The sequence below is a fragment of the Lagenorhynchus albirostris genome, chromosome 1, assembly GCF_949774975.1.
Source record: "Lagenorhynchus albirostris chromosome 1, mLagAlb1.1, whole genome shotgun sequence".
Lineage (NCBI taxonomy): Eukaryota > Metazoa > Chordata > Mammalia > Artiodactyla > Delphinidae > Lagenorhynchus > Lagenorhynchus albirostris.
In genome coordinates, this window is record NC_083095.1 from 76,596,265 (window position 1) to 76,845,887 (window position 249,623).

General features: G+C 44.2%; 13 protein-coding genes, 2 long non-coding RNA genes, 2 other non-coding genes and 1 pseudogene across 39 annotated transcripts in view; 11 read left to right on the forward strand and 7 right to left on the reverse strand.

Annotated features, from left to right (window-relative positions):
• RNASE10 (ribonuclease A family member 10 (inactive)) overlaps positions 1–113 on the reverse strand; it is a 2,407-nt gene extending 2,294 nt beyond the window's left edge. Inside the window, exon 1 of the mRNA XM_060168457.1 lies at positions 23–113. The gene's annotated coding sequence lies outside the window, so the exon portion shown is untranslated. The remainder of the gene's footprint in view (positions 1–22) is intronic.
• A 27,994-nt stretch (positions 114–28,107) lies between these two features.
• On the reverse strand, positions 28,108–34,537 carry PNP (purine nucleoside phosphorylase). 2 transcript variants are annotated; one of them, XM_060146581.1, is made up of 6 exons: positions 34,415–34,537; positions 32,442–32,605; positions 30,018–30,121; positions 29,611–29,786; positions 29,307–29,497; positions 28,108–28,744 (listed from the first exon to the last, which is right to left on the reverse strand). In XM_060146581.1, exons 1-6 carry the CDS (start codon positions 34,423–34,425, stop codon positions 28,527–28,529), a joined length of 864 nt encoding a protein of 287 aa, XP_060002564.1. In that variant the 5' UTR covers positions 34,426–34,537; the 3' UTR covers positions 28,108–28,526. The 2 variants fall into 2 exon arrangements, with proteins under 2 accessions (XP_060002564.1, XP_060002556.1); XM_060146573.1 differs by having other exon boundaries at positions 32,436–32,605.
• An 8,206-nt stretch (positions 34,538–42,743) lies between these two features.
• PIP4P1 (phosphatidylinositol-4,5-bisphosphate 4-phosphatase 1) lies at positions 42,744–46,462 on the forward strand. 3 transcript variants are annotated; one of them, XM_060146589.1, is made up of 7 exons: positions 42,744–43,134; positions 43,475–43,665; positions 44,034–44,140; positions 44,593–44,698; positions 44,903–44,955; positions 45,053–45,143; positions 45,623–46,462. In XM_060146589.1, exons 1-7 carry the CDS (start codon positions 42,744–42,746, stop codon positions 45,764–45,766), a joined length of 1,083 nt encoding a protein of 360 aa, XP_060002572.1. In that variant the 3' UTR covers positions 45,767–46,462. The 3 variants fall into 3 exon arrangements, with proteins under 3 accessions (XP_060002572.1, XP_060002580.1, XP_060002588.1); XM_060146597.1 differs by having other exon boundaries at positions 42,879–43,155; positions 43,475–43,615; XM_060146605.1 differs by having other exon boundaries at positions 42,880–43,155.
• An 86-nt stretch (positions 46,463–46,548) lies between these two features.
• On the reverse strand, positions 46,549–49,731 carry APEX1 (apurinic/apyrimidinic endodeoxyribonuclease 1). The gene is made up of 5 exons (XM_060146626.1): positions 49,613–49,731; positions 49,180–49,305; positions 48,779–48,966; positions 47,488–47,680; positions 46,549–47,346 (listed from the first exon to the last, which is right to left on the reverse strand). The coding sequence occupies exons 2-5, from the start codon at positions 49,235–49,237 to the stop codon at positions 46,829–46,831; spliced, it is 957 nt and encodes a 318-aa protein (XP_060002609.1). The 5' UTR covers positions 49,238–49,305; positions 49,613–49,731; the 3' UTR covers positions 46,549–46,828.
• On the forward strand, positions 49,397–56,880 carry OSGEP (O-sialoglycoprotein endopeptidase). The gene is made up of 11 exons (XM_060146616.1): positions 49,397–50,334; positions 51,442–51,561; positions 51,743–51,918; positions 54,587–54,682; positions 54,819–54,868; positions 55,015–55,093; positions 55,743–55,808; positions 55,921–56,011; positions 56,250–56,325; positions 56,427–56,525; positions 56,679–56,880. The coding sequence occupies exons 1-11, from the start codon at positions 50,220–50,222 to the stop codon at positions 56,716–56,718; spliced, it is 1,008 nt and encodes a 335-aa protein (XP_060002599.1). The 5' UTR covers positions 49,397–50,219; the 3' UTR covers positions 56,719–56,880.
• On the reverse strand, positions 52,003–52,342 carry LOC132518651 (large ribosomal subunit protein eL27-like; annotated as a pseudogene).
• A 4,293-nt stretch (positions 56,881–61,173) lies between the features above and the next one.
• KLHL33 (kelch like family member 33) lies at positions 61,174–75,185 on the forward strand. 6 transcript variants are annotated; one of them, XR_009539941.1, is made up of 7 exons: positions 61,174–62,754; positions 65,982–66,154; positions 66,602–67,378; positions 71,312–72,236; positions 72,352–72,519; positions 72,626–73,407; positions 74,990–75,185. XR_009539941.1 is itself a non-coding variant. In XM_060146706.1 (7 exons), exons 4-7 carry the CDS (start codon positions 66,622–66,624, stop codon positions 73,176–73,178), a joined length of 2,403 nt encoding a protein of 800 aa, XP_060002689.1. In that variant the 5' UTR covers positions 61,174–61,920; positions 62,665–62,754; positions 65,982–66,154; positions 66,602–66,621; the 3' UTR covers positions 73,179–75,185. The 6 variants fall into 6 exon arrangements, 5 of the variants coding, with proteins under 5 accessions (XP_060002689.1, XP_060002716.1, XP_060002702.1 ...); XM_060146706.1 differs by having other exon boundaries at positions 61,174–61,920; positions 62,665–62,754; positions 72,626–75,185; XM_060146733.1 differs by lacking the exons at positions 61,174–62,754; positions 65,982–66,154 and adding an exon at positions 66,264–66,306 and having other exon boundaries at positions 72,626–75,185.
• On the forward strand, positions 67,298–123,868 carry TEP1 (telomerase associated protein 1). 11 transcript variants are annotated; one of them, XM_060146650.1, is made up of 55 exons: positions 67,298–67,378; positions 86,727–87,407; positions 89,802–89,984; positions 90,264–90,398; positions 91,149–91,310; positions 91,721–91,882; positions 92,183–92,257; positions 93,758–93,882; positions 94,101–94,258; positions 98,040–98,149; positions 98,589–98,679; positions 98,907–99,093; positions 102,193–102,361; positions 102,850–103,008; positions 103,461–103,538; positions 105,050–105,180; positions 105,506–105,565; positions 106,789–106,947; positions 107,666–107,842; positions 108,028–108,148; positions 108,703–108,827; positions 109,098–109,211; positions 109,306–109,423; positions 109,582–109,776; positions 109,902–110,077; positions 110,164–110,320; positions 110,430–110,609; positions 111,059–111,151; positions 111,428–111,560; positions 111,700–111,850; positions 112,102–112,235; positions 112,421–112,509; positions 112,797–112,911; positions 113,355–113,595; positions 113,772–113,895; positions 114,723–114,847; positions 114,968–115,067; positions 115,277–115,432; positions 115,579–115,791; positions 116,008–116,161; positions 116,270–116,482; positions 117,035–117,195; positions 117,423–117,536; positions 118,509–118,616; positions 119,224–119,356; positions 119,440–119,516; positions 119,623–119,755; positions 119,891–120,027; positions 120,187–120,311; positions 121,407–121,550; positions 121,698–121,794; positions 122,751–122,856; positions 122,963–123,168; positions 123,298–123,402; positions 123,628–123,868. In XM_060146650.1, exons 2-55 carry the CDS (start codon positions 86,751–86,753, stop codon positions 123,748–123,750), a joined length of 7,974 nt encoding a protein of 2,657 aa, XP_060002633.1. In that variant the 5' UTR covers positions 67,298–67,378; positions 86,727–86,750; the 3' UTR covers positions 123,751–123,868. The 11 variants fall into 11 exon arrangements, 5 of the variants coding, with proteins under 5 accessions (XP_060002633.1, XP_060002625.1, XP_060002640.1 ...); XM_060146642.1 differs by lacking the exon at positions 67,298–67,378 and adding an exon at positions 82,406–82,605; XM_060146657.1 differs by lacking the exons at positions 67,298–67,378; positions 105,050–105,180; positions 105,506–105,565 and adding an exon at positions 82,406–82,605 and having other exon boundaries at positions 108,032–108,148.
• Positions 68,450–82,765, reverse strand: LOC132518756 (uncharacterized). The gene is made up of 3 exons (XR_009539948.1): positions 82,422–82,765; positions 74,397–74,534; positions 68,450–69,631 (listed from the first exon to the last, which is right to left on the reverse strand). It is a non-coding gene; the product is annotated as an uncharacterized LOC132518756 (long non-coding RNA).
• Positions 123,869–132,363: 8,495 nt separating the features above from the next.
• PARP2 (poly(ADP-ribose) polymerase 2) lies at positions 132,364–145,614 on the reverse strand. Of its 2 annotated transcripts, XM_060146746.1 has the most exons (16): positions 145,527–145,614; positions 144,430–144,564; positions 144,014–144,084; positions 143,364–143,414; positions 137,948–138,044; positions 137,446–137,521; positions 136,701–136,803; positions 135,931–136,093; positions 135,545–135,683; positions 134,434–134,497; positions 134,218–134,352; positions 133,831–133,958; positions 133,567–133,666; positions 133,122–133,220; positions 132,754–132,878; positions 132,364–132,633 (listed from the first exon to the last, which is right to left on the reverse strand). In XM_060146746.1, the coding sequence occupies exons 1-16, from the start codon at positions 145,570–145,572 to the stop codon at positions 132,474–132,476; spliced, it is 1,692 nt and encodes a 563-aa protein (XP_060002729.1). In that variant the 5' UTR covers positions 145,573–145,614; the 3' UTR covers positions 132,364–132,473. The 2 variants fall into 2 exon arrangements, with proteins under 2 accessions (XP_060002729.1, XP_060002736.1); XM_060146753.1 differs by lacking the exon at positions 144,014–144,084.
• A 2,838-nt stretch (positions 145,615–148,452) lies between these two features.
• LOC132530963 (uncharacterized) lies at positions 148,453–158,965 on the forward strand. Its single transcript, XR_009543973.1, has 5 exons — positions 148,453–148,516; positions 152,314–152,489; positions 155,617–155,694; positions 157,024–157,088; positions 158,405–158,965. It is a non-coding gene; the product is annotated as an uncharacterized LOC132530963 (long non-coding RNA).
• LOC132506370 (small nucleolar RNA SNORD126) lies at positions 156,168–156,244 on the forward strand. The gene has a single exon (XR_009535808.1). It is a non-coding gene; the product is annotated as a small nucleolar RNA SNORD126 (small nucleolar RNA).
• Positions 157,963–158,110, forward strand: LOC132506325 (small nucleolar RNA SNORA79). Its single transcript, XR_009535782.1, has one exon. It is a non-coding gene; the product is annotated as a small nucleolar RNA SNORA79 (small nucleolar RNA).
• Positions 158,966–168,649: 9,684 nt separating the features above from the next.
• Positions 168,650–177,715, forward strand: CCNB1IP1 (cyclin B1 interacting protein 1). Its single transcript, XM_060168458.1, has 4 exons — positions 168,650–168,718; positions 170,002–170,322; positions 175,054–175,387; positions 177,166–177,715. Exons 2-4 carry the CDS (start codon positions 170,026–170,028, stop codon positions 177,366–177,368), a joined length of 834 nt encoding a protein of 277 aa, XP_060024441.1. The 5' UTR covers positions 168,650–168,718; positions 170,002–170,025; the 3' UTR covers positions 177,369–177,715.
• Positions 177,716–180,510: 2,795 nt separating this feature from the next.
• On the forward strand, positions 180,511–198,785 carry TTC5 (tetratricopeptide repeat domain 5). 3 transcript variants are annotated; one of them, XM_060146789.1, is made up of 11 exons: positions 180,528–180,584; positions 183,695–183,893; positions 184,005–184,137; positions 185,063–185,274; positions 185,635–185,785; positions 186,955–187,046; positions 190,144–190,200; positions 190,824–190,970; positions 191,307–191,521; positions 194,614–194,758; positions 197,627–198,783. In XM_060146789.1, exons 3-11 carry the CDS (start codon positions 184,101–184,103, stop codon positions 197,744–197,746), a joined length of 1,176 nt encoding a protein of 391 aa, XP_060002772.1. In that variant the 5' UTR covers positions 180,528–180,584; positions 183,695–183,893; positions 184,005–184,100; the 3' UTR covers positions 197,747–198,783. The 3 variants fall into 3 exon arrangements, with proteins under 3 accessions (XP_060002757.1, XP_060002765.1, XP_060002772.1); XM_060146774.1 differs by lacking the exon at positions 183,695–183,893 and having other exon boundaries at positions 180,511–180,584; positions 197,627–198,784; XM_060146782.1 differs by lacking the exons at positions 183,695–183,893; positions 190,144–190,200 and having other exon boundaries at positions 180,511–180,584; positions 197,627–198,785.
• A 25,131-nt stretch (positions 198,786–223,916) lies between these two features.
• Positions 223,917–231,836, forward strand: LPCAT4 (lysophosphatidylcholine acyltransferase 4). 2 transcript variants are annotated; one of them, XM_060146803.1, is made up of 14 exons: positions 223,920–224,588; positions 225,837–225,979; positions 226,316–226,536; positions 226,909–227,021; positions 227,144–227,204; positions 227,491–227,549; positions 227,748–227,782; positions 228,314–228,368; positions 228,497–228,579; positions 228,845–228,970; positions 229,302–229,434; positions 230,583–230,681; positions 231,018–231,204; positions 231,479–231,836. In XM_060146803.1, exons 1-14 carry the CDS (start codon positions 224,475–224,477, stop codon positions 231,631–231,633), a joined length of 1,584 nt encoding a protein of 527 aa, XP_060002786.1. In that variant the 5' UTR covers positions 223,920–224,474; the 3' UTR covers positions 231,634–231,836. The 2 variants fall into 2 exon arrangements, with proteins under 2 accessions (XP_060002796.1, XP_060002786.1); XM_060146813.1 differs by lacking the exon at positions 228,845–228,970 and having other exon boundaries at positions 223,917–224,588.
• Positions 231,837–232,891: 1,055 nt separating this feature from the next.
• NUTM1 (NUT midline carcinoma family member 1) lies at positions 232,892–242,663 on the reverse strand. Its single transcript, XM_060168459.1, has 7 exons — positions 242,579–242,663; positions 239,874–240,582; positions 237,675–237,803; positions 236,416–236,555; positions 235,618–235,904; positions 235,218–235,334; positions 232,892–234,877 (listed from the first exon to the last, which is right to left on the reverse strand). The coding sequence occupies exons 1-7, from the start codon at positions 242,592–242,594 to the stop codon at positions 232,892–232,894; spliced, it is 3,384 nt and encodes a 1,127-aa protein (XP_060024442.1). The 5' UTR covers positions 242,595–242,663.
• Positions 242,664–244,595: 1,932 nt separating this feature from the next.
• NOP10 (NOP10 ribonucleoprotein) lies at positions 244,596–245,414 on the forward strand. Its single transcript, XM_060168461.1, has 2 exons — positions 244,596–244,725; positions 245,026–245,414. Exons 1-2 carry the CDS (start codon positions 244,672–244,674, stop codon positions 245,164–245,166), a joined length of 195 nt encoding a protein of 64 aa, XP_060024444.1. The 5' UTR covers positions 244,596–244,671; the 3' UTR covers positions 245,167–245,414.
• Positions 245,415–249,623: the final 4,209 nt, after the last annotated feature.

Sequence of the window (249,623 nt, forward strand, 5' to 3'; positions counted from 1 at the left end):
CCACTGTGACTTACCTACATACCTAAATAACTTCAAAGATGCCTGTGTCCTGTTTTCCAGGTTCTTCCCTCCCAGGTTTTCCTTCTCTCTGAGAAGTGCCCTGGATGCTGGTCTGCAGAAAAATGGTTATCCCCTTGTGCTCTATGTGCTCTTAAATCCAGACTTACTTCCTAAGCCCATTCCCACGCCCACTCTCCCTCCCCAGCTCTGAATAAACACACTCAGCCAATTGTCTTTTCCGCTCCCATGAGCACTTTGAAGTAAGGCTACTTGGACATTGAAACAGATCCAGACATCCAAGACAGGAAATGTTTCCAGTCTGGGAAACTGCAGACAGGTTTTTTTCCCAGTCAATTGTTCCACTCCTGAGTTACACCCACTATCCTGTGGTTTATAGCAGCCTGACCTTGCCCATAAATTTCAAGGTCATTTCCTTATATTCTCCACATGTGCTTCCTTTAAACTTTCCCCGTCACTTCTGAAATGTCAAGCTCTTTGGCCTGTATTTGTGTCATCCCTCCAACATGGTTATTTTGCTTTTCGCATTTTAGAACTGTGTCATGGCTTCATCAGAAGATTTGGCGTACTTGAGTCAATGATGAATTTTTACATATCTTTACCTATCTTTACCCAGCCCTCCATTCTCCACTCCCTCTTTCCAACCCTCAGCCAATAACTGCATATCAGGTTTTGGAAACCTGATAATTTAGTCCTAAATAAGAGAATATCAGGGACTTCCCTGGTGGTGCAGTGGTTAAGAATCTGCTTGCCAATGAAGGGGACTAAGGGTTCAATCCCTGGTCTGGGAGGATCCCACGTGCCGCGGAGCAACTAAGCCAGTGCACCACACTACTGAGCCTGTGCTCTAGAGCTCGAGAGCCACAACTACTGAAGCCCGAGTGCCTAGAGCCCATGCTCCGCAACAAGAGAAGCCACCGCAATGATAAGCCAGAGCACGGCAACAAAGAGTAGCCCCCGCTCACCACAAATAAAGAAAACCCGTGCACGGCAATGAAGACCCAACACAGCCAAAAATCAATAAATAAAATAAATAATTTTTTTTTAAAAAAAGAGAGAGAATATCCCAAACAGTGCTCAGTCCCTATAGCCCAGGTGAGTAAAATCAGGAGGTTATAATGCCGCTTCTACTCACTTCTTTAGCTGAAAGTGACATCATGAGATAATATTTTTAAAGCACCCTGGAGATTATTAAAGCAGTATGAAAACCCTCTCTAGACCTAAACAGGGACCTTTAGGAGGATGATTTGCTTTGTCATTCAGGCAGAAGTTTTCAAACGGTGGTCTGCGAACAGCTTCTGTGATCTGCAAAGTCAATCAGGCTGAATTCTACAGTGCTGATGTGGATGACTTACAATAATAATAATAACAACAACTAACCGTTATTGAGCACTTATTTCATGCTGGGCTTTTATTGCATTTCACCCTCACAATTTGCTCCTGCTATCCCTCTTTGGTGTCCATTCTGCACATTCATTCTGACAAGGTCTGTACGCAACAAGAAGACAGAGTAAAGGGGCCTCTGCTGAACCCAGTAGCTGTCTGGAGTCAGCAGGGATAATATATCCAACTATACACACCAACTGCTTCTTTATAACTGGTTACTATTAGGGATTGTTTGAAATTAACCCTTGATTAAAAATGAAGAAAGGGCCTACGTCTGTGGTCTAAGTATAACCTTTAAACTGGACAGGTTTTTATTCTTGTGTTTTTCATTTTCTAGGCTACAATTTTCTCATCTTCTGGATTTGAATAATACTACCTCTTACTTCATAGGGATGTTGTGAATATTATATAACGCACTGCATGCGAAAGGATAAATGTATTAGCTACTGTTGTTATTGCTATTAATATTATGTAACAATTACCAACACATGCTCATTACCTGATCAATGCCGTTTTCCTGTTTAGAAATAGCATACTAAATGCTATCACTTATATGTGGAATCTCCAAATACAACAAACCAGTGAATATAACAAAAAGAAACAGACTCACAGATGTAGAGAACAAACTAGTGGTTACCAGAGGGGAGAGGGAATGGGGGAGGGGCAGGATTAAGAGATACAAACTATTATGTATAAAATAAGCTACAAGGGTATATTGTAAATACAACACAGGGAATATGGCCAATGTTTTATGATAACTATAAATGGGTGTAACCTTTCAAAATTGTGAATTACTATATTGTACACCTGTAACTTATATAAGATTGTACACCAGTTATACTTCGATTTAAAAAAAAAGACATAGGGCTTCCCTGGTGGCACAGTGGTTGAGAGTCCGCCTGCTGATGCAGGGAACACGGGTTCATGCCCCGGTCCGGAAAGATCCCACATGCCGCAGAGCGGCTGGGCCCGTGAGCCATGGCCGCTGAGCCTGCGCGTCCGGAGCCTGTGCTCCGCAACGGGAGAGGCCACAACAGTAAAAGACCCGCGTACCGCAAAATAAATAAATAAATAAATTTTAAAAAGAGATAGCATACTAAGGACTACAGCTACCAACTTTACTCACTATTTCTCCTAGAAGAAGTCAAACAATATCCTAGAATCTCAAGGAATTAAGGCTCATATATGCTTCATTTTACAAATAAAGAAAGTGACTTGAAGTAGTTAATGTCTCAGATGCTACAAATAAGTAATGGCAGTTCTAATGTTAGAACTCTTGACATCTTGTTAAGCAAAATTTATACTAGATAGATAGATAGTGAGTAGATACATATAGAGAGATAGAGATAGAACAGATATTCTGATTAAAAAATTGACCATGAATCCATCTAAGATCTAGATTCTAAGTATAAGAGCTATTTCTCATTGTAAATTAATCTAAATTATGGACTTCCACTGTGGAATAGCAATGATTGGATTTTGCCTGAAACTCTTAGAAAAAATGAGCAAATGATATGAAACAATAGATTTTCAAGACATTGGACAGCAAGCAATGAAGGGCAGTGATCACTGAGAGACGGGAAACAAACGGGATGAGCTTCCTCCCTGCAGGGAGTTTCTAGGCCACTTGGCACAGACAGGGGAACCCAGGCAGGGTCTATCAGTCTCTCTGAGTTGAGGAGATGGAAGTGCAAGGAAACCAAGGTAACTAGAGTTCACTGCAGAGTACCAGAGGGGACAGGACTGCAGAGAAAGAGCTCCAGGGAGCCACATCAGAATGGCTAAAATTAAAAAGTAGTAACAACGTGGTCCTACTATATAGCACAGGGAACTATACTCAATATCCTGTGATAAACCATAATGGAAGAGAATTTTTTTAAAAAAGAATGTCTATATGGGTATAACTGAGTCACTCTGCTGTACAGCAGAGATTGGCACATTGTAAATCAACTATGCTTCAATAAACGCGTGCGCGCGCGCACACACACACACACACACACACACACACACGGAAGTAGTGACGATACCAAACACCGATAAGGATGGAGAGGAACTGGATCTCTCATACACTGCTGGTGGGAATTTAAAATGGTACAGTGACACTGGAAAACAGTTCGGCAGATTCTTAAAATATTAAACATATAATTATACAACCTAGCAATTGCACTCCTGGGCACTTATCCCAGAGAAACAAAAACATATGTCCACACAAAACCTGTACATGAATGTTCACAGCAGTTTTGTTCAGATTAGCCAAAAACTAGAAATAGCTCAATTATCTTTCAAGAGGGGAAGGACTGAACAAACTGTGGTGCTTGTATCCCATGGAATATCTATACACCTGACAACCTGAGTAGAGCTCAAGGGCATTATTCTGAGTGGAAAATTCATAATATTAAATGGTCATTATTGTATAATTCCATTTATATAACACGGAGAACATAGTAATGTTTGCCAGGGGTTAGGATGGTAGGATAGGAATACAGATGTGACTATAAAGTTGTACTACAAGGCAGACCTTTATAGTGTTGAAATAGTTCTGGATCTTGATTGCAGTGGTGGTTACATGAATCTATACATGAAATAAAATGACACAGAACTACACACACACACACACACACACACACACACACACACACACACATTATGCTAATGTCAATTTCTTGGTTTTGATATTACACTACATATAGGTAAGATGTAGGGCTTCCCTGGTGGCCCAGTGGTTGAGAGTCCACCTGCCGATGCAGGGGACATGGGTTCGTGCCCCGGTCCGGGAAGATCCCACATGCAGCGGAGCGGCTGGGCCCGTGAGCCATGGCCGCTGAGCCTGCACGTCTGGAGCCTGTGCTCCGCAACGGGAGAGGCCACAACAGTGAGAGGCCCGCATACCACAAAAAAATTTTTTTTAAAGTTTTACATAGTAACAAAGAGAAACACACACACACAAGATCCTCATCAAGACCGTCATTTACATTTTGGTGTACATCCTTGCAGTCTCCTCCCATACCACCCAACCCTGTGTTGATGCTAAGTTCAACATGTCTATTAAAATTACACTTCAAGATGTCAAATGGCAGTTGAACATAGTGAATACAGGAGTCAAGTTCAAAGGAGTCTGAGCTGCAGATATAAATTTAGGAGACATCAGCATAGGACTAGGTATATAAAGTCACAAGACTGGAGAAGACTTAGTGTCAAGGGAAGTTTGGTGTTTTACTTTTTCTTTTTTTTTTTAAGATGGGAATAATAACAGCTTGTTTATTGATAATAAAGACCAAATAGAGAAGAAAACCTGATAAGGCAGGAGAGCAAGGAAAGAATTGTTAAAACAATGATTCTGAGTGCTTAGACTCTGAAGATGCATTGCCTGGGTTTACGAGTATAAATGTGTTATTTTATCTATGACTTACCCTACAGGATAGTAAAAGGGACATACAACATGTTTGCTATAAAAGATTGAATCTAGTCGCATGGTTGAGAACCACTGGTTTAAAAGAATTAGTAATGGTCAGTGGTCTTGTTACACTGTGGACGGGAGAACTTTTCCCTCATTCTGCAGTAGCAAGTGTTACTGCTTGTTACAGTTGACTGGATATAAGAATCCAGGTCAGCCTTGGGCTGGAAGCTCTCCAGCTGCGAGGAGTTTCTTAGGATAGGAGACATAGAAACAAAAGAAGGGTAAGAATGCTGAACAATGTCTTACTAATAAGGAATCCAACTCTGCTTGGGTCCCAAATAAGCTTTTTTCCCAGGGTTTTTATCACTCACATGCCCTCCAGATAACACAAAAGTCCAGGGAGGAGGGCGGTCATTTTTTTCAAAGCTGGACACATTATTTGAGATGACCTGATATCTAAACACTGACCATTGTTAGATCCCAGAGTGCTCAGTTGTGTACAGCATCAGTTTACCGTGACCCACTGAACACAATAAGGTCTAGTCTATTAAGGGTATTCGGCAAATATCCTGCTAGTGAATGCTTCCTTATGATATTATGTAGTGTAGTTCTTACAGAAACCATTCTAAAGGTTATGCTCTGCTCCCCCAGCCAAGGAGACAAGTAGAGAGTAAAACCTAATTCGTGCTCTGCTCAGAAAACTGTACAAACTGGCACAGAGCTGATTTCCCCCAGAGCAAGGGGCTTTTCTTCCAATCCATGCAAAGGCGGTGTTTAGGTTTTCTAGGGACCTAAATAGATGGCTTTGCATTTTGGTGCACTTTCTCAGAAATGACTTCATATGACCCTTACAACTTCTACACAAAGTAAGACGGACTAGAATTATTTCTCCTTTTTTAAAATCAAACTGAGGCCACAGAGCTAATGGGTGGCAGGACAAGAATGGAATCCTGATCTACCTACTCCCACGGATTGTTCCTGCTCTTACACTATCCACCTTGCCCCTGATAGTTTGTTCCAGTTAAAGTCATTTCCTTATGGATCTAGAGAACAATGCCCAAAACAATCTTGCATATATGTAAGATGGGTGTTTTCAGTTATTATTGAGAATCATAACAAATCACATCTGTAAAATGTAATACCCAGACTGGCTCACAATCTGTAGAACCCAGCCCTACTAACCCCTGCCAGATCTTTCCCTCTCATAATCCTTTTATCCCCTCTCTAATCACTGCAGTTCTCCTGATTCAGGCTTTTACCTTTTCAGGTCCTGCATAGCCCTGGGTCTAACTGGTAGATGACCCTATGGGGGTGTTAGGTCTTGTTCTTTCTAAATGAGTGATTTGGGCAGCTCTGTGACATTGGAGGAGTTTTGTTAAGGACATATGATCAATGAAAGTGACCACAGCCACCTTACTCTGATGCAACAGGAACTTTCAGAACCAACAAAGTCTAAAGAAGGAACTCCCCCAAATCACATCCAACCTTCGACTCCTCTATCCAAGTTCTCTGTCTTCCCACAGCCTATACCTTTGCTAGGAAATATGCAGCTCACTGACATTCTGGGTTGTATTCTCTATAAAAATTATATTCATCCGTTTTTATCAGTCAACATAACATTCACTGACTTCTTTGAAATAGGCTTAACAACTATCTTTAGAGACATTTTGTCTAGAAAAATTTTTGATATGACTTTATTAACTGGTTTTGCATGCCAAAGAAGCAAACAAATTTCCCTGAAGTTATACTATTCTTATTATGAAAATTATCAGCTACAAAGTAATCACAGGCATTTTAAGGCCCTGTTACCTTCAGATAGTTTTTGTTTTACTCTAATGCTTGCCTGAAGCCTCCCCTATAAACTACAGGCCAGAATTTGTATCTTCAATTTAAAAAAGAGACCATCAGCCTTCCCTGGAGGCGCAGTGGTTGAGAGTTCGCCTGCCGGTACAGGGGACGCGGGTTCGCGCCCCGGTCCGGGAGGATCCCACATGCCGCGGAGCGACTGGGCCCATGAGCCATGGCCGCTGAGCCTGCGCGTCCGGAGCCTGTGCTCCGCAACGGGAGAGACCACAACAGTGAGAGGCCTGCGTACCGCAAAAAATAATAATAATAATAAAAAGAACTGGACCAGATACTTCAAGCCATTGACTCTTTAAAGCGTAAACTGTCTTAAGTACAGTGTACCCTCCATATCCTCGAGCGTGGAGCCCGAGAATACAGAAGGCCAATTGTACTGCGCCATTCTACGCATACAAGGGACTTGAGCATCCCTGGATTTTGATATTCCCAGGGGTTCTGGAACAAATCCCCTGCGGATACCAAGGGACAGCTGTACTGGCTTTTGAATTGACATAACTTAGACATCTTTCATACCAAACCAGTGGACTGAGTCAGGATTTCTAAAACTCTTTTTAGTCAAAAGCAGACAGCTTCTGAGACTGCTGACTCAAAATCCAGCAGAACAAGAATTAGTTGCATAAGACTGAATGAACTAATAAGGAACATTTGTGGTTATTTGTTAGGAATATTGTTTTAATGTTCTGCCTTAATGCTACTGCTGTTTTAATGTTCTATTCTGAATATATCAATATGGCTTTTTTCTTTCTTCTTAAACTCTCTGTAATCCATAACAAATTACTAGACTCTGTTTTGTTCTTTTTTTTTTTTTTTTTTTTTTTTAGCTACACCACACAGCATATGGGGTCTCACTTCCCGGACCAGGGATGATCTCACTTCCCGCACCAGGGATGGAACCCATGCCCTGCTGCGATGGAAGCATGGAGTCTTAACCACTGGACTTCCAGGGAAGTCCCTAGACTCTGCTTTTTTAAATGAAATAAACATTTAAAGATGATATTTGATTCTCACTGACCCACACATTTGACCCATAACTTTACCAAATCTCCGTACTTTTCATGGCAATATAGCTATTTGCATAGGTTCAGTAAGAACCTGCCCTCCTTTTACTAACATATAATGGAAAAATCAGTTATGCAACCAAGGCCTTGCCCAGATATCATTTCTGAGAATGATGCTTTTTAAATCTAATATGATGAATCAATACTTACAAAGTCTTCTCAGGAAAACATCTCAGGACCTGGCTTACTGGATTGCAGGTTTGCAGGAGATAAGGAAGATCACTTCCTGGCAGGCCAGGAACTTTAAGAAATTGTAAGAACCTTGAGAAAAAAGGGATTCACCCAAATTTATATGTACTATAGGTGAAATCTGGTGGAAAGAGTTTCTTGAGCTTGGTTTCTCCAAACTCAAGATAGCAAATGATAGAGGCTTTCAACAGTCCAATCTGAGATTCCTTAAGGAAACTTCCAGAAAGAAGTTACTTTTGTGGCCTTATCAATGAATATGGCTCTAGATTTACAAAGAAGATTTAAGGAGCCTATATGGTAAATTAACACTCTTGCTGCACCTGCATGAATAATCGGGCCAAACAAAGAGCCTTGCCCCTTTGCTTTTTTTCTTTCTCGCCGAACTGAGAGTTTCTTATCCTATCGCTCTTCTATTCTCAGTGCCTAGCCCAGTGTCTGGCATAAAGAAGGTAACTAACATTATTTATTAGAAAAATCAATATCAGTTTATGAAACTGTATTCGCACCTGATTCCGACTGTGAGGCAGTGAGGAGAGCTAGGGAGGCAGGGTGAGGAGTCGAACCCACCACACTTGGTTCCCTCCACCCAAACCCCAGCTTTAACTCAGGGAGAAGGAGAGTCATTAGAAATAAACTCATCAGGACTTCCTGGCTGTCCAGTGGTTAAGACGCTGCGCTTCTAATGCACGGAGCGCGGATTTGATCCGTGCTGAGGCAACAAAGATCCCACGTGCTGCGCAGGGCAGCAAAAAAAAAATAAAATAAAATAACTCATAATTAGCTTAAAAATACTCTAGGAATAAATGAGCACAGATAAAAATAATAAAATAAGAAGGAGAAAGGAAACAAGATAGGCAAAACTTTGATCATTGTTGGAGTTGCATGTGGTAGGCACTTGGAAACTAATCATACTCTTCTTTCTACTTCAGGGCATGTCTGAATATTATTCATAATAAAAAGTTTTTAAAAATCACCTTGAAGGGGAAGGAAAGTACAAAAAGGAAGTCTGAGAGCTCTGTGTGGAAGGAGGTGAGGGATGAGTGAGCTCAGGTAGTTTTTCTGCTTTGTTTGGGGATTTTTGCACGTAGTAATTCAAACTACTCCCTGACTTACTTCTGCTTTCCCCAGCTGACTGTTCAGGAAGAAGATATGCAAAACATCAGAGGTTCCAGGGAAAAGTGAGCTTTAGGAGGAAGTGCTCAAGAGGCTTTGTGTTAGCCCTGAGTGCTGGCAAGCCTCACCCTACACAGGAGCCTCTGGCTGAGCCAAGTCAGATCTGAGACGGGGCAGTGACCAGATATCTCCGTGAGTAGAATAGGAATGGAATGCTCTAAGGTCTGAGGGTAGGGTGAGACCACGGGAGAGACAGGACAGACGAAGGTGGGAAGCACTGTGCCCTCTATTTGTCATTTTCTACCACAGCACTGACACTGCAGGGAATCTGGAGCAAGTGGAGTCCTGGAAGAAAGAAAGCAAGAGAAAGACCAGAGGGCTTCCCTGGTGGCGCAGTGGTTGAGAATCCGCCTGCCAATGCAGGGGACACGGATTTGAGCCCTGGTCCGGGAGGATCCCACATGCTGTGGAGCAACTGGGCCTGTGCGCCACAACTGCTGAGCCTGCTCTCTAGAGCCTGCGCACAGCAACCAAGACCCAACGCAGCCAAAAATAATAAATAAATAAAATAAATAAATTTAAAAAGAGAAAAAGAGAGAAAGAACAGATGTTGCTCACTTGCATTAAACTACAAACTTTCCTTCAGGTCATCTCAAGATCTCCATGGCTGCACACAGAGCCAGCCTTATTTGTGAAAACGGTAAAAATCACCGAATGACATTCATCGTTCCCTGCCCTTTCTTTTTTTAAATGAAATGATCCCCCCAAAAGTTTGACACATTTAATTGGGTTTAAAGTCAATATCAGCTTAGCTAACACAACATTGTAAATCAACTATACTCCAATCAAAATTAATTTAAAAATTAAAAAAAAATAAAGTCAATATCAACTTAGTGTGATTTCCTATAATGGGACGCCTTGCCACTAGGAGATGAAAAGAAATAATAGCTAGCATTTATAAAGTGCTGATTAAGTGCCAGGGAATTGTCTTAAGCAGTTTATTTACAGTATCTTACCTAATACTGTGAGGTAACTAATACTATATTCCCATTTTACAAATGTGAAAACAAAGCATTAGGAACCTTAGGAAAATACCCAGGATCATAGAGCTAGTAAATGACAAGGGCAGCATTTGAACTCAGATCGGTCTGACTAAAAGTCTATGTTCTTGGAAGTTCTAGTATGAACAGGAAGAAGTATGGAGATAGATTGTCAGGTCAGTGAGGGATTCTTGGCAATTCCTGAGGTGCATAACGGTACTAGACACTAAGAGTGAGAAAGAAAGAACACTAGTAAAGAAATGTGTGAGTGTGTGTGTCTCTTGGAGTGGAAGATGACCATTTGTAAAATGGCTGAAAGGTCATTGTAACACAACTCTTTTAGAACAAAACACCGAAACAGTAAAATTCACAGGGAAAGGACCAAACTTCAAATAATTGTCACTGTGTGGTATTTCAACTTGAGGCAGTCGTCAAACAAGTTTTAGTGGAACCACATTTAATTCAAGTGGCAAAAAACCTCTGAAGTCAAAAGAAGATATACCAGTTAAACTAATGGCTTCTAGGGCTTCCCTGGTGGTCCAGTGGTTAAGGGTCCAGTGGTTAAGACTCTGTGCTTCCACTGCCAGGGGCAGGGGTTCAATCCCTGGTTGGGGAACTAAGATCCTGCAAGCTGTGTGGTACAGCCAAAACCAAAAACAAACAAAAAAACCTGGTGACTTCTAATCTTTTAATTACCAAAAACAATTTTATTATTCCCAGACCCCTTGGTTCCTGATAACCTACATTTGTTAAGCTACAATGATTCTCTTGCTTAGACTGAGGTGAGATAACAAAAGCATCCAGCAAAGCCAGATGGCCACACAGGCACGGCTTCAAGTGGTGGAGTCAGCACAATGACCCAAGCCACACTGGGTCCGTCCTCAACTCACAGGTCCACGTTTGATTTTGTCTGGATTGACTCACACCAACCTATCCCAAAATAAAACCATAAGCAAGAGCTACATTGAAAAATTTGGACAGTGAAAAATAAACCTGCCCCAATATTTTCTCCCTGACTTAAGTGGGAGAGAAAACCATGAAGTGATATTTGCTTGGTGAGCAGGAGAGGTGAGTAGCGTTGAGGTTTATTCACGCCAGGACGAGGGTGGGGAAACATTTCTGACTCAGAATTAAGGACTGAGCCAGCGTCTTGCCCCTGAGAAGTGGTGGCTTACAAGGAGTCAATTCCCGAAATTTAGAATTTCCCTTTCTAATCTCCAAGCTTCCCAAGCTCCTCCTTAACATGCATTAGCATGCTTGTTGGTTTGTATTCTTTTATACTCCACCTATTCCAAGGTAGGATTAAAGGCAGGTTGTAAAACTATCTACAATAAATGACAACACAAATCAAATTTAGGTAAGAGAAAAAAGGCAAGATACACTTTGATTGATTGTATTTTAGCTGTGAGAATGCTAAAATCGCTGTACTTCCCTAAGCCTACATTTTGGTCCCCAAACTGGAATCTGTGGGTTCTTAGTGGCCACCCCCACTCCACTAATAAATTTGGAATTTCAGTGGTTTGATTTTACAAATGGTGTCAACTGAAGAAAAACACACAACCTAAAATTTGCGTGTTATGTTTTATTCAGTGACCCTACTGAGGACTATAGCCCAGGAGACAGCCTCTCAGAAAGCTCTGAGGAACTGTTCCCAAGACGTAAGGGAGGGGGCTTCTGTGGTGGTGCAGTGGTTGGGAATCCACCTGCCAATGCAGGGAACACGGGTTCGAGCCCTGGTCCGGGAAGATCCCACATGTCGTGGAGCAACTAAGCCCGTGCACCACACCTACTGAGCCTGTAAGCCACAACTACTGAGCCTATGTGCCACAACTACTGAAGCGTGCATGCCTAGAGCCCGTGATCCACAACAAAAGAAGCCACTGCAGTGAGAAGCCTGCACACCGCAACAAAGAGTAGCCCCTGCTCACCGCAACTAGAGAAAGCCTGCGTGCAGCAACGAAGACCCAACGCAGCCAAAAATGAATAAATTAAATAAACAAATTTAAAAAAATAAAAGAAGTAAAGGAGGAGCCAGGATATATAGGAGTGTTTGCTGAAAAAAAAATGTAGTTGGACATCAAAAGCTTACTGCTAATCGCAGAAAACAGACATCTCAAGTTAATGATTTTAGTTCTTTTCTGTGTATGGGAAAATACAAGAGTCTGGGGCTCACTGAAATAGTTCCTTAGATATGCATCTTAACTGTCTAGGGCCAGTATCCTGTTTTTTTCCATCTTGAATTCCCACAGGGTGTACAGTCAGGACGTACTGTCAGGGCAGCAACACTGACTAACGGCTTGGTGGTGGACAACGTTTCTTGTTTACTGGAATGGCAAGTGATGTTTTTTGTCCACAGTGGCTACTATTTACCAACTGCTGATCTAACCAGATTTAATTCTCAGATGGCACTAAAAATTTCAAGTTTTAAGAAAAGTCTGCTAAAAAAAAAAAGAAAAGTCTGCTGTTATACTTATGAATCACCACAATGTAATTTTTCCATTTGTATTAATAAAAAATAAAAAAACCTTGCCAAAATCTTTGATAAGAATGGGATAACCAGAGTTGCCATAATGGATTGCTATCATTCAGATAAACTTAGTTTTAGTTAGCATGTTGCAGTCTTATTTAGAGTAAATTTGTGGTCTTCATTAAGATTTCTGAAATGGGGCTTCCCTGATGGTGCAGTGGTTAAGAATCTGCCTGCCAATGAAGGGGACATGGGTTCGAGTCCTGGTCCGGGAAGATCCCACATGCCGTGGAGCAACTAAGCCCATGCACCACAACTACTAAGCCTGCGCTCTAGAGCCCACGAGCCACAACTACTGAGCCCCCGTGCCTCAGCTACTGAAGCCCGAATACCTAGAGCCTGTGCTCCGCAACAAGAGAAGCCACCGCAATGAGAAGCCCGCGCACCACAACGAAGACCCAACACAGGCAAAAAATAAAAATAAAAAACTTTCTGAAACGTTAAAATTATCTCACAGACCTCCATGTTTACCTTCTTATACCTAGGAACATTCTTGAAAGGACAACCAACAACTCTATCCAAAAACAAACAAATAAACAAAAAAGCCTGAGCCAACAAAGTAATCACAGGTGCCCTTCAATTTGCAAATCAGATATTTTCCCTGCACAAAGAATTATCCCATGGGAGAGCAACTCAGCTAAAATTTCAGGGTAAAGGTGTTTGCTTTCTCTTCATGAAACTGTGTCTTGTGCTCTGGTCAGGTAATGACGATCATCAGGGCAACTATCAGTTCAAGAAACACAGGCTTTTTTCCCCAGGAAGCTCCTCATATACTCTGGTAAGATCAGCAGATGGGTAAGCCAGTCCTATGGGCATGATGCTCCTAAATGACAGGTTACAGACCAAGGGGGCCTGGGTTCGATCCCTGGTTGGGGAGCTAGATCCCACATGCATGCCACAACTAAAGATCCCGCACTCCGCAACTAAGACCCAGCGCAACCTAAATAAATGAATAATTTTTTTTAAATGAACTGACACGATGTCTGCAACAATTTACTTTCAAATGGCTCAGAAAAAAAAGAAAGTGTATATGTGGCTAAAAGTTAACAATTGACGAATTAAGTGTGATAAATGAAATATTGCCTGCCATATCAGTAAACGAAGGATGTCACAGTCATCAGCGATTACAGTCACAGCAGTTGGTGAGCTGGTAAGCCCTGAGGGAACTCAGGAGGGGAAAGAATACCTGCCATCTAGCAGCCACCAGCAGTCCCAGTTAGCCCCGAGGAAACTCAGGACATGAAAACACAGGATACTGGCCCCAGATAGCTGAGGTGCATATCAAAGAAATGACTTTAGTGAGCCCAGACTCTTGCATCTTCCCATACACAGAAAAGCGCTAAATTCCTTAACTTGACATATCTGGTTTTTTTTAATTAACAATAATCTTTTGACGTTCAGACTACCCGCCCTTTGTTGCAAAACTCCTATATATCCTGGCTCCCCACCCTCGCCTCCTTGGAGCAGTTCTCTCAGGGTTACTTGAGATGCTGCCTTCTGGGCTTGAAGTCCTAAAAATTCCCACCAAATAAAACATAACTCTCAACTTGTAGGTTGTGAATATATTTTTTTAGTCGACAGGTAGAAGGTATACTAGTGTTCATTTCACTATTCTTTCCACTTTTCTATAGGCTTGAAGATTTTCAAAGTATACAGTTGGGGAGAAAATGGACATTAAAAATTTCCAAAATTAACAACATGGATTTACTATATAGCACGGGGATCTATATTCAATATCTTGTAATAAACTATAATGGAAAAGAATTTTTTTAAAAAAGGTATAGATATATACATATGTATACGTATAATCAAATCACTTTACTGTATACCTGAAAGTAACACAATATTGTAAATCAACTATACTTTAAAATTTTTTTTCCAAAAAAATTAAAAATCCACAGGAAGTGCACCAAACTGCTAACAGTGCTTATCTTGGCTGAGGTGATATAGGGGTTCTTTTTTTTTTCTTTATATAGTCCAGTTGTTCTACTGAACTGTATTTTTTTGTAATCATATAATATTTTTATTTCAACTTTTAAATATGTATATGCATATATTTTTTAAAGGCCACAGTGGGGACTCCTTTTTTTTTTGCCCCTGTGGCCTCTTTCTGCCCAAAACACCCGCCAGCCTCATGGCCCCAGCAATGCAAGCCCCCTACAAACCACATTTCTCAACAAGTGCTTTCATGCATATCACTAGCCCCATATCTCCATTCCCCACAAACACTTTCCTCATGAACTACGGCCCACACAAAACATACTCCTTCTAAACTGCTCTCCCGGAACAAATGGCTTTCTTCACCACTGACTGCACTTCTGGCAAGGCTTCCGCCCATAAATCACTCCTTCCTCAAAGTTCCTGTGTAACCCTTCCACCACCTATCCTTTCGGAGTTACTGCCTCAGTCCCCTGGTGAATTCCTCCAGGTGTGCTGCTCAAGATTTCTCAACTGCTGAGTTTCCTGTCTGATGAAGCGGTGAATTGCTTCCAATTTGGTCTGGAATCAGTCACAGCTCCCAACTCTTTCTAATCTAGCCTCCCAACTCCTCACCTCTTACCTTCTTCAAGAAGTGGACATGCATAAACATATAATTATTGCAACATGAATGTACAATGTAACATCTAATCTTCCTTCCATATAACTTAAGTGTTGGGGAAGTGTACCTTTGCTATTCAGGCTTTTGCAAACAAGTCTTGATGTTTCAAGCTACTTGATTTTTAGTGTTGGGGAAGTGTATCATTGTTATTCAGGCTTTTCCAAACAAGTCCTAATGTTTCAAGGTACTTGATTTGCATAGAATTTTAGAGGTTGTAAGGTCAAAGATTCCTCTCTATGGCTTTGCCAAATATTCATCTAGCCCCTGTTTCCACACTTGAAGAACTTAACTATTTCTTTTTTGTGGAACTCTTCACAAATTGAGTGGAACCTCTCTTCAGGTCTAATCTTAACTGACAAAATTGCACAAAATAAATTTGATTCTTCTTTTACATCAACAATCCTTTAAAACGATAGAAGACAGTTCCTCACTACTCCATTTCATCTCCAATTTGCCACCAAGCATAACTCCATCGGACCTTCATTTTCAGCCCAAACATGTGATGTGTTTCCGCACAGTACCCACCCACATCACTCTCTGTAGATTCAAAGATTTGGAGACAAAAGTTGTGAATATGAGTCTTAGCTTAGTCATTCCTTTGCTGTGTGATGGTGGAAAAGTCAGGTGACCTTTCTCTAAGCCTCTCTTTTTTCATCTGAAAAATGAAAATGAGAATAATATTAATGATACTCAATAGTCTCCATAAATATCAAAACTAAAAAGGACAAAGAATGTAAAATCTTTTGTAGATTGTAAAGCACTTTGTACATGTTACATGCTATGGTTATTCACATTAAAGATCCAATCACAGCAGGAGTGTCTTCCTCTCTCCCCACCCGCTTCCCGTTACAGATTAAATCCTTCTCTACTTGACTTTTTTTGGCTTTTTTTCTTTGTAAACTTTGGCCACACACTTTGAGATTCAGCATCAATGGGTCCTTTGGAATGATTGTGGCAGTGAATACTCCCCCAGAATCAATTTATTTATACTAACAATGGTCTAGCCTCATTCTTTTAAAGGATGCTTCCACAAAATAGCTGCAACTTCCCTCCGTACTGGCCATTCCTCCACATTCAATCAACTTTACAATTTTTTCCTTACCTCCAGATCTCAAAGCCTGGCCACACTATCTGAGAATGTCCCAAAGTCTGGAGGCTTTGGGGTCTCCAAGCTGAATTTTAGCATTGAGGTTCTGGGAAGGAAGGGCTCAGTTCCCTCTAATATCTTTGAAAAGTATGTAATAATACCCTGCAGGGACAACCTTGCAGGGCTCTTTCTCTGCTGCCCTCTTATGGACAGCTATCAAGTCAAAGTCCAAGCTATCAGTGTGGGCTCATTTCTTTTCACCATCAAGAGTCCCTAACGCACTGCGCAGTTGTAACTATACGATAAACAAGTCATCGGGTACTGCATGGATAATCAATTAAAGGTCCCATTTAACTCCCAGTCAATAGTACAAACCATCTTTTCTCCTCCCTCATATCATATGCAAGTCCCATTTGGGGCCTGTCTGTTTCAAGGTGTCTCCCATCGTTAAAAAGTTAAAAAAAATTTTTTTAAGCCTCTTTCTTAGACCTCACATCTTTCCTCCAACCACTACTCCCCTATGTAGCAAAATTTCTCAAATGTGTTATTTGTACATGCTGTCTCTACTTCCTCATCTCTCATTCTTTCTGGTGTCCAGTCTAATCAAGGTGTTGAAGCTGAATCCGGCCTCTGTACCCCGACACCGAATTAAATCTCGGAGACAAAGTTTTGGATGCAGTAGAAAAGAATAGCTTTATTGCTTTGCAAGGCAAAGGGGACCACAGAGGGTTAATGCCCTCACAATTGTGTTTCGAGGCAACCTGGAGGGGGTAGTGAGGAGTGTTATAGTAATGGTTCAAAGAGGGTGTGATCAGCTAGTGGACATTCTTCTGATTGGTTGGTGGTGAGGTAAGTGGGAGTCAGCATCATCAACCTTCGGGTTCCAACCAGTCTACGCGCTGGTGGACAGCATACAGTTAACTTCTCCTACCAGGTGGGGGTTTCAGTATCTGCAAAACAGCTCAAAGATATTGTTATGCATGTCCCTTGAGGGTTGGAACCAGGACTTTGCCCCAAGGTTGCACTATTGTTTCTTGCCTCTTCCTCCCTTGTCTCTGCATCCCTTCCCTTCCCTAATTAGCATCTGTTTGAACCTGCCCATTGGAACTCAGAGAAGGTCAGGGAGTCTGAAAGAAGCCTATTTCCTGTAACCAATAAGTGGGGGCGGAGGGGAATTCCATGGCGGTCCAGTGGTTAGGACTCCGTGCTTCCACTTCAGGGGACACAGGTTTGATCCCCGGTCCGGGAACTAAGATTCCTCATGCCACGAGGTGTGGCCAACAAACAAACAAAAAGAAGTAGGGTCACAGAAAGGCTTTTGTGCCCAGGAGCCCCACAGGGTCCTGCTTGGTATCAGTGCCGTTCTTGTTGCTCCACTAAGACTGAAACAGGAGGGAAGGGGGCAGGGCACGACATTTGAAAGAATGACATAGCCCAAGGACAGGATATAAATGGATTAGAACCAAATGAGTCCAAGATGGCGGACAAGTTGGCTTCCACTAGACCTTGAGCCTCAGTCTACGCTCATTGTAACACATCAGCAAGCTAAATGACACACCCACAGGTGCCATGACAGTTCCAAGGCCGACCATAAGGATCAAAAAGTGGGCGGTGGCCCAATTCCTGGAAATCCCCACCCCTTCCCCAAATAGCTGGAATACTCCTCCCACTCATTAGCCTATGAAATTACCCACCCCTATAAAAACTGACAATCACATACCCTGGTGCCTTTCTTACCTTCTGGGGTGGCCCGCACGCTGTCTGTGGAGTATGTTTTTCTCTAAATAAATCCACTTCTTACCTATCACTTTGTCTCTCACTGAATTCTTTCTGCCATGAGATATCAAGAACCTGAGCTTCATAAAGTCCTAAAACCAGGTGTGTGATCTCAGTTGGAAGACTGTGGGTTTTGGCTGGGTTCGAGTCCCGGCTGCGTGGGCTCAAGTCCCAATCTGAGGTGCACGGTTTCAAGACTACATGTCAAGGTAAGCAGTGAGTGACCTTGACTGCTCTCTTCACTTGTCCTCCAAGACATCCTATTTTCTGATTTTCCTCCTACCTCACTAATGGGTCATTCTCAAATTCCTTTGCTGAATCATTCCCCACATCCTGATTTCTGTCCCCTAGATAATATCATTTAGATCATTTGCTTTAATGCCATCTATATGCTAATGACTTCCAAATTTATGTACCTAGCTTAAATCTCCTCTCTTTGATTCCAGACTCATTTATCCAAGTGCATACCCCACGTGTCCACCTGGAGGTCTAGACTTTTAAAACTTATCAGCTATAAAAGCAAACTGCTCCTCCCTAAGCGTCTCTTCTCAGTAAATGGCAGCTCCATTCACCTCACCTATTGGGGCAAAAATTTAGGAACAATTCTTGATTCTTCTTTTCTTCTCATACTTTTTTCCAATCTATCAGAAATTCTTGTCTACTCTATCTTCAAAATATCTCCAAATTCTGACTTCATCTTACCACCTCCTTCACCATCACTGATGCAAACCAACTTTTAACCTGGTCTACCACAGTGGTCTCTTATCTGATCACCCTACTTCAATTTTTGCCCCATACCATGGATTTTCTACAAAATAGGCAGTTGTGTTGTTTGTGGTGGTTGTGTTGTTTAGGGTAAATCAGTTTTAAAAATCCTTTCATGCTCAAAATAAAATCCAAACTTCTTACCATGACCTACAACACCTGCCCACATCTCCAACTTTGTCTCCCACCATTATTTCCATTGTTCACTCTACTCTAATAATATCGGCCTTCTTGCTGCTGCTAAATTGCTAAGTTCCCTCAGAACCTTCATGCTAGCTGCTTGAACACTCTTCCCTAGTCATTCCATTGCTCACTCCCTCCTCTACTCAGGTGTCTATTCAAATGCCAGCTCCTCAGGGAGGCCTTTCCAGCACTAACCTATTCGAGAAATCTCTTGCTTCTTTATTACTTTCTCTCTCTCTCCCTTTTTTCTTTCCCCTTGGCCACGCTGTGCGGCTTGCAGGATCTTAGTTCCCGACCAGGGATTGAACCTGGGCCCTTGGCAGTGAGATCATGGAATCCTAAGCACTGGACCACCAGGGAATTCCCTTTTGTTTAATAGCCTTAATGAGGTATATTTTGCATGTCATAAAATTCACCCATTTCAAGCGTACAATTCGATGATTTTTAGTAACTTTACTCAGTCGTGTGACCACAACCATAAATCAGGTTTGGAACATTTTTACCCCCTGAATAAGATCCCTTATGCCCATTTACATTAATCTCCTTTTCTACTCTGAGCCCCAGGAAACCATTAATCTACTTTCTGTCTCTATAAGTTTGTCTTTTCTGGATATTTCATATAAACAGAATCATAGGATACATGCTCTTTTGTATCTGAATTGTCTTACTCAGCATGTTTTTGAAGCTCATCCATGATGCAGCATGTGTCTGCAGTTTGTTCCTTTTTATTGTTGAAAAGTATTCCATGGTATGGCCATACGTTTTATCTATCCATTCACCAGTTGTTTCCAGTTTCCATTATTAGTAAATGTTGCTGTAAACATTTATGTGTTAAGTCTTTGTGTGGTTGTGTTTTTATTTCTCTTGAGTAGATACCTAGAAGTGGAATTGCTGGGTCACATAGTGGTTTTAATTTTTTGAGAAACTGTCAAAGTGTTTATCCAAAGTGGCTCCGCCATTTTACATTCCCAGCAGTAATGTATGAGGGTTCTTGTTTCTCTGTATCCTGCCAACACTTGTTAATGCCTGTCTTATCTATTATAGACATAATAGTGAGTGTGAAATGGTATCTCACTGTAGTTTTAACTTGCCTTTCCTTCCTCTATTACTTTCCATCCCCTTACTTTGATTATTTTTTCTTAACACTTATTGTTACCTTAGATTTTTTTTTTACATTTGTATTTATTTGTCGTCTGACTCCTGAGTTAAATATAAACTCCTTGAAGGCAAGAACATTGTCTTGTTCTTCTCTGTTTCCCCAGTCTCTAGAACATTTGTGAGTAAATGGATAAACATACCCTCTTCACGTTTATCTTTCTCTCTGCGCAGCAGCCTGGAGAGGTGCACTCAAGTTTTCATGGACAGACAACAGTTTATAAGTTGATAATTTGGGGGGTTAGCATACATATGTATGTATGTGTATATGCATATGTATGTATACACACACACACACACACACACACACACACACACACCCCTTGGCATTTCTATATAAGCCTTAATACATCTGATTATCAAAAGGACATAGTTCAAAATAATTGCGGAAAAAATGAACAAATATCAATGCAATACAGTGTTGTCAAGTAAATGTTATAGTTATGAGTGACCTTCGTTGAAAAATGTCAATACTGGGTAAAGGCTGATGACAAGACCTGACACAAACGTCACTTGAATAATCAAACAGGGTTATTTATCCAAAGGGCACAAAATAAAGTCAGCTCAGTCAGAGAGATGAATAAATGTTTCAATTCAGACAGAAGTACAGACATCTTAGAAAACAAACTTATGCTTACCAGGGGGGAAAGGGGGTGGGGAGGGATAAATTGGGAGACTGGGATTGACATATACACACTACTATATATAAAATAGATAATAAGTACCTACTATATAGCACAGGGAACTCTACTCAATACTCTGTAATGGGCTGTATGGGAAAAGAATCTAAAAAACAGTGGATATATGTATATGTATAACTGATTCACTTTGCTAGACACCTGAAACTAACACAACATTGTAAATCAACTATATTCCAATAAAAATTAAAAAAAAAAAAGCACAAACATCTTGACTCCAGCACCTTCACCAGAAGGTGTATTATTATTGAAAACTTTAAGTAAGTGAGAGTCATATTAGACTATGGAAATATAACAGTATTTCTCAGTCTAGTCCACTTGTACTCCTAAGCAAGTGTGGATATGCCCAGAGCCCCTCCTTGGGTAGAAGCACCTCAAGTTTCTGGTTTATACAATGTACAATCCTATTGCAGGGTACAGTTTTGTTCTCTAAGGCACCTCTCTCAGACTCTCCAGGCTAGTATATTCTGGTCTGAGAACATTCCTGAATCCAGTATTGTGTAACCTTACCAAGGATCAGTTTTCTAGATCTTTGGGAGTCCTGCTAACAAGCCTTTAGACCAACCGTAGAGCTATCCTGAAGTAACGAGTCAGTAGGTAGGAAATATTTTAGAAGCTGGATGCCATAAAGAACGGCAGAATGGCAGAACATATCCAAAATTACCGTTACCATAATTCCATATTTGTTTTTTTAAACAGTGTTGGTTCCTATCTGTTTGTGAAGGAGGAGGGTAATTTAGGGGAGCAAGCATCCAAGGAAACCTAATGACTTCCTTCTGTCCCTCCAGATTCATGATCTTGCAGGTCTATCAGTGAAACTCCAGAGTGAGAACCTTCCCACCTCCAAAACAAGTATATCAGAAACAACCACTGTGGGCTTCCCTGGTGGCGCAGTGGTTAAAAATCCAACTGCCAGTGCAGGGGACACGGGTTCGAGCCCTGGTCCAGGAAGATCCCACATGCAGTGGAGCAACTAACCCCATGAGCCACAACTATTGAGTCCACGTGCTGCAACTACTGAAGCCTGCGAGCCTAGAGCCCATGATCCACAGCAAGAGAAGCCACTGCAATGAGAAGCCCGCGCACCGCAATGAAGAGTAGCCCCCACTTGCCGCAACTAGAGAAAGCCTGCACGTAGCAACGAAGATCCAACACAGCCAAACATAAATAAATAAAAAATAAATTTATTAAAAAAAACAACAACCACTGTGCCAAATATCAACTACATTCCTTGATGGTAATTAAATTATTTTCATACTTCATTTGATGGAATGGGTAGGATATTAACAATGGTAGTAGCTCTACAGTATTATTTGGAGGGAACAGTGGAGATTAATACTGTGAACTGGAATTGACCTGGACAGTCTTTGATGGGTAAAACGAACACTGGATAGAACTAGAACACCTCAGGCTACATATAAAGTCGTACTATATTCCTACCAATCTTTTATTATAAAATTATAGCCAAAGCTCAAGTAGAAACAGCTCAAAATAAAATAGGAAAAGCAAAGACAAAGGCCAATATCAAATAGCTGGCTGACAAGCAAAATGGTATTTTAAAAAATGAATAAAAGAGAGAAGGGAAAGAGGACAAGAAAAAAAGTGATTTGCAAATGAGCTAAAGTAAGCCTCCTAAATGAACAAACTCAGAATGGAAGTGAAAATGAAAACCCGATGGAGGAGTGGAGGAGTTCTCTGACCCCAAAACAAGAGAACAAAGGCAGATTAATACCAAACAATTTCAAATCTAATTTAGACTAAAGCTAAAAGTCTGGCAAAAAGATTAAAGACAGGAAATTTTCCATTTTTATTAAAATCCAAATTTACAATAACAGAAAAACAAGGCAGGTAGCCAGTGTTTATTCAAATGGCGTCCCTTAGAAACAAAATGTAATTATGAAAAACAGAGGCCTATTTACAAGAAAGAGCAATGCAAATCTAAGCCAGATCAAATTTAGATGCAAGGCACAGCACGGAAGGAACAGTTCCATTCTTCTTCACCTTCTTCTTTTAAAGGGGCAGCAACTCTTTGGATCTATTTGTAATAGTAATCAACTCAGACTGGGAAATAGCTAAAAACAAACAAACAAAAAACAAAAAAAACCCAAGCATATTTTTCCTTTGGTTCTAAAAAATTTGAGTGACAGACATGTATTCTTGACAGCATGGACCTAATTCATCAAGTAAGCACAATAATTAATAGATGTGAAAAGATCTCCAAGATACATTAAGGTAAAATAAAATAGCAAGGTGTAGAACAAGAAGTATAACATGCTAACTTCTGTGTATAATAATAGGAGAAAAAATAAAAATATGTATTTTTATTTGTTTATATTTTTATAAATCCTGGAAGAATGCACAAGAAGCTAATAAAAGTGATTCCTAGTGGGGTGGGGAAGGAAGGGCAGATGGAGGAGAGGACTGAGATGAACATTTTCACTGTATACATTTTTTGTGGCATAATTTTTTAACTATGTGATTCTATCACCTATTCAAATTTTAATCCAAAAAAAAGAGAAAACTAATTTGACTTAAGTGTATATTTTTATTTCTAAATTGCTTATGCTCTTGTCTTTTATGTTTTTTTGTTTTGTTTTGTTTTGTTTTGTTTTTTTCTGTGGAATGTGGGCCTCTCCCGTCGCGGAGCGCAGGCTCTGGACGCGCAGGCTCAGCGGCCATGGCTCACGGGCCCAGCCGCTCCGCGGAATCTGGGATCTTCCCGGACCAGGGCTCGAACCCGTGTTCCCTGCATTGGCAGGTGGATTCTTAACCACTACGCCACCAGGGAAGCCCTGGCAGGTGGATTCTTAACCACTGCGCGACCGGAGAAGTCGGAAGCCTCCCCGCTTCTGGTTAGGCTTTAGTCCATCAAAATACTACAGTGTGATTTTCCCATCAGTCCTTAGTTAAAAAGCTGGCCACTTGCCTAGAGAATAAGGTTCGCACTCCTTAGCCTGAGATCAGAGCTCTAAACAATCTAGCCCCTCTCCACCTTATCTCCAACTGCTCGCATTCATGATTTCTTCATTTTAACCTTTCCAGTCTGTTAAATTAGACATTCCTGAATTGGCCTGCATGTAGTGCTTTCAGCTATATCCTCCTCACCTCCCTTTCCTATAAAGCCTAACTTGAGTCCTACCAATCCTTTACCCATTCCCCATCCTCTGTAGCATGTTATCATTGGCACTTAGCATGTACTACTTTTCACACATTGTATTCCTCTTTCAAAAACAATTTTTCTAAACAATGACAATATAACACATAAAAAGACTAAAATAGGCATAGAGGGTACCACTAATTCAACCTTGTTTTTCCTTTTTTATGCATATATCCTGTCCCCTGTCTAGACTGAAAGCACTTTGTCTTATTACCAATTTATATTATGGTTTTTAAGACAATGTTCTATACAAAATACATGATTAGTAACATTTGGGTTTTTTTTTGGTTTTTTTTTTTCAGTACGCGGGCCTCTCACAGTTGTGGCCTCTCCCGTTGTGGAGCAACAGGCCGGACGCGCAGGCTCAGCGGCCATGGCTCACGGCGCAGCTGCTCCTCGGCATGTGGAATCTTCCCGGACCGGGGCACGAACCAGTGTCCCCTGCATCGGCAGGCGAACTCTCAACCACTGCGCCACCAGGAAAGCCCAGTAACATTATTTTTCTTTTAATAAATTTACTTATTTATTTTTGGCTGTGTTGGGTCTTTGTTGCTGTGCGCGGGTTTTCTCTAGTTGTGGCGAGCGGAGGCTACTTTTCGTTGCTGTGCGCAGGCTTCTCATTGTGGTGGCTTTTCTTGCTGCAGAGCACGGGCTCTAGGTGCATAGGCTTCAGTAACTGTGGCACGTGAGCTCAGTAGTTGTGGCTCGGGGGCTCTGGCGCACAAACTCAGTAGTTGTGGCACATGGACTTAGTTGCTCTGCAGCATGTGAGATCTTCTTGGACCAGGGCTTGAACCTGTGTCCCCTGCATTAGCAGGCAGATTCTTAACCACTGTGCCACCAGGGAAGTCCTAGTAACATTACTGATGTAGGTAAAATGACCATGATAGGGTCAGGGAAGAGAACATGACTTGATGGGGTAAGTGTGTTTTGACACATATGATGAGGCTCAAGAAACTGAACCCATATTTTCGGCATTCTGTAGGCCCCTCTGGAGAGTTTTTTTTCGAGAACTACCCTTCTGTAGGCGCCTCCCCCCCCCCCGAGACCTATCTCCCTGACTTTGTGTTTTTATTCTTTTGCACACCTCAATTGATACATTCATTTTGGGCTGGGTTCGCTGGCATTTTGAAACTGAAAATACTTGATAAACCAAATGTGGTGTAGCCATACAAGGGAATATTAGTTGGTTATAAAAAGGAAGGAAGTACTGATACACGTTACGACTTAGATGAACCTTGAAAACATTATGCTAAGTGAAAGAAGCCAGTCACAAAGTCCACATCATTCCATATATGATTCTATTCATATGAAAGCCCAAAATAGTTCACTCTACAGAGCAGAAAGTAGATTAGTGGTTGTTTGGGGCCAGGGAGGATGGGAGTGGGGGTGGAGTGTACAGTGACAGCTAAAAGGTACAGGTTTCCTTTGGAGGTGATGGAAGTGTTCTAAAATTGACTCTGATGACGATTGATTGTACTTATCTGTGAACATACTAAAAATCTTTGAATTATACACTTTAAATGGGTGAATTTTATTTTATGTGAATTATATCTCAGTAAAGCTGTTTTCTAAAAATATTGAAGACACTGTGTGGTCATGTTTTTCCTCCCCAGCCCATACCCACCTTGAAACTAGAATTCTAGTGAGTTTAGAATTAATAATTATTATCTATAATTAAATGACTAGGGACTTCCTTCGTGGTCCAGTGGTTAAGACTCCATGCTCCCAACGCAGGGGGCCCGGTTCGCTACCTGGTCAGGGAACTAGATCCTGCATGCCGTAACTAGAGATCCCGCACATCGTAACTAAATATCCCGTGTGCCGCAACTAAGACTCAGAGCAGACAAATAAATATTTTTTTTAAAATGACTATTACTTGCCTGTAGCTACTTTCCTTGTCATAGCTTACTTTGTACTATAAAGAATATACAATTTTGTTTTCTGTCACCATGGGGGTATATTTAATGCCCTAACGTGAATATAGTAATATATACTTATATAAAGTAGGTGAGTCCTAATTTTTGTGCTTAGATCTAAGGAATTAGACTCTTGAATTAGGACATCAAATGCATAATCTTCTTCATTAATCTAGTATTCTATTATGAAATACAAGATACCTTCTAAATCTAAAAAGGTAGAAATGCCCTTAAATATTCCACTCAAGTCTCTCTGGGACATATTTTTCAGATGACACCATTCTGATTCCTGATCCATCTCACCAAGAAGCAGATCCAGGGTAAGAAAGCCAAGCACCAAATGCAGCCCTCCTCTAACCCCCAAGTACCCATCTGCTATGTCTCCATGTCTTCTGTTCTAGTCACACCTGTTGTGACAATGACCCACAAACATTGTGAGTGCTTCGGCTCACCCTGATGTGAAATCCTTCCTCCCTTTCATCCTTGAAGACTAAGCTCAAAGTTAAACAACCTTTCTCTCAATAACCAATCTCAAAGTCCAGTGTATACTTATAATCAGTTCATCCTTTGGACTTGCATAACATGTGACTTGTACCTATTTTATACTGCCTTATATGAACAATTAATAGCTTTACAAATGTGTATCTGTTAAGACTGTAGGGCCCTTGAGAGGGAAAGACCATTTTTATATTCTCAATTTAACATTTTATTAGGCTAAGAGTGTTATACAGAAATATTCAATAACTTGATTAAAAAAGAAATGTAACTGTGAATCACTATTGTACATCTATAACATAGAATATTGTACATCAACTATATTTCAATTAAAAAAATAAATTTAAAAAATGTCTATAAGCATCTCATCAGATGAACAAGTAACTGTGATGTGTATGTATCTAAAGGATGCACAGTCCTTCCCTCTACACCAGCTCTCTCAGAGACAAATGACAGACGCTAGCAGATTGCCAGGTAGGGTTTTAGAGGTGGATGAAGGTACAAAGAACGGATGAAAAGAAGAGTAGTTACAGGGCCACTTCAGGATACCTTTTCTTTGTGCTGGGCTCAGCTAGGTAGGTCAGGTAGCAAACAAAGGATGATTTGAAAGTTTTCGAAAGCTTTCCTGCCAAAATGCCTCTTCCATGTTTCGGGGTTTTTTTATGTGGTACGCGGGCCTCTCACTGTCGTGGCCTCTCCGGTTGCGGAGCACAGGCTCCGGACGCGCAGGCTCAGCGGCCATGGCTCACGGGCCCAGCCGCTCCGCGGCATGTGGGATCTTCCCGGACCAGGGCACGAACCAGCGTCTCCTACATCGGCAGGCGGATTCTCAACCACTGCGCCACCAGGGAATCCCACCTCTTCCATATTATACTACTAACTGAAATGTTACCACTGTTGTAGAGTCATCCAGCTCTACCCGCTGTCAAAAGGCAAACAGGCCTGAGTGGGTGGGGATAGTATGATTTTCAAACGTGCCAGCCAGCTGAATGCAAGTTGATAAGCGCCGGCAGTGCAATGGGCCAACAAAAGGTAATGCCTAGGCTCCTGTCACAGGGAGGTTCTGACCAAGAATGGTGAAAAGGAAAACTAACACCCAGGAAGAAAGCAATAGGAGGCAAGGAAGTGCTCCAAGAGAAGAGGCCAGAGTATGAGTCAACTTCACAGGGGCTGGCAGGACGCTAATCAGCAGTGGAGCTGCCGGCAGCAGAGAAAGGGGTATTTGCCACTGCACTGTCAGAACGGAGTGACAGAATGTATGGGTGTCACGAACTATGGCAGAGGTTAGCGGCGGCGGTGGGGGGGGAACCGAAGGAAACCAACAAGAAATACAATTAGGGCTTACCAAGGATGTGGCAACTGTGGAACATAAGCTGAGATCAGTGAACGAATTCAGAGATTCATGAGAGCTGACAGAGAAACAACCAGAAAGCAAAAGGACAGAGGCAAGACTGATCTGAGGGAAGTGGCCATCATGTACAGTCCTTCCTTATCTTCTAATACTGTCTTTCACCTCTTTGCCTTTCCTCCATCCTTTCCTGCATTCACATACCATCTACCTCAATTCTTAGCTGTCTGAGAGGCAGAGAGTCAAACCACAAGACATGTGGTCTCATGATTGGTTTCATGCCAGTCTTGGCCTGTGCCCCACCCTTATCCCAAATTACACAAAAATAAAGAAATTATTTCATCTTTCTCTTTATTCTCAAAATATGATAGTATAAAACTCCAAAAGGAAGAGGCTGTTCCTTGTGTGGTCTCCAGTGCTTTGAGGAGCAGAGCTGAGCCCCCAGGAATGTAAGAGGATCATCTCAAAAAGCTAGCAGTAGCTACTAGGCTGAGTTCGACAGCCCCAAGTCGAATCCCTGGATGTGTGGTAGGGCTTGGGCTCTTGAAGAGGAATAGGGGTGGAAATCATTTTGTGATGACAGCTGAGCAGAAGAGCACTCTGTATCAGAAAGGTCTGGTGGGAGAAGCAGGGCAGGTGACACTCCTTTCTGCCACTACCTAAGGGCAGAGGCACGTGACTCCAGCAAGAGGCCAAAGTAGGTAGCAGCTCCTTGGATCCCAGAAGGGAGATGCCAGACCACTCCAGGGCTGGTTAACTGGCATTGTCAGGCAGTGGAATGCTAGCCATAAGAATGGAGACAAATTGCTCCAATTTCTGCGCAACTTGCTTCCCGGCCTCTAGTACTTCCTTGTGATTGGCCTTCTCCTGGCTTTCATAATCCAAGATGACCTTGTTAGTGATGAGGGAGAAGCCAAAGACTCGAAGTCCACAGTGCCTTGCAACTATAACTTCCGGTACTGTGCTCATGCCTGATGTGGAGAAAGAGGGAAACCAACTGTCAGGATCCGCAAATGACTCTTTTCCTCACCCTTTAGCCTCACCTCCATTAATCACCTCGTTGACAATTTAGCATCAAGAAAACATCCAAAGAAACAGCTAAATTCGTGTCAAGCTTAGGCTGTTCTGTACTGCCTAAAAGAGTCGGGCCTCAGAGGGCCTTGCACATCTCTTATAAATAGAAATTTCTATCTGTTTGTGGTCATTCTAAAGTCAGTTCTAATGATGCAATTCTATCTTCCAGCCAAAGGGTACAGAAGGTGGCTATAATGATATTTGTTAAAATAATCAGAAACAGTCATCAAATTATGGACCGCTCATTAGCATTGCAGTGGTTAGAGCCCTTGGTGGTGGGTGGTGAGTTGATGCTACAATGCAAACCTTCCACCACCTTTCAAGTCAGTTTAATTCAATCTTCCCTTAAGTCAGGCCCTCTTTCAGTTTATCATCTAGGTCTATAATCTTTTTCTCTTTTCCATCTTATTTTGCCAGAACCCTCCCTCTTCAAGCCTCCAGCCAAGTTCCCCTCCTCACCAACAGCATCTGCTCCCAGCTTCTGCAGCAGACGACACTCTGCCACAGTCTCAAAGCTGGGGCCTGCCACCATCACATAGGTTCCTTCCCGTAACTCTCTCTGCTCTCCCATTTGTTTCCAGGTACTGTGAGCCTTCTGCCTCATATCCCGGTCGTAGGCATCAGACATGGCAGGGAAACGAACTCCAAACCTAGGGCACAGGTTGGATTATCTCAGATTAATGGAATAGAATAAGCTCTCTCCCAACTCCCAGACAAGTCCTTAGAGCCCACCCATCTATACAAAAAGGAGCAGGATAGCTACCTTTCATCATTGGGCCCTCTGAGAGGGTTCTCACCGCAGAAACCAGGTAGATTGATGTGATCGCGGATCAGCATGATATCTCCAACCTCAAACTCGGGGTTGAGCCCTCCAGCTGCATTGGTGACCACTAGAGTGTCCACACCCAGAAGATGGAAAACCCTCACTGGGAATGTCACCTTAGAAGCAAAAGATAAAAGATCAGAGAGTGTTCTTTAAAATGTCACCAATCCACCCATGCAGATGATACAGCATGATACAGCATAAAAGACGAGATACAGCATGATACAGCATAAAAGACGAGAAAGAAGGGGACCAAAAATCTACTTTGCCTAGGTAGTTAGGTAATAAAATAGGAGAGCTCTCTCCCGCTTCGTCCAGACCCAATCAGGTTTGTGTCCCTGATTTACCTTCCAGAGCGGGTAGCCTTCATACATGTGGAACCTGCCCTGCATCATCACACAGCCTCTGCCATTCAAGATCCCAAACACCAGTCGGCCAGCATGACCTGGCACTGTACACAAAAAAGAAAGGGAAATGCATGGACAGATGCTTTCATACAACACATATCCACTGAGTACCTACTCTGAGCCAACTCACTGTGCTCAACAGGTGAGGGTATACTTAATCAAAAGAAAACATTATCATCTCCACTCTCAGAAAGTTTAAGTCTGGTGGGGGAGATAGAAACTAATCATAAACTTAGATATAAGTACATCCTGAGATTAGAGCTATGGGGGTGAGGATGTTCAATGTGAACACACATCAGTTTCTTTTTAAAGAAATTTCAAAAGAATGAGAAAGCCATACTGTAAGAGAATAAAAGAATAAAAAATAGAATAAGTGAGTAATAATGAATGCAGTGAGTGTCGTAATTATAGACCTCTTTTCCAAAATTTCCAAAACTCTCAAAATCTGTATCCTTACTACCCTAACTAAACTATATGCTTCCTCCCTCCTGAGAGGGAGCTCATGGTATATTCTAGCTTCCTAAGGAGGCTAGGAACAAGGAAAGGGGCTGAGGTTGGACCCATACAAGTCTCCTTTGTGACCCACAAAACAATCCTGTGGGAATACGTACCCTGAATGGGGCATGCAGGGGCATGGGAGTGCAAAGATAACTCTCCACACAGACACAGTAACCATTATTACCATTTCTCTCATCTAACATTTCTCCTTTAATGGACATGGCTGACCTATCCCTTAGAGAATGGATGGTCTGGGAGAGGGACCAAAACAAAGAGGGATACTCAGAGATTGAGGAGCTTATAAAAAAATTACAGGGCTTCCCTGGTGGCGCAGTGGTTAAGAATCCGCCTGCCAATGCAGGGGACATGGGTTCAAGCCCTGGTCCGGGAAGATCCCACATGCCACGGAGCAGCTAAGCCCATGAGCCACAGCTACTGAGCCTGCACTCTAGAGCCCGCCAGCCACAACTACTGAGTCTGCACTCTAGAGCCCGCGAGCCACAACTACTGAGCCCACGCGCCACAACTACTGAAGCCCGTGCGCCTAGAGCCCGTGCTCCGCAACAAGAGAAGCCACCGCAATGAGAAGCCGGCACACTGCTGCGAAGCCCACACGCAGCAACAAAGACCTGACACAGCCAATAAATAAATAAGTAAAATAAATTTATTTTTAAAAAAATTGCCAGTAGTAGAGCAGAGGTGACACAGTTAGGGAAACCCAAATAAAGTATAAAAAGTAAATTGATAAAGTTTAAAAAAATTAATCCACTTAGTTAGTGCAGTGCCCTTCTCACTGCAGGTAGGAGTGGCAGGTGGAGCCAGAGTCGCTACTATCTCTCTTAGAAAACTTTGCACTCCCTTCTCTCACTTTTTAATATTTCCTTCTCCAACCCCTTCCCCACCTCCCTGCTCTGGTCTCCCAGTCTTGCTCCAAAGGGCATGAAAAATATCTGTTAAAACTCTTAACTCTCCAGGGAAAGAGGAAGGAAAGTAGAATCTGAAAAATTAATAAATAAACCAACAGAAGTTAGTTATCTGAGAAATTAATAAGTAAACCAAATAAACTACTCTTGTCCTTTACTTGGTCCTATTTCACCTGGCCCTTCTCTAAGCCTCATCCACAGCATGCGGAACGTCCCCGACCAGGGACTGAACCCACGCCGTTGCAGTGGAAGTGTGGAGTCTTAGCCACTGGACCACCACGGAAGCCCAGCCTTAGAGCTTTTGGCTGCTATTAGGATGCTGGGTACACTATCCTCAGAACTCCACTGTGCATAGGGGGCCCTTTCCCCTTCCAAAGGGTCAGTGTGAATCAAGTCCTGTGTATTCATGTATCACCTGGGTATTTGTCTGCAAGAACGTGGCAGTCTGTGTGTTCATTTGTTGCTGTGCACCAGTGTGTGCCTTACCCTAGGACTGGAGTTAGAGCTGGGGAGATTGGGAATGGCAGGAACACATGGGACAGGGAAGGCCTGACTTTGTCTGGGAGCTTACAGGCACTGCTCTTTCCACTTAGGCTACAGACTGAAAGAAATGAGAGAGGTGTATGAGGATATGGTGACCATAGTGTGTATGGGGAAAGAGTGTGCAGGGGAAGTGTTGTAGAGCTTTAGGGAGCTGAGTCATTAAAGCACAGGAAATATGTCATCATACAGTAAAATAAACATGCCCTACTAAAACATTTCTACTGGGGGAATTTCCTTCTAAAGTCATTCTGATTCTTGGTGGGTTTTTCCCTCTGTTACAACAGTTGTCTCTAGTCAAATGCTATAGAGGATAGCCAGGGTGTAGAAGCATTGCCCTCCCATCAGAATCCCATCAATATCCCTCAGTCCTATCCCTCCTCCCCCTTGCCAGCACCTGTACTTTTGGGAAAGTTCGGTATTTCACTGTAGTCAAAGATCTGGGCCTGAGTTAATCTGTCACTCAGACCTCCTAACCCAGAACCACAGATCACCGCCACTTTAGGTCGGTGTTTGGTGTGAGACAAAAGCCATTTTGCAGTGTTCTGATAATCTTCATACTTGAATCTAGGAAAAAAAGGAAAACCAAGGTGAGTTTCACTTCCATGCCAAGGGTATCATAAACTAATGACCTTCAGCGTAGAAAGGCTGACTGAGGTACTAAGGTGACAGGGGACAGAGAAGTGGGCCAAGGAGCTAGACAAGCTACTGCACAAAAAAGCAAACCCAGGCCACAACTTTGGTTGTCAACAGCTGGAGCAGAACTGACTGCATAAGTTTCTCAGCAGCTGCTTGTGAAAACTAGACTCTGGAGCCCACCCCTACAGAATGGGGAGAGACCCCAGAATCGCTATTTCCTACAAAAGTGCCTCAGGTAATTCTGATTCAAAAACCAGGTTTCAGAATTCTGGTCTTGAGGAAGCAGAACTCAACAGGGATTCTAGTCCCAATTTTGTCTTTATTAGGCAGGTAACTTGTGCTTCAAATTCTTTCCTCTAATGTAAAGCAAGGGAATGTAATCGGCCTCACTTATCTAACAGGCTCAGTTTGAAAATGAATTTAAAATTTACTAACAAGCTCCAAAGACCTTTGACTCCATAAATCATGGTTCAGGTCCACAGCACCTGAACCTCTTTTATAACTTTCCCCCCCTGCCCGTGTTTCCTCCCTGCCTTCTCCCATCTTTCCTTCTCTTCATCAAGGTCCAAGGTCCTTTGCCCTTCAGAGACCTAAAGGCATACGCTTATGCAGAACCCAGACATCCCCAAGAATCAACTGGGAATTTTTCTCACAATTCCAGTCCAATTCTCTCATACCTAGCTGGAAAAAACAAGGAGAAGGGACGGGGCAGGGGAGGAAACGACGACTGAGGTGTGACAGAGCTGAACACAACTAACCAAGCCTCCAGAGGAAACCTCTTTCTTCAAAAGTGCTGTCTTTACAATACACCGGGCTACCCTCAGGGAAGTAGCTGGGTAAGGGACCGGGTCGGGGCAATAGAACCGGGGTCATAGAATGATGAAGAGAGAAGCAGTGAGATGGTAAAAGTGAATCAAATAGCATCCCCAAGAGGCGCCAAGGAAATGAAATATGTGTGAAGCCCTGGCCACCCAGCACATCTAGCCACAGCTTACAGGACTTCCTCATTGGCCAGCAGTCTCCCAAGAATGCCCTGAATCCCTGGGCACCCAAAAGCCACTTTGATCCCTACTGCTGGAGACTTGGGCTGGGACTTCAAGGACCAAAGCCGAAATAAGCGTTTTCAAAGGTGAAGCGGGGGGAGGAGGCAGGATCTGTTGCTCAGTTCAGTGAATAAGAATTTCTTTCTCTCCTTGGAGACGACATCCCCAACTTAATTGAAACTCCACCTTGGAGGAAAGAGAGGCGTTGTCGAGGGACGTGAGCAATCTCTCCTCTGAAGGAGGAACTCCAGATATGGACGCCAAAAGTACCTCGCGGCTTTACCTAGACTCTAGAATGGGAATCTGTGACGAGCACGTGGGTTGAAAAGACCTTCTCTGTATGTGGGGGGGGAGTACGCTCCCTCTACACTCACATCGCAACGCGTGCGTGCACGCACACACACCGGCTTCTTTGGCGAGTCGTCTACGGTCTACTAACCTGTCCCCTTCCTGCTCTGGTGGCGCCACCCCTGCTCGATTCCCGCGCGCGCCCCTGCCAGCGGTGGCCGCCCCACTGCTCTGCCGCCTTGCCCCTGATACTGGGCTCCGAGCCAGGCCTCTCTGCATCCCCGGGGCGCTCGTTCCCTCTCCTGGCCCCCTCGGGGCCCAGAGTGCTGGGTTTCCAGTTCTCGATGACAGCCATTTCCCCTCCCCAGGGGCCTACGGGGTTCCCTGGGCCTGGTACCCGCCTCACCCGTCGTCCATGGTCCCGCCGACGCCCTCTCGATCAGTTTGCCCTTCTCCGCTCAGACCTACTCCACTGAGCTAAGCTACCGCCAGTCACCGGGTACGATCCACACAGCGCATTGTTTGCAACGCGCTGGCTTATATCCCCAGCTCAGGAGTCCCAGCCAATGGCAGGCGAGTACGCGACCGGCCCCGTCTCCATGGTGACACGCCCCGACTCAATCGCCGGAGGCCAGGGTGTCAACCTAATCTGAGGTCTTCCCAGCTGCAGTACCTTTCTCGATCCTCACCCTACCCACCGCGGGGGAGGGGTAGGAGCATCCAGCATTTCGCCGCTGCACCCATTCTTAACTGCAGGTCCGGATTTTCCGGCACGGAAGCCTATGAGGGAAGAGGGTAGGAGTCGGGAGGAGAGCCCCCGAACCATCTACCTGAAACCCCATTCCTGGTTGTGTCTACAGCAAATCATGAGATATTTGAACAGAGAAAAATTTAAACCTTACGTGGTGCAAATCCAGAATAAAATTAAGTGAGCCTGTGTCTGAGTTGCTTCCTGGGCAAAGGAAAAAGGGTCGACTCTAGCAATAATGCTGCTCTGGAGGTTACAGGATATGGGAGAACATATAAGGGGTCTAAATCCAGGCCCAGATGAGGAGAAGACAAATTTCTGCGGGTAAGTATCCCGGGATCCTCGCAGGAGGATGCAGCAAATCCCCTTCTCCAGGTGTTTCCAAATTCCCTGTAGATATTAAGCTTTGGGATTTGGGAATGAGAAATAGGAATTTCCAGGAATTTCCCCAGTATTCCCCAAATTATAAGTTATTCATAGAATACTTACTTCCATACATTCTTTACTCATTATTATGGATATCTAAAAAAATTGTTATATAAATAAGAAACAGTAGTATTTACAAAGAATTGTAACCTATAATAAAGTTTTATTGGAAAACACACACACACAATTCCTGGATCCTTGACACAGACAAAGGATGGGGATAGGGTGGGGATGGGATGGGGAAATGCAGACAGACCCTTGATTTACACGATACTCGATCCAAGGAATTCAGATAATTACAGAAGGATTCTTCCCCAAAATGAAAATTCCTGTAACAGAACTATGCAGCATAATGTCTTTGTAAGAATTTAGCTATTTTCTGCCTCCACTTTTATAATTTTAACCAAATTCACATCAAATCACAAATTGTCCTTGCTTAGCTATTGGAATCCTCCACCTATTTCCACCCTCCTGAGCTCTAACCTTTCCTGCTTGCTGTGTTAGCCAACATCATGACCCAAACCACTGTTTCCCAGCCCCACTTCTATCTCATTCATGTAACAAATACTTATTGAGCATCAACTATGTACCAGAACTGTTCTAGCGTTAGGGACACAAGAGTAATGACAATATATGTAAACACAAAAATAACATATATAAAGAACTGAGCACAGTGCCAAATGAACGGTTTATTCTACTGTCATTATTGGATTATTATTATTATCCTTATTCATCCAGTAATTTTAGCAAAGGTAACAATAGGGTGATCTAAAGGTAAAGTTTCACCTTAGTAATGTGACTCTGTACAATTGAGACACTGAAAGCATGATTTTGAATGATGGGTAAGTTCAGTCATAAGTAAAAATCAGCCCAAGGGTAATATGTATCAATATTTGATTGCTGAAAGTTTTTTTGTTTGTTTGTTTTGTTTTTTTTTGCGGTACGCGGGCCTCTCACTGCTGTGGCCTCTCCCGCCACGGAGCACAGGCTCCCAACGCGCAGGCCGAGTGGGGATGGCTCACAGGCCCAGCCGCTCCCGGCATGTGGGATCTTCCAGGACCGGGGCACGAACCGGCATCCCCTGCATCCGTAGGCGGACTCCCAACCACTGCGCCACCAGGGAAGCCCTGAAAGTTCCTTTTTAAACACCTCAAATCCAATCAAGTTTACACAAAAAACAAGAGTAGAACATAATTACATCTAAGAAAGCACAAACTTAATCAATTAATTTTTTTTTTTGGCCTTGCGGGGAGGCTAGTGGGATCCTAGTTCCCTGACCCTCGTCAGTGAAACCACTAAGTCCTAACCATTGGACCACCAGGGAATTCCCTTAATTAATTTTAATGGACTCTGTCTAAAGTAAGTGTAGATGATCTTCAATATATCTACAAAAGGAAAACTGAGGGACAAGGCTCAATCTTCTGTAGTGTTTCTCCTATGTCATGTAGGGAGGAACATACAGAATATATAAACATTCTGGGCACCAAAGAAATGTACTGCTATATGACAGGCAAGGACAGGTTACCAGACTGCATCTTGGCCGGGGTCACATAACCTTCAGAACCACACAATATATTTTATTCTGAATTCAAGGTCAGCAACCAAGCTTCTGAACAATCATTTGGACCCCCAATCTTTTTAATCTCGGATTCACCAATGGCCCTATGAGTTACCCTATGAGGCCTAGCAGGCCTCCTCAGGACACATCTTAGTGGTCTGTCCAACAGAAGGGCCCAGGTTCCAGACTGCATCAAGCCCTTGGGTCCCATCCTACCTCTAACCTTGGTTTGTTTGCATCTCTCATTGCTTTCCTCACAGGATTTTTACCTTTAAAGGGTACAGATTTAGGCGTTCTGTGTGTGTCTGTATATGTGTGTGTGTGTGTGTGTGTGTGTGTGTGTGTGTAAAATACTTAATGATCATAATATATATGAAATGTCTATTAAATGTCTATTATTTCTCTTTAGGCCATCTCAAGCCAAGCGTCCACAGTCCATTTTGATCTCTTTGCAATACCCCAGTCCAGAGGTTCCCAGTTTCTTAATTTATAGCGCACTTAGGAACTCAGAAAATTTTTCACAGCACCCCTAGGTCAAAAGAAATACCTAAGAGTTTTGCTTTTTAGGTAGCTGGTGCCTAACAGCTTAGTAACCATTTGAAAAAAATAATACAGACAAGTTGAAAGAAAAAATATTTTTTGTTTTTTTCTTAAATAAGCACAAATAGTTACTAATGGAATGTGTGTGCCTGTTGGGCACTGCCCAACTTCTCAAACCTTGCAGTCCAGCACTACTACCCACATTTCCTGTTCCGGGCTGATTTCCACACAGTACTTACTTTTTTATCAGACGACCTCCTAAAAGCCAGCTTTGCAAAGATATTTTGTCATCAAAGGAATGTAGCAAGTCTTTTTTTATTTTTTATAAATTTATTTATTTATTTTTGGCTGCATTGGGTCTTTGTTGCTGCGCGTGGGCTTTCTCTAGTTGCGGTGAGCTGGGGCTACTCTTCCTTGAGGTGCGTGGGCTTCTCATTGCGGTGGCTTCTCTCGTTGCGGGGCATGGGCTCTAGGTGCTTGGGCTTCAGTGGTTGTGGCACGTGGGCTCAGTAGTTGTGGCGCACAGGCTTTGCTGCTCCGCAGCACGTGGGGTCTTCCCAGAGCAGGGCTCCAACCCGTGTCCCCTGCGCCACCAGGGAAGTCCCGATGTAGCACAATCTAATGTTCAAATTGTGAACTACCTTGAGCTAGCAGTTCTCATAGTATACAAGAGATGTCAAATATTGCTGTGTTTCCCTTAAAAAAATTTAAATATCCCACAGTACTCCTGTGAATTTGCCCCTTGGCACAGAGTTTGGGAACTATGGCCCCAGGCACTCCTTGCCACATCATTCCTGAATCTGTGTAGTGTAAATGAGTGGACTCTAATCAAACTACCTGTGAATGAATTCCATCTCCACCCCTTACCTACCAGCTTGTGATCCAAAGCAAGTAAAAAAAAAAAATCTCATTATGCCTCAGTTTTCTCATCTGTAAAATGGTGATAATAATAGTACTTACTCTTGTTGCAAGGATTATATAAAATGCCAGTTAAATGTTTAGATAAGTGCCTGGAATTATAGTAAGTACACAGTAAATATTGACTATTATTATTTTTCCCCTTTGTCTCTTTTTCTTTTTGATTTCTCTAGACCCACCTAACCATGAATTGGATCAGAACAAAAACTAGAGGTACACCCAGCCCATCAACAGCAACTCTAATCCTGCATTGTTTAAAACAGAAGCCACTAGCCAAATATGGCTATTTCAATTTAATAAAATTAAAAGATAAAATAAAAAGTAAAAATTCAGTTCTTAGTTATACTAACCACATTTAAACTGCTCAAAAGCTACATGTGGCTAGTGGCTACCACATTGCAAAGCACAGAAACATTTCAATCATTACAGAAAGAATAGTGCACAACACTATTCTTACCTTTTCTAGTCACTGCTCCCCAGTCTCCACATTTTACAAAGCTGGAACTATGTTTTATTCTGTACTTGTAGGGTTCCTGTAGTCAGGAACCAAACAATTATCAACTTTAGGGTGATTATAGCTCATTACTGCCTTATTATCCTTTTTCTATCTTCTTCTCATCCCTCTTTGAAGTTCTGAGGTACTTCCATGTCCAGGCACACATGCAGTAACACACCCATCTTCCATGCTCAATATCAAGGAAACTGAAGAATGGAAGTGGTAGTTTCTAAGTCACTAAGTATTGGCTTATGGAGTGGGAAGATATCTCGAGATAGTGACTCCCAATGGCAACTTTTATAGAAGGAGGCTCAGCCTCTTAGGACTTTTTAGGCAGGAAACCTATTTTATTCCTGCCCTCTCAACTGAAATTTCTCATTCTCTCTAGACCACAAGATAGTTGTTCTCCTATTTAAATACCTACCCCACCATCACCAAGAATCTTTGACTTTCCATTTTCTCCAGTTCCTGAAACTAAAATGTTATTTTAGTTTAGTTCCTCCCGCCCCCCCCCCACTCCCCCCACCTCCCCGTAAAAGGATCACTTTCATTTCTCTTCTCTGTGTGAGATCCCTATTTGTGCCTTATTCAGTGCAGGAACAGAGTGAAGATAAACAGACTGACCTAACAGATCAATCCCCAGATAGAGAAGCTGACTACACCCTAAAGGAAGGAGCAAAGCACTGGGGCATGGAAAGGACATAAAACAGAAGGGAACAAAGGTTTAGAGTGATAAAGAGAAATAACCCCTTAAGACTAGACCACACCCTACCCCACTCCATCCAACTGCCCATACTACACCTCATCTGGGTTAATTCACTCTGCACATTACCAAAAACATTCTTTGCCCCGGAAATGGAGTAAGGGACTGTGTTGGTTTCACACAGGTGGCAAACTACCACCTCAGGAAAGGGTAAAGAAGAAATAGGGTAAGTGGAAATAGAAATCAAATTGGGATCCTGGGTGGCAGAAGCCCAGCAGATGCCTCCAGCCCCATTCTCTACCATCTACACCATGTGATAGTTACCACTTGGTTGGAAGCCTGAAGAAAAAAACCTTCCAAATCTTTGCAGTGTCTTTCTTTATATCCTCCTGTTATGGACTCTTAGGGACTATCTTAAAACTCATATGTTGAAGCCCTAATCCCTTAACCCCAAAGTGACTATGTTTGGAGATAGGGTCTTTAAAGAGATAATTAGGTTAAATGAGGTCACAAGGGGCCCTAATTCCTTATAAGAAGAGGAAGAGGGCTTCCCTGGTGGCGCAGTGGTTGAGAGTCTGCCTGCCGATGCAGGGGACACGGGTTCGTGCCCCAGTCCGGGGAAGATCCCACATGCCGTGGAGCGGCTGGGCCCGTGAGCCATGGCTGCTAAGTCTGTGCGTCCGGAGCCTGTGCTCTGCAACAGGAGAGGCCACAACAGTGAGAGGCCCGCATACCACAAAAAAAAAAAAAAAGAAGAGGAAGAGACAGCAGGGATGTGTGCTCAGAGGGAAAAGGCCCTGTGAGGACACAGTGGAGAAGGTGGCTATCTGCAAACCAAAGGCAGAGGCCTGCTGACACCTTGATCTTGCGCTTCAAGGCTCCAGAACTGTGAGAAAATAAATGTCTATTGTTTAAGCCACCCAGTCTGTGATATTTTATTATGACAGTCCTAGCAAACAAATATACCTCCATAGCCTGATTTTTCTCAGTCTATGTGAGAAGCCCCCATCCCATAAGTAAGATACCTGGTACCAGGGGTAACATTGAAGTTATTTACCTGTATAGTACAGGAGCCAACCAATCAGAACAAATGCCAGCCATAAACTGATACCAGCCACACTGGAGTGTCCCAGCTGAATATCCACCCTGCTTGGGACTACAGCTGACAGTATTGCTCAGTACACAAAGTTCCCTCAAGATAGGGCTTAAGGTAATTAATTAATTAGTTTAATAGTCATTTATCAAGCAACTTCTATGTGCCAAGTATTAAGCATCAAAAGGCCTCCATCTCAGATACCATGCATTCTGCCACCTCTGCACTTCTGCCTTTTCTATATGCCTAGTAGATGACGTGAGTGCAAAAGCATTAAATCATAAGTCAGGGACTTTCCTGGTGGTCCAGTGGTTAAGAGTCCACGCTCCCAATGCAGGGAGCACAGGTTCAATCCCTGGTTGGGGAACTAAGATCCCACATGCTGCACAATGCAGCCAAAAAAAAAAAGAACCATAAGTCAGAAGACCTCGACTTTTCTGGACTTTTTTTTTTTTTAATTTGGTTATTACTTGGTACAGTGAGGGGAAAGCACAAGCCATGAAAAACTGAGGTGTTGTCAGTTAACAGGGTGCTAGAAAGAACTTATTACAGAAATGGGCTTGTGTTAAGAGATTTTGAAAGGGTTTAAGGAAATGGAATTTTGCTCTGGATTGAATGCTGTCAGGAAGTAGAGTAATTCTATGATTGGGTATCTAATACATTTTGTCTAGAAGGAGAGAAGACCAGATAGAGGTCAAGCTCTAATACGTAAAGAAGTAGCAGTCAGGGCTTCCCTGGTGGTGCAGTGGTTGCGAGTCTGCCTGCCGATGCAGGGGACACGGGTTCATGCCCCGGTCCGGGAAAATCCCACATGTTGCGGAGCAGCCAGGCCCGTGAGCCATGGCCGCTGAACCTGCGCGTCCGGAGCCTGTGCTCCGCAACGGGAGAGGCCACAACAGTGAGAGGCCCGCGTACCAAAGAAAAAAAAAAATGAAGTAGCAGTTATTCATATTAGCTGGGGGAGGAGGATATTGGGGATTTTTGTAGCTTGGAGTATGTTCATGTTTTGTTTTGTTTTGTTTTTTTAATTAAAATTTTTTTTATTTATTTTATTTTTGGCTCCCTTGGGTCTTCATTGTTGCGCGGAGTCTTTCTCTAGTCGCGGTGAGCAGAGGCTACTCTTTGTTGTGGTGTGCGGGCTTCCCGCTGCGGTGGTTTCTCTTGTTACGAAGCACGGGCTCTAGGCGCACAGGCTTCAGTAGTTGTGGCACGTGGGCTCGGTAGTTGTGGCACACGGGCTTAGCTGCTCCGCGGCAGGTGGGAATCTTCCCGGAGCAGGGATTGAACCCATGTTCCCTGCATTGGCAGGCGGATTCTTAACCACTACGCCACCTGGGAAGTCCTGGCTGTATGTTTAAATGTTTGAGCTGCTTAAGATCTTTTCCAATACTTGTCAGAAAAACCTCCATTAGCAGTCTCCTGGCTGGGGGCAAAGCAGAGACAAGTCTAAAGACTGTTATGCCATATAAGGTGACTAAAATCTCTTTGAACTTGATTGGTAACTCAGTCAAAAAACTCTTATCATACATATATGTTTAAAATTGGGGGTCACAAAATTGAGTAAAATGATGAGACATTCTTTCAGCGATAGAGACAGACTCATACAAAGATGATTTCATAATTTAACCAGGGATGGTGGGAGGGTGGGATCTGCAAGGCAGCTTCCTGGAGAAGCCGGTCTTGTGTCCTGTTCCAGAAGTGACTTCAGTGAGAAAGCCTGGGGTGAAAATCTTAACGTTTTAATCCATTTCCTTCTGGCACATCTTCACCCTCACTTTTTACAGGTATTCCTTTGAGTAGAGTGGCTAACTATTGCCTACCGTTCCTACTCCCGGTGCATAGAGCAGCCCAAACTCCCTCACGCTTTCACTGCAGCTCATTGAGCCACGCCCCCAGGTTCTGGCTCTAAGTTCGGGCCAATAAAGTTGCGCCCCAAGGATCGCAGGACCAGGGAAGGGAAGCCTCCAGCCAATGAGAGGCCAATTATAACCTCAAAGAGTAGAAAAATCTTTTAGTGATGTTTTTGGACTAATAAGGAGCAATGACTATGCGCCCGCTCTGGGCGACTAGAGGACCGGCGGCTGCCTGAAACACCAGTGAGCTGAAGCAGCTCTGCCCCACCTCCTGGTCTGGAGGTAGCGCGATGGGCCACGCTTCCAATAGCTCGAAGAACTTCTCGTCACGTGCAGTTTTTGCAGGCCCAGCGGCGTCCTGAAAGTCATGTGACAGTTGACGATGGCGCCATTCTCCCCAATGGAAAATAGGAGCTGCCTTCACAGGACCAGAAATTGGTTTGTCTCCGCGAATAATAGCACGACGGGGGCGGGGATAGCCTATCAAGTGCTGTGGGCGAAACGGGGCGGGGCAGGCCACTGGTTGCGGGCGAGCTGGCCGCGCGGCGCGCAGGCGCCCTTGGGACCCGGTAGCGGCGGCGGTGGCTGCGGCGACGGCGGCGGCGAAGAGCCGGATCCTTGGCCAAAGCGGGAGGCGGCGGTGGAGGCCATGGCGGCAGATGGAGAGCGATCCCCGCTGCTCTCTGAGCCCATCGACGGTGGCGCCGGCGGCAACGGATTAGTGGGGCCGGGCGGGAGTGGGGCTGGGCCCGGGGGAGGCCTGACCCCCTCCGCACCACCGTACGGAGCCGGTAAACATGCCCCGCCCCAGGGTAAGACGGGGCGGGTCCGAGGTGTTCCCGGGGGTACTCTGAGAGGAGCAGGGGGCGGGACCGAGGGCGGGGGCGGGGCCCAAGCGCCAGGTGCGGAGCTGTTGCACCTGTGACCGGGGGCGGCTTCCTTCCCTCCGCAATCGCGACCGGAGCTTCGGAGCGGAAGGGGGTTCTGAGGAATCTGATCGAAGCACTGATCATAAGATCCCGCTGAGCTTGTCAGAAGGCTTGAGGACCAGCAAGAGTTGCCTTACTCTGTGTAGCTTCAGTGGGGGTGTCAGCAACTGATGCCAGCCCTTCTTTTTACCTTCCTCTCCAGCATTTCCCCCGTTCCCCGAGGGACACCCAGCCGTGTTGCCTGGGGAGGACCCACCCCCCTATTCACCCCTGACCAGCCCGGACAGTGGGAGTGCTCCCATGATCACCTGCAGAGTCTGCCAGTCTCTCATCAACGTGGAAGGCAAGATGCATCAGCATGTAGTCAAATGTGGCGTCTGCAATGAAGCCACTGTGAGTTATACAAATCTGTGAAATGGGTCCTGTTTCCTAGATCCTCTTTCTGATCCCTTGATTCTAGACCCGGACCTTCAGGCGTTAGCCAGCTGCTCTTGATGAAACCCAGGTTTCAGTTCCAGGAGTTTCACACAGCCATTTCCCCAGAAGCCACTCACCAAAGCTAATATTTACCATCCCTCACCTTCATACCTATCTTGGATACTTAAGCTTAGTTTTCATTTGCAAATCTCATGTTATATGCCTTTCATTTCTCTGTCCCGTCTAAGATTTTATCTCTCTGATCTCTCCTCAGAAGGTTTTTGGAGGAATTGGAAGGAATTGGGATTAGAGGTTTGCTTACCGATGTCCCCATTATTCTCTAGCCAATCAAGAATGCACCCCCAGGGAAAAAATATGTTCGATGCCCCTGCAACTGTCTCCTTATCTGCAAAGTGACTTCCCAGCGGATCGCCTGCCCTCGGCCATACTGGTGAGAGGGATAATTTGGGGAAGGGCATTAGTGGGGAAAATCGGAAAGCCGAAAAAGGGTGAATGTTTATCGAGAATGTAAAGGTGAGAGAGACTGGTGTTTATTTAGAAGGAGAAAAAGCTAAGGACTGTTGTGCCTCTAGAATGTTATAGCCATCTTTCTCATCTCTCAATAAAAAGATTGGGAGAAAAGTGGTGTCCTTTAGGAAGATGCAGAGTGTCAGAGACTGGGTGAATTATCCTGAGGTAAAAGGGAAATTAGAGGCCTGAAGTTTAAGCGATGCTCTTCCTCAAGGATTCTCTGCGGTAGGGCTGGGGGGGGGCAGAGTATCTTAAATGTACAGAGAAGTAGAGGGACTTAGAGAGCCAGGGAGTGGGGGATGTAAAGGAGGAATAATGTAGGGATCCTTAGGATTGAAAACTTTAAAAACATAGCCTTTTCCTTCTGTACAGCAAAAGAATCATCAACCTGGGGCCTGTGCATCCGGGACCTTTGAGTCCAGAACCACAACCTGTGGGTGTCAGGGTCATCTGTGGACATTGCAAGAATACTTTTCTGGTGAGGAGAGGTATTGGGAAGCCCTGGGGGACGAGGGGTGGGCAGCGGAGAAGTAGTCATGAATATATTTCTGAGTTATGATAATGAATCCTGAAAAGGTCTGTTTTATGAGGACCCATTTCCCAGCCTCCACTGCCCCAGGGCTCTCATTGAAGATGATGCTGCTTCTACTATTTATTGGTTTCTCTTTTCCTTTCTCCGTAGTGGACAGAGTTCACAGACCGAACCTTGGCCCGTTGCCCTCACTGCAGGAAAGTGTGAGTGATTAGAGAGCGGCATCGTTGAGCTGGGTAGTGAATAGAGTAAAAGCTACAGGGCCATTGTAAGTATCCATTTTTGTTTGCCTCCCCACAGGTCATCTATTGGGCGCAGATATCCACGAAAGAGATGTATCTGCTGCTTCTTGCTTGGCTTACTCTTGGCAGTCACTGCCACTGGCCTTGCTGTGAGTAACCTTGATCCAACCCCTTTCATTCTGCAGCCTCGTCTCTGTAGGCTAAGATTGGGGAAATGGCTATCCTAAAAAGAAGTGAAAGAAACTGTTTTTGTTTGTCTTAACGTGTAGATGAACTGAAGTTGAAGGAGACTGATAAACGGTCTTCACTGTTACTATCAGAGTAGAAAACAGCTATCTTCTTTATACAGAGGATAGAAAAATAGAGCAGTGGTTTAGATTGAGTTGCTATTAGGAAACCTGGCTTGGTTGTCAGACATGAAGAAAAACTGACAGATGTCTGGGATTGTTTATGTTCCTGCCTAGTGGAGGGAGCTAGACAGCTGGGCCTTTTAAAAGGTCCCTGAAGGCGGCTGCATGTGGATAGGGGACAGAGACTGAAGCTTGAGTTCCATGTTACTGTTACTAGGGCTCCTACAAAGTGGTGAGAGATCAACAGTAACCTCATCTTCCTTTTTCTTCTTCATCAGTTTGGCACATGGAAGCATGCACAACGATACGGAGGCATCTATGCAGCCTGGGCATTTGTCATCCTGTTGGCTGTGCTGTGTTTGGGCCGGGCCCTCTATTGGGCCTGTATGAAGGTCAGCCACCCTGTCCAGAACTTCTCCTGAGCCCCACGATGACCCACAGACTGCCTGGCCCCGTCCAGGTGGGGACAGTGACACTATAAAGGGAGTGATGGTAAAAGGCTCCCTGGGCTTCTATAAGGGGAGCCAAGCAGCTGCCTTCCTTTTCCCTGCAGAGAGGTAGGAAGGAACCAGGCCCTCACCTAGGTTTGGAGGAATAAGTAAACCACTGCTGGCCATCTGCTTTCCTCCAGTGGTTGCTGTGTTTAGGGTGAAGTAGGCGGAAAGTTTCCCCTAAACCTGGGTCCTAAAAGACGGTTCTAGCCTTGTCCTTCCTATACGCTCCCTGAGAGCCATTCCTGTCCCTTACACATTCCAGGGCAGGGTGGGGGTGGGTAGCCCTGGGGGTCTCCCTCCCTCTTGTGCACCATTAGGACCTTGCTGCTGCTATTGCACTTCATCAGGGGCTGGCTCTGGTCTCAGCACCCTCAGTCTCCTCTCCCCCATTCCACGTCCTCTGGGGGTGGGGTCAGCCGCTGCTCTGTACAGAACCACAGGAACTGATGTATATATAACTATTTAATGTGGGGTATGGTCCCCTAGTCCTGTATTTCCTATAATTCCTCCTTTTCAACCTTACCCCCCAGTTGCAGTATTTAACTGGGCTGAGTAGGGTTGCTCTGTCATGGGGGAAGTTAGGGACTCATCCTGTGCTTGTAAATAAATAAGGTCATGACTCTACTCTTCCAGTTGTTAAATCTGTGTGTATGAAAGGATGAGGGGAATTTTTAGCCCCACAAAGGGGTAGAATACAAAGACAGCAAGGCTGAAACTATGACTCTTTATTTTCACATGGACAGTTCAAAGGAAGTCATCAGTAGTTTTGTTTAATGTAAAAAAAAAAGTATCCCGCCCCCCGACACACACACACATAAATCATGGAGAATTTAATTCTGTTTCTAGAAGCCTGGTTAAAGGATTCATAGTTTAGAAGGGAAATAACAGTGCAGATTTCTCTAGAGAGCAGTTTTTAAAGCTTGGGAGTAAGAAGTTTAAAGCTAGTTTAGTGGGCTTATTTCCCAGGCTCAAATTGATTTGGGGGAGGTGTCACAGTGCTAGATACAGGGTGATGGGACAGTGGTCACTGCCCAGAGCCTTGGAACGGATCTTGCTGTCACACAAAGCAGGCAACAGAGAGTGAGACAATAAGAAGTAATCAAGGCGCCAACCAACGTTTTTGGATCGCGCGTTCATCATGTATGTCCAAAAGGTATAGGCATAGGCCGTGTTGGGGTAGAGGTGCCGGAAACTGTCAGTCAGCGGCACAGCCTGCAGCAATTCCCCAAAGCCATGACGCTCTTCTGGAGTGAAGCCAGCATTCTTTTTGTTTCCCTTTGGGTTGCGAAGATCAATTTCTTCATGAGCCACATTGAGGTCCCCACATAGCACAAGGGGCTTGCGGGAAGCCAAACCCTTCAGGAATTTGCGAAAGGCTTCATCCCAGCGCTGCCGGTACTCCAGGCGCACCAGACCTCGGCCTGCATTAGGTACATAGGCTGTCACCAGCACAAATGCATCATATTCAGCCACAATCACTCTGCCTTCCTGATCATGTTCCTCTTCACCTACAGAAACAATGAAACAATTAGCAAAAAGAAGTTTAAGAAAGGGAAAGCAAAGAATAAAGGGATCAAGAATTGGGGCTGGAGTGGGATATCAGCAACTGGTTTGGAAGAGCTGGGCTTTAGCAATCAACAGGGTCTCACCAATGCCATAGGAGACTTTGAGTGGGCACTGGCGGGAGAGTAGGCCCACACCACTGTACCCTTCCTTGTCTGAAGGAGCTGACCAGTACTGATGGGATAGTCCAGAGAGTGCTTGAAGTTCAGCTGGTAGTTTGTTCTCAGAACATTTGGTCTCTTGGAGGCACAGGATATCTGGGGCTTCCTCCTTTACCCACTGTGAGCGAAATGAAAGGTAGAAAAAGTATTATCAATTCAGCAGACATTTACTGAAGAATCTATGTGCTAAGTACTAGAGATACACAGGTGAGGGACTTCCCTGATGGCACAGTGGTTAGTTAAGAATCCACCTGCCAATGCAGGGGACATGGGTTCATCCCTGGTCCGGGAAGATCCCACATGCCGCGGAGCTACTAAGCCCGTGTGCCACAACTACTGAGCCTGTGGGCCTAGAGCCCGTGCTCTGCAACAAGAGAAGCCACAGCAATGAAAACCCCGTGCACCACAACAAAGAGTAGCCCCTGCTCACCCCAACTAGAGAAAGCCCGCGCGCAGCAACAAGACCCAATGCAGCCATAAATAAATAAATAGGACAGTCTCCGCAGAAGGAGTATAAGTCTAGCAACACAGTATTTGAAGTTATAAGTTACATAAGTGGCAGGGAGACAAGAAAGAGTGTTCCATGCAACACTGAGAAGATTGGTTTTTTCCCTATAGGCAATGGATAGCCAGCTAAGATTTTTTAAGTAGTTATTTAAATGTTGGATATGCAGGAAATAAAATGGAACAAGTCCAGTAACGAGGTTTTTCTGACATGCTAGGAAAAAGATGAGGACATTAAATAAAACAATGGCAGTGGAACTGGTGGAATGGCATCTAAGAAATACAAGTGGGGGGCTTCCCTGGTGGCACAGTGGTTAAGAATCCGGCTGCCAATGCAGGGAACACGGGTTCGAGCCCCGGTCGGAAAAATCCCACATGCTGCGGAGCAACTAAGCCCGTGCGCCACAACTACTGGGCCTGCGCTCTAGAGCCCCCGCTCCGCAACAAGAAAAGCCACCGCAATGAGAAGCCCCCGCTAACCACAACCAAGAGTAGCCCCCGCTTGCCACAATTAGAGAAAGCCCCCGCTTAGCAACTAAGACCCAACGCAGCCAAAAATAAATAAATTTATAAAGAGAAAAGAAATACAAGTGGTATGATTTGGTGAAAACTTTGTATCTCTGCCACAAGAAAACGACAGTGCTAGGAACTAAAATGGGAAAAGGTGATTAACCCCCAAGATCAGTACCCCCCTCCCCTTAATTCCACTCACATCTAAACCTTTCTTCTTTATCCAGGCTCGAAGCCCATCCACATTCCAGGAGCAGATCTTCAGTGTGGCTGATTTGCCACCGGGTGAGGTTTTCTGATCTGGGGGGTCCTCATACATGACTGTCCCCTCTCCTGCTGCCTCTTTTTCATTTTTTTTCGCTCCTGCCTTGCTCTTCTTGGCCTCTGGCTCTATAAAATAAGTAATACACAATGATGTAAGTTGGCGATAACCAACTTTGATCCGCAGTTAACTATAGATCCACCGAGAGCCTGCAGTTGCCGCGACTTCTTCACAAACTGCAAAAATGAGTATACAGTCGGTCCGTACCTCTCGTTCATCAAGGGAATTATAGACATCCCCATCGCAGCCTCTAGGGAGATGGGCCTATTTCATTCTCTTACCAATCTTGGGCTCTTCCCCGTCTTCTGCCACCGCTCCCTTTTTCCCACGTTTCGGCATCACTGTAACAAACACCCTTCTGCACCAGTTCCACGTCGCCCACCGAAGCAGTATACTTATCGCGTTGCCTACAGACGCAAAGAAGTAGTGAAACCAGCTAGGCCTGGGGAAGACTCCCCCCTCGGGCGCCCCCGCACCAAGTCCCGCCTTTCAAACCGTATTATCTCTGAATTCTTTTCCCGCCTCGGTGCACCATCGGCCTTTCAGCCCCTCATTCTCAAACCTAGATCATTTCATAGTGCCTCCTACCCTCCTCACGAGATCGGCCCTCCAGCCAATCGACGGACTTAATTAAGAATCCCGACTTAGGCTTGCCGATCAAAAGTCCAGAGAAGTCCCTACGATGGACAAAACAACAACAACCCTGTAGCTGACCTGCTTGGGTCGCAGCCTGGCTCCTCCTTAACCCAGCACAAAGAATGGAGCACGATGTGCCCCCACGTGGGTAACTGGCGTGGTCACGTGATCTGAGATGCGCCTCCAGTGGCGGAGGAATGCGGGTGATTGGTCTGTTTGTACCACGTGACCGAAAGCTCAGCCTTCCCAGCCTTCTCCGTGACTCCGGGGCACTGAAGGCCCCAATCCTCCATTCTTGGGCTGTTCATCGCTATGCCAGAATCACGACTCCTTCTGCCACCTTGACCGGAGATCCCAGAGCTGTCTAAGAGAGAACAAAATCAGTGGAGAAGGCTGGGCTGGACCATGGGAGAGAGGCAGAGGAACGGATAGGAATTTAAGGAGCAGATGCCGACTCAGTGTTCCTGGCAGTTAAGAGAACAGGTCCTCGAAGGGGCCTTGATGGGTCGCCGTGACGACAGGGGTTGGAGCTGGCGCCGGCGCGCTACCAGCGGGAATTCTTTGGTATCTGTTCTGGTGCGTGCTGCTCCTTAGCAGTCACCGACTCGTTTTCTTCAGCGACCCAGAGTCTGCGTCCCAGCACGGACTGGTGCGGGCTTCACGGCCCCAGTGGTAGCTAGGAGCCATGCCGGCGGTTTTGGGTTTTGAAGGCAGCGCCAACAAGATTGGCGTGGGAGTAGTACGGGATGGCGTGGTGCTGGCGAACCCGCGGCGGACTTACGTCACGCCTCCAGGCACAGGTACGGGAGTAGGGAACTTATAGTTTGCGGCGCACTTCTCCGCACAGCATCACCTGCAGTCTTCCTAAACATTAGTGAAGAAAGGTGTGGAGCGCATTGTCCCCTCATAGTTTTTGATCTAAGTCTCTGAGATTATGTGACAGTGTTATCACAAGGCTGATGGATAGAAGAGTCACAGACACTTGAACCTGGATCTTCTGAGCTCCTTCAGCATCTTTTACGTGCTAATCGTCAGCTGGCTGTTGGCTACAAAAATAGATGTATAAGCTTGTTATGGAGCTGGACATGTAGACAGAACTTCACATTACAGTGTGATAAATAGTAGATGCAGTCAAAATACACTAGAATGAGAAAGAGTGTAAAGACTCCCAGCCTAGGTGTAGACAGAACTGGCTGGCTTTGCAATATTCAGTAGTTGTTTTTGGACTTCTGTATTCTCGAAATGAGAACGGTAATACCTGCATCATTGGGTCTTGAGAATTAAAAAACCAGACACATTATCACTTTTAGTAAACGTTATTTGTAAATTATATTGTAACTTGTCTACCCTCCCCGCAAACATCTGCTTATGTAGGAGAAGGCAACTGACTTGCATATACCTGAAAAGCCTCTGTGAGCAGGCGATGTTGTGACAGGTTACTCATTAGGAATGTATATATATGTTTAGCACTCACTCTTGGCATTTGGGCACCAAGAATGTGAAGATAAATAAAATAGCCAGTGCTTTGAGATGCTCATGGTTAAACTGGGAAAAGTACGGATAATTATAATGCTATAATTGTTATATGTTACATGTAGTATGTTAAATTCAATGATGTGTTAAATTCATGCACACGATTTGTAGGGTCACAGAAGATCACCAAAAAGTATGAGGTAGGTATCACTTGAATTGAATCCTGAGTAGGAGTTGGGTATGAAGAAGGGCATTTCTGAGAGCTGTTTAGCCTAGCTGAACAGGCTGGAAAGACTATATCTGAAAACATAGAAGACAGGATGCTTGAGAAAAGGGAAAAGGACTCTTCCTACCCCACTAAAACGTCTGTTTTGACTTCTACCTCCCTTTCTATAGAAAAACTCTGTGATCTCTGACTTGTGTCCATCTCTTAGGATTCCTTCCAGGTGCTACTGCCAGGCACCACCGAGCTGTTATCCTGGACCTGCTGCAGGAGGCACTAACAGAGGCTGGATTAACCTCCAAGGATATTGATTGCATTGCATACACCAAAGGTATGGCTGGGAGAGTGGGTGACAGTGGAAGAATATACCTGGAGCCTGGCTAGGTCAAAACAGCCTGCAGCTCACCTCTGCTACCACCACTAACAGCACCCAACCTTCACATCCCCTGCTTCCCCCGGCTCTGTTTTTCCCAGTCTCTATAGGATTCTCACTCCCATTTCTGTGCCCGTAGGTCCTGGCATGGGTGCCCCACTGGTTTCTGTGGCTGTCGTAGCCCGTACTGTGGCTCAGTTGTGGAATAAGCCATTGCTGGGTGTTAACCACTGCATAGCCCACATTGAGATGGGCCGCCTCATCACTGGAGCCACCAGCCCAACTGTGCTATATGTCAGTGGAGGAAATACACAGGTATTTAACAGTACTTCACCGTTCCTTCTTTTTGTTTCCCCTCAGAGATTTTTCGTTATTTTTAATGACTGAAACAAAACAGGTCTAAAACCACAGCTTCTGGAAGAACCATTTGTTCTTGCTGGTCTCTCTTCAGACTTGACCTTGGCCTCTTGTTGGGCCGTGTGTTTAAGAGCAGGGTCTCTGAAGACATGCTTGCTGACAACAGTTTTTTCCAAGGGGATATCCACAGAGTACCTTGTGGGCATGAGGTGATTATAGTTATAAACTTTCACAAAAGACTTGATCTCTGACCTCCTGGCGATTTTCTTCTTGCCAGTGGTAGCCATCACTTTGCAGGGATAGCGAGATACCATCATCAGTGTTCTTCATCATGACCCACCAGGAGCAGCACCACCTTCCCAGGTTTCATGAACTTGTCCATTTTGACGGAAACCACTCAGGACTACGGCAGAAAACCTCCACCATTCCTTCTTAATTTCTAAGGCACTGTACCAGCAACTTTCATGTTCCACCTGAGTGGTGGGAACTGCAAGAGCAAAGCTGGGCTCATCTGAAACTAAAATATGATATACTAGAAAACCCACAACAGAGTTTGTGATATCGTATGTTTGGGCAGTATGATAGAACATTAGATGACCTTTATATATATGGCTGTAGAGATAAGGAATTTCCAATTTAGAGAAGGAAAGAATGGTAAGGATTGAAGTATTCAAAATAATGAAAGGATTTTCATTTTCATTATTTTGAAGCTTATTTTTCCTATGAATCTTAGCAGTTAAAACTAAGGGGCACTATCCCATTTGTATCTTTACAACAATTGCATGTTTTGTTTTAGTTACTGGTGATAAATATATAGAAGTTTTTACTCTAAGAGTATGAAAATATAAATAATTTAGAAAACATTTTATGAATGGCAGAAGGTATTTTAAACTTACAGGTGAAGCCAGAGTTGTTTGGGATACCTTATAAGATCTTTTTAGGTTGGGATTAGAGAACTCCAGCCTTCCTTTCCCACATAACACCTGATGGGATTATTGTCAGGAATGGTCATTGTCTCCAGCTTATGAAAGGTTATGTTCTAAAACTTCATCTTGTGAAATAGTTATTAAAGATGAAGCACAGGGGCTTCCCTGGTGGCGCAGTGGTTGAAAGTCCGCCTGCTGATGCGGGGGACACGGGTTCGTGCCCCGGTCTGGGAAGATCCCACATGCCGCGGAGCGGCTGGGCCCGTGAACCATGGCCGCTGAGCCTGCGCGTCCGGAGCCTGTGCTCCGCAACGGGAGAGGCCACAACAGTGAGAGGCCCGCGTACCGCAAAAAAAAAAAAAAAAAAGATGAAGCACACATTCCCGTGAAAATGATGTGGCAACTTTACTGGGTAGAGAGCAAGTAACTGGTTGAGGCCTGAAGGATATCATACAAGGTCACGGACTTGAGGTGTGGAAAGTATCAGTGGAAGCTTACAAGAGTTTATAGAGATGAGCAGCGATGGAATTTTCTGTTCTTTTCCTCCTCCCTTTTTTTTTTTTTTTTTTTTTAATTTTTGCGGTACGCGGGCCTCTCACTGTTGGGGCCTCTCCCGTTGTGGAGCACAGGCTCCGGATGCGCAGGCTTGGCAACCATGGCTCACGGGCCCAGCTGCTCCGCGGCATGTGGGATCTTCCCGGACCGGGGCACGAACCCGTGTCCCCTGCATTGGAAGGCGGACTCTCAACCACTGCGCCACCAGGGAAGCCCTCCTCCTCCCTTTTGAAGCCTGCTTAGGTGTGAAAAACAGAAGATGATTGGGTAGGGAAGTGTAGATGACAGAAGTAGAAAGGCAGAATTTTTTCTTTCCTCTTTTGTTGCCAGCTTTTGACAGTAGAGTAAGAGCTATATCCGAATGGAAGAAAATCCCTAGCAGCACCAGAAAGGGAAAGGGACTTATGGTCCTTAGGAAGTACTCACTGTCAGCAGTGTGGAGCATATGTGTCAGTGGGTGATAAATACTCTCTGTGCTAGAAGCTGGTCACGTATGAAGAACGGACATAAGTTGGTTGCCAGTGCTGAGTTGGATGGGCCATTAGTCTGACCCAGAATGGGGTTTTTGAGTTTGGGGTTTTTTTTGTTGTGTTTGCTGCACTGCGTGACTTGTGGATCTTAGTTCCCCAACCAGGGGTTGAACGAGCACCTTCAGCAGTGAAAGAGCAGAGTCCTAACCACTGGACGGCTAGGGAATTCCCTGGGATTTTTGAGTTTCTTTTAACTCTACCTTGGTGGTTTCCAAATACCACCACCCTCGTAGGATAACCTAGAAGAACTCTGGTTTCCTGCTTCCAAGAAGGAGAGCCTTCCCTAGTACACACTGTCTAGACTGCTTTTAAAGGAATATTAGGAAGCTCCAAGCAAGAAAAATGCATCCAAAGTGATAATTTGCTTCTCCCCTGACCTAGACTACCTTCTGTAGACTAGGAATCTCCTCTGGGAATCCTTGGGGTATACATAGACTTCTCAGATAAGCGCTATTAAAAAGTACCCATTGAGGGTTTGGGAAAGTAGTTTTTCCCATTGCTTATTGCTTTTTGGAAGCTCTAGTGACCATGTTGATCCTCTGCTGTGTTCTTCCCCAAAGCCAAATGCTCCTCTTTACAGACTTGAGGTTTCATGGACATCCTCATCACCCTTAGGTGATTGCGTATTCAGAACATCGTTACCGCATCTTTGGGGAAACCATCGATATTGCTGTGGGTAATTGTCTGGATCGTTTTGCTCGAGTGCTGAAGGTAAGCCATTGAGGCTACAGAGAACATAAGATGTGAATGTATTTGGGGAGAGCCATGGAAAAGGAGGAGGAAAGTAGTAAATTAGCTTCTTATGCTTCCTGGATACCTGACTTCATCCTCTTTTTCATTCTGCTAGATTTCCAATGACCCAAGTCCAGGCTACAACATTGAACAGATGGCAAAGCGGTAAGGGGAATAAGGTGGAAGGAGGCTGACTGGTGGGGCGCCAGGGATTTCCCTGTATATGTGTTAATGAGGTTTGGGAGGGCTTTGGAGGGTGAGCAGCCAGCTGACTACAGGCTTAAGTGCCTCATATACTCACTCCCACATAGAGGCAAGAAGCTAGTTGAGCTGCCATACACTGTAAAGGGGATGGACGTCTCATTCTCAGGGATCTTGTCTTTCATTGAGGTGAGTGTGGGAGAGGTGAGGAGATGGGCACTTCTCATGCCTTTTAATGAAGCACGTGTGTTTTGCTCACCAGTGTATTTTCTACATATAGCATAGTACTGGCCCATGTTAGATGCTGAATAAATTCATTTAGCAAATATTATTGAACATCTTTTGTGTACCAGGTGCTGTTCAAGGCAATTGTGATACAAGATGGAGCAAAACAAAAATCCCTGCCTACTTGGAGCTTGCATTTCATGCAGTGGGGGTGGGAGACAGAAAAAGAAACAAAAAAAAAAAGAGGAGAAATAATAAAATAAAAAGGGTCAGATGGGGACAAGTGCTCTAGAGAAAAATTAACTGGGGTAGGGAATGGAGGGTGCCAGGGTAGACATTCATAATTACTGAGTCTTTTTTTTAAGATAATCACAGTATTTTCTTTCTTTCTTTTCTTTTTTTAAAAATTTTTTTCCCATAATTATTGAATCTTGAAAGACTTCTGCTGGTTTTATAGCTCAGTGCCAGTGAAGGGCAAGGTTGTCGTATAGGATGTACTGGTAAATTGAATTGTGGTGAAACATGGTGATACTCCAAGTGCACTAATTTTTTGCTCATATGTCATCCCCAAACCACAGTTCATTGTTTTGTATGTTTTCCCCTTTAACTATAGGATGTAACCCAGCGGATGCTGGCCACGGGCGAGTGTACTCCTGAGGATCTGTGTTTCTCCCTGCAGGTAATGGAGTGAAAAGCTGGGACAGAAACTTGAAGCTGGAGGAGCTTTTATACAGTAGACAGAACTAAGCTGGGATTGTCTTTGATGTTTTCACCTTGTTTGCCTTCCACAGGAAACTGTGTTTGCAATGCTGGTAGAGATCACAGAGCGAGCCATGGCACATTGTGGCTCCCAGGAGGCCCTCATCGTGGGAGGTGTGGGGTGTATGTATCACTGGACTGTGCTTCTCTTTCCTATTTTGGGGCATGTGTATCCTCCTCCTGATACTCTAAATCTCTAAGGGTTTGGGGAAATTACTCGTTTTATTTCTTGTCCAATGCTTCCCACTCCTTGCCCCTGGAATCCCTACTTCGTTTTCCTAAGTCAGTGCACATGAGGTGTACAGCCAGACTGTGGAGAAATGGCTAAAGGTAAGCTAACTGTACCCCTACCTCTTTGTAGGTAATATGAGGTTACAGGAAATGATGGAGACAATGTGCCAGGAGCGTGGAGCCCGGCTTTTTGCCACAGATGAGAGGTAAAGGCCCATTCCCTTTCTTTATTTCTTTTTTTTTCCCCTCCAATTACTATGATTTTCCATGCTTAGATCATGAATTTCATACCTCTTTTCCTTCCCAGATTCTGCATTGACAATGGAGCCATGATAGCCCAGGCTGGCTGGGAGATGTTTCGGGCTGGACACAGGACTCCTCTCAGTGAATCTGGGGTCACACAGAGGTGAGCAGCCCCTTGGAGGAGGTAAACAGGATTAAATGGGAGGTAGGCAAAAATGTTCAGCAGGGAAGAGGATCCAGAAGCGTGAGGGCAGAGAAGAATGGAAGGTGTTAAGGGGTAACTGTCCACCAAGTTTTTCCTATTTTTTTTTTACAGGTATCGGACAGATGAAGTAGAAGTGACCTGGAGGGACTGACAAGGTTAACAGAATCGGAGTAGATAGCGCCCTACGTGGAGACCAAGGGACCCTGGGCCTTAATCTTTATCCTGACATGAGAATCCTGGCAAGGCTGTGGATGCCCCTCTCCTATCATTTGAACCTCAAGATGACTCAGCATTAAAAACATTTTTGTTTTTATATGTTGATAATCAACTTGTGTTCAGGAAGGATACACAGTTGGCACTGGATAAATTCTTGTTGATGGGGTGATGGGTAAGAAGGCAAGGGGTCAGAGCGGCACCCTGGCAGACTATGCAGGTTGCCTTGGGAGCTGCTGCTCTGGAGCTAAAATTGAGGGGAATCTCTTAGATATTCTAATCTCTTCTTAGTAATGCTATTATCATTGATACTATTTTAGCATCAGATCTTACGCTAATTGCTTTACATTTATCATCTCATTTAAATTCTTTGAAGTATAGGTACTCAGAATTTCCCTGAAAATAGCCCGAAGCCAGGTGTAATTTCATGCTAATTTATAACTCAAAAGTAAAACCATCCCTCTTCCAAACCCTTAGGCCTACAGACATTTCCATTGGCAGCTTGAGGGGGCGGGCCCCAGGTATACACATCTCTGAAATTAACAGCCAGTCATTAGCAAAAATCCCACGTATGCTCAACCTTTTCTCTGTATGTTCCCTTTTTATAGTCCTGCTCTGAGCCCTGATTTCTCCTGAGGACTCTGCTTCTTTTAGTAGTGGTGGTGGTTTCTCTCACACCCATTGTACCACTGGGCCTGGAGGCAGTACAGGTGTCCGCATTTTTTCTTATACTGTATATTTTTTAATATTTATTTATTTGGCTGTGCTGGGTCTTCGTTGCGGCATGCAGGATCTTTAGTTGTGGCATGCGAACTCTTAGTTGCGGCATGTGGGATCTAGTTCCCTGACGAGGGATCGAACCCCGGTCCCCTGCACTGGGAGCATGGAGTCTTAACCACTGGACCGCCAGGCGAGTCCCTTCCTCATACTATTTTTAAGACTATTCTCTCTCATCTCTAACATACCTCAGCTTTGAAACACAAGTCAGTACCTGTGATAAATCTTGGTGATTTAAATATCCATGTAGATAATCTTTCTAACACTCTGGTCTCAGTTCTTTGCTCCTCCAGTGATCTTGTCCTCCACCCCCACTTCAGCTACTCATTCCCTTGGTCATATTCTAGACCTACCACTACTCCATATCTCAATCTCAAACATCCCACCCTCCCACCATTACTTCCTGTCTTTCCAGTTTATTCCACATGCCTTCACGTCCCTCCTCCCACTAAATTCCAGTCATGAGCCCTTTGTTAAGGGCTTACCTCCCTTGCTTCTCTGGCTTTTGTCACACTCAACTCTTCACCAACTTTACTCCTAGATCCATGCAGCTGAAAGGGCTTGGAAGAAACAGGTTGACTTGTCTTTAAATTCATTACCATAAAACTTGAGTGAGTCCTTTATGCTACTAGCAATATCCCCTGGTCCTTTTACTTGCCCGCCCTTTTTTTTGGCCATGCTGCATGGCTTGCGGGATTGGAGTCCTAACCACTCTGCCAGGGAATTCTCCACTTGCCCTTGCTTCTGATCTCTTAAATCTCCAACATCCCTCATTATCAGTGTTACTTTGGTAGAAAATAGAAACAATCAGAAAAGGTTCACAAGCTCCTACCACTATACCTACATACCTTCCAGCATTTATACCTGTAAGCTCTGCTTTCTCTCTTGTTATTGTATACCAGGGATTCTCAACTGGGACTGAGTTTGCTCCCAGAGGACATTTGGTTGATCACAGCCAAAAGGAGGTGGTGCTGCTGGGTAGAGGCCAGAGATGCTGCAAAATAGCCTACAATGCACAGAACAGCCCTCCACAACAGAACCGTCTGGGCTTAAATGTCATTGGCGTCAAGGTTGAGAGATGCTGCTCTAAACAAACTGTCCAGGCTCCTGTCCAGCCAGTCCCATCATTTGGCTTTCAAGGACATCTTTCAACAGTTCTCCCTCCTTTTCTGTAGCGTCAGTATTCCCCTTTCTCTCCTGGAATATCCTGTTGGCACACAAATATGCTGTCATTTTTCTTACCTTACAAAGACATAAACCTCTCTTGACCCCATTTCCCCTTCCAGTTGCTTCCAATTTTCCTGGTCAATTTTTTAAAAACATTTTATTACTAAGTTTTTAAGTTGAATTATGTTGACTTACAATATTAGTTTCAGATGTACAGCATAGTGATTTAGTAAGTATTCTTATAGGTTATACTCCACTTAAAGTTATAAAATATTCACTGTATTTCTTGTGCTGTACAGTATATCCTTGTAGTTTGTTTATTCTGCTCTGTTTTATAGCAGAACATCTTAAAAGAGTCTTTTCCACTTTCCACCAATTCCCTATTCAGTCCACTGCAGCACGACTGTTCTCATCGTGGTCACCAAGGACTTGCACAAACCTAAATCTAATGGCATCTTCTGCTTTATCTTGCACAGGCTATCAGCAGCATTTGACACCCCCTCTTTGAAACATTGTTTTTACTTGGCCTTAGGACATGTTCTCTGGTTTGCCTCCTAGTTTACCAAGTACTCTTTCTTAGTCTGCTGGTTTCTCCTCATCTCCGTAGTGCTCTAGAGTTCAGTCTGGACTGCTTTTCTGTTTACATACATACCTGGAGTGATTTCAGCCAGTGTTACACATTAGAGCCATTTCAGTGTGGATGACTTCCCATATTTTCAGCTCCAATCAGGACTTCTGAATACCTAGCTGCTCTTGGCATCTCGACTCGGATGCTTAATAGGCATCTCAAATTTAACATATACGAAACTGAGCTTACTTTCTCCCCAGCTTACTGCTGCAGTCTTTCCTATTTCAAGTAATGACAACTCCATCCTTCTAGTTGTTCATGTTAAAGTGTCTTGGTATTATCTTTGGCCCCTCTTTTTCATCTCCTCCAATTCATCAAATCACGTTGACTTTACCTTCAGAATACATCCAGAATCCAATTGGTCACTTCTCTGCTGCCACCCTAGCCCAAGCCAGAATTTTCTGCCTCCAAGATCAGGGGTCCCCAACCCCTGGGCCATGGACTGGTACCGGTCTGTCAGCGGCCTATTAGGAACCGGGCTGCACAGCAGGAGGTGAGCAGTGGCGGGAGGGCGGGGTGGGCGAGTGAGGGAGCGAAGCTTCATCTGCTGCTCCACCCCCCCACACACCCCCACCCCCACCCCCTGCCCCCATCGCTCGCGTTACCACCTGAACCATCGCTTGCATTACAGCCTGGAAAAATTGTCTTCCACGAAACTGGTCCCTGATGCCAAAATGGTGGGGACTGCTGTCCAAGATTATTGCCGTAGCTGGTCTACCTGCTTCCACCATTTCCCCCTTACAGTCAATTCTCAACACAGCAGCCAGAGTGAATAGTGTTAACACAGAAGCCAGATTATGTCACTCTTCTCAAAACCCTCTGTGTTTTCCTACCTCAGAATAAAACCCAGAGCCCCTTAAAGGCCTGTAAAAGCCTCCATAACCTGCCCCACCCTTCCTCAAGTAATGCTTTGACCTCACTTCCTGCTACTTATCTCCTTGTTCACTCTGCTCCAGCAACATTGGCCTTTTGTTCTTCCTTAAACACTGAAGGTGTGCTGCCCCTCAAGGCCTTTAGACTTGTTGCTCCCTCTGCCTGGGAAGCTCTTTCTGGAGGTATAGTCTTTAAGTCTGCTCAACTTTTTTTCGTGAGGGCTTCCTGACAACCCTACTTAAAATTGTACTCCTCTAGCGCTTTCTAGCCTACTCCCCTGTTTTATTTCTCTTCGTAGCACTTAGCACCTTGTAATCTAATAGTTGTTTTTATTATGTTCATTGTTTATCTCTTCCTGTTGAAATATAAACTCCCTGAGGGGAGGTGTAGCTTGTCCTGTTCATTGGCATATCGCCTCCCAGTACTTAAAAAGGTCTGGCACATAGCGGGCCTTCAGTTAGTATTTGCTGAATGAATATATAAGCTGATGAGGAACTAAACCAAAGAACTAATCAAAGGACTATAAGGTAAGACTTGAGCTAAAAGATTTTAAAAATTAGGATTACATGAGCTTGGGAAAAGAGGAAGTTTCTGATTACTTACTAAGTAGAAAGTGATGATAAATACTTTTTTTTCATTTACAAAGGATAGACACATAAATGGGTTGAAATGCATTAAGGCGTGGAGGTTTAAAGTAGAAACTTCGAGATGGAAGATAGAAGATAAATTCTTGTTGAATATATTTGAGAACAGGAATAATCTGTTTTTCTAGGCTTCGGGAGTTTTCAAGTATGTTATTACACAGCCTCAGGTATTTATTTGTAAGTTTTTATTAATGTTACGGGGTGGAATGGATTGTGGAGGAAGGACCTTCTTTGGCACTGCAGCCGCAGTTCGTATTGCGTAGTCGGGGAGTTCTCTCCCTAGGAAGCCTTGGGCTGTTGTAAAATCCTTGTGTGTCCAAAGCTTTGGGCTACCCAAGGGTGGACTCAAAAAAGTTTGTGGAGCCGGGAGATTAAAATCTTGGCTCCTTGAGTCCTAAATTATGGACTCCTCTTCCTAGCTGTCTTTCCTCCTGAGTCTCACTGACAGTATAGGGTGAGTGTGTACTGCTGATTTCAACAAATGAAGGCAATGGGGGATGTCAGGCCCCTAGACAGCATCTCCAGCCAGGTCATGTATAGGGCCCCAGGGCAGGCCGACTGAGGGATCACAGGTAGGCTCCTGTTATGTACGAAATGGAACCTGTTCCTCAGCTTCTCTAGCCATTGGACTAGTCCTACCCCTGAGCTCTATGCCCCTGCAGTTTGAAATCTTCCCAGATTCATGACTGTGAGGGCAGCCGTAGGACTTCATGAAGGCATGAATATTGCCATACGACTTTATGAAGGCACATGTGCCACTCTGACTGCATGGTTAGGAAAAGTGAGCAGGGACGAGGTGAGCGCCATTGTCAGTTTGGACTCTGGGACGACTGCGCCCACTTTAACAGCCCTGTTCCTGTATAACTACCTGCTTTTGGTTTGTCTTCAGGTCCTGCTCAGGGATGTAGCCTGAGGGAGCAGGAGTGTTGAGAGAGGTAGACGCCAAGTTCTCCTTTGGTGGTGGCTTCTGCACCTGCTGTAAGACCACCAAGTCTTCAAAAGCCTTTTGGCTACAGAGAAAGGAAACCCCAGATACAGAAGGGAACAGAAAGTATGTCATCCTCTGAAATGTCTGTCCTTGGGGATTTAGGGATAATAGGGCTTCTTCACTCTTTAGTTTTTCTGTTTTGCTGCCCAGCTGGCATTTCTTTCAAACTGGTAACCATAAACCTGTTCAGATGTAGGTAGACATTAGCCACTGTCTCCCCACAGCCAGCACCACCCCTACCACAGAAACTCCTCTTCCATCAGATTTCGGCTCCTCCTACGTGAATCCACTTAAGTCATTACTGTTTTTTGAGCATCTACTCTATGCCGGGCCGTGGGCGTTATCTCTCTAACCTTCCCCTCTGGTTCACTCACCTGGTAGTAATCAGAGAGCCCATAGAGGCAAGACCCTGGCTCTCAACATCTGCCGAAGTACTAGCCATACCGGCACTCTGACCCTAGGCAGCTCCCACTCTGCACACCCAGGTCGGTCCTATGTCCTAAAACATCTCAAATCATACAGGAGCCTGGAAATGAGATTTAGGACACAAACACTCCTTCATGGGAAGAGAACCCCAACCCAAAGCAGTAGGACTGTCTAGGTACCACCAGTGCCAAAGCGGGTAATGGAAGTGTGTGTGCGTGGGGTTGGGGGGGACAACCAAATCTGATAATCAAAGGGCACTATACAATTCATTAATGAAACGAGGGATGGAGAGAACTGGTGAAGGAGGGGATGGGGGCCTACCTGCATATAAGCTACTTTTAATTTTAATGATGAATGCCTCTGGCTCATTTCATCACCTAGCCCCTCAGAGAAGCGGAAACCAGGGTTCCAGGTCATTCTGCACTGAAGGCAGGAGTGGAGGGCCTTACCAACTGTGGCAGAGATGCCCAGGTAGGAAAGTATGGTCCACGTGATGGCAAGGATGGTTCCTTTGGGGGACAGCTGCAGCAGGGTCCTGGGAACAGAAGTTGAACCATCAGTGGAGAGGGAAGAGGGGTGATAGAGTGCTCCAAGCCTGGACATCCGTGTCACCTTGAGGTCCCTAGAGATACTGGTCCTGGTGAGTACCCCAGTGGCTGAGGAGAAGAAGATGGAAAACATACCAAGGAAACTGCCCTCTGGACCGTGCCTACCACTGCGGGACAATATTATGGAAGAAAATGCTTTCTACAGAAAGGAACAGAGAGAAAAGATGAGGTTTTGAGGAGCACCTCCTGCCTTCCTCTGTTCAGCCCAAATTATTACCCCTCTACCCAGTTTAGTGTCAGTGACTTAGGTTAGGCTGGGAAGCATAAGGGATTTTTGGCCCAGGGACTTAACAGGGCTCTGAGTGGTCTGATGGCCAACTTGTGATTGACATACAGAATCAGAAGTTGAGGGTTCTTTTCTGAGGAGGACAGATTTCTCAGTCAGTTTCCCACTGTCTCACCTTGGTACCCAAAGAAGCCAGTGGCTTGTTGGCTGGGGTTTGTGGGGAGGAAGTCCCCAGCAGGTAGTTGGTAAAAGAAAGGAAGATCAGGAAGAAGATAATCTGGGCCTGTAATACCTTGGGTGACGCCACCCCCCTCCACAGAGAGAGGGAGAAAGAGGGAGGGAAGAAGGGACAGAGACAGAGGTGAGTGGAAGGGAGGTAGTTCTCCTCCTCACTTTCCTTGTCTCATCTTCACTCTTCTCTCCAGTCCTCTCGTTCTGTTTCCTACCAACCTCCTCCCATAAAGGAATGTGGCTAAATGGGTGTCCTTTTCCTTCTTGCCTCAAACTACAAAGCATCCCTTCCCATGCCAGAGGGGTGAATATCAACGTTGTAAATACTGGGAGCAAGAAGCAGGGCATTTCTCATCTGGTAGTCATGTCTAGTGCTCATCCCAACAGATCCTCAGAAGGAGTCCTCCTTACTTTCCCCTTCAAAAGCTGGCATGTGGAGTCTCTCCCAGCAGAACCGGCTAGCTTCAGGTCTGGGTCCCTGGAAATCTGCTTTGTCAACTACCCACGCACACAATCCCACATCTCCCCGCATTCCGCCCCTTCCTGATCTGTCCAGCTCTCACTGCCATCCCCTTAGTCTTTTCACCCCCAGCTCAATTCCCCCTCGCCTGCCTTGGACTCCCACTCCACGCCTGCCAGTGCCAACGCCTACAAGGATAGTCACGGTCACCAGGCCCACCACCCGAAACTCATTTTCAAGATCCATGTTTGGTAGCTGCACCCCATGCTCCTGGAAGGGCAGAACACAGAGGTAGGGGGTCACAGAGATTTTTTTTTTTTTTTTGCGGTACGTGGGCCTCTCACTGTTGCGGCCTCTCCCATTGCGGAGCACAGGCTCCGGACGCGCAGGCCCAGTGGCCATGGCTCACGGGCCCAGCCGCTCTGCGGCATGTGGGATCTTCCCGGACTCGGGCACAAACCCGCGTCCCCTGCATCGGCAGGCGGACTCTCAACCACTGCGCCACCAGGGAAGCCCAGTCACAGAGATTTTTAATTGGTCCATCTGATTCTTAAAATGACTTGCCCAGGCTGGAGCCACGAAAATGCAAGCTGGGTGGTCAGCTGACTTGAGAAAAGGATGCATGAAGGAAGGGAATGGGCATCACCCGGAACAGGTCCAAAAGGGTCTGTGTGAAGCCCACTGTATGCACAGCCACAGCTACTGCCTAGGAGAAAGCAAATATGGTTCCAGTGGAACTGCCAAGCTCCAGACCCAGGCTGTGCAAGACAAGGAAGTAGGTACCACCTGAGAGGAGAGGAAAGAAGAGTCAATCGGTCTCACCAACTCCCAACAGGACCGGGGGCCCTAAGAGGTCATGGAGTCACAACAGACTCACCAGCCTTGACTTTGCCATTGGTGGAGATGGCTGAGATAGACAGGCTGTTGATAGTAGTGACTGAAGCCGAGAGCAAGGTAACGAGCGATCTGAGCCCTGGAGTGGGATGGGAATGGGGCTCCTTTAATTCACTGAGGCCGAGTCCCAAATCCCTTCCTACTGTCTAGCAGAGTGCTGAGCCCACACCTATGCCAGCCTGAGCAGTGATCCAAGGCAGCTGCAGGTAGAGGATGATGCCCCTGATCATCAGGGAGGGAGGAGTCACGGTCACCCTCAGCCCTTTCCTCTCACCCTCAGAGGGACCCTTGAGACTGTCCTCTGGAGCGAAGTTCTCTTTCCCTGCTTCCATCCCGAACCTTTGGGAACCCTAAGCACCAATCCGTTACCATGACTCCCATGACCCAGATAAAGACAATGGGGCCTTGCCAGGCCTGGCCCCCGAATTCTCCACATCATTTTTGGGGAGTATGGCTCCACATGGGGCTCCTAAGCAGAGGTGGAAGTAATACTGTCCCCTGGCTGAGATGCCAAGACCCTGCCCCAATCAGCAGGTCAGCAACAAGAAGGACGGCCAACAGACCTGGAGGTGCTATGGGGGGAGGTCAGCCATAACGCATTTAATGGAGGGTGGACGATTGCACAGAAGAGCAGGTTTCATCCAACCTTCGGGGATTCGCTGTGGGGTATGGGTCCTGCCATGGTGGAGCCGAGCAGAGCCTCCAGAGACACATGGCTGTGGTGGAGCTGTCCCAGGACCATGGGGTTGGCAGAGAACGCAGATCAGGGTCCAGTGTCCTTGTCCTTGTTGGCAGAGGGAGGGCAGAGGCTGACCTGGGGTTTGTCTCTGCCAGATAGCGGTTCCTCCTCTTCCTGGTGGGGGCCCAAGGTGTTGGCCACCTTGTCTTGCAAAGGGGAGGCCATAAGAGGATCCACACAGAGGCTGGCCACTATTGCCCATTTCACAAGCCAGGACAACCATGGGCTGCCTCTCTGTTTACCCATTTGGAGGAGTGCAGCCCGAGGGTTGGGTTTGGCTCTCTCACCACCAACTCCACGTTGGCACAGGGAGGAAACCCCTCGCTACGGGTGGGTCACCCGTGGTCGGTAGCCCTGACCCATGCCCCTTCAACTCCCACACTCCTCTGCCCTTGTTGGACCAGATGGATGGGTTATATTTGAGTTTCACGTCAGGATTGTTCGCTCCAGGGTCCCAGCTTTATCATGCACAGAAAAATCAACAAAGGCCAGGACTGACCCCAAACACACGCTTCACTCTTTCTCCCCACTTTCCTGCAGGTGTGCAGAGTCCAGACTTTCTTCACGCACCCCCTCCAGCCCAGTCCAGTGAAGGAAGCCTTTCTGGCCTGGCTCACTCCACCAGATCCCCACATCCTACTTGGCTTCTGAATTTGCCTCGCTCAGCACCAGGGCATGACCTACAAGTGGAAGGGGAGAGGAGGTCATCTCAGGTCAGGCCCAGGGGATTGGGTGTCAGAGTTTGGGCACCTGGAGACCAGCCCCCAGCCTGCCAGCACTGCCTATAATTAGCTGGGTTCGGTCAGGGACGGGGCCCCGGGGGCGCGTTCCCTCTGCCACACTGTCAGGAGTAGAGCAGGCTCAAGTGAGAGGGCAAGCAGAACGCTGGTGTCTTAGGAGGGTGACTACTGGCATGGGGGCAAGACGGGCAGGGTACAGTTCCGGGTACTGGATGTTTACACATAGATCTTGCGTGCTTTGCTGCACCTGGGGAACCTCAGAGTCGCGTGGTGTGGCCTACACGCTCGAGCCCTGGGATGGGGGGAGGGGGTTGAAGTAGGAAGAGGGACTGACATGTCGCCGGACTGGAGGCAGGGCTTCCTCTGGCCTCTGTGGGCCCAGCTCTTACCCTCTCTTCTCTTTCCTCTGCTTACCTGCAGCAATCCAGTGAGCTTGGGCCATGAGCGTCTCGGACTCGGCACATCGTCCCTCAGACCCTGAACAAGTCTCTCTTCCAGTCCAGAAGGACGGCCTTGGCCTCCCTTTGCCCACCAGGAGAACCCCCTCCTGGCCTCCGTCCCCAGACCAGGATCCTGGTTTGCCTCCCTTTCCTCTGGAAGAGCCTGGCCCCAGGCCCATGGCCCCGGGGAGCCTTCCCTCTCCAGCCTTGTCCCTAGAGAAAGAAGAGGAGGAGGAAGAGGATGAGGACGGAGAAGACGCAGAGGAGCCCGAGGAGCTGCGCAGCGAGGCGCATCCCAGCCAGTTTTTCGCGGAGGCACAGCGGCTGCGAGAGCAGAGGTTGTTGCTGGATGAAGACGTGTCAGTCGGGGGGCGAGTATATGGGGTGCATCGGGTGATCTTGGCTGCAGTCAGCAGCCTCTTCAGAGGCAGGTTGCTGGGCAGCAGAGGTCTGCAATGCCCCCTCAGCCTGGATGTAACCCCCGGGGCCTGGGAGGCCGTGCTGACCTTTGCCTATGAGGGGGTGCTGGGACCCGCCCCACGGGAGGATGTGCTGGTCGCGGCTGAAGCCCTGGGCGCACCCCGGGTGAAGGCTGCGGCCCAGTGGGGACACGAGGGGGCTGGAAGCACCCGGGAAGATGAAAAGCAGCCCAGCCAGGCAGAGGAACTGAGAGAGAACCTGCGCACCATGGAGCTCCTGTACCAAGAAGGCATCGGGTGTGACCTGGAGCTGGAGGCAGACGGCTGCCGGCTGCGGGGTGAGGGTCTGTGGGGCATTACATTAATGCAGGCGCATATGCCACCTGAAATGGTGTGTGCAAGCAGCGGGTGGTTCGGTCCCTACCATAGTGGTTTTGATCCCTGCTGCGGTCAGAATTTCCCCAGGGTGACCTTTGGCACCTCTCCTGACCCACTGAGAATGGAGCATGCGCAGTTGAGTTGTTTTCTTAAGAACACTGACAGATTTATGCTGTGGCTTTCCCTGTGCCCAGAAACAAGAAATTTACAGTCAGCTGGCTGGAGCTAAGGGTATATAGTAGAACAAGCAGTAGAACAAGCAGGAGGTGATTGACTCAAACAAAGATTAACCAAAGGCCCTTCTTGGCATCTTCTATTTAGGACACAGGAAAAGCCAGAGGAACACAGTGGAAAAATTCAGTGTGTCCTTTCCCCTAAGTGAGCTTGACACCATGGCAGTCGTGGACCCTACAGCTAGTGAGCAAGGTCTGGTACTGTTTGGCCAGAATCTTAAGGCTACCAGTTCATGGCACTTTGAAGTTAACTCTGCTCATCACCAGGAAAGCTGAAGAGGGTTGAATAAGTTGAGATTTATTCAGATTCTACTAACATTTAGTGAGGTACTGGGTACCAGGAATTTCTTTTACACATGCCATCTCTTTTCATCTCACTGAAAACTAGTGAGTTAGATATCATTATCCCTGGGTGCAGATAAAGAATATTAAATTCAGAGATGTTAACAGGTGAAAACCAGGATACAGGCCCACATCCACTAACCCAGTCTGCTGTCACTAGGCCATGCATTGCCCCCTATGCAGTCAAGTCAAAGACACATAGCACCTGGCAAATGGAGTCAGAGTGCAGACACATAAAAGTTTAACATTAAAAGGGATTTGTTTAGATATTATCTAGTTCAGCTCTTACACTTTATTGATAAGGAAATCAGTCTTTAAGACAAGTCCAAAGTCACATAGCTACTGCTCATTGGAGGAATGACTGGGACCCAAAGTGCTTCTGGGACTCCCCAAAGGAAAAGGATCCTATCTTAGTCAGCTTGGGCTGCTATAACAAAAATACCACAGACTGGGTGGTTTAACATAGAAATTTATTTCTCATGGCTCTGGAGGCTGCATCAGGGTGTCAGCAAGGTCAGGTTCTGGTTAGGGCCCTCTTTCTGGTTTGTAGATGACCACCTTCTCACTGTATCTTCACACAGCAGAGAGAGAGGGAGATCATCTCCCTCATGTCTCCTCTTATAAGGGCACTAATCCCATTCATGAGGGTTTCTACTCTCATACATAATTACCTCCCAAAGGCCCCACCTACAGATACTATCACGTTGGAGATCAGGGCTTCAACATATGAATTTGGTGGGGGCGGGGAACACAAACACTCAGTCCATAACAGACTTCTAAAGTGTTTGTTATCATTTCCAATAGCACTAGATGCAGGGGGAATTTAAAATTTCATAGTTATAAAATTCTCACGAGGGTTTGGAATTTAAACATCCTTGTATTCAATATCACTGCTTTCACTTCCTTTAAGAAACATTCCAACTTAGTGGTGGAAACCTGTCACTTAAAATTCTAAGGAATAATGATGAGTGAGAAGTGGCACAAAATACAAGTGGTTGTGAATCCTTTGTCAGTGGCTCTGAGCTATAGTCTGATTGATGGTATGGAAGATGAGATGGCTTACCTGCTTTACGGAATGCAGATTTTCTCAGGCAATATGGAAGCTGTCACTAATGTTTACTGCTTGGGAAGCACCAAGCTACTACCTACTGCTCAAAAAGACAGTGGAAAGCCACGCCGATATCACCTGCCCTTTGAGAGAGGTGAACATGCTGCAACTGATCAAAGCAGCCTGAGGTTCATAAGCCTCACTGGGAGCTTGGGTCTGTGTGACCTGCCTGAGAGGACTTCTAGAAGCATTTCCCCTCTTTTTTTAAAAATAATTAATCAATTAATTTATGTTTGGCTGTGTTGGGTCTTCGTTGCTGTGTGCAGGCTTTCTCTAGTTGCAGCGGGTGGGGCTACTCTTTGTTGCGGTGCGGGAGCTTCTCATTGCGGTGGCTTCTCGTGTTGTGGAGCACGGGCTCTAGGTGCACGGGCTTCAGTAGTTGTGGCATGCGGGCTCAGTAGTTGTGGTGAATGGGCTTAGTTGCTCCGTGGCATGTGGGATCTTCCTGGACCAGGGATCGAACCCATGTCTCCTGCATTGGCAGGTGGATTATTAACTACTGTGCCACCAGGGAAGTCCTCCTCTCTTTTCTGTTATGAAGCATTTCAAACATAGCAAAGAAAAGAGAATATTAAGATGAACACTCAAACACCCATCACCCAGGCTTAACAATTAACATTTTACTATATTTGTTTCATTTCTTTATTTATTTTTTGCTGAAGTTTAAAGTAAATCTCAGACATTTCACTCACAAATACTTGGGTATGTGTCTCTCTAAAAGAGGACATTTTCTCATGTAACCACAATTTATCATATCTAACAAAATTAACAATGATTTCTTAATATCGCATAGTCCACATTGAAATTTTCCCACTTGTCCAAAAATGTGTCTTTTAGAGCTGCTCTGTTCAACCCAGGAGCCAATCAAGGTTTGCACTGAACTCAGATATATGTCTCTTAAGCTTCCTTTACTCTCGTACAATCCTCTCTCCCTTTTTTATGACTTATTGAAGAAACAAGATTAGTTGTCCTATAGAGTTCTCCATGTTCTAGATTTGTAAGCATTTTCCCTCATGGTTTTGTTTAACTCATTCTTTCAGCCTCTCAATTTCCTATAAACTTGAATTTAGATCTGAAGGTTTGATTAGATTTCGGTTAAATATTTTGGTAAGGATACTCCATACTTGATGCCAACTGCCTCAAATTGAGTTACATTAGGGAGCATATAAGGTCTAGTTATTTTATTTTATTTTTTTTGCGGTACGCGGGCCCCTCACCGCTGTGGCCTCTCCCGCTGCGGAGCACAGGCTCCGGACGCGCAGGCCCAGCGGCCATGGCCCACGGGCCCAGCCGCTCCGCGGCATGCAGGATCCTCCCGGACCAGGGCACAAACCCGTGTCCCCTGCATTAGCAGGCGGACTCTCAACCACTGCGCCACCAGGGAAGCCCAGGTCTAGTTATTTAATAGCATTTTTGAATAGGATATTTTCAGAGTCACAAGGGCCATGCAGATAAGCAGGGAACTGATACACAAGTATGCTCACTGCAGCCTGACATCAGTTACAGTGATCTGCCCAGACAGCCCCTGCATGGAGATAGAAAATGAATCACTGCCTTTCACTAGGACTCAGTTTCCATATCTTAAAAGGAGCAATTGAAGCAGGTGATTTTGAAGGCTTCCCGTTTACAAGCACTAAATCTTGGGTAAGAGGAGATGGCAGTTAGATGAGTGTGGCTCACAACCATTCCTGAGTGTGGTACCACTTTCTGAGTAAAATCTGACTAGCGGAATGGCTGATGTCAGTGGCTCTTATAATTGTAAAGAACTTTATTCTGTGCACAATATAGAAAGACCTATATAAGTTGCACACCGGTCTTTGCAGTTTATCTTGTACCCCCTCTTAGCAAATGTTCTCTGTAGCATCTTCACTTGATTGCTCAAGACCCTTTCTCTAATTGGCCTGCATCAGGAAGACTAAAGCAATGTTTTTCAAAGTGTCTTCAGGCCACTAACATGAGAATCATGCAGGGTGCTTGAATATGTGAAAACACAAATTCCTAGGGTCTCCGTCTAGAGCTACTGAATCAGAATCTCTGGAGGTGGGTCCATGAAACCTTCACTGTAACAAGCACCCCACGTGGTTCTGGTGCATATACCGCAGTTTGGCCTGTGGTCTTGGGTGGTTGGCCCAAAGTTGGGGCTGTGAAGACAGGGGAGTGCCTTGCAGTTTGCAACACTCTGGGTCCCCCTCTGCTTCTCCCTCTTGCAGTGCACCGAGCAGCCCTCGCCTGTGGCAGTGAGTTCTTTGGGGCCATGCTCCTGAGCGGGATGAGGGAATCCCAGGGCACAGAGGTGTCTCTGCATACCATCTCTGCCCAGGACCTGCGGCTCCTTGTCTCCTTTGCCTACTCTGGGGTTGTGCGGGCAAGGTGGCCAGGACTGCTGAGAGCCACCCAGGCTGCTCTGCGGTACCAGAGCTCTTCCTGCCTGGCTCTGTGCCAGAGAGCCTTGGCACAAGGCCTCAACCCTGCCCGTTGCCTGGCCCTGATCCCCATGGCTGAAGCCCCTGGGCTGGAGAGGCTCTGGAGCAAAGCCCGTCACTACCTCCTCACCCACCTGCCTGCTGTGGCTTTGTGCTCCACTTTCCCATCTTTACCGGTCGCCTGCCTGGCTGAGCTCCTGGACAGCGATGAGCTACACTTGCAGGAGGAGTTCGAGGCCTTTGTGGCTGCACTGCGTTGGCTAGCTGCCAACCCTGACACCCAGGAGTCAGAGGCCAAGGCCCTGCTTCGATGCGTCCGCTTTGGCCGTATGTCCACCAGGGAGCTGCGGAGGGTAAGAGCGGCCAGGCTGCCTCCACCCTTGAGCCCGGACCTACTGCGTCAGCTGATGGTGGAGGCTGAGGTTCCAGGACAAGAGAGGCGGAGGGAGCCTGACCAGGCACTAGTAGTGATTGGCGGGGACGGGCTCAGATCAGACATGGCCACGAGACAGCCGTCCCGAGGAGTGTGGTGGGCCCGGGCCTTTCGCTGCGGCGTAGGACTGGTTCGAACTGTGGAGTGGGGACGGCTGCCTGCCCTGCCTGCCCCCGGGCGCTTTCGGCACGGGGCTGCGAGCCTAGCAGGAAGTGAGCTCTACGTGTGTGGCGGACAGGATTTCTACGGCCACTCTAACACCCTGGCTTCGACTCTCAGGTATGGCCCCCTGAGAGCGGCCGGTCCCAAGGTGGGCAGCTGCGGGAGGTTGGCAGCCCAGCCAACCGCAGACTCCCAGGGTCACTCTTCCCATCTCTTGTCCCACTGTGTCCAGGTGGGACCCCAGGCAAGAGGACTGGGAGGAGATGGCACCTTTGTGCCAGGCTCGGAGCTTTTTCCCCCTGGTGGTGCTGGATGGACTGCTTTATGCCCTGGGTGGACGAGACAGTGGTGTTGCCCTCAGCTCTGTGGAGACTTATAGCCCCAAGCTCAATATCTGGAGGTGAGCAGGGAAGGGGGTGTTTCAGGCATCAGGGAGAGGCTAGGAGTCTTGGAAGAGGAGAACGGAAGATGACTGTTGCCTGATCACGTGCCCTGTTCTCCCACAGGCCGGCACCTGCTCTTCCAGCACCACGCTTTGCCCACGCAGCTGCTGTTTTGGAGGGCCAGCTGTACGTGAGCGGCGGCTGCAGTGGGACTGGCCAGTACCTGGCCTCGTTGCTGCACTATGACCCCAAACTTGAGAAGCCGGGGACACTTCTGAGCCCTATGGGGGTACCTCGGGCTGGCCACGTCATGGCTGCTCTGGGTGGGCGGCTGTATGTAGCGGGTGGGCTAGGTGAGACTGGGGACCTGCTGAGCTTCGAGGCCTATGAACCAAGGACCGATAGCTGGACTCACCTGACCCCCCTGCCCTCGCCCCACGTCGGGGCTGCAGGCGCTGTGCTGCAGGGGGAGCTACTGGTGCTGGGGGGCTACAGCCACCGTACTTATGCCCCCTCCCACCTTATCCATGCCTTCTGTCCTGGCCTGGGCCGATGGCTGTGCCTGGGAACTCTGCCGAGGCCTCGGGCTGAGATGCCTGCCTGCATCCTGACACTGCCCACCGTGCAGCAAATAGCTTTGGTTCCCACACGACACCAAACTAAACCTGCCGGGTGAAGGGGGAGTGGCGGTGGATGGCGTGAGGAAGGGATAAGAAACATTTTGAGAGGATAGAAATGATGGGGGCAGGGATAAAGAGAAGGCTTTATTCATGCTCATGTTTCATTCTAGCACAGTGCTTTACAACTCACACAGCTTTTGTATGTATGATATGCATTGAGGAAAAGGTGGTTCTGGAATTCCTAGGGAAAGAGCGTTGGGGAAGGAGAGGCAGCTGAATACCTAGGTAAGGAGAGGAGACCCAGGGGCAACTGTACAAGGTTTAGATTCTTGGTGGGGAAAGTGCATCTGGCTGGGCAGACAGTCAAGAAGCGTCAATGGCCAAGGTGTAGGGGCCATGAGAGGTCAGTTGGGAAAATGATATTCTGATCAATGGACGAAGGAGAAAAACGTGGAGAGGCCATCCGTGAAAGAGCTGAGGAGTGTGGGGGAAGGACTGCGATTGCTGCTTCTCTTTACTCTCCAATCCCTGGGACACCCAAACCCTCCTGAAAAGGTTCTTTCTCGGGTAAACTTGTAGACCCAGTCTAGCGTTTCCTCAGCCATACAGCACAGGCTGCCCCTAAGAGCCTCTTGGTTTTCAATCTGAGGAGGATGCTCCTGTCTGGACCCGGCACAGCACAGGGGCCCGAGATGCCAGGGCGACGAGGTGGGAGTGCTGCAGGCGGGGAAGATGAAGATGGGAAGGAGGGAGGCGCCCATGGCGGCAAAGGGATGAAACAGGATTTGAGGGCATGGGGTGGGAGAAGTCAGGAGCTTGGCTGGCTTCTTTCCTTCCCTTTAGGGTGAATCGAGGGATCAGGAGAGAAAACAGTACAGTGTGGTGTGAGGTCCTAAGTTGTGAGAGGAAGTGGCAGAGAGAAGAGTAAAAGGCAGAGGAGGCCCAGAAAAGTGGTTCCTTCCTCTGTCCCTTTCTTCCAGAGTTTTTTGAATCCATTTCCCTTTTTCTTGGCCAGGGAAAGTTGAGTCAGATGTTTCCTCTCTCTCTTCCTCCACCCTGCTTTTCCTTCCCTTTTTTTTGCTCTCTTCTATCTTTTCTCCTTTCTCCCTCACAGTTATTAATTATCTACTGTGTGCCGGGTACGATGTGGGGCACTAAGGATCCCAAGGTCAGGGAGCTCCCGACCAGCACACAGACTTGTAAGCAAATACAAGTTTGACAGTGGACTTAGAGGTATGGACACTTGCCTCATACCTCTCCCGAGAGCCGCGTACCTCACATGCCTCGTAGTTGAAGGTGTGAGAGCCCAGAGGATGGAGGAGGGAACTCTGTCCAGGGAAGACTTCTGTTAGGAAGGCATCATCAGATGGGTGTAGATTGAACTGGATCTTGAAGGCTTCCTGGAAACTCACCTTCAGAGAAGGAGGGAGGCATTCCAGTCAGAGGAAAGAAGCAAATGGGGCATGTGGTGCCCTGTGTCTCCATAGCAAAGCGGAAGTCAGTATTCCAGGGATTCTTCAGAGAATTCTGCTGCTGTGCCAACCTACTCTCTTCCCTGGAGCCTTCCTGAAGACAGTGGCTTTCACCTAATTGTATGTTCTCTTCCTCCACAACTCCCCTACGTCTTTCCTGTCTGGTATTTCCACTTCTGACCCCTGAGCAGCTTAAGGCAAAGAAGGGCCACTTCTTTGTACAGGTCAATTTTCTCTTACCCTTGCTAATTTAGATTCTCATGCTGCTAAGGGTGAGATGAGGGAGCCTCCCTCGCATCTTTCTTCATCCCGGCCAGGAGAGACTTGACATGTTTTTGTTTATTGTTTTGAGATTTCATTATTTTATTAAGGTTTCCTTCTATATCTCTGTTTAGGAACGTAGTTGAAAATGAGGAGGGGTAAGTAGGCTATATAAGAGAACAGAGAAGAAAGATTGAAGAAGACAGGGAAGAAGGAAATCGGAAACACTGAGAAACTACGAGGATTGAGTCTTTAGGGTGAACTTCTGTGAACACGCTCTGTGATTTGTATGCAAAGACAGGCTTAAATAAAGGTTTCACCATGACTGAATCATTCTTGTCTGAGTTTCTCTATTGTAAGAAACATTCAATATCCCTTGTAATTTGGCTTCTGTCTCCACCACACTACTGAAACCATCCTCCTTCATTGTCACCATGACCTACTTCTCACCAAATCAAACAATCTAAGGCCATTCTCATTTTTCTTCATCTTTCTGCAGGAATTGGCTGGCTTGAAAATTGGCCTAAACATTTCTCCTTCCCTGGCTCCAGAGATAGCACACTCTCCTACTCTTCTTACTTCTCCAATCCAAAGAGGTGGCAGAAAGTCAAATCATAGTGTCCAAGAGGGGCTGGTGCCATCCCAGGCAGAGCTGACAGCCAAAGGGCCCGAACTGTGTAGATGGGGGAGCTAGCTGCAAAAGGCTCTAGCTTTCATTACTTAGGTTTTTTTGTTTGTTTTTTGTTTTTGGCTGCACCCCACGGCATGCGAAACCCGTGCCCCCTGCAGGGGAAGCACAGAGTCTTAACCACTGGACCACGAGGGAAGCCCATTTGTGAAATTGTGGTTAGAATGAGAAGAGAGGAGGAGGTTTCTGATGTGAAGCAGGACACTGGTCTTGCTCTTGGACCACTCTTCAGTGAGAGGGGCCTGATACAGGCAAGGCAATGAGCTGGGGCCCTGGGCAAGTGCACTGAGATTCAGGGTAGTATTTCGACCCCAGAAAGGAAATAGAGTAAGGATCAGGAATTGGGACAGAAATCACTCCTACGGAGCAGGCAATCATGGCAATCCAGGGATTAGGCTACAGTGTGGTGAGTTCCTAGAGATGCAGGATTCTTATCTTTGGTAAATCAGATAATGAAGCAAGGTGTTGTAGGTACTCCCCTACTACCTGCCTCCACTCTTCCTTCAACTCTTCCTTTGTGGGTGAAGGTGGAATTTACACACCTGCGCTCATCGTTTCCAGGTCAACTCAGGAACTGGAGAGAGCTGGGGGTGTAGGTTCAATACCAGTAAGTGTGTTGGACTATATGAGTCTCCTATGCCTAATTCTGGGTTGCCCATGTGCTTCTCTTACTTTGCTTCATGATCCTCTTCAGAAAGCTCACCTCTCCTCTATCCCAAGCCTTAATGACTCAACTGGGTTCTAGTCGTATTATTATGTTTTTTTTAGCAGCCCTCACCTCTACTTGGATTTACCACTGTCATCGGTTCAGACTCATCATGCTTTGTTGGCACTATCATTTTTCCTTTTTCCTAGACACAAAACTTTGTAATCATCTTGAGCTTGCTCTCCTCTTATCTTTTTCTTCACTCAACTCATCATGTAATTTTTTTTTTTTTTTTTTGTGGTACGCGGGTCTCTCACTGTTGTGGCCTCTCCCGTTGCAGAGCACAGGCTCCGGACGCGCAGGCTCAGCGGCCATGGCTCACGGGCCCAGCCGCTCCGTGGCATGTGGGATCTTCCCGGACTCGGGCACAAACCCGTGTCCCCTGCATCGGCAGGCGGACTCTCAACCACTGCGCCACCAGGGAAGCCCTCACCATGTAATTTTGAACTACTTAAATAGAAACCTTACTGGTCTCTTCTCCAGATATTTTCCCTGTCAAATATACTATATGTGTGTGTGTGTGTGTGTGTGTGTGTGTGTGTGTGTGTGTGTGTGTGTGTGTGTATATATATATATATAATGCCCTGGACATCTGGAAAATCGACAACAGAAAAGCTTAAAAAATGAAAAAAAAAAGGGGCGGGTAAAAATCACATAGAAATCCTACTAGCTGCAAAACTAAGTGCTATTCTTTATCCAGACGGACAGTCCAGGAGGTAGAAGCAACAATGTCTAACCAAAAGAGTGAAAAACTGGATAGAAAGATTGTTTAATAGAACCACGGAATGAAGAGATTTTGGATAGTGCAATTCAAACCCTTCTCTACACAGTGTAGGAAGCCAAGGCAGGTGGCATAGTCTGGATAATGAACAGGAAGGCTTTTCAATGAGAGCAGTCTCCAGGTGACATACTTACAACATCAGGACCAAGAGACTCGCTGAGACAAGCATCACAGGTTAGGTATACAGGCAGGACCGTAATTATGACATAATTACTCTGTCAGGGCCACAGACTACATTCCAAATCCTAGCTAACTCTTGGGATCAAGGGATCATAGGTGGAAAAGTGTGAATTTATCACAACTTCTGCTAATACAACTACAAAAATATACATACATTACATATATATACATGCCTATGCATAAATACATGCATGAATACATGTATATGTCATTAGTGGTGAGATTATAGTCGTTTTTTTCTCTTAGAGATAGAGGTTTACGGTATTATTATTATGGCTGACGATTCAAGATACAATAACCTGTATTTCTGATTTAGAATTGTGAAAAAAGTATAGCTTGAGAGTGTGAATTAGAGTGAATTAGAATCAGTGTCTTGGATTCAAGCCCCAAATCAGTTGCTGTTTTGGTAATCATGGGTAAGTCCTTTAATCACTTTGAATACCAGTGTCTTTTTTTAATATATATACATCTTTATTGGAGTATAATTGCTTTACAATGTTGTGTTAGTTTCTGCTGTACAACAAAGTGAATCAGCTATATGCATACGTATATCACCATATCCCCTCCCTCTTGAGCCTCCCTCCCACCCTCCCTATCCCACCCCTCTAGGTGGTCACAAAGCACCGAGCTGATCTCCCTGCGCTATGCAGCAGCTTCCCACTAGCTATCTATTTTACATTTGGTAGTGTATATATGTCAATGCTACTCTCTCACTATGTCCCAGGCTCCCCTTCCCCCTCTGTGTCCTCAAGTCCATTCTCAACGTCTGAATACCAGTATCTTAATGCATAAAATAGAGATAATACCTGTGCTATCAACATCATAGTGTTATTATAGTCATGAGCTCCAGAGCTTGGGATAGTCCTAAGGATCTCTACACACATTTCAAAAAGTGTACCCTGGTACTCTGAAATTAAGTTTCCAGGCTATACCCTTTTAGATTAGCAAGCTAGGTGACACCAAACAGGGTGGCCAGTGTGCTGTAGCACCCCTGAGACCATGAATGCCATACAGAGGGTTACAGGTTTATCCCCAGCTACTCCAGACTAACACTGCTCCTGAGATAGGGATATGGATTCATGTGGACTCCAGCTGAGGCTAAGGCATTTAGGGAGCTAGAGGTCTTCTAGTTGTATACCAGCTTGACTCATTACCAGACAGGTAATCTGAGCCTCAATGCATTGCACACTTTTCAAGCAAACTGTCACTGATTAAAGCCAACTCTCTCACAACGGAGTAAGAACTGCTTGTTTTAGAATATAGCTAACATTGTTTAAGTGCCTGCTAAGTGCCAGGCAGTGTGTTAACTGCTTTACATGCATTGTCTCATTTAAATGCCAAACAACCCATAAAAAGTGGATGCTATTATTATCCCCATTTTACAGATAGGAAAACTGAAGCTTAGAGGAGTGAATTTACTCACCAAAGGTCACACAGTTTATAAATGTTGAGCATGTATTTAAACACAGGTAGAAGGACTTCCAAGCCTGCTGTCTTTATTATGCCACATCTCCAATGCAGATTCACCTCCATGGAGTGGTAGGCTTTATTCACAAAACTCATACTTAGACTCGACAAGTGGGAGCAGTTAAAGGGTATTAATATCTTTTAACAATCTATAATGGAAAAGAATCTGAAGCTCCTCTGGGATGCCAAGTGCAACCAAATAGGTGCTTGTCCATAAATCACTGCTTGGGTGATTCTTTGAAGCTGGCAGTGGATAGACTGAATAGAAGCACAAGCTGTGAATCTAAAGGTAAATATTCACAAAAGGGAAAAGAAAAATCTGGTGAAACCAAGGGTCTTTATAATCCCCAGGCACTCACTGCCCTCTTAGCTTCTTATCAGAGATCTACCCTTCCCAGTTCAAAGTCTACTCCCTCCAGGAAGTTTCTCACGGTCCCCCCTTCACAGAATCCTGAGTTTGTTCCTTAGTAGAATATAGCATTTCTCATAATTTGCCTTGTATTCTTGTGTCTCCTGCATGTGTCTGTCTCCTTCACGAGACTGTGAAGCCTTGAGAAGAAGGCATGTTTTATACACTTTACATACTGTCTTGCACTTCATAGGTGCTTAACAGATATTTATTGACTCAAAACGGGAGAGGATAAGAAGTATGCAATAAAACTGACTAGAAGAGGTGAGCAATTTTTAAAAATTTAACTACAATTGATGTACAATTTCAGGTGTACAACTTCAGATTCTTTTCTATTACAGACTGTTACAAGATACTGAATATATTTCCCTGTGCTATACAGTAAATCCTTGTTGTTTATCTATTTTATATATAGTGGTGTGGACCTGTTAATCTCATACTCTTAATTTATCCCCCCACCCCTTTCCCCTTTGGTAAGCATAAGTTTGTTTTCGAAGTCTGTGAGTCTGTTTCGTAAATAAGTTGATTTGTATTTTTTTTTTAGATTCCACATATAAGCAATATCAGATATTACTTGTCTCTGACTTACTTCACTTAGTATAATCATCTCTAGGTCCATGAATATTGCTGCAAATGGCAATATTTCATTCTTTTTTTATGGCTGAGTAGTATTCCATTATATATATATATCACATCTTCCTTATTCACTCATCTGTGGGTGGACATTTAGGTTGTTTCCATGTCTTGGCTATTGTGAACAGTGCTGCTATGAATATAGGTGTACATGTATCTTGTCGAATTAGAGTTTTCGTCTTTTCTGGATGTATGTCCAGGAGTGAGATTGCTGGATCATATGGTAGCTCTATTTTTAGTTTTTTAAGGAACCTCCATGCTGTTCTCCATAGTGGCTGCACCAACTTACACTCTCACCAACAGTGTAGGAGGGTTCCCTTTTCTCCACACCCTCTCCAGCATTTATTATTTGTAGACTTTTTGACGATGGCCATTCTGACCATCGTGTGAGGTGGTACCTCACTGTAGTTTTGACTTGCGTTTCTCTAATAACTAGCGATGTTGAGCATCCTTTCATGTGCTTGTTGGCCATCTGTATGTCTAAAGGTGAGCAATTTTAATAGGTGGTAGGGCCCTTAATAAAGGGGCTTCTAAGGGCTGAGGAGATGGCACAACTTCACCCCAGAAAGTAGTAAGTCTGGACACTGCACTCATCAGTTGGATATTGCAGCTTAATACCACTGATCAACAATAATGGGTGTAGGTTACCTATGGAGGAGAAAGTGAGTCATCCTCTAAGAACTTGCAAATAAGCTCTATGAGAGTTAACCCAGTGGGGAATGGAGTGCCTCCTCAGCTCTGGTAGTTGTTCAGTTGGCAGAATGACAGTAATCTGAAGAAAGATTGCTGCAACTCAAGGGAGTGGCTAGTTTAGAAAAGCAGGACTCAAAGGAACAAATAATACAGGGTGCATTTAGCACTGTCCACTGAAAAGAAAAGCTGAGTTTGGACTTTGTAAACATCTTGTGAATTGAGAGATTTCCTCTGTTGCAAGGCAGAGACAGTTCATCTGGCTGTCTCAAAATCCAACTGAAATATCCTTTAGAGATCAGTCAGTTACTGTCTCTCTGCCTAGAGAATCATTCTAGACTGGTGATTTTCAAAATGTGGTTCCTGGATCAGAGGTCAGAATCCCCAATACCCAAGAGTTTCCTAGAAATGCAGATTCTCAGGTCCTATCCTAAACCTACCAAATCAGAAATTTTCAAGGGGGGGTGAGCAAAAACCCTAGTTTTAATCAGGGGTTCTTAACCTTTAGCATGTATCAAAATTGCCTGGAGAGCTTGTAAAATACACATTGCAGGGCCTGGCCCCTAGGGCTTAAAAATGCAGACTCCAGACCCCACTCCACCTGTCTAGATCAGTGCTTCTCAAAGTTTAATGTAAGTGGGAATAATCTGGGAATCTTGTAAAATTACAGATTCTGATTCAGTAGGTCTGAGGTAGGGCCTGAGAGTCTGCATTTCTAACAAGGTGATGCTGATGTTGCTGGTCCACAGCCCATACCTTGATTAGCAAGACCCTAGGGCAGAGATTCCCAAACTTGTCTGCACATTAGTATTATCTGGGGAGTTTCAAAAACTTCTAATGCCCGAGTCCTCCTCTGAAGATTGTGATTTAATCAGTCTAGGGTGTGGCCTGGGTTGGGGGATTTTTAAAAAAGATTTCCAATGGTTCCAATGTGCTGGCTTTGAATTTCTTTGCTCTTGCAGCTAACCAGAAAGGAAACTCTAGATTCTCCTAGTCAACCAGGAAGCAATGGTGACCAGTTGCTACTCTTCCTGTACCACCAGTGTGATGCTAAAATACATTATTTATAAGTTGTAGTTCAGGATCATAAAGGCGACAGAAAAATATTTCTTTTAAAAAGAGTGTAGGGACTAATGGGGTAGGTGGTAAGAAAGGCATCTAAGGAAGTTAGGTGGGATCTGGCTCAACAAATTGAGAATAAAGGATGCCTCTGATTCTGAGCTGAAGCTTCAGTTGTTACCTGAGAATGCAAGGGTACCCGCTACCCTTAGGAAAGGGATATTTTCCAGAAGACAGATAATCTATCTTACATGAGGTAAGCATGTTTCTCCTGCTAATATCTGTTTGGCCCTGCTCTTCATGAAACAGCACCAGCATTACCATCCTAAAGGTCACTTGTCCCTTTCCTGAGCCTGGTCCCACTTTCTGAAAACAGTTCCGCATTAGCCATTCAGGATGGCTCCAAAAAATTCTTTGTCCAGGGATCTATCCCAGATGGACATAAGCTGCTTAGTTCACTCTGCCTTAATTATTTGATATCTACACCCGGTTACAGGCCATTGCTTTAGACTTTCCGTCTCCTTTTATTTCCATTTTCACCAAGTAACTTTCGCATGAATTAAGAGTTCCACTATACTATTTGATACCAGGACAAAAGGTGTCCAGATCGGCAGCGAACATGACAAAATCTTTTTCAAGAAATGGTGTTGGAAGATATCACAAAAGAGAGGAAATTTAGCAAAAGAGCGGAATTTGGTAGAAGAGGAAACCTGAGGGACAGGAGAAAAGAGGACGAGGAAGGAGGGTGAGGGGGGAAAGGCGGCGAGAGGGAGTGGGACTAACCTCTGGCCCCAGAAAAGGGTGCAACGCCCTCGCTGCAGTTGCATCGCCAGCCGCGCCTCTCTCCTCCCCGCGGGCCGCGACCGCCCCGCCCCGCGTCTGCGGCGGCGCGCCGTCTCCTCCCGGCTCCCCGCCCCCCGCCCGGCCCCACCTCAGGCTTCCACTCTACCCACCCGCGGAACCGAGAGCCCGGTCCTTTTCCTGCTGCCGAGGACTGAGCGGCCCCGCGTGACAGCCAGCTGCTCCAGGCCCGGGTGGCTCCGGGGACGGTCGAGCGCCGGCAGCAGCTGGCCCTGGCCCTGGGTCTAGGCGAGGGTTCGGCCGCCGGGGCCGGTGGGAAGGGCCTAGCGCGGCCAGGTAGTGACCTCCCGAGACTCCTCTGGGCGGGCGCCGGGAGGGGTGCCTCGGCCCTGCGCCTCCGGCAGCTCCGGGAGCGGGTGTGGTGTGTGAAAGGGGGAGTGGGAAGTATGAGGGAAAGGGAGGGCCCGGGGATAGAAGGCCACAGGAAGAGGGTGGAAGAGACCAAGTGAGAATGGGTCGCTCTTCCTTGTCTGTGTTCTCCTTGGAACGGAAACCCGGGCTGTGCTTAAGCAGGGTAGGCTGTCACACAGCCAACTTAAAAGTGTGGTGGCTATTAACGTGTTAACACGGCAAGGTCTCCAAGGCACACTAAGTGCAGAATAGTCTCTAAAGTATGATCCTCTTTGTGTAAAACAAAACAAAACAAAAAGGGGGGTGGTGGTGGATATGGGGGAAGGGAAGGTACAGACCTATACATATATTTGTATATGCCTAGAAAGTGTCTGAAACTCTTCATATAAAACTTAGCAGTGGTTATCCCTGGAGAATGGAATTAGAGATGGATATTTTTACTTTTAATTTGTAGAGAGTTTTACTTTTCATTTGTAGGTTAGCTGAATCTCCCTTCACAAACACCAGGGTGTGAAAAACATGTAACTATTTTTCTGTTAATTTTTTTTCTTTTTTTAAAATTTATTTATTTTTGGATGCGTTGGGTCTTCGTTGCTACGTGCGGGCTTTCTCTAGTTGCGGCGAGCGGGGGCTACTCTTCGTTGCAGTGTGCGGGCTTCTCATTGCGGTGGCTTCTCTTGTTGTGGATCATGGGCTCTAGGCACACGGGCTTCAGTAGTTGTGGCTCGTGGGCTCTAGAGCGCAGGCTCAGTAGTTGTGGCACACGGGCTTAGTTGCTCCGTGGCACGTGGGATCTTCCCAGACCAGGGCTCGAACCCCGTGTCCCCTGCATTGGCAGGCGGATCCTTAACCTCTCCACCAACAGGGAAGCCCTGTTAACTTAATTTTTGTTATGAGATGACTTCTTTTGAAAATCTTGAGTCGATTCTGAGATTCCCCAGTCCTTTCGCTGGGGGCTTATATATGCAAAGACATGAGGGAAATGTACAAGCCTATATAGGCCATCATTCTTGATGCTGTTTGCCTTCACTTATGTCCAGTGAGATATCCATTGTCCTTTCTGGTTCTGGATTGTCAGTCCATTCAAGTCTTCTTGGAAGTATTCTACATTCCTGTCCATAAGCTCTTGCATATTAAGGATTAACCAATTGACTTAACAACATACTTATTCCTAAAATACATAAATGTAAATAGGAGATAAGCATTTGTCCAAATAAGAGAGTATGCACATTCCTAATGATATAAATTCAAGCATCCTCTCAGGCAGAGGTTCTTAATTTGTAGTTAATGGAGATTCTAGGAGGTCCGTGGGTGGACTCCCTGAAAATTGAATGCAAAGTAGTATATACTCATGTTTTTTCTGTGAAAAAGCTCCATGGATTTCACCAGATTCTCAAAAGCTTATGAATCCCACTGACTAGACATTGTTGCAACAATGGTGAACAAGGCTAAAGAGTCTCTGTGCTCAGGAATTTATAGTCTGGGGGGATGAAAGACAAATGACCAGGCAATTACAATATAGAGGATGTGTTCTATGCTAGAGGAAGTACAGTGTGGGAACATAGAAGGACCACCTGTACCAGACTGGGGGCTGGGTGTCACCTGAGGCTCCTTGGAGGAATTGACTATTAAACTGAGGCCTTCAGAGTGAGAGGGAAGTAGAATTTGGCCTAGTAAAGGAGGGGCTGGGGAAGGGGGGTGGTCTTGGTAGAAGGAAGAATGTTCTAGGCCTCTGCCTATGCAAAGTCCAGAGTCAAGAGATACCTTGGCAATTCATAAGCTGAAAACAGTTTGTATGGTTCAAGCTTAACGTTAGATGGGAGTAGCAGTAAGAGGTGAGGCTGGGAGATCAGAAGCCAGGTTATGTGTGATGCTGGGCATGCAGAAGTGAATAAGACACAGGAGCCCTGACCCTCAGGGAGTTTTATTTTATTAAGGAGAAACCAGGAACAAGTAGGCAAATGGGCTAACAAGATAAATTTTTATTATGATGAAATAAACAAGGTGTTGTAAATGGTGGCTGGGGTATGTATTGGGAGCTCCTTTAGGCAGATCTACGTACTGTGTGCCACGTGGATTGGAGGGTTTCAGCGATGACGGTGGCAGGCAGAACAGAGAATTGGATAGATCTGGGAGACATTGAGGGAGTAGAATCAATAGGATTTGGTAATTTATTGGATGATAACAATAATAAATAATAATAGCTTCCACTTACTGCACACTTACTAACTCTAAGTGCTTGATATATTTTTTCTTATTTATTCCTATACAACTCTATGAGGTAGGCATTTATTTCAGTTTTGTGATGAAACTGTGGCACAGAGAGTTTAAGGAACTAGCCCAAGGTCCCATCAGGATTCAAACTCAAACCTATTTTATACCAAACCCTTGTAAGCATAGGGGGCAATGAGGAGGAATGGATTTGGAGGAGAGGTAGAAAGATGATACATTTGGGATCTATGGAGTTTTGGGTACCTTTGAGTCATCCAAGTGGAGATGTCCAACAGGGGAATGGATAAATGAGTATGAAGCTCAGATGAGATCTAGGTCAAGGAATAAATATGTGAGTTGCCAGCATAGCAGTGTTATGTGGAGCAACAGAGTAGGTGAGAGCACCCTGGGAAAGTATATAGAAGGGTTAGAAAAGAACTCTAAGCAGCATCAACATTCAAGGAAGAGCAGAGAAAGAACCCCCCCCCGCCCCAAGAAGGTGTGATCAGGGTTGTAAGAGGAAAACCGGGACAGCACCGTGCAAGTCAAAGGGAGAGAGTTTCAGTGAGACAGTGATCACAGGGTCATATTCCACTTGAGAGATGAAGTAAGATAAGCTCCAAGATATGTCTATTCTTATAGTAAGAAGAATTCCATTAGTTACCTGAGAGGACAGCCTTGGAGGAATAGTGGAAAAAGAATCCCATTTAGTTGGTTAAGAGTGAGTGGGAGGCAAGGAAGTTGAGGTGGTGAGTATAGACAACTTGATCAAAATGTTTATTTCTCTGGAGCTAAGAATCCAGAGTCCAGATTACGAGTATGGCTCCTGTGTTAAGTTGGGATCATACTGATAGCCCTGGGGGGTCTCCTTTACCCCTTCATGTGGAGACATGTTCCTTTCCTCTCCAGCTCTTACTTTTTATTTATTTATTTATTTATATTTATTTATTTATGTCTGGGCCGGGTCTTCATCGCGGCATGCAGCATCTTTTTTTTTTGTTTGTTTGTTTTTGTTTTTGTTTTTGCAGTACGCGGGCCTCTCACTGTTGTGGCCTCTCTCGTTGCGGAGCACAGGCTCTGGATGTGCAGGCTCAGCGGCCATGGCTCACGGGCCCAGCCGCTCCGCGACATGTGGGATCTTCCCGGACCGGGGCACGAACCCGCATCCCCTGCATCAGCAGGTGGACTCTCAACCACTGCGCCACCAGGGAAGCCCCTTTTTTTTTTTTTTTTTTGCGGTACGCGGGCCTCTCACTGCTGTGGCCTCTCCCGTTGCGGAGCACAGGCTCCGGATGCGCAGGCTCAGCGGCCATGGTTCACGGGCCCAGCCGCTCTGCGGCATGTGGGATCTTCCCGGACCGGGGCACGAACCCATGTCCCCTGCATCGGCAGGCGGACTCTCAAATACTGCGCCGCCAGGGAAGCCCCATGCAGGATCTTTTAGTTGAGGCATGCAGGATCTTTTAGTTGCAGCATGCAGACTCTTAGTTGCGGCATGAATGCAGGATCTAGTTCCCCAACCAGGGATGGAACCCAGGCCCCCTGCATTGGGAGCACGGACTCTTACCCACTGGACCACCAATGAAGTCCCTTTTTTTGTTTTTTAAACTTCTTTACTCTTAAGCTTCTACCTCACCTTTTCCCTTCTCCTTTCCCTTAGAATACTCCCTGTATACATCCTTGGAATGAACCCAGTCCTGGAAAAACAAATATTGGTTGTTTTCTGCCTTCAGGTCACTGGGATTACCAGGAGGACTATGGGAAAGATTTAGTCCCAGTACGCGTGCACTCCCAATACAGCCAGCTGCTCATTACCTGTCTTTCTCTCCTTCTAGGCATATACTGGTTGGGCTCCAGCCATGGCGAAACTCCATGGGCGTGTGTCTACTCACCTGGACATCCTCTCCTTGGAGAACCGGTGCCTGGCCACACTTCCTGACCTGAAGACCTTGGAGAAACCACATGGGCATGTGTCTACCCACTCAGACATCCTCTCCTTGGAGAACCGGTGCCTGGCCACACTTCCTGACCTGAAGACCTTGGAGAAACCACATGGGCATGTGTCTACCCACTCAGACATCCTCTCCTTGGAGAACCGGTGCCTGGCCACACTTCCTGACCTGAAGACCTTGGAGAAACCACATGGGCATGTGTCTGCCCACTCAGACATCCTCTCCTTGGAGAACCGGTGCCTGGCCACACTTCCTGACCTGAAGACCTTGGAGAAACCACATGGGCATGTGTCTGCCCACTCAGACATCCTCTCCTTGGAGAACCGGTGCCTGGCCACACTCCCCACTCTGAAGAGCACTGTGTCCACCAGCCCCTTAACCCAGAATCTCCAGATACCTCACGTGGTGCAATCTGACCTGTGCAGCCTGAGTGCCAGCAACCACCTGCTCTCTGAGCCTCCAGCCTCAAGGGCTCAGTGCTTCTCTGAGGGTCTAGGCCTTCTGACCTGCCCCAGGGTCTTGAAAACCATCTCTGCCACAGAGAGAGCTCAGGAAGCAGCTTCGGTAATAGCTCCATCAGTTGTCTTCACTGCAGCCATGTCTGTTAGAATGTCTAGTCACTAGCTTTCAGTGCCACAGTGTCCCTGTGTGCTGCTCTGTGTCTGTGTACCTTCTTTCCTCAGAGCCTCTTCCTGAGGCATCTTTTACCCGAGGGCTGTCTTCATGAGCGTCATCACTCTTACTGCTTATCTAGTGCAGAGATTCTGGACAATAGAGCATAAGTAGGTTTTGTCCTTGGAAAGCCTCTTCTCGGGAGGAGAGCTGATATACTATTGCAGTAGCAGAGTCAATCAGGTGCTTTTGAGATCTTACAAGGCATGAGAAACAACTACAGTACCACTTCTCTGTGTGTGCATGTGCAGACACACGTCCACTTGTACACATCTATATAAGCACGTTTAGTATACAGGTCAGGATCGGTAGACAAACACACATTCCTTTTATGTAGACTTGAGATTTGGACTGAGGGAAAGGCAAATCTGAGCCCTCTACCATTTTTGCCAATTATAAGCCACTCGACCTTGGGCAAGACTCTTAACCTTTTTTTTTTTTCTAAATTAATTTTTATTGGAGTATAGTTGCTCCACGATGTTGTGTGAGCCTCTGCTGTACAACAGAGTGAACCAGTTACACGTATATACACATCCCCTCTTTTTTAGATTTCCTTCCCATTTAGGTCACCACAGAATATTGAGTAGAGTTCCCTGTGCTGTACAGTAGGTTCTCATTAGTCATCTATTTTATACATAGTAGTGTATATATGTCAATCCCAATCTCCCAGTTCATCCCACCTCCCCTTCCCCCTCTCTGGCATCCACAAGTCTGTTCTCCACATCTGCGTCTCTACCTCTGGCTTGCAAATAAGTTCATCTGTACCATCCTTCTAGACTGCACACATTAGCGACACCACACGATATTTGGTTTTCTCTTTCTGACATACTTCCCTCTGTATGACAGTCTCTAGGTCTATCCATGTCTCTGCAAATGGCACTATTTTGTTCCTTTTTATGCCTGAGTAATATTCTATTGTGTGTATTTACCACATCATCTTTATCCATTCCTCTGTTCATGGACATTTTGGTTGCTTCCATGTCCTGGCTATTGTAAATAGTGCTGCAATGAACATTAGGGTGCACGTATCTTTTTGAATTATGGTTTTCTCTGGGTATATGCCCAGGAGTGGGATTGCTGGGTCATATGGTAGTTCTATTAATATTTTTTAGTTTCCTGTTTTCCATAGTGGCTGTATCAATTTACATTCCCACCAACAGTGTAGGAGGGTTCCCTTTTCTCCACATCTTCTCCAGAGTGGTCCACTCTCGCCACTATTATTCAACATAGTTTTGGAAGTCCTAGCCGTGGCAGTCAGAGAAGAAAAAGAAATAAAAGGAATCCAGATTGGAAAAGAAGAAGTAAAACTCACTGTTGGCAGATGACATGATACTATATATACATAGAAAATCCTAAAGAGGCCACCAGAAAACTACTAGAGCTTATCAGTGAATTTGGTAAAGTCACAGGATACAAAATTAATACACAGAAATCTCTTGCATTCCTATACACTAACAACGAAAGATCAGAAGGAGAAATTAGGGAAACAATCTCGTTTACCATTGCAACAAAAAGAATAAAATACCTAGGAATAAACCTACCTAAGGAGACAAAAGACCTGTACTCGGAAAACTATAGGATACTGATGAAAGAAATCAAAGACAGCACCAACAGATGGAGAGACATGCCATGTTCTTGGATTGGAAGAATCAATACTGTGAAAATGACTATACTACTCAAAGACTCTTAACCTTTTGAAGCTTTAATTTCCTCACCTTTAAGATGAGATCAATGAAAATCCACGTCATAGGGTCATTGTCAGGATTACAGCTACTGCCATCTTACATTTATTTAGGGCTTTGCAATTTGCAAAGAGTCATACATACATGACCCCATTTAATCTTGTAACAGCCCCATCAGGTAGGTGGCAGGGAATGAGGAAGCTGAGGCTCAGAGGGTAAGCTCACGATTGCTGGGCGATTGATCTGGGACTTGGTCCTTCTTCTTCTGACTCTAAAAATACCTTAATAGCCTCTTGGGAGGTGTGTTGTGAAGGGCCCCAGGCTCCTAGGCTGTGACATCCGTAAGGAGATGAAAGAAGCCGGAAGATCATGAAGCATCTGAGCAAAGGCTCAGAATGTTGATCTGGGAAAGGGCGTGTGTGTGATACTGAGAGATCACTCTTGTCAGACTGGACAGATCCATGCTGGGGGGTGAGGGGAGAAGAGTTTAGGTGCTAGAAGGTAGATGTGGACTCTTCCTAGCCCTGGGTGCTGCTTTCAGATCTCTGTCTTGTATGAGGGGCTGTGGGTGAGTGCTGGGATTCATAGCTGTCACTATCCCCAGGGTCGATGGTCTTCTTCTGGAGAGAAGAAGCCAGAAGACAAGGAATGGGCAGAGGCTCAAATGCCTTTTTATAGTCTAAGCTTGGGAGAGGCGGAGAAAGTGGAGGAGCTGACCCTGACGCTCACCCCTGGGGACTCTGAGTCCCGTCCTGAGCCTGCTGACCAGGCCCTTCAGGAAAAGAAGGTAAAAGTTCCAGAGCTGGGGAGAGGTTGATGGTGGAGTTGGGGGGGCCTAGGGAAGTTGGGTAGAGTGGGCACCAAAGCCTGATCCCCTCCACAGAGAGAAGGGGAAGGAACTCTGGTTTCTTACTTCCTGATCCCCTTTTCTGACCTCTCAGCCGGACAGACATCTTCCTGAATCTGGGTTCATTCTCTCTGTCTTTGGAAGTTGGCCTGAGTGGATGCTTAAGTTGGTCCTTATTACGTCTTTTCTCCTTTCTTCCCTCTCTTTCCCAATTCCCAGATGGTTCTAATGAGCTTTCTGTGTTCTGCTCTGGTGTCAGACGTAAACACAAATGATGCAGCTTCCTCTACCCAGGCTTTCCTCCTCCAAGTCTGTAGTGCACTTGCCCCCTTGGAGCCTGAATTTATACTCAAGGTATTGTGACATGAAAGAGGGGATGGGAGTGGGAAGTTCGGAGGAAGGGAATTTGGTTATGGTGTGTGGGGAGATGGTGAGAGGCTTTATACTAGGGGCTGAAGGAACTTTACTTAGGAAGGTAGTAGGATCTCTGCGTGAGCCTGAGGCCCAGTCCCTAGGGTTCTCTGAGGAGTGGGGGAAGATAGGATTGAGAAAGTATCCTAGGGTTTGTTTATTTAGTAGGTACACAGGCTAAGTACACAATGCTAGGCCTTAACTACCAACAGATAAAACGAAACTTGGACCCGGCTCTTAGGGAATGGTATTATTAATGGTATTATTAGCGAAGCAAAAACGATCCCAAATATTATATAAATGCAAATGGAGTAGCAGATAGTGAACGTTTCAGAAGCAGAAAAGAGAGGGAAAATGTTTCCTATGAAGCTTGGGAAGATGGCAGGATAAATCAGCAATTTGAACCCTGGGTAAGTTTTTGATAGACATGGATGGTGGGAGGTCTTCCAAAGCGGGAAAAGGACAAGGTTAAAGGCCCTTAAATTGGGATAAGTAGACTTAGGAGAAGACTGGTGAATAAGGGCTAGATCATGGAAGATATAGAATGCCAAGCCAAGAGGCTTGGATTTTATATTTACAGACAATATGGAGGGCTCAGGAAAGGTTTTATGCAGGCAGATTAGATAAGCAAATAAGGGCGTGGTGCTGTGCAGAAGTGGCTGAGAGGCCAGCGCTCCCTACCCTGTGCCCTAGGCATCTCTGTACGCCAGGCGGCAGCTGAATGTCCGGGATGTAGCCAACAAAGTCTTGGCCATTGCTGCCTTCTTGCCAGTCTGCCGCCCCTACCTGCGACGATATTTCTGTGCCATTGTCCAGCTGCCTTCTGATTGGATCCAGGTAGCCAGGTTCTACCAGGTATGGCATTCAGTTCCCTGACTTTTGACCCTCACTTGGTTCCCTCGCCTTTGCTCACTGCATCTGTGGAGAAAATTCTCAGACACTTTGGCCTGCCCTCAGCTGTCCTCAACCCCGGTGCCCAGACAGGACAGCTTCTCCTGGTACCAGGCTGGGTTGCCCAACAGGGAGGATATGATTGAGAAGGGCTGGACTGAGTTTGAGGAAACTTGGTGTTATTCCGGACCTCGTGTTTCCAGTGAAGAGAATAAGAATCTGAGAAGTCTGCCCTCAGGTCCAGGACCACAGAAATTGTCATTGTAGAGCTGGGGCTGGGGACTTCTTATCCTGTGCTGTCACTTAACCCCATGAAGTGCTCTCATTTTGTTTTGGAGGGTCTCGCTCCTGAGGGTTTCTCGTCTCTCTGACAGCTCCTGACTGGAGAAGAGGAGGACGGGCTGGTGCCCCTGCCTGCCTGCCTGCGTGCTGCGATGACGGACAAATTTGCCCAGTTTGATGAGTACCAGCTGGCTAAGTATAACCCTCGGAAGCACCGGGCCAAGAGGCGCCCCCGCCGGCCACCCCGCCCTCCAGTCAGTCCCTGCCTCTACCCTGGTCATTCACAGCCTAGGCCCTTTTCCCCCGGAAAGTGAGAGGGATGAGGGAACACGCTGACCTCCTTAAACAGCTGACATGTTTCTACCACCAGGACAGAAGGAGTCAGAGAAATGCAGAGGAGCTGGGTAGAGCTCAGAGGGCAGAGAGGGCAGGGCCTGCCTTTTTCCCAGCCAGTTTCCTTTGGGGTAGAGATGGGCCTTCAGGGCTATTGGAATGGGTCTCTCTAGGGACAGCCTCCACTTCCCCTTTTGAAATGGCTTGTCCTGTCCCTACAGAAGGAGCATACATTTTCTGAGACACAGAAATACTTGCCAAAGTTCATTCGGCCTCTTCAAGATGAACAGAGGATGGTGAGTGCCTTGTTCTGGGGTTCTAAACATACACGTACGGTCTTTTCTCAACTAATGTTTAGAAATGGAATTCCATTTGGTCCAGAAATACTACTAGTGGGTATGGTAGGCACATGCCAATGTCCTACCTGGATAATTCTCAGCTGCGATTATGGGGTTTTGAGAGCCCCAGGAAAGGCTCCTTTTGTTTCCATTTTGCTCTCCTTGGTGTCGTTCTTTACTGACAGATGGCACATCCAGCTGGATAAGTGAGTTCAAAACATTATGAAATATCCACCTTCCATAGGAAGTTTTAAAAACAAGTCAAACAAAAAAAGTTTTTTTCTTTTACTTTAATAACAAGACACTGGTCTTCGCCGTTAAGAGCGTAGAAGCTGGATTCAGACCATCTGGGTTTGAATCTCCCCACCTGCCCCCCCACCAGTTGCTGGCTCTGTGAACCTAGGCTGAATGGCTTACTCCCTCTTGCCTCATTTTACTCACATATAAAATGGGGATAATAGCAGTACCTTCTTCATTGGGTTTTTGTGAGGATTAAATCAGTTACTGTATTTAAAGTATTTCTAACAATATCTGGCACTGAGTAAGTGATGATTTCATCATCATCATCATTAAAATAGATTTTTAGGAAAATATATTAGTATTACAGGAAAATACATCCTCAGTTGGTCCATTGGTCTTTTCTCTTCATCCTATTAATACAACCCAAACTTAGCTCTTCTAACAGAGGATTCTGAAAGCCAGCTTCTTTCATTTTTTAACTCCTCACAGCCTACATTGTGCTGATGCCTCCATTTACACGCTCCAGGTCTCAGCGATTTATTTATTTATTTATTTTAAAATTTATTTATTTTTGTCTGCGTTGGGTCTTCGGTGCTGCATGCGGCCTTTCTCTAGTTGCGGAGAGCGGGGGCTACTCTTTGTTGCGGTACGCGGGCTTCTCATTGCAGTGGCTTCTCTTGCTGTGGGTCATGGGCTCTAGGCATGTGGGCTTCAGTAGTTGCAGTGCGCGGGCTCAGTAGTTGTGGCGCACGGGCATCGTTGCTCTGCGGCATGTGGGATCTTCCCGGACCAGGGCTCGAACCCGTGTACCCTGCATTGGCAGGCGGATTCTTAACCACTGTGTCACCAGGGAAGCCCCCAGATCTCAGTGATTTAAATAAGAGCTGCTTTTCCCTCTTCCTTCCTCTAAGAACAAGGTGTTTTCTGTTTATTCAAGCCCCATCTTGCTTGTCACCACCCAGTCATCCCATGTTAACCATTGATAGTTCAACCTTGTGTAAATGAAACACGGTGACCCCGTAGACCTACTCTGTTATGTTCATCACAGAAGCTCTTGCTGTTGGAGAGTTTTACCCTCTATTCCTATTCTTTGCCCAAATCTACTTTGGGGAAAGAAATTACCATAGTTATAGGATAGTCTTGGTTTTTGTTTTCTGAAGAAAGTGACCATGGTCATAGATTGAATGACCCCTGTGGGGCTTGTGGATATTTCCACAGTTTGAGGCAACCTGCAGTGCAGTGTCAGAGAAAAAGAATGAGCCAAGTTTCACCCTGAAGAAGTTGGTACAGAGACTGCACATCCATGAGCCTGCACAGCTTGTCCAGGCCCTCCTGGGCTGCAGGTGAGAAGATGTACCCTGAGCACACGCTCCATCCGGGTAGTGGCCTGATTCTTCAACACCCATGGCCCCAATCAATCCCTGTAGTTGGACCCCAGCAACATTAGTTTGGGCAGACCTGGCCTTAAATGTGACTCACTAGCTTTGACTGACTCACCATTCCTTTTCTCAGTTATTTTCAGCTGGCTTTGAAATCCTAAGTTTTTCCTCCTCTGTTCCAGATACCCCTCCAACCTACAGGCCTTTTCTCGAAGTCGCCTCCCGGGGCCCTGGGATTCTAGCAGAGCCGGGAAGCGGATGAAGCTTGCTAAGCCAGAGACCTGGGAGCGAGAGCTGAGCTTGTGGGGGAACAAAGCTTCCGTCTGGGAGGAACTCATCGGTAGAGTAACCTTGACCGTCACACTTCTTTCCTCTCTTCCTCATTCATGCCTGTATGTTTTGGACCCTGACTAGAAGCTTTCCATGGCATGGTGCACTTATTCTCTTACTTGGCACTGAAAATGATTGCATTTATCAGGTCTGCCATTGACCACACCAAAGTGAACAGTGGCACCTACTTTGAATAGCACTGGCATCATAGGTGGGTCATAATTCCAGATGTGGTTAGGTGATACACAAGCCTTTATCAACACATGACAAAAGCAGTACCTTCTATCTGATTTCACTTGTGTCAATATCTGTGTAACTCATCCAAACAAGGTAGGACTAGTACGTGGCATACTGGAATCTCCACCAAAACTTTTTTTTTTTTTTGTCCGGTACGCGGGCCTCTCATTGTTGTGGCCTCTCCCTTTGCGGAGCACAGGCTCCGGACGCGCAGGCTCAGCGGCCATGGCTCATGGGCCCAGCCGCTCCGGTGCACCAACCCACACCCCCTGCATTGGCAGGCGGACTCTCAACCACTGCGCCACCAGGGAAGCCCCCAAAACCCATTTTTTAGGACATGGATGTTTTAGGTAATTTGCCCACACTGATAAAAAGAATTCAAATGGGGAAGACTAAGTTACTTTCAGTCTTCTCTTTCTGTCTGTTTTTTTTGCTAGTTTATTTTTAACTATAGAAGGATCTTCCTGTTCCATTTTTTCTTTTATGTCCTCTTTCATCTTTGAAGTCAACCTCTTTCTGTTGAAAAATACCTGATTGTAGCCCTTTTGACTGCTTGAGTTTTGTGGACTTCATATTTGGGAGCTTCAGAAGCCCAAGTTGGCTTTTATTGCTCTGTAAGCTGGCATTTATAGGTGGTACTCAGGGCAGCCCAAAAAGCTTAACTGCTTATCGTTCCTCCCACTTTGGGGTTGTTACTAGTGCTGTATGTATCAGAATCACCTGGGAATTAAAACACACACACGCACACACACACACACACACACACACATACACACATGCTTGACAACTTATTCTGCAATGTTGATACAACTTTGGGTAGAGTAGGATAAAGGAGCCTGGATGGCAGTCAGCATGTGTTGGTGGTTCTAGTATGCATCATCTCCCCTTTCCTCCCTCTGCCTCTGAAAATTAAAACTGCTATTTATCTTGGTTGAGACCAATGCCCATAATCTAAACCAGTGGTCTCCAGACCACTGGATCATTTATTGCAGAAACAATTTTTGGGATACACCAGAATACATGTATATATATATTAAAAAATTTTTTATACATGTACTAATCAATTATGTACTTTAGGAACTATATAACATATAATTATATAAATATAGATATGAAAATTAATAAAATAAATATAACTATAAAATATAAGATAAAATATAATTAGATATACAGATCCCTCTTTGGAAACCAGAGGCTCATTAACAACTCATTAATGAATTATTTGGAATGAAATCAGTGAATTTCTCAATCTGTAGGATGAATATTCATTTATTCCTCTAGTATCGTATCAATAAATATGATATTGAACTTAACTTCTTATCAAAGTGATCTAGAAAATCTTTCATACGTAGCAACATTTGAGCAAAACTAATGAGTTGACAGAGGATGCAATAGTTCATGAGTTGTCACACATCATTTACATTGCGTATACAACATAATTGTTCTACACATTCTGTAAATCAGAAGTATTATGATTGGAGAACCCCAGGACTTCCAGCAGGCTTAAAGCTTTCTAGCTATAATTCAAATGAGACTTACATCACCTTAAAAAAGGTACCACCACTTTCCCAATGAAAGCTGCTGATGGTGGGGCTAGTGCCTGGGATGTGGGTGGGGACTAACAGGCCTGGTCTGTAATGTAGTCTGAACGCATCTCTGGGTGTTAGCCAGGAAAAATATCACACCTCCTATTTATGTTGACCTTTACCTAAAAGAAAGAATGTTTCCAATGTTTACTATACAGATTGAACCCCTGTAGTCACTTAGTTCATGTTACATGGTTATGTGTTATGTATGATAGTTGAGGCTTCTTGAGGAAGAGGAGGCGTTCCACAACACAAGGGCATTGATGGGGCCCCCTCACTCTTTTTTGGTTTCTGCATAATGAGACTTGTTGCAGCTTATCTCTGAATTGTAAATGGATTTAGAATTATTATTCAGTATTAACCAAACTAACCCTCTAAAATTGACATAAGCCTTAAAAAGATTATTAAGAAACTATGACTTGGGACTTCCCTGGTGCGCAGTGGATAAGAATCTGCCTGCCAATGCAGGGGACACAGGTACGGTCCCTAGTCTGGGAAGATCCCACATGCCGCAGAGCAGCTAAGCCTGTGCGCCACAACTACTGAGCCTGCGCTCTAGAGCCCGTGAGCCACAACTACTGAGCCTGCGTGCCACAACTACAGAAGTCCACATGCCTAGAACCCCTGCTCTACAACAAGAGAAGCCACTGCAATGAGAAGCCTGTGCACCGCAACGAAGAGCAGCCCCCGCCTGCTCGCTGCAACTAGAGAAAGCCCACATGCAGCAATGAAGACCCGAGGCAGCCAGAAATAAATAAATAATTAAAAAAAAAAAAGAAACTATGACTTGAAGGTAATACTAATATCACAGGGACAAGTGAACAATAAGAAAGTGACAGAAGTGAAATTCTGCTTCAGGGCAAATCTTTCTCACCTATCTTTATTTTATTTTTCTTTTAATTTTTTTTTAATTAAAAAAACTTTTTTGGCCATACCGTGTGGCATGCAGGATGTTAGTTCCCTGACCAGGGATTGAACCCGTGCCCCCAGCAGTGGAAGTGCAGAGTCTTAACCACTGAACCGCCAGGGAAGTCCCTTTTTCACCTATCTTTATTTTTTTAATTTATTTAAAAAATTTTAAAATTTATTTTATTTATTTATTTTACTTATATTTATTTTGGCTGCATTGGGTCTTCGTTGCTGCATGTGGGCTTTCTCTAGTTGCAGTGAGCGGGGGCTACCCTTCGTTGCGATGCGCAGCTTCTCATTGCGGTGGCTTCTCTTGTTGCGGAGCACGGGCTCTAGGCGCATGGCCTTCAGTAGTTGTGGTTCGTAGGCTCTAGAGCACAGGCTCAGTAGTTGCGACGCACGGGCTTAGTTGCTCTGCGGCATGTGGGATCTTCCCGGACCAGGGCTCAAACCTGTGTCCCCTGCGTTGGCAGGTGGATTCTTAGCCACTGCTTCACCAGGGAAGCCCTCACCTATCTTTAAGTAAAAAATGATGACTATTTAATCAGCTCATACAAGACATTGACCAAAAAACTTAAGAATTATCAAGAAGACTATTTGAAATATCAATTTACACTCACAGTTAATGGTGAACCTTTACTTTAAATGTATATCCTGCCTTGAAATATTAACTAATGATTGTACTACATGTATATAATTTATAAGATTACACTAGGAAATTTCTCTTTAGCCATCTAAAAACTTTGGAAATCATTACTGTGGATTAGAGAATGTATTTTGCCTGTTGAGCCCAATCTCAGGGCTGGAGCCAGCAGGCAAAGTGATACCCTCAGTTGTTTATTGAAATAGCTAATCCCATAAACAGTGTTGATTAGGTTTTGCTCCAAGCTCAGGCAACCCAGTTGTTATCTTTCCAGACCTTTAAAACATTTTGGGTAGGATAGATCATATGTTCGTACCTCATTTGCTCCAACCTGAACATTCTGAATGGCTCTGGTCTCTGACCTCTCTCATTCATCCTTTGTTTGCTTTTCTCACCCTATGTCCTACCTTCCGTAGACAGTGGGAAGCTTCCCTTCATGGCCATGCTTCGGAATCTGCGCAACCTGCTGCGGGTTGGAATCAGCACCCGCCACCACAACCTTGTGCTCCAGAGACTCCAGCATGCTGTACGTGTGAAGGGCAGGGAGCCAGCCTTCTCCTAGTGGCTGGGGAAGGTCATAGCCACCAAGCTATTTCCATATGGGCTGTAAACAGATATGGAGCTTCAGATAGGTTGAGGGAGACAGGTTTGGAGGTTCATCATCCCATATAGAGTATAATAACTTTCCTTTTTATTTTCTGAGATCATTTCTGTGATTTAACTAACTTCAGAGGGAGTCTGATATAAAAGAAACAGGGAACCTTCTGTTACTTCCTCTCCTTTCCTCGTATTCTCACGTGACATCTTTCTTTATTCTTCTCCACCTTTATCTAATATCCATTCTGGTCTTCCTCACCTTCCCACAGATCTAATAGAGTGGTTATCTCATCTTCCGGGTCCCTGGAGCCTCTGATGCTCCCCATGCCTCCTGGTCCTCTGCTCATGACCCCTCTCTTGCTTTGCAGAAGTCAGTGATCAACAGTCGGCAGTTTCCATTCAGATTCCTTAATGCTCATGATTCCATCAATGACTTTGAGGCTCAACTCGAAAAGAAAGGTATTATCTCTCTTCTTCCAACTCCTGTTTGTCTCTCATGCCTGAGAATAGATGAGACAGCAGCACTGGTATTTTCAGCCTCTTGCCTTCCAGTCTCAGGGTATGGGGTGGGCAGAGGTCAGACACTGGCCAGCCCAAAGGATCAGGACTCAGGACAGGCAATGATGGGAAGACAAGATGAGGGAATAGAAGCTGCCTGACTCAGATACTTACCTGTCGCCACCCAGAGTTGCCACTTCCTTCCAACACAAAACTGATAAAGCGGATAATAATTAAAAACACAAGATATGGCAAGAAGTGTGCCTATTCCTGGCAGTTTTACAAACCAAGTCGTCGGGAACTTCGGGCAGCAATGATGATCCCCGTGATATATGAGCAGCTCAAGCGGAAGAAGCTGAAAATACACAAGGCCAGGTGTGTGTGTGAGTGTGTGCTATCTGGGAGCAAAGGGTGGGCAACAAGAGGCACCCTGAAAGGGCTTGGGAGTCATCTGGAAACCCCAGCTTTTATTCTGCAATGACATGCTTGTCAGTCATCCCAACGGCTGAGACTTGCCTGTTTCCAGTCTTCTCTCGCACAGCAAACCTTGTCTTTAACATTGTCCTGTAGAGAGATCATGAAACAAAATCTGTGTTTGGGCCTCCACTCTTATCTGTGATTGCCTTATTGGTTTCTGTGGACTCCTTCAGCCTGTGTAGCATTTCCCTTCCTATTAGTACATGATAGTGCCTCTCTGCTTATGCTCTGGTTCACATTTTCTTTCTTTTTCTTCTCTGTGATATCTGTTTGTTTTTCTTTTTGTTTCTCTCCTCTGTGTATTTTCTGACCCATTCACTTTCCTTTTCCTTTTGACACATGTAAAGATAGGTATCATCAAGCAGACTCAAAGTCAGGCATAAAACCTGTTCTGTAAGCTTGGTGAAGTCCCAGCACTCTGTCCTTTTAGATGCATCCACAGTATCTTTATTCGTTTTCATTCAAGACAAATGCAGGGCTCACCTAACCTTCTAGTAGGACTCAGTGGCCAGGACTCACCTGAATCAGTGAATCAGTGGCAGAACATGGGGCCGTTAAAGAATTAAGCTGAGGATGCAGTCCAAACAGGATGTCTTTGCTGGCCAGTTTGGTAGCCACTAGCCACAGGTGGCTGTTGAGCTCTTGAAATGTGGCTAATGGGAACTGAGATGTGCTAGATTTCGGGGCAGTGTGAAAAAGGATGTAAAATATCTCATTTGTAATTTTTGTATTAATTACGTGTTGAGGTGAAAAAATATACATATATAAGGCTAAATTAAATGTAATATTAATGTGTCCTGTTTCTTTTTACTTTTTTAAATGTGGCTGCTAGAAAACCTTACATTACATGTGTAATTTCAATTTAATTTCATTTCATTAATTGTAATTTATTTCTACTGGATAGCACTGGTAGAGACTGCTGGATTCTCTAGATTAAAAAAACTGAAAAAATTTAAACGTGTACAAAAGTAATGAGAATAATACAATGGACTCCCATGAAACTGTTAGCCACTTTCAGTGAAAATCTAGATTTTGTCAGCCTTCCTTTCCTGATCCCTCTCTTCTCTTCTTTTCTTTTTTTTATGAAGATTTTTTTAAAATTAATTAATTTATTTATTTTTGGCTGCATTGTGTCTTTGTTGCTGCGCACGGGCTTTCTCTAGTTGCAGCGAGTGGGGGCTACTCTGTTGCGGTGTGCGGGCTTCTCATTGCGGTGGCCTCTCCTGCTGCAGAGCACGGGCCCTAGGCACACGGGCTTCAGCAGCTGTGGCACGCGGGCTGTAGAGAATACGCTCAGTAGTTGTGGCACACTGTGGCACATGGGCTTAATTGCTCCGCGGCATGTGGGATCTTCCCGGACCAGGGCTTGAACCCATGTCCCCTGCACTGGCAGGCAGACTCCCAACCACTGCGCCACCAGGAAAGTGCCCCTTTGAAGATGTTTTAAAAAAAACAAATGCCAAATAATATGATACATCTTATTTCACCCCTCCATATTTCACGTGTCTCTTAAAACAGACGTTTTCTTATATAATCAGAATGTCATTAATATAGCTAACAGAACTGAAAATAATTCCTTGGTATTATCATTTATTACCTAGTCTATATTCAAATTTCCCAGTTGTCTCAAAAGTATCATTTCACAGGTTTATTCAAATCAGGATCCAAACAACGCATACACACATTACATGTAGTTATTAAGATTTACTTAAATCTCTTTTTAATTAATTAATTAATTAATTTTATTTTTGGCTGCATTGGGTCTTTGTTGCCACGCACAGGCTTTCTCTAGTTGCGGCAAGCGGGGGCTACTCTTCGTTGCAGTGCGCGGGCTTCTCATTGCGGTGGCTTCTCTTGTTGAGGAGCATGGGCTCTAGGCACGCGGGCTTCAGTAGTTGTGGCTCGTGGGCTCAGTAGTTGTGGCTCGTGGGCTCCAGAGCGCAGGCTCAGTAGTTGTGGCTTACGGGTTTAGTTGCTCCATGGCATGTGGGATCTTCCCGGACCAGGGCTTGAACCTGTGTCCCCTGCATTGGCAGACGGATTCTTAACTACTGTGCCACCAGGGAAGTCCCAGATTTACTTAAATCGCTTAAAATCTTTTAATTGTTTTCATGCCATTGACTTGCTGTGGAAATCAGGTTCGGGGGCCCCACAGAAGGTCCCATATTCTAGATTTGTCTGCTTCTCCAGTGTCATCTCACTTGTTTCTCTATTTCGTGTACCCTGGGCATTAACTCTAAAAGCTTGAATAGATTCAGATTTAACTTTTTTTCTTACGTGAATATTTCGTAGGTGATCCTTTGTACACAATGAGTAAGACCACCAGAATTTTTGTCTCCTGGTAGGACACAGCATCAGGAGGCACCAGAAGCCTACTGGTCCCACTCATAGTGTTGATGACTGATCAGTGCTTTTAGGTTATGGTAGCCTGATTTCTCCACTGTAAAGTTAATGGTTTATCCATTTGATAGTCTATGCCCAAATCAGTTGTTTCATTAGCAGTTGCAGAATGGGGGTTTTCTGTCATTTCCATATTTATTAGCTAGAACTCTAAAAAGAACTTCCCTCATGAACTAAAGCTATTTAGTTACTTTGAAATAGAGATTGTCTTGGGAAGGTGGGATGAATGTTCGATTCTTTCTCCTTTAATTGCCATATTTTAGAGTAAGAAGTTAGCATGTGTTCTTTAAATTACAATGTAAAAATATGTAGCAGTTAAATCTTGCCTCATGAAGTAAGTATGGACTGATGTGGTCAGCATGGCAATGATTTCAGAGAATGGGTCTACAGATGACTTCTCTCCTGCCATGAGAATGGATCAGGATAGTCTTGTAGAATGGGGGCCAAGGGAAGCTCTGTCCCTGTTTTCTCTACTGACATTGGAGATGGGCTGTGGAGGGGGTGAAGACTTTATACTTGAGTGGCAAGTTCTCATCTTCCCATCCGCCTCAAAGTGGCAAACAGTGAAGCCCCTGTCTATTTCTTTCCTGCCTGCAGACAGTGGAAATATGACCGTGCAATGCTGGCTCAGTATCGACAGGCCCTGGAGACAGCTGTGAACCTCTCCGTCAAACACAGCCTGCCCCCGCTGCCAGGCCGCACCCTCTTGGTCTATCTGACAGATGCTGATGCAGACAGGATCCTTCCCAAGAGCAACCCACAAGGGGTAAAAGAATAAAAAGATGGGGTGATGTTGGTAGGATGCTGGAGATCCTGAGAGGCATCCTGTTCCCAGACCTGGTTCACCCAGGCAAACACTCAGAACTAAAATAAATGACATGCATTTGCTTCCCAGTATCAGACCTTGGTTCCTAGGGATAATTCCTAGAATGTGGTCTCAAGCATGTTCGTGGATCGTAGCACTAACCTTTCACATTTGGCTGGTCCTTAATACTCTCTAAATTTCTGTCACCAAAATATGTGTTACTTTCACCTCCTTACATCCCAGTGTTGAATTTGGGCAGGGATCCTGGCCCTTCTCCACCTCCTACCTGGTCAACTCTTCCTGGGGACTGCTGAAGCTGCCCCATCTTAGTAGGGGATTTTGTCCACTTTTCCCCAACCAGTGCAGACGTTTGGCCTCTAGAGCTGGGTGGGCAAAGGTGGATTCTAAAATAGGGGAGTCTTATTTTACCCTGATGCTTGTCCAATCAGCCCCCTCTGAACTATGTGCTGCTGTTGATTGCAATGATGATGACACGGACAGAGCAGGTGGATCTCTTGCTGTGTGGAAGTGGCACTGTGAAGGCTGCTGTGATTAAGACAGAGGAAGGTATCCTGAAGACTGCCAGCAAACTCCAAGCTCAAGTCCAGGTCAGACACCCACCATGCAAATATATGTGAATAGACAGAGGCCTGGGAACAGCCTGACTAGGAGAGGCTCGGTTATACTCAGTTTAGAAGATTTCTTTCTTTTTTTCAAAAAATATTTATTTATTTATTTGGTTGCACCAGGTCTTAGTTGCGGCAGGCAGGCTCCTTAGTTGTGGCTCCCGGGCTCCTTAGTTGCAGCTCACCAGCTCCTTAGTTGCGGCATGCAGGCTCCTTAGTTGTGGCATGTGAACTCTTAGTTGCGGCATGCACATGGGATCTAGTTCCCTGACCAGGGTTGGAACCCAGGCCCCCTGCATGGGAGCATAGAATCTTAATCCACTGCGCCACCAGGGAAGTCCCTCAGTTCTGAAGATTTCTTGAGCAGACTATAGTATTTGTTGTTTAATGATCATCTCCCATGCAACCACATGACACGAGTCTCTTTCCTTCAGGAGTCGGATGAAAAGTGTGAATCGTCCCTGCCTACTTTTGGGAAGCACTTGCTGTCCCTGGCTACCCAAAGGGTCCCTGTGAGTACTGCCCAGTCCCTGAGAAACCCTCCCCTCCCCAACATTTTCCTCCACACTGATGTACCTCATTTCTCAAAGCTTCCTTGCACGCTATGCACAATACCCTGCTGGCTGCAACCCCCTAGTCAGTGACATGCTGGTAAATATTTAACAACCAGCAATCTGGAAAAATAAGTCTTGGTTAATAGCATTTTTTAATTTCCATGATGTAATTACTCCTTCCACGGCTGATTTCAAGCTACCAACGTGCTGTCAGTGAACACAGAGTGGGGAAGAGGTACTCAGAGGTGCTCAGCACAGTTTGTATAGTATTTCCACAATAGAGATAAAGTAAATGTAAATAAGGTCAAGAGTAGATAATAGTGAAATGTAGTAAAATAATTAGGAAGTAATGATTTTTTAGTATTTATTACCTTTGTTTTTAATATAATTTATTCAATTATAAGCTTATACAATTTAATATTTAATGACGGTCCATGTTTAACATCTGGCTCACAGAATTCCTAAAAGTTTGACAGTCAGCTCTTGTCAGCCTGAATGACCAGCTACACACTGCCCCCCCGCAAACTCCACTTTATGTTAAAATTTTATTATTTTTATTAAAAATTAAAAAAATTTTAATATAACTTTTAAAGGCTACTTTCTATGTACACTTATTACAAAATATTGATTATATTCCACCTGTTGTACAATACATCCTTGAGCTATCTTATACCCAGTACTTTGTACCTTCCACCCCCCACCCCATATTATCCCCCGCCACTGGTAACCTCTAGTTTGTTCTCTGTATCTGTGACTCTGCTTCTGTTTTGTTTTATTCACTAGTTTGTTGTATTTTTCAGATTTCACATATAACTGATATCATACAGTATTTGTCTTTCTCTGTCTGACTTATTTCACTTAGCATAATGCCCTCCAAGTCCACCCATGTTGCTGCAAATGGAAAAATTTTGTTCTTTTTTATGGCTGAGTAGTATTCCATTGTGTGTGTGTGTGTGTGTGTGTGTGTGTGTGTGTGTGTGTATGTATGTATATACACACTAAATATATATACATACACCACATTTATATATATGTGTGTGTATATATATACACACACACATACACACACCATATTTCCTCTTTTTTTTTTTTGACTGTACCATGTGGCTTGTGGGATCTTAGTTTCTCAACCAGGGATTGAACCCGGGCCCTCAGCAGTGAGAGCACGGTATTCTAACCACTGGACCGCCAGGGAATCCCATATACCACATTTTCCTTATCCATTTATCTGTTGATGGACACTTAGGTTGCTTCCATATCTTGCCAACCCCAGACTCTACTTTGATGCCCCTCAAGTCAGGGTGGAGTGAGCTTTCCCACCCTGGGTGCTCTCAGAAAAGGCCGTTTTCACCCCACCTCAGAGTTTTCCTAATTCCCCAGTCCTCAGAGACCTCTTGATGTCCTGAGCTCTTTGGTACCTCTACTATCCCTCTGTTCCTCATCTTAGCCCCTCCCTTTTCATCTTACAGGTGGACAGGGTCATCGTCTTTGGCCAGACTACAAATGAGAAACTGATAAATGCAGCCAAACAGCTTTTCTGGCAACACGTGAATCCCAAGTGCCTCTTTGTTGGTGTTCTCCTAAGAAGGACAGGTTACCTGTAAGGGGGCTCACATTCCTTGCCAGTACCAGCAGATAGAGATCCATATTTCCTGTCTACCTCTACTAAAGCGTGGGACACTCGCACTCACCAGACCCCTCCCCATTTCTGTCTCTTACCTCTATTGCACTTGAAGTGCTAGAACCTTCTCTGAAGTCTTCAGGCTGGCTCCATACCCCTTCGTGATGGTCCACCCCAGTCCCAGCCTAGCACAGAACCTTATTAAAAGTGCACAGGTAGGGTGTCCATCCTAGGATGTTAGGGGCAGTGACTCTGCGTTCTTGGCACTGTTTCTGACTGGTAGTGACTACTCTTCCTTTACCAGATACACAGATTTGAATCCCAATGACGTGACACTCTCAGGCTGCACTGACGGGATACTGAAGTGAGTACAGGATGGACACTGGAGAGGTTGGGGGCTTTGTTAGAACATCTTTTAGAGATTATCTGTGGCCTCTGCTCTGTTCACTTCCTTTTTTAAAAATAAATTTATTTATTTTATTTTTGGCTGCACTGGGTCTTCATTGCTACATGTGGGCTTTCTTTAGTTGCATCGAGCGGGGGCTACTCTTCGTTGCAGTGCGCGGGCTTCTCATTGTGGTGGCTTCTCTTGTTGTGGACCATGGGCTCTAGGTGCACGGGCTTCAGTAGTTGTGGCACAGGGGCTTAGTTGCTCCACAGCATATGGGATCAGGAATTCCTGGACCAGAGCTCGAACCCATGTCCCCTGCATTGGCAGGCAGATTCTTAACCACTGCACCACCAGGGAAGTCCTCACTTCCTTTTTAAAAGCAGGATAAAAGTTTATTCCTCTTTTACAGCTGTCTAAGCATGGCAACAACACAGTATTACAGGGACCTGGGCATCTTCTATCTGTTGCTCTACCATCCTCAAATACTCTGCTTCCGCCTCATAGTTCATGATGGCTGCTCCAGCTCCAGCCATTAGTTTTGTATTACATCTAGTAGGAAAGGAGAAAAGGGGACATGGGAGATTGTGCTGTTTGCTTTTAAGGGAACAACTCAAGAGTTGGTCACATCACTTCTATTCATTCTCTGTGGCCTCTGCTCCATTCCGTTTCAGAGGAAATTCCATGTTAACTTTATTTATTTATGCCAGATCCAGAAGTCTTTTAACTTTGTTTTTCTCTCCGCTACTAGGATTCCCATTTATTTGCTTTTTTCCCCTGCCTTTTCCTTTGGATGCCACCCATTGCCCCCTACTCCTGTTACGAAGCCTCATACAATTCCCTCCCTCTCCAGGGAGCTTTCATGGCTGGTACCGAGCTGATCAAGCCCAGACTGGAATAACCTGAATCTTTACACCTTCATTCAGCCCAGTTGCCCGTGGCCCAACAGAAAGCCTATGATAACCACGCACACAGCAGAAGAGGCTCTAACTGGGTTTCTTCTTTGTTCTTTCATTCCTGTGGTTCTGCTGCCTCGCTTATTTCAAGTCTACATTTACTGTTTATGGTCTTCTTAAGGCGCTCCAGTTAACTGGGTGAACCTAATCTTGCCATATCTTTGTCCCCTGCCCCCTTGGAAGATCTTCCTGATTCTCACTCTGCTATTTTGCTCTCATTTATTTTGTCACTCTTTATGACAGGTTCATTGCAGAGCGTGGGGCCTCCCGCCTTCTAGAACATGTAGGCCAAATGGACAAAATATTCAAGATTCCACCGCCCCCAGGGAAGACAGAGGTCCAGTCTCTCCGGCCACTAGAAGAGAATACTCCAAGCCCCTTGGCTCCTGTTTTCCAGCGTGGGTCAGTCTGTGTTTTATGCCTTTGTGAATTGGGAGGGGCTTCAGTCGAAACCTAGAGAAACTCAGGAGACTGAAATTCTGACTGTAGAGATGCTGCTTGTTCTATTCGCTGAGGAATGCTTCCTCTTTCCCAGGTAGGGGTGTCTCTAACACAGATGGTAAGCATGCCTATTTCTCTACTAGGGAAAGGGGTTAGGATGCGAGGCGCGTGGCAGGCACCAGGGCTCAGGCAGAGGGCTTAGGGGCGCAGGCTCTGGCTTTTCCATCCTGGCTTTGCCACACAGTAGCTTGAAACTTGGGCTAGTTGCTTGATGTCTTAAGCTGTAGTTCCTTGATCAGTACAATGGAGGTAATGCTTGTGCTTACCTCACAGTGCTGTCATGAGCATTTCACGGGCAGAGTGTAGGTGCGTAATAATTATTGCTGACACAGGAGGGGTGCCCGAGAAACGGCAAGTGGGTTTATTTATTTATTTGTTTTTGGCCGTGCTGCGTGCCACGTGGGATCTTAGTTCTCTGAATCTGTGCCCCTTGCACTGGCAGTCCCCAGGTGGGGTTTAATTTCTAGGCTCTGCAGTTGAGGTTACAAGCAGGTTATTCTCTGGAGGCCTGCTGGACTCCCACCCTGCAGTCTTCTGTATCTGACTTGTCAGTGCTGAGGGGAGGTCACAGCCCCACGTGTGGAGCTGGGCCGTGGGCTGATCCCTGGCTTTCCTGCAGATGGCGCAGCGTCCGGCTTTTCATTTCCTCCACTTTCCGGGACATGCATGGGGAGCGGGACCTGCTGCTGAGGTCCCTGCTGCCAGCACTGCAGGCCCGAGCGGCCCCCCACTGCATCAGCCTTCATGCCATCGACTTGCGCTGGGGCGTCACCGAGGAGGAGACCCGTCGGAACAGGTATGGGGGCCACAGAGAAGAGGGGCTGGGTCGGCGATGAGGGGCTTGAGTCGGGGAGCTGACCTGGGCAGGGCTGGGGCTGCAGGGTGGCTGAGTGCCAAGGGTACGGGGTGCTCTTTGGATGCTATCAGTTGTGAGCCAGAGCCCCGTCTCCCTGACACGACGCCCCTATAACCATCCTTCAGGCAGCTGGAAGTGTGCCTAGGGGAGGTGGAGAACTCGCAGCTGTTTGTGGGCATCCTGGGCTCCCGCTATGGCTATGTTCCCCCCAACTACAGCCTCCCTGACCGTCCTCACTTCCTCTGGGTAAGGCAGACAAGGTTGGGGCAGGGATGCGAGAAGCCTCGGTATGTCTAGAACCCTGGGACTCTGCACAGGCAGATCCTTGAGACCTGAAGTGAAACACAGGTAGAAGGTTCTGTGAGTGATCAAGTCCTAGATGAGGGAATTCCTTTGGGAAACACCTCTGGGTTGGCCATGGGGTGCGAGAGGTAAGTGGTAGGGCTGATTAGGCTTTGCCGTCAGACAGAGCTGGGTTCTGATCTCCCTTCTGTCGTTGTACAGCGTTATGGAAAATGGTTTATCTTAATCTAGCCTCAACTTCTTCATATATTAAAGAGAAACAATGATGTCTACAGTGCAGGGTTATTCTAACAATTAGAAATCTACTTTTAAAATGCTCCATGTGTGAAAGCTAACGTTCCATCAACGTTAGCTGTTAGCTGTATTTTCCTGGCTTGTATCTGGAGGGAGAGAGGAACGTTACTGAGATGAAGGGGCCCTGGGGTCTTGGCAGGTCTCAGAGGAGGGGATCGTGTGACCAGGACCGAACCTGCCTGCTCTCTGGCCTCTCCCTGCAGGCCCAGCAGTACCCTTCAGGTCGCTCTGTGACGGAGATGGAGGTGATGCAGTTCCTGAATCGGGGCCTCCGCCTGCAGCCCTCTGCCCAGCCTCTCATCTACTTCCGGGATTCTAGCTTCCTCAGGTACCTTCTGTTGCCTCCAGGCCTCAGTCTCCAAAGAAGGCCAGACAGGCTCAGTGGACGTGTCTTCTGTCCGTAACATTCAGAGTACAAGAGGGGGACCTAGAATGGAGAAACAGGGACCAGAGGGCTTGCCTTGCAGCACCAAAGCAGCCCTGCAGGAGATCTCCACTTGAGGGGTTTCAGGGAACCACAGCCAGGTCTGGTGGTCGGGGACGGAGAGAGGCTGGGGTCTGAATCCAGCCCCGCTCTTGGGGTATCTTTGGTGGTCAGCTCTGTGCCAGATGCCTGGAAGCCTGACTTTATTTCTGAGTCGGAAGAGGCTGCCCATCGGCTCTCAGAACTGAAGAGCTACCTGAGCAGACAGGAAGGGATCACCTGTCGCAGGTGAGCTGGGAGAGGTAGGGAACACCTGCACGGAGCGAGGTGGTGAGGGGGCCCCAGCCCGCTGTGACCCTGCCTGTGCTTGCTTTTCCTGCAGATACCACTGTAAGTGGGGTGATGTAGCAGCTGGCCGGCCCTATGTTGGGGAGCTGGAGACGTTTGGGCAGCTGGTTCTGCAGGACGTGTGGAATATGATCCAGAAGCTTTACCTACAGGTCAGCAGGAGCTCTGGTGGCCAGGGGAGTGGAGAGGGGCTAGGCTGGGCCGGGTAGTCCTGGGTGGGAGGTAACTTGGTGGGGGGCACAGTGAGTTTTAGGCCTGGGGTCCTGAGGAGCATGGAAACATAGGTAGTCACTGCCCCATGTGTTCTCAGCCTGCGGCCCAGCCGGAACAGCCAGTGCCCATCCAGGATGATGATTTGGTCCAGGCCGCCTTTCAGCAGCTGAAGAACCCACCGAGCCCTGCCCGACCGCGCCTTCTTCAGGACACAGTGCAGAAGCTGAGGCGCCAGCGGGGGAGGCTGAGCCTGGTGACCGGGCAGTCGGGACAGGGCAAGACCACCTTCCTGGTACAGAGTCTCAGAGGCCTGGACAGGAGGGAGGGCTGCGTGAGCTCAGGAGGGCTAAGGAGGTGGGAAACAGGAAGCTTGTGCATGTGAAATGTGACCATGTTTTCTGGTCTCTTCCCATGCAGGCATCCCTTGTGTCAGCCCTGCAAGCTCCTGATGGGGCCACGGTGGCCCCCTTCGTCTTCTTCCACTTTTCAGGGGCCCGCCCTGACCAGGGTCTTGTCCTCACCTTGCTCAGACGCCTCTGTGCCTATCTGCATAGCCAACTGCAAGAGCCAAGTGCCCTCCCCAGCACATACCGGTGTGTTTCTCCCCCACTCAGCCCAGCCTTGTTGATAGCACGTGACACCACCCCTGCCGACCTTGGTCCTCTTCCTGCATACACAGGGGCCTGGTGTGGGAGCTGCAGCAGAGGCTGCTCCCCAAGTCCGCTCAGTCCCTGAAAACCGGCCAGCCCCTGGTGCTGATCATCGATGGGGCTGACAGGTTGGTGGACAAGCGTGGATGGCTGATCTCGGACTGGATCCCTAAGACCCTTCCCCGGGTAAGTGTGAGAAGGAGGTGGGGTGGGATGCAGTAGGGAGAGGGACCTCTCCAGCAGCGTTCTCCTCCTTTTCCTTCAACGTTTTTACCCTGTTGCCCAAATCCCACAGCGGGTGCACCTGGTGCTGAGTGTGTCCAGTGATTCCGGCCTGGGGGAGACACTCGAGCAGAGCCAAGGTGCCCATGTGGTGGCCCTGGGGCCTCTGGAGCCATCTGCCCGGGCCCGGCTGGTGCGAGAGGAGCTGGCTCTGTACGGGAAGCGGCTGGAAGAGTCACCTTTCAACAACCAGGTTGGGTGTAGGCCAGGGCGGGTGGGTGTGTGGGGTGAACCTGGGTGCTGAAGCTAGCAGCTGCCCCACACAGACCAGCTCCTTCATTTTCTCAGCCGAGGGAAGTTGTCAATAAGATAACTGCGATTCCTTGTAATGTCACCCATTCCTTTTCTCCTGGTGAATGGCCTCTCCAGGGCCTGTCCGGGCGAGGGGAGGAGAAAGCTGTGGCTGTCGAATGGGGTAGACTGAACCGCGGGGGGGTTTCTGAAAGCGCGGCTGGCTGGCTAGAGCAGTGCGGGGCAGGGATGGCTGTGTCCTGAGGTGATGCCATGGGTCTCTTCCCCGGTGGGGCCTCTGAGAGGAGAAGCTGCCCCGCACTGGGCTTGGTGCCAGGACGGAGGGCAGGGGGTGGAGGGCTGGCTGTGGCCAGGCTCGCTGGTCCTGTGCTGAGTCCTCTGTGTCTTCAGATGCAGCTGCTGCTGGTGAAGCGGGGGTCAGCCCTGCCGTTCTACCTGCGCTTGGTCACTGATCACCTGAGGCTCTTCACGCTCTTCGAGCAGGTCAGTGGAGGACGTGAACGCTCACTCTTCATCTTCGAAGTCCTAATCCCACTTCCCAGTCTCCATTCAGCCTCTTTCTCCCACCCTCATCCTTTGCCATCTTGTGATCACCCATTCCTCATCCACACCCCCAAGCCCTGCTTCTCTCCCACCAGCGTTGCTCTTTCCTTGTCATCCCTTTGCATTTTTTTTTCTGATGTCCCCTCCCCTACCCACAACCAAAGCTGCTTCTCCCCCTCCCCTCACTGACTGAGGCCCCTCCCTGTCCCCTCCCAGGTGTCTGAGAGACTCCGGACCCTGCCCGCTACCGTCCCTCTGCTGCTGCAGCACATTCTGGGCACCTTGGAACAAGAGCATGGCCCTGATGTCTTTCCCCAAGCCTTGACCACACTTGAGGTCACACGCAGCGGTCAGTACTTGGAGTGGGCTCGGGGGTTGCATGACCTTCAGTTCAGTTGGGGCCTCAGCAGGCGGTGCAGGGAGGGACTAGGTGTCATGGGGATGGGTACATTGCGTGGTTTAGGGCCTCAGAGAGCTTGGGTTTTTAGGTCTGACCGTGGACCAGTTGCATGGAGTGTTGAGTGCCTGGCGGATACTTCCCGGGGGGACCAAGACCTGGGAAGAAGCAGTGGCTGCTGGTAACAGCGGGGACCCCTACCCCATGGGTTCGTTTGCTTACCTCGTCCAGAGTCTGCGCAGGTATAGGTGCCCCCAGCTGAGCTCCCACTGATTTCTGTACCTCCCTGTCTTTGAGCCAGGGCCCCATGTGATCCTCCCTTCATCCTACCCTTCCCTCCGTATAGCCCCTGACACTTGTCTCCCAGACCCTGAATGGCTGTCACTCAAGTTACCACTGTTTGAGGTGGGAATGGGAACGCACAGCTGTGCCAGATGCTCACTTACAGGCCTCCTCCCTCTTGTCCTGCCTTCTCTCCCTCACACGGGATCAGTTTGCTAGGGGAGGGACCCCTGGAGCGCCCTGGTGCCCGGCTTTGCCTCCGTGATGGGCCCCTGAGAAGAGCCGCTAAATGTCGCTATGGGAAGAGGCCAGAGCTGGAGAAGACGGCACACATCCTCATCGCAGGTGACTGCAGCCCAGTGAACCCCCGGGACACTGACTGTGGGACCTGGTACTCCACATCGGCTGGCCCCCTCACCTGCTACCCCAGGGGGTGGATGGCTCTTGCTGTAGCCTGAGGGATGTGATCTTTGGAGATGCTTCAGGGCCGAGCCCGTCTCAGTGTCTGTTCCTGTGACCCACACCTGCAGCTCAGCTCTGGAAGACGTGTGACCCTGATGCCTCAGGTGCCTTCCGAAGTTGCCCTCCTGAAGCTCTGGGAGACCTGCCTTATCACCTGGTTAGTCCCCAGATCCTACAGGCACCCTCTCCCAAGGAACTTCTTTGGCTCTTCTGAGACCCCTCTCCCCCATGACCACCACCGTCATCTCCACTGCCGTTATCACCCCCACCCCCTTCCCAAACTCCGTGTACCTTTCTCCTGTCAGTTTTCCTGCCCTCGTCCTTCAGGTCCTTTGTCCCAGCTCCTAAGTCTAGGTCTTAGCTGCACAGGCAGGGTCCAAGACTAGACGGTCCCTCCTCACCAGCCTCATCACATCCCTAATGAATCCAGTCTGACTTTCCCAGCTCCAGAGCGGGAACCGTGGCTTTCTTGCAAAGTTCCTTACCAGTCTCCACGTGGTGGCTGCACACCTGGAACTGGGTCTGATGTCTCAGCTCCTGGAGGCCCATGCCCTCTATGGTGAGATGAGTTACTGGGTGGAGTCTTCTCCAAGCAGTGGCTCCTGGGTGTGTTCATGGGGGGCGCCTGCTCGGAGGGAGGTGTAATGGAAAGAACAGTTGAATTTCTGTTCCCAGGTGAAAAGGCCAAGAGGGTAAGCATGTGATTCTTGGGAGACCTTTTGCTTAGGTCTCTTAAACCAGAGGCTCTCACACTTTATTTAGTGGGCATACAATTACTTGGGAAACTTGTTGAAACTGCTGATCCCTGCGTCCCCAGATTCTGGTTTCCTAGGTCTGGAGTGGGACCCAAAGCTTCGTACTTTTAACAGATGTTCCTGATGTGGGACCAGAGGGCCACACTTTGAGACGTAGCATTTTAGACACATCATATGATTGACTTGGTGCTGGGGTTAATGGGGGTCCAGGCTGGCTCCCCAGTGACACCCCACATCTCTTCTATAGCTTCCTCAGTCCCTGACAAGGAACAGAAGCTTCCTGAGGCTGATGTTGCTGTATTTCACACCTTCCTGAGGCAGCAGGCTTCAGTCCTCAGCCAGTACCCACTGCTCCTGCACCAGCAGGCAGCCAACCAGCCTCTGTACTCGCCCCTTTGCCGCCAGGCCCCCCAGCTCTCCCAGCGATGGTACCTCCAGCGCATGCTACATTGGCTTAATAAACCCCAGACCCTGAGGGGCCAGCAAAGGTAAAACCCTTGACGCCAGAGAGCAAGCTGCAGCCCTCTCTGAAACTGGAGAGTAAAGAACAGACCGCAGTCACCGTGGAGAGGGGGGTTCAGGCCCAGAAATGCAGAAACGAATTCCCATCCTCTTCCTTCCCCTCATTCCTCATCTCCTCCCTTTCTTGCTGTTCTTCCTCTAGCTCCAGCCTGTCCCTGGCAGTTTCCTCACCCCCCACAGCTGCGGCCTTCTCCCCCAATGGGCAAAGAGCAGCTGTGGGCACTGCCAGTGGGACGGTTTACCTGTTGGACCTGAGAACCTGGCAGGTACGACACGCAAGGCGGGGTGGGATTTACCTTCAGAAGAGCCTCACGTCCTGCCCCGAAGCCTGAGGCAAGCCAAACCCACCAGTTATCACCCTGTTTGATTCAGCACTATACTAAGCACTGCAAGGAACACAGGGCTTAGGACATTGTCTTTGCCCACCAGGTAGTCAGTTTTGTTGAAAAACAAGGCATACAAGGTAAAAAAGGAACCAAAACATAGCCATGTGGCATAGGTAAGAGCTAAGTGAGTTGTGCAGTTACTGGAGGACGTAGGATGGAGACGGGGAGGCGTTCCGGGTTGAGTGAGGACCCCGGGCAAAGACGCTGGGGGCATGTTCCCTGTAAGTTGCTGAGAATAATGGCAGCAGAGTGCGTGTGAGAGAGGGCGGTAGTACAGTAGGCGGGAGAGGCGGGCTCTGCAGCCACAGCCGCCGTCTCCTCTTCCACCCATGTCAGTGCCCCCCGCCCCCCATAGGCGTGTGTGTGAAGTCATTCCCGCCTCAGAAGCACCAAACCTTCTGTGACTCGGGGTTACGTACGGGGTTCGAAGTGAGGGGGACGATGTGACCTCACTTGGATCAGGAGGTCCCACTTGAAGCTGTTTGAGCTTGGCCTAGGTCTGGAGTAGGGCCCAAAGCTTTGCACTTTTCACAGGGGCTCCTGCTGTGGGACCAGAGGGCCAGAGTTTGAGACGTAGCAGGGAGTGTAGAGAGCTCAGGGCTCCAGCCCTTCTATCCATTGCCTCCTTCCTGGTTGGGGCTTGGAGTGGCTGGACGTGGACTGGTCAGGGGCGTGTCCTGAGTGCGCTTCCCCGCTCACTGTCACAGGAGGAGAGGTCTGTGGTGAGTGGCTGTGATGGGGTCTCCTCTTGTTCGTTCCTCTCCGACAACGCCCTCTTTCTTACTGGCTTTGACGGGCTCCTGGAGCTCTGGGACCTGCAGCACGGCTGTCGGTAAGGGGCCCCTCACGTCTCAGCGTGAGGGCCATCCCTGTTTGTTGGAAGCCCGGGGGAGGGGGACGAGGAGGGAGTCTGTGGCCAGGGGGGCCCCCTGACCTTGTCTCCCTGGGGTAGGGTGCTCCAGATCAAGGCTCACCAGTACCGGATCACCGGCTGCTGCCTGAGCCCAGACGGCCGGCTTCTGGCCACCGTGTGCCTGGGGGGAGGCTTGAAGGTAAGGACCAGGGGGCTGTGGTGGTGCAAGCGGCCCTGAACTCGGGGTCAGCCCTGTGAGATCGTTCTCCTCAGTGCGGCAGAGGCTCCGGCTGCTTGGCCTGCTGAGGGCAGGGGACTGGACAAGGTGGCCCCTGGAGCTCTAGGACTGAGCGGCTCAGGCATCTGTGTCCAGCATCCTGAGTCCTCCTCCCCTTCTCTCTCGTCCAGCTGTGGGACACGGTCCGCGGGCAGCTGGCCTCCCAGCACGCCTGTCCCAAGCCCCTCAACTGCATCGCTTTCCACCCAGAGGGGCAGGTGATAGCCATTGGCAGCTGGGCTGGCAGTTTCAGCTTCTTCCAGGTGGATGGGCTCCAAGTCACCAAGGTGAGAGGAGCCGGGTGGCCCTGGGGAAGGAAGCACGGGAGGGTGGGAGTGGAGAGCGGGAAATGGCGGACACCTGCATCCTGGGTCACTCTTAGTTTGGGTTGAGAGCAGGGCCCTGACGTTCCAGTTTCTACCTCTCCATGCAGGAACTGGGGGCCCCAGGAGCCTCTGTCCGCGCCTTGGCCTTCAGTGCGTCTGGGCGGGCTGTAGCTGTGGGCCGGCTGGACGGGATGGTGGAGCTCTGGGTCTGGCAGGAGGGGACACGGCTGGCTGCCTTTCCTGCGCACCATGGCTTTGTTACTGCCGCCCTTTTCCTGCGTGCTGGGTGCCAGTTACTGACGGCTGGAGAGGATGGCAAGGTCAGGTTACAGAGGGCTGGCGGTGGGCTATGAGGAGGGGTTGCAAAGGTGTGGGACTATTTGGGGGAGGGTGGCGCCTTTGCCGAGGAGTCTGGAGGAGCTTGTGCTACGGGGAGGGGGTGCGGTGTGTGCACAGTAGCTCTCGGGGACGAGTCTCTGGAAGGAGGACTTTAATGGGGGGGTGGGTTTTCTTTAAGCCCCTTTCTTGGCCCTCAGGTTCAGGTGTGGTCCGGGTCTCTGGGTCGTCCCCGTGGGCGCCTAGGTTGCCCCTCTCTCTCTTCTGCCCTCTCCGTGGCCCTCAGCCCAGATGGCGATCAGGTGGCTGTTGGGTACCGAGCAGATGGCATTCGGATCTACACAATCTCTTCAGGTACCGGAGGGAGAAGGGTTGGAGTGTCCGAGCCTGGAAAGGGCCCTCTCCCCCAACTCTGGCCCTCTTTCTGAGCGTCTTACTCTGTTGTTGTCCCTCATTCTCTAGGTTCCCAGGGGGCTCTGTGTCAAGCGCTAGATGTGGCCGTGTCTGCACTGGCCTGGCTCAGCCCTAAGGTGTTGGTGAGTGGTGCTGAAGATGGGGCCCTGCAGGGCTGGATGCTCCAGGGAGGCTCCCTTCAGTCCCTCTGGCTCTTGTCCAGACACCGGAAGCCTGTGCTGGCATTGGCCACGTCCCAGGAACTCGTGGCTGCTGCCTCAGGTACGGCTGGGCAGAGGGCATGGGCAGGGTCGTGAATCACTGTTCCTTTCAAATGTGCTGACACCTTTCTTCGATTTGTGTGTATATGTGTGCGTGAAAATACACCCACCTATATAACTTTTTTTTTTTACAACTTGCAAAGTGTCACCCTTTGAGTTTCTGCCTAGTGGGAGATTTTGCTGGGTAAAAGGGATGGGTCTCCCTTAGGAGAAGAGAGACGTTAAGGTGAAAATGGCCTTAGTCCTGTCTAGGTAAGAGGCTTGTTCAAAGTGACACTGTGCACTTTAGGAGAGGAGGGTGTGGAGGTGCAGTCGGGAGTTAGAAGGAGACGGCCGCAGAGCCGGAGCTGGGAGTGCCTGGCATTCCTGCCCTGTGCCTCACGTGGTGAATGATCCTCGTCCAGGGCCTGGGTGGGACTCACGGCGTCCCTCCCTTGGAGCTGTGCCCTCAGACATCACCTTCAGCCCCCATGATTGCCTTTGTCTTTGGCCTCCCAGGCCTGTGTCACTTCCTCTTTCAGAAAATCTTCCTCTCTCCCCATTTCTAATGCAGAGGACTTCACAGTGCGTCTGTGGCCAAGGCAGTTGCTGGCACTGCCACAAAAGACAGAAGACTTTCCCTGTGGCACTGAGCTCCGGGGACACGAGGGCCCCGTAAGCTGCTGTAGCTTCAGCACCGATGGATGCAGCCTGGCCACCGGGGGCAGGGATCGGGTGAGCTGCAGGGCCCTCCTCCCCGTGGGCCCCCAGCCCCTCTGGTCCTGGATTCTTGAGCAGCTCTCTTCCCACTGCTTCCTCCAGCTTTTTGCTTTGCTCAATGGCCCGTACGGGATCTGCCCACCCGTCCTCCTTTGATATTCCCTCTTTCCTTGAAACCTTTTGCCTGAGATGGCCCTGGTGTCCTGTGGTCCTGATGGCTTCCTCTCTTGGGGCCTGTCCAGAGTCTGCTCTGCTGGGATGTGAGGACACCCAAAGCCCCTGTTCTGATTTGCTCCTTCTCTGCCTGTCACCGAGACTGGGTCACTGGCTGTGCCTGGACCAAAGACAACCTCCTGGTGAGTGAAGGGGTGGGGGGTGGCACAAAGCTCAGCAGGGTTCCTGGGGGAGGACAACACATCCCACCTCATCCTGTTCCTAATACCCATTTATAATACAGTATATGATTTTCTAACACCCAATATAATAGCTCACATTTATTGAGCACTTAGTATGTGCCAGACATTGGACTAAGCCCTTGGCATATACGGCCTCATTTAGTCTTTACAACACCCTGTGAAGAAGATACTACTATTCTCTCTATTTCATAGACAAGGATATCGAGCTCAGCTAGATTAAAGACCATTTCCAGGGTCATGTAAGTGAAGAAGCTGAGCCAGTAAACTTTATGATAAGAAAGCCCGTGCTCTTAACAAGAACACAGAACTGTCTCCCCAAGGCCTTAGGATGCCCTGTGTCTGCAGGTAAAGGTAGTGCTATGATTTCTTTGGTCCTAAGTGAAAAATGGGTCTCAAATTATGCACTCAGCATTGGTAAAGCCTAGTTTTCCAACGCAGTCCCTGTTGTTCTCAAAAAGAAATGAGTAGCAATTGAATAGACTTGTCATTGTCTGTCCTATCCCTGACTTCTAGGCAGCCAGATCTCTCCTGGGCGTTGCAGACTTCTCACCTTTGTCGGGGTGAGAGAAAGTTGTTGTTGACTGACATTGTGTTAATAACAAGGACAATAGCTACTCTTTATTCAGTGCTCACTATGTACCAGGCATCCTGCTAAGTCCTTTACGTAGATGCTTCAGCCCCATATCAGTAGGTACACTGTCATGATCCTAGTTGAACAGATGAGAAGCCTGAGGCCCAGAGAGATGAACTGGCCCCAGGTCACCAAGCAATGAATGGTGGAACTAGGATTTGAACCCAGGACAGCCCTTGCTGTTAATCACAAGGCTTACAGCCCTCCACCCTACGTTATAAGTATAGAGAAATGCTGGAGGGATGCTGATTATTCCACTCCTCTGCCCTCTGACTCTGCAGGTCTCCTGCTCCAGTGATGGCTCTGTAGGGCTGTGGGACCCAGAGTCGAGACAGCAGCTTGGTCAGTTCCTGGGTCACCAGAGTGCCGTGAGCGCCGTGCTGGCCGTGGTGAGAAGGCAGTGGAGAGCTCACTGGGGGTCCCTGGGAAGGTTAAGGGGGCTTTGGGAGACTGGATGCATTGTGTATCTAATCCCAAAGGCAAAAGGAGTATAAAGAGTGAGATGCTTGGGCTCCCCTGGTGGCGCAGTGGTTGAGAGTCCGCCTGCCGGTGCAGGGGACAGGGGTTCGTGCCCCGGTCTGGGAAGATCCCACATGCCGCGGAGCGGCTGGGCCTGTGAGCCATGGCCGCTGAGCCTGCACGTCCGGAGCCTGCGCTCCGCAATGGGAGAGGCCGCAGCAGTGAGAGGCCCGCGTACCGCATAAAAAAAAAAAAATTTAAAAAAAGTGAGATGCTTGGGCTTGAATTAGAGCAGGATTAGGGTATTGAGGCTGAGGGTTGGTGTGAGGGGAGGGAGAGCATGAAAATACAGTATCTCAGTATCATGACCTCGTGGCATGATGGAAGTCCTGAGCCTCCCAGCCCCACTCTCCAGGGTGTCCTCATTCTTTGACATCTTCTAGGCCCTTAATGCTGAGCCCACACCTCTGTGGCGGGAGTCATAATTCCCACGTCCCGCTCAGTGTGACTCTTCTCTTATCCTGTGCTCTGGGGCAGGAGGGGCACGTGGTATCTGTGGGCCGAGATGGGACCTTGAAAGTGTGGGACCATCAGGGTGTGGAGATGACCAGCATCCCTGCTCACCCAGGACCCATCAGCCACTGTGCAGCTGCCCTGGAGCCCAGTGCAGGTAATGAAATGTCAGCCACCTTCCCGTCCCCGCCGCCTATTCCCTTCTCCCCTTCTCCTGACTCAGTTTCTCTATCTTATCAGCTGGCCAGCTGGGGTCAGAGCTTCTGGTGGTAACTGTGGGATTGGATGGGGCCACACGGTTGTGGAATCCACTCTTGGTGAGTTCCCTGAAAGGCCTTGGGTGGGGGCAGTGGAGAGGGTATGATGGTACAGCATCCTGCTGTGTCACCTCCCCACTGTGCCATCTCCATCCTTTCCTCCTAGGTGTTTCAAACACACAGCCTCCTGGGACACAGTGGCCCAGTCAGTGCAGCTGCTGTTTCAGAAACCTCAGGCCTCCTGCTGACTGCCTCGGAGGATGGTTCCATACAGCTCTGGCAGGTACCTGAAGAAGCAGGTGAGGTGTGGAGAGACTCAGGGTGTGAAAGGGGGGTGTGTTTGTCGGACCAAGAAGGTCAAGGGTAGCCTGCTATCTCCTCTTGTATCCCAACAGTGGTCCAGCTCCTAATGAATCACTTCCTTTCTTCTCCAGATGACACATATATACCCAGGAGTCATGCAGCCGTCACTGCTGTGGCCTGGGCCCCAGACGGTTCTATAGCAGTGTCTGGGAATCAAGCTGGGGAACTCACCTTGTGGCAGGAAGCAAAGGCTGTGGCCACAGCACAGGTGAATGGGGTCAACTTCAGTTCTCTGTTTATGTGAATTCTGCCCTGTTTATGTATCTGATGGTATGTGCCGGGGTTAGAGGTTGCGTAGACGCCTGGGATGGGGAAGAAGCTTAATCCTGGTTCCTCAGAAATACTGAAATAAACTTGTATTCACTAGGCTCCAGGCCACATCAGTGCTCTGATCTGGTACTCAGCACACACCTTGATTGTTGTCAGTGCTGATGAAAAAGTCAGTGAGTGGCAAGTGGAACTGCAGAAGGGTTCAGCACCCAGAAATTTCAGGTGAAGTGAGGCGGCTGGGTTAATGAATACAGTTACATCTGGGATTTTGCTCAAATCACTCCCTTCTACTTCTGAACTAGGTCAATAGGATGTTAGTAAGCAGGAAAAAGTCACTGGGAAATTGTTTTCTGCTCATCATGTCAATTTAAGTAATAATTATCAAGTGCCTACTTGATGCTAAGCTCTGGGCCAGGCAGTGTGAACCAGATTGAAATTAATTTTTAACTAAGGGAGCTCACAGTACAGGAATGTGCAGATAAGTAAACTGCCAACAATATGCAGAGTGATTACTGCTATAATAAAGATATATATATATTTATATATATATATATATTTTATATACATATATGTAAAATTCCTGGGGCTGCAGAATTTAAGACATTTACTGTTTACAAAAGAGTTGCTATTTGAGATTGGGCTTAGAGGATGAGTAGGAGTTTTCTGAAGCAGTAAGGGAAGGGAATGGTGTTTTAGGAAGAGGAGGTAGCATTAACAAAAGGCATGGAGGCATGAGAGTGCGTGGTGTGTTCTGAGTATAGCTCAGTCTTTGGGTTCTTGGTGCGAGTGGTGGTGGGGAATTGGGTTGAAAAAATGAACTGGGGCCAGGCTGTAGAGGACACAGTGCTAAGAATTTTGAGCAGAATAATTATCTGAATTTTAGAAAGAGAACTCTAGTGGCCACACGGAGGATGGTTAGTAGTAGATAGATACTAAACGTAGGGCGACCACATTTACAGCTGATGCTCTAGTCCAAGGAAGACAGAACATGATCCCTGACCTGGGCAGTGGGGATGAAAAGGAGAGATAAAGACTTAGGCATGTGTTGCCAGTAGAGTCCACAGTGCTTATCAATCAATTGGAGGTCAGGAGGGAAGGAAAGGACAGGAATGTTAGAGATTCCTGGTTTGAGCAGATAAGGTGATGATGGTATGATGAATACTAATTAATATAACAAAAACAGAAAGAGGAACACAATTTGTAGGGATGGTGATATATTTTGTTTTATACTTTACTCCTGAGGAATTCATGGGGAGCTGAGAGAGGTGGACTAAAGTAGAATCTTTCTCTGTCCATGTATCCTTTTTTGCGCTATAGTCTTCACCTGAACCGAGTTCTGCAGGAGGACTTAGGGTTCCTGACAGGTGTAAGTCTGGTCCCTGACGGTCACTCCCTCATCTTGGCCAAAGCAGATTTGCAATTACTGCACATGAAGCCAGGCGATGAGCCCTCTGTAATCTGGTAAGATCCAAAATGTTTTCTCTTGGGCTGGAGAAAAGAGGAAAAGTGGGTTAGTGGCTACCCTGAGTTTGGGTCTAACTAGAACAAACGTTGGGGTCTTACGGAGAGGTGTTCCTGGGCTTAGCCTCTTTCTTTCTTATCAACCAGGAGAAGCTATTCAGAAGATCCTATAATGTTGTCCACCCACCAGGACTATGGTGTGTTTGTCCTGCAGTCAATGAACCTCAGAGTTCTTTCTTTCTCAGTAAGTTCTGTCTGGGTGTGTGTTAAAACAAACATTTGTCCAGGACCAATGTTTTAAAGCCTTGGGGCCATGATGGAGGATAAGAGGAAGGAAGGGAAAAGCAGTTGGTTCCAAATCCCCTTCTCTTCCTTCAACTATAGCTCTACTTAAGAGCATTTTATATTGGGTTTCCCTATAAGATTTCATTGATACTAGAAAGGATTCTAGTGTTTAAAAGAATCATGGGAAACCATAAACCTAGTTGTTTTCATTGCATTTTCTTCATATCTGTCTTGTCTTGCCACTGTATTAGCAGTGTCTGGAACAGTACAGATATATATCATAGACATTATGTTGGGCAAAAGAAGCCAGACACAAAAAACTACATATTACATGATTTCACCTAAATGAAGTTCAAGAACAAGCAAAACTGGGCTTCCCTGGTGGCGCAGTGGTTGAGAGTCCGCCTGCTGATGCAGGGGACACGGGTTCGTGCCCCAGTCTGGGAAGATTCCACGTGCCGTGGAGTGGCTGGGCCTGTGAGCCATGGCCGCTGAGCCTGCGCGTCCGGAGCCTGTGCTCCGCAATGGGAGAGGCCACAGCAGTGAGAGGCCCACGTACCGCAAAAAAAAAAAAAAAAAAAAAGAACAAGCAAAACTAATTTATAGTGACAGAAGTCGGAATATTGTTAGCTCTGGGGGTGGTGATACTCTGGTATTGACTGGGAAGGGGCGTGAAGGCGACTTTCCAGGGTGATGGAAATGTTCTATATCTTGATCTGGGCAGGGATTACATGGATGTATACACGTGTAAAATTTTATCAAGATGTCCATTTAAGATTTGTGTATCAGTACTTTCCTGTATCTAGGATACGATTTTGAAAAATCTTGACCAGCCCAGAGCAGAAAAGAGTTGCTTTGTCTGGGCAGCAGTAAGTGATACAAGTAGGCTAATCAAAATGATCTATCCTTTCACAGAGCCAAAAGGAATTAGGAGAGTTTGCAGAGTGCCCAGAATTTGAGCTGAGCTTAGAGAATCCTAATAAGACCCTCATATCGGTAACTCAGGCCAAACCTGAATCTGGTGAGTGGTGATGGGAGGGCCCAAGGAATCCAGAGGTGGCCTAGGGGAGGATGGTGGATCCTTCAAAGTCTAAGACCTGGCTCCAACTCTGCCCTTGAAATGGCAGAGTCCTCATTTTTGTGTACCAGCTCTGATGGGACGCTGTGGAACCTAGCTAGATGCAACGTTGAAGGAGAATGGACCACAGATAATATCTGGCAGGAAAAAGTAGAAATGCCTGAAACCCGAACTCCAGAGACAGACGCGTGTGTATGTGCTGACACGTATACCTGTCCAGCAGTCCCACAGCTAAAGACACGGCAACGTAGAAAGGTGAGTTTGAGGGAAAGGTCACAGACGTTGGGGAGGACGCTCTAGGTCTGACCCAGCAGACTTCTCTGCTTCCTTGTCTGAGGAGGGTCCACTGAGAACTCACCACACCTCTTCCCCTCCCTCCCTAAGATTCACACAGGCTCTGTCACAGCCCTCCACGTGCTGCCTGAGTTGCTGGTGACAGCTTCAAAGGACAGAGATGTTAAACTGTGGGAGAGACCCAGTATGCAGCTCGTAAGTGTGTGTGTGTGTGTGTGTGTGTGTGTAAGGAGGGCTAAAGGGATGTCATAGAGCAAACTTGGGGTAAGAAAGGGCAAAAGATCAAGACTGTGTTCTTCTGTCCTTCTTGCAGTAATGTGCAACTAACCTGTTTCTAAACAAAAGTCATTGGTGTGAGACAAATAAGTAAGGAGGCCCTAGGCTTGTAGCCCACATCTCCCGTTTTTGTTCCCATTGTAGCTGGGCCTGTTCCGATGTGAAGGGGCAGTGAGCTGCCTGGAACCTTGGCTGGGTCCTAACTCTGCCCTGCAGCTCGCAGTGGGAGACACACAGGGCAATGTATACTTTCTGTCCTGGGAATGAAGATCACTGCTCAGGGCAAAGAGACTGCTTGTGCTAGAGATGCAAAGCCTGAAGACACCAGTGGCTACGTTCTTGATACATCTATACATTTATATAAATAAAAGGTGGGAAAATCTCACATGCAGTCCTGCCTGTGTTCTTAATGTGGATTTGGACCAAGAGGGAAGAATATGAATGTTCTTATGTTTCTTTTCTGATTTAACATTAATCCTTACCAGAACTGCAAGAAAGTGAACCAGATCTTTAGTATTCTTTGAAATTATGCTTTAGAATTCTTGTGTCATTTTCTGGCCCCAGGACCAGAAGGTATGACTCCTACTAGGAGGAGGAATGAAAGTGATGTTGACCAGCACTTAGTTTGAAAAGAAATCTGAAGACCTCTCACTTGTTCAAGGAAGAGGAAGAGAAGGAAGAATGAGTCACTTGGGCCCTGGTTCAGGGTATTTGGAAAGAACTGGGATAGAACCAGGACAACGCTAGGTTCCTGTCACAGAAGCAGCCCCATCTACTCAGAGCCAACTGCCCAGGTGAGAGGTGAGAAGCCAGGGCTCTGAGAGCAGAACGTGTCTTCTGGCTTTCACAGCCTCTGACAGGGCAAGCGGCAGCCACTTGACTTGGAAGCATTAGTCAGTATAGTAATTTGCATTCTTGGAGGAGATCACAAAAGGGTGTCTCTCTCAAATTGAAGTTCATAAAGATAAAATGAGTTGAAAGGTGGAACAATGCCTACACATGGACTTGCTGTGGACTGTGACCCTCTTAAGTAAACTGTGACCCTCTTATTTTCCTATAAGTCTGTTTTATGGGAGAGGAAGTTCCCTGAGGCCCTTTCTTTCTAAGGGTTAAGGAAGGGTTAAGGGTCTTCGGTGTCCAAGAAGTCAAGGACTTGTGTATGATAAGCCAGAGCTATTACAGGATTTTATCCTGGGTTGGTAGGGTTCTCTCAGAGACATATCACTGCACTCTGGTCTAGAGTTTTCTGGATTTAGGGAGTTGAGGGGTACTCAGTTTCATTCTTACTTTGCCCTGATTCCAGACTTTATGTGGAGAAATCACCTGAAGGACTTTATCTTATTTCTACCAATGCCTCATATTCTCTCTCAGCCTGAGGATAAAGACATAAGGAATGCCATCAGCTGATAAGTTTTAATCGTAGGTCATGCTTCTATCTTTTATCCCATGCCTCATGCAGGGCTCTAAACATACCTTCTAGACTACCTGCTCTACATGAACCTTGTGACTAGAAGTCCAAGTTAAGGTAATTTGAAACTTATGATTCATACTATTACCCAGAAATGCTACAGAGAACCATGGCACAGCATCATCCTGGAAGTCACTGGGTTCAATCTTTTGCCTTTTGTTCCCCTGAAAGCATGGGCCAAGGAAGGAGGAAGCCCTAGATGTCTGTCTTCCATGCTCTAAAAATTCTACAAAGGCACCCCAGCTGAGGATGGAGGAGTGGGGCTGGAGAAAGTAAAGCATACCTTGCTCAGTAGACTCAGCTCTGTTTACCAGGTCCACCTGAAGGGTGTGATCTTTCTTATCTTGGAGATATAATTGCTATGAGTGAACAACAGGTTATAGGTAACAGTAAATATGTCCCCAAGGGAGTTGAAGGGAAATCAGTTTAGGTTTTACGTTAAATATTTTCTGAGTTCTTATCATTAAACAATTTCAGTGTCTCCCAGTGCCTGGATGAGTTCAATTATAGTCACTGGCTTATAGGATCATAGGACATTGGAACAGTCTTCTTCAACCCACAGAAGCACCTTTTTCATGTGTCAGTTTTTAACATCTGTTTTTACACATCTGTGCAGTTTGGGTTTTTTTGTTTGTTTGTTTTGGCCGTGCCGTGCGGCTTGCAGGATCTCAGTTCCCTGACCAGGGAATGAACCTGGGCCACAGCAGTGAGAGCCCAGAATCCTAACCACTCGGTCATCGGGGAACTCTCACCACAATTTGTTTTTGAAATCTAGAACATATCTATTCAAAGCTTGGTTTGTGGGCTTCCCTGGTGGCGCAGTGGTTGAGAGTCCGCCTGCTGATGCAGGGGACGCGGGTTCGTGCCCCGGTCCGTGAAGATCCCACATGCCGCGGAGCGGCTGGGTCCGTGAGCCATGGCCGCTGAGCCTGCGCGTCCGGAGCCTGTGCTCCGCAACGGGAGAGGCCACGACACAAAAACAAAGTTTGGTTTGTGGACCAGTGCTGTTCCACAAATTCTTGATGGTTCATTTTCCTGGTACTTCATTTTTATTATATTTTACGAAAGTATTGTTCCATGACAGGTCAGAAATTTGTTTTAACAAGACTGCTTCCCTTTCCCCATCTGTAAAATAGGCATAATAATATTGCCTATTTTTTTAGGGATGTTGTGAGGATTAAATGAGTTAAAACATGTGAAACACTTAGAACAGTAGTTGACACTTACATGGTAAATGTTCAGGAAGTGCTTGACTGTTCTTTTCCTTATCCACTAGTGCAAGTATCACGTTGTTATTCTTTCTCAAAAATGTCTTGGTTATTGGTATATATTTAATCAGTCAGATGAAATCTGGACTCAATTTTTCAGTTAAAAAAATATATATGGGGAACTGATAGAATTTTTAAAAAAGAAAAAAACCCCACTTGTTGGCTCTAAATCTACCTGGAAATAAAACACATCACTTCCACTCATATTTTATATATGTGAGCAAAGCAAGTAACATGGCTCTGCCTATTGTCAAAGGGGAGGGAAGTGTCATCCTACCATGTATCTGGAAGAACTAGGAACCAGATACACAGTTATACCCTCAAAGAACCTGTGCTGATGCTTTTCCAGTAGAATGGCTCTTAGTCCTTTTTTAAAAAAGAGCAGTTAAGATTTACACAGAATATTCCCACATACCCTTCTTCACCCAGCTTCCTCTAGTGTTAACATCTTACATAACCAAAAAATTAACATTGATACAATATTATTAACTACATATGTGATTCGATTTCCTCAGTTTTTCCACTAATATCTTCATTTTGTTCCAGGTCCAATCCAGAATACCACATTGCATTTAGTCATTATGGCGCCTTAGTCTAATCCTTCAGCTGTGACCCTGTCTCAGACTTCCCATAGTCTTGACATTCTTGGAGATTTCTGGTCAGGTGTTTTGTAGAATATCCCTCAGTTTGGCTTTGTCTGCTGTCTTCTCATGAACAGACTGAAATTATGAATTTAAAGGAAGAATACAAGAGATGATGTGCCCTTCTTGTTACATCATATCAAAAGCAATGATATCAACATGACTTATTACTAGTGGTGTTAACCTTGATCACTTGTAAGGTTGACGCGATGTTTGCCAGGTTTTTCTTACTGTACCTTCTCCATATTGTTTGTTAGAAGCAAGTCATTAAGTCTAGCTCACACTCAAGGGGAAGGGGATTAAGCCTCTAAGAGGGAGATATATCAAAGAATTTGTGGTAATCACCACAAAATCAATAAATTTTGAGGTAAGTTTTTTTAGACTATGCAAATATTCTGTTTTCACTGACTTTTTAATATTCATGCATCAATCTTGCCTGAGCAATTATGACTGTGATTTTCTAATGATGATTTTCTATTTCCCTCAGCCCTTCTATATTAATTGAAATTCTAAAAGGAATGTTTATCCCCTCTTCCCCACTTATTTATATATTGAGTCATTCACATATCAGTATGGACTCATGAATATCTATTTTACTTTTTGGGAGCCTATTGCATTTTATTACTTAAACTACATAGTATGTATATTTCAGTGCAACTTTTTTGGCCACTATTTTTAAAGGAAAAATATATATCACAAAAATTCAGTATAGCATTTTTAATTGAGATATAATTCATTTTCACCTTTTTTTTTTTTTTTTTTTTTTCTGGCTACACTGCACAGCATGCGGGATCTTAGTTCCCTGACCAGGGATCAAACCCGTTCCCCCTTCCCCGGAGCCTGAAGCACTGGACTAGTGGTGTTAGGGGAGTCCTGTTTTTCACCCTATAATTCAGTGGTTTTTAGTATATTCCAACACTGCAACTATCACCATTAATTCCAGAACATTTTTATTACCTCCAAAGAAACATTGTACAGAATCACTCCCCTCTCACCCCTTCCTCCAGCCACTGGCAATTGCTAATCTACTTTTCATCTCTATGGATTTGCCTATTCAAGACATTTTATATAAATGGAATCATACAATATGTGGCCTTTTGTGTGGCTTTCACTTAGCATGTTTTCAAGGTTTATCCATTTTGTAGCATGTATCAATACTTTATTCCATTTTATAATAATAATACAATATAACAATAAATAATACAATAATATTCCATTGTATAGATACACCATATTGTGTTCATCCATTCATCAATTGATAGAAATTCTGGTTGTTTCCACTTTTTGGCTATTATTATGTTGCTATCAACAGTCAACGTACAAGTTTTTGTGTAAACATTTCTTTTCAATTCTCTTTACATACCTAAGATCAGGATTAGTAGGTCACATGGTAACTATATGTTTTAACTATTTGAGGAACTGCCAAACTATTCTCCAAAGAAGCTGAGCCATTTCACATTCTCACCAGTAACATGAGAGGTTTCTAATTCGTCCACATTTTCACCACTACTTGTTATTTTTGGTCTTTTTAATTGCAGCCCTGCTAGTGTTTGTCAAGTGGTATCTTGTGATTTTGATTTGTTTCTTTAATATTTAATGATGTTGAACATCTTTTCATGTGCTTATTATTGGACATTTGTATTTCTTTGGAGAAATTTCTATTCCGATTCTTTGGTTGGTTTTTAACTGGGTTATTTAACTTTTTGTAAATAAATTTATTATTTATTTTTTTGGCTGCGTTGGGTCTTTGTTGCTGCGCGTGGGCTTTCTCTAGTTGTGGCGAGCGGGGGCTACTCTTCGTTGCAGTACACGGGCTTCTCATTGCGGTGGCTTCTCGTTGCGGAGCACGGGCTCTAGGCTCACGGGCTTCAGTAGTTGTGGTACATTGGCTCAGTAGTTGTGGCTCGTGGGCTCGAGTGCAGGCTCAGTACTTGTGGCGCACAGGCTTAGTTGCTCTGCGGCATGTGGGATCTTCCCAGACCGGGGCTCAAACCCATGTCGCGTGCATTGGTAGGTGGATTCTTAACCACTGCGCCATCAGGGAAGCCCCTATTTATCTTTTTACTGTTGAATTGTAAGAGTTCTTTATATATTCTGGATACTGGATCCTCATCATGTTATGATTTGCAAATATTTTCTCCCATTCTATAGGTTGTCTTTTCACTTTCTTGATAGTGTCCTTTTTTTTTTCTTCCCCTAGTATATCTATTTATTTATAATTAATTAATTATTTTTTTGGCTGCATTGGGTCTTCGTTGTGGTACGTGGAGTATTTTGTTGCATCATGTGGCCTCTTTGTTTCAGCGCATGGGCTTCTCTCTAGTTGTGGTGTGCAGGTTTTCTCTCTAGTTGTGGCACACTGGTTCCAGAGTGCGTGGGCTCTGTAGTTTGCAGCACGTGGGCTCTCCAGTTGAGGAGCATGGGCTCAGTAGTTGTGGCATGCGGGCTTAGTTGCCCTGCAGCCTGTGGGATCTTAGTTCCCTGACCAAGGTTCGAACCTGTGTCCCCTGCATTGGAAGGTGGATTCTTTACCACTGGACCACCAGGGAAGTCCCGATAGTGTCCTTTCATTAACAAAAGTTTCAAATTTTGATGAACACTATTATTTTCTTTGGTTGATTGTGCTGTTGGTGTCATAGCTCAGAAACTATTGCCTAATCCAAGGTCACAAGATTTCCATCTGTGTTTTCTAAAAGTTTTATAGTTTTAGCTCTTACATTTAAGTCTTTGACACACTTTGAGTTAATTTTTGATTGATTACTTTGCATGTGGATATCCAAGTTGTCTTGACACCATTTATTGAAAAAACTATTCTTTCCCCCTTTTAGTAGTCCTGGCATCCTCGTTGAAAATCAGTTGACCATAGATACATGTATTTATTTCACAACTCTCCAATTTTATTGATCTATATATCATCTTTATGCCAGTACCACACTTTCTTGATTACTACAGCTTTGTAGTAAGTTTTGAAATCAGAAAGTGTGAGTCCTCCAACTTTTTCAAGATTGTTTTGGCTATTCAAGATCACTTTGCAATCTCATATGAATTTTAGGTTTGTCTTGTTCACTTGTGCAAAAAGGCTATTGGAATTTTGACCAGAATTGCGCTGCATCTGTAGATCACTTTGGGGAGTATTGCCATCTTAGATATATTAAATTTTCCAATCCATGAACACAGTGTATTTCCACCTATTTGGGTCTCCTTAAATTTCTTTCAATAATGTATTGTCATTTTCAGTGTACAAGTTTTGTGATTTAAATCTACTCCTAATTTTTTTTGATGCTATTATAAAGGGATTTTAATTTCCTTTTCAGACTGTTCATTGCTAGTGTATAGAAATACAACTGATTTTTGTATATTGATCTTGTATCCCACAATCTTGTTGAACTTATTATCTCTAATTTCCTTTTGTATGTATTGTTTAGGGCTTTATATATATATTAGATCATGTAATCTAATCTATATATATATATTACATCATGTAATCTAATCTATATATATATATTAGATCATGTAATCTGCCAATATAGTTTTTCCTCTTCCTTTTCAATATGGATGCCTTTTCCCCTCTATTCCTTATCTAATTACTGTGCCCAGAATCCAGTACAATGCTGAATGGAAGTGGTGAGAGCAGATATCCTGGCCTTGTTCCTGATCTTTGGGGAAAAACTTTCAGTCTTTTTGCGGTTTTTCATAGACATCCTTTATTAGGTTGAAGAAGGTCCTTTCCATTCTTAGTTTGTTGAATGTTTATCGTGAAAGGGTGTTGAATTTTGCCAATTGCTTTTTCTGCATCTAATGAGATGGTCATGTGACTTTTGCCCTACATTTGGCAAAAGTCACAACCATCAATTTTGGTTGATTTTCATATGTTGAACCAACCTTGCATTTCTGCAATAAATCTCATTTGGTCATGCTGTATAATCCTTTTTTATGGTTTGCTGGTTTAGGCTTGATAGTATTTTATTTTTGTATCTACATTCTTTTTTTTTTGCTGAGCTGGGTCTTCATTGCAGCATGTGGGCTCTTCATTGTGGGCTTCTCTCTCTAGTTGCAGCATGCGGGCTTCTCTAGTTGTGGCGCACGAGCTCCAGAGTGCACGGGCTTAGTAGTTGCGGCATTCAGGCTCTCTAGTTGTGGCACGCAGGTTTAGTTGCCCGCAGCATGAGGGATCTTAGTTCCTCACCCAGGGATTGAACCCATGTCCCCTGCATTGGAAGGTGGGTTCTTGACTACTCGATCACCAGGGAAGTCCCTGTATCTACACTCTTTTTTTTTTTTAATAAATGTATTTATTTTTGGCTGTGTTGGGCCTTCATTGCTGCACGCGGGCTTTCTCTATTTGTGGCGAGCAGGGGCTGCTCTTCGTTGTAGTGCGCAGGCTTCTCATGGCAGTGGCTTCTTGTTGCAAAGCATGGGCTCTAGGCACGTGGGCTTCAGTAGTTGCGGCACACGGGCTCAGCAGTTGTGGCTCACGGGCTTAGTTGCCCTGCAGCGTATGGGATCTTCCTGGACCAGGGCTTGAACCTGTGACTCCTGCATTGGCAGGTGGATTATTAACCACTGCACCTGTATCTACATTCTTACAGGATACTGGTCTATAATTTTCTTGTGATATCTTTATCTGGGTTTAGTTTTATGCTGCCTTATAAATGAGTTGGGAAGTATTCCCTTCTCTTACATTTTTTTGAAGTGTATAGTCTAGTTTTAACAGCAGCATACTATTTCAATGAGAGAATATATTTAACTAGTTCCTTATTTATGGGTTTTTTTTGCATATAACAATTCTGCAGTGACATCATCTATGTAAACATGTACATCTGTAATTTTTAGGTCAAAGGGTGTGTACATTTAAAATTTTTGATAGATATTGGTAATCTGGTCTCTAAAAAGTTACAAACTATTGTTTTCATTTAAATAACCTTCATTGTTACTAAGGAAGTATGTTGTATGTGTGTGTTTATCTGTGTTGCATGTGTTTACAAATAGTCAAGAAGTCTCTGGATCTGTTTTAGACTTCAGTACTTCTTAGATGGAGTGGGGTACGTTAAATCATTCTCCTTCTCTCCCTTCCTCCCTGAGATATATTTAGGCTTAGTGACAGTCCTCCAAGTGCTACCCAAAATTTTGGACATCTGCTGAGACCTAGGATGCTAAGTGGTGGGAGACCTGGTCAGCAGGTGGTAAACAGGGGAAAAAGGCAAGTGAGAAGATTTGTATGGGAAACAATTCAGTCTTTGCTGCCTCTACCCTTCCTATAATACTACCCAACAAACTCCAGTTTGCAGAAAAACTATATTAAATGGAGAAAAACATTAACCTCCATTAGTCTCCCTCAATGCACAGAGGCTATTCTGCTGTGAAAGAACAGAACAGGACCCTGAGTAACCTGCAGCTAGCTGTGGCATATGCAGAGAAGCTGTATTTTCTGTCCTGGAAATAAAGATACACTAACATCAGAAGAAATATGTGCTTGCAGAAGTAAAGCCCGAAGAAGCCAGTGGAAGATTTGTACCGTCTTTATTACAGAAAATATGAGAAAATCGAAAGTACAACGTTGCCTGTTTTCTTGCTTGAAGATCATATTTTCTCTGGTTTGTTTAATATCAACATTCACCACAGCTGCAGGAAATTAAATCGAACCTTTAGAAGGTATCGCATATGGACCTGGTTGGGGTTATAGACAATAAATTCGTTGTAGTTGAGGGTATAACCCTCTGGATTCAGAATTCCTGTGTCACTTGCTGGTCCTAAGGGCACTGTACTCCCATTCCTGCCAAATGGAAGAATGTGTGTCAACATCTGCCTCTGGTTCAGAAGTTTGAATAGAGAAAGTAGAGAGTCTTACCTGGCCAAAAGGAGTTTTCTGACCCTCCAGGCTCTGAGTACTTACAAGGTGATGGCGCACGTAGGACTGGGAGCCATCTTGCCTAGCCCCTTGGTGCTGTGTTTGCCCTGAAGTAGTCCTTCTGCCTCTGGATTGGCCCCTAGTAGCTCATTACACTGACCTAGAGCTACCTGCAAAGAAAAGGATCTTTAAATGACCACATCCTACTGAAATGAATGGCTCTAAAGCCAAACAGAAAACTCCATCAGTTCTTTCTTCTCCTACTCCAGCAGAATCGAATGCAGTGGAAATTGCACTTGGCTTCCCTCTCAGGTTCTCCCAGGTGAACCTCTTGGTTCTGTGGCTGAACTTTTCTCTTTGGAAAAATAGGAACTAATAATAAACTAGAAATCACGGATGTGTTCCTGCCTTACCTCTGACAGGAGCAGCAGTCCAGTATCCTTTAGGCGAGTGGCAAAGCAGTAATTGGCACTCTTGGAAGACATGTCAGCAAAGTAGATTCCTTTTCCAAACTGAAACATATAAATAAAAAAAAAACAAGGTCAACTGCCTAACCCATTGTGTTAGAAGGGAGGCTCATACCACTGACCCTGTGTTCTATTATCTTAAATACAATATAGACCCTTCTCCATTTCCCCTCACAATTCTGTTCCAAGAGAAGGCAGAAGCATCAACGAATCTCTGCTTGCTGGGGAGAAAGGAGGGATATCCTTAGGAATTTAAGAAAGGAAGGTCATAGTCAATGCCAGGTCACCACCTAATCCTAATCTAGGAAAAAAAAGACAGGGGGGAGGGAAGGACTGAGAAAATTGTATTCTTTTCCCTTGTACCTACCTCCAGGGTTCAATTTCTACTCACCATGTAACCTGTGATGGGAGCCTCAGGTGGGGCGATTCGAAGCCCGTGGCTCAGGATTCCCACCCAGTTACTCAGCCTGGAACCATGCCATAGCAGCATCCTAAGGAAAAGCCAATATTATTGTACTCTCTCTTGCTCTCCTGCAAACACAGGCGATAAGCATAAAAAAACACCAACAGCTGTCTCTGCTGTCCTTCTCTATAAGTTCCATAACTGCGCTTCAGGCAAGGGAATGTCTTCCCAAACCCAAAGCTAAATGGAGACCTGTTATGAAGGTCCTCTCTGAAGGCTTCTTTCTCACCCTCCTTCTCTACTTCAAATACATCCAGCAAGGTCATGGTATAGTCACTGTGTGTGGGAGCATGCGTAGACTGCAGGTACTGGGAAATCACCTGTGAAGAAGAATGAAAGAAATGGCTGATGCGGACTCTATAAGAGACCATGGTGAGCTGAAGAACCTCAGGGCTTCTGGTGTAAATTGGCCCAAATGGTCTCACAAGGGCAGCTAGAAAGAGCCCTACCTTCCCAATTCCTAGTAAATAGAAGTTCTGCCCTCAAGTTTTCTCTTAACCAGAAGTAGTCAGAGAACAGGGGGATGGGGAAGGGTGGATCATTTATTTTGTTATGAAAATAAATGATCATTTTTCTTACTTTGAACTCATAACTCTCATGGTCTAAAGGGTGCAAAGCACAATGTAGTTTTCTATAGTGTTGGTCCAGTGGGTGTTCTGGGCTCTGCAGTTCTGTCCTCACCAGTTTAATGGCAATTTCAATGTCTCCCAAAGCCTGACAAGATGAGACAGAAAATCAGTGTGGGAGGAACCTGAGGCAAGAGATGTAATACTTCCCAATCCACACATATCTCACCTCTAGTAGCTGTACTTTGTCTGACAACTCTTTCTCTGTCCGGATTAATGGAGGGGTACGGAGTCTAGGACAGAGATATAACCAATAATTAGTTCTCTGATGTGTGGCCAAAAGGCACATGACTAAAAATAACAGACTAAAGATAGGTCCTTTAGAAAATAGGTATAAGAAACTGGGGTCTTCCATTTGATAGAGATCTGTAAGAGATTTTAACTTCCAAATATATAAAGAGATATTATGCATATACTCTGAGTAGGATAAAATGAACAAACTATATAGATTTTGACATTTGGGACTAGAGTTAAAATTCCTTTTTATGGGAACTTTTTAAAAATAAGATGGGGCTTCCCTGATGGCACAATGGTTGAGAGTCCACCTGCCGATGCAGGGGACACAGGTTCGTGCCCCAGTCCGGGAAGATCCCACATGCCGCGGAGCGGCTGGGCCCATGAGCCATGGCCGCTGAGCCTGCGCGTCCGGAGCCTGTGCTCCACAACGGGAGAGGCCACAACAGTGAGAGGCCCGCGTACCAAAAAAAAAAATTAAATTAAATTAAAAAAATAAAATAAAAATAAGATGTATTGACATCAATAAGGAATAGTTTGGATGAAGTCCTATCTTGAGGCAGAAATATACCTATTGACCACTCGGGGTTATTTCTAGGTCACAGGCTTCTATAAAGCAATAGAGGAATAAAAATAAAGGAAGCACCAGAATGCAGAATCAACAAAGATAAAATGTATTTTATATACTTAATATCCTTTGAGTTCACAGAAATGGTGTTAGTGTGTTACTGTCACCTTAAAGAATAGGAAACAGGGTGATAGGCCTGAAGGTGTTTTACATGCTGGTTGGATAGCTAGACCCCACTCTCTCTTGAGTTGGTAACTTCCACTTTGTCAGAGAATATGGTTGTAATCAGGCCAGGAGATCACATCCCATACTCATAAGCTGATTAAATAGGCTATCTATAAATCATTTTCGCTCTACAGCTATTCAAGATGATCATTTCCTTAGAAATGAAAAATTAAAAAGATTATAGTTGCTGCTGAGTGATGTAGGGGATATGGCTGGGCAGAAGACCAAAGTGAAGTAACAGCACAGGCCTTACCCAAAGTCATGTGGTATTCTGGTGTAGAATTCATTGCATGCTTCCATGAGAGCTCGTCCATGCTGGCCAGCCCGAATACAATCCTCAATCTTCTTAAGAGACTGGTAACCTGCCTTGATTTGTGCCACTGTCAGCTTCCCTGCAGACCCAGCCAGAGATCAGACTCCACAACTAGGGTCCCAAGCCTGTCAACTGTATTTGTGTCCCTGCCCAACAAAGACTCTCACCTTTCAACTTTCAAAATTGTTCTTCCTCCCCCCACGCAACCTCTCACCCCAAATCTCTCTTTCTTTGTTCAGTAACATCAGCAAGCTTTAAATCATGATGGTGATAAAATATCCTGGTAAAGGAACTAGAGTATGAAGTGATTGAATCTGAAGTCCTACCAAGTGGGGCTTTCTTGGTATCATATTTCATTTCTACCATCATCTCTTCCATGGCCTGGACATTACAGATCAACTTTATCAGCTCCTGTACACGAAGATCTAGCTGTGACTCTGGTTTCAACTGGGATTTGAGAGATTCACCTTTATTTGTTTCCTCTTCACTCTACAGCAAAAAAAAAGTCATAAAATCTGAAAGGATCTATTTTACACTCCCTGCAAGGACTGGCTCTACAATATTCCTGCCAGGTCAACATCGGCCTCTGCTTGAACACAGGCCCGTTCCATTATTAACCTAGTTGTACTCAGTGTGACTTCCACCTTCTAGTCCTACTTCTGCTTCCCATAGTTAAACACTCAGAGTAAGTCTAAAAGGCCCTCCAAATATGATGTCATTAAGTATGTAAAGAAGCTATTGGATCTCAAATCTTCTCACCTTAAAAAGACTGGTTTTTCATTTTTCAGATATGTGACAGTTTTCAGGATAGATCCTTTTAGCATCCTGGTTATAACTCAGCATTCAAAATTAAATTTTTTTTTTTAAACTGTGGTATATAACTAGAAGTGAAGGCAACTTTAAATGTAGTTTTATCAGTTTGACTATTTATTACTCCTCTCTTGACTCATAATATTAAACTTCTGGAAACAGGACCTAAGATTTTATAAGAACCTTAGTAAATAACAGAGACTAGGACCTCATCTAAGTCACTCTGCTAGACTTCACCCTGGTTAAGAGGAAACAGTTCTTCCCTAAACGTATAGTCAGAGTTTACCTGAGTATTGGTGGTATAGTCCATTTGTAGCATATCATATTTTCCAGGCACCTTCTCAAACTTCTCACGATCCTCCCAATTATTTTTTGTTTTGTCAAGGAATCTGTAAAGTTCAAGGTGGTGAGAAAATCTTACAAACAAGGGTCTACTACTAGGGATGGGCTTACAGTTATTTCCTAAGAACATCTTCAAACTTTTTATTTCCTGCGACATCAATTTTCCATAAATCTGGATTCTGAATTAGGACCCTGAATGGACAGAAAAGCTCTAGAGACAAAGGGAACAAAAAAAATGGGAAAAGACGCCTGAGCTTCCCAAAGGCCCCAAACATCACAAAAGTCATTGAGATTTAAGACAAAAGATCCCTATACAATCCTTTTCTCTGAAAGAAACATTCCCAGAGACTCCAGAAAGTTTTTCATATCATAGTAAAATAATTTTTCAAACTGTAGCTGAATAGTCTCATCTCATTTTTCCCAAATTTCCTAAATTGTTGGTCATGTGCTGAATATATTAGCTTCTTCTCTTTTTAGTCAATTTCACAGTTCCAGGTGATTTAATCACTAACTAAGGATGTAATTTGGTGTTCCGATCATACAGTGTCACAGTGGAAAGACATTATCATTTAGGCCAAATCACACTTACTATAAAATTCTTAAAGAAGAGATATTCTTAAGAGATATTCTTAAAGAAGAGATCCAAGAAGAAGAAGGGTATTTTTTTGTACTCATTTCTTAGCACTCACTTCTTTTGAAAGATTTCCTTGGCCTTGTTGAGGTCCCCAGAACAAGCCACCAAGCTGTGCTGCCCCATTTTTCCAACTGCAAAGTAAATGCCACGTGTAAGATGGTTCTCTGCCCCCCAACCCAAGAACAGTTCTCTTGATAGCAACAAGCCAGCTCTCTAAGGTTTCTCCACTTAGCATCTGACAAATGGGCAGGAAGGAAGAAGGAAAAGGTGAAAGGGCTTAGGGAACTGATCCTGTTGCCTCTGAACAGCACTAGCAGCCCAACTGCAGGAGAGTTCTCAGCCTCAACAGGCTGCTAGTAGTTTTTCCGATGGGAACTTGCAAATGAGGATGCTGGCCACTCCCCAATTTCAAGCAGCACAGTTTGATTCCTAAGCCTCTAACAGGTTATAGAAACTCTACTTCACCAATTTAAACCCAGAGGATCCTTTGGCTACTCACTTAGTTGCTTTTGGCTTTCTGAATAATAATTCATAAAATCCACAATAAAAGTCATTACCTCGGCCCCATCTCATCCAAACACAGAAGTTCCTCTGTGCATCATCTTCTAACAGCTGGATCAGATAATACTTGTTGTTGTTGAACTGGAGATTGGTCTACGATGATAGAAATATGAACATAAAAGGACAGAAGTTTGCAAATGAAAGCTACATAAACTAATGACTCTTCCTTGGTCACAGGTACCAGTAATTGCCATGAGGAAAGGACAGCAAGGGACAAGAAAATCAGGTTCATGTAAGAGTAAGGATATAAGAAAGGAAGAAAAGGGTTTCTATATTAAACTTTGAGTTCCTAGAATTAAAGGCTGGACGCTTCCTAAAACCTCTACCCAACCTCAAATATCATCACTTCCCTCCATAGATGGTTCCGAGGCCGCATGTATTTTCCAGCTCCCAATCCATTCCCAATAATTATTTTCCAAGTGAAAACAATTTTGATGCCCCAAAGATCTGTAACTATTATGCTTGTTTGTTTAGACAACTTATTCTTCAATAGTTCCACTTACTGCTTTGGTTTGTCAGCTGCAGCAATCTGACAATGAGCTGAGAGCAGGATGTTAGGAGGGGAGGGAGGACAGGCAGAAACCACTGCCACGTCTGCCCCGTACCTAACGTGACCTGAGCTGGAGACATTCAGAGAAAATGTGACTAGTATCTAAAAAGCGGTATCCTGTGAGTAACTTACTCTGAGTGAAGAGAGTGAGCAGTCCATGATAAGGAACAGCAGCTTGTGCTGTAAGGCCAAGCCCTGGTCATCAATGCAGTCTTCTTTGTTAAGTGTGTTTCCTGTTCCTACCTCCTGTCTGCTCACATTATAAAGTCGCAGATGGTAGAACAAAAAGGGGCCTTAGGATCTTTTCTATCTGCTCATGATATTTTAACTGAAAAAAGTGATAATAAAAGAATACTAGGTAGCTGTTAAAAGTATATATGATAGATCAATCAAGTCAAATATGAAGACATATTCAGGAAATACATTAACCAGGCATGTGTAGTATCTACCCAAAACAACAAAAATAAACAAAGAGAAAAAAGATTAAAAAGAAAAAAATTGGATATCAGCATCATGGTGGAGAAAAGATGCTCCCTTCATCTCTCCCCTTCAATCTACAACCAGTAAAAAAATCCACAACTCAACAAAGGTGCCTCTGTCTTACACTCCAGGGTGCCAGAGAATTCCACACATCTGTACATCTAAAGGTGGGTGGACTGGGACACATAGAGGAGGTGGAACCAGGGCAACAGTGGAGGCGGTGCCTGCGATTCCGTGCCCCCAGAGAACCTGGCAGCAGCAGGTGAGGCGGTGCACAGGACTCTGGCATCCTGGCTGCAGTGGTGCTGGCAGCCACAGGTAACTGGGCAGCAGTGACAGGGGAGCCATGGAGGGCCCGTGACTCTGGCCCCTGCACCTTCACCCTCAGTGGCAGCTCCCGGCTGAACACAACAATACCAGACAACTCAGAGGCACTGGCGACCCAGCTCCCCGCGCCTTTTCCTGTGACTTAGGAGATCCCAGATGAACGGAGGCTCCTGCCATCCTGGTGCCCCAGGTAGTGACGCCAGTGACAGCAGCAGCAGCAAAGCACCAATGACCTTGGAGGCACAACAGTGATAAGGAGGGCACCGGGTGACCCCTGACAGAGGTGGTGGAGGGTGGAAAGTGCTATCAAATGTAACTAGAGGCAGGTCCGATGAGAAACCAAAAACTTGTGTTACATCGCCACCTACTGGAAAACAAAAGAAAGGCCTGTAATTTCTAACCTGTTGAATCCTCAGAATCAAGATTTAAAAAAAAGCTTTACCTAAAGAAGAGCGCGGTGTTTGCTACTTCAGACGTACTAGCAGAGGAACAACTCATCAAACACCACGAAGAACCACAATTACAGTGTATCATGAAAAGAAAATGACAATTTTCCAGAAACCAAACTTAAAGTCACAGAATATAATATTGTGATCTAACTGATAGAGAATTATCATGAAGAAGCTCAATGAGCTAAAAGAAAACTCAGAAAGGCAGTTCAATGAGCTCAGGAATAAAATTAATGAACAGAAGGAATACTTTTCTGATGAGATTAAAACTATAAAAGAACCAAGCAGAAAGAAATAATAGCTGAGAACTTCCCAAACCTGGGCAAGAAAATTGATAGACCACTCCATGAAGCTAAGAGAGCATCTAATTCCCTCAACACAAAAAGGTTTTCTCCACGACACATTATATTAAGACTGTCAAAAGTCGATGATAAAAGAAGAGTTTTAAAGGCAGCCAGAGAAAAATGTATGATCACCTATAAAGGAATCCCCATTAGGCTAGCAGAAGATTTTTCAGAAGAAACTCTAGAGGAGTGGAATGACTTTCTCAAAATACTGAAAGATAAAAACTGTTAGCCAAGAATACTCTACCTAGCAAAGTTATCATTCAGATATGAAGGAGAAAAAAGGCTTTACCAAACAAACAAAAGTTGAGAGTTCATCACCACTACACCTACTTTACAAGAAATGTTGAAAGGAGCTCTTCTACTTGAAAGAAAAAGACAAAGGTACACAAAACTTTGAGTAAGGTGATAAACAGAATCAGAAAATTGCAACTCTATCAGAATAGGTTTAAACAGCATAAAGGTTAAAGGGAAAAAAAGCAGAAAAAACAACTATAGCTACTTCAATTTGGTAACAAATTTACAACATAAAAAGGGATAATTTGAGACAACAAATACATAAAAGGGGAAGAGGAAGAGGATGGAAGCCATATAGTCAAATGAAGATGCTATCAGCGGAAAAAGGACTATTTTATCTAAGAGACGTTTATACAAACCTCATGATAACCACAGAGCATAAATCTAGAGCAGAGCCACTAAACATTAAAAAAAAGGAAACTGAGAAAGACGTCATAGAAAACCACCAAACCAAACTGGCAAACAGAAACACAAGGAAAAAGAAACAATGGAGATATAGAACAACCAGAAAACAAAAGATGAAATGGCAATACTAAGTCTTCATCTATCAATAATCATCCTAAATGTAAATGTATTGACTTCACCAATCAGAAGACACAGAGTGGGGCTTCCCTGGTAGCGCAGTGGTTAAGAATCTGCCTGCAGGGGACACGGGTTTGAGCCCTGGTCTGGAAAGATCCCACATGCTGCAGAGCAACTAAGCCCGTGCACCACAACTACTGAGCCTGCGCTCTAGAGCCCATGAGCCACAACTACTGAGCCCGCATGCCACAACTACTGAAGCCCACATGCCTAGAGCCCATGCTCCACAAGAGAAGCCACCACAATGAGAAGCCTGCACACTGCAACAAAGAGTAGCCCCCCACTCGCTGCAACTAGAGAAAGCCCGCGCGCAGCAACGAAGACCCAATGCGGCCAAAAAATAAAATAAATTAATTAATTTAAAAACAAACAAAAAAACCCCACAAAAGACACAGAGTGGCTGGATGGATTAAAAAATAAGATCCACCTATATGCTGCCTCCAGGAGACTCAGCTCAGCTCTAAAGACAAACAGGCTCAAAGTGAAGGGATGGAAGATGATACTCCAAGCAAATGGCAGCCAAAAGAAAGCGGGTATAATTAATACTCATATCAGGCAAAATAGACTTCAAGAAAAAAGGTAACAAGAGACAAAGATGGACATTACATAATGACAAAGGGGACAATTCATTAAGAAGAGAAGTTTTTCAATATATGTACACCTAATTCAGGAGCACCAAAATATGTAAAGCAATTATTAACAGACCTAAAGGAAGAAACTGACAGCAACATAATAATAGTTGGGGACTTTTAACACCCAAATTACATCAATGGATAGATCATCCAGATAGAAAGTTAATAAGGGAACAGCAGCCTTAAATGAAACATTAGATCAGACAGATTTGACAGATTTGTACAGAACACTGTATCTAAGTGCAGCAGAATACACATTCTTCTCAAGTGCACAAGGAACTTTCTCAAAAATAGATCATATTGATATGTTGAGGTACAAAACAGGTCTCAATAAATATAAGAAGACCGAAATCGTATCAAAAATCTTTTCTGATCACGTGAAACTACTACAACAATGTAGAAATCAACTACAAGAAGAAAGCCGGAAAAACCACCAATATGTGGAGACTGAACAACATGCTACTGAACAACTATTGGGTCAACAAAGAAATCGAAGGAGAAATTAAAAATACTAAAGATGAAATGAAAATAAGACATACCAAAATCTATGGGATGCAGCAAAAGTGGTATTAAAAGAGAAACTGAAAGCAATACAGGCCTACCTCAAGAAACAAGAAAAATCCTGAATAAACAATCTAACCTCACACCTAAGGGAACCAGAAAGAGAGCAAATGAAGCCCCAAAGTCAGCAGAAGAAAGGAAATAATAAAGATCAGAGTAGGAATAAATGAAATAGAGACTAAAAAGACAATAGTAAAGATCAATGAAACTAACAGCTGGTTCTTTGAAAAGATAAACAAAATTGACAAACTTTTAGCTAGACTCAGAAAAAAAAAGAGATAAGGCTCTGATAAATAAAATCAGAAACGAAAGAGGGGAAATAACAATGAGTACCACAGAAATACAAAGGATTATAAAAGAATATTATGACTAGCTATATGCCAACAACTGGACAACCTAGAAGAAATGGACAAATCTTAGAATCATACAACCTTCCAAGACTAAATCATAAAGAAATAGAAAATGTGAATAGACCAAACCCTAGTAAAGAGACTGAAATAGTAATTTAAAAACCTCCCCCAAAACAAAACATTACCCTGATACCAAAATCAGACAAGGACAACACAAAAAAGAAAATTAGAGGCCCATATCTCTGATGAGCATAGAGAACTGTATGGTGACAAATGGGAACTAAATTTTCGGTGGTGAGCACCCTGTAGTGCTTATAGAAGTAGAAATCTAATGTTGTACATGTGAAATTTATATAATGTTATAAACCAATGTTACCTCAATAAAAAGTAAATTTAAAAAATAAATAAATTTAACTACATAAAAATGTAAAACTTCAGTAAGGGCAAAAAGTATACCATAAGGAAAATCAAAAGGCAAATGACAAATTTGGAAAATATATAAGCAATTTATATTATAGACAAAGGACTATCCTCCACATTATATAAAGTTCCTCAAAGCCCATAAGAAAAAAGACCAACAACCTATCAGAAAATGTGCAAAATGATATGAACAGAGGGTTCATAGGTTCAATAAAAGACATAAAATCTGCTAAAAGATCTGCTTTTCATAGAGGACTCCACTATCAATTAGGTAGAGTGCACTAGGGCTGAGTACTTGGGAGTATGAACCCCTAGGGTCTAATATAAGGGACTTCAGAATTAAAGATTTGGGCACTGGGACGCTGTCAACAATAATTATCAAGAAGAAATTCCCATAAATAAAATAGTTTCTTCCCTTACCTGATTTAGCATGACATCATAGATATCATTTCCTTCACAGTATACATGGGCCTAGAGAGAAAAGGAAAAAAGTGACATTTGTACAGTCACAGCCCTGATGAGATCCTAAGCGAGGCTCTAAATTTTCTTATGCCTCGAGGTAGTATTCTCCCACTCTACCAACATGCATCTTCCAGGGAAAGAAATGCAAAAATACGTTCTTCTACACATAAACTGTCATTCCTATGATGAAAACATGTTGCCTTTTTGTAATTACAGAAATACAGATCAGTCTAACTCAGTTAAAGGAAACCTGTTCCAGAGGAAGCCTTTCTTCTGTATTCTTCAAATCCTTTTCCCATTCATCAGTAACTCATGCCATACATACCAGGGCAGTTTCTCATTAGAACATTGATAATGATACAATTTTCTAACTGAGAAAGAGAATGAGGTGTGGAAAGCTGATGATGACTCCGGAAGTTAACCATGCCAAAAATCACCCTGATGATTACCCCCAAACCCCACCCCTGCTGTCACTCAGCCTTGGAGAGAGTTAATCACTAGTAATATTTTGCAGAGCATTCCTAAAATGGATACTAGCAATGTTCCAGACAGGAATCCCAATAACAAACGAACAACTGCTCCCTGAGAAATCAATGGGAGTCTCTCACCTTCCCCACCTTGGCTGTGCACTCTGGGTCCACTGGAGCTTTGCCCTTTAACAGCAAGGTCTTTACAGACTCTGAGGAAAGACAGATATGTACCACATCTACTTCTTTGGGAATCAAAATTATCTGTCATGGTTAGACAGAAACCTGTCATAATTAACTTTGCCCTTCCCAAGCACTCCTGATCTGCCCAGGTCTCAGTTCATCTCAAATACAGGAAACTGAAGATTTTGAGAAAGTAGTTGAGTCCTGTGGTATGCCCAAAAGATAGAAAGTTAATTAATAATAATTAATTAATATCTTCAAGAAAGGAAGAAATAAGAGTTGAAAAAACAAGATACCACCCCCCGACCCTCCCCCTCCCAGAGACCCCTTGCTGGCCCAGGAGCTCCCTGGCCTATGTATGTCCGGGAGCTGACCTTGCTTGTTTTCCGTCCTCTCATTATCAGCCTTTCCTCCAGCCACAGGCTCCTTTTTCATCTTCTGGCATTTTCGAATTTTCTTTGCAGGTGGAGGGTCTTCTGTAGCTGTTTTGCCATTATTAACTCTTTCAGCTTCATTCAGTGATACAGAATGGGCAAAAGCATGGGCAAAGAAGCAAAAGAAAGAATGAGTACACACTGAATATGATGCTACTTTGAAAAAACATCTTTTTAAAGAAATAGATTGAGGTGGTTTTGTAAATTTACAAAGAAATAATAACTGCCACACCACTGTTCTTGAAAACAGTGTGAGTTCCTGAATTGCTATTCTAGCCACATAAAACTAAACAAAGCAAAATGGAGCCTTGAGGTCCTTGTGAGCTCATGGCCTGAGGCACGAGTCTCATAGCCTGCTTATCTCTTCCGTTTACTTGTGCCCCAATACCACCCAAATACCTATCCTCAAACTACCTAAGGTGGTATGAGATAATGGTTACTAGAGTTCTCTGGAGTCTGTGCCTAACTTAGAGCCCAGCCCTGTCTCTTTCAGCTGTTTAATCGCGTAGAAGTTATTTCATCTCTTAGTACCTCAGTTGCCCCAACTGATAAATCCAGAGGAAGACAACACAGTACCGAATTTGTGGGGTGGACCTATGCACGTAAGAACACAATACACAGAGTATGATATCTCATCATAAGTCAGTTCTAAGAGCTGCATTTTATTATATCTGAAACTGGGATGCATTTTACCGCGGATGACTTCTAAGTAGTGAATCATGTTTTAATTGGAAGCGTTTCTCCTTGCTTAGTGGTACATAAAACAATGATGCACCTTACAATTAATTTTTTTTAACTGGATGACATTAGGTATTTAAGATAGTGCTGGCACTAAGTTAGTTGTTACAGGTCAACAAGCCGTTATACACAGTTCTGTAATCCCAAAAGCTCTTGAGAACAGAAAATTTCAAAGTTCGGTACCAAGACAAGTGCTGGTTCAGGCGGCGATGGAAGAAGGAAGGGCTATAGCAGAGGGCACCGTTCCTTTTCCGACTTCCCGCCCCCCAGCCTTCTGCCCCCCACAATGCACTCCAAACCTCGCGCCCGGCTGTCGCCTGTCCCCCGCCGCCGCCGAGCTGCCATGGAGCCAGAACGCTTACGTCATTAACCCTCTCCCAAGTATCGCCGGCGCAGTCAAAAGGCGGGAGCACGTAGCGCGCGTGCGTCCCAGCGAGGAGTTGCCAGGGGAGGAACGCTCCGCAGTATTTGCATGTCGCAATGTGTTGCGGGAAGTCACCATAACCGACAAATGTATTTAGGTTTGGGAGCCTTATAAATGTGGCTTGAGTCTGGTTTTCGGCGTAGGGCGGCGGGAAGCTCATCGATGGGGCCACGAGCTGAGTGCGTTCAGTCACTCCGTCCCATGTCCCTTGGGAAGGTCTGAGACTAGGGCCAAAAGCGGCCCTAACAGGGCTCTCCCTGAGTTTCGGGGAGGTGAGTTCCCAGAGAACGGGGCTCCGCGCGAGGGCAGACTGGGCAGGAGATGCCATCGACCCCGCCCTCGCGGCGGGGCTTGGCGGATGCCTCCTTAGCCGGAGCTTGGAACAGACTCACGGCCAGCGAAGTGAGTTCAATGGCTGAGGTGAGGTACCCTGTATGGGGGCCTCATAACCCAATTCAGACTACTCTCCCCCCCGTCCTCTTTTAGGCTGTGGAAGCTACAGAGAATGCTAATGAACTCGGAGGACCTGGTCAAGTGAGTATTAGTCAAGTGAGTATTAGAAAAGGTGGGTACCACCACCCCGCTGGGAGCATATCCCTGAAGCTCTGTCTCAGACCCTCTGAATTAAAAACTGAGAGCCTGCATTTTTAACAAGAACAACCAGTGTATTGGTGATTTTCATGTAGATTATAGATATTTATTCATTACTTCAGCATATTTATTGGACACTTTGGTGGGTTCTGGGGATATGGTAGTTTAGCCAATATAGACATGGTTCATGTCTTCATGGACCTTAGAGTCTAGTTGGGGACAGACATTAATCAAGTAATTACACAACCAAAAGTACAGCAGCAACAAGCGCTATAAGAAATACACAGTACTAAGGGAAGTTCTAATGGGAGAACAAACTGGGGAACTCATCACTAAGTAAATGACAGGAGTTGAGCTGTATCAGAAGAATCAGTCAGTAAAGAGGAGAGACACGGAGTGGCTGGAGCAATGAAAGCGGGAAGTCTGGTGTGAGACGAGCTGGAGAGGCAGCCAGGGCCCACAGCAAGCCAGGCTTTCCAGGTCAAGGCTAGAATTGTGATTTGTTCTAATACGGATGTGTGTGTGTGTGTGTGTGTGTGTGTGTGTGTGTGAGAGAACTACAGATGGATTAAGGACTGACATTCAAAAATAAACTTGAAAACTCTTAGGTAGAAAATACACGTAAAAGACATAGAGGACAGACTTGTGGTTGCCAAGGGGAAGAGAGGTGGGGGAGGGAAGGATTGGGAGTTTGCCATTAACAGAAGCAAACTAATATATATATAGGATGGATAAACAACAAGGTCCAATGGGAACATTATATTCAATATCCTGTGATAAACCATAATGGTAAAGAACATGAAAAAATATGTATCTATAACTGAGTCACTTTGCTGTACAGCAGAAATTAACACAACGTTGTAAATCAACTATACTTCAGTAAAATTTAAAGAAAATACACATAAATATCTTTTAGACCTTGAGAGAAGGGACGGGTTTCTAAAGACACAAATGTCATTGAGTATGAGAGAAAATATTGATAAATTTAATTATATTAAAATTGAGAAATTTTGTTCACCAAAGAAGAAAATAATTTTTTCTCATTATTTGCATTAAATTTTGTTCACCAAAGAAGAAAATAAATTTTTCTCATTATTTGCATGTGGTTTGATTATGGATAAAAAATCCAGAAGAAACTGGGGGATCAATTTTTTAACTCAATAAGGAAGCTTAGCAAGGCTGCTAGAAAGTAACATGTAAGAGTAAATTTTATCTTTATAAAAGAGCTTCAAACAAGGAGAAACAGAATTTTTAGGAAAGATACCACTTATAATAACATAAAAGCATATCAAGTACTTAGGAATAAATCTAACAAAATATAAGTGTTCAACAAATATTTGTTGGATTGGATGGGATTGGTTAATCTGTTTCTGAGATATGTCAAAGCCTGTTGCATCTGACTTAATTATGGCACAAACAAGTTAGACTGGTGTAAAAGGCATTAATTTGGAAATAGGAAGACAATAAAAATCAGTTTATTAAAAATAGTTAATACTCAGTAGAACTTTCTTTGTGGACTAGACATTGAGCTAAGTGCTCTCTACATACATAACCTCATTTAATCTTTATAATGATAATAGCTAGAATTTATTTAGTGCTTACTATGCTATGAGCTTTACATATATTATTTAATTCTCACAACAACCTTACAGGGCAGGTATTATTACTATCTCCATTTTACAGTTGAGGAAATTGAACTTTAGAAAAATGTAAATAATTTATTCAAGGTCACACAGTGTATTGGTTTGCTAGGGCTGCCATAACTAAGAAGTACAGACTGGGTTGCTCAAGCAGCAAAAATTTATTTTCTCAAAATTCTGAAGGCTGTAAGTCCAAGATAAAGGTGTTGGCAGTGTGGGTTTCTTTCTTTTTTTTAATTAATTAATTAATTATTGGCTGCGTTGGGTCTTCGTTGCTGCGCGCGGGCTTTTCTCTAGTTGTGGTGAGCGGGGTGGGGGGGTACTCTCCGTTGCGGTGCGCGGGCGGTGCTTTCTCTTGTTGCAGAGCACGGGCTCTAGGTGCGTGGGCTTCAGTAGTTGTGGCTCGCGGGCTCTAGAGTGCAGAGCTCAGTAGTGGTGCACGGGCTTTGTTGCTCCACGGCATTTAGGATCTTCACCCGTGTCCTCTGCATTGGCAGGCGGATTCTCAACCACTGCGACAGCAGGGAAGACCCAGTGTGGCTTTCTTATAAATCCTTTCTCCTTGGATTGCAGGTGGATGTCTTCTTCCAGTATCTTTCCTGCTAAGCCTGTTAACTTGAATATTACGCTGATGGTAAGTTCTAACTTGAGTAGATCTAGACTGTTTATAATGAAACCTGTCACCTTGCATAAATGAACCATGTTGAGGTCACAAAGGAAACGGAATTATCCCAAAGGAATGAAAATTGTTTGCAGTAGGTCCAACTGAACAAGAACGTGTGTAAATAGCTCGAATTAGCCCATGTTTGCTTGTGCGAAGTATATTAAAAGGAAACTTGATTTAAAAAGTTTAATCTAAAAACAGTGCAAGTAGCATCATTGGTCCTTAAAGAGACAAGTAGGTGAAGTGGGGGGGGGAGGTTTGCATCATTTCAGCACCTTTTAAGGTAAAGGAGGAGGGAATCATCATTAGCCAATCAGGCTCTGAGGCCACTTCTCAAAGCTACTTCCTGTCTCTCCACCTTCTCTCTTTCCTTTCAGTGGTGGGCTGGTGAGTGTGCACTTAATTTTGCTTCCTAATTGTTTTGAATTTCTCTTCAATTTGAGCCATTGTATCCTGGTGGCAGGCCTTTATTTCAAGCCAGCCTTGGAGTGTGGGTGAGCTACAGGCGATTAATTTTGGCTGTGTGGAGATTGGAGGAAGGAAGTGAAATGATCTGCCTGGCTTGTTTCCACGTGGGCCTCTGCTGGACTGGGGTCTGCCTTCCTTCTCCGAAACAGGGTGACCTAGGAACAGTAGACTCTGCTTCATGTACATAGTGTTTCTGCAAAATGCCTGGATTCATTTTGCTTGGAGGAAAATGTACTGTTATTATCTCAGTGCTGTTTTGACTTCTGTCTCCCTTAGTGAGAGGGTAGATCTTGGGAGGAGGAGTTCAGACTAGTCAGTTTTAATTCTCCTGTATCTTCGGGGCCCAGGTTCTTACTGGGTTTGTGGGAGCTGCAGTGGATGTTGTCTTTGCCCTGGTCTTTGTTCAGAGCAGTTCGGCTTTCTTAGTGGGACTAGGCTGCAAACTCTGAAGTCAGATGATTTTAATGAGCTCTAAAAGAGGCTCCCAATTTTAATGTCGGCACTGTGCCCTAAAAAACTTAGGATATAGTGAAAAAGATGAGGGGCCTTAGTGTAGTGCAAGCCTAAATCAAATTCCAGCACCACAATTTACTCCTCCAGTGATCTTGGGTGAGTCATTGAACTATTCTTAGGCTTAGCTTTTTAAAAAATAAATAATTAATTAATTAATGACTGCGTTGGGTCTTCATTGCTGCTCATGGTCTTTCTCTAGTTGTGGCAAGCAGGGACTACTCTTCGATGCGGTGCACAGGCTTCTCATTGCAGTGGCTTCTCTTGTTGCCTAGCACGGGCTCTAGTCGTGTGAGCTTCAGTAGTTGTAGCACTCAGGCTCAGTAGTTGTGGCTTACAGGCTCTAGAGCGCAGGCTCAGTAGTTGTGGCGCGCCGGCTTAGTTGCTCTGCAGCATGTGGGATCTTCCTCCACCAGAGCTCGAACCCATATAACTTGCATTAGCAGGCGGGTTCTTAACCACTGCGCCACCAGGGAAGTCCCAGGCTTAGCTTTTGAAGATCAAAGTATACAAAGTCCAAACACTAGTCCATGTGACATACCTTCTAGAAGTAGGCAATAAATTTATTGTGGATATTATTTTTCTCATAAAAAGTTTGCCTAGTGACTTTGAGTGACATACATTAGTCTGAATATAATGTATGTGTTATCCTTACAGGTAGAAGGTATGAGAGAGACATAAACTAGTGCATAGAATGTGGTAATAGCCAGGTGTAGATCCCCCATAATCCTTATAATTCTCAAGCTTTACTGTTAAATTTGTTATTTGAATAGGTAATACATTCACATTGCTCAAAATTCAAAAGGGATCATAGTGTACATAATGAAGTCTCCTAAGCCTGATTCCCCTCCTCGGTAAGTGTTAATAAGTTCTTGTGTATCCTTCCTGAGATATTTTATGCATACATAAGCAAATATATGTAGATACCCCTCTTCTATACATACTCTACCATGTATCTTACTTTTCCCACTTAGGGTTTCCAAGTGAGAAAATATAGAACGTCCACATTCTTTAACATGGTTACATAGAAATCTATGTATGTACATACCATAATTTATTTAACCTTTGTTGGTGTACATTTAGGTGGTTTACAATCTTGTTATTCCCTTCAAAATGAACAACCTTGTACATAAGTCATTTGTCAGCATGTGACATTTCAGTTGGGTTTTGCTATATTCTTGTTTATAAGGACTCTAAATATGCAGTACTTCCTATTATTTTGTGCACATAGTGATGACTAGAAACCAACACCCTAAATATCTTGATTGAACAATAAAGGATTTTCTATCAAAACCAAAACCATGCTGATGGCCTTTATGTGAATATATCCTTGCCCACTTCAGTTTAAGTAAGAGATGGTTTATTTTGTTGTGAACACATATTTAATGTTGAGAAGGAATGACAGTGTGAATCAGAGAAGCCACATGGTCTTCGTATTCACAAGTGCAGAAGGAGCATGCTTGCCATGTTTACTTGGCAAAGTATGGGCTGGATATCTTTCTGAAATTATGGTGTTGAGTGAGTAAACTCATATTTTGGCATTAAGTTAAGAAAAATGGAAATGTTTTGGGGGCTGTAAACATGCAAAATAAAAGAGGAAGCCTTTGTGAATTCCTCCAAGCCTATTTTAAAAGTCTTAAAAGGCCCAGATCATGTCTTGTGAAACATCTAGTTTTCCAGTTAGGAGGTTTTGCTGATTGGGAGAAAAATTAGTTTTCAGTGGAAGTATGCTTTTGTTTTTATGGAGTAATTTTATTTAGAATACATTGGAGTCTTCATTGCTAAGTAAAGAATGAAAGGAAGGGGAAAGCAAACTTTTTTTTTTTTTCTTAAAAGACACAAATCTTGGATTTGGAAGGGCATTTATGAGTATATGCGTGACTTTCCTGGCTTCAAGATTATTGTGAAAGTGGAAAATTTTAGGCAGAATATTTGCATTCTTATTAGCTAGTTGATCTTGTTCACTTAATAGAAACAACATACTAAATATTTAACTACATGCCAGCTACTGTGCAAAGTATTTTATATTTATTTTATGTCATTTAATCTTCACAACAGTTCTAAGAGGTAGGTGGTATTTGTCCTTATTTTATGGAAAGGGAATCTGAGACTTAGAGAAGTTGCGTAACTTGCCCCAGGTCACAGCAAATATATGGGGGAGCTAGGATTCAAATCCACTTCTGTCCAACTTCAAAATCCATTATCTTAACCACTAAGCTAAGTTGCCTGCCATTTATTTAAACCTTGCTTGTATACCTATAAAATGGAGATGACGTAGTACTTGCAAAATGAGGTACTATGTGGACATATATGGACAGTGCTTTATAAATTCTAAGATAGGCAAAGTATTATGAAATAGATAAAACATGAAGTTAACAGAGTAGGTTTTGTTGCCTTTTCATATTGATTTTAAATCATTCCTTATTGCTGTTTTGACCCAAAGCCCTCAGGTACTATATTTTTATTTCATTTTTATTTTGCTCCACCAGCAGTGGGACTAGGATTGGGTGAAATGGTGGTCTCTTGGGATGAGCTGTATGATAAGTCAGTGTTTCTGATCTCACCACTTTCATTTCATATGTGCTCTGAGTGGATTCCTCCTGCACTAAGAGGTTAAAACAATCGGTATTCTTGGCTAAAATAACTGACAGTGAATTGGAAATAAAATGTGGGTGTCTGTTCTGATAGTACAGCCTTACAGAGCTGTCTCTAGAAGAGGACGGTGCCAAGTAACCAATTTAGCTTTTACTTCCTATACAAAGTTTTGTGTTGTTTTCCTTCTGCTTCAGGTTGAAGATGGAATCCACTGAGGAAGGAAGGCCTAGGTCTTCAGCACCGTGTCTACCAGCCCAGAAGCAACAGTGTGAAAGCCTCTGTAACATCTGCTGCAGACCCCTAAAAGTCAAGGGGGATTGGATTTGGACATCCTCAGTAGGAATGGCTAAATGCTGATGGGATCATAAACGTAAGTACTTGAACTTTGACCAAGATATGATGCCTTAAAGTGCTCTCTGTTTCACGTGTGTATGTGCCTTTTCTATCTAAAAAAGATAGGTTCGTCGAGTTACAATTGTATCCCATAGTGTGAGATACACAGTAGGCACTGAGTAAGTTGGAATGGAACTGAGTAAAATTGAGTGATAACATAACCTTAAAATAGAAGCATCAGCTGATTCAGTATTAGCAATTTGTGGTTTGTTATCAGGCCTCATGAAGCATCTGTTCACATGTAAAATGTACCTTTTGCCTGTGAACACCAGTCCTTTGAAGAACTTATTGCCACGGGAAACAAAACGAGCAGGTCATTGATTGTTAATGGGGTATTTACAGAATGTTTACTTTAGCTCCCTAAACAACTCAGTAAATATGCAATGGCCTTCAGGTGGTAGAATAACACTTGCTGAAGCGTGACTAGAATCCTGCAGGGAGCACCACACATTGGGAAAGTCATCATATATCATCAGGATTTATGTGCTAGGCTTTGTGCTACATGCCAAGGACACAAAGACCAGGCCCTTTGCAATCTGGGTTTTGTTTGTGAGATGAGACAAATAGAGAAGTTACACTTTTAAATCTATAATTATTTTTGTGTAAGGAGTACTTGGACACGGACTTTTGAGGTTAGACAATGTTGAAACTCCCACAATAAGAAATGGTGAAATCTCGCAATAAGTCTTGCTTCCTATGTTCCCTTAGTTAATTTCTCATGCTGCTGATCTCCAATACATTTTGAATAATTAAAGCACCATTCAAGTATAGGACAAGAAGGAGTAAAATAACACTTTGATTATATCTCTGAGCTACTTAAAACACCTCATTTTCTTTCTGACCTATTGAGCCAGTATGCCATTCTTAATACGTTCTAAAGCAAACCATCTTTTGTAGCTCTGCTTCTTATTTCACGTAGGAAGTGGCACTGTGAAGTGAAAATATGGAGTTGTGACAGAATTGGGTTTAAATCCTAGCTCTTAATAGCTAGATGGACTTTTGAAATTTATTTAACTTCTATGAGCCTCAAATTTCCTTGTAAATATGAGAAAAACTTTTGTTGTAAAGTTTGAAATGGTTTCAGTAGTTCTTGACAGATTGTAGGAATATTTAAGAACGATAGCTACTACTTCCTTTCTGTCAGCTTATTTTAGTCTTACCCACCCTTTAAGGCACTGCTGTCCAACACAACTTTCTGTGATGATGGAAATATTCTATATGTGTACTATCCAGTTTGGTAGCAATCAGCCATGTGAGGCTATTGAACAATCAAAATGTGACTGAAGAATTTAATTTTTAGTTTAATTTAAATTTAGGCTGTACGTGGTGTTAACCTATTGGACAGTGCAATTTCTCTTTTATTGAGATATAATTGATGTATTATATTATATTAGTTTCAGATGTTCAACATAATAATTCAGTATGTGTATATACTATAAAATGATTACCACAGTAATTCTAGTTAAGGTCCATCACCACACCTAGTTACAAATTTTTCTTCTTGTGTTGAGAACTTTTGAGATTGCTCTCTTAGCAACTCTCATATATATATAATAAATATTATTCTAAGTGCAATTTTGAGGCTCATTCAAGACCTACCTTTTTTTTTCATGAAGGCTTCCTTGACCAATGATTCTTCTTAACATTACTTGGTTCTCTCTCCCACTTATTTTGTACTTACCATACACATTAATTTTCATGAGTGTTGTCTTTCTAGCTAGATTGTATTTGAGATTGTGGAGTTTTAAATTTCCCCATTGCTGCATGAAAAGGAACATGATAAAAATATAACTGTGTAACGTGTAGTTAATCATTTTAAATGATCATTAAATGTAATACAATTTTCTAGTTAGTAATTAGGTGAAGAGTAGGGAATAGCATGAAGGTTGCTTACGATGATGAGCTTTGTGTCTAGTCTGTTTCACTCATCATTTTAGGTGATGAGCTTTGTGTCCAGTCTGTTTCACCTAAAAGTTCAGGTTACACTCAAGCTCTGGAAGAAAAAATTTAAGCCTCTTTCTTACAGTGCCATCTTGTGGCCGATTTGTGCTCCAAAGAATGCTAATTCAAATTTGCTATGTCAAGGGAAGGTTTTCTTTAGTTTATTCTGATAAAACTTTAACAGAAGTAGAGGTTAAATATAATTGACACTGGCTCAAATGAAATTGAAACATGCTTTGAAAAAAAAGCTGACTATTTTAGGTTGACTTCTCATTTATTTGACTCTTAGGAGTTCTTAGCTCCTTCCTTTTTTTTTGAAAGGATTTTGTGAATTTAGTGACTGTGGTTATCCTGTGGTGGTTACAAGTGTTTTCTGCAATCACATACCCTGTGAACTTGGAGAGATTGGCAGTAACCCATGCCATTTATCCCATGGCTGCCAAGCTGTTTGCAGCCAGCACACGGCTCCTTCTTTTTTGCATACCTATTCTTTTGTTAGACTGTTGACTTTTATAACCTTTCAGAGGTTGGTTAGATTTATCGCACAGTTTTATCCAAACTTTTAAATTTATACAAATAGCGGAGCTTGTACAGAAGTCCTGCCCTAGTCTGATACTGAGTTTGGGCATTTGATGACATCCTCCAAGTAGATGGGTCAATTTATACTGCTGAATGGAGATTCAAATAAAGAACGAACAGTTTTCTTTGAGGTTAATTTTCCTTGAGGCTATATGGGTGTGACTTGGTGTGGAGTAGGCTGGTGTGCATTCAAGTTTTATAGTCAGAGCATTTGCATATTTTTTTAAAGATTTATTTATTTAATTTATTTATTTTTGGCTGCGTTGGGTCTTTGTTGCTGTGCACGGGCTTTCTCTAGTTGCGGCGAGTGGGGGCTACTCTTCGTTGAGGTGCACAGGCTTCTCATTGCAGTGGCTTCTCTTATTGCGGAGCATAAGAGGCACCCAGGCTTCAGTAGTTGCGGCATGTGGGCTCAGTAGTTGTGGCGCACAGGCTTAGTTGCTCCGTGGCATGTGGGATCTTCCTGGACCAGGGCTCAAACCTGTGTCCCCTGCATTGGCAGGCAGGTTCTTAACCACTGTGCCACTTTCTTAACCAGGGAAGCCCCTGCATGTTTTAAAATTTATTAATTTTTTATTTTTCAGAGATGATGCTAGATAGTTGATAAATCCTATAGCTCAACTTGATTCCTAGATACAAGCTGGATTCATTTGATACCACAGGTAAGTATAAAAGAAAACCTTCATTTTTACCTCGTTTGAATTTCTAATCACCTAGCAATTTGGGGCGCTCAATTTTCTTTCTTTCTTTTTTTAATATTTATTTATTTATTTTTTGGGCTGCATTGGGTCTTAGTTGTGGCACGTAGGATCTTTCACTGTGGTGCGTGGCTTATCTCTAGTTGTGGTGCACGGGTTCCAGAGTACGTGGGTTCTGTAGTTGCTGCACATGGGCTTAGTTGCCCCGCGGCATGTGGGATCTTAGTTCCCCCACCCGGGATTGAACCTGCATCCCCTGCATTGGAAGGCAGATTCTTAACCACTGGACAACCAGGGAAGTCCCCAGGGGCTCAATTTTCTTAGTGGCTGAAATTTAGTGGTAGTCGAAGGGGCCTTAGTTCTAACCTTAACAGAGTTTCCCTGGTTTAGGGATGAGGAGCTGGTGGTGGTTTGTCCTTTACCAGTCAGTCATTTGCAGTTTGCCATGATGAAATGCATGTTAAGTTCGTGTTTCACCTGATTGCCCTGATTAAACACATGCTCTGAGCAGACTAAAGCTAGGGTAAGCACCTGGAATTGAATTCTGTGTCTTGAAATTTTTACTGGAATCTAGCCTGTGATGTTAGGTAATTCTTAAATCTTTGAATTATGAATTTGCTACTACAACATTTTGTTGTGCTTTGATCTTTTGTGATATCTCTTTGAGATAGACAGAACTTGGGTCTAGAATCCTTAATCTAATAATTCAAACAGTACAGAAAAAACACTGATAACTGGTATAATTCTATTAACTACTTAACTTGACAGTATTAAACTAATCACCATTTTGTTAGTCTATATATAAGATTAAGAGAACCCCAGAGTTGGTTAAGTCAATTTTAAAATCAAGATAATAAAATGCAATACTATATAATCACTAAAAGTTATGATACTGGTTTTGTCCTTCTTGAAATGGAAGAGTATTCATGATACATTAATTTAAAAACAAGTTACAGAGCAATATGTATAACCCTTTTCCTGCTTAAACATTTTTATATGCTTATGTTTACTTGAGAAGTCATTTGAAAGGATATACTCAAATACTAGGGTTTATTGTCTTTAGAATTGGGTTGTATGGGTGATCTTGTTAACCAGTATTTTCTGACTTTATGATATTCATGTGTAATTTAAAGTTATTTAAAGCAACCCAGATGGGACAGGCTCATATTCTTGTACCTGCAAGTTTCAGCACAGAATGGGATTACATATGAGGGTGAAATATAGGAAATACGAATAATTCAAAGTAACATCACCTGAAATAATTTTTTTAGCTTTTGGCTGTGTCTTTTGCAGAAATGAAACTTCAGGAGACTAGGTTGGAGTCTCACTTCTTTCCCAGCCTGGAACTCTTGGGAGCTGTAAGTCCTGGATATACAATAGATAATAATAGCATTTTTGTTTTATGGTAAGGCTTATGTTGAAATTGAGAAATTTGACATACATATGAATCTGTGAGAACTCAGCTTAGTGACTTCATGGCTAGCTGCTAAGGTGCTACAAATTTCATTTTTTAAAAAGTCAACTAAAGATGTTGAAAGGTAGCTTAGCATAGTAGTTATACATGGCTTCTGGAGTTAGACTGTGTTCAAACCCATTCTGTATCACTTAAGCAGCTATGTAACCTTGGCAAGTTTCTTAACATCTCAGAGTCTTAGGGCCTTTATATCTTAGAAGGTGATAATTATAGTACCTGACTCAAAGGAATAATACTTAACTTGGAAGATTAAATTAGATAATAAATGTGTGGGGCTTAGAACATTGTTAACATGTGGTAAATGCTCAATAGATGTTCGCTATTTTATCTTCAGAGTCCATGTTTATATTTATCTTAGACTGTACTACCTGGCAATTTCTGACATCTGCCTAAGAGGTTATCAGAAATTCTTTGTTTTTATTGCTTATGGCATCTTTCTGCCAGTTGGTCTATCCCTCATCATCTTTACCCCTAGCACACAAAGCCTAATTTAGTTCCAGAATTAGGCAAACTATGGTAATAAGGTCTATAGTGTATATCCCTATATAACTGTTTCAATAACATTTTCTTAATTAATCTTGTTTTTGGCACTAATTTATTTATCATCTAATTCCTCTTTTTGTCTATCTAGCTGGTCCAGTTGATACTTAATGGTTCTAGTTCTTGACTGACTTTTTAAAAAGTTAGATGTAGTGATTATAGTGATGTTTCTTAAAACATTTATTAAAATGTTTATTAAAATGAATAGAGATAATATTTGACGGCTGTTCCTCTCACTGCTTGGAGCCTTAAGTAGTGGGATTTTAGTCTGTCATATATCTAAGCTGACTTGTCTTCACTCAGGGCACCATGAGGATGGGTTGGCTGTCCGTTAGTGCCATCTGATTTTTGCGGAGTCAAACAATTGCAAAGCAGGTGGTGATTCTAGGTTAAGAAAATATACCTGTGATTAAAAAAAACCCCACTAATTTTAAAACATGAGGATCTAATGTATAGAGAACCTTTTGATTGCAATTGCTTTTGAATAGCACTGATCTAGGGCTATGAAAGAAAGAGCTCTAGTCAGTTGATTCTGGGAGTTATTGTAACATTATACTCTGAAGTCATTCATGTATAAATTTTAAATGGTTTACTCAGTTTTCTATTGAGTAGTTATTCACACATTTCAGGGAAGTATTAAAAATATCTTCTTCTTTGCAGCATGAAGGTAGATGATTCTTCAAATTAAAGACGGACACTGATTTTTCTCACCAGAAATGGTTTATAGAATCAACTTTCAAAAATGTAAGAGGCAGCAAAAAAACAGAGTAAAATATTTTCTTCTATTATTCTTTGATTGTTTGCTAGATTGTAAACTCCATGAAAGCAGGATAACTTGCTTATCTGTAATGCCTGGCCCAGAATAGATACTCAAAAAATATTTGAAGTTAATTAAAATTTCCATAGAATTTTGTATTTTTTAATCCCTGGAAAATAACAACCATTTTAATGGCATTTCAGCAAGACATTTACATGGAATAACTGGGACTTAAATTTTGACTCTGATGTATAAACTATCTGGATACCAATGAGTCTACTTAATATCTGATTATGATGCTTGATCCTTTAAGAGGCAATGAAGAATGGCTGCCAAAACAGACTGTGTATGTGAGGAATAGATATATAAAAGCTTACTAATATTTAGTAGGATATCTTTTATTATGTACATTTCATTGGAAATTTTTCATGGATTTAAATTGTACATACCACTCAGGTATGATTAAAAAGTCTTTGTTTGTTTGTTTGTTTTTGGCGGTACCAGGCCTCTCACTGTTGTGGCCTCTCCCGTTGCAGAGCACAGGCACCGGATGCTCTGGCTTAGCGGCCATGGCCCACGGGCCCAGCCGCTCCGCGGCATGTGGGATCCTCCTGGACCGGGGCACGAACCCATGTCCCCCGCATCGGCAGGCAGACTCCCAACCACTGCGCCACCAGGGAAGCCCTGTTTGGTTTTTTTTTGCTTTATATTTAATGTTGAAATATTCTCAATTGTTTTGGCTAAATTATACTTTACAGATTTTTTTGCTCTATATTCCTTATTTACATCCATGAGGGTATATTTAACATGCAAGGGGTACAAAATATACATCCAAATATTGGAAGTTTGGTATACTTCACTGTGTTTTGGAATGAAATTTAATACTTGTGCTTATGCCAGAATCACACAAATGGTATGCAACTATAATAACTTCTGTTAGAATATGAAACCTATTCTTTAGATTCTTCTATTAAAACAAATATAAGTATCAAATTAGTTTTAGAGTAGATGATGCTGACAGATTCAAAGATAATAAGGGGTGAAGAATATTATCTCTGAAGCTCTTAGAGAAACATGGTGCATAAATAATATAGCCAATATGTACTTAAAATATCTGAATAAGATCAAAATCAAACTTAATGGTAAAAATACCATTTTGAAAGGTAAAGTAACCTGCAGTTAAATGGTATAAGTGATATGTAAGCACAAATTGTGCTTTCAGAGTTTATCCAGGCTTCTTAGGAAGAATGGATTAAAGATCTATAAATGAAAAGCAAAACTTTAAACCTGTAGAAAAGCAAAGACTATGACACTCGAGTACACCTAAAGCACAAAAAGGAAAGATCGATAAATTTGTATACACTAAAATTCAAACTTATATTTGCACATCAGGTAACTGACAAAGTCTCCATTTAAATCAAGAAAATGATCAAAGGATATGAATGGACAATTCATAGATGAGGATCCCTGAGTAGTAATTCACATGAAAAGATGCTTTACCTAACTATTAATAAAAGATTTCCACATTAAAACAACACTGAGATACCATTTCACTGCCATCAGATAGGCAAAAATGAAAACAAAACAACCTTGACACTTAAACATGTTGCCAAGGCTGGAGTAGTGGGCTCTCATCTTTGCTGGTGGCAGTGAAATTTATGTTATTACTTTAGAGAATGGTTTGGCAACATCTAGTTTATTGGAAGATGCTTATACCTGCTCTTTGAGTATTCTATAAGAATTCTTGACATGTGTATTCAAGGAGGCATGTACAGAAAGTTCATTGCAGTAGTATTTTTAATTGTAAAAGCCTGGAACTAATATCCATTAGAAGAATGAATGAATAAATTGTGGTTTGTAGCATTTGGCTGTTAAAATGAATTAATACAAGGTATGTGTATTACCTTTACATCTCAAAAACAATGAATTAAAATTATGGCCAACTGATATTTGTTGTGTGAGAAGATTTAGTAATTTTAGAACATGCAAGACATTCACAGAAAGATAGACAAGATGAAAAGGCACAGAGCTATGTACCAGATGAAGGAACAAGATAAAACCCCAGGAAAACAACTAAATGAAGTGGAGATAGGCAACCTTCCAGAAAAAGAATTTAGAATAATGATAGTGAAGGTGATCCAGGACCTCGGAAACAGAATGGAGGCAAAGATCGAGAAGATGCAAGAAATGTGTAACAAAGATCTAGAAGAATTAAAGAACAAACAAACAGAGATGAACAACACAATGACTGAAATGAAAAATACACTAGAAGGAATCAATAGCAGAATAACTGAGGCAGAAGAACGGATAAGTGACCTGGAAGACAGAAAGGTGGAATTCACTGCTGCAGAACAGAATAAAGAAAAAAGAATGAAAAGAAATGAAGACAGCCTAAGAGACCTCTGGGACAACATTAAATGCAAAAACATTTGCATTATAGGGGTCCCAGAAGGAGAAGAGAGAGAGAAAGGACCCGAGAAAATATTTGAAGAGATTATAGTCAAAATTTTTCCTAACATGGGAAAGGAAATAGCCACCCAAGTCCAGGAAGCACAGAGAGTCCCATACAGGATAAACCCAAGGAGACACACACCGAGACACATAGTAATCAAATTGGCAAAAATTAAAGACAAAGAAAAATTATTGAAAGCAGCAAGGGAAAAATGACAAGTAACATACAAGAGAACTCCCATAAAGTTAACAGCTGATTTCTCAGCACAAACTCTACAAGCCAGAAGGGAGTGGCATGATATACTTAAAGTGATGAAAGGGAAGAACCTACAACCAAGCTTACTCTACCCAGCAGGGATCTCATTCAGATTTGATGGAGAAATCAAAAGCTTCACAGACAAGCAAAAGCTAAGAGGATTCAGCACCACCAAACCAGCTCTTCAACAAATGCTAAAGGAATTTCTCTAAGTGGGAAACACAAGAGAAGAAAAGGACCTACAAAAGCAAACCCAAAACAATTAAGAAAATGGTCATAGGAACACACATATCAATAATTACCTTAAAAAGGAATGGATTAAATGCTCCAACCAAAAGACACAGGCTTGCTGAATGGATACAAAAACAAGACCCATATATATGCTGTCTACAAGAGACCAACATCAGACCTAGGGACACATACAGACTGAAACTGAGGGGATGGAAAAAGATATTCCATGCAAATGGAAATCAAAAGAAAGCAGGAGTAGCAATACTCATATCAGATAAAATAGACTTTAAAATAAAGAATGTTACAAGAGACAAGGAAGAACATTACATAATGATCAAGGGATCAATCCAAGAAAAAGATATAACAATTATAAATATATATGCACCCAACATAGGAGCACCTCAATATATAAGGCAACTGCTAATAGCTATAAAAGAGGAAATCGACAGTAACACAATAATAGTGGGGGACTTTAACACCTCACTTACACCAATGGACAGATCATCCAGACAAAATTAATAAGGGAACACAAACTTTAAATGACACAATAGACAAGATAGGTTTAATCGAAATTTATAAGACATTCCATCCAAAAACAGCAGATTACACTTTCTTCTCAAGTGCGCATGGAACATTCTCCATGATAGATCACATCTTGGGTCACAAATCAAGCCTTAGTGAATTTAAGAAAATTGAAATCATATCACGCATCTTTTCTGGCCACAACGCTATGAGATTAGAAATCAATTACAAGGAAAAATACGTAAAAAACATGAACACATGGAGACTAAGCAATACGTTACTAAATAACCAAGAGATCACTGAAGAAATCAAAGAGGAAATCAAAATATACCTAGAGACAAATGACAACAAAAACATGACAAGCAAAAACCTATGGGATGTGGCAAAAGCAGTTCTAAGAGGGAAGTTTATAGCTATACAAGCCTACCTCAAGAAACAAGAAAAATCTCAAACAATCTAACCTTACACCTAAAGGAACTAGAGAAAGAAGAACAAACAAAACCCAAAGTTAGCAGAAGGAAAGAAATCATAAAGATCAGAGCAGAAATAAAAACAAAGAAAACAATAGCAAGGATCAATAAAACTAAAAGCTGGTTCTTTGAGAAGATAAACAAAATTGATAAACCATTAGCTAGACTCATCAAGAAAAAGAGGGAGAGGACTCAAATCAATAAAATTAGAAATGAAAAAGGTGAAGTTACAATGGACACTGCAGAAATACAAAGTATCCTAAGAGACAACTACAAGCAACTCTATGCCAATAAAATGGACAACTTGGAAGAAATGGACAAATTCTTAGAAAGGTATAACCTTCCAAGACTGAACCAGGAAGAAACAGAAAATATGAACAGACCAATCACAAGTAATGAAATTGAAACTGTGATTTAAAATCTTCCAACAAACAAAAGTCCAGGACGAGTTGGCTTCACAGGTGAATTCTATCAAACACTTAGAGAAGAGCTAACACCCATCCTTCTCAAACTCTTCCAAAACACTGCAGAGGAAGGAACACTCCCAAACTCATTCTATGAGACCACCATCACCCTGATACCAAAACCAGACAAAGATACTACAAAAAAGAAAACTACAGACCAATATCACTGATGAATATAGATGCAAAAATTCTCAACAAAATATTAGCAAATAGAATCCAACAACACATTAAAAGGATCATACACCATGATCAAGTGGGATTTATCCCCAGGGATTCAAGGATTCTTCACTATATGCAAATCAATCAATGTGATACACCATATTAACAATTTGAAGAATAAAAATGATATGGTCATCTCAATAGATGCAGAAAAAGCTTTTGACAAAATTCAACACCCATTTATGATAAAAACTCTCCAGAAAGTGGGCATAGAGGGAACTTACCTCAACATAATAAAGGCCATGTATGGCAAACCCACAGCAAACATCATTCTCAATGGTGAAAACCTGAAAGCATTTCCTCTAAGATCAGGAACAAGACAAGGATGTCCACTCTTGCCTCTATTATTCAACATAGTTTTGGAAGTCCTAGCCACGGCAATCAGAGAAGAAAAAGAAATAAAAGAAATACAAATTGGGAAAGAAGAAGTAAAACTGTCACTGTTTGCAGATGACATGATACTATACATACAGAATCCTAAAGATGCCACCAGAAAACTACTAGAGCTAGTCAACGAATTTGGTAAAGTTGCAGGATACAAAATTAATGCACAGAAATCTCTTGCATTCCTATACACTAATGATGAAAAATATGAAAGAGAAATTAAGGAAACACTCCCATTTACCATTGCAACAAAAAGAATAAAATACCTAGGAATAAACCTACCTAGGGAGACAAAAGACCTGTATGCAGAAAACTATAAGACACTGATGAAAGAAATTAAGGATGATACCAACAGATGGAGAGATATACCATGTTCTTGGATTGGAAGAATCAATGTTGTGAAAATGACTATAGTACTCAAAGCAATCTACAGATTCAATGCAATCCCTATCAAATTACCAATGGCATTTTTTATGGACCTAGAACAAAAAATCTTAAAATTTGTATGGAGACACAAAAGACCCCGAATAGCCAAAGCAGGGAAAAAAACAGAGCTGGAGGAATCAGACTCCCTGACTTCAGACTATACTGCAAAACTACAGTAATCAAGAGACTATGGTACTGGCACAAAAACAGAAATATAGATCAATGGAACAAGACAGATAGCCCAGAGATAAACCCATGCACCTATGGTCAACTAATATGAAAAGGAGGCAAGGATATATAATGGAGAAAAGACAGTCTCTTCAATAAATGGTGCTGGGAAAACTGGACAGCTACATGTAAAAGAATGAAATTAGAACATTCCCTAACACCATACACAAAAATAAACTCAAAATGGATTAGAGACCTAAATGTAAGACCAGGCACTGTAAAACTCTTAGAGGAAAGCCTAGGAAGAACACTCTGACATAAATCACAGCAAGATCTGTTTTGATCCACCTCCTAGAGTAATGGAAATACAAACAAAAATAAACAAATGGGACATAATGAAACTTCAAAGCTTTTGCACAGCAAAGGAAACTATAAACAAGACGAAAAGACAACCCTCAAAATGGGAGAAAATATTTGCAAACGAATCAACAAAGGATTAATCTCCAAAATATATAAACAGCTCATGCAGCTCAATATTAAAAAAAACAAACAACCCAGTGCAAAAATGGGCAGAAGAACTAAATAGACATTTCTCCAAAGAAGACATACAGATGGCCAAGAAGCACATGAAAAGCTGCTCCACATCACTAATTATCAGAGAAATGCAAATCAAAACTACAATGAGGTATCACCTCACACTGGTTAGAATGGGCATCATCAGAAAATCTACAAACAACAAATGCTGGAGAGGGTGTGGAGGAAAGCGAACCCTCCTGCACTGTTGGTGGGAATGTAAATTGATACAGCCACTATGGAGAACAGTATGGAGGTTCCTTAAAAAACTAAAAATAGAATTACCATATGACCCAGCAATCCCACTACTGGGCATATACCCAGAGAAAACCATAATTCAAAAAGACATATGCACCCCAGTGTTCATTGCAGCACTATTTACAATAGCCAGGTCATGGAAGCAACCTAAATGCCCATCGACAGACAAATGGATAAAGAAGTTGTGGTACATATATACAATGGAATATTACTCAGCCATAAAAAGGAACAAAATTGGGTCATTTGTAGAGACGTGGATGGATCTAGAGACTGTCATATAGAGTGAAGTAAGTCAGAAAGAGAAAAACAAATATCGTATATTAACACATATTTGTGGAACCTAGAAAAATGGTACAGATGAACCAGTTTGCCAGGCAGAAATAGAGACACAGATGCAGAGAACAAATGTATGGACACCAAGGGGGGGAAGTGGGGAGTGGGGGTGGTGGTGTGATGAACTGGGCGGTTGGGATTGACATGTATACACTGATGTGTATAAAATGGATGACTAATAAGAACCTGCTGCATAAAAAAATAAATAAAATAAAATTCAAATAAAAAGTAAAGAGGTGAAGAGGGAAGTGCCCATCATATAGAGGGTGGGTCAGTCCCGAAAATACAGGAAAAGGAGTGTCACAAGCAAATGGCACCTGTGCCTAGTCTGGCACTCTTCAAGTGGGGGCACCTTGTCTGTTCGATTTTAAGTATCTTCAATCCACTGGCCATGTTATTCCTATGATTAGTGTTATGGCATCAGGGTATCATCAGTGCCTTTTGTCACTGAACAGTTTAATAATTCCCTACATGCCTCCCACACATTTCACAATTCTGTGCTTCTTATTAAAATGTGATAGGGAGACAATAGACTGGTCAGCTTGAAATAAATAGTCTACACGGCAGTTACGGTGTTCACTGGAGATTCTGAGATGTAAGTTTACCCATGTGAGAAAGAGCCACTCTCCATGGGGCTCTGAATACACAAGCTGACAAAAAGAAAAAAAGAATATGCACAACCAAGTTTGATGTGCATACATATATTAAAAGTACAAAAGCATGCATGAGAATGATAAACACCAAAATCTGGCTAGTTTACGTCTGAAGAGGTAAGAGGAAAGTGGATTGAGGTGTACACAGGGGAAGCTTCAACTGTATCTGTAATTTGTTACCTCATTAAAAATATCAAATGTGAGAAAGTTTTGGGTTTACTAAAGCTGAGTGGTGGTCATTCTCCATACATTTTTGATAAGCTTGATATTTAATAATAAAAACCAATATTTTAAAGAGCTCTTTTTGGTCGATGGGTCTCTGTATCCCAGCCTTGATTGATTTCAGTGGTCTCATCCCCAGGAGCGCCTTAGAAATGAGCCATTGAAGGTTTTGTCTGTCATGAAAGAACAGGACACGTGTTTTGCTGAAAGCCTGCTTTCAGTTTTAAGGTTTGTTGGATTCGTTGGCAAAATAACCACTTGTTTCACATAAATAAACAGCTTTAATCAATTCTTTAATGAAAGGTGATTAAACTTAATTTTAATATACAGTCATTAGAAGGAAAGGAATAAGAATATTAGAGAAACATAACAGGATATACATCACCGAATTGTGCCGACACCTACTTCCAGATCCAAACAGCAGCTGGAAAGTCCCAAGTGACAGCAATCTGGAGCCCCAATTGGGAAGGGTCCCGGATGGTGCATCCACCCCACAGGTGAGACTTCAGATTGGAGTTCTGGGGGCTTCCGTTTATAATTCCTGGCCTCAAACTGATATCATCAGTTTGTGTGCAAAAATGCAGTTCTGGATTCAACAATGCTGTTGGTTTCACCATGTGAGTCACAAGATGTTCCAGAATGTGGGGGACTGGCCAGGTCCCCAGGACTCCAGAAATTCCAAGACCCACTCCCTTTGTTATTGTAAGCACCGCTTGACTTGCTAGCAGCAATTGTTAGGTGTGCAAGCAGGCACGCAGTCCAGGCAGGGTCACAGGTCGAGCAGAGGCCTGCTTCTGCCTCAAGCCTGAACAAGACTACTTTACTAGTTTTGCCAACAACATGCCACCAAGAAACAGGTCAATTCCTGGTGTTCCAGTCTACTGGGATATTAAGACTTTGTAGCCACCCCCCTTTTCTCCTATCTGGCAAAACAGGTTTTCTCCCCCCGTCCCAAAATATGTGTGTGTGTGTGTGTGTGTGTGTGTGTGTGTGTGTGTGTGTTTTAATTCATACAGGCTTTTAGCTAAATGGGTTGGAAATTGGAAACCGAGTTAGAGAGAAAATGGTGTGGGTAACACTGAGGTTTGGGGAATCAGTATCACTGGGGAATCGATATTGATGAAGAAGCAGGAAGGGATCATACTGCAGCACAAAGGTAACTTGGCTAGAATCATAAAGTTAGGTACTGGTAGAATTTGAATGCTTTGTGTTTATAACTTGAAATGAGATTATACCCTTTTATTGTACTTTAAGTAGTATTTCTACATTTGGCATAGTTAAAACCAGAAAATGCACAAAAGGCTCAGATAACCAGAACATGTTAAGGATTACATGGTTTACACATGAACCCCTAATTTTCTTCAAACCTATTTTGTACCACTAGAATTGAGTTTCTATTCTAAACTGTCAGATGTTTTAGGAAAAGTATACAAAGGCCAAGATGACCCTGATTACTATGAACTAGTTGCAAATAGACAAAAAATGAGCAGAAAGTTGTTTAATCAGGATAGGTTTCTGTTTGAAGGAGAAAGGTTTAGTATACAGATTCACAACCCATAAAGGGGTTTGCAGGGCTTAGTGTCCATTGTGTTCCTGATTTATTGGGTTGTTTCTGTTACTAATTCATACTGTTTTCACATAATCTGGAAAGGTGGCGACAAAAGACCACCTTTAATTAAGGCGTGTATCCTGAGGACCCCTCAAGCTCTTGGCTTAATTTCTAATATGAATACTAATAGACTCATAGATTGAGCAGAAAGTCATACAGTATGCACAGAACAGAAAAAGTGACAGGTAACAGGATTAGGATAAAGCCAGTACAGATATTTAAACAATTACAAGCAGGTCCAGGAAAGCACACAGGCAGATGACCTCAAAACAGCTGTGACACCCGATCCTATCGCTTCGTTCCTAGAGCTGCAATGAATGTTCATAATGCAGACTCTGAATCAAGAAAAGTTCTTTAATATTATACAGAGGATGTGGAAAAGCTGGAAAGATGTCTATTTCAAGATGGATTAAAAAAAACGGCAGAATCTACCTCAACACAGAGGTGTTAGGTGTCAAATTATAGGTATCGCACAATTTTGGGGACTTTTCCCTTAAATACTTAGAAAGCCTTTGTTGCCCAGTCGGTACTCCCCAAATTTTCCCAGGACAAACGCCTGCGGGTACTCAGAGGCTCTTAGCTTCTCAACTGTACGCACTCTGCTCTGACCTCAAATGTTAGGCCCATGACAGCTAGGATGTCACTCTTGTGCCAGTCGAGGGCTGAAAAGAGCACACGATGACAGTATCTGCGGGGCTCCCAAGTGGGAAACCTAGGCCAGGCCCAGTCAGATTCGCTCTCTGAGGGGCACGTACCCGGGACGGGCGGCGGGGCGTGGGGGCGGGGGGGGGGGAACCGCCCACAGCGCAGGTGCCACAGCCCGGCGGGTCCCAGGATCCTGAGCGGCGGGAACCCGGGCTCCCGGGCGACTCCGCGCATGCGCCCTCAGACGTAGTGCCGACGTCCGTGGCGAATCGTCGCCCGTCGTGGAGTTGAGGAGGCAACGGCGTTTTCCCGCGCTTTTCCTGGGCGCCTCCGGTTAGATATTTTATTGGTATTAGTGTTGTTAGTATTTTCTCTTTCGAGCGCGGAAAGCGGGCCGCGAATTTGAAGTTTCCGTGAGTCTAACCCTCAAAACTTGGTCCTCGCTAACTTGGACAGCTCACTAAATTGGCTCTTTCTCCCACCTTGTGGAAAATTTGGAATTAGCTGCGCTTCTCGCTCTGCCTGAGAAGGGGCTCAGGTTCCAAACTGCTACCCCTCGGCATATTGCCCTGCCGGAGGGAAAATAGGCCTCATAACAACGGCCGCCTGGTGCCTATACCTGTGGAGACACCCTCAGCTGGGGCATTTGGGGTAAAGGTGTCAGAGCATTCTTGTCCACCCCTATGACCAAGGCAACATTCTTGACGGAATTTATCAGTTCATAAATGTGACCATCTTCCCCTGGTGTATAATTGGTGTGTTACTATTATTTTATACAATATATGACTAATTTTGGTATATTCAGAATACTGCTGCCTAGTTTGGATTAGTAAAACTCCAGTAACAGTGAACACTATATTGAAAAATAACTTGTGTATTTACATGTTTTTACAAATGTTTGAAATAGAAGCGCAGCATTGAATAGTATTTATATTAATAGGTGAGTTGTTTAATTGGTGATAAAATCTGCTTTTATGTAGATTTTCAGGCTTCATAATGTCAACTACTTGGATGACTTAGGTTAGTTTCCATTTAATACTATCAGATTACTACTCTTTTTTAGTCAAGGCAGCACAGGTAAAGAATCTGAGGAATCAGCATATATGAAAACCTAAAAACGTAACTTAAAATACTTTGCATTAAAGAATGCCTGAAATCAGTGCCTGGACTTTTATATCTTCCAAGTGTGAGAAGGGATACTAAAATATTCTAGCGAACTATGAATGGGTAATAAATTTGGATTTTTGTTTAGGTATTGAAGAATGGCAAAAAGCACTAATTTAATTTTTATTTATTTGTACTTTGTAAATGTTCCCAAACCGTTTTTTTCCATGAACATATATTTTTGACTTGTAAGTAAGATGTGGAACCACCTGTGTCTTTAACTTTTTCCTTAAAAAGTTTTTTCATGGCCTTGGTAGTGGTTTGCACAAAGAAGGAACCCAGTATTTTTGGGTGACTGAAATCAATATTATATATTTTTTATAATAAATACAAAAGCCTAATAAAAGGTACATTATTTTGTCTTAATAGAATAAAAACGTTTTACTTATCTATTCATTTAATTTTACTGCAATTTGACTTTTTCATTTACCCCTTTTTTGGATTCTTTTCAGCATCTGGAAACCTTATTATCTATTATGTCTTTGTGTGAAGACATGCTGCTTTGTAACTATCGCAAGTGTCGCATCAAACTCTCTGGTTATGCATGGGTCACTGCCTGCTCTCACATATTCTGTGATCAGCATGGCAGTGGTGAGTTTAGTCGTTCACCAGCTATCTGCCCTGCCTGCAACAGTACTCTTTCTGGAAAGCTAGATATTGTCCGCACAGAACTCAGTCCATCAGAGGAATATAAAGCCATGGTATTGGCGGGACTTCGACCAGAGATTGTGTTGGACATTAGCTCCCGAGCACTGGCCTTCTGGACGTATCAGGTTAGTGCTTAGACTAGTTTCTCTGGAGGGTATGATTTGAGGCACATGTGAAAGCTTCTAATGTTTTTCCTTCACTGTGTTTGTATTTATTTTTTAATGAATGTATGGAAAACTTTATTTTTAATAAATTTTCTTTTTTTCTAAAGTAATGTTTATTGTTGAAAATCCAAAAGGAATAAAATAAAAACCATCCATAATTCCATCGCTCAGAGATAACCAGTGTTGATATATTTTTGTTTGTGTATTGCTAGACTTTTTCTTTTTTTGTGTGTTCTCTCTCTCTCTTTTTAAAATATTTATTTATTTACTTATTTGGCTACTCTGGGTCTTAGTTGCGGCACTTGGGATCTTCATTCCCGCATTCAGGATCTTCATTGCAGCATGCGGGATCTTTAGTTGTGGCATGCGGGCTCTTTAAGTTGTGGCATGTGGGATCTAATTCCCTGGGCCTGGGCCCCCTGCATTGGGAGTGTGGAGTCTTAACCGCTGGACCACCAGAGAAGTCCCTACTAGACTTTTTCTGCGTATAAATATATATATATGTATATATATAGTCTATATATTTTGTATATAGGCAAAATAATATATTTTGTCTGTACAAAAATAGGGTAATACCACAGACACTGTTTCAGTGGCCAGGTAAATTGATAATATATTATGCCTGTTATGAGTATTTTATTAAATATTTAAAAATTAGCCATTCTATAATCATAATTTTAATGGTCATAATATATCATAATTTATTTCCATTATTAAAAAATGCTATGATGGGCCGTTATCATTAAATTCATATCCTTAATATTTTGCTAAGTTTAAGTTCCTGAAAGTGGATTTAAACATGTCAAAGTTTTAAAAATTGTAGTATTTTTAAGTTGCCCTCCAGTTAGATCATGTCAATTTGTGTTCCCTTAAGAAGTGTAGGAGGGTGCTTGTTCTCCATACTTTCTACTCACCAATTAGATATGGGCAAAATAGAATCTTATTGCTCTCTGAATATTCATTTCTTGGATGACTTTTAGATGAACACATTTTCTTGTATTTTTAATGTATTTTTCTTTTATTAATTGCCTGTTTCAGTTTGTTTTTTTAGTTGCTGTAGTTTTTTCCCTACTGATTTGAAAGAATTCTTTCTATACATATACTTAACTCAGATGTTGCTAGAAATTTTTTTTCCACTTATCTTTTATTAGTCTTCATTGATTTTTTTGACATACAGAAGTTTAAAATTTTTGTGTATTTGATGTAATTATAATTTTAATGATTGGATTGTATCATAATTTGTAAGTTATTTTAAAAAATGCTGTGATGAGCATTTTTATCTTCAAATTCACATACTTATTTCTTTCCCTTTTTGATTTCTGCCTTTGGCTCCTTCTTAGAAAGGCCTTCCTGTGGAGAACTTTTATCATGTCCTTGAGTATATTCTTATATCTTGTATATGCATTTATAATAATGCTTCTTAAAGGTTCTATTTGTCATCTGTCAAGTAAATATTATCATTATATTTTTCTAGGTAAGGTGTTCTTCTTACATGATCCTGTATCTTCTTATGCTTACCTTTGTTGTATTATTTATCCTGTATTGTAATTATTTATATATTTGTTCATCTTCTCTAGTTAGGAGAGCTCTTTAGGTCAAGTTTTGATTCCTGTATTTCTCTGGGTCCTCAGTGACCATCATTACTGGTCTTAAGTCTCAGTAAATACTTATTGACTGAATGAATAGACATTCTGTCTTAAAGTAGATTCCAATTTGGGGGGGTAGTATTGATTGAACATGAACATGTGGTATTGTTCTCATCTTTTCAGATGTGGTGGAAACCAGTGAATGAACTAGTAGCCAGAAATGATTTTTCTCTACTTCATTTATTCACTTTTTTTCCTATTAGTCATTCTCTCTCTCTCTCTCTCTCTCTCTCTCTCTCTCTATATATATATATATATATATATATATATATATATATTTTCAACATATAGGTTTTTGAATGCCAGGAAACACATATCTCATGCACCATCTTACAATACGTTTTTCATGCCGATAATGATAAGGGAAGTAGAAAGTGCTATGGGACCACACTATAGGGACAGGTAACCCAGACTTGGTAGAGTTACATCAAACTATATAGAATGGGCAAATTAAAAAATGGTTAAAAAAAAGAGTGGTCATATTTCACTTTCTGTCAATATTTAAAGGACAGTGAATCCAAAGATAAGCCAAAGTTGGTTTCTGTGTGTAGTAGTTGTCTATTGATGTATAACAAGTTTAGTGGCTTAAACAGCAAATTTAGTGGCCTAAAAACAACACATGTTTATTATCTCAGTTTCTGTGGATCAAGAGTCTACACATGGGGGCTTCCCTGGTGGCGCTAGTGGTTGAGAGTCCGCCTGCCGATGCAGGGGACACGGGTTCGTGCCCCGGTCCGGGAAGATCCCACGTGCCGCGGAGCAGCTAGGCCCGTAAGCCATGGCCGCTGAGCCTGTGCGTCCGGAGACTGTGCTCCGCACCAGGAGAGGCCAAACAGTGAGGCCCGCGTACCGCAAAAAAAAAAAAAAAAAAAAAAAAAAATGTAAAAATAAAAAAAAGAGTCTATGCATGGATTCTGCTCAGGGTCTCACAAGGCTGCAGTCGAGGTGTTGACAAGGGCTGCAGTTTCATCTGAATCTTGACTGGAGAAGGATCTGCTTTGAAGGTCATGTGGTTGTTGGCGGCATTCACTTTCTAATGAACTATCAGACTGAGGGCCTGTTTTTATTCTCTTTAATGGACTTTATTTATAAAGCAGTTTTAGGTTCACAGCAAATTTGAGAGGAGTGTGCAGAGTTTTCCTATATGCCCTGTCCCCATACATGCACAGCCTCCCCGTTATCAACATCCCCCACCAGAGTGGTACATTTGTTACAAATGATGAACTTACATTGACACATCACTATCACCCACCAAAGTCCATTGTTTATATTAGGATTCTCTCTTTGGGTTGTACATTCCATGAGTTTGGACAAATATATAATGATGTGTATGCAGTATGACAGTGTCATACAGAGTAGTTTCACGGCCCTAAAAATCCTCTGTGCACCACCTATTCATCTCTCCTTAACACCAACTCCTGGCAACCACTGATAATTTTACTGTCTCCACAGTTTTGCCTTTTCCAGACTGTCATATAATTGGAATAATACAGTTTGTAACCTTTTCATATTGGCTTCTTTCACTTAACTAATATGAGTTTGTTTCCTCCATGTTTTTTCATGGCTTGATAGTGTTCATTTCTTTTTAGTGTTGAATTTTAGTCCATTGTTAGATTTATCCATTCACCTGCTAAAGGACATCTTGATTGCTTCCATCTTTTGGTAATTATGAATAAAACTGCTACACATATCTGTATGCAGAACATATATTTTCAGCTCCTTTGGGTAAATACTAAAGAGCACAATTGCTGGATTGTATGGCAAGAGTATGTTTACTTTTGTAAGAAACTGCCGAACTATCTTCCTAAGTGGTGATAACATTTTGCATTCCTACTAGCAATGAAAGAGTTCCTTTTGCTGTACATCTTGACAGCATTTGGGGTTGTTAGTGTTCTGAATTTGTGTCATTCTAATAGGTATGTAGTCGTATCTCATTGTTTTAATTTACATTTCCCTGATTACATATGATGTGGAGCATCTTTTCATACACTTTTTTGTCATCGGTATATATTCTTCGGTGAAGCGTTTATTAAGGTCTTTGGCCCATTTTATAAAATTGGGTTGTTTTCTTATTGTTGAGTTTTAAGAGTTCTTAATCAGATGTGTCTTTTGAAAATATTTTGGACATATCTTACCAGATGTGTCTTTTGCAAATATTTTCTCTTAGTCTGTGGCTTGTCTTCTTATTCTCTTGACATTGTCTTTTGCAGAACAGAAATTTTTAATTTTAATGAAGTCTAGCTTGTCAGTTATTTCTTTTATAGATTGTGCCTTTGGTATTTTATCTAAAAAGTCACCACCAAACCCAAGGTCATTTAGATTTTCTCCTATGTTAACTCATAGGAATTTTATAGTTTTGGTGTTTTACATTAGATATGTAATCAGTTTCAAGTTATTTTTTGTGAAGGTTGTAAAGTCTATACTTAAAATCACTGTGACCTCAATATTTTGCTGGCTATTGCCCAGAGGCTGCTCTTAGTTACTTGCCTGTTGGCCTTTCCAATTTGGCCTCTTGCTTCCACAAATCCAGAAGAGAGAGAGTGTGCTAGTAAGACAAACCTTATATTCTTATGTAATGTACTGATGAAGCCATATCCTGTCATTTTTCCTGTATTCTAATCACAGGTCCTGTCCACACTCAGGGGGAGGATATAAGTACTAGGAGGCAGGGATAATTGGGGGCGGGCTATCTTATATAATCTGTTATCCACACTATGGATTACTTGAAATATAGTATTATATATTAGAAATCTTTGAGCTACGTGTCACTTGTTAAGGTTAAACAAATACCTTTCGGTAGTCTGTAGTGGTTTGAGAATATTCCTCCAGATTTTTTTTCTATGCATTTAGTGACATGGCGTATTATTTTCTATAATAACCATCCTATTGTACATCCTAATTGCTTCTTAACCTGGTTCTAAACTTTAAAGTAATAACATCTCAGTATGTGTGTCTTTCTTTTCTTTCTGTGTTTGTATCAATATAAAGTTAAAATATGCAACTTTGCATTTATTACCTTAAATCTTTCTTTTCTGTCTTGGGACAGGTACACCAGGAGCGTCTCTATCAAGAATACAATTTCAGCAAGGCTGAGGGCCATCTGAAACAGTTGGAGAAGATATATACTCAGCAAATACAGAGCAAGGATATAGAATTGACCTCTATGAAAGGGGAGGTCACCTCCATGAAGAAAGTGCTAGAAGAATACAAGAAAAAGTTCACTGACATCTCTGAGAAACTTATGGAGAGAAATCGCCAGTATCAAAAGCTCCAAGGCCTCTATGATAGCCTTAGGCTACGAAATATCACTATTGCTAACCAAGATGGTACCCTTGAACCATCTATGATTGCACAGTCTGGTGTTTTTGGCTTCCCATTAGGTAAGAAATGACATGTAATATCCAATATCTGTTCTTTAAATCAGTGATTTTTCACACTGTGCCTTGCATAATTCCAAGCAGTTAGTGGAGACTCCAGAGACCTAGAGTAGTAGTAGGCTCTAAGTTCTTCATCTGCATGTCAACCTGCCCATCATTATTTTTATCTATTTTATTTGCTTACATTTAAGTTATATCTTCAATTTATTTGAACAGAGTAAATAATTCTAAAATTAAAGTTGCAAATTGCCACTTCAAATGAAAAGCTATTTAGTTGCAGTAATAATAATAATATTAGCTGACATTTAATGATTCCTTACTAAGTGCTAGAGACTATTATAACTTTACATGTATTTGTGTTATTTTCAAAACTTTATGAGGTAGGTGTTATTATCATCATTCTATTTTAGAGACGAGAAAACTGAGGAACATAAAGTTTAAGTAAATTGGTCAAGGTCACAGAGCTATCTTCAGAGCCCACACTCTTAAGTATTTGCTATCCTCTGAGAAGGCCAAGTTTTAGTTTCTTTCTCGTGACAATACTGACTGTACAGTTCTTAAGTTACTGTCGGTTGTTTGGTTTGTTTGTTCTTCTGTTTATTCATTCATACATTCATCAAATATTTACCAAACATGATTCATGTGCCAGGCTACTAGGCATAATCTTAGGCAATGAAGATATAAGGATTATCCAGATAGGATTCCTGCCCCATGGAAATGTACAGTCTAGCTTTTCTGCTTATTAGATGCCTTGTCAGATGCAATGAATCTCATATCTCTTCCTGAGTTCTCCCCTTTATACTACTCTTGATATAACAGAATCCAATAGTTTTTACTATGCTATTAATAAATTTTGGCACACAAAAAAATAAAAATCTTGAGCTGGATTTTTATAAAACCTCATTTTTTGAATTTTATTGTGGGGGAGGAGACGATGTCCCAGAAAAGGCATGAAGTAATGAGATGAAAAATATCAGATATGAGAATCGAAACAAAAATAAGTTTCTTCTTAATTTTCAGTTAATCATATAATTTAGTCAATCAAAGTATTATTGTTTGTGGGCATTATAGGTGTTCCTAGTTTTTCCTTGTCACGATCCACATTTATTTCAATTTCTTTCATTTTCACCAGTTCTTACCTGTTCCTCTTTTTGTGCACACTTACCTTTTTAATACTTTTACCTCTTGCTACCATTGTTGGCTTGAAGCAGATATAGTCAGCATTCTCCTTTAGTTATGTAACTAAAGCCAAGGATGCGTTCAGTGGAAGTTGTTAAATGCTTATTTTATTAGATCTATTGTACAATTTTTCTTAAGGCTATTCTAATTGATCTCGGGTCATAAATATGTGCCAGGTTTTCATGGTTGTCATATGTTTTCCAGAGTGTTTATGGAAATCCTAAAAAAAGATTTGTTCTTAAACAAAAGTTTACACACACACACGAATACATATGTTATTCCTTTGATATAGATTAATAGATAATGAATGAAATTGTGGTACTATAAATTCTAGCTCTACTAAAGTATTTCATTGCGTTAAATTACTTTTGGTGATGAGATAATGGCTATCATTGGAAACTGCACACAGAAGAAGGTATGGTATATATACTGTGGTCAGGGGAGGGGACCGTCATAGTCCTTTTCTTTATCCAAGCTTTATGTTTTATCCATCTCATAGGAGTTGAGTTCTGTTACAATATTTATTGAATGACTTTGTCTTTTTGTTCCAAAAGATCTGTAAGGAAATAGATGCTTAAGTTCTTCCCTTATTTTTCTCCTAGGGAACAACTCCAGGTTTCCTTTGGACAGTACACCAGTTCGAAATCGGGGTGGTGGAGATGGAGATTTTCAGTTCAGACCATTTTTTGTGGGTTCTCCCACAGCACCTGAACCCACCAACAGCTTTTTTAGTTTTGCCTCCCCAAGTAATGAATTAGAGCAGCAGCAAGTCTCTAGCAGGGCCTTTAAAGTAAAAAGAATTTAGTTCACCTTACAGAATGTTTCTCTGTTTACTTTCAGTGATTTCATTTAGTAAATAATCTTTGTTTTAGATAGGAGTCACCACCCTCTCTGTGTTTGTATTGAGTCTTCGAAGTTGTCTTCACATTTTCAACTTATAAGAGATTCAGTGGCAGTGGTGGGTGGCTTTAGAATCAGGTTTCCTTTTCTGTTTCTATTCTTTAAGGTGTAAGCGTTTTATTAAACTCAATTTTAGGGTGAACTGTTGAGTTTTCACTGGTAGTGAAAAGCTTACAGTATGATTGGGTGTTTTGTAGATCACCATTTGTTTCTGTCTGGGGTATTTCTGAATAGGCCATGTTTTTAAACATACTATATAAGCACCTATGTTATATGGCTACATGTCACTTTGGGTTCTGGTATTTATACATACATGTATATGTATGTTCCTTTACATTGTTTTTTTGCTGCATTTGGCAGTATGTTTATGTGAAGATTTTGGTTTCAGGAAATAGTGAGTGAGCCTGTAGCTTGTTACTTGGGTGTGTACATTTATTTGTATATATTTAATGTATTTGCCCTTGTATTAACTTGTTTGGAGGTGTGCTCATGTCAGTGAATGAAGGTACAATTTGATGCATGTATGTTTAGTTCCTATTTCTATTTAAAAATAATTCACATTGATAAAGTTATTTTGTAAAGTTGACTTTTTGGCATTTATTTTAGAATAAAATTACTTTCTTTACCCTTTTGCTAGCTGTTGCCCTGGGTCTACTTATTTAGAAATGCACTTCTACTGCAGAAAACTTACCAATGTGTTGTTGATCTCAAGAGATTATACTAATTAAAATACTTTTAACGATTTATTCCTTGTTTTTCTTTATTAAATAGTGATCATTTCTGACTACTATCACAGGAAACTTATTTAAAATGTAGAGCCAAGAAAGAAATTTGAAGGACACTTTCAGTAACTTTACATCCTATTAGAGGCAAGACTTGGAAGTATACTGGTTGGGAGGAAGAAGATCAAGGTTCCAGTTTTTTTTTTTTTCCATTTGTTAGTTGTGCAAGTTTGAGTTTAAATTTCCTGGGCCTTTGTTTCTACATCTGTAAAGTGAGGGATTGAATTAAATTATCCTTACAGCCTTTTCTACCTCTTAGATTTTATGATTTATTGTTACTGGTTTGGGAGGAACTACAATGGAATTACCCTAAATTCCAAATTCCATTGTTTTTTAGGTAATAAAAGTCATACTGAAATCATTTGAGGATATTTTATATTTAGTTATTGCAGAAAGGCAAGTGAATGCCCTTGCTTTACATAATTTAATAGCAAGTAATGTTTTCTTCTTTATGGGTATAGAATATAAAATCTCTTCAAAACTATTTTTTACTGAACCCCAAAGTTAAAATGGTGTCTGAGAAAGAGGATGAAAAAAATCTTGACTTAAAAACATTTTTCCCTATTTCATTGCTAATTACACAGATTTTATAGATTGCAAAGTTTTTTCTGCCCTATGAAGTTTTAAATTTTGTTAAAAAATGATTTTAAGAAATAATTTTTGTACATTCATGAGTTCTGCCCTGAATCTTTGCTTCTTCCTTTGTTAGGTTCACAGAATCAGTTTGAAGTGTGAGTAAGCTATAATTAAAACTAAAAGGTAAAGAAAAATTCTGGTGGACTATTACATGGTACTTAAAAAAAAGTTATTTAAGTGTTTAATACATTCATATGGTACAAATTCAAAAGGTACAAAAAAAATTCACAGAGTGAAAATTCTACCTTTCACCCCTATTCCCCAACCACTCACTTCCCCTTTCTGGAAGCAATTACTGTTCCCAGTGTCTTGTGTCTCTTTCAGAGAGAGTTTATGTGGAAGCAAATACTTTTTTATGTAAAAATTATGTTTGGGAACTTCCCTGGTAGCACAGAGGTTAAGAATCCACCTGTGTCCACCTGGGGACACAGGCTCGAGCCCTGGTCCGAGAAGATCCTACGTGCTGCGTAGCAACTAAGCCCCTGTGCCACAGCTACCGAGGCTGCGCTCTAGATCCCGTGAGCCACAACTACTGAGCCCATGTGTCTAGAGCCCATGCTCCACAACAAGAGAAGCCACCACAATGAGAAGCCCGCACACCGCAACGAAGAGCAGCCCCCTCTCACTGCAGGTAGAGAAACCCACGTGCAGCAATGAAGACCCAACGCAGCCAAAAATAAATAAATATATTTTTAAAAATTTTTAATAAAAATTATGTTTGTTTTTGAATAGGTAATACATGTACATGATAAAACATTCAAAAGTGTACCCAGTGAAAAGAATGTTCTTTGCCTAGACAACCCTCAGTCCCCCTATTTCCCTCTCCAGAGACATTGTTTTTTTAAATACCCTTGGGGATAAAGCCTACCAATATATAAGCATTATTAGTGTACTAATACATATACTATTAGTGTATTAGTGATGGCTTTCTTTTTTTTTTGCGGTACGCGGCCTCTCACTGTTGTGGCCTCTCCCGCTGCGGATCACAGGCTCTGGACGCGCAGGCTCAGCGGCCATGGCTCACGGGCCCAGCCGCTCCGTGGACCGGGGCACGAGCCCGTGTCTCCTGCATCGGCAGGTGGACTCTCAACCACTGCGCCACCAGGGAAGCCCGTGATGGCTTTCTTAATACCATCCCAAGTGCAGTAGATTTATTAGGATAGTGTGTTCAAAATCATAAAACTCCTCATGTATAGAAAATCACTGTAAGGCCTGGAAAACATTCAGACAAGTTACCTTACCATTGTACTACATTTCCTGTAAAATTTTAAACTTAACAACACAGGCATCCACTGTCTTAGCTTGTTTTCTTTTGGGGGGTATTATAATCTTGGTATAAATAAATAGGAAGATACGAAACAATAATATGTATACACTCAATCTGAGAATATTTTGTTTACAGGATTTGGAAAAGAAACAAGTTTATGAATTCGAAAGTGATTGCAGACCATTTCCTTTGAGCTATAGGCATTGGGTTAGTTAGGTTTGGAGCGACGCCCTTCTTTGAAAACCAGCTCAAAACCAGCTTCTTTGAAAACTCAGGCGCGGTAAGCCTCCAGAGCTCTAGATGTCGCTGTGGCTCCATGGTGGGGACGGGTATGCGTCTCTGTGGTTATAAAGTTGGGGGCGGAGAAGCTAAGGGTGTCTGGGAAATGATGGCTGAGGAAGAGGAAGAAGTCAAGGAGATTTTGCCGAAATTGCAGGTGAAGCCATAGATTAAACTCTGTCTTACTCGGGAGGAAGTAGAGAGCCCAGTTTATGCAGTGCCTTCGAATTTCTTGACATATACCCGCCGCTGGTGTCTGTGTGGTTACTATAACAACTGCAGCCGCAGCTGGCTAGGGGAGGTCCCGGGCAGGGGACGGGCGCAGCCAGTTTGTTGGGACCGCCTGCTGCTGACCTGACTGCACTCAATTTCAGACCTGTTGGGAAGAGGATTTATTGCTAACTTTATTCCTGTACATTCTTGGGAATTTTTTTCCCCCTCAATTCACTCACAACAAATAGCATACACTTGTGTTTGGCAGATCTGCAGGAGCTGTTACCTATCGCATGTTGTTTTGATCCCCACAAAGACCAGTACTTTTATGCTTTCAAATTGGCAGCGATCACAGTAGTGGCTTGCACCGCGTGTATTCTGGTTACTCCCCTTAGAACTTCACAGTTTTGATTTTTTGCACACTGTGCAATTCCAGTTTGGGGCCTGGGGCAGAAGTCTCCAGACTTCACCCAGTCCACAGTTGACTGTGGTGAGTGGGACAGTCTTTTGTACTTGGTAGGTAGGAGCTAACTAATTGCTTGGTTCTTTACCTTTCTTTTGATGACCGAAGATTTTTCTTAAACCTCAGAAACTGAGTTTTTTGTGTTCTAAGACAGCCTGAAATTTAAACATTAGGCTTATGACAGGCTTGTAACTTTCTTAAAGGCTTCTACTGCAAAAGTTTAAACATTGGTGAGATTTCTTTGTTTCCTGAGCAGATTAAAATAATAACGCTTTTTAGAGTGTGAGCTTTATTTCACATCCAGTTGACTTTGATTAATTTAATTTTTTTTTTTTTTTTTTTTTTGCGGTACGCGGGCCTCTCACTGCTGTGGCCTCTCCCACTGCGGAGCACAGGCTCCGGACGGGCAGGCCCAGTGGCCATGGCTCACAGGCCCAGCCGCCCCACGGCACGTGGGATCTTCCCGGTCCGGGGCACGAACCCGTGTCCCCAGCATCGGCAGGCGGACTCTCAACCACTGCGCCACCAGGGAAGCCCTAATTAATTTAATTTTATTCACTAGTGTGACTGACTGAAATCAGAGATTCTCAATCCTGGCTCCATATTACAAACATTGTTTGTGTATGTATGTTTGTATATATGTAGAGAAAAACCTGAAAAGGTTAACTAAGCAGTGGTTATCTCTGAGGTTATTGGGATAATTATGAGGAATTTTTAACCTTTTCTATTTTACATGTACCTATTTGAATTTTAACAACTAATATATATTGATTTTTGCCATGAGAAAAAAGTTATTAAAAACGTTCACTCTAGGAAAACAAACCAACAACAAAATCAAACAATTTCTTACATGTTTGCTATAACAACTAAAAACAAACAATAAGACCTTTTCTATAATTCTTAATGTGTAGCTGTGCTGATTGCAGGATAAAAGGAAATGGGTTGTAGTATTTGCTGAGAGCTGTCTTTTCCTGCTTTGATTTGCTTAGGGCTACCTAGCCCTAAGCAGCTAGGTAGAGGATACCTGGCGTATCTTGGGGGTGAGTGGGGAAGGTGCAGGGATGGAATAGGAGAATGCAGTAGAGAGAGGAAAAGGATGGTGATGTTGCTATTCATAGGAATGGTGGTAAACTTTATTTCATTGTTACAGACATTTTAAGTTAGAAGGAATATATAAAACGATTTTTCTCAAAGTGTGTTTTACAGATCATTTTTATTAAAGTCATGCAGGGTGCTTGTTAAAATGCAGCATTTTGGGTTCTGCTAAAACCACTAACATCAGAATGTCTGTAGCCTGGGTCCTGGAAATAATACACGCAACACAACTTGAAAAGCACTGCTGCAGAAAGTGATAGTCTAACTTCTTCATTCTGGGTAGGATTTTAAATTAAGTATAGTACATAAGTATTTGTTAGAGAAAGGGAGATTCATTGATTTATTTAATGAGAGCCTATCATGTCCCACACCCTCTGGTAGTGCTCAGGTATAGCTCTAAACAAAACCGATTAAGATACTCCCATCATGGAGCTTACATTCCAGTGGTGGAGATAGACAGTGGATGATTAATGAATAGGCCACATAATTTCAAATAAGTACCATGAAGGAAGGTAAGAGTGTGATTTAACAGTGGGGCGGAGGAGGAAAGGGTTACTTTAGTTTGGGTAGTCAGGGAGAGCCTCTCTGAAAAATTGATATTTGAACTGAGATCTAAATAATGATGAGAAATGAGCCATGCAAAGGTCAGGAGAAAGAATGTCCAGGCAGAGGGAAAAGCTAAGGATTAGGCTTAGTGGATTTGAGGAACTAGATGAAAGCCAGTGTGGCTTGAGAATTGTAGGAGAGTGATAAGAAGTCTGTGTCAGGATGAATGGTGGGAGGTCAGATCTTACAGTCTTCTAGGCTGTAATAAGGAGTTGGATTTTATTCTGTCTGCAGTGGGAAACTATCTGAGTGTTGTGACATGAGGTACATTTCTGTAAGGCCACTCCAGCTATAGTGAGGAGAATGGGAAAGAGTAGAAGCAGGATGACCAGTTAAGAAGCTATTGAAATGGTCCAGGCAAGAAATGAGGATAGTCATAGAGAGATGGAGACAGGTGGATGGATTTGGGATGTGATGTGGAGGTGGTTGATAAGACTTGGTAGGATTAGATTATACCTTTCTGCTGCTGTTTTGTTTTAGGAAAAGACTAGATAATGGAAAAGCTTTGACTGGTGTCCCAGGAAGACTCAGAGATAGAGATATTTAAACGAGGAAAGAGAACATTTACTTGGAAAGCATGCAAGAGAGCCAGAAGGTGACTTGACAAAAATAAAACAAACAAAAGCACAAGTGTTTAAAGAATCAAAACTCTGTAAAAAAAATACCAAGGTTATCAAGCTTAAATTGGTCTGTTTGTTGTGGAAAACGACTCTTACTTGTTTGTCATGTTCACAGTGGTCATGTATTTTCAGACACCGACATAGGAATAATCAGGGGTAAGGTATTGTTTTTGTTAGGAAGTCCAGTTTTAAAAAGGTAAATTTCGAAGTTTTACACTTTGGGGACCAGTACCAGATAGGATGATCTTATTAACTTTGTTTTATCTCAAGTTGCAAAGCGTTTCCTCCCTCCTGACTATGGTATGTGAAGTGCTTAGTCATTTTGGAAGCTCTGCTGGATCTGGGAGGAGAGAAGTATCATGACGGTGCAGACTGGCTTGGGACAGTGTGAGAGTGGGCTGGGCTACTTTCCTTCACGATCTGTGGTATTTTGATAGACCTGTCCACCTGCCTCTTGTGTCATTCCTAGGTAAGGTAGAGAATCAGCATTTCCAGGCCAAAAGCTGGTATGGCTCGCCAATCTCAAGTTTACTTGTCTGGTATTCTCTGCACTTAATGGTACCATTCTTATACTTCCTAGGAACTGGTGGATCGGCTCTATTCATTTCGAGAGTGCTATTTCGAGACACACAGTGTTGAGGATGCTGGGAGGAAGCAACAGGATGTGCGGGAGGAGATGGAGAAGACCCTGCAGCAGATGGAGGAAGTAGTGGGTATGAGTCCCAAAAGAACACGCCAACCCCTGGTCCCTCACTGAAATGTGATGGAGTTTTGCTCTCTCTGTAGACTCTTTGGTATCCTATTTGTGGCTGCCACAAGATGGTACAACAATATTTCTTCTAAAGGTGCCTGTGCAAGGATGGCAGCCTTTCAGCTCTCTAAACTCCATTTCCCAGTGCCATGAAATAAAAAAGAGCATGCTTGTTGCTTGATTACTATTGCAGTAATCTTCTTAACTGACCTTTCTGCCTCTAATTTCTTTTACTTCCAAATCAACTTAAATAATGACCATGGCCATTATGTTTCTAAATCCTTACTTCATGCATTTACTCTCATTCCTTGTCTGCCTCTCTGCTCAAGTATCTTCAAAGATTCCTACTTTTGACGGATTGAAGTCCAGACCTCTTCACTTGGTATTCAAGTCTCCATTGTGTGACTTTTTTTTTCCTACCCTTATCTCTGACTACCTACTTACAAAAGAACTTTTTGTTTCATTCAGGTTGAACCATCCATTCTTCCACGAACATGCCACATGTATTTCTGCCTCTTCGTTTACATCATTTTTCTCCCTGGAGTGTCTTGTCTTTTCTCCTTTTCACTTTGTAAAGTCCATTCATTGGGTGTATGCCATCTGCTCCTTGTCATTGTTTTTTTGATTTTCCATGGATATGCATTGTCCTCTCCACTAGATTGTAAGCCCCTCAAAGGTAGGGATAATGCTTTCTTTGGTACCCTGTTTTCTGACAGTACACTGCATGTGGTAGGTTTTCAATAAATGATTTGTTCATGAAGATTTTCTCAATTATTTCATTCCTAGAACTGGCATGGGGTTATTCCTTGAGAGAGTACTCTAGTCTTACCTGTAAGACTGCCTGGGTTTCCACTTTCCTTTCCACTTTTCTTTTCCCTTCCTCCTAGGTTCTGTCCAGGGCAAGGCACAGGTTCTGATGCTAACTGGGAAGGCACTGAATGTGACTCCTAACTATAGCCCTAAGGCTGAGGAGCTTCTGTCAAAGGCTGTGAAGCTGGAGCCCAAGCTGGTGGAAGCCTGGAACCAGCTGGGTGAGGTGTACTGGAAAAAAGGGGATGTTGCAGCTGCCCACACCTGCTTCTCAGGAGCTCTCACCCATGTGAGCCACCCACTATGCCCTTGGAAAACACAGATGGGAAGGATGGGATTTCTTTGGTTCTGTGAGTTTCCCTAGATCATGAATACCAGAGTAGAATTGTACTGGAACTAGGAGAACAGAATCAGAAGTGGGAGAAACAGGGACAGGGGACTGAGAAAGGAAGAAGATGATGGGATCAGGTTCAGGCGTAGATGAGAAGTGAAGAAAAGTTAGCAACCAAGTTGGTCCTGTAAATGGGGGTCTAAGACACAGATGGCAGTAAGAATTAAGATGAAAAATTAAAATAAGATTGAGATAGAGTAGATCTGGAAAGGGGAACTAGAATCACAAAGGTTGAATATACGCCTTCTGCATTTGCAGTGCAAGAACAAAGTCTCCCTTCAAAACCTGTCAATGGTGCTTCGCCAACTGCGGACTGACTCTGGAGATGAACATTCTCGCCATGTCATGGACAGTGTCCGACAGGCTAAGTTGGCTGTGCAGATGGACATCCTTGATGGCCGCTCTTGGTGTGAGTGCTCTCAAAAGATCTCCGGCAAGTTTCTAGAGCAGTGGTTCTCAACTGTGGCTGCACACCAGGATCATCTGGAGCCCATCTATTGAGTCTGACTCCAATAAGTGTGAAGCCAGGGCATCTTTGCTTTGAAGGAACCCAAAAGATATTTTGATGAACCACTATTCTAGGAACTCTTGGACCTTTTCATCCAAGAGAGGAGGCTTATGTTTCCATATAAGCAAGCCAGGGCTTTTGTGCAGTCTGTTGTAGTTTCTCCTTTGTGTCCATGCTTGCCTCTTTATCCCAGTGGAATTTTGGGTATACTTGTAAGTTTAGTGTCATCAATGGTTTGTTTCAGACGTGGGGCCTTTCATATAGATTTTTGAGGGTAACCAAAATATTTATAGTTTGAACTTGAGCTCTGAGATGATCCATCATTGAGTTTCTTAGTTTTTTTCTCTTCCCCCGCAACTCCCTTAGGTGGGACAGGATGGCTAGAGTGGGTTGGAGTTGGGTATTTCTCTTCCTTAGGTCAGTTACCCTCTGATAACTGATAGCAGGTCAGACTCTGGTTAACTAGTTTCTACTGAGGGCAGGCCTTGTTAAGAATGGAGTGCTTGGGAGTTCCCTGGTAGGCTAGTGGTTAAGATGACAGGCTTCCATTGCCATGGCCTGGGTTCAATCCCTGGTCGGGGAACTGAGATCCCATAAGCCATGTGATGTGGCCAAAAAACCCACAAAAACAAGAAGAAGAAGAAGAGAGTGTTCTGGCGTATTTGCCCCCTCCCTCTGCTGGAAGTATGAGGGTGTTCTTCTCCGATATTTGCTGTGGGAATCTGGTTGAGTTCCTGGAGGTAAATCTCACAATATTGTGGGGACTCCCTTGTGACTGGGACCCCTGGGCTTGTCCACACTGAGCCTCCAGAATTCGTCAATTTCAGTTCAGGTTTTCCTACCCCAGCAGTGTTCCTGTGGTAGCTCATAAGTTTCTGCTCTGCTAAGCCATAACTCCCTGTATTCACCTGTCTCTCCAATTTTGGGGGCAGCAGTTTGCCCTGTGTTATCCCCTTTCTTATGCATCCAAGAAGAGTTGTGGATTTTTTAGTCTGTTCGGCCTTTTCCTTGTTAGGATTGAGTGGCAACTTCAAGCTCCTTACACGCGGAACCCTGTGTTTCTCTTTCAGATATTCTGGGGAATGCGTACCTTTCTCTTTACTTTAATACTGGCCAGAACCCTAAGATCTCCCAGCAAGCCCTCAGTGCCTATGCCCAAGCAGTAAGTATTTATGGTCACCCAGGCAAGATATATAGAGGCAGCAGCAGAAACAAGAGTGTGGTTCAGTCTTCCTCGTGGCTTTTTAGCAAGACGCACGGGCAGTGTTCGCTGGCATCCAGTGTGCGTAGTTTCGCAAAGCTGGTTGTACAAAGGTGATGTATCTCTTCCTATAACTTGAGTATTAGCAACCACTTGCAGTGTGTGCCTCAGTGCTAGGTAGCTCCTTGAGCTGTTTGGATTTCGTACAGGTGTGCATAACCAAACCACAGAGCCCATGCCAACATGTTCATCTCTTTAATATGTTCTGTGTGAAAATAATGCTTGTTAATATTCGTGTACATTTTTAAAGAAAAATAAAAACTCTGATACTTAAGTATAAATTAAGCAGTATCCCCAGGTTCACCATTAGATAGTATGGCTCTGGACTTCCCACAGACTAAAATGGAAAACAGCATGTAGCCCATTCCACGTTGTAGCCTAGGGATTAATTCACTGGAGCTCATGCTTTGCCTTAGGCTTTCAGGCTATGTTTATATCGATAGCCACTTGCAGGGGGATTTCCTTCAGGCCTTGAGTGGCTGACTGCTCACTGTTACAAGGTTTACATTGAGCACTTTTTATATAGGCTTCATATTCACTTTCTTTTGTTTTCTCTTGACATGGAGACTTGCTTTTTAACTTACCATTATTTATTTTGCTCTGACTGGCAGAATAAGAAATATAGCTACCTTATATTCATGTTTGCAGTTTAGGAACTGTTCTTTTTTCACCATCCCACAGGAACTTTATTTTTCACAAAGCTGAAGTGCAAAACATAGATAACCATTTTTAATAAGCACAGTCAAATTTTTAACCACAAGACGTCTACAAGAATTATAGCTTTAAAAAATACAACCAATTTTTATATTTCAGAAATAGCTCAACTCAGATTAATTTCTTAAAAAGTACACTTCTCATACTATTTGTTTGGCATTACCCTGGTTGAACTCTGAGGCAGCCATAATCGGGAGCTGTGGGCACACAATCGTGCTCTTGCCCTCACTGCTGTGCCGATGAGTGCAGCTCAACTGGTGGGACTCACACTCATGACAGAGAAGTGTGCAGTAATAAAATGGCATTTTAAGAAATGACAGATATGACTTCCTCACACACTGTGCTTCTCGCTGTAGTCTTAATGGTGGCATTTAACTCAACCTGTATAGCCAGTGGGGTTGTTCTTTTTTTCAATCAGGGAAATTTTCAGGCTGAGGAATTATATTTTACTCTGATTTCTTAATCTGGTAAACGTTTACATTTTAAAGCATGACGTACTACCTTAAAATTTTATGTTTGGCTTCTGCTAAACAGTTGCTTTGAACTCTTAATTTCTGCATCAGTCCTGCATTTTTAAACATAGTTGAACCAACCATTTAAACAATTTAATTCATGTTGTTTGTGCTTTTGCAGTGTGCCAGGCAATGAATAGAATTAAAAAAATAAAGTGATCATAGCCATGAACATCACCAGCAGTTTCTTCATAACATATTTGTCTGCACTGTCATGTGGTTTCTGGCCCTGTATTGAAATTGGAGAATCAGAATTTGCCTTTCATTGTGTGTTTTAAGGGAGCTTGGATGTAGATGTTTGTATCTGGAGCCAGGCTCATGGGCAGAGGAAATGCATTAAATTGACATCATTTCTTTCCTAGGCTTTCCTCATTTATACCAGCATCTTATTGATTAAAATAAATTTTTTATCAGTTTTTTTTTTTTTTTTTTTTTTTAGTATTGTAGTTTTTACTGGAAAAAATTCACATGTAAGTGGATCTATGCAGTTCAAACCTGTATTGGTCGAGGGTTTTTTTTCTTTCATCTTTATTGGAATATATCTGCTTTACAATGTTGTATTAGTTTCTGCTATACAACAGAATGAATCAGCTATATGTATACATATATCCCCATGTCCCCTCCCTCTTGTGTCTCCCTCCCACACTCCCTATCCCACCCCTCTAGGTGGTCACAAAGCACTGAGCTGATCTCCCTGTGCTATGCAGCAGCTTCCCACTAGCCATCCATTTTATGTTTGGTAGTGTATATATGTCAATGCTACTCTCTCACTTCATCCCAGCTTCCCTTCCCCGCCCCGTGTCCTCAAGTCCATTCTCTACGTCTCCATCTTTATTCCTGCCCTGCCACTAGGTTCATACCAGTTTTTTAGATTCCACATATATGCATTAGCGTAGGGTATTTGTTTTTCTCTTTCTGACTTACTTCACTCTGTATGACAGACTTATTTATTTATTTATTTGGTTGCGCCAGGTCTTAACTGCAGCTCGTGGGCTCCTTAGTTGCAGCATGTGAACTCTTAGTTGCAGCATGCATGTGGATTTAGTTCCCTGACCAGGGATTGAACCTGGGCCCCCTGCATTGGGAGCACGGAGTCTTAACCACTGAGCCACCGGGGAAGTCCCTTTATCAGATGTTAATCACATATTTCTTCTATTTTTATACTATTGCATGGATAAATTATAATCATATTTTAAAGTTTCATGCAAATACGAAACCCTTTCATCCTTGAGGTTTCAGGGATTGAGTAGTATGTGCCACACAAGCAGTTACTGTATAACAGTGTGGGTATAGGAAACTTTTTTTTTTTAATTTATTTTATTTTTGGCTGTGTTGGGTCTTTGTTGCCATGTGTGGGTTTTTCTCTAGTTATGGCAAGCGGGGGCTACTCTTCGTTGTGGTGCGCAGGCTTCTCATTGCGGTGCCTTCTCTTGTTGCGGAGCACGGGCTCTCGGTGCACGGGCTCCAGTAGTTGTGGCACGTGGGTTCAATAGTTGTGGCTCGCGGGCTCTAGAGTGCAGGCTCAGTAGTTGTGGTGCATGGGTTTAGTTGCTCTGTGGCATGTGGTATCTTCCTGGACCAGGGATCGAACGCATGTTCCCTGCATTGGCAGGCGGATTCTTAACCACTGCGCCACCAGGGAAGCCCTGGGAAACATTTTGACAAGCAAGAAACTTAAATTTTTCCAGGGTAAGGAGGTTTAAGACATGCTGTGCATGGCCATCCTTAAGACTGTGACAAGAGCCACTGATGATCTTTTTATCCCACTATAGGAGAAGGTTGACAGGACAGCTTCCAGCAATCCTGATCTTCATTTGAACAGGGCAACGGTAAAAAAAAAAAAAAATCATTTGTGTGGGGGAGTGGTCATCTGAAGGTAAAATACATAAGATATCTAGGTCTTAGCCTGTGAGGATGACTGAGTATTCACAGGGACAAGGTTGGGTACAAACTGTGAGAGGAAAGCCAAATTATTTCTGGGAAAAGCTAGCTTAGTTTGACTAAAGTATCTGGAGGGAAAGGAAAAGGGGCTGAGTTGGTGGGAGGGTAAATAGAGGATGGGGGACACAGTTCAGAAGACTTTCCTGAAGTGTTCATTGTAAACTGTTAAAAATAAAAATAGAATCACCCAATATATACAACTTAACTGTTGTAGAGTTTGGAAGTTAGCTTCTTTTTTTTTTTTTTTTTTTTTTTTGGAAGTTAGCTTCTTTGAAATGATTCCATCTTTGGGGTTGTGATCACCTTGGCCAGGATGTAAGGTGTTTACTGGCTCTTCAGGCTGTTCATCTGTAGAAGAGGAAGACAGCTGGGAAGGAAAACAGTTTATTTCTCTAGATTCCTAGCCCACTGTGCTATTACTAATCTCTCCCCAGCCCCTCCCCCCACCCCACGGATAGTTTGTGTTGAACACACTTATAATTGGGAGGTTTTTTGGTTACTTCTTGTGCAGTTACATAAATATGAAGAGAATTATGGGGAGGCCCTGGAAGGCTTTTCTCGGGCTGCAGCACTGGACCCTGCCTGGCCAGAGCCCCAGCAGCGAGAGCAGCAACTCCTGGATTTCCTGAATAGATTAACCAGCCTCCTTGAGAGCAAGGTAGAGATGTCTAAATGCTGAATTCTGCTTTTTTATTCTGCTGTAGGCCAATAAAATAAGAATAAAGTAGGCCTCGGTAGTAGTGACCCTATAGAAGTGGGTAGGTGGGAGGGGAGGACTAGACTCTCAAGGAGAGTGACTAGTTCCCAGCTTCTTTTTTTAACGTCCTTATTGGAGTACAATTGTTTTACAATAGTGTGTTAGTTTCTGCTTTATAACAAAGTGAATCAGCTATACGTATACATATATGCCCATATCTCTTCCCTCTTGCGTCTTCCTCCCTCCCACCCTCCCCATCAGTTCCCAGCTTCTTACCTATTTCCTTTTCCTTTGCAGGGGAAGGTGAAGACCAGAAAGTTACAGAGCATGCTGGGAAGCTTGCGCCCAGCCCATCTAGGCCCTTGTGGAGATGGGCACTATCAGTCAGCCTCTGGGCAGAAAGTGACCCTGGAGCGCAAGCCCCTGAGTGCTCTGCAGCCTGGTGTAAATAGTGGAGCTGTGGTCCTGGGAAAGGTGGTGTTCAGCCTTACTACGGAGGAGAAAGTCCCCTTGTGAGTTTCTGTTGCCTTTTCTCTTTTTCATCCTTTTAAACTAGTTGCTCTTATTTCCTGGCCTTTCTCTAAAAGTTGAGGACATTGTTAGTGGTCAGAGATTAGTGAGTTCTGCTTCCCTTCTGTGACTGTCTTCCCTTCTGTGAGCAGGTATTGTTTAGGTGATATCTAACAATCTCTATAGATTCTGTCACCGTCCATTTTTTCCCTGAGCTTGGTGTTCTGTGGACTCCTATATTCGAAGCTGAAATTTGACAGCTACTTTTTTTTTATGAGACAGATGGAAACCTTAAAATTCTCCTACCTCTTTGTGTTTTCATGATCATAGAGGCACGAAGAGGAAGAATTCTAAGTCCTGTTTGGACTTAGGTATGCCTAAGCAGTTCTGGAAGGTGAGCTTTGAGTTTGAATTTATGGCCTGATGGAGAGATTCTCTCAGATGTTATTCAACAAATATTCATTGAGCATCTGCTATGTGTGTTGTAGGGAGTTAAAAAAAAAATGTAACACACCCAAATGAAGGGTGCTTATAGTCTAGCAGAGGAAATGAGTTAAAAATATTCATTTAGAAAATTTTTAACTCTTGAAAAATGAGGGTTTGATCAGTATCATCATTCCTTGGTCCTTCACTCACTTCCCAATCCCTGGTTGACTAGTTTCCTTTTCCTGTTTTCTACTGAATTTTTTTTGTTTCTGGGATCACCAGTGTTTGATCCAGTAGCTTCTACTGGAAGCATTCTGATTTCTCTGTCACTGTTCCCTTTCATATCCCTTCTGCTCCATTCAAACTAAAATATAACTCCCATTGTATGCCTGATATTCCTCCATGGCATTTTCATGGTATATGAATTTGAACAATTGAAGAGCAAGAAGATAGTTGAGAAAAGTTTAGTTACTAGAGCAGACCCTAGAGTTAAGAGGAATGAGAAAGAAATATAGACAAAGGTAGGGTTTTAGGGGCCCTTGAGAACAAATATTTGCTGCTCCTCTTTTTATGTGCAGTTTCTAAATGTTAAGGTCTAGGAGGACTCTGTCTTTGTTCCTTTCCTCTTTTCTCTCTATATCAGGCTGGCAAATAGATGCCAACTTTGATCACTTGGCAGTGGCTGCATGATTTACTGTAAAGAAGGATTCTGAGGCTTTGACTGGTTTCACCAGGAGAATGCTGTGCTTGATTTGCAGTGTTTGCTGTGAATTTGGGCGTGCCAAGTGATGGCATGAGCATCGATTCTTCACCATCTCACTTATAGGTCATCTCATTTGGTGACGTCATACAAACCCAAGTCTTTGGCTGGCTCTTCTATGCTCACAGGTCTAGCTCCAGCCCAGGGCTCATTTCCAACTTTTGGATTCCTATATCTAGCTGCCTCTGGGCTATAATAAGAAACCTCTAACTCAGTATGTTCAGAATTACTCATCTCATCTTTCTCTGGCAACCTGTTTGTCCTCCCTGAATTCCTTTTCAATCAATGGTACCACCTCTACTCAGTCACTTAATTAAGACTTTTGGAAGTTGTTCTAGACTTCTCCATTCTCTTGCTTTGAGGCAATCACCAAGTCCAATAGATATACCTTTTAGTCCCTACTTTCCTGTCTTCACTAATTTAATAAAGCCTCTTAACACATCAACAGACAAGTCTCCCTGTTTTTCCTCCAGTGTTCCACAGTACAGAGAAATATTTCCCAGATGCAGATCTGACCATTGCTATTTCTTGTTTAAAATCTCTTACTGGTACTCTGTAGCTTTTAGGATGAAGTTTTAACTCTTTAGCTTAACACCCAAAATGCTTTATTATTTTCTCCCTGCCTCCCTGTGTCCATTATCTTCGTCACTTTAACGCTTGTACCTTTTGTCCCAACCTTGGGATTATTTTGTAGGTTTCAGAACAGCTATTTTCATGCCTCTGTGTTTTTACACACAGTTACTATGCCTGGATAATCTTTTTGCTGCTTCTTGATATAGATTACATTTTTCCCCCAACATTTTATTATAAAAATTCTCAAACATACAGCGAAATTGAAAGAATTTTACAGTGAACATTTGTGTACCTATAGTCTACTATTAATATTTTATTATACTTAGTTTATCACAGATCTATTTATTCCCCTATTCATCTGTTGGTCTCTCTTATTCTTGGTCCATTTCAAAGTAAATTGCAGACATTAGTATACTTTCCTCTAAATACTTCAGCATGCAGTCATTAAGTAGAGTTCAATATTTGTTCATAATTTTATTCTTTTTATGTAAAATTTACATACAATGAAATGTACAGATCTTAGTGCATATTTCCTAAGTTTTGACAAATGCATGCACCCATATAACCTAAACACCTATAGAGAACATTACCACCACCTCAGAAGTTCTCTTATGTTCCTTCCCAGTCAAGCCATATCCCCTTCCCTTAGAGATTTTTTATTTCCACTGAGGATTAGTTCTCCTGTTTTAACCCAGGTAGTTTTTCATTCTTTAAGATTCAGTTTGAGGGTCTCCTCTTCACGGAAACCTTCCTGGCTTTCCATTGATTTAGACATTTCTCCTCTGGGCTCCCACAGCCCAGCCTTTGGCTTCACTGAATTCATCACAAGTAAAAAGCTATTCTGGCACCTATTGCAGTTGTACTGTCAGTGATGGTCTAATTGTCTGACACCCACTAGACTAATAAGCTCGCTCACAGTGCCTGACACATGATAGGTATTCAGTGAAAGTTTGTGGAATTAAATTAAATTGACAGTAATGGTTAGCAAGTTTGTTGAAGGTTGTGATAGTTAAATTGATAGAGCAGGAATACTGTTCCGCTGCAACATTTCGAACTAGTTCATTATTATTATTTTTTTTAACATCTTTATTGGGGTACAATTGCTTTCGAACTAGTTCATTATTAATATTTGTTGAATGTGTCCCAAGTTCTTAGAAAAGTGACAGATTGATGAGTCTTGTGCATGTTCTCTAAAGATACATATCTAAGACAAGTGAGCCCTTAGATGTACATAGTGAATGATAGTACCTGTCATAGGAGTTCTAAATAAGTAACTAAGAAAGCTTTTTTTTCTTTTTTCTCTCTTCTCTCTCTTAACCCATCTTAACCCGGCAGTACATTTGGCCTGGTAGATTCAGATGGACCTTGCTGTGCAGTGATGGTATATAATATGGTGCAGAGCTGGGGAGTGCTCATTGGGGACTCTGTAGCCATCCCTGAGCCTAACCTTCGGCTTCACCGAATTCAGCACAAGGGAAAGGTGAGTGATGGCTAGGATTCTTTCTCACCTCATAGGCTCTCAAAGTGGGGCACGTTTACCTCTTTTAAAAAATATACATAAAATAATGCATATATATGTGTGTGTGTGTGTTGTATGATATCTTATATTTACACACGTATATGTAATTTATTTTTTACTAATAGTTTTACTTTTCTTTACTAAAAAACTACTAGTAAACAAAAAGAATTTAAAAAATGGACTGAACAGAGAAAGACAAATACATGTGATATCACTTACATGTGAAATCTTAAAAAGCCGAACTGTGAAAACAGAGAGTAGAATGGTGATTATCCTGGGATGGTGGAATTGGGGAGATGTTGTTTAAAGGTATAAACTTGCAACCAGTAGGTAAGTAAGTCCTGGAGATCTAATGCACAGCATAGTGATGATAGACAACAGTATGGTATTATAAACTTCAAAGTTGCCAAGAGACTAGATCTTAATTGTTCCCACAATAAAAATGAAATGATAATTATGTGATGTGATAGAGATGTTAGCTAATGTAATGGTGGTAATCATATTGCAATATATAAATATATCAAATTAACATGTTGATTAATACCTTAAACTTACATAATGTTATATGCCAATTATTTCAATAAAAATAAATTTTAAAAAATGGACTAAAATATTGTCAGTCAGATGTTATTACTGTTAACAGTTTGGTATGTAAACCTCCAGTCTTTTCATAAATTTATGTACACATTTGTATGTATATTTTTAATTATGAGTGGAGTATTATATGCAAATGTTTGTGAACATTTCCTGTGGTTTTCCATATTCTGCAACATTGTTTTGAATTAACACATAGAGGTGGTGATGAAAATGATGATGATAGTTAAAATTTACTGAACACTTAACTGACTGCTAGACACTGTGCAAAGAGTTTTATGGCCTGCATTGGATCATTTAATCCTTACAAAACTCTACAAGAGCAGATATTTAACCGCTTTTTCCCCGTTTAGATTAAGGGTCAGTCAGCAAACTCTGGCCGGTTGACCAATTCTGGCTCACTGCCTGTTTTTGTATGGCTTGTGAGCCAAGAATGGTTTTTATATTTTTTAATGAAAACAATTGAAAGAATAATAATAATTTGTGATACATGAAAATTACAGGAAATTAAAATTTCAGTGTTTGTAATTAAATTTTTTTGCAACAAAGTATACCCATTTGTTTACTGTTGTCTGTGACTGCTTTTCTACTAGTGTCAGAGATGAATAGTTCTGTGACAGAGACTATATGACCCACAAAGCCTGAAATATTTATTATTTGACTCTTTACAGAAAAAATTTGCTGACCCCAGATCTAGATTATTAATAATTGTTCCTTACTATAAAAGTACTTTAGTAAATATTTTAATATCTGTGCATATCCATGATTATTAAATAAATTTAATTAATTCATTAAAGAAATTAAGTGAATTTCTAAGGTAGAATCCTGGCTCCAAAGGGTATGCAGAATTCTAAGACTGTGGGTTTTTTTTTTTTTGGCTGCGTTGGGTCTTTGTTGCTGCGCGCAGGCTTTCTCTAGTTGTGGCAAGCGGGGGCTGCTCTTCGTTGCGGTGCACGGGCTTCTCATTGCTGTGGCTTCTCGTTGCAGAGCACTGGCTCTAGGCACGCGGGCTTCAGTAGTTGCGGTGTGTGGACTCAGTAGTTGCAGTGCGCAGGGCTAGGCATGCAGGCTTCAGTAGTAGTTGTGGTGCGTGGGCTCAGTAGTTGCAGTGCGTGGGCTCTAGGGCTCACGGGCTTCAGTAGTTGTGGCACATGGGCTTAGTTGCTCCGCGGCATGTGGGATCTTCCCAGACCAGGGATCGAACCCTTGTCCCCTGCATTGGCAGGTGGATTCTTAACCACTGCGCCACCAGGGAAGTCCGTCTAAGACTTTTGATACATATTGCCAAACTATTTTTTGGAAGGTTGTACCAGTTAATATCAACCGTGGATGTCAGTAATTGTTTTTCTATGGTTTTCTTTGCAACTCTGTGTAGAAACCTTTGAAAAATTATTTGCTGATTTTACATGAAAAGTATAGCATCAATATTGTTTGGCTTTGGTTTCTTGATTATTGGTGAGGTTGAAAATTTTATCATATGTTTATTGACTATAATTCTTTTATAAATTGCTTTTTTTTGGTCACTTGCCCATGTTCCTGTTAGGATGTTTTAAAAATTGATTTATGAAAACTGTTTAATTCACTTCTTTATTTTGACTCAAAAGAACCTCCTTTATACTCCAAGTGGAACAGTATTTTTTGGATAAAGATCTTTTAACAACACATTTTGCAACTTAAAGTACATTTGAACTGATAAATTGAGCTGATGTTTTCCGTTATTAGGAGAATGTTTAAACCTACATTTTGTTAATTCCTCCTGATATTAAAGGAGAAGTAAGTCTAATTTATATTAGGCAGATTAATTTATAACTTTATAAACACTTGATCTAAGAGTTTCTCAGACTTTCTATTGGCTCTGGCTTGGCTGCTGTGTGTATTTAGTTATAATTTATGATAAACACTGTGGGAAGGGAAGATTCTGTAGAGCTGGTGGGACCCTTTTGTTGGGCAGTGCCAGGATCCTGTTCTTTTTGAATCAGAATTGTCCCATTCTTGTAATGACAGTTACTGGCACTCTACCTGTCCCAGATTTTCCTTCTGAAGATTGAAAACTTCGGGAAAATTACATCCCCTATGTTAGTTCAGCTTTGTTTAATGTGAGATGGAGATAAGGGGTATATCTGCTGCGGGAGGTAGAAAGGAGGGGGTGAGAAGGCCACAGGTGGTGTATCCCTGTGCTGGAGTTTCTTCCATCTTAGGATCTGTAATGAGCCTCTGTATATTTGTCTTTTCCAGGACTATTCCTTTTCCAGTGTTCGTGTGGAGACGCCCCTCCTGCTGGTGGTGAATGGGAAGCCTCAGGGCTCCAGCAGCCAGGCCGCTGCCACAGTGGCATCGAGGCCACAGTGTGAATGACCTTCCTTGGATGGCATGCTAACGAGGGAGTAGAGGCGAGCAGAAAAGCTCAGGGGCACTCAGCAACTGCACCAGCCAGATCCAGTGACGCAACTGGAACTGGGGGGACGTTTTAGATGACAACTTTCCTTTCCTCTGCCCTGTAAGACACTTTGTGTCTTCTTTCTTTCCTGTTGTGTTCCAGCTCTCTCTGGGGCCACACATGTCCCTGGTATATCTCCTGCCTCTTCCATTGCTCTTCTATGTTTTAGGCAAAGAGCATGGAGTTGGTAGAAGTGTTGGGACCTTGTCATGGGACAGAGTCCCCAAGGTTCCTGTTCTTGCCTCCTTCCTAAGCCTCATGTGTATATATCATTTCAGTATTTATTGCTAAGGGAGGGGGTTTAATTTTTTTAATGACTTAGTTTTTGAGCAGTTTTTATTTTTAAAATTTAGGTGCTTCCCCTTCTTTGGGGCTGGAACAGAATTAAATTTGTTTGGAAAAAAAATACTGTGTAGTTTGGCCTGCTTCATTCTCTCTAGGCTTGAATTCTTGGTTTTAGGATCACTTCAATCCATTAGAGTAATACCCCCTTCCCCGCTTTTTTCTTTAAGCAAAATAGTTTACTTCTCTCTCAGTTAAAAGAAATCTGGCAATAGGCAGCCCAGGGCAGGAATGGCAGTTCCACAAAGTTGTTGGGAACCAGCTTCCTTCCACTTCCCCATTCTGTCATCCTTAGGAGTGGCCCTTATCATAGTCCAACATGACAGCAGTACTATTCTAATAGTGTTACTAGGGTGAAAGACCAGAGAGAGCTAGATATTCAGTTCCTTTAGGTTCTAGTGATACATTTTATAACAGTTTCTTTTAATATCCTTGTGGAAAAATAGGGAAATATGAGGGAGGATTATTAACCAACTGAATGGTTATAACCAGAGAGTGCACTAATGGATACAGATTAATTTGGAAGACTTCTAGTGATGTTTGTGTTTTAAGAAGTCCTTCCCTATCCTGAAGTCATCAAGACATATCCCCTCTGTTGATTTATGAATTTTTATCATTTTGTCCTTTTCTTTCATTATGACCTTTCCTTGTGTTACGATGTAGGTATATAATTTTTTTTCTTAATGAGTAATTAATTGCCCCAGCACCTTTTATTAAAGATCTATCCTTTGCCCACTGATCTTTAAAGCCCAATCTGTCTTAAACCAACTTTTTATATATAGTATATAGGTCTGTTTCTGAGCTTTCTCTTCTGATCTATTCTGATCTATTTGTCTATTTCTATTCCAATACCATATTGTCTTCTCATTTTATAAAAAGTCAGTATCCAATCAGAATAACAATGGGCCATGTTCTTAACCAGTGGCCCATTTACATTTTAGAATCCGTACATTTTCGTGAAAGACTCCTCTGGGTTTTGCTTGGGGTTGCATTGAATTTATAGATCAATTTAGGAAGAACAGACATGTTTATAACATTGAATCTTCTTATTCATGATTTTCTTCATTTACTTAAGTCTTCAATATATTTCAATATAATTGTATACTTTTTCTGGAAAAGTCCTGTATATCTTTTATTAGATTTATTCCTAGATACTTCGTAGTTTTCTATGCTATTGTAAATAGTATAATTTTTAAAATTACATTTGCTAACTGTGCTTGGGAATAGATATAAATTGACTTTATATATTTTATAGCTGTCACCTGTTTAGAACTCTCTCATTCTATAATTTGTTGATTCCTTTTGGTTTTCTGTGTATAAATAACAACTTTTTTGTGTCTTCCTTTCCAGTCCTTTTACCTTTTATTTTCTTTGTTTTCTGCAGTAGTTAGGATCTCTAGTATGCTGAATACAAGTGATGATTGCAGGCATCCTTGTCTTGTTCTTATACTTAAAGGAAATATTTTCAGAATTTCAGTATTAAATAAGATGTTTGTTATATAGTTTTTACATATGCCTGATCTTAGATTTCAAGCCTATTTGGGTTTTTATGATGAAAAGGTATTACATTTTATCTAATGCTTTTTCTGCATTTATTGAGATGGCAGATGACCTTTTTTTTCTTTTAATCTGTTAGTGTGGTGGATTAGAGTACTCAGCTTTTTTTTTTTTTTTTTTTTTAACGGTACGCGGGCCTCTCACTGTTTTGGCCTCTCCCGTTGCGGAGCACAGGCTCCGGACGCGCAGGCTTAGCGGCCATGGCTCACGGGCCTAGCCACTCCACGGCATGTGGGATCTTCCCGGACCGGGGCACGAACCCGTGTCCCCTGCATCGGCAGGCGGACTCTCAACCACTGCACCACCAGGGAAGCCCGAGTACTCAGCTTTTGATTAATAAATCAAACTTGCATTCTTGGTACAAAACTTACTTGGTCAGGATATGTATTTTTTTTTATATCGCTGGATTTACTTGTGTAATATTTAAGATTTTATATCTGTGGGTCACAAGTGATATTAGTTTATGAGTCTACACTATTTCTTAATCTATTCTAGTCTGGTTTTGGTATTAAAGTTATGCTAGCCTCATACAGTGAGTAAAGAGCGTATCTCCTGTATGTTTATTTGAAAAGATGATATAAAATCAGTTTGTCTTTTTCTTGGTAGAACTTGCCCATAAAGTCATCAATCAGCACGTGGCATTTTCTTTATGGAAAGATTAACTTCTGATTTAAATTCTTTAAGGTTTATTGGATTGAATTATTCAAGTTTCTCTTGATTAAGTTTTGATATTTTGTATTTTTTTAGTAATTTATCCATTTCATTTAAGTTTTCAAATTTACTCTCCTAAATATTTGTAGTATGTTCCTTATTTGTTTATTCTCTATGGTATCAGTCATTTTGTCCCCTTTTTCTCTAACGTATTATTGGTATTATTCATTTGTACCTTATCACTTCTCCTTCAGCCTTTTGTCTCTTACAAGTCTTCAAAGAAATTGACTTTGTTTACCCTCATCTTTTGTAGTTTTTTTCTTTTTCATTAGTTTTTATTTTTATCTTCATAATATCCTTTTTTTCTCCTGTTATAAGAGTGCCTATTCATGAGCTGGGATATAATTTTTGTATCTGATAGGCAACATGACATTTCATTGTTTTAAATTTTCATTCCTTTATTTGTGATGTTGAACATCTTTTAATAAAATTCTAGCTAGCTACTTATAAATTTGATGTGTAACAGAGAGCATCCAAGACTGAGGAAAATGTATTAAAAAAAATTTAGGGAGCTATGTTTAGGAAATGATATAGCACTTTGTACCATCTATATTATATGACACATTTTATTGTATTATGATTACTTGATTCTATGGTTTGAACTCTTAAAGGACAGCCACTAACTCATACTTATCTTTGAGTTCTAGACATTATTATATACATCTCTGAGTGTTGGACATTGCCTGATTTGACAACAAATGGCTGGCCGGCTGGACAGATGGTGGGTTAGGAAAACAAGATATATTAGATTAATGTAGAGAGTGTTGACACCTTGTATGCAGAATAATAATGATTTTGAAACTTTATTTTATTGGCTTGAAGAGCCTTTAGAACAGGGCTCCTGCTTTGGTAATTGCTTCTCTTGTAGGTTCACTTGGTCTCTAGCCTTCAGAGAGATAGTGGAAATTGTGCTATTCTTTATCACAATACTTGGGTGGGGGGTGGGCCATGGAGGTCAGAATTAGGAAACGGGGATGGAATATATCAGTCATGGTTCAATCAGGGGAGCAGAACCTTTATGAGTTATGGGATAAGGGATTTATTATATAAATTAGACCTCATGCAAAGTCTTATATGATAATATATTTATTATATAAAAAAGACCTTATGTAGTTCCAGCTTAGCAGGTTGGCACAGTACAAACCAACACGTAGAACTGGTAGGAGGATACTCCAAGAGTAGAGCAGAAGTTGAAGGTTATAACTTGGTTCTCATGGGAGGAAAAGAGGCCTAATTACAGTGATTAGGGGAAGAACTGAAGGGATAAAGACCTAGGGTGTTGAGTATGAGAGGGTAACCGTGAACATAGTGAACCCAGGTAATTGCCAAAGCACAAACTGTTTTTGATCAGTGAATATGATGTGCGTAGCCCTGGTGGAGAAGTCAGAATCTTATTGGATCCTACTTCCTATATGGACACTTCTTCCTCATCCTCTCTTTAAATGGTGGTGGCCTTAGGAGTTCTACCCATGGCCTACTGCTTTTCTTCCTCAGAACATTTTCATTGAGCCATTTCATTCATAGCCATGTGTTCACTTACCAAATTACTAATTTTCCTAAATTTATATTTCCAGATCTTTTTCCCTAGCGCTAGTGATAAGTTTACACCTGCTTACTAGGCTATATGTGCCATAGATGTTTTAAATCCAACGTATCTAAAATAGAACTCATTATCTCTAGCAGCCACCTCTGTTGTCTTTGTATTAGCAGCTGACATCACCATGTATTCAGTTATCTAGGCCAGAAACTTGGGAAGTCATCTCTGATTCCTTCTTCATGTCTAATATCCCCCAGTGTGTCACATGGCTGTTATGTTGATCATGTCTCCTAAATATCTCTTCATTTATTTTCTGTCCATTCATATTGTCTTAGTTCAGTAATTCTGTATTTCTTGCCTGACTGTGGCAATGGTGGTCTTTGTTTTCCCTATAGTTGAAATCTTACTTTCTCTAACTTTTTTCACTTTTTAGTAATAATGATCATAATAGTAGTATTGTCCAAATTTGTAAGTTTGTAAGTAGTAGAGCCATGATTTGAAATTTTTACTGTTATTGTGCTTCAAAGGCTATGGGTGAGTTTCTTTTTTTTTTTTTTTTTTGCGGTACGCGGGCCTCTCACTGTTGTAGCGTCTCCTGTTGTGAGGCACAGGCTCCGGACGCGCAGGCCCAGCGGCCATGGCTCACGGGCCCAGCCGCTCCGAGGACCATGGGATCCTCCCGGACCGGGGCACGAACCCGCGTCCCCTGCATCGGCAGGTGGACTCTCAATCACTGCGCCACCAGGGAAGCCCAGATGGGTGAGTTTCTTACCTCTCTGAGATTCAGGGTCTCCATCTATAAAATGGAGGTAATATTACTACCTACCTTGTAGGATTGTTATGAGGATTAAATGAACTCATACATGTCCTACAGGTGGTACATGACAAGTAGAGATAAGCAGGACTCAATTATGCTGGAATTCCAGCTGTATTAGAGCTGGAATTTGAACCCAGTCCTCCTGACTCTAGAGCTTGTACTCTGCCTGTTATGTTAATGTGCTCTTCTGCTGTTTCAGAAGTGGGAAGTGCTGCCAACAGTTTCACCTTTCTCAAAACAAATCTGATCATATAATTTCCTTGTTTAAAAACCCTCAGCAATTCTTTAATTCCAGTAAGACACTCCTTCACATGGGCCACAGCCATCACGTTTTGGTCTGCTTATCTATATTACCTCATTTCTGCCCTCTTCTTATAATCCTAATGCATGGCAACCCCAGCATATTTTTAATATCTGGAAATTTCCATGCTCTTTCATACCTCAGCACTTTTGCACATGTGATTCCTTCTGCTTGAAATGTGTTGTCTTCACTCCTGGAGAGCTCCTGATTGCCCTTTGAGATTCAGCTTAAACATTACCTCTTTTGTAAAACCGTCCTGAGCATATTCGATTTTGATGTGCCTGTCTCTATACTCTCAGAGCACTTACTGTGTTTTAATTATTTGCCAGTTTCCTATAGGCTGTGAACTTTTCGAAGGTACTCATCTTAGTGGTCTTAAATCCTAGCTCAGTACCTGGCACAAGTGCTCAATAATTCACATGGAGCCATTGAATACATTTTAAAAGAGTATGCATTCTGTTCCCATGGTAGTCTCCTACTTTAGTCCGTGGTAATGACTGCCTCTTGGTCAGGATTCTGTTAGCATTTTCCTTCTCTACTTACTGATCTACCTACATCTGTGATTTGTAGAGTCAGGGTATCAGTGTTGAGTGTGACCTGAAAGGCAGTGTCTTCCTGTACTCCATTAGCTTAATTTATATATTTTATCTTTAGATGTGCATAGCCACATTTCCCATTGTGTCATACAGCCTCTCACCTTTCTTTTTGTGGGAACCTGTCTCTGTATCAGGCCAAGAAATCTCCCTTGATTTCCAGGAAAAGAAGTTCTTCCCTTTTTGTCAGTGACTTGCCAGGCTGTAGAGTCTTAGGGAACCACGTTCCCAATACTGGCAGATTTTGTGGCCTTCATTCTTTAAAATATTGATCCTTCATGCTGAAGTGCTAGCTTGTTTTTCTGTTTTCTCAAAATATTTGAACAAAAATGCTATTTTTTTTCTAAGTGAAATGTATCATTTAGGATCACTCTTCCTATAAGCCAAAATCACATTTTCAATTTCCCTGTCACTTGGTTGGTTTTCAGCACACCCTCAGCTCCTGGCAGATTTGCTGACCAGGCAGTCATGGGGAAATTCTCACAGAAAGTTGTGTGTGTATACGTACATGTGGATGGTGGTGATGGAATGGGGAATAAGTGGCAAGATACAGGAGAAAGAAAACTGTTCTGTCCTGTTTACCCAACATGGGAGGCAGCATTATACGGAGAGAGAATTGGATTGTGGTTTTCTGCTCCCTAACTGTAACTTTCTTTTTCATTTAATTTCAGGAAATTATATATACAATAGTGTAAAATTACAAAAAAGCTAACACAAAAAAGAAAGCCTCATTTCCATTCCTGACCCCTAGTTCCTTTGCTGTAGTAACCGCTCCATGTTCTTACATTTTGTTCAAGAGATATTCTATGCATATATAAGCTTAGTGGCATATCACTTAAAATATACAAATAATACTGCTTTTATGCTCTTAGATCTCTTGAACTTCAGCATTAACTTTTAAAAATTCCTAGATGAAAATACTAATACATACCCGACAGAACCCACAGGGATTTTGTTTGTGACAATCACTGAAGTAGTATTTGTGAACATGCTTGAAAATCATCAGGTATTTTACAAGTACAGGATGGAGGTGAGGGATAGTGATGGAAGTAGTAGTGTTCTGAGTGACGTGTGATCTGATTTGACAGAGCAGTTCTGAACTGGCAGCAGGTCTGTTGTGTCAGCAGCATCCTGCCTAACTTTGGGGCATGTTTCCCTGCCTCCAGGTCCTGTCCTTCTTATGGCATGGTCTTGGGGTTTTGTGCATGGCTAATCAAGAGATTCCACTTGCGCTTCAATTGTCAGGTGTGTATTCACTTGAGATAAGCAGTGGAAGCTTGCCAGAGTGTGGGACACCTCTGCCCCCCTCCTTCACCCCTTCCCTTTGCTTTCTCTTCATGTTCAGGGAGTTGGTGCTGGAACTTGGCTGATGCAACAGTTTGAATCACCATCCCTTCGTGCTGTGGGATCCATTCACTTTTAATTGGTAGTTGCTGGAATCATTTCTCCCTCCCTCATCCTAACTTCCTTTTTTAATTGGCTCTCAGGGGCCTCCAACTCCTGCTTTAATCAACCAAAGCAGAGCTGCTGCAGAGAGTCTGAAACTGGTGCCTGGGGACCCTAGGTTTTTCTGTTATGACTCTCCTTCAACTTTTTTTTCTAATATGTTAAAACAACTTATCTTTGGATTAGGCCTGGGGGTATAGGGATCCTTAGAGCATTGGTTTCACTGAGGCAGCTTGAACAGTGCCAACTTCTTCTAGATTTTACCAACTATTGTGTGTGGCCTGGAGCTTTTTGTTCCTGCTAGCAGAGAGGGAGATTTCTGGCTGAGGTTCCAAAATGGGCCTGGTGAATGATGGGAGTAAATGAAAAACTTATCATTTGAGGAGTGTGAGCCTTGACATTTTGGTGCACAGACTCCTCTATAGCAAAAAGCCTTGTGGAAAACTTGCTGTGTCTGCTTCTGTTTGTCACTGCCCGAAGGGGAAAAAAACACCAGTTGTACAGTTTTTGACAATAATCATTATTGGGTTACATTTTTTTTAAGTATTTTTATTTTATTTATTTGGAAAAATTTTGTTTATTTATTTATTTATTTGGCTGCTTTGGGTCTTGGTTGCTGGGTGAGGGCTTTCTCGACTTGTGGCAAGCTGGGGCTACTCTTCGTTGTAGTGCACGGGCTTCTCATTGCGGTGGTTTCTCTTGTTGTGGAGCACGGGCTCTAGGCATGTGGGCTTCAGTAGTTGTGGCACGCAGGCTCAGTAGTTGTGGTTTGCAGGCTCTAGAGCACAGGCTCAGTAGTTGTGGCGCACGGGCTTAGTTGCTCCGTGGCATGTGGGATCTTCCCGGAACAGGGCTCGAACCTGTGTCCTCTGCACTGGCAGGTGGGTTCTTAACCACTGTGCCACCAGGGAAACCCTAAAAGTATTTTTTAATTAGGCTTTATTTTTTAGGGCAGTTTTAGGTTCACAGCAAGACTGAGTGGAAAGTACGGAGAGTTCCCATATACCTTTTGCCCTCTCACACACACACACACACACACACACACACACACACACACACACACACACACACACACACACACACACACACACACACACACACACACACACACACACACACACACACACACACTTGCTCCCCCACCATCAACATCCTGCATCAGAAGGGTGCATTTGTTACAGTCAATGAACTCACATTGACACATCATTATCACCCAAATTCCACAGATTACATTAAGGTTCACTCTTGATGTTGTACATTCTATGGGTTTTGACAAATGTATGATGACTTGTACCCACCATTATAGTATCATACAGAGTAGTTTCACTGCCCTAAAAATCCTGTGTGCTCCATCTATTCATTCTTTCCTTCTCTCCTAGCCCTTGACAACCACTGATCTTTTTACTGTTTCCATAGTTTTGCCTTTTCCAGAAAGTCATATACTTGGAATCATAAGAGTATGTAGCCTTTTCAGGTTGGCTTCTTGGGTTATATTTTTAAATGACATTTAAAAATTATTTTTAGTACGGTTTTAAAGCTATGATAGAGAATAAATATATCTCTGGCAAACACAAGCACATTTGTGTGACCTCTTTTTTAACAAATGGATAATGCTAAAGGAAATTGTCCTTGTACAAGCTCACCTTTGGAGAAGCAACGCAACAGTAGACTTGGCTTTGAGTGCCTTATTACCAACACTCTTTGACCATGCCACAATTATGGTACAGGTTGGAAAACACTTGTTTGAGGGTTGAATTGTGACTTTTATACTGAATGATAGGTAGCTGTTATCCTACAGATAAACTTGCTTACAAGGCTATGTCTTGAGACAAGACCAAGAAAGACACAGAAATCTGTCTATACTTTCAACAGTGTTCTTTGAGAACTGCATTCTAGATAAAGCAACCATATGTATATATTTGTTATCACTATGTAATATATAAGTGATTTGTAAATTATTATCTATATCTCCCAAGAGATTGTGAACTCTTCTGTGTCTTTCTAGAATGTGTCCCTAACTCTACCATGGTGTCTACTTATAGTACACACTCAATAAATATTGAATGAGTAAACATTCTGATGTTGCTTACAATTCTCTGAACACGTTTTGTTGTTGTTTATATTTAGAAGATCAGGTTCTTACTTGTTTGTTCATGTATTTTATGTGTTTATATGGATAGAGAAGGTAAACAAAATGACTATAGTCCTGCTTATCTTTGGTCAGGGCAGGATGGCTGTAGAAGATGTTAACCAGAATTCCATCAGATGAATGTAGAAGTAGATCCAGAATGCTGGGACTTGAGGGTATGGCCCCACTAGATGTGAGAGTATGTGGTTTACCGGTGTGGGCAGGGAAAACTATGCATCCCAGGGGATTATGAATCTTAGTCAGGGTGTAAGCCTACCAGTCTTTTCGCCCTGTCCAGCTTTGCTTCTCTTTGTGCTTCTTCCCTGGCGCAGGCCATTTCCTCTGCTCTGCCAGGTGGTTGAACAGTTGGCAGCAAAGAGGAGGTCTCTTTTACTTCTTCACTGGTTTCTGCTAGACTCAGTTCCTGATTAAGTTCATAAATGTTGACTGAACACCTACTCTAGTACTGGATATAGCAATATGAGAGTTTTAAGATGAATAGGGTCATACAGCTAATGAATGGTAAATCTGGGCTTAATCTGGGTCTACTGACACTAAGTTTACTGCTTTTGACACTAGACCAGGCTGTTTGGGGGGTTCTTTTGTCAAAGTAAGAAAGTGAAAGGAATTATGTGTTCTTATTTAAACCCAGGAAGAGATAATGCAGGAAGGACTAAAATTGTAATAGTTAAGGTTAGTGTGTAAAGTGCCTATTCTTCTTAGGTGTTTAGATTTAATTTTTAAACGTAGTTTTTCATATACTTAATGTTTATACTTGCCTGTTTTAAAGAAAAATGTATAATTGAGGATAAAACTGTGTTAATCCATTAATCCAAGTAAAGCACTTCTGTTAGATGTCTAGTTGCTCAGATACAAGGACATAACCAGTGTGATAGTTTATTTTAACATTAGTTATCCTCCAAGTCTCTAGGAAGAAATAAGCTGCCAAAGTCAAACCTTAAAATGAGGGCATATGTTATTATAAGAAATATGAGAAAAATACTATTAAACCGAGGAAGACATTGAGTTAGTGGTTATGGTAAGTACTGTTATCAAGGATAGAGAAGATTGCCTGGGAACAGTGTGTTTAAAGAGCTGAAGAGAGAAAAGAATCAGCATAATATTGACAGGTTGTATTGATGTAGAACCAACCTTCTAGAGTTCATAAAATTTCAAAGCTATAAATATATTCATCTTCTTGAACAATTCTGGGAGGAGGAACTAAATTAGAGTAAGTAAATTTCCACAAGGTATTATGGAGAATTATTGGCTGAACAGATTTGCTGTCCCTTAAGGCAATGCTTAGAAAATGATACATAAGAAAATGATGTTGACAGTAGAATAAACATGAAGGAATTTGGAGGCATCTCTATAGATTTTGGTGAAAAATTCATTATTTTCTTTATGTTCTAAGAAAAAATATGTAATATGATTAAAATTATAACAACTTAAAATATAGCAAATATTGAATTTCCATAACATTTCTAAATAATATATTTTCCAAGTTTTAAATGAAAACTTTGAGTTTGTTTCTGTGTATGTAACTTTAAAATATGGAACTTTACAATATTAGTTTTTATTTATTTTTTTTGAAAGGAAGATGGGGAAGGTCATTTGATTTCATATTTATTTTTTCTCATTTAATGAACTAATATACTCTCACTTGTATTCAGTGTTGTATGGTCTTTTTTAACATTTATTTGAATTTCATTTTATTTATTTTTCTATAGAGCAGTTTCTTATTAGTCATCCATTTTATACACATCAGTGTATACAGGTCAATCCCAATCTCTCAATTCATCACCCCCCGCCCGCGGCTTTCCCCCCTTGTTGTCCATACGTTTGTTCTCTACATCTGTGTCTCAATTTCTGCCCTGCAAACCGGTTCATCTGTACAATTTTCCTAGGTTCCACATATATGCGTTAATATACGATATTTGTTTTTCTCTTTCTGACTTACTTCACTCTGTATGACAGTCTCTAGATCCATCCACGTCTCAACAAGTGACCCAATTTTGTTCCTTTTTATGGCTGAGTAATATTCCATTGTATATATGTACCACATCTTCTTTGTCCATTCATCTGTCAAAGGGCATTTAGGTTGCTTCCATGACCTGGCTATTGTAAATAGTGCAGCAATGAACATTGGGGTACATGTGTCTTTTTGAATTATGGTTTTCCGTGGGTATAGGCCCAATAGTGGGATTTTGGGATCGTATGGTAATTCTATGTTTAGTTTTTTAAGGAATCTCCATACTGTTCTCCATAGTGGCTGTATCAATTTACATTCCCACCAACAGTGCAAGAGGGGTCCCTTTTCTCCACACCCTCTCCAGTATTTGTTGTTTGTAGATTTTCTGATGATGCCCATTCTAACTGGTGTGAGGTGATACCTCATTGTAGTTTTGATTTGCATTTCTCTAATAATTAGTGATGTTGAGCAGCTTTTCATGTGCTTCTCGGCCATCTGTATGTCCTCTTTGGAGAAATGTCTATTTAGGTCTTCTGCCCATTTTTTGATTGGGTTGTTTGTTTTTTTAATATTGAGCTGTTTATATATTTTGGAGATTAATCCTTAGTCCATTGATTCTTTTGCAAATATTTTCTCCCATTCTGAGGGTTGTCTTTTCGTCTTGTTTGTAGGTTCCTTTGCTTTGCAAAAGCTTTTAAGTTTCATTAGGTCCCATTTGTTTATTTTTGTTTTTATTTCCATTACTCTAGGAGGTAGATCAAAAAAGATCTTGCTCTGATTTATGTAAAAGAGTGTTCTTCCTATGTTTTCCTCTAAGAGTTTTATAGTGTCTGGTCTTACATTTAGGTCTCTAATCCATTTTGAGTTTATTTTTGTGTATGGTGTTAGGGGCTGTTCTACTTTCTTCTTTTTTTTTTTTTTGCGGTACGCGGGCCTCTCACTGCTGTGACCTCTCCCACCGCGGAGCACAGGCTCCGGACGCGCAGGCCCAGTGGCCATGGCTCACGGGCCCAGCTGCTCCAGGGCACGTGGGATCTGCCCGGACCGGGCCACGAACCCGTGTCCCCTGCATCGGCAGGCGGGCTCTCAACCACTGCGCCACCAGGGAAGCCCCTCTACTTTCATTATTTTACATGTAGCTATCCAGTTTGCCCAGCACCACTTATTGAAGAGACTGCCTTTTCTCCATTATATATCCTTGCCTCCCGTGTCATAGATTAGTGGACCATAGTTGCATGGGTTTATCTCTAGGCTTTCTATCCTGTTCCATTGATCTATATTTCTGTTTTTGTGCCAGTACCATATTGTCTTGATTACTGTAGCTTTGTATTATAATCTGAAGTCAGGGAGTCTGATTCCTTCAGCTCCATTTTTTTCCCTACAAGACTACTTTTGCTCTTTGGGGTCTTTTATGTCTCCATACAAATTTAAAGATTTTTTTGTTCTACTTCTGTAAAAAATGCCATTGGTAATTTGATAGGGACTGCATTGAATCTGTAGATTGCTTTGGGTAGTAGAGTCATTTTCACAATGTTGATTCTTCCAATCCAAGAATATGGTATATCTCTCCATCTATTTGTATCATCTTTAATTTCTTTTGTCAGTGTCTTATAATTTTCTGCATATAGGTCTTTTGTCTCCTTAGGTAGGTTTATTCCTAGATATTTTATTCTTTTTGTGGCAGTGGTAAATGGGAGTGTTTTCTTGATTTCACTTTCAGATTTTTTCATCATTAGTATATAGAAATGCCAGAGATTTCTGTGCATTAATTTTGTATCCTGCTACTTTACCAAATTCATTGATTAGCTCTAGTAGTTTTCTGATAGCATCTTTAGGATTCTCTATGTATAGTATAATGTCATTTGCAAACAGTGACAGCTTTACTTCTTCTTTTCCGATTTGGATTCCTTTTATTTCCTTTTCTTCTCTGATTGCTGTGGCTAAAACTTCCAGAACTATGTTGAATAAGAGTGGTGAGAGTGAGCAACCTTGTCTTGTTCCTGATCTTAGTGGAAATGCTTTCAGTTTTTCACCATTGAGGACGATGTTGGCTGTGGGTTTGTCATATATGGCCTTTATTATGTTGAGGAAAGTTCCCTCTATGCCTACTTTCTGGAGGGTTTTTTATCATAAATGGGTGTTGAATTTTGTCAAAAGCTTTCTCTGCATCTATTGAGATGACCATATGGGTTTTCTCCTTCAATTTGTTAATATGGTGTATCATGTTGATTGATTTGCGTATATTGAAGAATCCTTGCATTCCTGGAATAAACCCCACTTGATCATGGTGTATGATCCTTTTAATGTGCAGTTGGATTCTGTTTTCTAGTATTTTGTTGAGTATTTTTGCATCTATGTTCATCAGTGATATTGGCCTGTAGTTTTCTTTCTTTGTGACATCCTTGTCTGGTTTCGGTATTAGGGTGATGGTGGTCTCGTAGAATGAGTTTGGGAGTGTTCCTCCCTCTGCTATATTTTGGAAGAGTTTGAGGAGGATAGGTGTTAGCTATTCTCTAAGTGTTTGATATAATTCACCTGCGAAGCCATCTGGTCCTGGGCTTTTGTTTGTTGGAAGATTTTTAATCACAGTTTCAATTTCAGTGCTTGTGATTGGTCTGTTCATATGTTCTATTTCTTCCTGATTCAGTCTTGGCAGGTTGTGCATTTCTAAGAATTTGTCCATTTCTTCCAGGTTGTCCATTTTATTGGCATAGAGTTGCTTGTAGTAATCTCTCATGATCTTTTGTATTTCTGCAGTGTCAGTTGGTACTTTTCCTTTTTCATTTCTAATTCTATTGATTTGAGTCTTCTCCCTCGTTTTCTTGATGAGTCTGGCTAATGGTTTATCAATTTTGTTTATCTTCTCAAAGAACCAGCTTTTAGTTTTATTGGTCTTTGCTATCATTTCCATCATTTTTTTTCATTTATTTCTGATCTGATCTTTATGATTTCTTTCCTTCTGCTAACTTTGGGGTTTTTTGTTCTTTTTCTCTAATTGCTTTAGGTGCAAGTTTAGGTTGTTTATTCGAGATGTTTCCTGTTTCTTAAGGTAGCATTGTATTGCTATAAACTTCCCTCTTAGAACTGCTTTTGCTGCATCCCATAGGTTTTGGGTTGTCGTGTCTCCATTGTCATTTGTTTCTAGGTATTTTTTTATTTCCTCTTTGATTTCTTCATTGATCACTTCATTATTAAGTAGTGTATTGTTTAGCCCTCATGTGTTTGTATTTTTTACAGATCTTTTCCTGTAATTGATATCTAGTCTCATAGCATTGTGGTTGGAAAAGATACTTGATACAATTTCAATTTTCTTAAATTTACCAAGGCTTGATTTGTGAACCAAGATATGATCTATCCTGGAGAATGTTCCATGAGCACTTGAGAAAAATGTGTTTTCTGTTGTTTTTGGATGGAATGTCCTATAAATATCAATTAAGTCCATCTTGTTTAATGTATCATTTAAAGCTTGTGTTTCCTTATTTATTTTCATTTTGGATGATCTGTCCATTGGTGAAAGTGGGGTGTTAAAGTCCCCTACTATGACTGTGTTACTGTCAATTTCCCCTTTTATGGCTGTTAGTATTTGCCTTATGTATTGAGGTGCTTCTATGTTGGGTGCATAAATATTTACAATTGTTATATCTTCTTGGATCGATCACTTGATCATTATGTAGTGTCCTTCTTTGTCTCTTCCAACAGTCTTTATTTTAAAGTCTATTTTATCTGATATGAGATTTGCTACTCCAGCTTTCTTCTGGTTTCCATTTGCATGGAATATCTTTTTCCATCCCGTCACTTTCAGTCTGTATGTGTCCCTAGGTCTGAAGTGGGTCTCTTGTAGACAGCATATATATGGGTCTTGTTTTTGTAACCATTCAGCCAGTCTGTGTCTTTTGCTGGGAGCATTTAATCCATTTACATTTAAGGTAATTATCGATATGTATGTTCCTATTCCCATTTCCTTAATTGTTTTGGGTTTGTTATTGTAGGTCTTTTCCTTCTCTTGTGTTTCTTGCCTAGAGACGATCCTTTAGCATTTGTTGTAAAGCTGGTTTGGTGATGCTGAACTCTCTCAGCTTTTGCTTGTCTGTAAAGGTTTTAATTTCTCCATCAAATCTGAATGAGATCCTTGCTGGGTAGAGTAATCTTGGTTGTAGGTTTTTCTCCTTCAACACTTTAAATATGTCCTGCCAGTCCCTTCTGGCTTGCAGAGTTTCTGCTGAAAGATCAGCTGTTAACCTTATGGGGATTCCCTTATGTGTTATTTGTTGTTTTTCCCTTGCTGCTTTTAATATGTTTTCTTTGTATTTAATTTTTGACAGTTTGATTAATATGTATCTTGGCGTGTTTCTCCTTGGATTTATCCTGTATGGGACTCACTGTGCTTCCTGGACTTGATTAACTATTTCCTTTCCCATATTAGGGAAGTTTTCAACTATAATCTCTTCAAATATTTTCTCAGTCCCTTTCTTTTTCTCTTCTTCTGGAACCCCTATAATTCGAATGTTGGTGCATTTAATGTTGTCCCAGAGGTCTCTGAGACTGTCCTCAGTTCTTTTCATTCTTTTTTCTTTATTCTGCTCTGCAGTAGTTATTTCCACTATTTTATCTTCCAGGTCACTTATCTGTTCTTCTGCCTCAGTTATTCTGCTGTTGATCCCATCTAGAGTATTTTTAATTTCATTTATTGTGTTGTTCATCGTTGTTTGTTTCATCTTTAGTTCTTCTAGGTCCTTGTTAAATGTTTCTTGCATTTTGTCTATTCTATTTCCAAGATTTTGGATCATCTTTACTATCATTATTCTGAATTCTTTTTCAGGTAAACTGCCTATTTCCTCTTCATTTGTTAGGTGTGGTGGGTTTTTATCTTGCTCCTTCATCTGCTGTGTGCTTTTCTTTCTTCTCATTTTGCTTATCTTACTGTGTTTGGGGTCTCCTTTTTGCAGGCTGCAGGTTCGTAGTTCCCGTTGTCTTTGGTGTCTGTGCCCAGTGGCTAAAGTTGGTTCAGTGGGTTGTGTAGGCTTCCTGGTGGAGGGGACTAGTGCCTGTGTTCCAGTGGATGAGGCTGGATCTTGTCTTTCTGGTGGGCAGGTCCACGTCTGGTGGTGTGTTTTGGGGTGTCTGTGGACTTACTATGATTTTAGGCAGCCACTCTGCTAATGTGTGGGGTTGTGTTCCTGTCTTGCTAGTTGTTTGGCATAGGGTGTCCAGCACTGTAGCTTTCTGGTCGTTGAGTGAAGCTGGGTGTTGGTGTTGAGATGGAGATCTCTGGGAGATTTTCGCCATTTGATATTATGTGGAGCTGGGAGGTCTCTTGTGGACCAGTGTCCTGAAGTTGGCTCTCCCACCTCAGAGGCACATCACTGACTCCTGGCTGTAGCACCAAGAGCCTTTCATCCACACGGCTCAGAAAAAAAGGGAGAAAAAGTAGAAAGAAAGAAAGAAAGAAAGACGGACGGATAGAACCCTAGGACAAATGGTGGAAGCAAAGCTATACAGACAAAATCTCACACAGAAGCATATACATACACACTCACAAAAAGAGGAAAGGGGGAAAAAATAATAAATCTTGCTCTCAAAGTCCACCTCCTCAATTTGGGATGATTCCTTGTCTATTCATGTATTCCACAGATGCAGGGTACATCAAGTTGATTGTGGAGATTTAATCCGCTGCTCCTGGGGCTGCTGGGAGAGATTTCCCTTTCTCTTCTTTGTTCTCACAGCTCCCAGGGGCTCAGCTTTGGATTTGGCCCCGCCTCTGCGTGTAGGTCACCGGAGGGCGTCTGTTCTTCGCTCAAACAGGACGGGGTTAAAGGAGCCGCTGATTCGGGGGCTCTGACTCACTCAGACCGGGGGGGAGGGAGGGGTACGGAGTGAGTGTGGGGCGAGCCTGCGGCGGCAGAGGCTGGCCTGACGTTGCAGCAGCCTGAGGCGCGCCGTGCGTTCTCCCGGAGGAGTTGACCCTGGATCCCGGGACCCTGGCAGTGGCGGGCTGCACAGGGTACCCGGAAGGGAGGTGCGGATAGTGACCTGTGCTCGCACACAGGCTTCTTGGGGGCGGCAGCAGCAGCCTTGGTGTCTCTGGAGTCTGCGCTGTTAGCCGCGGCTCGCGCCCGTCTCTGGAGCTCCTTTAAGCAGCGCTCTTTATCCCCTCTCCTCGCGCACCAGGAAACAAAGAGGTAAGAAAAAGTCTCTTGCCTCTTCGGCAGGTCCAGACTTTTCCCCGGACTCCCTCCCGGCTAGCCGTGGGGCATTAACCCCCTGCAGGCTGTGTTCACTCTGCCAACCCCAGTCCTCTCCCTGCGCTTGACCGAAGCCCGAGCCTCAGCTCCCAGCCCCGCCCGCCCCAGTGGGTGAGCAGACAAGCCTTTTGGGCTGGTAAGTGCTGGTCAGCACCGATCCTCTGTACGGGAATCTCTCCGCTTTGCCTTCCGCATCCCTGTTGCTGCGCTCTCCTCTGCGGCTCCGAAGCTTTCCCCCTCCACCACCCGCAGTCTCCGCCCGCGAAGGGGCTTCCTAGTGTGTGGAAACTTTTCCTCCTTCACAGCTCCCTCCCACTGGTGCAGGTGCCGTCCCTATTCTTTTGTCTCTGTTTATTCTTTTTTCTTTTGCCCTACCCAAGTACGTGGGGACTTTCTTGCCTTTTGGGAGGTCTGAGGTCTTATGCCAGCGTTCAGTAGGTGTTCTGTAGGAGCTGTTCCACGTGTAGATGTATTTCTGGTGTGGGAGGAAGGTGATTTCCGCGTCTTAATCTTCCGCCATCCTCCCAATCCTACATTGGTTCTTATACTAATTCAAGCCTCTAGAAACTTGTTTTCCTCACTGCTCATAATTTTTGTGAATCAAGAGAAATTCCAAATTTTGTTTAATTATTATGTGATTGCTTCTTTACAATGAGTAAGTATTAAATAATTGATTTTAGAAGGATTATCACCACAATTTTGATCAGAATAAGAATGATGATGTTTGATCCTACGTATTATTAAGGTGAAGACATAGATAAAGGCATAAATTAGTGAATAGTAACTTAGATAGATAAGTACAATTTTCTATATGAACTGTTTTATGTGAAGATTTTTGTATATTGATAAGGGCCTGGGAAAATGTGATCACTGGACTCTGTTGCCAAATGGAAGAAGTTCTTGGTAGATGCTATCTTTTGAACATGATCAGACTCTTTATAGACATGTTTCCAAACTTCAACAATGACCAATGAAAGCTTGCTTTTCAAATGAGCTTTTAAACAAAATAGTTCAAGCAGAATTGACAAGAGAGCTGAAAGAACCCTCTTCTCTCCCTGTGTCTTCCCTATTACTGTTTTGCATGGTGATTTTTGGATGCATGTATCCAGATTGAAAACGAGGAGGAAAAAGCAGCCGTGGAAACCTAATTCATGGGAACTTCTTGAATGTACTCTCAGATGCCAATAAAATCCACTGAGCAATTTGACAGTCTTTCTTATATGCTGCTGTTATGATGATTAATTTTGTAAAGATCAGTGTACCTTTTTGTTGTGAATTATGTTTAATGCTATTAGTTATACTGTGAGGTAAATATGCACAACTTATGCTGGAGTTAAAAGGACCAACATCCGAATAAGTTTGGAACTGTGACATGGATCATGGGTTGATGTAGTCTGTCTGTATGATTGCTGATATAACTTAATTGACATTTTATCTTTTTCTTTCTGATTTTTTTTTGTTAACTACATACATATATACATACACACATACATGCATCCCAACATCTTGCATTTACTAAAGTATCATGTTTGTATTTTTATATTTTACTCTGGTAATTTACACTGCCAATGTAGGGAGAAGATGTATACAAATTTACATTTACTATCTCTTTAAAAGTTACTTTGTTATTAAAGAAAATGTTTAGGTCTAGAGGTTCCAGGTTTTTTCCCTTCCCTCATAGCCTTTTTGTGGCTACTAATCGCTAGCCTATTCTTGATTTGCCTAACTTTGTTTTTTGCCTTATAATTCTGCTAAGATTCTGAAGCCATCAATGAAAGTTTAACTTTCGCCTTTTACTCATCTACCACCACCAAAAGGAAGTTGAAAGTGTATCTTAGACTGAAAATACTAGTGCTGGAAAGCACACTTAAATTAGGAATTTGTTTTTACATTATTATGTAACTATCTCTACTAACTTTTTCATCTTGTCAGCATATAATTATATTGATTGGCCTTCAACGAAGAAAACAGAAACCACTGAGTTTATTAAGCAGACTTAGCACAGTGCATTAGATGCTTACAAAATCATTGGAAGAGCTAGAGAAGTAGGACTTGGGGGCTACTACTGGAGTTTCTGAGTTCCAGAATAGACCCCAGCAGCAAGATTTTAAGGTGGAAAAGCCTCGATGCTACTGCCACTGCCTCATACCCTCAACAACCGCGAAGCTAGTGCATAGTCACTGGAATATGGGTCAGGCTGCCAAAATTACTTCTCCCTTGCATCTCATCATCTCTCATTTCACATAGGCTTTCATAAATGGAGAAAAATAAGTCTGCACTGAAGCAACTAAAATAATTATTGTGCAAAGAGATTACATGGCTTTTCCTTACTCTAAAGGAAAAGAAAGGAAATATGTGAATATATTATGAACTAGCTCTCAAGTAAGGCAGATTGAGACTGGCCTTTCTTTGTGCCTGTTTTACCTAAATCTCATTAGTAAGGCACACATACCCAAAAAGAAAGGGGAAAGAAACATTTACACAGAAACATTTACTCAGGATTTTCCCTGAACCAGATCACCACTCCTTCATCTGTGGTCTAGGGGGATAGCTATTTCTGGCTAATTAGATAAGGCAATCTGCTCACATCACAGGTTTTGCCACTTGGACTGACAGTTCATTTCCTAGTTCACCTGCAATAAAAATGTTTCACAATGAATTAAACTTTCAAACATTGATTCAGATTAATGTTCTAACCTGATTGCACTCTAAAAATGCCTGCTTTAAGAGGAAAAATGTTACCTTCTTCCTTTGAATGTATTAGTCAGCACTTCCAATTCACACAGCCATGCCTCCATCTTTTCTAAAATCACCTGCCAACAACAACAAAGCAACAATGGTAATGTAAGCATTAATAAAAATGCCTACTTTTCACCTTTTTCTTAATTTCCAGTGACTATGCAGATTCTCTTAGCCTAAGCTGCTGTTTAAACACATTTTCTCAATAACTTACAAATCAACCAGTCCTCCAACAACTGTTGTAGAAAAAGATTTGCAAAGATTCATCTAAGGAACACCAACACCCCAAAATTAAATAGTGTGTGCTCTTTCCGGGAATTCATGTAACATTTACAAAAACATGATTAACATACAGGCCTTAGAGTCTCAATAAATACCAGAAACTCTATTATTATACAATGCATTATCTAATTACAATGCAATAAAAATATGAAATGATAAATAGTCCTCCCTTACCCAACCCTCTTCCCCTTCCAAAAAAAAAGAACCCTGTGTCTTTGGAAATAAGAAAAAGAGCTTTGTAAATAAATCATGAGTTAAAAAAAACATAATGACAATGACAAAAACATTTAGAACTGAGTAATACAAATAAAGTACATACCAAACTTCCAAAGAACATTTTTTAGTCATAAATACCATGTTAAAATAAAGAAAAAATTGTAAGCTTAGTGTTCTACAAAAGAAATTAGGGAAAAACAACTGAAGAAGAATAAAAGAATAAAAGGATAAAAATTATAAAGAAGTAAAGGATAAAAATTAAAAGGGCAGAAACTAAAGAAATTTTCTCTGGCTTTCTCTGTGAATCTAGCTTAAAACCAATGAGGATACTAGAAGAAGGAGGGTTTTTGGACAATTTTGTTCTTGAACATAGCATATGTAACAGTTTGGATTTGGTAAGGGTAGCTGAACTACTAGGAGTGACATGGAATGAGGGATTAATTATAAAGATTAGACTTTACACAATAATGAGAATTAGTGAAGAATACTATGGAAGGTAGGTTGTTGCTTTCAAAGCTGGTGCTGAATCTGAAGTTGCTGCATGTCAGCAAGACTGATGGCTGAGAAGATGTGGAATCTAAAGTCTGTTGACGGCATAAAACTGAGAGCATAAAATAGGATCTTCTGTTTTTCTACTCTGATCATCTCTTCACTTTGTTTGGAGTGTTCAATTAACTTGCATTTACTGCAACGATTGATATGGTACCTTGACAAGTTTGTGATTTGATTTCTATATGTCCCATGTCTGTCTTATCATGCTACTCCCTTAATGATGCAGTGCTTTCTTCCCAATAGCTTTTTACTTTTCTTAGGAGAAATTCCAAAACTATGTAATATTTCTTGTCTAGATAAATCCCATATACTCCAGGTTTAAGCCATATTACATTTCATTTAGTTCAATTCACACCTTCACCAAATTTTACCTCTTTAAGACACTGGTGCACTTTTTTTTTCTGATTAAAAATGTCTCTATCAGCTAACCTGGCTAACTCTGGCTCATCCTTTATGTATCAGCTGAAACCCTGCATACATTTTTTATATAAGATTAAAACCTTCCATAATGTATTCATACCACTCTCTACTTCCTCTGTGGTAAAAGAGGTACAATTTTACTTTAGTTACTTGTTAAGGTATCTGCTTTCTGCCTTAGAACATATGTATATCCTGTAAAGTCAGGAACTATAGTATCATGTATTTCTAACTTCTAGTTTAGGAACTGGAGAATAATTAGTATTCAATGACCATCTGACAAAGGAATGTAGTAATATATTGTCATGAAATGATTTCAAATCAACGGGGACTTCGACTCAAGAAGCTTGTAATAGGACAACAAAATAAGCTGTACAATACAAAGAAGGTATAAATACAGTTAAAAGCAGGAGTCATTTTTGAACTTTTTAGTAATTGAACACTGAAGAAATGTACAAAAGATAAGAAAATGTCCACATGCTCCCCTCCACGCATTTACTACCCAGCTTCAACTCTTATCAATATATGTCTAACTGTGTTTTTTCCCCCTATGCTTCTAAGTAAAATGGCTAAGTACAAGGGTCAATGGTGTGTATAATTTTACAGACACTGCTAACTGCACTTCTATAATAGTTGTTGCATTTTGCATTCTCAGTTGCAGTATATGAGGGTGCCTCTAGTCTGGTCAAGAGAGTATGTTGTGAAATTTTGAATTCTTACCAATAAAATATATGAGAGATGATATTTCAGTGTAGTTCTACTTTTAAAACAGAAGTTCTTCATATAAAAACAAGTAATTGGGAACATATGTTTATGTATGACTGATTCACTTTGTTATAAAGCAGAAACTAACACACCATTGTAAAGCAATCATACCCCAATAAAGATGTAAAAAAATAAAAAAAAAAAACAAGTAATTTAGTGCAGTTATCAGTGAAACCAAAATATAGTTCTTGGAGAGGCAAAAAAAAAAAAAAAGACAGGAGGCTTCCCTGGTGGTGCAGTGGTTGAGAATCTGCCTGCCAATTGCAGGGGACACAGGTTCGAGCCCTGGTCCGGGAAGATCCCACATGCCGCGGAGCAACTAGGCCCGTGAGCCACAACTACTGAGACTGTGCGTCTGGAGCCTGTGCTCCGCAACAAGAGAGGCCACAATAGTGAGAGGCCCGCGCACCGCGATGAAGAGTGGCCCCCGCTTGCCGCAACTAGAGAAAGCGCTCGCACAGAAACGAAGACCCAACACAGGCAAAAATAAATAAATTAATTAATTAATTAAAAAAAATTCTTACTGTGTTTATCTATTCCCTAATTCAGTTAGCATTCTTATTACTAATGTTTTGAGTTCTTTATTTAGCAAATTATTTACTTGTTTCATTAGTTGTTTTTTTCAGGGGTTTTCTCTTGCTCTTTCAGTTGAGACAAATTCCTGTCTTCTCATTTTGCTTATCTTTCTCTGACTCTATGAAATTAGATGCAACAGTTAACTATGTTGGCCTTGAAGTGGGTCCTTATATAGGAGCAACACTCTACAGTCTGTTTGTGCCCAGTGGCTTTGGTGGGAGAGCTGGATTTGACGTCACATCTTTCCTCAGGGTGTGCTGGCAGCTCTCACCTTGGTAGGAGGTGGGGCTGGACATGGGAGGGCTAGGGCCTGAGCCAGGTGTGACGTGGTTCTTCCCCTCTGCTTTGTGGCTGTCACTGCCCTATTGGGGTGGAGTCAGGTCCCAAGTTTCTGGATTTGAAACCATGAGGGTCTGGTCCTAGCTGGCTCTGATCTCTTTAAGTGTATGCTCTTCCCCCTCCCAACACCAGCACCCTCAGCCTCAGGGAGGAGCAGTGTTAGAGCAAGAGAGGGCAGTGTGGGTATTTGGTAAGAGTGGGCCATGGGGTATGGTGGTCTAGCCACCATCAGAGATGTGGTCTGGCTCTGATGTGCTGCCTGTGGTCACCAGCAATTGTTGGCGCCTCCCTGTTCAGACTCTGCTTAGGGTTTGAACCACCACAGCATCTCATGGCCAAGATTTTTCCTTGGTTATGGAAGCCCTCATTCCAGTGTGGAGCTGCAATGCAAGGCAAATGATGCTGGAGTGTTTAGTTGGCTCAGGCTGGGGTACATGCCAGGGCAGTCGCCAGGGAACCAGTCAGCCAGCCACATGGTCTCAATCTGTCCTTTCCACCTGCTTTGTTTTATTTTATTTCTTTATTTATTTGCCACACTGCATGGCTTGTGGGATCTTAGTTCCCCAACCAGTGATTGAACCCAGACCCTCAGCAGTGAAAGCAAGGAGTCTTAACCACTGGGCCACCAGGGAATTCCCCCACCCTGCTTTGGAAGCAAGCAAGCTTTCCGCTAGTTCCCAGTTAGTTTTCAGTAAGAATTGTTCCACATACAGATGGATTTTCTATGTGTTTGTGGGGGGAGGTGAGTTCCATGTCCTCCTACCCTGTCATCTCCATTCCTACTCTGCTAATTATTTGATCCTGTTTATATTCTATTTTATGTCTTCTGATTGTGAGCCAACAAGAGAATTTTGTGAACTCTGGCATAAAAAAGCAATAAATATTACTATGCATTTAGCCAACAATAATAATTATGAAGCACTTACTTTCTGCCAGACACTGTGCTAGGCCTAATGGAGATGATAATACTTGAATACATGCTTTGCTTTGCCTCTTTACACATTCCACCACCACCTCACACAGCCCCTAACCTAGTTCTCTCCCATAAATCACTGCTAATTCTTAGATAGTTCATCAAAATTTAAATGGTATTTCTTAGTGAAAAAGCAGAAGGCAGGAAACAGAACTTTTTGGCTGTCACCAGAAAACTGGAAAGCTCAGGATGAAGAAATGGTAGAAGGGAGTGGCTGTGGGGGCAGCTAACATTAGACAGAGGGGACATGGGAAAGAATGGGTGGGTATATGCCCCAAGCAAAGGAGTTACTGGACAACAGTCCCATGAACTATTTTGTGGTGCCAAATTCAAGACTGTTTACTTTATTCTGAACCAATCTCACTCTAGCAACTCAAATTCATACCATTATCTCCAGGAAGGATTAGCGCAAATATAATACCAAGGCTGGGGCTTCCCTGGTGGTGCAGTGGCTGAGAGTCCGCCTGCCGATGCAGGGGACATGGGTTCGTGCCCCGGTCCGGGAAGATCCTACGTGCCGCGGAACGGCTGGGTCCGTGAGCCATGGCCGCTGAGCCTGTGCGTCCGGAGCCTGTGCTCCGCAACGGGAGAGGCCACAACAGTGAGAGGCCGGCGTACCACAAAAATAATAATAATAATAATAATCACATTGTACACCTTAAATTTACATATATATCAATAATATCTCAAAAAAGCTGGAAAAATAAATTAAATTTTAAAATTAAAGAGCCATGGAATCTTCTCTAAAAACTTTAAGAAATAAATCTGACTAGGATATCCTTTTATTTCTCTGGGAATGCTGGCTGCTCTCTTAGGGATATAGGCAGGAATATAAGTGGGTAAATTATGGAGCAAGGAAGGAGGGAAGGGGGTCTAGATAGAAGTAAAGTGACTTCTGACTTTTGCCTGGTCCCCCTTCCAATAAAAGATTAATGGTACCCAATGACCCAATAGCCCATTGATCTGCCATTGTTCCCATTACCCTCAGGAAATGGTGACTGACAGGGATGCAGAAGAGAGAAGTAAAACAAGGTGAACTGAAGGCAGCTTCTTTCCACAAGCAACGAGGCTCTTATCTCCTTTTTGTCACTATTTCTGATTGTGTTACTGGCTGTGGATCTCAAAGCCTAGCCAGTTCCCTGATCTCACCATGGCCTGACGACCAGGGTCTAACCAGTTTATGTGCTGTCTAGGACAGTTTGGAATTTGGGGATGAGGGGTATCACTTTGTCCTCTTACACACTGGAGCGAGGGAGAGAAACAGAAGGACAGAAAAAAGAGACTAGGAGGAAAAAGAGGGCTGCGTCCGGGGTCATCCCAGATTTTCAGGTTCGCACTGCCCGTCCAGGCCTGGTTGAGCCCTGGTAAATGTATGACCAGCGTCTTCATGGTTGCCGGTACCTCACTCCTTGATGGAGTCCTCACACCAAAACAGGCAGCCCTGCCTAGCTCAGGCAGGACGCGGATGCCGAGAGCTGTTAGGCACAATACGGCCGTCAGAGGGCGCGAGCGCCTCAAGTCCACGCGCGATGGCGTCGACCCAACCAGGAAGGAAAGGTGGTCGGCCTCCGAGAGGTGGTGGGCCCCGCCTCGGCCGCGAGCTGCCGGCCTCCGCGCACTGCGTGCCCGCCCTTCCATTCTCATCCGCCCGAGGGCCCCACCCCGATTTGTGCTTGACAGGGTGACCTCGACGCCCGGGCAGAGTCTGAGGGCGTTCTCAGCTCCACTCGCTCCTCGCCGCCCCAAACTCGCTCCGAGCCGGAGGCCTGCGGGGAGGCGCGGGCCGCGTTTTCCGAGAGGGACGCCCGGAGGGGCAGGCCCGGGGTCAGCCCGCAGGCAGGCGCCGCGCTCCAGCATCCGGCCGCCTCGTAATAATGGCCCGAGGGGCTGCGGACGCTGTGGCGAGCGCGGAGGAACAGGGGCGCCGGGACGCTGGGACGCTGGAAGCCCCGCCCCTCGGCCGGCTCCTTGACAACGCGGGCCCGACCGCGCAGCCTGCTCCCCGCCCCTCGGCGCCCCGCACCAGGCGGGGCCGGGGCTAGATCGCCGCCGCCGCCGCTGCTGCAGCTGCAGCTGCTGCTCTGCAAAGAGGGGCCCGGGGCCGGGCTGGGGTGCCCTCCCTCCCACGTTCTCCCGCCGCTATGAGCCAGGGAAGTCCGGGGGACTGGGCCCCCCTCTATCCCACCCCCGGACCCCCGGCGCCCCCCAACCCCTTCGTGCATGAGTTACACCTCTCCCGCCTCCAGAGGGTTAAGGTAAGGTATGGGCGGGGGGCGTCGGGAGGACTCGTGGGGATAGAAAAAGGAGGGCTTTTGGAGCCTTGATACAGATGGGGATCCGAAAAGGGGTCGGTGAGAGGCTAGCGGGGCGGGAGTCAGGGAGTGCGCACGTGGGGGCGGCAGGGGGTGGTCGAGGAGTCCTGGGGAGGACGCGGGCTTGGGCGACAGACAAGCTGAAGGTGTGTGAGAACTGACTAGGTGAGGATGGAGGATTGCAGGGGACCCACGGGTAGGGGAGGTGGAGGACGCTGGAGACTGCGGATTACATCCTGCGGAGGCCGATGGGCTAGGATGGAGGTAGAGGCCACGGATGGGGGGGGGCGGGCAGGGGCGTGCTGAGTGCTTCTAGGAGGCTCTGACTTGGAAGAGGTTTCTGGGCCCAGAGCCTGAACCCCCGTGCTCTTCTAGCAACCCCTCCTTTCCACTACCCACCCCACCCCCCATGCACTGCAGCACCTCCCGCTGGGGTGGGGGGAGGGAGGTGGAGAGGGGGGTTGGCTACAGGAAGTGGAGGGCTGCGCCGGCCTGGGGAGGCTGGGGAGTGGTATGAGAAGGGAGTGTCCGAGGTTTCTGTTGCCTTCACCTCCCCTGAGGCCGGCTCCTGGGGCTCGGTTTGTTTACCTGCACTCTCCCCAGGGCAGCCCATGGAGTCACCCTGGCTCCTGGCAACCCCTACCCTGTGGAGTAGGGCCGATCTCTTTTTGCGCCTTTCCCCCAGTACTGGGGAAGTGCTCCTGGGCAGAACTAGAGAATGGCCTGGGTCTGAAAAGTAGATCTCTCTGTGTTTCCCAACCCTCTGCCTCCCAGACCCGAAGTGGACAGGACTGTGCACCTGGTTTCTGTTAGACGTAGGAGCTATTTATGGAAGGTGGTGGTGGGAGGAGGGACTATCTCTAGCCTACCCTACATCAAGCACAGTGCTGGGCGCTTTCACACTAGTTATCCTTGAATCCTCTTAACAGTCTTTCAGTTTTGTTGGTGTGATGGGCACCAGCTGCAAGACGGGAAAGTGAGGCCCTTTATCCCATTCATCTTTTATCCTCTTTCCCTCATTGGTGTCTTCATCCCACCTTGGGTTCCAGTCCCATCTCCTGTTCCCACACAACTCGTCTCCTGGTATACAGGGGTGATGGTCCTCTGCTCCTGGGTCCATTCTTGTGGGAGAGGGGAAGCCTGGAGGGAGCATCTCAACCCTGAAGTGGCCTCCTCTCCCACCCTCTGCAGTTCTGCCTCCTGGGGGCACTGCTGGCCCCCATCCGAGTGCTTCTGGCCTTTATCGTCCTCTTTCTCCTCTGGCCCTTTGCCTGGCTGCAAGTAGCTGGTCTTACTGAGGAGCAGCTTCAGGAGCCGATTACAGGATGGAGAAAGTAAGTGAGGAACCAGCCCCCAGAGACCCAGCTTCTCATTCCTCTTCCTTGCTATCCATTCTGCTCCCTCTTGAAGGAAAGGAGGAGGGAGGGTTCTGAAGCTCTCCTGCCCAGCCTGGGTAGGTGAGATGAGTCAGCCAGGCCCAGTCCCTGGTACCCAGGACCTCAACTCTAAATTTTGCACCCTGATATGTCCCAAAGTAACCAGAGACTTTAGCCCCTTTGCCAGGTAATAGAGGGCAAAAGAAGGACACCTGCTTTCCTGGGTGTCTGAGCCTGGGGGGTGAGTGAAGGTCAGGATCACGGTCTCCGCTGATGCCCAGCCTTGCCTTGCAGGACCGTGTGCCACAACGGGGTGCTGGGCCTCAGCCGCCTGCTCTTTTTCCTGCTCGGTTTCCTCCGGATTCGAGTTCGGGGCCAGCGGGCCTCCCGCCTTCAAGCTCCCGTCCTGGTTGCTGCCCCTCACTCTACGTTCTTTGACCCCATTGTTCTGTTGCCCTGTGACCTGCCCAAGGTGGTGTCTCGAGCTGAGAACCTTTCTGTTCCTGTCATTGGAGGTGAGAGATTAAGAGGAGTGAAGAGGGGAGATGACCACTCTGGGTGAAAGAGACAGGAATCAGAGACTCTGGAGAGAACTGGCCCCAAGGGGGGAGGGAGAAGTTAGAGGGGATATTGCCTGATGCTGGCAAATGAAATGCAAATTAACACCATTTGTGAAAAGCAACCTCTTCGACTCTGAGCTCTGTGCTTAGAAGAGAGCAGGGAGCTCTGGTCAGTTCCCTAAAAGGGATAACACACCAGGAAAGGAGGGTCCCCAGGGCAAAGAGATAACCGGGAAGCATCTCCTACTGTTGAGGAAGGGAAGGAGGCAGGTGTTACTACCCCTGGGGAAGAACCAAGTGACTCCTTGTATCCTCTCCGGACCCCAGCCCTTCTTCGCTTCAACCAAGCCATCCTAGTGTCCAGGCATGACCCGGCTTCTCGGCGCAGGGTGGTGGAGGAGGTCCGAAGGCGGGCTACCTCAGGAGGCAAGTGGCCCCAGGTGGGTAAAAGGGTCTTTAAACCTCCTCGCCTTTTATGTCCTCCTGAAGAGGCTTCTTTTTCCTCTCGTCCCCTTCCACCCACCGCATTCTGGTCTCTTGATTTTTTTTTTTTTTTACCCAGGTACTATTCTTTCCTGAGGGCACCTGTTCCAACAAGAAGGCTTTGCTTAAATTCAAACCAGGTGAATAAAACAGCAGTGGATGGTAGGGCTGTAGGAAAAAGGAGCCCAGGATTTGGAGAGGGACTCTGGAATAACCCAAGAAGTGGAGGGGTGGGGGGGTGGGAGGAAGACGGGGAGCCTCCTAGCTGACACTGAAGAGTCTCCGTGAGTCAGAGAAAATTATAAATGAAATGGAGCAAGCCCAGATCTCATTGTAGAGCTGATCCAGATGCCTGTACTTCATGCCCTCTAGCTACCTCCATTCTCTAACCTCTGCCTGGGGGGTGGGGGTGGAAACGGGATCTAGGAGCCTTCATCGCGGGGGTGCCTGTGCAGCCTGTCCTCATCCGCTACCCCAACAGTCTGGTGAGTCTTAGTTCGAGAGGGGGGAGGGGGAGCACAAGTCCACCCTGAATGGGAATCAGTGAAAACCCCTAGTGCCACCATGGGATGTGCATGTGGGGTGGGTCAGGGTCAGGGTCAGGGCCTCTGCTCCAAAAGGATTGGCCAGTTCCGGGGAAGAAAAATAATGTCTTTCTCCCCTCACCTCTGCTTACCACATAGGATACCACCAGCTGGGCATGGAGGGGCCCTGGAGTGTGAGTAGTGGTGTTCTTGGGGTGAGGGTGGGAAGTGGGGTCCCACAGAATTCCTGGTGCATCTTCCGCCCTCCAGACAAGGTGAATAGCCCTTCTTCGTCCTGGGACTGAGAGAACTCTAGCGAAGGGGATGCCCCTGTCCCTCTGTTTTGTTCCCATCTCCTGCTATAATCTGGAAGTGCCTTTAAGCTGTCCCACCTAATCATTCCTGCTGTAATCATAGAGACTTCTGACTTACTTTCCTAGCTTTTCTCGCTCGGTGGTCCGCACCACCCGGCTTGCCTCTTTTCCTCTGCCGGTTACTGAAAACCCTCGCCTGCACGTCTTCCCCTGGCCTAGACCTGCAGCATTCTCTCTCTTATCCTGCCGCCTTTCTGGCCCCTCTGCCTCCTGGCTGTATACTCATCCAGCTGACTGTATGGCTAGTGGTTTATTCTTACATCGGTGGACAGCACTTTGCCACTCCATCCTTGGGGTGCGGGGAGCCCATGGTTAGAGATTGCTGAGCCTCTGAGGTCTCTTTTCTCTTAGACTCAAAGTCCTCTGGCTCACAGCCTCTCAGCCCTGCAGCATCGTGGATGTGGAGGTATGACCCCCGTGGGTTGGGTGGGAGAGTGGGCATCTGCTGAGCCTGGAAGCTTTGCGGAAAGAGGGTGGAAGTGGTCGCCCCTAGGTTTGAGGTCCTGATGAGAGGTCTGTGTGTGTGTGTTTCAGTTCCTCCCTGTGTACCGCCCCAGCCCGGAGGAAAGCAGGGACCCCACCCTCTATGCCAACAACGTCCAGAGGGTTATGGCACAGTAAGTGTCCCACAGGGTATTTCCTAGAACAGATATACAGGGCAGAGGGACCACGGGAGGGGAAGGAGGGCTGGGGTTTTGAGGCACACATGTGGGGAGGGGAATGGCTAGGGCAGGGGGAAGGGCTATTGGACAGCTGAGGTGGGGGAGGGGAGAGTGAAGGGGGCCTGATCTCTCCGTAGTCGGCAGGCCAGAATCAGTAATGAACCCACAGGCGAGTATTCTGCCTCATTTCCCGTGCTTTCCATCCCTCTTCATCCTGTAGGGCCCTGGGCATTCCAGCCACCGAGTGTGAGTTTGTAGGGAGCTTGCCGGTGATTGTGGTGGGCCGGCTGAAGGTGGCCTTGGAGCCGCAGCTCTGGGAACTGGGAAGGGTGCTTCGGAAGGCTGGGTAAGTGACCTTGAAGATGAGGGTGTGGGCAAGAGAAAAAAAGAAGAAAAAAGAGAACGGGTAGGAGGAAGAAGAGTCTTGAAAAAGAAAAAAAGAAAAAGTGGGAAGACAGAGGAATTTTTTAAAAGATAATGGGGTAAAAGGAAGGAGGAAAAAAGAAAGATACGTAATAACCCCAGTGACAAAAGTAGGATTGGCTCTCCGGGGACTATGAGTCAGAGTACATCTTAGAAAAACACCACATGTACCCGCACTGAGGCCAGGATCCTGCTGGGTGATGCGTCCAGAAGGAAACTGAGTCAGCTCTGCACCTTCGACAATTCCCTTGTAGGCTGTCCCCTGGCTGTGTGGACACTGAGGCAGAGCCAGGCCGGAGTCGAATGATCAGCCAGGAAGAGTTTGCCAGGCAGCTACAGCTCTCTGACCCCCAGATGGTGGCTGGTGCCTTTAGCTACTTCCAGCAGGTAAAGGGGCTGGGATGCTCGAGATTTAAGTACAGTATCCGAGGGGCCGTGTGGATGGCCAATATGGAGTCTGGGCTGGACGCTCTAACAGCTGTTGTTCGATGGACATCTTCTGAGGTCTGCTGGGAGAGTCATTTTTTATATAGAGAGTGTCCAGTGCATTAAACAGCAATGTTTTACTCATTGTGGAGAAGAACAATTGAGAAATGATGGTCAATGAGGTCCATAAATTTCTGAGGCATTTTGGAGATCGGCAGAGATGGGGATCATATGACCTTGTGGGGCACTGGGGGAGGGTTAGGTGGGAAGGTGACATACAGAGGAGACAACATTGGACAGGTTAGACAGTTAAGGGTTTGAGACCCAGAAGTATGTGTAATACTTGGGCAGATTTTTAAAACATATCCCAGAGCTTCTCTGGGGGATTCCTGAACCTTCTCAAGAATCTTGGTGAGCTGTATATTTCCTGGGATTTAACCAGGTTGTCTTGTCCAATTATAATAACCCCAGAAGGTTCATAATGTTTATGAACAACTCCCAGTGGTCCCAAGGACTTCTTTTTGACCTAAGATGCAGACCATGGTTCTCAACATCCTCTCAGAGAACAGAGAGTGATCCAGGTGTGCTGAGTCCTTGGACTGGGGCAGACAGTCCCTGAAAGGAGCTTCCCATCATAGCCTGTAGAAGAACAGAACCAAAACCCAGGTGCCCCAGTCCCACATAGATCTGACACAGCAGGTATCCTCAGGGAGTTTTTTGGTAAGGAATTATGCCAGTGGCCCCCTGTTAGTTTGTTGGACCCGTTCTCCCACATAGGCCAAGTCAGAAGAGAACCAGTTTTTCCAGCTTGGGGTCCAGAATGCCCTGATAGTATATCAGAAACTTGATGGTAACTTCAGCATACCTGAGGGATTCCATCGTTCCTAGGAGATCCCTTTATAGGAGAGCTTTGTCACCAGGCAAACCCATGCCCCGAGAGGACTGTCCGAGATCCCGGAGAGTTTAGGGCTCACGGTTCTGAGGGAAGTGGACACAGGCAGGGGTCCCCCCCCAGGCCTGACGAGAAGAGGGAGGAACTGAGATCCAGAGCAGGAAGGGGCACACGGGGTTGGTCCCTGCATCGCCCTGGTTTATCTTCCACCCTCCAGGATGCCAGGGGTTTGGTGGACTTCCGAGACGTGGCCCTTGCGTTGGCGGCTCTGGATGGGGGCAGGAGCCTGGAGGAGCTGACTCGCCTGGCCTTTGAGGTATCAGGACGTTGGGGTGGGAGGCACGTGGAGGCTGTGCTCACCCTGCCTGGAGGCCTGTGCAGTGTACAGTCTCAGGTGCCTCCGGACGGTAGGCGCTCGGTGTCCCAGGGCCACGCTGTCTGAACCGCAGAGCCCCAGCGTCTCTGCCGAGGCCTCGCTGGCAACAGGAAGAAGGCAGCAGCCGTGACGATTATATTTCGAAAGGGCCCGGGGTGGGAGGTGGGGGGCAGGAGGCCTGGGCTCCACACTCTTGGAAGAGGAGGAGCCTGTCAGACAGACATGCGGGGCGACGGCACAAGGAGAGAGCTTGACTTGCGTCCCTTTCCCTCCCAGCTCTTTGCCGAGGAGAAAGAGAAGCAAGCCGAGGAGAAAGAGAAGCAAGCCGAGGGGCCCGGCCGCCTGCTGTACAAAGACGGCTTCAGCACCATCCTGCACCTGCTGCTGGGCTCGCCCCACCCTGCTGCCAGGACCTTGCACGCCGAGCTGTGCCAGGCAGGAGCCCGCCAGGGCCTCTCCCTCTGTGAGTCATGGCCTCCCAGGCCCCTCGCGGGCACTCGGAGCACCCCCGGCACTGGGCTGGGAGGGAACAGGACCGGCAGCCAGCCTGTGGGAACAGGACGTCCGAGGGGCAAGGCTGGGAGGAACCAGCTGGGGAGGCAGAGGATGTCAACTTGGATTTGAGACAGTGAGGCTGAGATGCGAGGAACAGGACATACCAGTTCTGAGAAGAGGGTTGGGGACCACTTCCTCTCCTCTTCAGGTCTTTACTTTCCCGTCTCGCTCTTGCCATGCAGGTGAGTTCCAGGACTTCTCCGTTCACCACCCGCTCCACGGGAAGCTCTTCGGCACCTACCTGCGCCCCTCGCAGACACCAAACGCCTCCTCCCCAGACAGCGTCCCTGCTTTGGCCAACGGGGCCGTGCAGGCCCCCAAGCAGAAGGGCGACTGAGCACCTCGACCTCCCCAGCTCGCACCCGCCCACAGACTCAGGGCAGCGCCAGAGGCCAACCCTGGCCCTCAAGCCCGTCTCTGTCCTGCTTGACTTTTTGTTATCGTTGTTGGTTTTTTTAAGTTGGTTTTCATTTTTTGTTCGTTTGGTCTTATTTTGTAAGAAACTATTTTATATATAAATATATATCTATATCTATTTAAAAAAAACAACGAAGCTCAGTCACATTGGCGGTATCATTAGCTGGGAAGGAAAGGGACTCATGATTGCAGACCGCCCATGGGAAGATCCCAAAGGTTCTCAAGGTCAGTCCTCTTGGCCACAGCCAATGAGTCCTCGTCACTTCCAGACGGAGCATGCAGATCTCGTATCCTCCCTCCTGTTGTCATACCCTCTAACAGGCCTCCTCACAAACCTCTTTTCAGCTTATTCCCTCTTGTTCTGTCCTCATTAGAGGTTAAAAAATAGCTAATTACCATTTCATGTTTAATAATCCTACTGAGATTGGTTTCCACCCGCCATAGTAGGGACAGAGACCTGTGTTAGGAACTAACCGTCCTGCCTGCAGCCCAGGGGGTTTCTGCCGTAGGATGAATTGGGGACATATAAGTCCCTTCTGTCCAGCTGCTTTTCAAGGAAGAAGAAAAGGCCCCCCCCAAAGAAGGTGCTGTGTCTAGGCACAATTATGGAAATTAGTTAGATTTAGAAAACAGATACCTATCCCAGAAATCTGACAGGCTAAAAAGAAGGGCTTTTCCATCTATGGACTTTTAAAGAGAAACAGATACTGGTAGGATATCCAGAGAAGCCCTCTGAACACCACATCCAGGCTTCTGATGAGGGAGGAATAAAGTAATCATGGGGGACCCTCAGCGCCAGGGCTTATCAGAGGGCCTAGATGAGGCTGGAAAGTCACCTGGACCCATCAAATCCGAGGCCGCCCTCACCTCCTTTCTTCTTTTCAGCATCTTACCACATCTAGAGCAAAGACATGATACAAAGGGGCACACTGAAAGCATTTTCCAACAACAAAATCTTTATTTTTTTTTTTCCCCATACAACTTCCAAAGGTACTCCCCCCAACCTCTCACCAAGGGGACCACCTCTAGCTTAGCCCTTTCCCACACTTGCCACTTTTGCAGAACAACAAAACAACTTAGGGCTGAGAACAACAGTTGGTGTGTCCCCAGGGTGAGATCTACTCTGGGCCCCCCAGCTGCAGGGACTGGCAAGTGGGACAGGATGGTCCCGCTGCCCCCTACTGGGTACGACATCGTTTCTTCCTCCTGCCTGTGAGGAAACCATCACGCCTTCTTTTACGAGGCTGTGCGGCCCGAACCACTCCCAGAGGCAGGGGTTTCTTCCCAGGTGCCCCAAGTTCAGCTCCTTGGAAGGGCCTCTTTTCAGCAGGGGCTGGGCCTCCAACTAGAGCTTGCTTCCCAGACTTGGCAACAGGATACGGAGGCTGGCTGAGGCCTCTTGCCTCAGCAACGAGGGAGTGGGATGCTCTCTGGGCCCCCCGACCCCCTGAGGAGAACAGGCCTGAGGCAGGGCGAAAACTGAGGGGAGGCCCCCTTGATGAGAGGCTAAGTTTAGAGGCCAAGAGGTGGGCAAAGTTGGAGAATTCCTCGTCCTCCTCGTCCCCCCACTCCTCGCCTTTGGCCCCATCTGCTGAGCTGCATGTTTCTTTGACAGGAGAGGCTTCTCTCAGAACTAATCTAGGGGAAGTGCTTCTAAGGCCCTGGTGGGGAGCCGTTGATTTGGGCGTCCCATGTGCGTAAGACTCTGGATCCCCTGGTAAGGGAGCAAGGTCTTTAGGCTCAGATAAATCAGTATCCTCCCTGCCTTCTCCTTGGGGGTCATAAGAATTAAAACTTAGTGGGCAGGTATCCTTACTGACCCCTAGCTGGAGGCCACCGGCATCCCTAACATCTAGCATGTTGACCTGATCTGTGGCTTCCACCAGGGGAGAAGTGGAATTGCCTCCGCTCCCTGCCTCTGGGCTGGCCTCAGGGAAGGAGGAGGTATCCTGGGTCCCCAGGATAAGGATGTTGCCTTGATTTGCAGGCAGGAGGGTTTCTTCAGAAGCCCCCAGTGTAGAGGCACCAATTCTGCTTTCTAGCAACAGGGGGCAACCTTCAACCCACAGATGCTTGGGATCCCATAGAGTCTCAGGGCTCTGCTCTCTATTTTCTTTAAGGCTTGAGGCCGGGCTGTTGGCCCTCAGAGGTCCTGACGAGCTGCAGTAGTTTCTCTTTTCCAGGGCAGCTGTGGCATCTGTGCCTGTACAGCTAACTATGCTGCTTCCCACATCCCCAGGTGCTGTGTTTTCTCCGGGACCCAGAGAAATGTTGCTTCTGGAGCCCAATGCCTGGCCGCCCTGCTGGTGCTCAGTGACACATTCCCAATCATGGAAGTTCTCTATGACCTCCTCGATCTGTAAGGGCATCTCCAAGCCTACGGCATCCATCTCACTGCTGAGCCAAACTCCCGGACTGAGGGAGGCCCCGTCCCCACCCCTATCCCCACCTGCTCTAGGGGAAGGGTTCTGGTCGTAACTCTGAACCGTGGGAGGACCTCTGTCATCTCCCCACATGGCCCCTGAAGAGCCTTCCTGGGGCAGTGCTAATGGCTCCGTCTCCTGGGGAGCCACTCCAAGACCCCCTATCTGTCGTTCAGTCTGCAGCCCCAGGGCCTGCTTTTCTGACCCCTGTCCTTGCAGAGGAGCCAGCTCTGCGAGTCCAGCATCCAAACTGAGAACTATCTCGAACTGGGGGCCTTCCTGCCAGCAAAGGGGCAGAGCCTCGGAAGTCCTATCACCCACCAGGGAGCACCCGGGGGACTCAGCGCCTCCCAGGTGGCCATCCTGAAGTGGGGCTATCTGGTTTGTAACCTTCCCAGACCCTCTTCTCTCTATACGCAAGGGCCCTTGCATTCCCTGTGGAGCTGCAAGTTCTAGCTGCAGGTCCCAGCCACTGGGGGATGGCAGAGTGTTCCCATCCCTGCACATCCCCCTCAGGCCATCTAAGTCCTGCTCCTGCCCAGCAGGCACTTCTCTTGCCCGCTTTCCCAGAGAAGCAGACTTTCCAGCCACCCAAAGCCCAGGTGAGGGCCGAGGCCGCCCAGCCCCATCTTCATCCTCATCAGAAACAGAAGGACGCGAGTCCAATAGAGCTCCACTGCAGCTTGGAGGTGCCTCTGCGTCCACCTCCTCTTCCAAGGGCAGGAGTCGCTCCTGGACCAGCTAGAAGGAGAATGGACAGATATTGTTCTATATGTGGTTGTGAGAAGGGGTGGCAGGCGGGGTGTTGAGTAGATGATACTTGGGCAGGGCAGGGAACGCAAGCAAGTAACGGCCTCAAAGCCAGATAACCACAGCTCTTCTTTTCCACCTTCTGGGGTCTTATTCCCATGCTTTGAGCCCTTACGCTTCCCGTTTCCACGGTCCCTTGCCTACTTGTTCTGCACCCAAAGCTGACTGCTGAAGCTGTTTGTCTCTAGGAGCGATACCATCCAAGACAGTGTAGGGTTAGGTAAAGCCACGGGAGCCTCTCATTCTGATATTCTCTACCTCCCAGGTTTACCTGGACAAGACCGAGTCCTTCTTCTTGTTCCAGCTCCTCAGTTAAGGCCAAGGGATCCCTCTGTTTTTCTGGGGACAGCAGATCTGCCAAAAATTGAGGGTGAATGACGGCCTCCACCTGCGGAAATGGAAGGAAAAGTGATGGGAGTTCTTGACAGGAGATAACGGGAGCCAAGAGGCTCTAGAGAAGCAGCCATGCACCTCCCTACTCACCACCCTCTCCCTGGGCTTTTAGAAAACACCAGCTTCATGCATCCACGTGTGTGCACCGATGCACACATATTCCTCAGCACGGAAGACAGTCGAGTCGCCCACTGCCTCGGGCAGAACCCTAGATTTTTTATTCCCTGGAGTTCCCACCCCAGGATCTGCTAGAAACCAGACACCCAGGGCCAGCCCACCTTGGAGACAAAGGCCTCCTGAGAACACAGCTCGTTGATGTAACTCAGGAGATCCGCATCTGGATACATCCCTTCCTCCTGCCGCTGCTGCTCCTCCTCTTCCTGTTTTCCATCCGACTCCTCGGTGGCCAGGTGGCTCGCCAGCAGCCCTTCCATGATGTCGGTGTACTCCTTCGCCGCCTCTGGTGGGATCTCCTTGGGTGCCTCAGGAGCCGGAGGCCTCTGGGTCTTGCGCTGCCGCCGGCGGGGCCCCCGCACCTTGGAGGCCGCCTTCTTGGGAATGTACACTGAGGGGTGAAGCAGGAAGGAGAAATGGGAAGCGGCACCGAGGCCTCGGCTTCTGCCTCTCACCCGCATTTGTAACGGCAACCTGGGCACGTTGAGACGGTTCCAGACTGGAGCAGGCAGACCTGACACACGGTACCAGCCAGGGGAGGATATTTAGGAGCTGGAGGGTCTGAGAGAGAATCTGGATGAGGAATCTCAGAACCCCTGAAACTCCAAAGAGCCCCCTGATCCAGCCCCCATTTCTTGGGTGGATGAGGTATCATGTGCCTCAATTACAGTCTCTGAGAGAGAGTAGTTGGTTTACTTAGCCAAGATCAATACCTAGCTTAGGACAAAGGGAACCTGAGAACTCAGTCTCCTATGTATGTCCTGTTTGGAACATCAAATGCCCCTGCCTGGAGGGAAACTGGTAGAAGCACAGGCAATGCCTCCCCTGATCTGTGACTGGTTTCTGCACACCTCCCTTTGAGCTTCTGGCCCACGGTTCCTGTTGGAATTGGGCGGCCTTACCTGCCTGCTGGCAAACGTCGGGGGCCGGGGTCCCTGGAGGATCAAGCTTCAGAGGGGCTTCAGGAGGCACGCCCTGGGACCCATTCATTAGCCGTGTGTTCTGAACCTGCACCTCCTCCGCGGCCTCAAACTCCATGAACCTGCAGAGGGTGCCGAAGGCCCAGGCAGTGCTGAGAAGACCAAGATCCATTCGAAACCCAGACACAAGACCCCAGGGTATCTACTCACAGAGGGCCGAATAACAGTTCTGGGGAAAACTCACAAGGTCTCCACATAGCCCCCCTACCTGCAATCGTCACTTAGGAAGCTTGTTAAGAAAACAATCTAGAGCTTGTAGGCTTCACAGGACAGAGCCACGCATGGCTTTTTCATACGCTATCTCACCCAGCATCGGTGAGGGTATACAGCAGCGATTAATACAGGTTTGTTGAATTCAGTCAGGCCTATGCCACAACCTGGCAAGATCCCACACGTGGGCCGCTCCTCAAGGCCTCCTCTGCCCCTGCCTACAACCATAAAGGATGCCTGAAATCCCAAAGCAGGGCCTGGGTTGCAATTTAAGGCAGGTTCCCAGCAGGAAGCAGCGCTGAGATCCAGGAGTCCTGAGGCTGGGACTGGGGTCCTGGAAGGGTAAATCTAGGAGGTATGGGTCCAGATTTGGGGGAGAAAGTGATAGTTAAGCTTGGAGGGAAGGGTTCATTTTCCTGAGTTACTTTTTTAACCGAGGAGATTATCATGGAGAAATGGGGGATATGAACCAGAAGACCACTCTGGGCATCCAGGACCTTGCCCTGACAAACCTCTTCGAGAACCAGCCCCTCCCTAAGATGACGGGCTAAACGCTTTCCAGAGGAGTGGTGGCCCCAAGGTCTGCATCAGTAGTCACTTGCTACCTGGTCAGCGAGACAGGAAAGAACCTGCCTAGTAGGGCTTACCTCCTCATTGCTAGGTTCCCTTCAGCGTGGACTTTTGACACCAACCGGGCTCCAATCCCATCCTAAGAGCTTCAATATCAAGGCCCCTATACAACTCAAGGTCTGGAGAAGGGAGAGCTTCCAAGAGGAGATAGGATAGAAAAGCCCAAGAGTCAAGATGGTGGAAGAAGCAGTGAGGATCCAGGAGACCCTATGCTAGTCTACACCTCTCCTCCAGCATCCCTTATGGTAACCATCCACAGCCCAGACCCAAGCCTCTCTTACCTGCTCCCGCCCCTCAGCCACGCAGCCCCCCTGGGGAGGATGAGGGTTGGTGGGACTCACTTTTCTGCCATCTCATAAAAGATCATCCGGTTAAAGTTGCTGGTACGTTCCCACTCCTGCACAGCCCTTGGCAGTCCCTCCTCCATGGTCATAGTGGGCTTCCGCCGGGCCGGGGAACGAAGCACTGGGCTAAAACCCCCATTGGGTCAGTCACGGTGTACAAGTATACCCCCCCCACCTGCCCTGACACCCACCTCAGTGCACACCCCCGGCCCCTCATCAGATCAAACATGCCCCACAGTCCCTGTCACATCCCACTGCTGATTAGATCCCAGACCCCCAACCTCACATCCATCCATTCACCACACTGGCCTTTCTTCCCACTGAAATTTACAAACCTCGCACAAAATCAGACTGTTTGTCTCCCCACCCTTTAAAATCAACTACCCTGAATTCTCACAGTGCTGTCCTCAACAAAACATGAGAAAGAAAGCGCTCATGTTACTCAATTAATGGGATTCATTGTAAAGTAGGCTGAACCCTGCCCAATGGCTCTCACATTTTTAAAAAGGCACTCCCTAACCCAAATGAATCTAATTAAAGGCTGTGTGGTGTTTTTATGTGTTGGTTTTTAAGTGTTTTTTTGCCTCTGGGATACCCGTCACAGGCAAATATCAATACTCTTTGAGCTCTTTATGATGCATTTTTGCCTTTCTGACTTCCCATGAGTCCTCAATCATTATTGTGTAGAATCACCTGGGGAAGCTTGTTATAACCATGGATGCCAGCGCCCCAGAATCCCAGTTCTGAGCGTCTTACCAGCCTCCCGGGTGACTGTGGCAGAGGGTCTGGACTGCACTTTGGGGGAGACCCTGCCCAGAGCCCCTGAACGTGGAGAACAGAAATAGGCCAGGAGTTAGAAATTCAGCCTGCCAGCCTCCAAGAGAGAACCCAGAGCTGTCTGCAGAAAGCGGGAAGTCGGTACGGTGATCTACACCAAGGACTTTGGGGGAGCCTTTCGATTTATTCACTCCAGAGTCAGGATGGAAGGGGGGATTCCTTTAGGGGTTCAGCCACTGGAGGAACAACAGGTACAGTTTTTTTTTTTTAAGTCCAGTAAGATGTGGCATGCGTTATATGGTGGTTTACACAAAATGCTGAGAGTACAGTGCAGTTGAGAGAGACGGAGGGTCTTGGTGGGAAGAAAATTCCCCAGATGGTCAATGACTTTGCTTTATAAACATAACAGCCTATGACTCTGGGCTCCCAGGCCAAGCATCCGCTCACACAGACATTTTGGCCCTTTGTGAGTTCTTCTCCTCTTCTAGATTGCCTTTTAATGATAACAATAGCAGCTATGAAGCATTCTTAGCTTCATATGCTTCAATGCTTCAATGAAGCATTCTCTGTGCCAGGCGCTCTGCTGAGCATTTCACATACATTAACTCATTTCATCTTTTCAGCAGCGCTCTGAGGTGGGTATAATCATCCCCTTTCTAGATGAGCAAACTGAGGGCAAAGATAGTAAATGCCAGGGCCCAGGATGACAAATCTAGTGAGTGGTGGGGCCTTGGTCCTCGACCACTAAGCAAGCTCTACCATCTCCCTATTTCAACTTGAATTCTCCTGAATAAAACAGGGGGCAGTGTGGGGAATTCTCTGGCGGTCCAGTGGTTAGGACTCGGTGCTTTCACTGCCATGGGCCCGGGTTTGATCCCTGGTTGAGAAAATAAGATCCCGCAAGCCGCGAAGCGTGGCCAAAACAACAAAAACAAAAAAACGTGGGGCGGTAGAGAGGGTGGCACACAAGCTCCTCAGCCAGGCCGCGCACCATCCTCCCCTCCCAGCGCTCCTCATCCTGGCCGGTTTGGACAGCTCAACTCCACGCCAAAAGGTAGTAAAATAGAACGGGAGGGCCCTGGCACTCGGTATCAGAGACCCGAGTTCCAAACACTGCTCTGAGCTTCAGTCTTCTCATCCATAAATTAGGATGACCATAAAAATGCCTGCCTGAACTCACAGGGTTGTGAAGATCACTTGAGAGGAGACACCTGAAAGCTCGTTATCATCTGGCATGTGGGTAAAGAGGCTTGTTATCGTTGTGGCCGTCGTCGTTATTATTTTCATTATCATAGCATCTCCAGCACCCTCATCACCTGCCCTCCAGTATTCCTAAATAGCCTAATCTCTTTTGTCCATCCCCAAATCCTCCTTATTTAAAAGCCTCTAGAATAATGAATCTCAGGTCTCTCCACTTACATAAGAAAGCAGGAAAGGGCCTCTGCATCAGGACTTTGGGATGAGTGCCTCCTTGCCAACGCTCTGTAGCGCTGCCAGCATTGGAAATTCTCATAAACACCCTTGGAGGTATAAGAGAGGTCATCCAGTGAGGGCTTGGATCGGGTAGCCGCAGGACCTCCTTCCCCAGTTGCCCCATGCGGCCCTGGCGAAGCCTTTTCCGGGGGCACGATGGGGGCCAGTTGGGCAGCTGGTAATGGAGCCTGAGTAGGAAGGCCTGGGAGGCCCTCCTGGCTCACCCCCACTGCCTTCGGGGGCAGAAGGGTCTTCACATTAGAGGCTGTCAGGAATCCGGGGGCAGGACTCTCAGGGCCCCCAAAGGGAGCGCCTGAGGCAGTCCAGTTGAGGGCGGCCTGAGTAAGGAAAAAGTTCTGAGTTTGGGAGGGCTCAGCTGGCCCTCCTTCTGTCTTGACTTTGACAGTGACCTTGCCAGCTCCAGCTCCACTGGGGCCAGGGCCCCCATCCCCTGTCACCAACAACGGGCTGGGGAAAGCTGAGAGCACCAGAGGGTTGCCTGGAGAGAGTGCTGAAGGCATGGGGTGCTGCGAGGGCGGCCCCCAGGGTGGTTGGTCTGATGGGCCAGGACCAGGCTGGGGGAAGGGAAGTGCAGTGAAAGGAGACAGGGCAGCGCCAGGTTTCATGGTCATGTCGTGTCCTGGCAATGGAGACGCTGCAGAGACAAAGAAAACGAGGGGCTGGAGTAGGAGAAGAGGAGACCAGAAGCTAGGTCATCTGAGTTCCACTCTAGTCCCTGAAGAATCAGAGCCCTGATTCTCAACAGGTGAGGGAGGGGGGACATGTATAGTTTGCAAATGTCCCCCAAGTATTTCTGATGTCCCTTACTCCCTGCTGAAAATTAGTGCGCTAGGGAAGCAAGCTGCAAGGACCCTTGGGCCCACGAGTTCATACCCCATAACACATGTCACCCAGCATACGGGTACATTCCAAACACCCTCACACCACCTGCATTCTGCTCTCAGCTGCTCTGTGGTCCCTGCCACCAGACGCAGAAGCACTGTTCCCAGGAAGGGGGTGTGTGTGCATTAGATGTTTTGTTCCCAGGAATTTTGTTACATAACAGCCAGGAATGACTAGAGATAAGAGCCAGGAAATGGGTAAGGGGAAGGCGGTGTGGGGAGGAGGTTTCCAGAGCTTTAAGGAGATGCGGGACCTATTAAAACGTTATCTGTGATCCTTCTGCTTGGAACACCTAATATCAGAAATTTAGGGTCCACTTTTGAACAAGGCACTGACAATGAAGTCTGAAACACAGTTCAGGGGCTATGTGGACTCTAGTCAAAGACACCAGGGATAAATACATAAAACGTGTACTTAATTAATCAGGATGTGTGTCTCCTAGGACTTTATTTTTTTATTATTTTTTTTATTTTTTAAGATGTTGGGGGTAGGAGTTTATTAATTAATTAATTTATTTATTTTTGCTGTGTTGGGTCTTCATTTCTGTGCGAGGGCTTTCTCTAGTTGTGGCAAGCGGGGGCCACTCTTCATCGCGGTGCGCGGGCCTCTCACTATCGCGGCCTCTCTTGTTGCGGAGCACAGGCTCCTGAAGCGCAGGCTCAGTAGTTGTGGCTCATGGGCCTAGCCGCTCCACGGCATGTGGGATCCTCCCAGACCAGGGCTCGAACCCGTGTACCCTGCATTAGCAGGCAGATTCTCAACCACTGCGCCACCAGGGAAGCCCAGGACTTTTAATAATAGTAGCAGAAGATCATCTGCCTAATTTCATGCTACTCTCCTCCCCCTCTTATAAAGAATATTCCACTGGCAAACTAACAACATTCAGCTTCCGCTGCTTCCTGATCATGAAGGAGACATGGAATACGAGCAAACCCTTCACCTCAACCACAGAGCAGAGGGCCAGGAATACTCCCCGAAGTATGGAACACAGTGAAATGGGTCTGAAGGCCTGAGTTCCACAAAAGGTAGAAAGACACAGCATCTCAGGGAAGCCCCAGTTCTCATCCCTGCTGGAGTGACCCACTTCCCCTGGCCCTGGGAAAGCAAGGAAAACTGCTCCCTGAACTAGAAGAGAAGCCCTCGCTGGGGCTGCAAGGAGCCAAGAGGCTCTAAGCAGAGGCACTTACAGCACCTTCTGGTCTAGCTTCCGAGAGGACATTTCTCTACAGACTTGGCAACAGATGACCCCACTGAACAGTTTTCTAGCAAAGGCTTCCACTCCCCCCCACCCGATAAGAGCGGGAGCAGCCCCAGCTCAGTTCTCTCAGGGCAAAATTCTAGAGCAGCCTCCAATTGCCTAAAGAAGACACCAGAACTTGGGTCTTCCCTTTGAAACCCTCTGTGTCCCTCGTAACACACACCCCTGCCCGTGCCACACAAACACATGTTGAAGGAATCCCTCTTCCAGAGAAGTAAGTTGCTAACTACCATCCTTTCTCTCTACTCAGCACTTTCCTCGGAGGCACTTTGATCTGCCACCCAGGGGGCCCTCTTCCTTCCCCAACCCATAGTCTTAATGGCACGATCTCCTTCCCCAGCCTCCCCAAGTGTGATGCCTTTGACGGGGTCTAGTGTTCTCACATCCCTCGAGGTCAGCCCAGAGAGCTGGTCCCCACGTAAAGTGTCAAGTTTTGAATCTCCAAGCGGGGAGCAGGTGGCAGGGACCTTCCCCCCACCTGCAGACTCACCTCCATCTGAAGACATCCTCTCAGGTTTGGGCACTAACCGCGGCTGTCTGGAAGCCTCCAGAATGAGACAGTCAGGTACAGGACCCAGAGAGTAACCTGGCTCCAGTAGATACACAAGGATCCAAGGAAGGGAGGGTAAAGATCAGATCAAAACAGAACTAGAATCTAGGACTCAAGGCATTCTGCAGTGGGGGAGGGGAGGGGGAATATAGGGTGAGGTTAGGGAGATATTCCATGAAGGGCTCTGGTATGTAGGCAGTAACCAGGAATTCCCTCCAAACCAGAGTATGGCAACCCAATTGTTGTGTATCTCTTTAGGACAACTTGCAAATTCTTTCTCAGATTCCCAACCGCATAGTTTTACATCCCTGTTCCCTATACAATTCTTTACCAATATATCTAGTTTTGTGCCTTTCCATTACACCCAGTTCTGGTACCTGATTTCCTATTAATAGCAGGTTGTGGCGAACTCTTGACAATTCAATGTTGGCTGTATTTTCTAAACCAAATTCAGAGTACCTAGTCTGTATATTTAAGGATCAAGGGAACAGAATGCTTGAAATTAGGGTTGTCTCAGAAGATCAAGTGTGTTGAATTACTGTATGCATATCATTTCCTTGGAAAGCTGTCCTGCAGTTCCCAAATAAACCACTACCATCAGCTCTGCAGTCCATAGAAGGCTTAGCCTTACCCTTGGCTGAAAAGCCTCCCCCACTTTATCAAAAACTGCCATTCAGCCTAAAATTTCAAGACCAAAATGTCCTTCTTTTCATCTGTTAAATTATTTTTGTTGTTTTAAATTTTTGTTAAATAATTTTTTTCTTTCTTTCTTTTTTTTTTTTTTTTTTTTGCGTTACTTGGGCCTCTCACTGTTGTGGCCTCTCCCGTTGCGGAGCACAGGCTCCGGACGCGCAGGCTCAGCGGCCATGGCTCACGTGCCCAGCCGCTCCGCGGCATGTGGGATCTTCCCAGACCGGGGCACGAACCCGTGCCCCCTGCATCGGCAGGTGGACTCTCAACCACTGCGCCACCAGGGAAGCCCAATAATTTTAATTTTTTAAACGGGTAATAATACATCAGCACGGTTAAAAAGTCAAACTATGCAAAATGGCATACACAGCAAGTCTCCCTCCACTCCTTTCCTCTGGAACCGAGTTCTTTATCCCAGAGGAAACCAAATTTCTTCTGAATCCTTGCAGAGGTATTTTATGCAACTACAACTAAACAGAAGCTGTACTCTTAAAAAAAAACAACAGCTTTCCGGTTTTTCTGTTAATAAAATTAATATATGTTACAATGTTTTTGCCGTTATAAATAGTACGGCAATGATCACCTTTCTAATGATATCTGGGTTCCAATTTTCATTTCTTTAAACTAGAGTCCTATAAGGAGAAATTGTACGTTCTTTTAAAAATTCGCAATACCTCTAGGAGGTGCATCTTATTATGCTATTATTAGCTACTCACCACTATAAGAAAGAACGTTGAATTTGTGGTAGAGACCTGAGTTTGAATCCTGGGTCGACCACTAAAACATACTTCACGAGTTTCATAAAATAACTTCACGCTTTCTTCGTACAGAATATTGAATACCCATCATGCACTCTTTGCCGCCAATACTTTGAAATAGGGCGAGGGAACCGGATGTAAAAACGGGGAGGGAAGAAAACCTTATTCTTTCTTCCCTGAGGTAAAAGGGGCTCTGGATCCTGGAGTCCTGGTTTCTCCAGGTGCTAGAAACCCATTGCCTCTGAAATGGGTGTGAATTTTGAGATAAAGACAGGATTCTATTCATTAATGTTCAATCTGTGTCCATCCCCACCCCCCTCCAATGCCTAGAAGAGTCTGGCACACAGTGGGCACACTCCACGTGTCTTAGAACGCCCGCCCGCAAGGTTGCGACTGGGTTGCAACGGGCCAAGTCCTGCGCTAGTGCGCCCCCATTCTGGCCTGCTGGAGAAAGGCATAAACTGGACTACATTTCCCGGCGCGCTTTGAGAGCGAGACTTCCCGGCTATCCCGGAAGGAAATTGACACGTGAGGCCTTCAGTTAAGAGGCGCTGCAGACTGAGAAGCTCACGCTTCTGTGTGGTCATGTTTCTCCAGTATTACCTCAACGAGCAAGGAGACCGGGTCTACACGCTGAAGGTGAGAGGAGGAAACAGGTTGTATATGGACATGGCGAGAAATGTCGTTGGGAGGAACGGTCGAGACGAGCCCGTCAGTTGCCGAGGTGGGTGGGGGGACCGGAAAGCCCAGAAGCCTGGCGTGGTAGAGGCAGGAGTGTGTGGCTTCTTGATCTGAGCAGTCGCGGCTCCTGTCTTCATGTTTACCCTTTTCGCGCGGCCTCCTCCCCATCCCAGCCTCCATTTCCCTCACGACGCCAGTGATTGGGTTTTCCCACGGCTCCAGTACTGAGCTTATGTTCTGTCTTTCCTCCTCGAGCAGAAGCTTGACCCCATGGGACAGCAGACCTGCTCGGCCCACCCTGCTCGGTTCTCCCCAGACGACAAATACTCTCGACACCGAGTCACCATCAAGAAACGCTTCAAGGTGCTCATGACCCAGCAACCGCGCCCCGTCCTCTGAGGATCTCTTGAAATTTCACGTCTCTTCTGCCGCCTGCTAGCTCTCAGGAGACTTTCTGAAACCAAGCTCTTCCATCTGTGAGCCTTGAAGTCTTGCTACGACCCTTGCTCCTTGCATCCGGTCTCATCCTTGCCTTTGATCATGCTTGTGGTGAGGCCATCATGGTAGCATCCCCTTTAAAGGGAAGATGTTTGAATCTTCTTTGCATACTTTGAATCACTGCCAGGTTATTAAAATGATTTGAAAGAGCTCTTATTTTGTGTGTTGTGGGAAGAAAGGAGTGGTTTAAAAACGAAAACGAGGGAGACGAGAAGGAAGAGTGCCCCAGGGGTACAAAAGACCACTTGGAAGAGAAACTTTGGTGGCTTCTGTAGCAGGAGCAGTGCTGTGCTTTGAGTCTTAGAAGCGTGCTGGGGATGGGGAAGAGACCTTGAGAAAGACTCCTGTGCAGCTGTCAGCATCCACTGAAAAATACCCGTGTGCTCACTTAAGTAATTTTTTTGTCCGTTGAAATGACATCTGACTGAAAATGGAAGAGTTGCTTGAAAAATAACAGCAGCTATATTGTAGAGAAAAGGCATCGAATTGGAAGCCAGGAGACCAGGATTCTCCCCTCTCTGTATACCTTTGAGAAAGTCAACCTGTTTAGTTCCATTTTTCTCATCATTTCTAATTGCTCTTCTAACTCTAATATTGATAGGGTTCAGTGGTGGAGCTTAATGTACCTACAGTGTTTGTCCAACCATTGTGAATAGGAATGCCTTTATTTACCGCCCCTCTGGAAATATTCCCAGGCTTTTAGTTCTCTCTTCTTACATACACCTAGCTTTATATTCTTTCTGGTAGCTAGCTGGTATGTGGAACTCTACATGGATTTTAATTTAGAAGATGAGGTATGAGAGATTCGAGCAGGGATTTTTGTTGTTTTTCAAGCTACTCTTGGGGGTTAATTTTTTTTTTTTTTTTAAATCCTGGAAGATTTCTTAGGACTTGAGCTTCTATTATGGGGCAACCATAAATTTTTAATCCAATTACTTCATATTAGAGGGATGATGAGGCAAAATATCGTATATAGGCATTCAAGAAATGCTAGCTTCTTCCTTTCCTTATCAAGTTAATCAAGTCAGTATTTCCCAGTCTTCTCATTCATGGCCTTTGACATTGAATTTGAATGTTTGCTTAGTGCCACTGATTTTAAAACTGCTTTGTGAAGTTTGCATTCCAATGATACAATCTTCTTTTTCTACAATATCAAAGATTCTAGACTCCAGAAGCAGATGTAACTTAAATCAGCACGAATTTGATTTATCAAGACTGGCCCTGGAAAGGAGTAAATATGTTTCTCATGGACTCTGATGTCTGACTGTCCCGGCAGAAAAGTTCAGGATAGTTGTTGACTGCTGAGAATAAAACATCTCTAGACTTGGGTCATAGTTAATAGAAGACATGATTTTCAATCAGTTACTTAAATTTATGAGAATGGTGAAGTGAGATAATTATTTCCTGTCAAGCAATTTTTTATTTCTTAGCCTGTTCACTGAACAAGGTTCTTAGCATAGAATCTGAGGGATTTTAAAGAGTCGTCCTATCCTATTAGGGTTAATGATCGAAGAAATGTTAGAAATTCTGCAAATGACTAGGAAAAGTATCTGCTATGGAAGTTTTTTTAAGAACTAAAGTCAGGGGAGTTCCCTGGCAGTCCAAGTGGTTAGGACTCTGAGCTTCCACTGTTGGGGGGTTCAGGTTCGATCCCTGGTCGGGGAGCTAGGATCTGGCATGGCCAAAATAAAAAAGAAAAGAACCAAAGTCAGTAAACGAATGCTATCATTTTTTTTAAATGTTGACTGTGATTCTGTCTTTATAAGTTACCTCCCCACCAAAAAAAGGATTAGCATTTTCCATGCTACTTACAGTGTAGACTGTAATGGAAAGGCAAATTGGTGTGAATATACCGAAAATTTTTTTCCTTAAGAGATCTCCTAGGTCTGAGTACATTGTGTGATGTGCTCAGAAATGGGAGAAGAGTCTTAAGAAGTATAGTATAAAGTGAATGAAAATACACTGTGGTATGAAACAAAATTCGATGTTGTAGAAATCCAGGATTTTTTTTTTAAATGAAGGGAAAGTCTGTAAGATTTGAATGAACAGCAGGCATGCCTGAGGAGAAAACTGATCCCTCAGTAAATTTCTTCCTTCCTCAAGTAAGAAAGCTGTAAGCCTGAATGAATAATCACAGGCTTTATAAAGAATCAAGCTTTGAGGAGATTTACATTTTAAATAGGAATTTAGTTTCTATTCTGTTACCTGGATCTTTTAAACCGGACATTGGACTTTGTGTGTCATTTGATAAAAGGGAATTTACTGGCTCACGTCTTAAATACAGTTGTGATCTATTACTAGGGATGATCTTAAACATTTCCATTTGTGCTGAGCAAGGACCCAGACAAAGCCAGGGCCAGACTGTTGAATTTAAATGTTTGGGTAAATAACAAGGTCCTGTGGTATAGCACAGGGAACTATATTCAACATCCTGTGATAAACTATAATGGAAAAGAATATTAAAAAAAGGATGTCTCTTTGTGTATAACTGAGTCACTTTGCTGTACCGCAGAGATTGGCACAGCCTTGTAAATCAACTGTACTTCAATGAAAAAATAAAATTAATGTCTTGATCAAAGCTCTAGGAAATAATTTTCAGACAAAACATTGATGAGTCAAATTTATTGAACACCTATTCATGCATTAAATAAACATTCTAAGAAAAATATTCTGGTGGCAGTAGTAGGGAAAACACTGAATGGAGTCAAGAGAAAGTATCTCAATGGCTTCTCCAGGTCTAAAATTAAAGACGCTTTCTTTAATGAAGCTTTCAGTCTGACTAGAAAATGAATACAGCATTTTTTTTTCCAGTTTTACTGAGGTAAAATTGACAAAACTGTATATATTTAAGGTGTACAACTGTGATGATTTGATAGATGTATACATTGTAAAAAAAACAGCACTTTTTTAAAGGACAAGAAAAAAAAAGGTAGCCTAAACTATATAAATTTGAGCATACAATGCTTTATAATAGACCACTACGTAAAAACTCCAATGAGGGTCATACCCAATATATACCATATATTGGAGATATATGGTATTGAGAGGTTTGTAATTTTTAAAGAAATTATGAGTGGTATTTTCAGGGACACTCTTAGTAAAGAGAGATGGTTTCTGAGGGTCTGAGGGGCATCGCCTACCTCCAGAATGAGTTTGTGCAACACAGCAGGACCACAACTCAGCAGGACCAAGAGCGAAAAGCGTTTTTCTCAGATGCAGGCAGCTCAGGACCCCACACCCAACTACAATTCCCGTCATGCTCCGGGCCTCCCACGCTCGGCCCCGCCCCTTGTCCGCCGCTGCGACCGGGGCGAGCGCATGCGCGGAGCCCTCTCCGCCACTTCGCGGGCTGCAGAGACTGGGCGGGGCTTTCGGGTGCTCGTGGGACTGTGACGCCCTCCGACCGCTCCCCCAGGTTTCTCTTCGGACCGTTAACCTCGAATGAGGAACGAGCGGGGAGGAAAGGGAGGGGCTGCGGCGCCGCCGGCACAGCCCGCCGGGCCCGGGGCCGGGGGCGGCGAGGTCACGTAACTGCTGCTCTGGCATCTGACCGGGGAGGAGGCTCCCTCCCCGGCAGCCCAAGCCCCCCGGCGCCCGCCGCGGCTCGGAAACAGTTACCCGCTGGTAAACAACAGCTGCGCGCGCATCCGAATCAGCTGGCGCCGGGATCCCGCACCTGCGACCTCCTCCTACCCTCATCCTCGCCGCTCCCTCCTGCTCAGCCAGGGCCAGCCTGCGAGGCCGTCTCCTCTTCTGTTAGGGCCCGAAGGAAGAACAGCGAAGGGGCTGACCTTGCGCCGGGGCCCTGGTAGGGGAGGAAAGCGTCTCCGGCAAAGGGGTGGCTCGTCCTGTCACACGCAGGAGAAACCCAGCAAACCGATCGGGGGCTCGATGGACTAGCAGCTACCTGCCACGACCCTGAACTGCAGTCCGCGGAGTCTCGATCCGCTAGCCGACTCCTCCCAGATCCCAGGGACCTTTCTGCCAGAAGAGCGGGAGGGCCACCCCCGCAGACCTCTCGGAGGCAGAAATCCGCTTTGCCCCTGCAACCGCGTCTCCTCACCCTTGTCTCATTCTCCTCCATCCATAGTGTGCGATATTTTTCCCGTTATGCATGCTCACCTCTCCCACCAGACCCAAGTGGATTATCGGCCTCAAAAACATCGGGTGGCTCTACACACATCTCCTCCCAGCCAGACCTGTGGGGTATTCACCTGATACACAACAGGTGGTCGGGTGTACACCGTTTCGCAATCTGATCTATACTGTCTATATTCGCTTGATAAGGGTGGGCCTCTGCGCACTTTGCTCATCTAGCCGTGGGACATTTACAGATAAGGGACTAACTACCTCGGCAG

Coding starts and splice junctions, on each gene's coding strand:
- PNP (XM_060146573.1), bottom strand. Junction 30,122..32,435: donor GAACTTTCCCAAAAGTACAG/GTGCTGGCAAGG, acceptor TTTTGTGTACAG/TGCCAGGTCATGCTGGCCGA. Junction 29,498..29,610: donor AGAGGGCCCAATGATGAAAG/GTAGCTATCCTG, acceptor CCTGTGCCCTAG/GTTTGGAGTTCGTTTCCCTG.
- KLHL33 (XM_060146706.1), top strand. CDS start 66,622: ATGAGCGTCTCGGACTCGGCACATCGTCCCTCAGACCCTGAACAAGTC. Junction 72,237..72,351: donor ACCCTGGCTTCGACTCTCAG/GTATGGCCCCCT, acceptor CACTGTGTCCAG/GTGGGACCCCAGGCAAGAGG. Junction 72,520..72,625: donor CCCAAGCTCAATATCTGGAG/GTGAGCAGGGAA, acceptor GTTCTCCCACAG/GCCGGCACCTGCTCTTCCAG.
- TTC5 (XM_060146774.1), top strand. CDS start 180,534: ATGATGGCTGAGGAAGAGGAAGAAGTCAAGGAGATTTTGCCGAAATTG. Junction 180,585..184,004: donor AGATTTTGCCGAAATTGCAG/GTGAAGCCATAG, acceptor TATACTTCCTAG/GAACTGGTGGATCGGCTCTA. Junction 185,786..186,954: donor CCTTGATGGCCGCTCTTGGT/GTGAGTGCTCTC, acceptor TTTCTCTTTCAG/ATATTCTGGGGAATGCGTAC.
- LPCAT4 (XM_060146803.1), top strand. CDS start 224,475: ATGAGCCAGGGAAGTCCGGGGGACTGGGCCCCCCTCTATCCCACCCCC. Junction 227,205..227,490: donor TTTGCTTAAATTCAAACCAG/GTGAATAAAACA, acceptor AACGGGATCTAG/GAGCCTTCATCGCGGGGGTG. Junction 228,580..228,844: donor GTCCAGAGGGTTATGGCACA/GTAAGTGTCCCA, acceptor TTCATCCTGTAG/GGCCCTGGGCATTCCAGCCA.
- APEX1 (XM_060146626.1), bottom strand. CDS start 49,237: ATGCCGAAACGTGGGAAAAAGGGAGCGGTGGCAGAAGACGGGGAAGAG. Junction 48,967..49,179: donor CGGGGAAGAGCCCAAGATTG/GTAAGAGAATGA, acceptor CTTATTTTATAG/AGCCAGAGGCCAAGAAGAGC. Junction 47,347..47,487: donor CAAAGTCTCCTATGGCATTG/GTGAGACCCTGT, acceptor TTGTTTCTGTAG/GTGAAGAGGAACATGATCAG.
- TEP1 (XM_060146650.1), top strand. CDS start 86,751: ATGGCGAAACTCCATGGGCGTGTGTCTACTCACCTGGACATCCTCTCC. Junction 120,312..121,406: donor TCAGCACCCAGAAATTTCAG/GTGAAGTGAGGC, acceptor TTTGCGCTATAG/TCTTCACCTGAACCGAGTTC. Junction 123,169..123,297: donor AGACACGGCAACGTAGAAAG/GTGAGTTTGAGG, acceptor TCCCTCCCTAAG/ATTCACACAGGCTCTGTCAC.
- PARP2 (XM_060146746.1), bottom strand. CDS start 145,572: ATGGCAGCTCGGCGGCGGCGGGGGACAGGCGACAGCCGGGCGCGAG. Junction 134,498..135,544: donor AGAATACCACATGACTTTGG/GTAAGGCCTGTG, acceptor TCTCTGTCCTAG/ACTCCGTACCCCTCCATTAA. Junction 133,667..133,830: donor AGAGAGGACCTTCATAACAG/GTCTCCATTTAG, acceptor GCTTTTCCTTAG/GATGCTGCTATGGCATGGTT.
- PIP4P1 (XM_060146589.1), top strand. CDS start 42,744: ATGGAAAATAGGAGCTGCCTTCACAGGACCAGAAATTGGTTTGTCTCC. Junction 44,141..44,592: donor GCCTGCCCTCGGCCATACTG/GTGAGAGGGATA, acceptor CCTTCTGTACAG/CAAAAGAATCATCAACCTGG. Junction 45,144..45,622: donor TCACTGCCACTGGCCTTGCT/GTGAGTAACCTT, acceptor CTTCTTCATCAG/TTTGGCACATGGAAGCATGC.
- NUTM1 (XM_060168459.1), bottom strand. Junction 235,335..235,617: donor AGGAGGCCTTTGTCTCCAAG/GTGGGCTGGCCC, acceptor CCATTTCCGCAG/GTGGAGGCCGTCATTCACCC. Junction 234,878..235,217: donor AAGGACTCGGTCTTGTCCAG/GTAAACCTGGGA, acceptor TTCTCCTTCTAG/CTGGTCCAGGAGCGACTCCT.
- OSGEP (XM_060146616.1), top strand. CDS start 50,220: ATGCCGGCGGTTTTGGGTTTTGAAGGCAGCGCCAACAAGATTGGCGTG. Junction 50,335..51,441: donor CGTCACGCCTCCAGGCACAG/GTACGGGAGTAG, acceptor TCCATCTCTTAG/GATTCCTTCCAGGTGCTACT. Junction 54,683..54,818: donor GTTTTGCTCGAGTGCTGAAG/GTAAGCCATTGA, acceptor TCATTCTGCTAG/ATTTCCAATGACCCAAGTCC.
- CCNB1IP1 (XM_060168458.1), top strand. CDS start 170,026: ATGTCTTTGTGTGAAGACATGCTGCTTTGTAACTATCGCAAGTGTCGC. Junction 170,323..175,053: donor TGGCCTTCTGGACGTATCAG/GTTAGTGCTTAG, acceptor GTCTTGGGACAG/GTACACCAGGAGCGTCTCTA. Junction 175,388..177,165: donor TGTTTTTGGCTTCCCATTAG/GTAAGAAATGAC, acceptor TTTTTCTCCTAG/GGAACAACTCCAGGTTTCCT.
- NOP10 (XM_060168461.1), top strand. CDS start 244,672: ATGTTTCTCCAGTATTACCTCAACGAGCAAGGAGACCGGGTCTACACG. Junction 244,726..245,025: donor ACCGGGTCTACACGCTGAAG/GTGAGAGGAGGA, acceptor CTCCTCGAGCAG/AAGCTTGACCCCATGGGACA.